This window comes from Corvus moneduloides, chromosome 5, assembly GCF_009650955.1.
Source record: "Corvus moneduloides isolate bCorMon1 chromosome 5, bCorMon1.pri, whole genome shotgun sequence".
NCBI lineage: Eukaryota > Metazoa > Chordata > Aves > Passeriformes > Corvidae > Corvus > Corvus moneduloides.
Genome location: NC_045480.1, coordinates 22,761,774 through 23,050,131, shown reverse-complemented (window position 1 = coordinate 23,050,131; position 288,358 = coordinate 22,761,774). Strand labels below are relative to the sequence as shown.

The 288,358-nt window shown below is 39.9% G+C and overlaps 4 protein-coding genes and 2 long non-coding RNA genes across 21 annotated transcripts; 2 read left to right on the top strand and 4 right to left on the bottom strand.

Moving 5' to 3' along the window:
* Positions 1–18,751: 18,751 nt before the first annotated feature.
* On the bottom strand, positions 18,752–47,754 carry LOC116444693. Its single transcript, XR_004240446.1, has 3 exons — positions 41,227–47,754; positions 24,025–24,113; positions 18,752–19,584 (listed from the first exon to the last, which is right to left on the bottom strand). It is a non-coding gene; the product is annotated as an uncharacterized LOC116444693 (long non-coding RNA).
* Positions 47,755–67,614: 19,860 nt separating this feature from the next.
* LOC116444710 lies at positions 67,615–91,296 on the bottom strand. Of its 4 annotated transcripts, none has more exons than XR_004240454.1 (4): positions 91,182–91,296; positions 90,463–90,535; positions 70,495–70,690; positions 67,615–70,403 (listed from the first exon to the last, which is right to left on the bottom strand). It is a non-coding gene; the product is annotated as an uncharacterized LOC116444710 (long non-coding RNA). The 4 variants fall into 4 exon arrangements; XR_004240452.1 differs by lacking the exon at positions 90,463–90,535 and adding an exon at positions 86,320–86,544; XR_004240453.1 differs by lacking the exon at positions 90,463–90,535.
* A 14,240-nt stretch (positions 91,297–105,536) lies between these two features.
* TBC1D1 (TBC1 domain family member 1) lies at positions 105,537–206,262 on the bottom strand. 11 transcript variants are annotated; one of them, XM_032108979.1, is made up of 22 exons: positions 206,185–206,262; positions 197,477–197,991; positions 157,627–158,160; positions 154,482–154,571; positions 153,403–153,507; positions 152,639–152,771; positions 151,138–151,229; positions 149,417–149,527; positions 146,306–146,434; positions 144,132–144,218; positions 142,764–143,053; positions 140,947–141,075; positions 138,495–138,614; positions 137,195–137,334; positions 126,520–126,705; positions 122,264–122,425; positions 120,263–120,421; positions 115,648–115,892; positions 115,047–115,206; positions 110,651–110,820; positions 107,791–107,961; positions 105,537–107,340 (listed from the first exon to the last, which is right to left on the bottom strand). In XM_032108979.1, the coding sequence occupies exons 2-22, from the start codon at positions 197,891–197,893 to the stop codon at positions 107,140–107,142; spliced, it is 3,831 nt and encodes a 1,276-aa protein (XP_031964870.1). In that variant the 5' UTR covers positions 197,894–197,991; positions 206,185–206,262; the 3' UTR covers positions 105,537–107,139. The 11 variants fall into 11 exon arrangements, with proteins under 11 accessions (XP_031964870.1, XP_031964869.1, XP_031964878.1 ...); XM_032108978.1 differs by lacking the exon at positions 206,185–206,262 and adding an exon at positions 205,676–205,743; XM_032108987.1 differs by lacking the exon at positions 206,185–206,262 and adding an exon at positions 205,488–205,585 and having other exon boundaries at positions 140,947–141,105.
* Positions 204,533–205,807, top strand: LOC116444115 (formin-2-like). The gene is made up of 2 exons (XM_032109205.1): positions 204,533–204,765; positions 205,003–205,807. Exons 1-2 carry the CDS (start codon positions 204,533–204,535, stop codon positions 205,805–205,807), a joined length of 1,038 nt encoding a protein of 345 aa, XP_031965096.1.
* Positions 206,263–212,321: 6,059 nt separating the features above from the next.
* On the bottom strand, positions 212,322–232,160 carry PGM2 (phosphoglucomutase 2). The gene is made up of 14 exons (XM_032109470.1): positions 232,009–232,160; positions 227,244–227,411; positions 226,289–226,395; positions 225,848–225,932; positions 224,468–224,551; positions 223,702–223,895; positions 222,377–222,566; positions 221,613–221,710; positions 218,372–218,552; positions 218,160–218,253; positions 216,934–217,063; positions 214,232–214,421; positions 213,489–213,622; positions 212,322–212,726 (listed from the first exon to the last, which is right to left on the bottom strand). Exons 1-14 carry the CDS (start codon positions 232,078–232,080, stop codon positions 212,624–212,626), a joined length of 1,830 nt encoding a protein of 609 aa, XP_031965361.1. The 5' UTR covers positions 232,081–232,160; the 3' UTR covers positions 212,322–212,623.
* Positions 232,161–256,182: 24,022 nt separating this feature from the next.
* On the top strand, positions 256,183–279,306 carry RELL1 (RELT like 1). 3 transcript variants are annotated; one of them, XR_004240195.1, is made up of 8 exons: positions 256,183–256,360; positions 266,448–266,687; positions 268,428–268,499; positions 269,774–269,831; positions 272,434–272,673; positions 273,332–273,519; positions 276,821–277,090; positions 277,656–279,306. XR_004240195.1 is itself a non-coding variant. In XM_032109128.1 (7 exons), exons 1-6 carry the CDS (start codon positions 256,273–256,275, stop codon positions 273,510–273,512), a joined length of 879 nt encoding a protein of 292 aa, XP_031965019.1. In that variant the 5' UTR covers positions 256,183–256,272; the 3' UTR covers positions 273,513–273,519; positions 276,821–279,306. The 3 variants fall into 3 exon arrangements, 2 of the variants coding, with proteins under 2 accessions (XP_031965019.1, XP_031965020.1); XM_032109128.1 differs by having other exon boundaries at positions 276,821–279,306; XM_032109129.1 differs by lacking the exons at positions 276,821–277,090; positions 277,656–279,306 and adding an exon at positions 274,008–274,792.
* Positions 279,307–288,358: the final 9,052 nt, after the last annotated feature.

Genomic DNA, 288,358 nt, shown 5'->3' with positions numbered 1-288,358 from the left:
AAAGTGGCCTCACCCATACTTGAGCAACTTATCCCATGCTACCCCTCAAACCATGCTAAGTCATTGGCTGACAGAGGGCTGGCTTACATTTCCCAAAATGTGCTAGGGAACTAATTATGACATAGTGTGAACAAATGTGTGCCCGTACTGGCATCCACATTAGTTTCCTCATGCAGACACTGCTGTTAGTCTCATGCTTAGCAGTGGTTTAACAATTACTGCTGTTCAGTGTTCAGTCTGGATATTCACAAGACATGAAGAATGCTACTCCATTAGCAAGGCTAGAAACTCCTGAGAAATGGCAAAATGTGCCTCATAATGTTCATATTTGACTGTGAGAAGATAAAGGAGGGACCTGGCTGTGGTCTGTGAACAGTGCAGATAGGTGGGAGACTCTGATGGCCAGAAGCTGAATTAAAACAAGCTTTGACATGAATAAACATCTCAGTTTCATCGTTCTACTCTTACAAGTAGGTGTATTCCTTGTAGATGTTCTGTAGTTTACGATAGGATTCATGCAAATCCTATGGACTATGCTATGTAGGAGGGCAGGATAGATGATCCCAACAGATTCATAATATTTGAATCTTTGAATTTTGAGATATGAATGAAAGTTTGGCATTTGAATTCTGTTGTTCTGCCAAACAGGGGGACTGATAGAACTTCAAGGCCTTGCCATTCATCACCACATTATATGACTATATACCAACTGGGATGATTCCCAGCACAGAATAGAAAGATTTAGTTAACACTTCTGCCTTTTGTATACTGCTTCTGATAATTTTACCATTCTCATCTCGCAATATGTTATAGAGATACTGTAGAATCTATCCATTATAGAAGATTTTTCTTCTTCAGAACATACTATTTTTTGCTAATTGTGCTTTTATTTCTCTATTAGTCCCTATCTTCTAGTTGTTAATAATTATTACCAGCTTCCTTTTTCTTTCATAGCAGTTAATGTAATACTGCCCTCATATTCCCTTCCTGCAGGAAAGAATGGTTGCCCTTGGCATTTTGAAACTGTGGCTTATTGAATGTCTACTACAGTTTCTCAAGAATTTCATAGAATCATTTACACATTTGTCCTTTTGAATCACAAGCTGAATAGATTACTGGTTTGGACTTCACAGTCTTTAAATGCAACTCACTATATATAATCCCTTGTGACAAAAATACAGTTTTGTCATCAAACTATCTTCAATCCAGTTCTGGTATAGATTTATTTTATATCAGAGGCAATTAATTTTCAAATTAGGAAACTACCTGTACTTTTGCATTTGTTTAGTGACAACAGAAGACATTCAGCCTGCTTCATTCAGCTAGAAGATGTGAGTGAGTTTTTCTACTCTGGCACTACACATAGCTCATTATGGATGTAGTCATCTAGCTAGTGGATTTGATAGTCTGCAAAATAGGCCACCTCTTCACTTATCATGAACTTCGCAAGTGACAGCATTAATTCATAGCCTTTCAAAATAATTTTCTCCCCTAGTTCCAGCAACTTGGAGAGTAGTTGTAGGAGGACACAGCTTTAACAGGTCTGCAGAGAGAGCAGTGTGGTTGCAAAGAGCCTGCAGTGGCTGGGCTAGGCTGAACACACAAACGGAATGGGCAGATCTTTGCCAAGCTTTGTAGCTGTGAGTGTTTCACAGGCACTGTGGTGTACCTTACATGACGTGCAAGGCCATCTCCCCTGTTCCCTGTGTCTATGCAGATCCTGGCAATTTCCTTTAACATACTCATCATGCCAGGTTCTGTAACACTGTCACGTTGCTTGTAGTTGTATAACTCCAGTCCCTCTCATCTGTTATCCAGCTCTTGGTGCTCATGATTTGGCAATTATGTTTTTCTTCTTTTTGTGTTCTTTGGGCTCATGACTAATTTTGTTCTCAACATCTTGATTTTGATGAGTGTTCTTTGAGTCTCCATTTTCACTCTCTCTTTTTTATCAGTTTTCCACCTTTCTAACTCATACAGTGAACTTGTCTCCTAAAATTAAGTTTTTCTGCAGGTGTAGAGGCCAGCTGAATACTCTGCCTCTTCCCTCTCTGTTCCGCAGTTTCAAGCTCATGTATTATTTACCTGTTTAAAAATTACGCATCTGTATATTGTCTGTTCTCCTGTGAGCATTATACATCAAGAAATTTTGAAAAGTAACCTTCTCTGGTTTATCCATCTTTTGTACAACCTCCTGAATTGACAGCAGGTCAGTCCTTTTAGGATGGGGCAATGAGAATTGCTGGTAATTACTGCTTGCAAGTGTAAATAATCATGCCCATGTGCTGAAGGGACCAAACTAATGTCAGCCAATTATAAACAATGAGAAGAAAATCATAGTTGCTGGGCTGGTGTGAATGCTGGCAGCCAGTAAACACAACACTTCACCTGGAAGAACTGAGCTGACTAACTGCTTTTGCTCACGTTACATGGCCTCTTTTGAATGCTTTCAGGTCTTCAAAGGAGGCACAATCCACAATTTGAGAAACATTACTGGAGTATGATGAACTTCATGGGAGACTTGTCATTAGTAGGAGAAAACATATCAAAGAGGTGGCTCAGTACTTGTTAAGGAAATGATATTTCTGAAATCCATCTGGATCATAAATCATCAAAGGACAGTTTGAAATAGACACACTTGTCTCTTCACACACAACTGACAATAATGTCCCATATATCCTGGTAGAGCATCCTTTGTCCTGGAAAGATATTAAAAGCCATTTGCACTGCATTAATGAAGTGCCAGTCTTATTCCTATTAAAGTCAGCTCTTCTGTTAGGTGGAAGTTTGCAGTGGTTTATAATTTTTAAAGCATTAGGATCCCACAGTGGAAGGTATGCTTTATAGGCTAAACTTCCTGCATGGAAAGCACATGAAACAGAGCAAAAGGCTTTCCTTAGCCTTGCTGGATAAAAGAAACTTGGGGCAAACCCTAGGCCAGTGTACACTGCTGTTGGCACTAACGATTTTTGAGGATGGCATAATTAAAAGAGGAATCCTAGAGTGGAACTGCACATGACTATTTTTCATCAAAGCTTTTCAGATGGGTCCCACACTGCTGAAATCAATGGGACATTCACAGGACAGGATGGAGCTTTAGTGGTTTGTTGGCTGCAATTCTCCATTGACATTTTTCTGGGGCTGCCTGAGGTCAGTGCTGTAACTAAGGATAAAGAGCAGCAAACTTCAGCTATCTATCTAAACTTAGCTACATTTTACTGCAAAACTTTTTCAGATTGAAAATTTAGAGATATTGTGCCCTGATTGTAAGTAAAGTTTTTGCTCAACAAATTAATTCCTTGAACTGTTGCTAGGTGTGGTTTCAAAACAGTTCTAATTCTACCAATATATCCTCTTAAATAACAATAAAACATGACTCTTCAAGCAATTAGAAATGTGTTTCAACAGTATCCCTTGTGCTGGCATAGCTTTGTTGGTTTGTTGTTTTGTATTAGTACTTTACATAGATACAAGAAAAATATTCTACTTAATAAGAATACTGTCTCCTATCATGAATGACATTTAATGCAAATCACATCAAAGCTCTCCATCACATACTGTCAATTCTTAGTGATTTAATAAAATGGCCATCATCGGCTCTGTGCAAATTTACAAGTCACATCCTGTATGCAGATGCTTAACAAGTTATTGCATTGAATTGGTGAGGCCAATTACAATTTAGAATTGCAAACCATCTGTAGATAATCAGAGTCCTACATGATACATTGTCATTAATTTGGCTGTGTAAATCTAGAAATTTTACGCTACTAAACCAGAGAAAAAACTGTAATATATGGCCCATATATTGGGTCCATAAAGGGACTTCATAAATGAATAATTTTATTATTTTAAACCAACAGAAACCAGGTAAATAAAATATCTTAGTGTATTTTATAGGAAAATTGTTAGGCAAATAATTCTGTATTTAGTACTACACGTAGGCTTTTAAAATATTAGCAAAATGCAAAGGTTATAGCTTCATTTTCAGTAGTTTATTTTTATTCAATTAACAACACGTATTTGCTACCAGAAAGTTTTGATTTGGTCTAATTAATTAATTAATTATTCTTAGGGATGTGTGTGGATGTAGGTCTAAGAACATTTTGGAGCAGATTATTCTACATGGTGATACCAACCACTGTGCTTTTTCTGGATCACAGCTTCATAATTTGAGGTCGTTAATGAACACAGCGTGAGACATAATCAAATCAAGGCCCTTCCTAAACCTGGAACACCAAAAATCAAGACAGTACTATTTAAAAATAAACTCAGATTTTGCTTGCAGCATGGTAGGCAGCTCCCGCATTTCCATGGAACAGGAAGGGATTAATATTCTCTCTCTGCATGTGGGAAGGCAAGTTGCCACCCTCTGCTCTACACCTGCCAATGCAATCCGGGGTGGAAGGAGAGGGCAATATTTTGATTGATGAAATAAAGAAGAGAGGAATCAGGGCTGGAACTGTGCTGCAGTGTGGAGGGAAAATGGCTGATGTCTAGGACAGAAATGACCTAAGGGGATAGCCCCAGGTTATGATTAGAGTTGTTAAAGCATGAAGAGTGGGCTGAGTCTGTTTATTTTTCTAGTAGCAACTGGAGGAATTTTAACATTCATTTATCTTTGGGGTTGTTGGTTTTATCTGAATAATTTAGCAGGTGTGCCCACCACTCCTGTAAATTGCTTTAAATGATTTCTTTTCTTACACAACCAATTTATTCCAAAACAATTTTTAAAAATCTGTCTCTTGTTACTTGTGATTTCCCAGAGGTGGTGGGGCATGTTCCTCTGTGTCCTGCTTTGGATTCTTTGTGTACATTTTGTGAATGGAAACTGAAATAAAGTCTGGTTTTACTACTCCTTGCACAGCTTAGCTGTGCAAAATTATGGCATTGCTTAGGACATCTCAGAGAAATTTTTCATCATTTTGGATGTCATGCTGATTTCTTGAACAATGAAAACAAGCATAATCTGTGGCAATCTCTACAGAGGAGCTCTTCCCCTGTTATCTAGTTTTTCCTGTCTTGAGAGAGTTTCATAATCAACACTTAATGTGAAGTGAGTGATGCCATCAGGTAAAGGTGCAGGATTACAAGATGGTGATGGTGTGTTTGCATGGACAGTGTGTGAGCTGCTCATCATGGTGGGGGCTGCAGAACGCATGGAGGTTGAGGAGAAGTGAATGTGTGCAAATGGGTGCAGCAAAACAGCCAGAGATCTGAACTGACATTGCCAGCCCAACGCCTCAAAAGCCATGTGAAAGTTTCTTGGTTCTGTACTTTTTTTCTGGGTTCCACAACATTTCCCTTTCTTCCCTAGAGCTGCAGCCCTGGCTTTTTATTCCTCCCCAGTGCTATAGGGGGAGGAAAGCACAACTCCTCCCATGACAACTGATCTCGAGGCAGCCCATCAGGAGGATAGATTTTGGGCACTATTTCAACTCGGCTGTTTTACTCCTGCTCTTCTGGTAGTGTGGTATTGATATGACTCAAAATTGCTTTGCACTAGTCCCATGCTCCCATGCATGGTTTCCCCAACAGTATTGGGCTGTGGCCATTAATTTTGTGTTGGTAATGAAAAGTGTGAGTAGAATCCTTTAAAGCAGAGTTCTCTTTTCTTTGTCATAAAAACGTTTAAAACAAGTTTATACCATGTCAACTGCTTGTAATGTGTTACATTCCTCTGAGTTTGGGTTCATATTTTACCACTGCTGTCTGGAGTTCCTTGTGATGTTACTACTCTGTGGGGACAGCAGCATCCTAGTGCCACAGAGAGATGTGCCTTGAACACAGACAGAGTGACAGCCTACAAGGCCCAAGTTAGGTAGATAAATAACTTCTGTATGGTCATGGCCTATGAAGTCCCCTTGATTTAATGCCTATTGTGGGTGCCCTGGTGGTGTGCCCCTTTTGTTGGACTCTTCAGCTTCATTTTTTGCTTTTTAGAGACAAATACCAAGTGCATACTGCATCTAGTAGGGCAACATGAAGCAACTAAAGAAGCATTCAAAAGCAAACTCATTCTGTAGTAAATCTGGTCATATTAGCTAACTTGCTGTGAGTAGATTTGACCTGCTTGTAGGGGTGCGTCAACTCAGACACTGTTTTTCTGCTTATTGAACTTCTTTTTCAGATTTTCATCCTGAGCGAGTTCATAGCCATGCCCTGGGGTGGTTGCACAAATGATGTTTTAGACATGTAAATCTGACTAATAACACACCCACCCATGGCTGGCAACTGAGCACAGCACGAAGCCTGACACCAGGGATGATCTAATCCCTGGAGGTATCATACTCTGGCCTGAAGGAAAGCAGGGAGGGAAGAGAAGCATGGCTTCTCCAGTGGGTGAGCCACATTCTGTGGCACTTAAGACTTGCTCATCCAGCAAAGCACTGTGAGAAGTGTGGGCCTTTCCATAGCCATGTCTGGTTTGTGAAACACCTCCTGTACCATGCCTGCCTGCAATGGTAAATAAAAGGTGGTGAGTTGACTCCTCAATCTGGCACTGCACTTTCTGGATTTCCAGAGACCTCTTCCTTTTGCATAAATTTGTTCGGGTTTATAAATGGGCCAGTTTAGAGGCTGAAATTTTATCTTTCCCCAAAACGACTTTTTTCTGATGATCAGGAATGACCATCTGAAGGGGGAACCAGTAATTTGCTCCAGCAGACACCAACTCCACTGTAGGAACTGTCCTCAGCCTCACCAATTACAGCTGTGGCAAGGTGGTGTCTGCGAAAGCAAAACTTTGCCAAGAGATGGCCAAGCACATTGTATGTACAAATCAGGAATATCTTCATGAAAGTCAGTAGAGTTAAAAATCTCAGGCCTCTGTTAAGTTGCATCAGCCCCTCTACCCCCTCATATCAGCATCCAAACTAATAGAGAAGAAATATAATTTCTGGTTCAGTTTCTGGTGTTGGTTTTCAGATATGACTAATACTAATGTAGAAAGATGAAAGAATTTGGAAGAATGGACACACAAGAATACCAGCCTTTTGGAAAAAATCCTTCATTGTTTCCATCATCGATATTTTGTGACATGAGGTGAGTGTACAAGAAGGCAATTCTGGATCCCTCATTGTTCAAGGCAGTTTCAGGTCCTTTTAAAAATCCTGCCAGGCTTTCGCCTTCACTAAGCATCATAACTGAAGTTGCACTGCAGTGGGCAAAATAATACCACTTTATTTGTTCATGGATTGAAGCTGTGGTAACACAAGTGTTACCTCGTAGGAAACTGCATAGCTCTGGGAACTTGGCCATAGGTACAATGCATTGAACTTCCCTAGCCATTTTCCACCTTTTATTGGTTTTCCCTTCATGCACATTTCTTCTTAGGTTTATCCTCTGAGTAGCAGGCAGTGATGCTGGGTGGGAAGATGGCTCTAGGGATTTGGGATGGGAGAGCTTGTATGCAGCCTTTCCCTCCCTCCAGGACTGCTTCTGGCATTCCCTTCAGTGCCAATCCCAACCTGCTGGCTGGGGTTTGGTGGGGAGAGGCTTCTGCTACACCCTGTTCCTGGCAGGTACACTCTTCTTTAGGGCAGTGTCTCTGGCTGTGCCTCTGGCTGTGCTAACAAACCCCTGTTTCCCTTCAGCAGGCAACACCAGCCTCTGGTTTGCCTGCTTCCTCTGCAGTAATGCAGAGAACAAAAGGGCTCCCTGGTTTATTTGACTCTTGTGTCCTTTATAGATGCTGTGACACTAAGCCAGACCTCATTTACATGTAATTCACTGCACTTGTCCCTTTAAACTATAAAGGCACACAAGTGTCTGTAAAATGGCTTAACAGGTACCTACAGCATGTCATTAGCATTGCATGGGCTCCTCATCTGCGCTAGTACAAACAAGCACAACCTTCTGGATACTGACAGCAGGCACAGGTTGTCTGAAGAAGAAAGCATCTGTATGTCAGAGGCGAAGTGGACAGGAGCAAGCCCTTGTTGTTGCCATGGGGCTAACACAGAGCCCCTGCAGATCTGAGTGCCCCTGAGAATGCCCCATTTTCCTTGCAGATATGCTCCTATACAGAGCCTCAGGGTTTTTACACTGGCCCAGGGGTTCCAGCCAGTGGGAAACCCTGCTCAGTGACTGCGTGATAGATCCTTGCCTGAGCTGACATAAATCTGGAAACCTGCACTGTTTCTACAGCGCATGCAAAGATTAGCTACCCAGAATGTGCACAGCCAGCCTGAAAGTCCTGTGGAATTCAGATAGTGTTGTTCTGCTTGTGTAAATATCTAGTACGATAAGTCTGAAGTGTCCTGGATTCTAGATTTTCCCTGTGCATTCATTTTATTCAACAGAATTGAGCATGCATGCTAAGCCAAACACGTTCCAGAGCTTCCAGATCTATTGAACATCCACAGATCTTTTGTGCAGAGAATGTGCAGTCAGTCTGAATGCTTCCTGAAATGTTGGGATTGTAACACATGGTCTACAGAACTGATTCACACATATTTCCATCTGGGAAATCCCAGAGGAAGTGTTATAGCAGTCTGAGGGTTAAATTAATGTAGTTTTTTATCCTTAAGGACATCTCAACTTGCCAGCAATCATGGTTTTATCCTCTGGAAAGAAATTCTTAAGTTATGCTTGGCTAACCTTAATTATTTGTCAATTTAATGTTTGCTTTCTCTTGTCTTCAGAGCTACTGATGTGAGCATGCTCTCATGACTTGTGAGTACCATCAAGGATCCAGAGGCAAATGCTCTTCTGGTTTTCTTCATCAGTCACTTCATATCTATCCCTACTTTTATTTTTCCCCCTTGAATTTCCTGGACTAATTTAAAGGCTGTCTGCTGTTATAGCAGTGGCCAGAGTTGGGTGGGATGCAGATAGACATAGAGTTTATTTGGCCTTGAAGGGGGAGTCACTTGTGAGGCCAAGCTTGGGTGGTGACCTCAAGTAGTGTGGTGCCATCACCATAACCAACATAGGGAAGATCACTGCTGCATCCCACATGCGGGCCTGAGGATACTGGACTGTTTCCAGTGTTAAATATAACATGGGTGAATTCAAGGGTGTGCGTCATGTCACACAACTCTGAGTGTGAATCAGATCATATTGCAGTGAGAGAAAAAGCCACTGTGGATGCCCTTGAGGAGCAGGTGCTGGGAGACCTGGGTGCAGATGCAGTTTCAGGCTGGGGTGTAGCATGTGAGGAAATTTTGCTGCCCAAGTGGGCAGTCCTGAGTTTTCCTAGGGCTAGGCAGAATGCCACGCCTCTGTGTCTGTGTGTGTGTACATGGGTGCATAGGTGTGTACATGGGCTACAATAGTTTGGTGGGGGCTGTGTGTGTGATGTGGGCAGGGGTCAGCCCTTCATAAGTATGGAAGCTGTGCAGCAAGAAACTCACAGGTGTGTCAAGGGAGATCCCCAAGGAATGTGGGACTTCTCCTTGCCAGGGGAGATGAAGGTTCTTGCAGGAAAGCCCCATGGGGCAGAACCTTATTGTCAGTGCTGGATGGGAGAGGAGGGGGTGGTCAGAGGGAGGTGGCACCCCCTCCCACCTGTCAGAGGGAAATGGGAGCTCTACCTTTGCTTGCACTGTGTGTTTAGATTTCAGGCTTTGCAGGCAGACACTGTTCCTTACTGTTTGTACAGTCCTTGGCCCAGTAAGTCCTGATCTTTGCCAGGGCACCCGGGCACCTCTGCAGTCCTGATGAGCAGTACCAAACTCTGCAATATTAACTCTACAGCAACCCCTGGCTACATGGTCAGACAGGCTCAGAGAAAAACAAGAAGATCAGGAAGGTAATTCTCTTCAAATGTGAAGGAAGGGATGTGGGTGCCGACTGCTAAGCTGCTGAGTGTCAGAATGGTGGCAGAAATTAGTTTTCTGGAGGCAGCTGAATGAGATTTGATCAGTGACTAAAACACAGTATAGAGATGTTTGTAGTACAAGGAGGGCATCTGCCAATTGGTTTCTCAGTGTCTGTGTAATAGGAAAAGTTTTTAAAACATTGGAGTTTATATCTGAAAGTGTGAGAAGGGGTGGAAATTTGGTTGAGGAGTGAAAACAGAAGTAAGGAGGTTTAGGAGCCCAGTGGACCTGAAACAGTCAGGGTAGCATCTCTTCCTCTGAACCATGGTTTTATAAAAATGTATTGGTTTTGTACCTCTGAGATAACACGTCAATTAGATTCATGACATGTTTGAAGGGAACTCGTGGCAGTGGGAACTCCAAGCCTTTACTTGCAATGGCCTTCAAGAAAAAGTAGTTACATTTTGCTCAGTTTAGGTATCAATATTTTACAGAATTAATGAGGTACCTCTCTATTGAGTGTATAGGTACTCTGCCCTTAAGATTAGCTCAGGGGAGAACTGATTGCTGCTCCTCTCAAAAGTTCAAATTCCCTTATGTTTCAGAGGGTCTTTGTTTCTCTTCCAGCTAAGCCAAAGTGGTGTGAATTCAGTGAATTACAGTAAGCAAGACACTCCCTAGTGCTATTTTCAGTCACTTTTGAGATTAGATCTAGTTGCCCTTTCCTTCAACATGAAAGTAATCCATTTTTATGTGTGCGTTGCATTCTCTAGGTTACTAACATGACAAAATCAGTATCAGGGCAGTCATCTCAGTGTTCTGCCTATTATGGCTAATGCACTCTATTCTCTCATTGAGGGAATTGAGAGGTTTGGATTCTTAAGATGCTGATGATAGAGGGCTCTTGACATAAAAGTGAAAAGCAGAGCAGAAAGCAGGGAGAATGAAGTGGTTAAGGTCAGGTGCTGGCATTATTTGGCATGTTTTCTAGAAGTAATTTTTTGACCAGGAAGAGTATTTGGGCACTGCCGATTGTTTTAATTCTGTTCTGTTCTTAGTATCCATCCATCCACCTTGCATTTTATTTTAAATCTAATGTGCACACCCTTTTAAATCTGTTGTTGAGTTCAAGGTGTGCTCATAAAAAACCCTAAAAATCCACTTAACACCCCATGAAGGACAACTGATAACTTCAATCCAGTGGAACCATCTGGAATGCCATTCCTCATCCTCTTAGAGGAAGATTTTGGGATACTTTGTTGTCTGAGTCTTTAGAAATTTAGGCAACAAGCAACAAGTCATTGGGTTGCTGACTTTTCTAGATACCAAAAGTTCCCTATCTGGGCCCTTTTCCTTTTGATCTAACGCTCTGGGCATGGGACCTTGTTAGTCTCTTGTTACTTGTGATTTCCCTAGGGGTGATGGAGTGTTTGTGTTGTGTGTTCGTTCGCCTTTGCATTCTTTGTGTATATTTTATAAATGGAAACTGATTTTTTTTTTTTTTAATAGGAGACAGGAGACAGAGAGTGCCTGGAATATCACCTTAGATATGAGTCTAGGGGGCTGCTCACTTGTCTCCTTTTTTGAAAACATTCTGATCACATTTCCCTACATAATCTGCTCCCCAACATTGATAACGTTCTGGGGTGCAACAGAGTGTCTTACAACATTGACTACTCCTGTTAGCTTGGCTGCATAACTGTAGGAGAACAAACAATCAAACAAAAAAATCTACACCTGAATTCAGAGTTCCTTGAATGGAGAAGCATCCTGGAATTCAAGATTCTCTTAAAAGCAGTGAAGACACCACCATTGCTTTGCAGTGGTCCTTCTTTACATCCCTCCTTTTAATCAGCTCTGGTTTTGCCTTATTCCATTTCATACACTCATTGGGCAATCTGATGGTTTGCTCTTGTCTGGTTATCTTTGAATGGAAGACACAGTTCAGCTTTCACCTGAAGAAACTGCGTCCTATTTCTGTCTTTTTTTTCTCTTCACATTCTTTAATACTGCTGGTGGTTGCCATTCCCTAATATTTTTTTTTCTTCCTTTTTTGCTTGTCACCTAGTATATTTAGATCCTTTTGATGCAGATAAGGATATGTACCAAAGTGCTTGGAGTTAGATACTTCAACTAAACCACCTAAAACAGACACATGAAGAAACGGTGTTTATCAGAACTAGAGCTGTTTTCAACTGAGAGCAGAAACTTCTGAAAATCAGCTCTTTGAATTTTATTAGATTGTTCCTACTTTCTGGAAAACACGGTTGGATCCCTTCCTTGTGGGCTTGTGACAAGGTAGAAGATGTGTGTGTGAGACACAAAAAGGCACATAAAAAAAGGCATTAAAAAAGTCCATTCTTTTATTTATTTTTCCCCCAAAACCATACAGTCAAAGAATATCGAAGTGTGGAAATTTCAATTAAGATTTGAAAAGCATATTTTACCATATAGGATGCAGTTCTTGGCTTATATGCGCACTTGTCTCAAATGAAGAGCCTTCTAGCACCTGGCAGTTGAATCATATGTCATTGGCGGGAGGCAGATGAGCACAGTTTTTCAGTAGTATAACTGGACACCTGGACAATCTTTCTTATCACTGGTCAGGAGTATGTTAGGTCTTGCTGTAAGAACCAATACCTGGGTGCAGAAATCATCACTGACTTCTGATGCTTCAGGGGATGAAGAGCAGTCTCGTCCTCTCTGGTTCAGTGCTACTCTTCGATGTTACCACCTCTGCGACAATGATGGTTTGGACCACCAGGTCCACACTATAGAATGGCGGCCCAACCTAAATGCCTCCAGCCTCTCACCTTCAGGGTTGGGGGTGTTGGGATGCCACCAGGGAGCACCACAGACCAGAGTGGGCTGCACGATTCCCCTGGAAGTGCAGGTAGGAGACATGGAGATGGCTGCACCAGGTCAGTGGTGCCCTGTGCCTTTCTGTCAGTGGGTGCGTGCTTGGCCTTGTGCTGGTGGCTAAAGTGAGATGAGAGGCACCCTTGGCCAGCCCCAGCAGCCCCTCAGTGCCTCACCTCTGTGCCTGTACGTCTGCTTGTGTGCAAACTTGTCAAATAAAGGTAGTGCTGGAGCATGGGGCTGCAGCAGGCACTGGGCTCTCCCCTGCAGAAATCACATCAAGGAGGTCAGCAGGGTCCTTTATTCCCACATGCTTGTTCCCCACAGCTGTAGGATCTGTGAGATGAGATAGGGTCAAGAGAGGTTAGGTCAGGAGAAGGCTAATATTACAGATGGGGCAGGAATAAGTTGTCACTTCTAATTAGGTCTGAAGTGATGGGACATGATGAGTGTGAGCCACCATGACAAAGTCGAGAAAGTAAGGAAAAAGAGTACAGTAAGACTAGGCAGTCTTGCAGTTTGGGTGACTATCCCTGTTCTTGCTTCAGTTAAAAGTCCTTTTCAAAGCTGTAGTTGCTGGTGACACACTTCTCTGGTAGAAGAGCAGAACCTCCTGAAGGGTTTTGGCGAAATATAGGACAGTAAGGGCCATGACCTACCCATAGAAGGGGTTCTTCCAGGAGTAAGAGACAAAATAGAAAGGCAAAGCCTGGGTCTCTTCAGCCTGTGACATATTCACAAGCCAAAGCTAGCTGTGCAAAGCACTCTGCAAAAGTCAAATCAGTACAGTGGTAACCTTCTTCTGTTTTGTGCAGAAAAAATTCAGTTCCTGTTTCGGATTAAAACAGATGGCCCAGGTTTGAACTGATACATTTGGAAAAAACCACCCTCACGGTTACTCATAAATTTGTTTCTTCTTTCGGGAGACAGAAAACTGGGTGTGAATTCCAGGGAAAGGGTTAAGTGTATCAGGAGATTGTTAGCCATTGGTCTGACTTGAAAACAAGGTGCCGGAGGGCATATCTTAACTTGACATGTTGCATTGTTAATTTACAGTTTGGGTGTGGAGGGACCTGCCTTCCCTTCTTTGTAATCTATGCAGGTGTGCACAGGACTTCAAAGCCAATTGCAGTGGAGTTGATGTCTGTGAGAAAGCCTCAGCCGAACAGAAATGTACTGGGAGATGGGAACCCCAGCTCCCTTGTAGGACTGCCTGTAAGTCAGTTTGTAGATGTGGATTTCTGATGGATATTGTTTTTGCAGAGCGCGTTTATGTCTTTTCTCTGTGTTGCCCTGCTGCAGATTTTAGGTTTTATGCTACAGTGAGATTTTAAAATTATTTTCTAAACTGTGTCTGAATTTGCATTAGCACACTAGTTACTTACTCTACCTTTTTTTCCCCTCTGCTTCCAGATAATTTGTAAAATTCTCTGGATTTCTACCATTGTTTAAATTAGCAGTATTTTGAGGCATCTCAGAAGAAAGAGTTTTAACTCAAAAACTAATCACAGACTTTTCACGCTGAGAGTTCACTATTGATTATTTATCACGTGAAACTGGGCAGTAAAAAGTTGTTCTACTGGTCTGGACCTGTCGACTAAAGCTCTTTAAACCAGGAATATCTCAAATGCACAGAAACAGCCTAGAGTGAGTGGTGAAGCACAAGTGCTCGTGCTCTTCCAGACTGTGAGCAGTCATTATTTGCAGGAAGTGGAGCTCTTGGTAGGTTTGACAGAGCAGGGGTGGCAGTTTTGACAGTACAGGCATTTGCATACATGTACCTAACCATTAACATTGCACAGCTGAGCTGGGCAGAGATCAGCCTATCCCATTTTTTCTCTCTCAAGCTGGGGGGAAGAAACTTCAGCTCTGCATTCAGAATTACTAAACTTTTTATTTTTTCATCCTTGACATTATTATAGAAAAGTTACAAAGAAATTAAGTGTGTCAGTAAAACTGGACTTCACAAATTTTGCTGATTCATTTAATGGTTCAGTCCTTCATTGTTGTTTATGATTGTGATCACAGTTATAAAAAGAGTAATAGCGATTGAGCCCTCATGGCTCTGCTTTGTTCAGTGATGTCTTTTATAGCTTTCTCTGTCCATTTTACGTTTTCACTTATCAATTTTTTTGGACCTCCTGGAATGAAATTCAGCATTGCTACATAGGAGAGGGTATTTCAGCTGCAGTTGTACAGCAGTTCTGAACCTGTCTTCTTGTCTGCTTTTTTTTTTTATTTTGGATGTTTGGTTTTGGTCCGATGCAGAATGAGACTTGCACCTTTCAAACGCTTTTGGAAAAATGCACAAGGACACCAGTCTCTGCTGGCTAGGTAGGCTGGTGACGCTCCATGCAGGTGAGGCACATCTGAAAATGGCCTGTGAAATGCTTACTGGCACCAGCTGTTGCTAATGCTTGACTGCAGTTGTAGCTGGGAGTTGGCAGAAAGTGCCAGCATTTTTAATTAAAATGTTTGTAGCTATAACAGTAAAATCCCGAGTTTGTAAAACAATTGTTTTATATAACTTTATATTCTTTTTCTGCAATTCCACTCATCTTCTAACCACCAAAGAGTAATTGAGTACAGAATGGTCTACGAATTTTTGTTTTGCTTGTTTTGCAGAGGTTGTGAAGCCTTGCAAATGCTATGCTAGTGTTTGGAGTCCTCTTTTGGGACAGTAAAGGCCCAGACTGAACTTCTGGCTTTACCACATTAAAATGTTTTTCCTTGTTTATGGAAGGAACTAAACCCCATGATATATGTATCCCAGGTGAATATTCAACGTACCAAGCTATTAAGTCTCCCCAGTATCAGCAGTTACATTTTGAATTAAAAATTAATTACTCCAGAAATAGAGAGGAGTTACTCTTCCACCAGCATGCAAGCATAAAATGTCCCTGAAGCCTCTGCTGTTAATATTCACCTCATTACTCATGAATGGTACTGATGAACAGATTCCTTGATCTACCCAGTACGCCTTATTTTTGTAAAAATGAGGTTCTTCCTTCCTTTGAATCTTTGGAGAGTTTACAGGCATCACATCCTGCTAAATTTATTTAAGAAAGTAATTTCTGTGAGAGCTTGGGTCACTGACCAGTTTCTTGTGTAATTTTATGGAAGTCTTGAAGGTCAGGAGCAGGGTATTAAGTGGAAATTCGCATGGAAAACAGAGCAGCTGAAATGACAACCTTAAGAAGATGCAGGTGATGTCACTGAACTGGTCTGGAACAAGAAAAGACTGCCTAAAAAGACAGGTAAAATAAAACTAAACTGTGGATTAGGCTCTATAGCCTGGTGTTTTGGGGGACTTCAAGTTATCACACACCCCTACATTAAATGACACAGGTATCCTAGGTGGAACAGATGGCAGCTGGTGGCCAAGGATGGGTGTGCACAGCCCACCTAGGAGGGTGCCCAGGCTCCACTTGTGCATGTTCTTATCTGTTACTTTCTGCTGCTGGTGTCAGATGAACACAACTTGTCTCATTTTACAGCTGTAGTCCAGTGCAAACAATTGTGTGACCTTTATAAAGGAAAATACTTGCAAGTCCCTGATTTTTTTTAACTTCAGAAAAATTAATCCAGAACAAAAATTAAAAAGATGAGAAGGGGAATTAAGACGAAGATCTAGAAGGAAATATAGAGAGAGAATGTGGAGATAGAAACAAAGAGAGAAAAGAACAAAAAGGAAATTAATTTTAGTAACTACAGCAGGTCTTATACTCCCCAAATGTTAGCCATTTATGCCAGAGCTGTAAAGCTTATAGCTTTTTTTTTGGTCCAGTAGTTGCTAGTTGGCTTCTAAATATGAGAACTAGGCAGAATATCAAGTTACAATTGAAAATAAGATTAAATTTAAGCTTGACAGTTACAACACTGAATAGCCCTGTGGCAAGCAGACATCATAATTTTTTTCTTGTGTTTGTTGTTCAGGTGAAGAAAAAAAAAGTGTCTTTTTCTCCTATCTTGCACTCAGAGATGGCCAGGAGAAAAGAGGTCCTGGCTGAAGCAGCAGAAAGCCTGCAAGGAAAGATAACAAGAAAACTTGCATAGTGAGGTGAACAAGAAGCCCTTTTTGTATGGGATCCTGGATTGAAGAGAGAGGCAGTTTGCTGCAATGTGATAGTGGCAGCAGAACTTTTCCAAGCCTGTGAAGACGGGTATTCATATGGGTACCAAGAGACATAGATTTGTTTGATTTAGAAAGGGAATTTCAGTAAGAAAGTTGAGTGGAGTTAAAAATGCAGATGGAGAGCATTGGCAGAGGTAGAATATATGTGACAGAGTACAGGGGCTGGAGTACAGAGGTGTGTGGCTTGGTCCTTGGGGACCTGCCCTTTAGCTCATCTCTGCTCTTTCCAAGGCATGCCCTGCAGTCTGCAGGGCTCCACAGGTCTCAGCAGCTCCCAGGACACTGAGAACATGTGGCCACAGCTGATCTGGGTAGCTCAGAAGATGAGCATCTTCCACTCGGTGCACTGTTTATTTCTTTGCTCACCAGCAGTTGCACATGAAAAGGAGTGAAAGTCCATCTCCCTGAGGAGAAGTCTCCATCTTTGAAATTCCCAGGTGTGAACTGTGCTTTGAGGTTACCTGCCCACTTGCTGCCCTCTCCCAGCAGCTCTTGGCTCTGTGTGTCTAGGCCACTGCTGAGGAACCCCTCAGCTAGCATCAACCCAGGCACATCTTGTATTTAAAAATAATTTACAGGTGTTCATGCCCATGAGACTTTCTGAAAAATTTTGCTGACAAAAATCAGCAGTGAATTATGCCAATACATGGAATAATATTAAAGGTTTAGACACAGTTTTCCCAACTTTGGAACCTTGGAAGTTGATATGCTTTTAAAACATTTAACAAGACATTGTTCCCTCTGCTGTGACTAGTCTGTCTATGGAATGTGTTTTCACAAGGTGCAGAGCTATGTTAGATGGGAAACTTATTTTAGTACTCAGTTTCCTTTGTGTGACCCCTTTGACCATTTGGGAATTGGCCACGTGTGAAGATAGGAAATGCAAGTTGAAGTGCTTTAGGGGAGCAGCCAAATTTGCGATTTCTTTTTCTCCAGGCTTCCCTTGTGTCTGTGGGTAACACGGGACCAAGCGGTTGGAAATTGCAGTGCTCAGCTTTGCTGTTCTGTTTATGGTTACAGAATGTGGGATATTTTTGGTTCTGAGTGAGAAAAAATTCTGGAGGAACAAAATCTTCCATCAGAGGCAACCAGGTTTTAGGGAAAAAAACCCCAAGCACCAAAACAAAACAAAACAACCCCCACCCCAATAATAGGATTATTATCTGAAGTTAATTTTCCATTGGAGAAAACAAAATAAACAAGGGTTTTTTTAGCAACTTTGTGTACCACAGGTCAAAATTATCAGAATGTTTAGACCTGCAATTTTCATCAAATAGTCCTGAATTAAGAGCCTAAAATCAGAATTAGGGACATTGGAGTTTTGTCCGATGGGGGTCTACAAACAAAAAAACCATAAATGGACAATTGCAGAGACTGTTCTGATTCTGAGCTAGGGAGACTTGTATCTCTCTTTATCTCTATTGGATTTGTTGGTCCTAGTGATCTTCAAGCATCCTGTGAAAATGGTGAGGTCAAACTGAAGCCCTTTCAGAGGGCACACAGCTGTCTTGACCACTGTCCTCTCACTGCAGCTCTGGTCCTCACAGTCTGATTGAGCTCAAGCTAATTCTAAGTCTTGTTTAATAACACACCCTGTTTTACTGTATTTGGTTCCCATAGGCCTGGTATCTCCACCACTGGCTTGGATGCTGCAAGTGTGCTGGTGTGCTGGCAGTTTTCACCCAGCTATAGCTGGTGGCATGCTTACAGAACTGGCAGAATTAATCCGGCACTTAGTTATTGGCTCTGCCTTCTAATTCCCTTCTGAGAACTGGTCCCTGACTTGGATTCAGGCCACAGCCCAGTACAAATGGGAATGAAAAATAATAGATATCTCTTAAGTAAATGCTTCCAGCAGGACAGACAGGCTTCTTAACTCCCCCTGCATCCCACACTTAATAACTTTAGTGGAATTTGGGACTTGCCATTTAGTCCCAGCTCACAGGAGTTTTTTTAAAAGGTTTTTGAATTTATTATTCTCTAGCTTTCCTTCTATACCTCCTCCAGTTATCTTAGCGTTCTCTGTTGCTAGTAACTACGAAGTCAGGGTTAATCAAATGTGACTTTTTTTTTACCATGTTGGAAAACTGTGTGAAAACTGTCTTTTCTCACAGCAGGGGACGAAATGGGCTTCTTGGCACCTCTGCAAGGTGTCCCCTTTGCTGAAGTGTCCGCAGGCATACACTCGCCTCCTGAGGATGCTGCAGCTTCCCCCAGCCAGGGCTGTGCAGCCAAGGAGAAGGTGGACTGATCATGGACTGGGTGTGTAGACCTTACACAAAGCCCAGGGAAAACACTGGACTATGGCAGTCTAAGTATCTGTCTACCAAGCACCTGTCAACCAGCCAGCCAAAACCCACTTTCAAAAGATGCTTTCCTTATGGAATTCTGCACCCTGAAGACAAGGACATACGTGATAACAGCAATAGAAAATTCCCACCACAACAGCAACTCATGAAACGTATTTAAATGAACTGAAAAATAAAAGCAATGCTGAATGGTTATTTAAAATGTAGCAAATAGAAAGGCATACATAGTTTTTATTATCCAAATGCTTCATGAAGTAAAGAAAAAAAAATTACATGGTACTGCTTCGTGCTTTTATTCCCCTGCTATTAGACTATTAGATCAGGACCTGATGATCTCTGCAAGACTTTGAGTAGTTCTAATTAATAATATATTAATAATATTTAATAATATAATAATATTATGGTGTCCAGGCAAAGATTTTGCATACCATGCAGTTGTCCAGTCTCCAGGAGGTTGGAAATCCAAGAACACACATATGCCATAGAGAAGTGCTGCATGTTTGCTTGTTCGGGGAATCTCCTGAACAAGAAACTGAGTGTTACGGGGTTGTTTGTTCGTTCGTTTGTTTGTTTAAATTCCACTGGATTTTTTTTTTTTTTTTATGGAAACAAAACTTTACTTGAAAATGCATTAAGAAAAAGCAAGAGGAGGAAAAAAATGCAGCTAGGGCACACGTCATGCATCATTACATGTCTGTCATGCATCATTACACTAGAAATACATCCCCCTGACAGCAGAGCCACGGCTCTTCTACCTGCAAGTGACAAATCGGCTGCTCTAGGGAAATAAGAGGCGGGGGGTGTGGGGGGGAAATGGAAACGGGCTCAAGATATTTTACTACCACGTCTGGTTCCAGTTCTGCTACAGTCACCACCAAGTGTATAATTAATTGAAGCTAGAGCTAGCAGCTTGTTTGGGCGGCGGCAGGGCTTTGGCAGTCTCCAGAGCAGCCTCCCAGAGTCCCAAAAAGCTATTCAAGGGGGAAAAAAATGGCTTTGCCCTTTTGCGCCTGGAATCCGGATGTCTGGTAGAGGGGGCAGGGGCGGAAGGGAGTTGGAGCTCTGCATTGTCCTTCTGCTCCCGTTGCTGACACACCCCGATATCCTTCTGCTGTGCAGATCCCTTTCAGCTGCCTGGTCTTAGCACCTTTGTCTATAGGAATAGCTGAACGCTTTTCCACGTGCACTACCTACCACTGCAACTGAAGAAATCTCATGCTAACAGCACTTTCTAAAATACATAGGTTTGTTACTAATCTTGATTTTAAAGGTCTTGCTGGTTTACACTACTTTCCTAACTTGTTTTACTTGGGCAATCTCACCTTTGCACATCCACACTGCCACAGCCTCCTGAGGTGCTGCAGGTGCTGGAGAGGTGCTCATCCACCACCCACTCGTGCTTTGTCCCTCCCTCCATCCCCGGGAGTCCTGCTCTGCACAGTTCTGACCAACTGCAGCATCTGCTTCCCTTCACAGCTCTTCCTGCTCTGCCAGGTCCCTCACTGGCATCACCCCAGCCCTACTGCAGTTCCTGATGGTCACCATGATGTTCACTACTATGTAAAATATTTCTTAGTGTTCAAGATCCTCTGACAGTGGTTGCAAGCTGGGGAGGATTTGAACAGCACTTTACTTTTGTGTACACTTCAAGGAGAGAACCCTCACACCTGTGGGTGCACTGTGCATGAGAAGACAGCCAAGACCAGGACTCTGCAGCTCCAGTGGCAGCATCTCAGTGCTGATCAACTTGATACAGAATTTTGTTCACAAGTCATGGGACCATTTAGCAACAGTGATGGAAATGAGCTGATGAAGGTTTAGTTTTAAGCCATACTTTGTTAAAGTTTTCTAATATTTGCAAAGAGTGGTTGCAAATATAATCCTTTGCTACTGTTTGTGAAAGGGCTTATGAATTCAACTAACCACGCTTTCAATCAGATATTTCCCTCACAGAGCAAGGACAGGGGGAAAGTTTGCTAAAGAAGTGTCATGGAAGTGAGAACACCATCACTTATTTCCAGTCAAAAGAAAAACAGTGCTGCCCATGGCCCCTCCAGGGCAGGCAGTGGTTCTGCAGCTGGCTGCTGCTGCTAGAGGTGGGGTACCCACTGCTGGCCAGTGCAGGCTTCTCACTGCTGTGCACTCCAGGCAGACCCATCAAATCCCCTGTGCTGAGCATGAGGTAACAATATGTTGATCCCAACTCATGCCCTCTCCCTGTTTGCTTGCACCTCACACATTTAGGTCACAGGGACACCACCATCATTCCACCCAGTCATCTGCTGGGTCCTGCTGGGGTCATCTGGATCTTGGGTCTGCCTAAGATGGAAGTAGTTATGCACAGAAAAGTTATGGGGACATGAACAAACATACTATAACACTTGCTCCTGAATGCATCCAATAATTTAAATGTCTCTCTTTGCTCTCTTGTTTTCTCCCTTGTTTGTAAGTTGTTGGTTCTCCTTTTGGTTGTCTCTCTGTTACAGCATTATTCTGAAAAATTTCAAATCTCTCTTCACATCCTCACCTTTTTTTTTCTTTTTTTGGCCATTCAAACAGCAGTGAGCAGTGTTGGCCTGTGGTTTTAAAGTCTCTGTGTGGTAACAGGAATCTGTGATCGGTAGTGCCATGAGGATATTTCCGTGTGGAGGAGTTTCAATGGCCAACTCTCTTCAATAGTCATTATTTATAGATGTCCTGTCATGAGACACACTCTTTTACCCCTAATTTTACATTTCCTTTCATATTTTTAATATGTTTTCAGGATACCCTTTTCAGCAAACCAAACAGATATGTACATAAATGAAAGGTGACCTTTATGCACAAGGAAAGAGTTCTCATGAATTGCAGGAAGTAATAGACTATATGGGAAAAGCACCTTCTGCTCTTTATTTTATTTTTTTTATGTACAGCATTTCCTTCAAAGTCCATGACTGTAAAACAGAGCCTTAAGTACCAGCCAGAAGTAGACTCCTGAGTATTTCATATTCAGCTTTACACAGCTCCCTGCCTTTGTCCTCCGACAAAAGGCTGCAGTCTATTAAATTAATCTGCTCAATTGGGAATGAAGGCCATATTAAATAGTCTTCATTGTGCACTTCTATAGATAGAAAATGCTTTGGGAGTTATCAGAATGTCGGCTGCAGCCATCTACCACTATTTGGTATAAGTAAATGCCTATTTAACCAGGCTTTGAAATGGAATATGATTGACAGGCTCTTTCCATACTCCCATTTCCATTATTTCACCTATTCACTCTGTTTTTCTAAAAAGGCATAAAATCCAGCTTCCAGCCTCCAAGATACACTTCCCAGGACTGCTCTTCTCTGTCACCATCTCCAATACGTTCTTAGTTTTGCTTGCTAACATGCTCCTACCTCCCAATAACCTGGCTCTTTCTTTACAACCGCTCTGCATTACAGGCATTATTTTACTTCCAGTTATGCCATTTTTCTTCATCCTGTTATTGTCACCTTGGTGTCCAGATAAACCATGCCAGCTCTACCTCCCAAACCTTTATACCAAACATATCCTCTCCTTTCAGATAACATGGCAGAAATACATCCCTGCTCTCCCAGGCTGGCAGGAAGGGGGTCTCATCTATTCCTCCCTACAAGTATTGAATACCTGGAATTGTGTGCTTAGTGCTTCTCCCTCCCTGATGCTGGCAAAATATTTTTTATCTCTTTTTCCCCACTTCTAAGAGCCCAACAATATTTGAGGAAACCCTTACCTTTCTCTTATCCCTATATGTACGTTGCCATGGCTAGAGCTTGTTGAAGTAGTACTTCTGTAAAACCTTAATTTCTGACCCAGTACTCCCATTTGTTATTTTTGATGTGAGTAGAGAGAGAGACGCATAAAAAGTGGGCTTCACAGTGCTGCTTCTTCATTGAAAGTATGTTTGTTTATCTAAGGGCTAGGATGTTTGATCCTTGATAAGTTGCTGTGCTTTCTACTGAGAATGAAATTTTTCAGGCAAGAATCACATTCACAAAAAAACCCCAGCCCAAAAACAGAATAATGAAAAATGAGGAATATGTTTCTAGTATGAAATTTGAAAGTGTGCTTTTACTATCCAGCTGACACATATGTAAGCAACAGCAAGGACAAAAGCAGTGAGGGATATTTTTGAAAATACTACAAGCAGCAACTCTGGCATCTTCCGAAGTCACTATGCCATGATAATGTGCTGAAACATTGCCAAAATTTTTCCTCCTTGACTCTTACCAAGTGGCATTTTGACCCATCTACACCTGTACCCAAGTCCGCGAGAGCCACACATACCCCTGGTCACTGATTTAAGTAATTTTGCTACATTCTTAGTATCTACTTTTCAGATGCACTAATGTAAGGCAACTGGAAGAAAGCAGGAGCTGTTCTTGATATATCAGATTTGCTAAAACATTTTCAAATTATCCTCTCGATGTATGCATATAATAACCACACTTTCCTGGACTCATTTTTCATGGCTGTATGCTCAAAACCTACCTACCACTTCTAAATGCAAACTGCTCAGTTGCATAAATCTCCAGTTACACAGAATACAGTAGGGAATCAAGCCCAGTGGGACAACAGAAAATCAAGATCAGATTTATTCTTTTCATCACAAAATGCTCACTTGCAAAAAACCAACCAACCAACCAACCAACCAAAACCAAAGCAAAAAAGAAAATAACAACAAAACACCCGAACCAAACCAACCAACCAACCAACCAAAGCCCCCCAAAATCCCACAGAAACTGAAACAAACCCAATCAAGCCAAGCCAAGGTCATATTAAACAATTTCTGAAAAAAGTCATGTGATATAAAACTGTTTTAAAAATCACTTCATTAATATGTGCTAATAATATTGATTTGGGGAAACACTGCTGGAAAAGATAGAAAAATGGAACTGTGTTGTGGGGATGATTTCTTCTACTTTTTGCTAGCACACCCCTTAACTCAAATGGTGTTTACCTTCTTCTAGTGTGGTGGTTTCTATTCAATTTATATGATGAAGGTGTACAAAACCCACAGTCATCCTGATTCAGTGAAAGGACTGGTTCCTAGAAGACAAGAAATGATGGCATCAGGCCCAGCAGATAGAACATTTTTGCATACTTTGTGCAAAAGCATGCACCTGCTGTATTTAAAATGGTACATTCTTAGTTGTAATTTCTCTGTTCAGAGTCTTTTCTCTCCAGATGAAGAGTGAAGTCTGCCTGTTCAGAGATTCTTTATGAGGGCAATGTAATAGCTTAGAATGGCTCTTTCCATCTTGATGTTTTGTGCACACATTAATATGCTTTTTTTCCTCTCCTGTTTAGCTTTAGCAAATTTGGATTTTATTTTTATTCAACTTCTGAATCATTATTAGGTATTTAATTATTTTTCTCTGTTTGCTTTTAACAAAGCAAGTAGATACCAAACAGCAACTGCTACAAAGGAAATTGGCATAAGATACAAAAATAACTGTAAAATTCCAGCTCCTAACCTTCCTCTGTGATCAGTCTTGCTACATTTAAAGTAAGATGACTACTGCCAGTATAATACTCTTAACGGCACACAATTATTAATGTGCATATTTGTTTATCTGAAATGTAGAAATTAGTCTTGCTTTCACTTACAGTCATTTAACACTAATGTTGCCAATGTTTCTCTGATTTCCATTGTTATCTGTGAAATCAGAATCATCCCCATAGGGATCCATTGATCCATCCTTTTGAGATATTGCTTGTTTCCATTGTGGTTGTGAAAGACAGCTTCAGTTTAAGAAAAAGTTGACATTATTACAAGTCACATAATTTCAGTCCCAAATTCAGTGTTATGAGAATCACTTTGACTTGTTCAATTCATTTCAGAATAGAATAATATGAGAGGAATCCTAATGCTCAGCAAACTGAAACCAAAAATAATCACCGAACTTCCCTGAACCAGAACAGCTGAGAGTTGCTCTCACAAAAGCCTTTTCCTGTGGAGCAAAGTAGAAGAAAGGAAAGAAAACACAAGGTTATCCAAAACTATTTTTTCAATCTTTCAATAATCATGTTCTCAGACTTTCCTGGTTCATTCTCTGTAGTTTTAACTCTCAGTGACTGAATGAATGAAAATGAAGAAAAAAGCTCTGTTTAAGTCGACAAAGCTGCTGTAGCAACCATGAATCAATTCACAAACCCTTGGAAAATTTGCAGAACACTTGTGTAATATAGAAGTGTTTAATAAAGTACTTTGTTAAAAACTAAATTGTCACTTTGATTTGTTTTTCAGTACCTTTGATTCACCATTATTTTACTTCAGAATTTCCTTTAATCTAAAGTATTCAAAATGTTTGAGGGAGTGAGACTCTAGCTGAAATATTTTCATTAGCCAAAAGCATTTTGTCATAACAAAGCCTACAGACTGATTTTCTGTAATTGATTGTGTTCTTAATTTGCCAGAACTTAAAATCGTTTTTTCAAACTTACATGATATTTTGGAAGTCACAAATGAGAGAAAATTATGTCTTTGCTTGATTCACTTCTACACAGCGATGTTTGTATTAAAAGTTGTATGAACTGATGGGCTCCTGATGAGCTTTGGAAATTTACTGCTCAAGCTGGTGCTTGGTCTTGCTTAAGTTCCTGAAGTTTGGGGAGGTGCCTCTTTGGATCCAGTTGCTGTAAGGGTACCAATGCTGGTGGAAGGGCAGGGATGCACTCTTGCACTGAGATCAGGTAGAGGCATCCCAGATGGCAGGGACCAGAACTGCAATTCTGGCAATACTCCTGTCTCTTGCCCAACCTGTGCTCCCCGTCCCCTGTAGCTCATTTCTGCAGGTGATACATGTGTCCCAAAAAAGGAGCCATTGTCCCTGCACACTGCTATGTATAGAAACTGAATTAAACATGATTTTATTCTTATTCTGTAACTACTGGCTACACTTTCCACATCTGTATCACTTGTCCAGGATGATTCTCATGTGCCTGCTCTCCCTGGCCTCCAGGTCCCCACTCGAGATATCAGCCAGCACTGCAATCATCAGGACACATACAGTGCAAAGCAGATTAATTTTGTATCTGCAGATACAGAATAAGACAAAATCAATAGAAAAGGTACAGTGGCTTACCATACCAGTAATGCCATTGGGTTATAGTACAACTGATCTTTCATATGCTAAATGATCCCGATCAGGCCACAGAAATATTTCAACACACATAGAGTTTATGGCCCTTGAGAAGAAGCTTATCCTTAGAAGAAGCAATTGTGGACCTGAATGCATTTTGCAGTGCAACTGTGATCTGCAGATGTAAGGGAGAACTGCAGGCACATGTAGGGCTCAATTTCAGGCTGCACATTGCAGGAAAAGCAGCTTTTTTTTTTTGGGTGGGGGGGGAAGGTGACTGCCCAGACACCCAGTGTTTGATTCTGCACCAGTGAAGAGGCACTTCCCAACTAAAGAGCAGAGCTCTTTAGAGTGTACTTTGAGTACAAAGAGTGTACTTTGTGGTTCAAGGCCTCAAAGAATTTCCTGTGCATTCATTGCAAAAGAATATAATCCAAAATTGGTGTAGCATACAGCTCTTGGCTTGTTCATATCTATGTTGAGTGTATCTCTTCCTCTTCTAAATAAAATCTCCACTGGCCAAACAATCTGACTGGGACTGAGGCTGGAAGGGTTTCCACTCATCTAGATGTCCTCTAACACTTGTAAAGTTACAGAAAGGTCAAAGTCTCCAAAAGGACAGGATCGTTCTTCATACTGCCTCCTTTCCCTGGAGAAGAATGGGATGCAACTATCACTTGGGCTTTCGGGCTACCTGTAATTGCAGTCACTCCTGTCTTGTTTCCTTCTCTTTGCCTGGGCTTTCTCCTTTTCTGTCACAACTGTAGTACAAAGCAGTGGATATGAGAAATATCCCCTTTTGAAAAGCAGAATCATTTAGCCCCCAGACTGTAATAAGCACTGTCATGCTGGTGTCCTGCACTCCTTCCTCCTGTCTAAACATCCTGCGAAAGGCTTGTAAGTTTGGGGAGCAAAGGGTGCATGAGGATGTAGCTGTCGAGAACTATTTATTTGATCAAGTGCAGGGGCATGTGCATGTGCATGCAATGATTAATTAGGAACGTATCTTAGCATGACAAAATGGTGTGCAAGTTCCTCGGACAGCTAAAATGACTCAGAGAAAACTGTTTTAATTTATTGTAGGTTTTACACTGATAAATTGTGGTTCCTTTGCACAGGGTCCTCCCTTTTTAATTATTCTCTGCTGAAAAGCGTGCCCGGAGTCTGGCTTGATAAAGACAGGAAACCCTTCAGTAGAGTAAAATGTCCAGTGTCGCTTGGTACCAGATGACAGGAAAGACAACAATGCTACTGAAGGTAATTAAATATGTCTTTTAACCAGCTGTTCATTTGTAGCCTGTGCACAAAAAATGTTTAGTACATTGACTTGAAACAAAAGAGAGTTGAAACAAATGTGTACCAAAAGCTAAAATATGGGACTGAGATCATAAAATATTCTGAGTTGAAAGGGATGCACGAGGATCATCAAGTCCAACTCTTAAGTGAATGGCTCATACTGGGATTGGGCCCATAACCTCGGTGTTATCAGCACCCTGCTCAAACCAACTGAGCTCATCTCAGGGTCAACTAAATACATAAACTTTTTTTTTTTTTTTAAAGTTGTATCCTTACACTTCTGGCAGACCATTAAATCCACAGAGGAAGAAATATAGCCTTAAACTTTGCTTAGGAAGCTGGAAACATATTGCTCTGTAGTACAAATATTTTTTTCATGAGAGCACAGTAAACTCCTCAGATGGCTGGATTCTGAGCTGTACAAATAAAGCTCACAATACAAAAACAACAAGAAGGTTCACAATTCTAGTCTGCCTTTTCTTTTTCTCCATGACTTTTGGGTGGTCTCAGAAATCATGTTCTTGAGTTTTTACATCCATAGCAGACGGAACAGGGTATTAAAACTTTAAGAAACAATTGTTTCTCTTAAAAATGCTTGCTGAATACTTGAGCAAGTAATCTAGGAAACGAATGACTGATTAAAAGGCAAAATATATTCAATTGCATTGATTAAAAAATTCCCAGTAATTTCATTGTCACAACTTCCAAAAATATTCTGAAATAACTCAGAGATGATTGGGGGTTCAATTTGTAAAGGAAAAAGTAAAGTAGGACATGAAAGGTCTATGAAAACATAATAAAATTAAATCTTTTAGTCCTTTGATGTAAGAACAATAAAGGAGTATAAAACTTGATGATATCCACAAAAATAAAACACTTCTGCTTTTTAATCCCAAACCAAAATTTGATTTCTTTTTACAGCTTAATGTGATTTTTTTTCAGATTTATGTAGTAAGACCCAAATACAGTCCTGATTTGACTGAAAATACGGAGAATGTTTTACTGAATTCAGTGAACAGCCTTAAGAAATATTTTTAAAATTGTTAAAATAACTCTTTTCAAAATTATATATTTTGGACCTTTTAAAATGAAGTCATTGAAGGTTGCATTAAGTCGCACTTATTTTTTGAACTATTAATGGAATTAAATAAAATATCATATTTTATGCCCATCCACCCTCCTACCCCCCCTTCCCAAGTGATTTTTTACTTTTTAACCCCTCCACATATTTTCCTCTCATGGTATTGCACATCAGCTACTGATTAATTGCATAGCACCAGACACATCTCAGATTCTCTGCTCCCTACTTAAGTAGACAAAATAGTTTTCTTCTGGAAGTGGAAAGATGTAGAAATGTAAGCTCCCATCCTGAAACCACCAGCGTCATCTCAGATTTCAGCATAAAGGAAAGTAGGATTTATCCTGTCCTATTGTTTTATTTTTGTAAGAGTGGTATAAGAAAGAGGCTTTCTTGCATATGACAGCTGGAAAGAGAGTTCCCAGGAGTTTCAGTGTGACCCAGAAACATGTCCCCACTGTATTTAGTAGTGTTGTGTGGGTGGTGGGACAAGAGAGGTGTCCCCAAGGGATGTGCTGAGCCTCCTGTGGCAACCCTTGGGCTCCTGCATGCACCCCAGCTAGCACACATCCCATGCACATCCTTCCTGTGGTGCACACACACCCCCATGTCCTCTGCTACTGGGTGGGGAAACAAGCAAGGTTGGATGGCATTTAAGACTCCGGCAACTCCAGAAACGAATCCATTTCATACTTACAGGGTTCAACCCAGAGACAGAGCAAGTGGCTAACATCTCCTCAAAGATTTAAAGGTAAGGTCACTTCAGCAAGCTGAAGATCTGGTCAGTAGCTACTTGATGAATATTAATGATAGAATAAATATGGTTAAACTCTTAGTCATTGCTTTATAGGCTGAGTTCTGTCTGAACTCAGAGAACTGCAGGCAAATCAGTCCTCTTTCTGTGAAGCAAAGGGAAGAGCTTTTCCTGCATCTCTGCTTTTGCATTACAGATCACAAGGCAGTGCCACACCTGAGTGGTGGCAGGTTATGTGCATCACAGGCAGAAGGAATATTCATGCTCAATGAAACTGAGGGTTCAGCTACACTTGGGTGGGTGGGGGCAGGGGAGAAAAGTAATTTTCATCCATTACTCAAAACACTTCCATAATCTGCATGGGAAAAAACATGGAATTTTATTCTCAGAGTATAAAGCTAGTCTCTACACACTGCCTTTTCCTCATGTCCTGCTTGTTCTGTACCTGCCTGGAGATGGGACAGGGGTGAGTTCCTGACTATTTTTTCTCCTTTTCTGATGCTGATGACTGGTGCACTGAGTGGTCCTGACTGGGCATAGCCAGTCCAAGGTTCAGAGCTCATTCTGTTTTCTTTTTGTATGTGCAGAGCAGTTGGATGAGAAGAGTTTAGACTGTGTTCAAAAGTGTGTTGATTAGCCTGTAAAACAAATTTAACTTATTTTCAGTAGACAGACTGATAGACAGACTCACATATGCATATTTTTGCTACAGGAAGTACCTGTGATAACACAAAGAGAAACAGCTTAAGTAAAACACCATCTAGAGCAATGTGCTTTCTCTAGCACTCACAATTTTTTATTGAGAAGAGGAATTTTTAAAAATGGTATTTCCGCAGTGTCTGGGAGATTGGCCCAAACTTACCCAATGCTAATACAACCTCTGACAAATGTTAAAGCCAGGCAGTTTCTGACATGATGTGGGCGCTCAAGCAGGGAAGAGAGCACAGACACTTGTCTCCAGCCTTTCTGGTTGAACACAAGGAGAGTCCTATGGCTGATGAAGCACAAAGACTGGAGACCTTGGAAGGAGCACCAGGAGGGTGGTTTGAAAGAGATGGATCACTGTGCCTCCAAAGGCAATTCAGCTTCGGCACTCTCTAGGAATTTATCACAACATCTCCCTGTGCCTACACAAGGTCTGTATGCAGCCTCTACAACCCAAAGAAAAGTCTGTATGTTATGATATACCATCAGTCTGCAGAAGTAGGCAGAGTTTCTCACACCTTTCGAGTCCTTCCTATCTATTGTTGGTTTTCCATTACCCTGCTTCTGGATGCCCCTGAAAAACCACAAGAACTTCCCTTCTTGTGGGGTTTCATCACTTTTGCCTCAAAATGAAACTAACCAAAATGAAAAACAGCCGGATCAAAAAGAAATCTATTAAGCAAATAAGCAAACAAATCCAAACCTTCAAAAATTAAGTTGATATTAATTTTGTATCTGGTTTTGGCCAAACTGTGTATTAATTTTTAGATCTTTTTTTTCCTGTCAGTTCATATGTTCTTTGCAAGAAGAATCACATTTGGTTGTAGTCTCCTACCAGTCTCTGATCTGTACTTCTGTTTTGCTGTCATTTGGCAACTGCTTTGCCACTATGTTCCTGCTTATGTCATGAGACCGTATTGCTGGTGATTTATGGCTTAAACTCCAAGCTTTTGGTCAGCGCCTAGTAAAAAAATGTCTTGCTTCTTTTTATTCAGGATCTGAAATACTTTCGTCACTTGGGTTGATGCTACACAAAGAGGGTTTTCTCTAAATCCTCTGAAAAGCTTTGTGTCTCTACTACCCCATTAACCACGGTTTACACTTAAGAGCAGGTAAAAGGACAATTCTAAAAATCTCACTTGAACTGAGGTGAGTACAATCAATCAACAATTAACATTGTTCACATCCAATAAGTCCAAATTCCTGCATACAGAATGTTTCTCTTGGCATATCATGCTTGTCAGCTCCATTTTCAACCTGAGCTGCCAGCCAGCGATAGCAACAGAACTATAGCAGGCGTTCTGCAGGCTTTTGTATCTGGGGTGGGTACTAATTTTACAAAGTAGGGACACAGGAATAACTCAGAGAAAACAAGAATTCCAGAGCTGGACTGCTGGGACAGGCCTCTGGATAATTACTTTTAATACAGATTTTTGAAAAATAAACGGTTCTGTGCTAAAGAGAAGATATTTAGGAGTGTGAAAGAGGAGGCAAATTACTAGGTGCATGTAAAGGACGGGGGACTGGAGGCTGGGGAGTGAAAGTGGGTTTTTCCGAAGGAAAGGCACAGCCTGACAAGTTTTTCCCACACGGCTCCCGCAGTGAGGCCAGCCTGATGTGAAAGAGCCGCATTTTGCCCGGCGCTGGGCCCCTCCTGGAGGGCGCGGTGCGGCCCGGCCGGAGCGCGGGTGGCTCCGCGGGTGGTGCCCCCGGGAGGGGCCGCGCTCCAGCCCTGCCGTGAGGCAGCCTCCGCTGTCTTCCCGGCCGCGCCGCTCCTGAGCTCTGCTGCTCTATGCTTCAGCCTCTTTGTTTCCCTTGTCCTGCTGCCAGCAGGGCAGACAGTGCAGGCAGTCAAGGAGCAGCTGCCTGCCGGAGCTCGGAGGCTCACGTCACACAGGCAAGGCTGCCGGGGCACAGCCAGCCAGCGAGGGGGTGAGGTTAGGTGAAACATTAGCCACGTTCTCTTGGCTTCCCGCCAGGGCCTTTCAAATATTTCTTTATGTGCTGCTGATGCTGTGCTTGTTTGGCATTTAAAAGGTATGCTCCGACAGGATTTCACAACGAGCTTCCATTTTACGGTTCAAAACAGATGCAAGCTTATGACCCATGGAAATATGTGTCTCCATGAACCCCTTCCTCTCCCCTCCTTCGGGGCTTGCAGCACAGCCACTCCAGGCAGATCAATCGTGAAGACTGTGTAAGCAGCTAAAAATAATGCAAGTCATAAAAGTCTGGAAGCTGTTGCTCATTTTGGGGTTTGAAGATTCAAATGTCAGTTAATACCAATGACTGTAGTATCTGGACAGTAGTAGATAAGGGTCAGATATTCTCCTACGGTGATTAACATGACTTGCGATCCCCTTCCTCAATGCCTGTTGCCAAAGTGTGTCTCCTCAGTTTCCCAGATTGCAGCGAACAGGCAGATACTCTTAACAGTTTGTCAGGAGCAGAATTGCAGCCTAGATTCAGAAAAACAGTGTTGGAAGGCAGAATAAACTGAGCCTGTATCATGCATCCTGACTGACGCCAGTCAAACCAGTTCTTAAAGACTCCACCAGTGCTGCAGGCAACATGTGCCAGTGTTTCCTTGTCCTTTCTAAAGCTTCTCTTTATCCAGATGGGAGCATGGGCTAGGTTCTTTATCTACCTCTCCAGCAACAGAAAGGTGGAGCGGCATGTTGCAACACTACTAGTGATTTGCAGAATGTCCTAAAGACAGTACTTCCTCCAGGTCAGGGTGGGGATGGTGAGAAGAACAGTTTGATAAAGCCTGGAGTGCAAATTCAAATGGCTGAAATACATCTTGTGCCCAGGATGAACAACAGGGAGGTCAGGGAAGTGAGCAAATGCAGGCATGAGCTTTCACAGCTTGTGTAGGGTTGTATCCTAATTTTGTGCTGGGATTTGTAATGTCATTGTCAAAGGAGACTAATGCACTGAAGATGACTCTAATGAAGTGCTATTCTTTAAAGAAACAGGAGATTTGAGTCTCAGGGATCAAATATTTTGTTTAATCTGGACTGGCTTTTTGACAAATTTTATTGACTGAACTGTTATGCTAGTGCTGTGTTAACACTGTGAAAATGGGCAGAGGATTTTTTTTTATTTGCAAGGAGTAGGTGATATTCTGACTACCTTTTAGGCAATTAGCACTAGTTTGGAGCTCATTTTGCTTTTGCATCTCCTGGAAGATATCATGCAAAGAGTAGCTTGAGAAGAAACACACACACACACACACACACACACACACACAGCTTACCAAGAGAGGTCACTGCAACATTCTTGATGGATGCATTCACAAAGTCATGAGACAATACACTCAAGGTTGGTCAGAGGGGATCACTGCCTGCCTTGTAGGATTTGGATCTCACACAGGACTCTAAACCCCAGAAGTGAAAAAAACTCTGCACTGTCCTAGTCATGGGAATGATTTTAATATCATGATGTATTTAAAAAAAGTCTATGTTTCTTTTTTTTTTTTCTTGTGTGTGTAAGAGAGAAAGGCAGACAGTGTGTGTTGCCAGTTCATTTAGATGGACAGAGAGTGATACCCTCGTCTGTAGGAACTCTCTCTGGCCTCCTGAGAGTAGGAAGTTTCCATCTGGCCGTCAGACTCTTAATTTCTAATTAATTTATTCTAGATCCTACCAGCCCACATCTGCACTCTTCTCTTGCTCAACAATTAGTTATGCAACCCAAGGAAAACATGGTATTAATTCCTGAATTTCCAAGCTCTGTTCCTGCACTGAAATTTTCTTGCCTATCTCTCTCTCCCACTCCTGCTGGTCCTGGATTCCCCATCTCAGGGTGGAGGAAGGCAGTGCTGGAGATGCTTCACTTGGCTGCCACTGCTCACAGACCTGGTGCTGAGGGATGGAGAGTGAAGGGGCAGCAGAGCGTGACATGACCCACTTTTCATTGACTGATACCCAGAATTAATCATCTCACTTGTCCTTCTGCATAACATGGATCAAAGGGTTTCTCTGCATTTGTTCCTTTTTGAGCTATTGATTTTCTCTGCATAAACCAACCAAGTTTAATTAAATTATGCGCAGTGACAAAGAATCTACCCTCTGCTCCATGTAAATTGTTCCAGCAGTTAATTTCTCTTCTCTGCTGAAACCACATGCCTTATTTCTAAGGCAGATTGTCTAGACAGATGTGTGTGAGAACCGACTCCAAAGTTTTGCTTCAAATACAGATACTCCTAAATTACACCTATATGAGCCTTTCCCTTTGCTCTACTGAAGAGCTTCAACTTTTGGAAACTCTTGCTGTAAGACACATTTTCTAGTCCTCAGTCATTCAGTGAACTCTCATCTGAAACCTCTTGACTTGTACATGTGAGGCCAGGACACTTTTAAACTGAGACCAGTCACAGACTTTGTCCATAGCATCCAGAATTCCCAGGTTCATACACACAAAGATTACTTTTGTTGAAGCGAACATTTCCTCCTTTTGGGTTATCTGCCCTGGCCTCCCTGCAGATTCACTGCTTCTAAGAGCTCCATTAACCTGTGAGTATGACCTAAAAGATTTGTCCTCTAATGAACGACTTTACTTTTGGCTATACTGAAGTTCATATCAAAAATTTGTTGCCTGTGTGCAATTTTCCAATCATGTCACATTGCTCCTACTCAGGGACCTGATTTCTTCTTTATTGACTGCTTCATCATTTCATGTGGTTGTGTCCTTGCTCACTGAACTATCCAAGCACTTCACATCAGATAAAATACTTAAGAGGAATAAAAACAAAGACCCCCCTGTCCCACCAGTGCTCCTGAAGCACAGTCTTAAACTTACTTTAATTTTGTCTACCTAGCAGAGATAACAGAGCTCTGTAGAAACCTCTAGCTTATCTCTCGTGATGAATGAGCAGGTGTCAAATTTGCTGGGCCTGACTAGCTACACCACTGGCTTGTAGGTTAATGTCAGCCCAGGTGGCATTGTCATCTGATTGTTCCTGGAAGAGATGGAGAGTATCACTAGAACTGTTCCTGTAGGGAGGCTTTCTAAATTACCACATGAAACCTCCTCGTGCTGCTGTAATGCAGACTAGAGAGCAACCTCCATCCCCATCTCCCCAGCTCTGGCTGCAGCACTGGTGCCTGATTATGGATAAGGGTGGAGACAGCTTTTTGCTTCAGGGGATGCTGTCTGCTTGTGTGGGTTGTGCCAGCAGCATTAAATCCCAAAGCTGATAAAAGTGAACTGCTGGTTAGTGTAGAAGATATTGGACTCCCCTACAAGGCACAGGACCCTGTATGTGTGTTCTGCATGAAATTCAATGCTGAGGTATATTCAGAGTGCATTGACTAGACTGAGCCCTTCATGAGACCTTTGTGCTAGGATTCCTAGTCTGGAGTTGCCACTCTACTGTGAGCATGAAATAGGTACTGAGAGGTCAGCATGTGTGAGATGGCGGTGAGTGTGGGATGCACAGAAGTCCAGGAATGCTGAGGTTTGATAGTGAGGTACCAAATGAGTTTGGGAAATACCAGGCTTGGTTGCAAGTGCCTCAAACAGTTTGAGTATTCCTCCTTCTTTTTTTCCCCCCCCAGATAGCTCTATCCTTTATTGGGTCTAGCCATAGTGATTTTGACTGCAGACCTCAAGTACTGTTTCCATCCACACTAGGGCTCTACTTGTTCAGTTTTTTCACCATCCATTCCTCTCCAGCCACTTTTCATCACTGCAACCTTTTACCACTCGGTCCTACTATTTCAGATCTTTGCTAAAGTTTAAGTGGTCATGAAGTTGTGATCTCATTTACTTCTGCAACCTTAACAGTTTCTCTGGACTTGTAGATGCACAGGAGAATAGATCCTCCACCCTATTTGCTAAGTGCTAACAGCATATTTGGCTCAGTACAGAATGCAGACAACAAAAAGACTGATGCATAATAGAGAGCTGTTTTCTCCCGGATGCTGCTGCCGGGGCTGCTTGCACAGAGCACTGTAGTCATGGCAGAGTTTCCTCCCACAGTGCTCCTACACTCCCAAAATTACTGAGAATTTTTTTTCCTTTAAATACCCTGCTAACTTCTAGGTGTCTTACTGACTTGCATGCAATCAGATTTAAACATCAACATTTTGTTAATATTTGACAATTATCACCAGGAGCTTCTCACACCTTTTCCTTAGAAGATACAAAGAAGCCCAACGCCCACCTGTTTCCTAAAGCCCTCTCATCAGTTTGAAGCAGATTCAGGTGATATGTTGGACCTTTATCAGTTACTATCACCTGCAATAACCCCTGGCATAGGACTGCCCTAAAATATGCTTTGCCTGGAAGCCTTCCAGATTTCTCCAATTGCAATCTCATCACCAGCCAGAGAGAGCTGGTATTGTGCAAAACAAGAAACGGGAAAACAAAAGCTGAGAGGATAAAAAATAGCTCGAATGACTTAATTTCTGTTTTAATTCCAAGGATACATGAGGTCCCTGACATTTCCCACATACAACTCCTTTCTCTGCAGCACAAAGAGGATATATTTTAAACAGTACTGTTAAATTAATTACATGTTGCTACTGGATAATGGTCTGCTGTGGAGAGATAATTGTTGAGACAAAGCTGAGGTATTTATTGAAGATAAACATTGAGACAAAGCCAAGATGTTTATTTTCTAAGCACCAGACCATAATGCAGACAAAACATATAATATCATTAGCATTATTCCTAACGTTGTTGGAAGCCTGAACATGCTCCATCACAAACTCTTGTTAACTCAGCAGTGGCAGAACTGGGACTCAAATGAGAAGTGCACTCAGGCTGATCCAAGTACCAATGCCAGAGGGCAGCTCTGTTGACCATACCAGGGGCAGTGCCCAAATGTTGCCCCCCTTGGCTGGTGTCTGCCCTTCCGTGACTCAGGGAGATCGTGGAAGTGCTGCCTGCAGACCTGATTGCTCACAGGTGAAGCATCAGGAAGAATACATTTCTTTTTCAGTGTTTCAGTGAGAAACTAAACCAATACATTTCCTGATTCCTCACGTTCATTTGAGGTAATGAAACCATGGGAGATATGACCAGCCTGTCATCAGATCAGTATTTTACAGTTTTCAAAACTAATCTTACAGATACTCTTGAATAATTCATGCACAGGTTTGCATCTGAACATTGGTGAAGTACAGGCCCATACAAGCACATGGGCAGCTTCAAGCAGAAGCAAGGCCTGATCCCATATGGTAATGGAGAACGGGTTCTGTGATACAGCTGGGTGGTGTGTGCAGCTGCCCTTGTGTGTTAGGGTGTGGTGGGGCTCCTCTGGGTACATGCTGGTGCAGGTTTGCTTTTGTGAATGTCCTATGGAGACTGAGAGCTATGGCTGTGTTGGCTTCTAGGAGGGGCTCCTAACAGGTGAGGGGTGCCCTTTTGTCCTAGCTGTATTCACAGTGTGCCTTGCAGAACTACTGAGCAGGGTCCCAGCCTTGCTGTTCACAGCAGTCACTGGTTTTGGCATGCCCTTGATAGTTTTAGAAAGTTGTAGAAATAGGCTGATTTCCACCATTCTGTCCTGGCTATGTGAAGATAATTAAACATCCAGCTCCTACTGATTCCATTGGTCATCAGGCACCTAAATACATCCATGGACCTGGGCATAATTGCCTAAACTCATTCAAAGAGGGCAGCAACATGGCTGAGTGATCTGAACATGCTGATTTCAGATTGGCTGTAAAGTGAATGTGTGCACCTACAGAAAATACCACATGCCACTCTATTATGTGGAGCAGAAAGACAATACAAACTGCTTACAAGTATTCTACTTCTCAAGATTGTAACCCAGATCCTTTTTTTAAAAGATAACTGAAAATTAGGCCCTAATCTATCTCATGTCTGTGACCTTATTTTGAAAGGTACTGAGCATCCAGGATTGTCTATCAGCATCAGCTGAAGGAATAAAAACTTCTGGAATCTCCATCCCTTTAGAGAAATTAAACCAAACAATCCATCCTTTCTGTATGCATACTGATATATTGGAAAAACCCCCAAACCCTAAAGAAAAAACCCCATGTAGTTCTTTATTTGGACTATGATGGATGATTCTGTTATGTCTCTGTCATGAGCACTTTCCTTGCTAAACCCAAATCATAGCATTGTCCTGAGAACTGCTGATTTGGTTCATGCTGCTCCTGTGGGATTAACTACTGTGTAGCCGTGTGTAGCTCACGACAGACTGGCTGTGCTCCACAGTGACCTGCTGCTTCTCCCTTTCTGACTGTTTTGTGGTTTCCTTCAGTAAACCAGGCGCTGAGGGAGATGGTGATCCCCAGGGCTTGCCCTAATGCACTCTCAGGATGCAGCAAGGTGTCCCTTCAGGACCGACATGAAGGGGTTTGCCAGACCTGCCCCATGAAGTATAGTCAATATTACTGGGAGCTATGAATTAATCCTAATTGTTTGCAAGGCTTTTTGCAATGTTTTCATGTAACAAGTGGCCATCACAGAATTACCCAGGGAACATGACGTGATTTCTGCTTTTACAACAAGTGCTATGAGATAAGTTGTCCTGGTTACAGATGAGCGTATTTCTAGATTTTATTTCACTTCTGGCAAACTCCCTCGGAAGTTATAATTTTGATTTTAGTTCTTCACTGAAGAAGCCATATCTGACAAGTAGATATTAATTATTATTATTTATTTTCGATTATGTTAGAAGTCCCCAAGAAGAATAACAAAAGTCACTACGTAGTCATATATGCAACAACTATCTTAGACTAGCTACAGTTGTCAAAGAAAATTGAGTGGAGAGATAATGATGTACGAGCCAAAAAAAAAGAGCGTTTGCAAATGTAAGGTTATTCTCATGATTTTGGCATTTCCATAAATATTAATGTATTGAAAGAACAAATTCACAAGAAATATGGCATAAAAATAAAAGTTGTATGGGAATTCCTGGTAGTTCTCTGAGTTTCAGACCTTGTGACTGCTTGTCCTGTGTTATCTCCCAAGTCATCTGGGCCTGCCATGCATTTGACAATACATGTTTTGTAAAGTCAAACAGGCTTCCTTAGAAAGAAGGAGATGACATTATTACTGCCCAAGTAGGATTCTCTGTATTTAATGCTGAGGTAGTAAAAGCTCTGTAAGGATCTTACTAAATACAGTTCACATGATGTTTTTCAGAAATGCATTTACAAATAAATACATAAATGCAAGTTATTTTGCTTTTGAGAAATCTGAGGGTTGTGTTTTGCTGTCAACTGCATCAATGAACTTCAGATTTGAAAAGGAAAATGGTAATTACTGGATTACTTGATGCTATAATATTCAATATTATGGTAATAAGGAATTAATTAAACATGCTATTGGACTGAGGAATCCCTGCCTTCTAGACTCAAATTCACAGAGCCTTTAATTGGGTATTTAGCAGAACGCATATGGATATGTATTAAGGCGCTTACTTGTCTGACAACATCTTGTCTAATCCTTTCAGCTTCCATAGCCCAAAAAGTATATGTGAGTCTTGCCCTCTACTCCTGAGCTGCACAGATGGAAAAAATAAGAGTAAAAATAGTTGTCATTTAGGTGTGACCAATGCACTATAATATAAATTGTTTTATTTGTCAGCGTTATAAAAACTGTCCTTCAAGTAGGACAAGTATGGTGATAACTTTTTCAGCCCTTCCTCAACCAACATTGATTTCTCTCATGGGTGGCTGAAGATGGTGAACAGCAGAAATAGCACACTAGCTGGAAGTCTCTAGGAGGCTTGTAGTAAAAGTACAAAAGCATTGTACTTTTCTCTTTCAAAATTTGTATATCTAAAGGATTTTTGCATATTCTTATTGGCCTCTTCAGGGTATTTGCTGTTCACACATACAGCCTGATCTTCCACTGAGCCTCAGCAGTGCACTTTGCAGTGGTGGTGCGTCTTCTGCAGCAGTCTCTCCTGGTGGGATACCACCATTTTTCTCTTTATTATTGTTAGAAAGACAAGGTCAAAAAGTCACAAAAGTGATTCTTTTCATTATTGCTAGAAAGACAAGGTCAAATACTGTTGGAACAGGATGTTCTGTGGTTTGTGGTGGTCTTCACCTTACTGGAAGTTCATTCTTCAGATTCAGAGCTCTAAAAAAAGTTCTGCTTCTGCCCCAAATAGCTTTTTCTTACGACAGTGATTTCTGTACCTCAGAGGACTGTGTCTGAGAGCGCGGAAGCTGACTGTAGTCTTCACTCTGCAACTCGCTGTGATCTTTTGTAGTGGCCATGAAGGGTCTCAAAGGTAAAGAGCCTCAACTATGCTTGAAATGCCGTGGATGACCAAGGCAGAGAGTAGGGGACAGGTCAGATTCATTCATAGCCACCTATATCAGGTGGAGTTTTCTTGTAGGGAGAGAGTCTGGCAAACATTCCCTGCAGAAGCTGCTCTGTGTGAATAATGTCAGTTGGGAGTTCTGAGCTGCTACCAGATTAAAGACTGATTTAGCCAATAGTGTGCTTCTACCATTAGATGCACAGTGGCTACAAGTCCTTCAAAAATGTTTTCCTCCATTTATCGGAAACTTCTCTTCCACTGCAAATCAACTTCCAACATCTGTTCTCTTACACAGAGGCTGCTGATGTCACAGTTGAGGTCAAGAGGCATTTTGATGTTGATTTTATTAAGTGTGTGTTCTAGGACCCTTTGCATATGCTATTGTGTTGCTTCTTCAAGACATGAATACAATGTTTGCTGGTTTTAGAAAAAGTGTATTAATTATGTGAAACACTGAGCCCTGCCCAAACATCAAAAGCACTTGTAGGCGCTCACCTTCCCACTGCAGGTTTGTTTGACAAAACCAGTGGTCTGTGCTCTACAATACATGACCATATTCTTTGTGCAAACTTCTGCTGGTTTGCATATATGTAGTAGATCTGAGAAAATTACAATTCCTGTACTTCTTCCACACATTCCTAATTCCAAAAGGCATGCTTCCATAACCTCAATTAATACTAGAGTTGGTTTCATTATTTGCATGTTGTGCTCTGGTGATCATGAAATGAGGAATATGTTTCAATTCAAGGAGAGGGAGTGGAAATAAAGACAAATCAGAAGTTGCAAGAGTTGAAGGAAAAGAAAGAACTTTTAAGTCCTTGTCTTCAAGCAGAAAGTAATTTATTAATATTTACTAGAAGGATTCATAACAGATTTAAATGAACTTTCACAATCTTAACAATATCAGCATTTACCAAGCAGAGGGACAGTCCCCATTTCTATCGAGTTTGAGCCTACTGACAGTAGTGGCTGTGTTTCTCACTTACCTGTTAGGAAAATTTGGGGCACGAAACTTTTTGCTCTGCATCTCCTAAGGGTTTGAAAAATCACAGAATTAAACAATCAACAAAAGTTACTCCAGACTGCCTCTGAGCTGTGGGAAGACCTCAAGACTCCCCTCCACCTCGTGTTTAAGCCCATTTTCCTGAATTGCTGCTAAAGCTCCAAAGGGAATAGGAGGCTGAAATGAAGGACTATCTCTTTTTAGAAAATGTAACATGTTGTAAATAGTGCTCTGCATTGGTGACACAATCTTTTAAGCACTATTGGGGGCAATGCTTTGGACCCATTTGTTTCTCTTGAAATGAAATTTTTGGTAGCATTAGCTGATGAATTATTCTAAGCAACATCAATTGCTGAAAATGACAACATTCCAGAAGGCTTATTTAAAATATAGTGTATTGTGTAATTCTTTTTATTTGTCTGTTGCACAATCTATTTGCTGATACTTGTTTCTCTCCCTCCCTCTCTCTCCCCTAGGCTATCAAACAAAGCTGCCCAACGTTATACTCATCCATCATCCTTGAGTTATTAAGAGAGTAGCTGCAGAACATTTACAAGTGCATAGGAGGGTGTGCTGGCTGCTTTTCAAGAACAAAGTCAGTACTACAAAAACTTTGCAAGATGGCAAATTTTCTCATCTTTCCTGTTCCTTGCTCTGCTAGGACCTGCTAAAAGGAATGGTTTCTTGAATTAAGGTTACTAATCTAGGTTGATGCCAAAGCTGTTACTCATTTATGTCTAGTACCAGCTTTTAATTTTATCTGAATAAAATACTTCTGTTTTGGTAACTGTTTCTTAAAAAGGTTTTGGGATATGTTGGAAAGAAGGAGGGAAGGGGTCAGGTTAAATGCAGACGTTGGTGAGCTAGCATTATAAGACTGGCTCTTTAGGCTTAGAAAAATTAATGCACAAAAGTGGAGGTTAAGGGATTGCCAGTGTCTCACATGAGAAGTGTAACCAAATGGAGGTCAAATAGATCATACTGCCTGATGACTTCTTAGTGATTATAAGAGAGAGGTTGGGACGGAGTGGAGTTACCATGTAATAATCTAAGATTCTGATCAGCAATTTAGGGTGTCCACAAAGGTGTCTATGCTGGTGCAGCACAATTTACTCCCACAGCTTGAAGAGCTGGGAAACACAGTGCAAAGGCTCCATGCAGGCCAGCACGAACCAGACACGATGTAGCCCTGAGTGCTGTGCCAGCTGAACATGATTATTCTGTCCTGCAGTCCCACTTGGCGTATCTGCACAGTACTTTGCTGTGCTAGGTGGACTTGCCAAATCAGCTCAGGGCTAGCCTGGGGATCTCTGCATCTTGTTTTCTGCAATTTAAATGTACCCTTGAAAATGAAGCTAATCTGTTTGACTTCTAGAGGGAAGAATGCTTCCTGACTAGCCAGCATTGGTCTAATTAAATGAGAGTATTGGAAGACCAAAACTTGTCAGTCTGTACAGTGACTTTGCAGATGACACCATCTCAGCAGGCACTGAAAAGCTGCTCTATTTGAGCATCCTATATTCTGCTCAGTGAAAAGCTCCAGGCTTTTCTTTGCTGGTTTTGATAGTTGCAAATCCAGAGATCAGCAAACAGTTAAGAAGTTGTTCCCAAGAGGGTGCAGTCAGTGGTCAGGAGCTGCCTCTGGGCACGGGACAATGTGGGGAGAGGTTCTGGAGTCCAGAGAAGCAGCCATTACAGTCAGCTTTAGCGGGAGGCAGACAGACATATAGAGAACTCTTTTGTAGTGGGGCCTTTTTCACTGCCTTGCCTTTTTCTGAGATTAGACTCTGCTTTAGCAAGGCTGTTTGCTGATGGACACCACTATGCTGGTGGAGGCAGAAGAACTGAAGTTTAGTCAGGACTCTGAGATAATTACATCCGACCACAGGGAAGTGGAGCCCGGGAGAGTCATGGGGCTCCCTGGCAGGAGACTGGGAAACTGGGAGCCTGGAACCAGGAGGGGAGGCATCTGCTGGGATCAGGAATGTAATTTACACAGTTATAATGACAAAATTTATAAATTTGCATTTTTAAATTCTTTTCTGTACCAGTTCAAAAATTGGCCACGAACTTTTGTTTATCATCCCCAATAAATTTGGCATGTCAGAGGGCATTTAGTATCAGGAAAAGTAGCATAGTTACACTACTAAAACATGAGTAATTTTCAAGAGCTCCACATTTTGAGTTGCCATTCAGTAACAACATTGCTTCGTGACTCCACCCTGCTTGCACAGCAGTTAGCTGGCTTTTACCACTCTACTTCATGTTGTGAAGGACTTCAGTAATCACAGGATAGAACAGTGTTAGTGAGCATTTACCAAAGTTGTTGTTCGTGAAAAAATATCACAAATTGAGCCACAGTGATGAAACACTAAGGATAAATTTCAGTGATAAATTCTTCTACACAGGAGGAAAGCTGTGTAGAAGAAAAAAGCTGAAAACTGATGGTTCCTCCCCCTATAGCTGCACCCCTCTACTCCCTTTTGTCATTTTGTTTCATATCTTCCCTCTGACTTTTCTTCCTAGTGTGTGTTGCTGTGATGTACAACACACCTGATACTACCCAGTCTTAGCAATCCCCTGCCTTACCTTCTGGCTCTCCTCCCCCTCTTCCTCTCGGTGACTTTTATTTTCATGCAGAGACCTCATCTCACAATTAACCTTCCCTCTGCCCCTCCTTCATCCTGGTGTGGCCTTCAATTCCAGCTCAACAGTTTCAGCAAAATCCCTCGTTATCAACCTGATACTCATCAAACACACTTCCCTTTCCCTTGTTTAAGTCTCCTCCAGTACAAGCCTTATCCTTTGTTTCACTGTTTGGTTCGTCCATTACTCTCAGGCCATAAATTCTCTCAAAGCTTTCTTAGCACTTGATCTATGTCTTCAGCTGTTGTCTTCGAGCTTCTGTGTTACACTGACACCCTGAGTGCTGGCTGTAAACCTGACCATAGTCTGAGGAGCAGTGTATCCACAAGAAGCACTGAAAGTTTTAGAGACAATTTAGAGCACTGATTTTAGAGACAATTTCCAGTCTTAGGCTGGCACATCTGATTCAAAGAAAAAGCAAGTACTGGTTGTCTACTTTCACATTTGTCTTCCACACATTATTTCGGTTTATCCCTAAGCAAAACATTCATGCCTTTTTCATTACAGTACTTAGAAAATAAACCTATTTTATTAGATTATTCTGCTCATTCTTTGATTCCTAGGCAAATGATCTGCCCAGGCAGTCCAAGAAAAATCTGCTCCATTTAACCCTCCTAGGTTAGCACCAATTCAGGGACCAGCTTCTTAGACTTCACTTTTCACTCTTCCCTTGTCAGGTTCTTTGTCAGTCAGCTTCATGTTACCACCACCCACACAGCAAACAGTGGCAAGCTCCCTGTTAAAATTTATAAAACTGTTCTCTTACAAATTACTCCTTGTGCTTGCCTCAAAATCAGTTCCATGTAGCAGTGCCTAGAAAGGCAGTGAGGCTTGTTCTTTTCAGGACAAGCCATGCCAGGCCAGAAGGGAACAGCACATTTTGGTTTGTCCTTTGAAATTCTTTGTGTATCAAAAGGATCTTATTCTGATGCTATTTTCTGCTATTTTCAGGGGTATTTTTGCTTTTCCACTCTCCCTATAGTTTTTCTCATCTTCCTCTTCCCTGTGAGGTCCAGAAATGTTATCATTGCATCTCATATGGGCTAAATTATGCCAAAAGTCAGGAGGTGGGGTGGATGCTAATTTGGGTCACACAACTTTCACTCAATTATCTAGGCCATTCAGTCTTGAGTAATTTCAGGTAATGAGTTCAAGATAAATCTCTAAGCCATTGAGAAGACAATATAACTAGCTGATGTTTTGTTTTCTCTGTGAACAGAGTTCCTAGGAGTGTTGATTTCCAAACTGATATTAGTGGGTTTGGCGTTTTTTTCATTGTCTCATAGATTAGAGCAGTCCATTTCCATGCCAAACCAAGAATGGTTGCAGGAATTTCGTACAGATTAACCAATGACATAAAATAAATGCATCAAGCCTCTCTAAGAAAGAGGGTAGACCATTCTTGAAAGCAAAATATCTCACTTGACATCCTGGCTTAAAAATCCTGTTGTATGATGCTAAAAACTTCAACCACCTTCTGCTGAAAGTTATTTAGGAGAAAACAAAGTTCTAATTCTCTTTCCCCCTCCCTTGTTTTTAAGGTGAATTTAGCTCTGTTAGAGGGAGCAAAACTGAGAACATAATACAAAAATGACCTGGTATATTTTCTGAGAGTGCAAAACCCATCTTGCTGTCTATTCTTGGAGGAGACAATCCATCCTTAGTTGGTTTGTACAGGCCACCATCGGAGCTGTAAGCTCACAATTACTTACTGTCACTATCAAAATAAGCACATTAAAATCACAAAACACTAGAACAAAAAACCATAAATCTTGATTTGCTGTCATCAGTGCCCTAAAGTGTCTGATGCTGGCAGAACAGGTCTTTTAAAACTGTAGGCCAGCTGCTCAGCTAGTGTAAATCAACATAAGATGTTGTGAAGAGGAAAAACATTGGTACTGCTTAAAGGTTGTTTTAAAGAGATCAGTGAGTAACTAAATGTTTAACATGTCCACTGGGATGTGTATAAAACAAGAGTCTAATTTGCAGAGAAGAAGATTTAAATTATATATGAAAAAAAATATTATCTAGTGGTTAAGCACTAGGCAGGCTGTGTTGCTAATCGCCTTCACGGGGGGTTTGTAAGAATTGATTAGACCAATATCTGTCACACATGGATTCTGGATTCTCCTCCACTGGAGAGGCTGAATTGCATGTGCTCTGGAGATGTCTTCAGTGCTTGCACAGCATGAAGAAATGGACCTCAGCACTGAAACAGTTTTGGATTAGCAAAACAACTTTGACTCCTTGCCTCCTGTTCAAGACAGGGGACAACACTCAGATTGGTTCAATCCCATGTGTTAATCCCTGTGTTATTCAGCCTGCACTTAATTTCTGAGCACAGCTAAGAGAAGGGACAGGCAGTGCATGTAAATCATTTCAGCAATCCACTAGCAAAAGTTAAATCAATGCAGTAAAATTTTAATACTCCTTTTCATGCTAAAGTGAGCTGTAACTGCTATTTATCTTTGTAGTTAACTACATTACCTAAGTATCCAATTATTACTGTATAGCTATAAACATACAGTTATAAAATTGTATATGATTGTTACTTATTAAATAGCTGTAACAGTTATATGGTTTTTATTCAGAAGGCACTTTACAGAGTCAAAGCAATGAAAAAATTTCTATTTGCTTCAATGGAAAATGTTTCAGAATTAAAAGGAGAATATTAGTGTGGTAGGTAGAGCAGAGCTATGGTAGCAATATATAACTAATTCATAGTGTACACTCTTCCAATGGAATTTGCTAAGCATGGTACAATAAAAACAATATATTCAATGTATTCTTCCATCTGAGTCTGCCATTTGACATTTGTTGTAAGAAGTTATGAGTGTTTTAGTAGTGCAAAAGGATTTATGAGTTCCACAAAAGATCTTAGTGGCGTCTCTGCTATGGGGTTCTGTCCTGGCTTGGCCACTCTCCTGCTTTGTGTGCAGTTTAAGGATTTATATGAGAAGATGGACAGGACAATTGTACTTTGAGAAGGGCATTGTAATTTCTCCAGATACCTGTGTTGTTCAGACCACTTGAGTGAAATTGTTTTGAGGCAGGAAAATGCTTTGCCACATAGCACAGTTAAGGCTGAGACCAAGCTTGCACAAGGGTTTTCTCAGATTATGCCCGTGGGATGGGTTGAGCACACATCCGGAGCCTCAGGGGAACTTCTCAAGGCTAAGCCCCAAGGCCTGGCACTGGAGGGATGGGGACACTACACTCACTGTTTGTTCACAAGGGAAAGAGAGGACCAGATCTCTTGTAAAGCCTAGAGGGAGGTCTCCCATTGATCTAACTAATGATCAAGGCCAGGTGTGAGTTCCAACACACAGGTTAAAGCAATGTGTCTGTGTATGACAGACATAGGAAGTCTGATGAGTGGAAAATAGTGCCAATCATAAACACACAGAAAACATAATGTAGCTTCCCAGGTTAGTATGAAAGCCCTTGAGACTTGGGTTGTTTTGAGGCTTTTAAAAGTATCCTATTGGTAGTTGACCCTGAGGCTTGTCTGCTAGATGGTTATCCCACCATCTGTGCAGCATAAATTGCCAGGCCTGTTAACATTCTGTACCTGCTGGTGTTTTTTATTCTACTGGACAGCAGAGCCAGCTGAGGATCAGCAGCGCTTACAGGTTTAGGAGGAATGTCACACAGGCACAGATCCACTGTTTGCAAGGCCAGCTCCACTGTGGCAGAGGGTTCTCTGTAGTTGTGTTGCAGAGCCTGATGACAAAATTAAGCAGCACACCTAAACTGAGTTTACCAGCATTAAATGAGGTGATCTTGTTGCCCCCTCCTTCCTCTTTCCCCACTATCCCAGTCTTTCCCACCCTCTTCTTTTTCACCCTGCTAATAATAAAGCCTTTATCTTAAGGAGCCATGCTGGACTCCAGCTGGCTACCTACAGAGCCCCCTTGGGTCCCTGTTGCTTTCCCAATACTGGGACTGCAGAGTGGGTACACTCATGTCTGGCATCACCGGCATTAAGCCCAAGGTGGTAAATCCAGCCAGATCGCTGAGCGCTGGAGAGAAAAACATAACTTGCTCTGTAGTGGGATAAGTAGGCTTGTTATCTCTCTGGCCATGTGCCAGTGTTTAGTGCTGTTGTCTCTGGGTAACCCTATCTGGATGTCCCTGTGTCCCCCCCTCCAGTACCTGTATGATAGGGTTCCTGCCATTGTCTGGAGTGTTCCAGTCCTTCTGTTTCATCTTGAAGTTTCTTTGAATTGTGCCACTTGCCATTAATGGATACTGTGCCATTTCAAAAGAGGAAAACTCAGTTTTTACTCTGTTCTTGTAATTTATAGTTGGAGTCTCATAGGGTAGAGTACAGAAGACTGTCATCCCCTGGCCTTCAACAGTAAAAGAGTACTATTCAAGGTAGATTTTGTACCATTAAGAGCTCACTACTGAGAAAGAACAGGAAAAGCACATGGGGATTAAGGATGTTTTTTTAAATGAGACCCCAAAATAGGAAACTGTGAAGTAGGAGTCTGGGTGTGATTTTCATTTAAATGAATTTATTCTCTGATTTTTTTTTTTTAAGTCAAAATGTTTCCAAAGCAATATCAGTTTTGTCAAGAAGAGTGGCAGACAAAGTAATTGAAGAAGTAGGCACACATCATGTTCTGTGACAAGGGAATTAGGTAATTTCCTAGACTTAGATTCTGACTCATTTCCTGCTTTGCTGTAATGCAAGTGTCAAGGATGGAAGGATTTATGAGTTCCACAAAAGAAATTTGGATGGGGATGCTGGAAGACCAATGCTACATGTGCCTTCCAAAGTGCAAAACCAAGAGGTTTAGTCTGCAAATAGATGTCTTAGCACATTTCTGACAGAAGAGTAGTTTGAAAGACATTATTTTAATCTCTGAAGAAACAAACTAAAAATCATTTTAATACTTAAATGTGGTCACAAAGAACTTAGGTGGCACATTTGGTCCATGCTACTTTTGTCATGGGATTGTAGTAATGCTCTATTGGAATAAGTGGAAAATAGTAAAAAAGAAATGATAGCACATGGTGAGTATGGCAGAAGACAAAGGCTGAGCTGTAGAGAAAGTCAGGGCTCAGAATCTGGTAGAGGCTGAGGTTTTTTTCTCAGTCTAGACCTGATGTTGTTTCTATTAGTTACAGGGATCTGTCAGTCCCTGGGGGTCCCTCTGAAGCAGTCTGTGGGTCTTGTGGGCTACTTTAGCAATTGGAGTGCCAGGACCACTTCTGGCCACACAACCAGAGTGTGTCGTGCTGTTCCCAGGCAGGTCAGTCTGCCGGGGAGCTGTACTGGAGAGAAAGTGGCCACTGAAAGAAGTGTATGGACAGCCCAGGCAGAGGGCACCATGGCAGGACAGAAAGAATAGTAGGTGAGAGGGTTTAGTAGGAGAGAGAAGAAATGGATTACAGAGCATTTGAGATGGTGGCATGATGCCCAAAATGTGGTTCAAGCAGAGCACTGGATGTGAGCGTCGAAGTCCAAAGAAGCTGTAGGTGTGTAAACTGACTGTGTCATAGGGCATGGTGGGCAGCCGCCTGTCTCCAAAGCGGAAATCCAAGAAGACTTTGTGCATCTGCTCCCAAAGGTTGGGGCTGCCTGTGCTCACAGGGAGGTCCTGACTTGGCCTGGACACCTCCAGCTCTGCTTCACTGCTTGGCCAGAAGCACCACAGCCCACATGGCTCTGTGTCCGGGTGCTGGGAAGGGCGGGATACAGGAAGCTGGCAGCTCTCAGCCCCACTCCCTCGGGACCCATCCCATTCCTTGTTCCCAGAGCACACCTAACACCCACGGATGGCGTTTGGCTGCCTGCAGAGCTCAGCAAGGGCCAAACTCTTTGAAAACAGGCCCCGTTTATGATAGAGGAGGTAATAGGGATGGCACAACCATGTGGGGCTTTTGAGTTCGTGCCACACGATGGTTAAGGGTGCCTGCCCAGGAGAACCTCAGTATTAGGTCTTGCTCAGTCTGGAGAAGCTCGAGTGTACATTTCCCAAGAGAGCAGCCTAATAAGCAGCCCAGCTGTGGGAGGGGAAGAAACTTGGAGCTTGTTGTAGAAGCTGGATCTTGGCAGAATAAGTTATACATGAGTCAAAGGGCCAGGAAGGGAGCAACCAGGGGCAATGTGACTGCAGCCCAGGGGCTACAGCAGAGCTGGGAAGGAAATAAAGCCTGGCATATCCCCATCTCCATGGCTGTTTCTCCACCTGAGCCCATGCAAAAGACAGTCCAGAACCAGATGTGAAGATCAGAGACATTAGTTCTTGGAAGGAGACATTAACCTTTCACCATAGGCCTAGGCTCCTTCATGTCCCTGAGCCCTCTTCAGAATCCTTATTTCTCAATGGCTACCCTGTATATGTTTAGACCCACTCAGGTCACTACGGATAGCCATTTCTTGGGCAAGTGCTTTAGGCAGCAGAATATCATGTAGTACTTGGTGCTGGCATCACCACTGTCATGAATTTTAAAAGAAACTGCTATCTTGCTTTTTCCTTTTTGAGGAGAAGGTTACAGGACTTTTCTTTGGGAGAGACTTCTTGGAGATGGTTCCAAATATACAAATATTTCGAACTGCATTTCTCCATGAGCATCCCAGACTCTGGACGGGGGTCCACAGAAACACAGGACAATGTAGGTTAGAAGAGACTGCTGGGTGTCATCCAGTCCAACCTCTTCCTCAAACGATTGTCAAGTACAGCAAGTTTCTCAGGGCCACGTGAAGCTGAGCTTTGAATATTAATAAGAATTGAGGCTCCACAACCTCATTGGGAAACCTCTTCCAGTGTTGGATTAGTCTCACTGTGAACATTTTTGTCCTCATATCTAGGCAGAATTTCCTTTGCTGCAACTTTTGTTGATCGCCATTGTCCTTCCACTGAGGAAAGTCTGGCACTGCCCTACCTTAGGTAGCCAATGGCAGGAATTAGGTGCCTCCTTGCCAGGGTTTTGCACTGACATAACTCTGTGCTCAGCATTGCCATTCCGAGGTGCCTCATCTTCCCTGCACACTGTGGTTTGCTAGCTAGTACAAGATCCTGCTGTTGGTCTGGGGGAACAATTCTCTAAGTCTGTGTTGGATTTGGCATTGCTGTGGCCTAATTATATCATACACCATTAAATTTTCTCTCATATGCCATTGAATTTTCATCTATGTTCTCTGTTCCCTTGCAGTTTTCCCAATTCCTGTTTAAATTTGCAACATTGCCTGAGTAAAGAATCATATGGAGTGTGGCCAGCTATTATTTTTTATTGAAAGAAGCAGATGCTGTGGAACAATTAAAATCATTCTCAACACTATAAATGTTTCCAAATATAAGCAGATACTCAGGAATGAATGTAAAGGAAAAGAGAATCTGTTTATTATGTTGTCATTTTATACAGCTAAACCATTTCTTTGGGCTTTGTTTGCACTGAGATATGGGTCCTTTGTAGGTAGCAGTTGTACACCAACTGTGTGTGTAGTTCCCTCTATAAAGATTACAGAAGGATCACACAGGCTGCAATGCGGAAAAGGAGTTTCTCCTATAAAGATACAAAAGATCTGCCGGACATTGTCTGCCTGTGATCCATGCAGAGATTCCTCATTGAATATGCTGTAAATGTGATCAGTTGGCTCCAGTGCCTCTGAATGGGTTACCTGGTCATTTCGTAAATGAATTGTGGTTTCAGGAGTGCCCCAGCTGGCTGGTGTAGGGCTGCAATTGGTCTAGAAAGGTCTTGACTGAGCCTGAGCTAACAAACCCCAGTAAACTCATGTCTGCTCTTTGTTGCCACAGAAGTGGTATTATACAAGAGCAGCTATTGAGGGCTGACTGCACCACTTGGGATTAGCCAATGTGAGAGTTCCTCAGCCCCTGCTTCTGGGCTGGAGAGATCTGCAGTGGGTTTGGCTGCCTTTGAACCTGTCAGCTTATGCATTTGCACACTGTTATGTCTGAGCTAAAAATCCATTTCCATTAAAATACTTTAGTCCTTTTCCATTAAACTTCCCATTTAAAGTAATTCATGATTATACATCTCTGTGACATGAATACTGTAAAGTTGACTGTATGCGCTTTTTCTTCTTGTCTCCTAAGCTTTATCCCTTAAAATAAGATGGAAACCAGAAGAAAATTTCAGGGAATATGCCTCTGTTAAATGAGGAACTAGGGCTTGGTGGAAGTAGCAGCAAATAATTAACTTAAAAATAGTGGAGCTGCTCATGAGAGGAAGAATTTGAGAGAGGGAACCTAACGTTATAGTGGACCTTGTCCTACCAGACACACACTGTGGAGATCCAGACAGAAGCTGGCATATCTCACATCTCTGCTGCCATGGAGTTTTCCAGCTGTCTCACGGCTCAGCAGAGTTTCACCTACTGCAGAGTACTCAACCAGATCCTCTTCTCTTCATAGCAAGGTTAAAAGCCAGTTTCTCTGCCAGATGAGTCTGCCAGTGCTCACTCCCAAATGATTTTTATCGCCAGTGTCTGATACTTTGAAGAACAAGATGTAATTGGTATGATATCAAAAACAAGTGAAAATCACAAAGGAGCAGAGATTATGAGGAATATAAAAATTACCAGACCAAAACTCCCATACCTTATATACACATGGCTGGGAGTTAGAAACTGGTGGTGAAAGCAAGACAATACAATCCTCATGGCAGTAACATGTAGTGCTTCTACACCGTTTCTTTCTAGTCTGTTTCTTTCTTCCTCTCTCTTACATGGGCTACTTTGCTAGTATTTGCTTTAACAGTTTTCTGCAGGATTTATCAGCAGTGGATTAAAAACCAGATTATAGGGCATGCAGCATTGACTCGCTTTTTGTGGTATCCAGTGGCTGCTCTATACTTCCAAGAAGACCAGGTCTAACTTACAATATATACAAGTGCTCAACAGCAGTCTTTTTTTCAGACTCTCTGTCTGAGATGATTCAGCACTAAGAGATGCAGTCTCTAATACTGCCTTTTTCTTCTTGAGCCAGAATTTTGTAACTCCTTAAAGAAACCCAGCCCTATATTAATAACACACAATTACAAGTGCTCTTACCTGCCGTCCCATACTGAATGTGTGTGTAATGTTAAATTAGCTTTTGTGGTGCTTAAAGGTGTTGCTTGGGCCTGTGTGGTTCCCTGGAGACACCAGCCCTGTGTTAGAGACAGTGCTACTCCAGCACAAGATCTGACAACAGAACCTACTGTCACCACTCCTTGTTTCTGACTACATAAACTTGTGCTGGTGAACCAGAAGCCTAAAGCCTACTGCCAAGTATTCTTAGCAAGACTGGCTATGCACATTCACTTGCTGACCTTGAGAACTTCCTAGGAAAACTATCTCAGGAAAACAAGAATGAAATACAGGATAGGCAAATACCTTTTTGGCAGTAAGAGCAAAGCTGTGCCTGCTTTGTTTTAGAGAATAAATTTTTAATGTGGTATTTGCAGAAGTTATTCTGCTATTCTTTCCTAAATTAAACTGTCACCTGTGAGGCTTCCTGTACCAATATACAGTTGTTTTCCAGGAAATAAGTGCTGAATATAATTCAAATATCAGTTTAAGAAAACAAAGGCTCTTAAAAATGAACTGGATATGCAAAGTAAAATGTCGTAAGGCCACATTCCTTTGAAGGGTAACATCTAGGCTGCTGATGATGCATCAGGTTAGGAAAATAAATCAGCCACATCTCCAAGGAATGTTCACTTCTTCTGCATTTGTATAATACTTTTGGGCCTACATGTAAAGACAGGATTTAATTCTTTTAAGTCCAGAAGACCAGTTGAGCAATCTTCTTTCACTTCATTTTTTAAGTCACAAAGCCAGAAGACCATGGCTTTGTTTTATACTTTGCTACAAGACAAGGAGAAATTTTATGGACATGATCTTTGAGAGAATCAATTTCAAGTAGTATGTGCTGAAAGTTGTGGTGAAACATCCCCAGGTGCTTTCTTTGTGTACTGACCCCTGCCATTTCAAAACCAGTATACCTTGAGCCAAAGGGCTGGGGTACCTGTTAAAGCAGTAATATCTTTTGTTTTACCTGGACTTTCTTAAAAACAGTAGGAAATTATAAATATATTATCAAGGGTAATTTTGCATCTCCCTGAGGACTCCTCCTTAAGCATTTTTTTCTAGATCTGAATGATGATCGACCAACTCTTAATGGCCCTGTAGCACCTTCTCTTCCTCTCTCCCCCACCCTCCAAATATTTAGATTGCTGTCAAGCTCTGTTTTGTTTTCACTGAGTGCATTACTTCTCAAATTTCCTTAATGTGACACATGGCATTTGCTAATGTACCTCACCTGCTCCTTTGAATTAGGCTAGGAAATCTGCCCTGCTCTTTTCTCAGCAGCTTTTGCCTCCACTGCAGTGGTGCTGTGGCTGCTCAGGATCAGTTGCTGAGCTGCCATAAATTAGAGGTAGGTGTACTGGGGGAAATTGAAATGGATCCTGGTTTCCTCCAAACTTGAGTTGTGAAGGAGCTTTATGTGCTGCTGAGCTACCCCTGAAGCAAAAGGAATAACTACCAAGAAAAGGCAAGAGAAGAAAGCTGGGGGTGGAAACCACCAATGTTGTCCCAAATTAAGCCATCATTACTAATGAGTCACATGTATTTAATGATGCTCATTTGAAAAAAAAAAAGTAAAATGCTGAGTGTTCAGAGGCAATAAGGAGGAAAAGTTTAAAGAAATTATGGAGGAGTTCCGGAAACAGTTGCATTACTGCTTATGTGAAAGCTGGAACCACAGCTCTAGTTAGAAATGGATGAAAGATGGTTTTTAAACTGTTTTGTAAGACCCAAAAGGAACCATTTAGGATATTTATTTTCTTTTTTCAACTTGTGAAAAATTTTGTACACTCAAAATATTAGTTCTTCTCTATTAATTTCTTCTTTTTCCACTAAGACAATAATTGCGGGCATGTTATGATTTTCTTCCCTCTCACAACAAGCAAATACATGCATTTTTCTCTCATTCTGTACTCCAGAACTTCAGTGATTTGAGAATGTAAGGGTTAAGTTTTTTGGTTTTGTTTTTGTTTCTCCTCCCTGCACCTGAATTTTGAAATAAAGTTTCCTGTCTACTTACTGAGATTTTTGGGAGTAAACTGAACTTTCGACAACATCTGAGGCAGCCATATGTTGCAATAACAAGGTATGGTGTGAAGTAACTGCAGTGTAGGAAGTAGTATTTGGAATATTGCATGCACTTACATTCCAAAAATGTCATATTAACGCATAGATTAACTCATTACATATTGGCAATCAGTGTAATTCCTTCCCATTGCCTCCAGAAAGCTTTGGATAGCTCAAAATATTCACTTAACTATGTAATTTAAATGTAACTGAAAACAAGGAAGGGAGGGGGGAAAAAACCTCCAAAATTTCAACATAAGGAGTGAAAACAGAAACAAATCCTAGTTACAACCAAATGACTGTTTTCATCCTCACCCTTCCTCATTGTTCTCACCTTGGCTGTCATAGACACAGCCTTGGCAATGATGCAAAATTTTGTTTCTGACTTTTGAAGCCATTCTAATGTTCTGCCTTACACAGTAACATTGTCAGATTCACATATCTGTACTTCCTGAGAAGTTTGTGGATTTAAATATGAGGGAGTCAATAGCCTGAGAAAGCCTGGGCTGTAAGTGAGTCAGGAACCTCTTTCTCAATATTTCCAGTCTAACCTGAAATGGATGGGACCAGAAATTGCAGAGGAAAGCCTATTCCTAAGGAATTTCTAGAGAGAATTTGCAAATAGAGTTTAACTCATAGAAGACTGAAAAAAGCCCTTTTCTTGTGCATGCTTTGTCTAGAAGCCTTTTAGATTCTGTTATTTTAGAATCTGTTATAATTTTAAATCTTGCTGCTGCCATTCCTTGTGACTTCCTTGTATTTCTCTACTTCAAAACAATCACACTCTTCTTGCATTTAATATTAGAGACGTTTCTGTCCTATTCTTGTTCTAGTCCCTTCTGGCAGCAAGCAGAGCTTTGTGCTGGTTTGAGGAGGAGGAGGAGGTACTGCTGCTCCTTCCCAAACAGCCCTGCCCTCACATGACCAGGAATGCCATGGGATTAGCCAACACTCCTCAACTGGTTTAATATCAGGTGAGCAGCTTTTCCTTAAACAGTCCTGGTCTTCCAGAAATCTTCACACTCAGCCTTTATCTCACCAAAATTTGCCGAAGAAAGAGTGGCCTCTGTATTGCCTGAACTCAAGCCCTGAGGAATTTAATACCCGCACCTGTGTGAGCCAGTTCTCATCTTGTGATGGGATAATGTTTGTATCTGGTACTGTTTATTCACAGCTATTGTGAAGATGAATTTTATAAACACCTAATTCTCACTTGTCTGTTGGGAAGAGCTTCTGTGATAAGAAAGAAGAGTAGTTGGAAAAAAAAAAGAATTAATTGCAATAATCTATGGAAAGAGAGCTCACAATTGGTCCTGCAGCAGTAGGAGATATTCCTGTTTTTCTCTAGAGATTAGCACCAACCTCAGCCAAAGTCCATTTTCCTTTGTCTTACAAATACCAGTTGACTATGACATTGTACCTGAGATGAAGCTTTTAAGAAAGGCACCTGTGGCATAATAGTTAGAACAGATCACTGGAAGCCTGTGGATGGTGACTGGACTTAAAGTTCAGTGGGGAGTCTGCGTAAGAAACAGCATCAACCTTCCTGGCAACCCATATTCATCGGTGGCTGGGCTGCTGTATTGCATCACCTGGGATTTAGTCTTTGTATCAGGGGCAAAATGCTGGGAATCATGGCAGGACTAGATGCTGTGGTTGTCTAGGAGGGTTTCTTTGCCTCAGTAATGGAAAAGGCATATTTTCTTGCAGGTGTCTGAATTCTCAGCAACAAAGGAAAGCTAAGAAGATGTAAATAGTTTTGGTGCCTCAAAGGCTGCAGAGCAATGAAAAGTAACCGCTTTGTCAAAGACAGGGAGTCACAGTGCTTCCATGAGAGTTTATCTAACATTGAAAGAACTGAGAAGATGTGAGGAATGGATTGGGACAAGAGAAGCAAGATTGCCCCAAAATACTATTCTCAATAAGGACATCTTCATTGCTCTGCATAGCTTTCTACATGCATTAGATTTGAATATTTTCTACTGAAATGTGTCGAATGCAAAATTGTTTTTATAGGAGAAAAATTTATCCTATTCTGTGGATTCTATTGGTCTGCATAAAGAAAAACCTGAGGCATGGTATAAAATTGTGGAAGTCAGTAATGACAAATCTGTTTTCCTGTTCAGTGTTTTCAAAAAGTATTTATAAGGACAGATGGCGGGCAGCAGCAGAACATGTTTAGTTTTATCAAGACATTAGGCTAACAAGCACAGACTGAAATGCATTTCTTTCCTTCTCAACTTAATAATTTTAATTAGAGGCAAAAGGTGTGGTAGTCTCATTGTCTGGAGGCGTATGTGCAATATTGTCTTGGTTGGGCAGGACTGGGTGGGAGAGAATATCACTGCCTCTAATGAAGGGTGGTGCATATCTGTGCAATCTCAGGGTTTTTTTATTGTCTGGTAATCTAAAAAATGCAAATTCCAAATGTACTCTTGCGCAACATACACAGTGATACACTGAGGCTACGCTTTCAGTTAGTCAGAGAACAAAAACATGACTACAAAATGTGTACAAGTAATACTGTACCACTGCAGAAGAAAGGATTTTTAGCAAATGCTGGGACATACATTTATTATCTTGAGGGGAAATTTTCAAAGCTACCTATGTAACTTAGCGGTCTCTGGAACTCATTCACTATTTAAATGCTTTTGAAAATCTTACTTATTAACAAGTCATTTTGAACTTCATATAATCTCTCTGTAAGGACATCAAAGTGTTCTGGAGGTAGTAATTAAGGATCATATGCGCTAACAATGTCTAATGATGTTCATTTACCGTACTTATCTCTGGCCATATTCTAGCTTTTTCGTAAAGTTGCTTGCACAGATGATGTGCATTTTGTCCTTTACCACCTCTCCAAGCCCCAGCCCAGGAACTGCTTCTCCTGCTTTTGGGTGCTGCCAGGTGAGGCATACCAGTATTGGTCTGGTCTCAAAAGGAAGCACTGAAATGAGATTCATGGCCTGAGCAGCCCTGGCATGACATTCCTGTGTATCCCCTCTCTCATGTATGGGTTATGGAAATATTCAAAATGCCTTCATCTCACAAACGTGCTTTTGTTAAGAGCTACGTGCCTCTAAGATTTTCTGTGAGAAGCTGTCTTCTTGCTTTGTCATCACAGTCCTCATTAAAATGTCTGTGTGATATATATTTAGTACAAAGAAAGGTCACAATATATATGCAGAGTACCTTCTAACTGTATTCTGGGCTGCATCAAAAGAAGTGTGACCAGAAGGTTGAGGAAGATGGTTCTGCCCCTCTACACTACTTTCATGAGAAGCCACCCAAAGTACTGTGTTCAGGCCTGGGGACTCCAGCAAAAGAAAAAATGGACCTCTGGAGGAGAGCCATGAAGACGATGAGAGGGATAGGCCAGTTCTTCTAAGAGGAAAGACTGAGAGTTGGGGTTGTTCAGCCTGGAGAAGAGAAGGCTCCAGGCAGACTTTATAGCAGCCTTTGGGTACTTAGAGGGGGCCTACATGAAGGCTGGAGAGGGGCTTTTTACAAGGGCATGCAGTGGTAGGACAAGGGGGAAGGCCTTTAAACTGAAAGAGAGTAGGTTTAGATTAGATAGTAGGAGGAAATTCTTCACTATGAGGGTGGTCAGCTACTTGAACAGGTTGGACAGAGAAGCTGTGGATGTTAAAGGCCAGGTTGATGGGGGGCTCTGAGCAGCCTGGTCTAGTGGAAGGTGTCCCTGCCCATGTCACGGGTGTTGGAACTAGATGATCTTTAAGGTCCCTTCCAGTGCAAACCACTCTATGATAAGATTCTAACTATAAATCTGCCTCTGATTTAGTGAAACTATTTGTTTCCCATGATAGTAAACCTTTAAACCAACAAAATAATTGATTTTATAAGATCTTATTGAATGTTTTCCCTTACTGGCTGAAGTTCACATCTCAAAAACTATTTTAATGACTGTTATCAGCCTTTTGGCTGTAAAAAGACAATACTTCTATCAGTCGTTATTTTACTGCCTTTTAGTTGCTACTGTTTAGAAGAAAGTTCAGTACTCTGTGCAAAGCTACCAGAATTATGTCCCTTTATGACTAGAAACTTGTGTCCCTTGTATGGGTAGGAGTATGAGTCTCTGAGATTTATGAGAAGTGGCAGGCTGCACTGCACTGCATTTCATCACTGCCCTGTGGGGACAAATTCTCAGTGGGGAAGCACAGCATGGAAGGCCCTTGCTGCCTTGACTCTGCATCTCAGGGCAGGAGCTTGAGCAGGAGGAGATTTCCTGCACACTGCTCAGGTGGGAGAACTGAGGTTTTGTGCCCATGCACAGCTCACAAGTTGCATCAGCTGCCTAGCAGGATTAATGTTCCAGTCCTTACAGTTTCCCAGGCAAATGATCTATGGCCCAATAAATCATAGTGGTTTGTTATATAATACATACTTTCAAACTTTAAGTACTAGTTGGGTTTTGGCAAGAAGGATTGATAAAATGCCTGATTACTAGATATATTGGAGTAGCGAAAACAAAATAATCCAATTTCCATCACTTCTTCCTTCCATCATAGGTCTTTCCAAAATTCAGACACATGACTGAACTTGGGGAAAGAGGCAGCTACATTTCTTGTAATGGCTGCTCTTTGGAAAGTGCCAGTTCTTTATAGTCTGCAGTAGACTAGAGGCAGAAAAGAAATCAAGGCCAGCCTCTGAAAAAGATACATATTCCTCATATAAAGCCATCTGCTTTTACCAAACCATAACAATACGGTGTAGCTTACCTGTGCTGATTACCTAAGTTGTTAGAGATCAATGATAACAGAAAACAAATTAAAGACAGATCAGAGAGTATAGCAACTAAATCTGAGAATTTCAGCCTTGGTTTACTTTGCTTGTTTTGGGAGGATGCTATTTTAAAAATGTCTGTGTATTAGCACATGTGGAAGCACACATGCTTTTCTCTTTTCAAAGTTTTTAGATAATAAGCTCAGTGCCATCAAGATCCTTAGTCAAAGAATGTTGCTTTGTGATCCTAGATCAGCAAACCCTTGCGGTTTACAGCAGATGAGCTTCTCATCCTCTGAGGAATTATTATGGGCTAGTGGATGCAACTTCAGCATAAAACTAGGTATGGAGGTAGGCCTGAACTCTTCCCCGATGTGCTGTCCCATGGGCTGTGTCTTTCCTAAGAGGTACAGTGCCAATCTCTGAAAAAAACGATTTTACTTGTGACTTATTTCTGCCTTTTTCTGGATCTGAACTCAAGGAGAGCAGAGCTGGGGAGTTTCCAATAAACTGTGCCACTGTTCTGGGAACCCCACAATTATTAACATATAAAAATGACAATTCTTTTGATCTATGTGCCTGTTGGATACATTTGATTGGAAGACCAGGTCAATACGGTAAAACAATTTAAATTTCAATAATACAATATGATTTCCTATTTTAAAATGCTTATATTACCTATAAGGCAATTTTTTTTGGAGGGAAAGCTGTTCTACAGACAGCATAGTCTGTGTTTCACTGTTCTTCTATTTGTAACTGCTTAAAGGTCATTCTAATACATAAAAGAGTAATTGTAGATGTTAGTGTAGATATCTGAGATCTAGGTAAGGAAGCCCATGTTCAAGTGCAGTACCTTGCACTTAATTGACAAGTGCTCTTGATGGAAAGACCCCTGGATTCATGATTCCTGACAAGGGCAAACTTTCTGCACAATATGTTTTCTACACATTTTGAAGACCTACTTCTGTAAACAGGTAACTTCACATTGCTGCTATAGGCAGACCAACACATGCATGGAGGTTTGTAGATCTCATCTGAAACAGCACAGATGGTGCTACTCCACTGCCTTGAGAGGAGCTACTTTGGTTTACATGTGGTGAGATGCTGGCTCTGAGCATCCAGTGTGGTTCATGTGATTAGTCTAAGATGAAAATGTAGATTGTGCTGGTTTACAAGAGTAGGAAGGATGTATCTCCTAGAGGGTGTGTCTGATCAGTTACATCTCATAGATGTTGTGTACTGTTTTTGAAAAGAGAGATAAATGCTTTGCTAGTAATAAACCTTTCTCGCCCCATCTAATCACCTGGAGTAAAAGCTGTTGAAAAAAAATTTGCTCATTCCTGTGTGTCAGAGTATCAACACCAAACCTTAACCTTTCCTGGGAATACAGAAGTCTTGTCATCACTTGTTCTTGTTGCTTCTCTCACTGATTGTGTCCCAATATCAGTAAATAAATATCTTCCCAACCATAAGCTGATTTATAGGTAAATGAGTCAGATTTTGCATGGCCTCTTTCCCTGCCCTTGTGCCCTTAATTCAAGCAATATACTACTCTGCAAATAGATCCACTGACTTCATACTATCATTATGGGTGTGTCAGGTCAGCATTGGATGCCAAGCTAATTCATATGCTGCTATACAAAAGGTAAATTTATTTTATCTAAGCTGTAATTAACACAAATCAGCTAGTTCTGTTTTAGGTGATAGGAAAATAGTGGATATTCGCTGTTTTGGGGAATGTAAATTCTGGACTTTTGCCTTTCTGCTGTTGCCTGGGGCCAAGTGGTGACATGGGTGATGGATCTGTTTCAGTGCTGTCAGAGTGGCCACCTAATACAGGCCGTGGAGTATGTCCTGCAAGCTGTTAGCTGTACCCTGGCTACTGCTTTGTGGGTTTCACAGGGCCTCTACTCCTTTCACTGCTGCTAAAGAAACACAAAGGCTTTGAAGTACCTGTTCTCTGGCCACCTGTCTGCCTTGGTGCTGGGGTCTCAGTGCTGCCTTTCTGGAGTCCAGGGCTCCAGCTGTGCAAGATATCCTTCTGGAGAGCTTCCCAGCTCAACTCTGAAAGCAACAGCGTGAAACTGAGCTTGTTGTCTCCTTTCCACCCCATTCATTCCTTCCAGACAGGCTGAAAGGAGGGAAAAGTCTGCAGAGGATGGTGCTGAGTAGATAGTTTTGGAGGTAAAAAATTCTTGTGTGCCTGCATGATGACAAGTATCAGAGTAATTGTCTGTGACTTGACAGTGAACTCTGCATAATGCAGGGAAGGAAGACTTCTGGCATGGGGAATGCTGCACACTCACCTGACATCATCTTGAAAGGGAGCAGGATAACAGTAGGACATCATTCCTTTAGGGAAAAGGAAAATGGTGAACCTTGCAAGAAGCCATCAGGGTAGAAACTTAACAAGAAATATCTGAACACAGTGATTGGAGATAGCAAAATGTTTAATTTCTCCTTTTATTACAGCTGACAGAGTTACAGAAGGAGTAGGGTTGATGCATGGGCGCAGTCAATGAGCTATGCCTCTGAAAAACTGGGCTAGTACATTCAGGCTCTGAGAAGCTCTGACTTGCTCATGCTCTCTTTCCCTCTCACACACATCCAGTACTGATTGTCAGAAATTCCTATTCACTGTTCAGTCTCTCTGGCTTCATCTTTTTTCTTGTACAATTGCTGTTTTTACTTCTAGTGAGCTGCAACTATTGGATCAGAACATAGGCTGTTGGATCTATGTGTAGCAGGGACGCTGAACAGGCATAAACCAGAACATTTACATTCCAGTAAGTACCACATACCTAATCCACCTATGTCCATGCAACATATACTGCATGTGCAACTTCTGCAGCACTGCAGAAATATTTGGCTCTCCTCATATTATGTTGCACAGGCAGCTTTCCTTCTGGCATGATCTCCTGTTTTGTGCCTTGGAAAAAGAGCGTGTGTAGGGCAGGGCAACTGACTGGGAGCCCAGAGAAGAGGACACTACAAATTTGACTAAACTAGCTCTGAAGGATGAACAGTGAAAGCTGGCAGTTAATTTTTGGCAACTTGCATAGCACACACTAAAAGTTGAGGTAATATACAAAGCACAGGGCAGACTTTCCCTAATGATTAATTTAATTCCATTAACTGATTTAATGGCTGCCAGAGGGAAGTCTATTTGCTAAAACAGCCTAGGTAAATATAATTGATTGCCCTTGTTGACTTCTGCAATTTTTTTTTTTAATATTGTCATTTCAGGTATGGATTTCCAGTACCAGAGGGAGTGTAGGAATGAAACAACCATTTGACTAAGTTTTACATCAGATGTACAGCAGGCAGAAAATCTAAGAGCCACATTTGTGACTTAAGAGACTAAGGAAACACTTGTTATATTAAGAAACCCTTCTGCGATGTAAAGTCGTATATTCCACTTATTTATCATCCTTATTATTGTGTGATATATGAATGGCATGGTGAAGTCATATAAGGAGTGTTTTCTGGATTTTTACACTAAGCTATATAATGTACATATACACATTTGGCATGCCCAAAACATCAATTATATTATGTTAAGTAAAGTCCATATTTTGAGAGAGAGAGAATTTAACTTGAGTAAAGCCTAATAGCCATTAAGTTAATTTCTGTAATTTAGAAAATACTTCTTTCATGAAACTCTGTCACTAATACCCAAAAGAGAAGTGTAAATTATGGTATGGCAAGCTGGTTGCAAAAGCAATTAGCAGTCTGTATTCCTCCCAAAAGAAGAAAAAAATACAGCACACTTACAGTAAAGTAACAGGAACAAATAATCAAGTTTTGGAACATGCCTTACAGGCTGAAAATTTTAACCTCTATTCAGTGAAAAGAAGATAGCCAGTGTTTATCATCAGTCTATGTTAATTTTCTGTCTGCATAACTATCCCTCCTTTTAATGGCTCTCAACTTGTGTTCCAACCAGGCAGCTTCCTTCAAAATGAAGGAAATAAAGGATATGGATGGTATGTTCTCCAAGGGTAAACTGGTATCTTGAACAGTCAGGAATGATTTTGAAGTGGCAGGAGTCTGTAGAGCATGTATAAAACACAATTCATGTGAGAGGCTTTTAGAAAAGTTACTAAACAACTGCTGAGATGAAAACAATAGTGAAACTGGGGGAGCTGTTATTCTTACTAGAAAAAGGCTACTGTTACATCTGTCTGTAGTCAAGGCAAGAAGGAAGACCTGGGAAGAAGAACTGTAGACAAGTAAGGCTCACCTCAGCCCTGGAAAGATCCGGAAGCATGAATCTTGGGGATCATTTCCAATTACATAAAGACGGAAAGCAAGACAGAAATCAAACCTGACTGTGGTCTGTGAGGAAATGACTGTGTATACTAATGGGAGGAGCAGGATTGATGGAGTATATATTGACTTTAGTGAAGATTTTGACATGTCAGAAGCATGAGAAAATTGAATCTGTCTGAGGTGGCAGATGGTATAACATGCATCTATGGCCACATACTGGAGATTCAGACTGGACATTACAAAAACTATTTCTCCTAGGAGGGCAGTGCAGCACTGGAAGAGATTGTCTGTCTCAGTCCTTGGAAGCTTACAGGACTTGACCAAAGTCACAGCTGACCTATCAACCTGCAGTGGTGGTAGTCCTGCTTCTAGAAAGAGGTGATGACCTTCACAGGCCTCTTTTAACCAATGTTTCTGTGGCTGTGTACTTGCCAGTGATCTTCAAGCAGCCCTTCAGCAAAGCCAGCAGTGAGCTACTCTGAGCATGACACCTTTTTTACTTCACGTAGCTTAGTGCAGACACACATCAGGACCCTCCTTCAGACTTAGGCCTTTGCTGTTGCAATTGTGGCATTCCTGGCTCAACTTCAACAGCTTTTTGTGTGGGTGTAAGGACTGCTGAAGTTCCCTGTATTGGACTGCAGTGGAAATCCACACGCCAGGTAAGCCGAGAAGAGAACTTAAGGCTCCCTCTTCCCTCTAACCATTTATTATCTGCATCATCAAAGAGGCAGTGGGGTTCCTCAAGCCATCTGCATCACTGAGTCACTGCCATCACCCTTGTGCAGGTTTGCAGGAAAGGGCAAGGCTGGGTGGGGCACTGATCCTGCCCAGCTCCTTGCAGTCCCGTCCCTGTGCCTGCCCCAGCACACAGCACACCACGTGTGCCACTGCCCAGCCCCCCGCAGCCAAGAGGGGACCGGGACACTGAGTGACACGCAGCACTCAGATGTGCTTCGTAGGTTGTTTGGGCAACATCATTCCCTTGCTGGGGGAAAGCTGTGAAGCAACAATGCAGCAAACAGGAAATGATTCACCAGTTTTCTGCACACATCTCACGCAATATTTGTGCTGCAACAAAGACACCATTTAATTTTGCCCTACAAAGTGCTTATAAAATTAGCCAACAAAGAAACACCATTTTTTTGGTTTTAACTTTGAAGAGCTACAAATGTCTATTTTAGACTGCCCAGATATTGCCTGTATTGAGTTGTTTACTGCAACACAAGTGTCCTATTCTTCACTGACCTTCCTTACAGAGACTGCCAAGCACAAATTAGGTCAACCTAAGCGGCAGTATGAACTGCAATTAGCCAAAAACTTCTCGTAATTAGTGCTGTTATTCAGGGTGGGGAGAGATTAGCTCACAGTGAATTGGGGTAGGGCACTTTGGTAGAGAGAGACTCTTTCTAAAGAAAGGTGGATCTAACGCTGGATTTCTGCCCAATATGTTTTGAAATTTTGATTGCAATGCTTTATGACCAGAGTGATGTCTGTAATTTGTGCCTCTAGGGTGCTCTGCATAGCACTACTAGACTGCAATAAAACAACAAATAACAAACGAATTATTCTTATGGACAACATCCTCTTGCAACTAGAATCAGCGATTCTAGGTCTTCAGGCACTCTGTCAGAGTCACATAAATGTTTGTAAGAGACCGTTTCCCTCCTGCCTGAAGCACCACAAGTGCATTGCTGCCTCTGCACAGCAGCTCCTGATGGACTTCCTGACCAGGGCCTGGCATCCTTCACACTGTGGCTCTATCCCTGGGCTCAGTTCAGGAGCCCACATCGCAGGGGATACAAAAGACAGATCAATATGGCTTCCAGGGACCAAGCCCCCATAGGGCTGGGGCTGTATTTGATGTTATGGCATCTTAAATCTCAGTCAGGCCTACAGGGGTGAGATTGAGTGAGTTTGATATCTCTGAAGACAGCCAATTCACGAGAAAGCTGTGCTAGCCCTCACCCAAGCAGGATTTGGATGATTTGGATTTCTACTTTTTGTCATTGAGCAACTTTCACATTCTCCCACCTCTCCTCTGCAGTCAGTATAAGACACTGACCAATTTTGCTTAAACAAAAGGAAAAATACTAGCCAAGGCTTTAATTCCTGGTACTTGCTCAGTTTTTACCCTTACAAGCCATCTCCCATCTGGAGTGAATAAAATGATTTTCATTTTTCCATGTACAAATTCTGGTGTGTACTCATGCAGGACAAGTTACTGATTAATAATTCTGATTAATATATAATACACTGATGAGAATCTCCTGGAGTAAAAGGCTAAATATAGTATTAGTGAGCACAGACTGTAATAAAAAACATGCAAGTGCCAATATGGAAAAAATATGCTTGGGAACAACCAAAAAAGCTCCAAAAATCAGTTACTTTTGCACTGGCTTTGCATGAACCAACTAATTTCTGAAAGCAGTCTAGCTACATTCAGGCAGTATTGCACTCAAGCTAATAAAGCTTTGCGAGAGGCATGATAATAGGATAGTGTATGCAAATTTAAATCCCACTGGGTGAATTCATTATAGTGCACAGCAGAACCCCACATCTGCACATAAGTCCTTCCCTAAGTTTTAAAAGATGGTCTAAGTGTGGAATAAACTTTGTGCTGATCAACCACAGAGAGGTTTTTGTGTACCGTTATCATCGTGAGAGTTGTATTTTAGCTGGAAAATTCACATCACTTTAAGGATAAAGCACCCATCTTCTACTGAAATCTCAACATCTGGACAGTGCAGCAAGCCTCAGGGCTCTTATCTCGGCTTGACTTAGTGAGAAAAAGTGTTATCATATATCCTAGGAGTTGGACTGCATTCATGATCATATTCTTTCAAAAGCTGAGAAGCTGCCTATTTTAATATAGATTGTGGAAGAACAAAGCAAATCTGGTTACAAAGTGGTAACATCAATGAAGGATTAAAAATGTTTGTCAAGTTCATTACCTAGATAATAACTTATTTAGACTTATTTCAGTTTTGTATAAGGCCTGCAGCCATGGCCACTAGAAGCTCCTCACAAAATGTAAAGTTGTGTGTAATTTTAAAACTACCATCGTTTGAATTTATCAGTGACTACTGTGCATCCAGTTAGCAAGAATGAATGTGGGCAACTTAGAATTAAATATATAAATTCATATTTAAATTAGCAGATTTAAAAGGCCTGATCTTCAGATGAAGAAACCTACTTCTGAAACAACTGATGTGGAATTGGTCCCTCAAAATCTCTCCCAGACCCCTCTTCAGGCAGGAAACAGTTGCCTCCTGGATTTTCAGCCTTCATTCATGGGTGAAAAAGGAGGATCAGAAAAGGAATGGGATCTTACTGTGTGGTCTGGCCTGAAGCATCTTTGTGCCCTGGTAATGAGTTCAGTTCTGTTAATGGAAATTGAAAGACTTTCAGTGACTTGAACAGTGATTATAACTCAAACATCAGGAAGAAATAATGAAACTATATTCTGAGAACTTATAAAGTATAGTTAAAGGACCTGTTAAGAGATACTCACCAAAAAAGCCAATGTTAATAACTAATTTTCAGTGATGTCACTATAACCTACTTTCTGATAGTCTGGAAATCTGTAAAAAAGGTTGATTAATTCTGCAAGATCTAGTGGTCATTGTGTATTTAGTTTAGTGAAGAATATTTTTACGGAAAATACTGCATAGTTGTGCAAAAATAGGCTGTTCTGTGAATATGTACATTAAAAATGCATCCTTATTTCAGATTTTAACATTTTTTCATTTTATTGTTAAGGCATAAATGCATCGAAATAGATGTTAATTGATACTTCTTCAGTTTTATTCCTGACTTTATTAGGTTATGTAGACATGGTACTTAGGAACATGGCTTAATTGTGAACTTGGCAGTGATGGGTTAACAGTTGGATTTGATGATCTTTAGGGTCTTTTCCAACCTAAATGATTCTATGATTCTACCTTTGCCTTTACAGAAATGCCTGCTAAAACAGACCTGTCATCTAACTCTGATCACTAGTGAATGTTTCACAGAGAAACAACCCATTTCTACTTTGATTATTGGCTGTGAAGCAGTTTTGTGCTCACAGTATATACCTTTTCCCCTTTATGTAAATCTACCTATCATTTATTTGCTTTGTCTCTGGTAATGCTGTTAAAGCAAAAGATATCATATGCTTAGAAACATAGAGCCTCCTTGCTTAAGTTGACAGCCTTCCTATATGAGTTTAAAATCAATCCTTCCTCAAACTGAGGATTAGCCAGCTACACAATAATGATCAGTTTTGTAATACGTGAAATATGCATCAAATCTAATAACTAAAGTCTGCCTAAACAAAAGAATGTGTTCAAAAAGATTAGTGGATTATTGAAGGCTCACACAGTCTGATGCCACTTTTCATGCTCCTTGGACAGCTTTTAGCATGTCTCAGCTGCTGCCAGTCAACACGTGCTCCTTAAGCATGGAAAATAATGCAGGAGTTTATAGGAGAGCTGTGCTGATGCTTTGGATGAGATGGCTATTTGCTGAGTGGAGTCATAAAAGGCTTTTCTTTTTCATCAGAAGGATTTTCTACAAAGCCTGGGAGAGATCCTGTGCTTCAGTTAATACATACCCGGTTAATGCGTATCATCCCCGTATAGCTGCTGACTGTAGCAGGCTTAACCAGCAGATGATGGTGCACTCTCACAGTTCCTTGTCAGTCACTGTACACGCTGCTCTTCATTCAGACTTGCCTTAGAAGCTGCTGCCAGAGGGACAAGATGCTGTCCAGGGCTGGCAGCTCACAGCAGCACAGATAGTACTGCTCAGGGTACATGCCCTCAGCCAGGAAAAGAGAAGGGCTTGCAGTGTTAGGCTAGCAAATACATGGACCAAATGATCTCTCATGACAATATTCATAAAATTTGGTATTTGTACTGGAGACCAGTAGAATTACAGTACTCCTGCCTTATGATGTGCGGATAGTTCTATTAGCACTGCATCTTCAACAGATTTGATATACTTGGAGAAGTGGATCAATAAGCTTCTAAGCAATGGCAACTGTCTACTTGGTGTGACACTATCACCCACAGCACACTCAGATGCTGAAATATTGATAGTTTTGACAAGAGGCTTTAAAGGTTTGAGTTAAAGTGGTACACTCTGCCCTGTATGATTCATCTGCCTAACCAATTTTGGGAATTCTATGTGGGAATGTTGTGACTATTCAAAAATTATTGTCATTAAACTTGAATTCTTCTTTGAAACAGGTTTCTGAGGACTAGTGGTACACACTTTGCAGGAGTCAATTTTCCACAGGGCAGATATCTAACTTGTAAGCATTTCAGTTCATAAGACAAACCCCTGTCATCTCATGTGTGGTATCACTAATGGACAAAATGTGCCTGAGACAGGTGTAATCCCATAGAGACAGATTTGGATGTGTTTTCCCTGTCACATTTTGCTGTCTTTCTGTATTCTATGTACTACTGTAGGTAGCTGACATGCAGGTCATTAACTTGTCTTGAAACTTCAGGGTCTCAGTGTGTTGCACAGAACCTGAAGAATGCTTGCAGAAGTCCTTTGCAGATAATCTAAATTTAAAGCCACGACTGTTGCAATTTCAGTTTCAGCTCCTGTCCTGCAAACCACTGTTGCATCAGGTTATTGTGGGGATATTTTGCTTTATTTCTGTGCATGACCACTTTGTCAAACATGAGATTTATATAAATATTGCCTAAAGTTTCTTTTAAGTATTGCTTTCCACATTATTGTTTATTAAGATCGGAAAAGAAATACAACCACTTCTGCCAATACAAGAATGGGCAGGCTGGAACACAGTCTATTCTGATGCTATCAAGTTCCTGCAAATCACTGAGTGATTACCAGCTCTCATGCTTTCTGTATGCTGCTTTGAAAAATTGACTTCTGAAAACCTGTTTTGCTTAGATTGCCACAATGTTTTTGAATCTTGATTTCAATGTCAATTTTTAAATTTTGTCTATCTGTCTCTCATAGATGACTGAGGCTGTGGGCAATTTCTTTCCCTGTGACTATTGCTGTGGGACACTGGAGTCTGTAACAGGTACTGTTACACAGTCTTTCAGTTGTGCAGTGAATGGAAGAATACATTTCTGATACACCTGTGCAGTTTACACCATTCAAAACAATGAGGCATTCACCATTGTTGTGCTTTTCATTTCCCTGCTCCAAAGTTCAGTAAGAGGAAAGACTGCCATTAATTTCTAACTCCAAACACTCTAATTATATTGGCCAGCTAATTACTGATTAGATAAGAAAGTAGTCTCTATTAGACACGTGAAGGTGATCACATCCCAGGCAAATGCTGCTCACTGTAAGTGTGTGCTCTGTTGTCACCATCTTTAGTTCTCCTCTTCTTTGTAAACCAGATACTTTGAGCACTGAGAAGGACAAGACATCATTAGCTATGATGAAATGTTGGCCTTTCCTATTTTGAAATGTCTGAGAAAAATGCGTGAGGATGGGCACTACCTTGATCCTGGGAACATGAAGATTCCTCTCTTCCAGTGAGCATCTTTAAGCACTGTTGAAGGGGCCACCACTTCCCCTGGACTGTAACTGTGGGCTCATGGACCCTGGTGAAGGAGCAGCCAAAGGTTTTGGTGAGCCACGTGTGCACCAGGCAGCACACACTCTTCTTGTGGTCCCAGAGGAAACTTTGCTGCAGCTGGAAGGACACATAAAGCAAAAGATAGTCGGTCACCTCCTCCTGGCATGGCATCTCATGAGTTCAATGCTCAGTTCCTGCAGATTTTCCATGGATGATGGAAAGCAGGCTTTCTGCTGCAGCAGACCTTGGCCAAGCTGGCTGCTCAGGGAGGTGACTGCTTCAGCACAATCCCTGCAGGTGCATTGAGGTGTATTTATGCCCAGGTAGCCAGGATCAGAAAAGAGGTGGGAACACCGACAAACGTTATCATTCCCAGATGAAAACTGGTCTGTAACGCCAAGTGGAAAACACTCAGTCCCTATCTGACAGCTATGAACTTTGCACTTTTTTCATACACCTTTTTTTGTGCGTATGTGTGAAATACCTACATTTTTTTCTGTTAAAAGTTTGATTTGTTAAAAATACAATTTTCCATCAGAAGTAATAAATGATGGATATGTCCTTAACAGTCTTCTTTAAAACTGCATAGACCCAAATAAAACATTCCTTGTGGTATTAGTAGGCTAATGCAATATGCTATAAAGGTCATATTTATGAAAGGATGTTGTATACTGCATAGTCTTGGTGTTGGAAATTAGCCCAAGCCAACTCTTGCTACACTAATCTTTCCTTATGCCTTGTGCTCCCTGACTTCTGCTGGATACTGACAGTCAATAAATAATCATATTCCCTTAAGTAGAAAAGTATCTGCTGTAAAAGTCATGTTCCTTGATTTCTGTTGATAACATAGGAATAGGTCCTTTAGCAGGCAAAACTCTGGCTCAAGTAAAGTTCTCATTTCCTGGGCACAAACTACATAATGAAGCCATTAATTGTAGACTGCCACTGAAGGGAGTCAAACCTAGTTCGCTCAGAAGCCACCTACAAAACATAAGGTGAGATTAAAACAATATATTGTGAAACAAGGTGAGACTAAAACAATATCTTCTGAAAAGTCTTTGACTTTTCAACTACGAACAGTACTAATTACAGGAGGGGCAGAGAAGTAAAATAATAGCAGTTACCCTAATTATCTGTAGTCTCTATTTTGTGTTGGATGGATGCTTTAGATGTGCTTACTATCTGTTTGATTTCATTAATGATACTTCATAAATGATATGCAAATAAAGAATGCAGATGGGAATGATTTCAGACTAAGTATGAGAATTTTATTGCTGACTATCAAAGACCTTCTAAAATGCTAATTTTTTAGACGTAGTCCTTTGATCACTACAGATAGCGAAAGTTAATCAAATAAAACTGACATTGTTCTTGTGCTTCTAAATGGGAAGTGAAAAGTAGTCTGCCAAATTTTAATTGTTCATTTAGGCTATACTACTATCACTTTGCAAATCTCAAAGCCTGGTATTAGAGAATATCCTTCTTAAGAATAATATATTTCTGGAGACATGCCTGAATATCACTGGCTTGAGAGCACAAGTATTCCTCACTTCTGAGAGCTAAATTAATACTTCTTCTGAGTGCTGCAGCAAGTTGCAGTGCTGAGTGTATTGTGGGTTTGCAAAAGGCAAGACTGGACAGAATATCTCTAGGTGAGCTAGTAGGTGGGTGATGTGGACTGCCACACTCCTCTGACAGGCTGATGGCGAGGCTGGGGCATGGTTCCCCCAGCTTTCACAGTGCTCTTTAGGTTGCAGAAGTGAGGCCACCACAAGATGCCACCCACCATCCCACTAAGCTTTGGCCACTATGGGCCTTGCAAATGCCTCCTTTTGACACTCAAATCATGTAGCCAGCCAAGTTATGGCTTACCTGGGAAAAAAAAAAGCAAAATAATTAGGAGGGAAAGGAAACACCCTTGTTGTCTTCTGCCTAACAATCCTCTGATGGGGGAACTATAACTTAGCACCAAAGTATTAAGAAGCCTTTTTGGTTAGGTACTAGGGGAAAATAATATACCCTGGAGGAAAAACATCACAAGAAAGAAGAACAGCACTTTTTTTCCCCTTTTCTTAGACTCAGGTCATGCATGTTTACATTGCTCAGGTGTTTATTGTACTGTAACTTAAACTCTACACTAAAACTGAAACAATTATGAGATACTGTTTGTAGAATACCTTCTAACATAGACTTTCAGGTATGAATCAAGATACTGAGGGGGAAAATGCTTGTTCATTCCATAAATATTAAGATTTTTTAAAACATCCTTCCGAATAAAGCTCTGATAAAACACTTCTATGAGCATTTTTATCTGGATTTCTCTTGTCTTTTTTAAACCTCAGTGATAAGCTTCTAACCTCCTTTAGATGGTTTAAGAAGGAATAAAAAACTTTGCAAATGCATAAACTTATGCAGTCCTGGCTCTACATCCATACATCAGCCCTTCCCCATGTAAAAAAGAGAAACTTCTCAAAAGTGACCTGGAGAGGGGCTTATTGCTGAGAAAGTGCCACCACCATCTTCTGGGGTCAGCATGAAGTTCCTTTAGGAAGGGGCCAAGAGCCACTTCAATGGCTCTGGAGAAGAGGTTCTCTCTGTAAGCAGGTTGGGTGAGGGTGAAGGGCAGACACATGGTGCTACACCCCTTAAGGTGCTGAGAATGGCTTCCCCACCCTCCTGGCACCCAAGCATGCATGTGCCTCACAAGTCAGGAATCTCTGCCCTCAGGTAAGTTCCTGCCTTAGGCAGGGGCAGGGAGCAGTGGAGAGGGAGCAATGCCTTGCAAAGGCACCCGTACCTGAGCCCGGGGCTGCCTGAGAGGGAGGCAGCAGCCAGTGTTGGGAGGAGGGACCACGAAATAGGAGAGGCAGGAAAATTCCAGAGGGTAAAAGTTATGTTGAGAAGATGCAGGGACACATGTGGAAAAGACTTGGGCATGGTTCTCCCAGAGGTTATTATTACTATTTATTAGTTCAAGAGCAAAGAGCAAAGGCTCTTCTGTGCCTCTTTTCTTATTTCAGTGTTAAAGAGCCACCATAAGCCAAATTAATCTTTAACAAAGAATAGTTCCTCCTGTTTTTTGTGGGAACTCTATCCTAATGATGGTGGTGGCTGGATCTCCCCTGAGCAGGTACACAGAGGGAGGCATAAGTCTTTCTTTATCAACCTTAGTGATCCAGCCAGCATAGTCTTTTGACATAGTGCCTGGCCTGCAATGTGCTAAGATGAAACACTCCACTTTCCTGGACCCCCTGTGTTTGCAGGAGTTCAGATCTTGCCAGATAAGCACAAGGGGAACTGGAATTTCATAGAATCACAGAATGGTTTGGATTGCAAGGGGCCTTAAAGATCATCAACCCTCCTGCTATGGGCAGGGAACCTTCCACTAGGGTTACTCAGAGCCCCATCCAGTCTAGTGTTCAACATCTCCAGGGATGGGGAGACCACAAACTCTCTGGGCAATATTTTACTTCAAAATGGAAGTGTAAAGCCTTTTCAGAGCCTTTAATTACAAAACAAAAGTTGCAAGCTTATCATCAGAAGTGGGCTCTAAACCATTTTTCACAAGGTAGACAGAACAGACTCCTCAGAGTCCCCCTGAGGTGCTGCTTCTCTGCACACACCATAGCAGGATTTCTCTGTCAGAGATTTTGTAGTCTTCAACCTGGAGAGGAGATTTTGATTTCTTCACATACACTGGCAAATTTTACAGTCAGAGTAGCTGCTTAAAGTAAGGTTGGAAAAATCCTTCTTTTGTGTGCAAAATATTATTCTGCCACATACACATATGCACAGACACATCTCCAGCCATGGGGTGGTTCATTAGTCCATTGAGCCAGGACAGCATGTGGACCATGGTTTATCACTGTTCTGACACCAGCATTTATTTCTTAACTGGCAGCAGTGTAAGTGAATGTAGTTTCTTGAAAGGGTGGTGGGGCTGATGGAGCAGAGGAGGATACCTTTACTGCATTTGGATATGTGCCATGGAAAGCACCCATGTACCATCAGGGAAGTACCAGTGCTGGCCCTGGGGCACACTAGAAAGAAAGTGCTCTAGGGAGAGCAGAATCCAGGTATGAGTCACTGCAAATGCGTGCAATAGTGATCTGGTAAGAATACGGCTGAACATGGGATTATGTGTTTTTCCCTTAAACATCTACGTTAATAAAGATGTAATCTGCATTCGAATGGGAAAACATGTAATAGATAATTAGATTATAATTTTCAAATAAACCTTATTTTGACAATGCACTGTACCTTTTACTTGCTGCACTGTATTTTATTTAGGTAGTGTTTAAGATCTCCCATAACAGACCAGGCATCTCTTCTGTGCAAACACAAACTCACAAGATTCCCTGCTTGGGGTCTGGGCCATTTTTTTCTCCTGCATATTTTCTAGTACAGCCTCCAGGAAGCTCAAGATTATTATGAAGATATAAAATCTTAATTGGAAGCAAATTTCTGTTTCCTCTTTTATTTTACTGAAAAAACCAGTGTTGTAGAAGTCCATTACTCCTTTAACCATAATCTATAAATGCTTTTAATTACATCACCTTTCATGGTATGACATTAATTACAATTACTTAAAATGCTGTACATGGCTCAGGTATCACAGAGAACAGTTTCTCCTGAAGTGTTATCAATAAAAGCATACATGATAGAGCCACAGATTTATGGCAAATAAATACTAATTTTACTTTTGCTAGACATTACAAACATATTGAGGTGGTTAAAAAAATTTAAAAGTATTTGTTGAAGGAAATTTCCAATACAAAGAAAAATTTTTTCTCCACATTACCATTTATGGATCGTGCCCCACACACGACTAGTGCTGGGCAGAAGGATGTAAATACACCTGAACTCTCTTGAATAGTGTGAATGTCTTTCCTTTCCTCGTGGATCAGGTTTAAACTGGGTATAATCAGGTTTTCTGTGAGAAAATAATTATAAGAACCATCTGTATATGGCCATTTGGAGGAAGTAAAATACTAAACGTGCTTTTCTTGCATATTAGTGACAGTAAGACCACTTTAAGTCTAATTAATGATAAAGAATGATATAATGGGAGTAATTTCTCCTAATCACAACCATCCTAAAATTAAAATAACAAATTATGAAAAATATCAAAATGATTCCTTCCAAGTAATGTCCAGTAAGAATATTTTTGAGATTTCCCTTTTGTGAACAGAAAACACTGGTTTTTGTGTTACAGTGCTTATAAAATGGGCAAAATTTTGATTTAATTGTTCATTTAGAAGTGGTCTTGGAAGCCATTTTCAAGCAGGTGTATTTCTGTGGATTATTCCCTCAGTGTGTTCATGACATACGGCATTCCTAAATGTCACAAATCATCCTGGGACACCACATATTGTGCAGTGCAGATTATTTATTTTGCTAAGTCCAGGTTTTTCCTTCTTAGCTTTAGAATTTGGAAACAATCCCAAAGGTAATAGGGAAGTTTGAGAACCTTCTCTTAAATATGCCTCTTGGCTGGCTCCCTTTCCTGTTTTCTTGGCCTCTCCAGGGACACATAATCAGTGCTACTCATGCAGTCCTTATGAAGTTGTCTACAGGCCTTCTCAACTTCTTACATTTCAGCCAAAAAAAAAAAAATTAGCAGACTGTTTTGAAAACTAGGCTTTTTCTTTTAATTCACAAAGTCTAGCTGCTTTGCAGTGCTGGATAATGAAGCTTCATGTGGCTGCTCCCAGCTCTCCCACACCTGCAATGTGAGGGGTTATAAATCAAATGCAGTAGTTTACCTTGCTTTGCTTCCAGCTGGGTCAACCTCCCCCCAAAACAAAATTCCAGAAAGCAAAGAGCCATAACAATTGGTTGCTGCACATAAATGCTTCTCTATCATTACATAAAGAACTTCATAATAATCATAAAAAGCTGGACTGGTTATTCAGGGATTTCACAACTGGAGATAAGGTATCTAGGTTTGTCTGCACTTGGATGTTCCTTTCAGCTATTTACCTTTTCTTATGATTTTGGTATCAAAAGGGTTGGGTTTTTTTCCAGATCCCTTCATTTACTAAACCAAACACAGGCCAAAAGGCATCGATGAAGTCCAGAACAAGATTTGGATTGATTTATTTGTTTATAGTCAAGAGGGAGAATGAATGCTGAATTTCAGCAACAGCTACGTGTTTACGTGAATTTGAATCTAGCAAAATGAATGGCTGTCTGCCAATTAAAAAATTCACCTCTCTTAAATCTTACAGGCTTAAAACTCATTTGTCAATAATCTTATTTTATTTATGAACATGTATTATAAAAGAAGAACCATCATTCTTTATGTTTCTGGCGATGTTTGGGTTTCAAAATCTCACCTCTTGCTTTTACAGCTGAAATAAGCACCCTTTGCCTGTTAGATGATGTCCTCTCACATTCTGCACTTCACACCTTCTCCCCACTAACATTGTGCAATACGTATCTTGAAAAGGATCAGCTTTGCTTTGAATGGAGCAGAAAGCCTCTTGAAAAAGTAGTATGTGGTCAGGTAGTGAATGTGTTGCTACATAATGTATACCAAAGAGCTGAATCAAAGACATTTAGCCCTTTTGCTAACTTATTAGGCACCTCCTAAGCAAGGCTTTGGGCTTTGATCTTCCAGCCTTAGTGGTCTTTTACTATTGTTTAATCTAATTATATCAAACTTCACTGGAGCCAACCAGAGTCCCCACACACTGATCATCAAAAAGTGAAAGCACTGTTTTAATTACACACATATTCCTATATATGGCCAGGTGTCACAGGTCTGGTTGTCACATCCTTCTACTATCCCAGACTCCTCAGTGCAGGAGTCTTGTCAGCACCATCACTGTGAATGCCATGATCACAGTTCTGGATATGTAGAAGTGTTACAGAATAACATAAAATTTAAAGGAGGGTGAGAGCCTTGGTCCAATACTGCCAGATGAGCATCCTTCTGATGGCACCCTGAGTTGAGATACACATGACAGTTCCTGAGGTAACTATGAACAGGGATTTTATATAGTCCCTGCAGAAGGATCCTGTATTCCTTCAGAGCTTGTTTTGTGCTGTCAAGCGACTCCATGAGGGAAGAAATAATCTCCCTAATGCTGTGTTGCCAAATAGTGTTCAGCTCTGAAAAGAGAAAGCCATGAGGAGAGGAAGTCTCAGGTGCTGGGGTCCAGGGATATGGAGAGGGTGACTGGGAAGAATATCCTACACAACCCAGGGAGATGCTGCAGGCCCAGACAAAGATTAGCTTTGATTTGGGAGGGGGTGTTGTTATCCAGTGAAAAGGGCATCAGACATTATCAGGAGGTCTGTATTGCACATCATATGCGTTGTTGCCAAGTGCTGCTGCTGTCCTGCTGTGTATTTCCTTGGATCATCCCTCACACTTCTGTTTCCCATCCCAAAGTCAGACAATCTGATCTGGCTCTTAAGGCTCTCCTGATGCACTGATTCCAGAGCAGTCCTGACCCCCACCTATGCTTCCACAGCAAACAAGGGTGATTCATGCCCTTTTGAATTCACCTGTGATAAATGCGGACATTTACAATGCCTTTTTTTTCTGTCTGTAATCAATTTCTTGCAGGAATAGAAGGGTTTATCAAATAAATAGACTGAGAGTAAAACAGAAAAAATAATTGATTTTCTGGATTTTTTGCTCGTGATGGAATTTACAGCCATCAGAGAAGTGAGCACAAAAACTTATAGATTTTTTTTTTTTAAGCTTTTAAGTAATTTTGCTGACACTATGTAGTATGGAAATCTTCACTGATTCAGGAATTCCTTTAAAGGTCTTAAGAAATTAATAAGTTGAGCTGAACTGATGAGTCTCTTACACTCATAATATTGTTCATGGACACAGAGGAAGCATACCTTATATAAGTAAATCCAAAACTTGTTAGTATAATGGGAAATGTATCAATCTAATTATAGAACTATTATTAGTCTAGATCTAATTGTTACTGAAATAAAATAATAATTCTTTTAGACAAAATCTCAATTATAGTAATATGGTCAGTCCCTTTTCTCAGGCAGCCAGCAATAGGACAAGAGGACACAGTCTAAAGCTGCGCCAGGGGAGGTTTAGGTTGGACATTAGGAATTTCTGCACAGAAAAGGTGATTGTGCATTGGAATGGGCTGCCCAGGGAGGTGGTGGAGTCACCATCCCTGGAGGTATTTAAGAAAAGACTGGATGTGGCACTCAGTGCCATGGTCTGGTTGACAGGGTGGTGTTTGGTCACAGGTTGGATTTGATGATCTCAAAGACCTTTTCCAACCTAATCAGTTCTGTGATTCTGTAATACAACTGAAATCATAACACACACAGTTTTTAGTAGATATCCTTTTTCTCGGGGTAATCGTCACCCTTGTACAGCACCTTTGAGTCCTGAAGTCAGCAGCTTTGGGCTACTGGAGAGGGTGACACAGTAAGTCATCAGCCTCTGAAGACCCTCTTTGGGAGGAAGATTGTATTGATGCAATTGGTTTCTTCCTCCTCCCTCTAGGATCCACCTGAGGTACTTTTGTTAGTTTGCTAACATACTTGCACACTTTTCTTTTTTTTTCTTCGGTCTACACTGTCACATTACATCAGAATTTTATATATATGATGCCTTCTACATGGGTGAGTTACTGTTTCTTTGTTCTGCTTTCCCTAAATCAGTTTAGTGCAGCTCTACACTTTATCATCCCACATCAGCCTTTTTCCCTGTGTCTCTGCTTCTCAGGGCCTCTGCTATTGTATCAGACCTGTGTTTTTTCTCAATCATTGTATTAGGGTTGTAAATATTTTATTCTACAGGAGACAGCTGCTTATTACTGCTACCAATATAAAACTGAGATTGTACCATGCAATGATAAACAAATAAATTATCTGTAGATACTGGGTTAGTTAGAAAAATTGCTGCTACAGCCAAACTGAGTAAAACAAAGCTGCATGCAGATGAAGGAGAGAGCAACCTGACAAGGCTCAGTCCCAAGGCTGTGCAAACTCACTGCAAAAGTGATGGCCTCTCTGTAGCAATGACGTGGCCACATTATGGAGTTACATGGTTGCCAAAGCCCTAAAGTCTTCTTCTCACCGGTAGTAACACTGTCCATCTCACTGCAGCAAGCAGTGCTTCTTATGCAGTTGTTTAGGTCAGAAGGCACCTCTGGACATCATCTGATCCAATGCCCAGCTCAAAGCAGGGCCAGCTTCAGTGGCCTTCAAAAGACAACAGTGGCTCTGCTCTTCAGGGCTATTCTTAACAGTGGCTTTTCTCACCGACTGAAATCCAAGGTGTGATACTGTTGTGGTTTAACCCCAGCTAGAAGCTAAGCACCACACAGTCACTCACATCCATCTCCCTTCCCTGGCCTGACGGGGGAAGAAATAGGAAGGGTGAAAGTGAGAAAACTTGTGGGCTGATGCAAAAACAGTCTAATAATTAAAATAAAAACAATTGTAGTAATAATTTATAATAACAACAACAATATTAATAAATGGGGGGGGGGGGCAGCAGGGCACAGTGGGAAGATAACAAAGAGAGAGAAAAATAAAGCCCAAGAAAGTCAAGAGTAAAAAAATTGAAACAATTCCTCATCTCCAATCAAATGATGCCCAGCCAGTTCTCAAAGGGCAGTCCCCCCACCTACTTTATTGTTGAGCACGATGCTGTACGGTATGGAATATCCCTTTGGTCAGCTGCGTCCTCTCCCAGCTTTTTGTGTACTCCCAGCCTACTCACTGGTGGGGTGGTATGAGACTAGAGAAGGCCTTGGCTCTGTATAAGCACTGCTCAGCAGGAACTAAAACATCCCTGTTATCAGCACTTCTCAGCACAAATCCAAAACACAGCCACATACCAGCTACTGTGAAGAAAATTAATTCTATCCCAGCCAAAACCAGCACAGGTGCCGTAAAGTAAAGAAGCCAGAGTCAATGGGCTTAATTTTCTATATGAGATAAAGTAAACCCCTCAAGCATCCCCAAACTAGCACTCTCAAAACCAGGTCCTACTGAATAGTCGTAACTTTAAAATATTCCGAATTTTTAGAAGTTGAAAGAATTTCAACTTTTTAAATCAACTTTCTTTATGCTATATTGTTGGTCTAACATTATTTTAGTTGAGCAAGGTGGAGAAGTAGGAGCCTGGGCAAGGTATTGCTGGCACACCTTGCCAATCAATTAAGAGGCCTTATCTCTGATGACACTGCACCTATTCCTGTGCAGAGCTGGAATTCCTTGTGACATGGGGTTTCCCAGAGGCTGGAGTGTGTCTGCTTGGGTGGAGTGTGGAGCCCAGCAGCCTCGGGGAGAGCAGGGTGGGGGAAGTGAAAAAGGAAGTGGCTACTGACCTTTTGCTCCCCGGGGCCCTTGGTGAGCTGGGAAGAAATCTGCCAGTGAAAGGTGCTGTATGTCCAGGATCACCAAAAGCAGCTGTATTTATATGCTTATCTTAGAAGTACATGTTTTAAAGGAATTTACTCAATGTGTCAATCTACTCAGATGGAAATAATCAGCAGAAGTAGTGGTGTTTTATTTAAACACTCGGTTATATTTCATGGGGATTTATATGCTTAAATAAGTTATAGAGGGGTTATTTGAGGGAACCAGCCAGTGGCTTGATGGCAGAGCTGAAAAAGAGCAGAGGGAGGCATCCTGCAACCCTGCATATTGAGCTGACACTAGGCCAGCGTGCCCTTCTCACTGTCCCAAGGAGAGTACTCTGTATTTCGAAAAGGAAAGCGAGTTCAATGTGGCAAAAGTAAGATAAAGTTCAAAGTCTGTGAGTTGTAGTGGAGCAAATACAGTCTAGAAATATGTAAAAGGAGGGTGTCAAGAGGATGGAGCCAGGCTTTTCTCAGTGGTGCCCAGCAAGAGGACAAGAGGCAATGGGCAGAAGCTGATGCACAGGAAGTTCTGCCTGAATATGAGGAAGAACTTCTTCACTGTGTGGGTGACTGAGCACTGGAACAGATTGCCCAGAGAGGCTGTGGGGTCTCCCTCACTGGAGATATTCAAGAACCATCTGGACACAATCCTGTGCCTTGTGCTCTGGGATGACCCTGCTTGAGCAGGACCAAATGACCCTCTGTGGTCCCTTCCAACTTGACCTATTTTGTGGTTCTGTGGTTCTGTGAAATTAATTTCAAGCAACAATAGCAGTTAATCATGCAAAAGATTTAGATGCCATGAGCTCTTCGTCTCTAATTTTTAAATAAAGTTCCCTGCTAAAAAACATAAAACCATTTGGAAAAGAAGTCATTCAGGCAAGGCTTTGACCCATATTGTTTACAATGTAAAATGAAAACTTTCCTGATAAACAGTCTATAAATTGACCTATACATTTCCCTCTAGTGGCAAAGTGACATAGTCACTATTTAATCTCAAATTAGTAATGAATCTGATGTTGTTTTGACTTGTGGCAGTTTTTCTTGTAATGTATCCCAATAATTGAAATTACCATGTTCTGGATTACTATTTGTAATATTCCAGGAAGTGAAATTACTCCATTTCTCATTCCTGTTTTTTTTAAATGTAAAACATCAACCTTGTTCACTTCTTGTCCCTTATTATGTTCTTAAATTTTCCTATTTCAGACTTCCTGTAAGAAAAACAGTAATGAATAAACATAAGCTATCAGCTCTATGAAAATCAGCCTAAATCAAGTAAGTGTGTAGACTAAGTCCTGATTGATTTATGGTAATGGAGAAATTTTTCATAACTCCAAATAAATCTGATCTTTCTTCTTAACACAATTCTATGTTGTTGTATCCTTAAGTGACCTGCTGGTAAATAATTGTATATATAACCAAGTTCTTAGTAAGTAAGATATTAGCCATAGACATGTTTCTCAGCTTTGGTCCTTAGCCAGTTTGTTCTCAATTGTCCAGTACCCCAAACTAGAGATGACTGACCAAAATGTTGATAGTAGACCAGATAACTGGTCCTAATGTTGCACCATGCAGTCATGTGCTGCCTTTAAAAATCTGGGATTTTTGTTGAAAATTATGTGGATATTCCCATATATATTTCCCCCCAAAGCCTTATCATTCCGCAAATACACTGATGCATCTTCTAAATACTTTTACTCACTTTTGACTGGACCACAATATGACTAAGTGGTTAGAGTTACTTGTGATTGTACCGCTGGACTGTGTGGATATGGGCTGAACAAGCATGGACTGAATTGAAGGGTAGCAAGAGTATGTAATGAGATTCAAGCTAGGAAAACCATGAGTTCATTTGACTGGGTTGGGCCCAAGATAGAGAGGGGTCAATTGATGGATGTTGATGGAGGGGAATTGTCGGAGTATAGAAAGGTGCAACTGGGCAGTGTTAGCTCAGTGGGAGGGAGCTGTGGGCCTCGTCCCTTCCAGGCTTGGGTCCAGATTTGTAAAGACTGTTTTGTTTCATCCCCACCATTTATTCTACATGTATTTCTGAAAGCCTTTCCTTTATCACTGGAAGTGGTGATATATATCACGCATTTGACTTGCAAAGTAATCACCCCCTTCTTTATGCCTGCCTTGCAGGGCTCTTCCAAGAACAAGCTCAGCCATATCTGCTGATGATCTATTTGAGGAAAACCTTTCCCAGTCCCACCCTTCTGGGTGCTGATAGGGCAGCAAATTAAAAATTCAAAGCCTCTGGCATAGGTGTGGCTGTTTCAGATACAGCAGAAACTGAAGATACCTCCTCCTATCTTTCTTTGATGTTAATCAGTTATCAAGACATTGGCCGGTTCCAGCACTCTGTCTAAACCAATGATGTCATTTCTACGAGTAGGCTTGAAGCCCTTGGCAAACCAGCCCTGTTTGTTTCCTCAGTCCTTATGAGCTCCGTTATTGCTATTCCTTATTGAAATTCAAGGCCTTTGGAAATTCAGTTGATGTTAGAGCCAAACTCAGAACTCTGAAGCTCTCCCTTTCTGCACACCTCTTGGGGCAGGGACCAGAGCATAACTCCTGTGCTACAGCTGGCTTGCCTAAACACCACAGGCAGCAGCTGAGTGACCAGGAACATTTTCTGGAGAGTCACCTTGTCCTTGGCTAAGACATAAAATCTCTGTAAGAGATTATTCAACAGAATGTGACTGTAGTTGAAATACCAAGAACAGACATGATTAGTGGGTCAAGAATCTCCGACTTTTCTCCCTTTTATTTTCTCAAAAAATGCTCATGCATTACACAGAAGTCCTAAAGCCACTTGAATCCACTCTTCATGTGAAAGAGCTTCTCACTTCATGCCTTGTCCAGTGCCACATAAGTTTTTTCAGGCATATGATTTTATAAATTAACATTTATCAATCAGTTCATCCTCTCTATTGCACAGTATTTTACCATGACTGAGACATGGAAATGAAGAAAATCCTGTCTAATTCATACTTGCTCAGAGACCCCACCTGCTCTTCAGTGACTCCCTCTATGCAGCTTTTTTTTTCATACGTGCTGTCAGTTTTATACCCAAGGTAGTGGGAGAGTGCTAGCATTCCTCTCTCAGGGCACAGTCACAGGAATTCCCAGGGTGCTTACTGCTCAGAAATGGCAGGCATGGCACAGGCTTACACACAAGACCAAGATGGAAATAAATGGAAAACTTAACATAGCTATAAATAGGCAGAGCTATTATTTAAGCTTCCACGTACAGGAATTAGCTGCTTTAAGGAAGATCTTTGGTATGAAAATTCTCTAGAGAGGATAACTGGAGAGGCCCCAAATAATCTTATTTGTGTTTGCCAAGTGACAAAAGCTAGTAGTTTGCTAGTAGTTTAAAGGGTATTGGTAAGGACACCAAAAAAATAACAAAACGTCCTTTGAAGTCTAGTAAATATAAGGAGATAAATAATTTCAGATTATCAAAGATACTATGGGCAACCCCGTCTCTATGGGGAGAGAACATTTTTCACAGTAGTCACTACTGAAACTAGCAGCAAGATCTAGTGATGTAAGACTGAAGCTAGAAAATTGCTATTGGAAATGAGGTACAAAATTTTAATTGTGAAATTGATTAAAAACTGGAGGACCTCATTGTGGGTTGGGACAGATTCTTCAGTGCCTGAAGTCTTTATATCAAGATTGAATGTCTCAGAAACCATTTTGTTATTTCCTCTTGAGATTACTGGACCTTATACAGGAATCACTGTGAGAAATTCTATGTTCTGTATTTTGTCAAAGGTGTCAACATGGTCCCTTTTGACCTTAACACCTGTGAAAAAAATCATAATAGAAATAAAAGCTGTAGCATTTTCCAGGATAGGACAAAGATTGAGAAAGCAACCCCCTCCAAAACAAACAATGTAATTACAATGGCAGAAGAAGGCAGGTGAATAAAGCAAACTGGATCCACCAAATGAAAACATGATGTTGCTGTAACACTACCTTCCTTCACTGATCTCATCCAGTCCAACATTCACATAAATCAGGCAGGGGTGTGCCTGAGAGGCATTAGTTCACTGAAGACATCTGACTCAGGTCAGAGACTGCATGATAAACTGGAGCATGGCTCCAGGCACTCGCCTTGGGATTGAGCAGCAACCTGCACTGATATATATGCCCTGCTGAAATGCATCCAGATGATTTGGTTCACCAGGTCAAAATGATACCAGCTTCTCATCCCACCCTGTGTCCCACCTGGCTCATCCATAAGCAAGGCTTACCATTCCTGCATGCTCCTGGTGGCATGGGGCTGAGGTAAGCCGGCAGAAGGCTGCTGGGCAGCTCTCTTACAGGCACATGCTCCATTTCACTCAAGGCAGCAAAGTACACACACACGTGGCATTTTCAGAAAATCTGCTCCCTAAGTCAACATGAAAGTCCCCGCTGACGTCAGCAGACACGGGCATAGGCCGCTGCTCAGGGCTTTTACACTCATTCACCCGTCCTTGTAGGTGGCAGAGCAGGACACCCTGGCACCTACATGTTCATCAGTGTGACACTGGTGTGAGATGGCAACACAGAGATCAGAGCCAGCCCTCAGCTTTAGCAGGTCTCAGCTCACCCCCAAAACAGAGGTGTGGAACAAACCAGTCAGGAACCTGCCCAGCTTGAGGGAAGGTGACCTCCTACAAGGTGCTTACAGCCTGACCACACTGCCCCGATGGGAGGAGACAATTCCTGGGAGATTCCTGAGGGAGAAATGCCTCAGGAGAAGCTCAGGACCTTACCACTTAGAAAAATTAGGTGAAGATCCATTTGTCTTACTTCATATGATAGAAGTTCATTTTTACCAATAATTGAAATCCATTTTCATATATTTTCTAAATAAAGATACACAGTGAGCAGAGCCTTTTTCCTGTGAGCATCCCCTTACATTTCCTCTGCAGCCAGTCAATCCACATCCTTTAAATAAAAACATTGACAGGGCAGTTGCAACCAGCAGTGCCTTTACATGTGTTTTCTCACAGTGCACAGATCAAAACCTCTTTGCTAGAGCTAGCTTGGGCTGTTTAGGATGGAAAGAGTTGTTGGGATAAGTATATACTACAGCTCTACCTTGCATCTCCAGGCAGGCCATGCTCTCCTGTCCCTCCTCCCCTCACCTTTCTCATGCCCTGGGGAAGCCTCTCTGCCAGCCTCCTCTGCTCCCTCACCTGACCCAAATCCCCACCCTCCTTCCTTGACACGATGCCATATCCTATACCCAGTGCACATGTCCTTCCTTCCCCTTACACAACGGTGAGGGAGGAGCTGTGGTCTGGCTGCAGACATCCCAGGCTGGAAATGTCTCTGCAAAGCAAGCTTAGCTTGAGATGAATGCTGTAGCAGTACCTTAGGTAAAATCTGCTCTTCAGATGCGATGGTCCCTTGTGGTCACCTCTGGAAAGGCAGCCCCGTGTTTCTGAGGAACACCCACCCGGGTATTTGTGTGAAGAAGATCTGGCTGCTCTTACCCACACTGAGAGATAGCTCAGGGAAGTGGTGGCTCTCCCAGCCAGGACTTCTCACGCAGCTTCAGACTGTGACAAGATGTGAAACCCGGTCCTGAGAGGGGCACTTAATGAGAAAAATCATACACTTAAAAACCTTTCAGACTTCACAAAAATAAGAGCAGTCACTTAAGTTACTGGCATAGATTAACTCTGCTGATGGTCCCTGGAAATGCCTGCATGACCATCTTGTCAATGGGAAATACTCAAAGCAATTTCACCTGAAATCACCCTAAGACTAAAGAGGAAAAATAAGGACAGTGGGAGGTGCATTGGCAGATGGATGGGATGTAAGGAAGTTATCATAACTGTCTAACACTGGAGCATGAGAAAGCACCTTTATACGCAATAGTACAAAGAAATTTCAACAGGTATGTGATGCATGCCAACCAGCATTGCAGCAGCTGGTACTGGCAGCCTGGCAAGGAGCGCTGTGAGACACTCAGTTTCTCTAATAATTAAGAGCTTGCTCCTGCCAGCTGCCAAGCATGCCCGTCTTCTGTCCCTTTCAGCTGAAGGTAAGGACAGTCATATCTGCATGACAAGAAGCTTCGGCAGGATGACAGGCTTTGAGGGCCAAAATTTCCTCAATAAGATTGCATTAAACATTTACATGTTAAAAAAAAAAATCTGGGACTAAAATTAAAAATCAACAGCTCTGTCTACCAATACATAAACCTCATTTTCTTACCTTTCTCCTGATCTGAGTTTTTAAAATATGCTGAACTGTGGGAAGCTGTTCCAGCCCTGCATAATGAAAATGCAGTTTGTGGAACTGATGAATTGCAGCTTAGCTGTTAAGTACAGGACATCCAGCCTTTACTGCTGCCACAAACCAAGTTCTTGGCAAAATTTGGCAAAACCAGAAAATGTTATACATGAGTAGAAGGACATATCTTGATTAAATACCTGAAGGAGAAAGCTTGTCTTTATATCATGCATGTTCTTGTCAAGAACAGTCTGGAGAATCTGAGACAACCAATGGATTCCTAATTTTGAAATTATGTCAAATTCAGAATACAAAAATAGTAATAGGATGGTAAGATCATGTTACGGTCATCTACTGTACAGAGCATCCCATGGTATTCAAATAAATACAAACATTTTATAATCCCTGAGAATACATTTGATCTGTGGAGAGCTGGATAGTTTAAGTTTCTGTTAATAGCCCAGAATGTTTTTTATGCTGCAATTGAGAAAGTTTTGAAGTAATTGAAAGCAGAGACTACTTTGAGATAAGTAGGTTTTTGAACACTCTTGCTACTTCTTCCATTCATTGACTGAGTAATATCATTTGGCTGGGATATGGTGAACATCAGTCAAAATCCTGGAAGACCTAGATTTCACAGGTGATATCTGAATCATTGACCAGACATGATGGCATGTGACTGCAGAGACTGACAACGGGAGGAAACTGAAACACACAAACTTACAAAGCAGGAAGCTGATAGAGCAGGGAAGATAAAAAGGATATTGAATAATGTAGCAAAACACACAGACTGCAGAAGTAGAGTCATTCAGGCTGAAAACTTTGTGAGTTTGGTCCTATGACATGAAAGGAGATAATAGTACTGGGACTGGAGGGGAACCAGTTGCTTTTACTGTTTCAAAGTGATGTGTAAATTAAGATTAATGGAGAAATAAACTTCAATTCTTAACAGAAATGTAAGGGAAATTTTATTGAACAGGTCAGAGACACTGGGAACCACAAAGGAACTGATGAGAATACTTCTAAACATTGCTATCCCTCCACATTGTAGACAGTAATGGATGGTTGGATGGATGACAAATGAGAGCACAGTATAGTACAAGGGAGACACATCAAAGCTACTATTAAAGAAAGTGGAAGTGGATTAGCTACTGTCTGAGGAAATCAGATATCAGAGCTAGCAGTCAAGCCATGGAGTGGAGTCTACAGGGAACAGAGAAAAAAGGAAGACCATAAAGGTTTGTGCTAAAGAAAATTAGTCTGGCTTGGAAAGACATCAAACAGCACTCTAAGAAAAAGATGAGTTATGGATCATCTCAGAGGCCCTAAGAGTCTCCTAGATAAGTAATATTAGGAGGAGACTTGTCCAGTATGCCTTTAGACAAGTCTCTGTGAATTGCATTGGAAAATGGAGCTCTGTTAAACAGGTGGCTTACATGTGTTCTCATGAGGGTGACACTTGACTGTGCACTGATGACACATTGCCTGCTTAATTGATATCTGGTTGAAATATATGGCAACTGTAATATAGGACATTAAAAAAATACAATTTTTATTTTTTTGCACTGTGCTACTACACTGCTGATGGCTGCTGATGTCCAAGGCAATTGTTATGACACAGACACATTTCAACTTTTTCTTACCCTGTCACAGCAGTGACCTCACTCAGCTTTCTTCCCTTCTCTCCTCTCAATGACTCTCCTGTTTCTTACTTTGTTCTACACCAGCCAAATTTTTTTCTCAGTCACTTGTCTCCCCTTTACTTTAGCCACTGATTTCCCTCACTGCCTTTATATATATTTTGTTGTGACCAAAAGGCAGGAACCACGAAGTGGACTTCAAGTTATATGGAGAGGAGGAACAGACACAAGTGGGGACCAGACACAAGGATCTGTATCTTCACACATGTTTTGTGGAAAATACAAGTCACTTCCCTTCATGGAAGGACCAAGCTTCCCTCCTAGGAATCTGCAGCAGAAATTGCTCTCAGAGGAGAAGAGAAAGAAATGTTTTGTATTCAGTATTGACACAAAGTTAGCTAGTAATTAGTGGGGGTAAGCTAACCAAAAGAAACTATATAGAGCACACACATAGCTTTCATGTCAACAGCCTTGCAGAGTGATTGAACCATGCCTAGTGCTTATGAGTCCAGGAGACTATCCATCTAACCAAAATACAATCGTTCATTAGGCAGGCTACTGGAACTAGACAGATGTGGAATTATTGACATTTAGAAACTCATTTTCAGAGACAGGCATCAGCCAGCAAATGAGAAATATCTAAGCCAAAGAGACTATTGTAATGTGCAAAATAAATAATGCACACACTGAATTATTTATTAATTAATTAATGGTGTCATAAACAAACTTTTACTGCTTAGCCCTTCAAAAAGTGTAAACTCATCTAAGTAAAATCCAACTCAAGCTAAAAGGAAGGGAAAATTATTCTGGATACTGAAAGGAGTGAAGTAAAAAATCTTAAAGAACATTTTTGCTAAACTTCCTACCTTTGGGTTCACAGAGACTGGAACTACCAAAATACCGATGAAAACAATATCTCTAGTGTAGTGATTTATCAAAATACTTCACAAAGTTCTTAACATACACTTAAGAACACAAGTTCCGCAATGTCATTTCCATCTACTTATCCTAATATCCACTCATCTTTAGTTGCCAGTGACTTCACTCATGGCTTATTAGCAGTTCCTGCTTCTAGAAGCTTTGCCAGTAAATTGGCAAAGAGTAGCAGTGGCACAAATATTTGCTCATGCAAACCTTTTTTCCTTTAAACACACTGTTACTAGAATGAGGTTCTATAAGGTGTACAGTTTTCTTACCTTAGAGCTGCTTACAGAGAGTTAAGCTCTCTATCTCCTTGTCTGCTAAAATCATAGTCCAACCCAGTCCCAATCCAGTCTCAAAGAGAAATATCCTTCAGCTCAATTTTTGGAATCATGACTTTTGGCTGAAAATGCTTTAGGGAGTTCTCACACTATTACAAACTCACACAGTGATGCAGGAAAAACATTAAAAGCCCTGAGGTGAAGTAGACCCAACCATTCTTTGACCCCACTGAAAGTAAGCTTGCCACATGAAGACTTAGCTGTTCTGTCAGTTTCCTTGGCTTATTCCTAACATATTTTCTGAGGAATAGCATGTGATGGAAAATAGTTTCTTCCTCCCACAAAACTACAAGACTTTGAAATCTTTCCTATCCTGAGTTGGCCCAAACCCAAGACTTTCTGAAGCAGTTTGCAGAAACCAAGAGATGCCTCACCAGCCAGAAGCCTGGTCTGAGGTGTTCAGCACTGATTGTCCTTCTCCCTGGGCTAGCAAGCCATTTGTTCCACCTGCCCCAAGGTGAAAGGAACCATTAATAAAGAAAAGAAACCATTATGTCTGCAAAATGAGCAATTTTCTATAACAAGCATAGGAGCTTTCACAGAAACCACCCAAAACACATTCCTAATCACTCCCCAACAGAGAAAACACTTGGGAAGGAAAACAGTGAGTGCTGTTCCCTTGGCCTGGAGCTGGCAGGGTGTGTATCCAGCCTTGGGCTTTTTTCTCATCCCAGAGGAGGGCTCTAATCTCAACCAAACGGGATGTTGTGACCAGATAGCCTGTTTTGTCTCTACAAACACTTCTCTTTCTCTCCCTTAAAATAAAAGTGAAGAAAAAGAAAGGGAGAAGAGAAGAGAAGAGAAGAGAGGAGAAGAGAAGAGAAGAGAAGAGAAGAGAAGAGAAGAGAAGAGAAGAGAAGAGAAGAGAAGAGAAGAGAAGAGAAGAGAAGAGAAAAAAGAAAAGAAAAGAAAGAAAAGAAAAGAAAAAGAAAAGAAAAGAAAAGAAAAGAAAAGAAAAGAAAAGAGAAAAGAAAAGAAAAGAAAAGAGAAAAGAAAAGAAAAGAAAAGAAAAGAAAAGAAAAGAAAAGAAAAGAAAAGAAAAGAAAAGAAAAGAAAAGAAAAAAAAGATTAAAAGGATTTGTTCGATACATACACGTCCTAGTGAAAGATTCTCAAGCCTGACCAGAGCAGGCAATATCTGATGAAAAGCATTTGGCTGCAGAATTCATGACCAACTCTGTTTGAAAACTGCTATTCAGAGGTAGCTTTAACCACTGCCACCGCTCTCTCTGGACTCCTCAGTGTTTGCTTTTCCATTGCCCCTGGTAAATTTGCACAAGGGTTCAAGGTCTGCAGCCGTGCGTGCACCCTTTGCCAGCCTTATTTCTGTGACGTGTGCAGGAAGCTCCAGGGTGACCTTTGCAGTCGATTTCGGTCCCCGCCGCCGCCCCTGCCCTCGGAGTGGCCTCCCTGCCGCAGCCCCGGCCGGAGGAGCGGAGCCGGGACGCGCCGCCGGGAGCGGGATGCGGGATGTTGCCAAGTGACTGCCAATCTCATGAAGCAATGCGGAGCTGCTGGGGCTGCCTGACCCTCCGGGACAGTTTCTGTCACTTGGCTCGCAGCACGCAGCTCTGGGCGGATATGATTTCTTGGCTTTGCCCCCAGCACAGCCTTCCTGCCAATTTCTATGCATTTGCATTCTGCCGGTGCTCCCAACAGAAAAGGCACTGCTCCCACCAACGCCAGCCACATCTGCTGGTGGGTCACAGTGGCCCAATTCACAGCACAAACCTTCCGAAACTTCAGCCTCCCCTACCGCACCTTCTGCATCTGCCTTGAGGCATCCCGTGTGGTGATCTCTCCCAGGATAAGCACCTGTTGCCTTTGCCCCTCTCCCAATGGCACATTGCCCAAGCCATCATGTCTATAGAAACTCCAGAAAAATAATTTTATAGTCTGTGTTATTTGCTGTTCAAAAGATAAGGGGAACAGCAAAGGAAAAAAAAATTCTACTTAATTTTCAGATCCTTGATAACAAAAACTTTGTTGAGTCTACAACTAAAATATTAGGGAAAGACCATCAACAAAAGAGGTTTCTTTGGATGAACAGGAAAATCTGCAGGAAAAAAAAAGGAGAAAATTAGAGTGGGGTAAAATCAGACAACTAGAGCAAGATGAAATCCACAGTGGGATCAAGTGGTTGACAGTGGTTAAATTAAGAAGACATAGCTGAAGAAACACAGTGTTTAGGCTTGATTTTAGTTAGTAGATAAAAGCAAGTATGCATGGAAAGTAATCCAAACTCATTGTGCACCAGCTGCTCTGAGCGAGTGCAGCAAGGACAGCCCAGGCACTGGTACAAGTTGTACACAGCCCTAGGGCACAGTCTGTCCACGAGTCACTTCTGGCTGCACTTCTTCACACCACAAAGACAAGCAATTACATGTGCTCTTGCTGTTGCTCATATCTTTTTTGGTTTTCTGTCTCTTCTTTCTTTTCCTTAAATTCTCAGTCTGTAACTTAAAAAAAGGATGACATCACTTAGTAGAATGTAATTAGCGTAAACAAGGGAAATTGAATTTACCAGGAAATCCTGGTTTTGCTCTAATGCTTCCTGCCTGTTCTGGATATTAGGCTCAAAAAGATCAGAGGGAGAGTACCTGTTCCATCATCAGTATGTTTCTCCTAAAAATCACTGGACATAAAATGTATGCATTTATTTTCCTATCCAGCACAGGTATTAACTCATATTCTTACTGACTGGCATCTAATGGCATCAAAAATTCAACTTATAAGCACATGACATACATGGTTTAGTCCCTTCCAGTTCTTCTGCAGGTGGTTTGCCCCAATGGCCTATACCAGTTTCAGTAGTACTGTCCTGCTTCCTTAGCCCACCCTTTTCCAGTCCTGCTCACATTTCAAAGCACACAGATGCTACAGGTGAGGCATTCAGCTCAGCTTCATCTCCTTTACCTACTGCAGGGGGTTCACCTTGCTGAAGAGGCTTAGAATAGGTGAAGCAGGGATGCACTGGGGATAGGAAGTGAGGGAGCAGTTTCTTGGCATCTTTTGTAGAAAAGTGTTGCATTGGGGTGCAGCTTGCAGCTGGCCAGCTGTGCTGCTTCAGTGACCCATGGAGACTTGGAATGTACCTACCTATCTCACACACCAACGATGGGACTGCAAGCAGGTTCCCCTGTGCTGGTTTATGTATGGGCAGCAATGCAGAGCAGGAACAGAGAGCTCCGCTCCAGCTGCAGAGTTGTCCAGAAACAGGTGTTTAGCCCGTAGAAAGCCAAGACATGAGGTTATGTTAGGCCATGTTTCCTTTTCCAATTCCATGAACAGCCCAAGAAATTTTGTTCATGTCACCCTCTCCCTGGACTCAGCATGGTTGCCTGTAGAGAGGCAGCACAGGATCTCATCACACTTGTTCTCAGGCAAGGTGATCTCAGCTCTATCACTTTGCCTTTTCCAGAGGTGTTTCCTGCTTCACCTCACCATGTGTTTTGCTCTGCACAGACTATGGCAAGATGCATCCTCTCACCCACTCAGTCTGTCATGCTGTGCTCCAAGGTGGTGTCCCTCCAGGAAGAACAGGCAGTGACATGGGAGAGTAATCCAGGAGACCAGCCTGTTTCAATCAGTCTCAGTCATGCCCCAGTGGCTCTCACATGCTGATGCTTTTCTCAAGGTGCCCTCTGTTCTTAAGAGTTATTCTCCTCTGGATCTGCCACCCCTGCTCACACCAAAGACAAAGCTAGGGAATTTTGGAGGGCACTGCTCAACAAAGCCGGGCTCCTGCCATGCTGTGTTCCAGCCCTGCCCTGCTCACACATCCCTGGCCAGTCACGGTGTGCTCGCACCAGGCAAGGGGTGTTTGCTGTCCAGGGATGCCCTGCCCAGCCTCTCACTGCTCGCTGGTGCTGCATATGTTTCTCTTGTTGCATGGGAAAAAGCATTAGTGTCCTTGGGTGTTTTTTTAATAGAAATACATTAATTTGGACAAAGGAAGTTAATCACCTTTCATTAAAAATAGGGATGACTGCTCTGCAGATCTAGCAGCAATATGTATCTGTGGTGATTTAATGTTAGGGCCCACTCTTGGAAGAACAGCTCAATATTCCAGCTTTGTAAAGGTTAAGGTACATGTCTGATCATGATCCATTTAGAGAATATAGTTCAGACATCTAATACATAACCAAAAGTGAAAGGTACTTCTTAAAGTCTTGGGTGGCAAGCACTGCTGCCTATCCCTGTATCCTAGCACTACCCACATTCCCCCCTGCCCAGCAAGAACTTTCAACGTTTTCTGCTACTACAGGTCAGCTTCTTTGTCCTGGCTCTGCCACCACACTCTGCACTTTGACTAGTTTTCAGGGCTATTTCATGGTTGGAGTGTCTGAGTAGGGCTAAGAACTCTCCAGCACCTGTCTCCCTTCTGCCTCTGCTTTTGCAGAGCATGGTGAGCCCAAACAGAATCATTTAATCTCGTTATGTTTCCACTACTGTGCTTATAAAGACAGAAAAAATGGGACATCCTCTTCAAAGCACTTGAAAAATCTGCAGATGGAAAGTTCTATAGAAGAGCAGAGAAATGGAATAACTAGCTCTTTCCTAACAGAGAGATGTAAAATTGCTGAATTCTAATTTGAAATGATAAGTTGGAAACATGAATTTTTTTCTAGGTAAGATTTTTTTAGATTGTCGAATTGCAACACCCAGTATTAAATTTCAAAACATTGAAAGATTATGAGCATAACAAAATGCAATATGACACAAACATCTTACTCATGTCAACCTAAACAAAAAATTTGCATTTTCGATCTTTTTCTCTGCATGTGTCTACAAACTGAGCAGTGACCCAGCAGCTGTGCCATGTGTCAGTGATGTGAAATGGGTTCTGCCCCTCACACCTGACTCAGAAGAAAATTGTGAGGTCAAGTATTGCCTCACCTCTGGGAGTCTGACATCCAAGACTTTCTGATGCCCCAGAATTAGATAGGACAGCAAATTCAAATTAGGAAAAAAGCCAGAAAAAAAAGGTTTTCCAGCTCTTTTGTGTGTTTTCTCTGGAAAAAGCACATTTAGGTTGCTCTGCTAATGCTCAGGCATGTGCATTGTGTAAGGTTGAGTGGGCCTCGTGGGTTACTGAGCTGTCACCAAGTATGAACAGAAATTTGTATTGTGTATAGAAGATGGGCTGCCCAGAGATTTTCTTAAGGGCTTGTTCTGCAAAGTATGTCAGAAGGGCTGCTCTCTCTCTGTGTCCACATGATTGCAACGTGAAGAAACTACTGCTCAGCACAGCTAGAGGCTCAAGAGGGTTGTAAAGGTCATAACAATATAATGTGAATCTTAAATTATCTTGTGAAGTTTCCTAGTAGCTGTTTGTGACAGAATATTGTGATAAAGTCAGCATATGTGCTGTGGTGTGGTGCAGACTGGGTAAGCAGGATGTACTCATCCTTCTTCTTGGTCTTTAGCCTTCAGTGGCAGTTTTGGCAGAGACCGCACCATTTAGCATCTTTAGAAATAACACCATGTCTGCCTTTTCAAACTAAGGTCTTTCTGACTTGTATGATTGCCACTCATTTGGGGACTGAAATAGACACAGCCACAAGAAGGTGTCTTTGGTGGGTAGGTCAGCAAAAGCAACCAGGGTAACCAGTGTGGAATGCATGGGATGCCTGGCCTTCCTTCAGTTCCAATTTTGCAGCTTCCTGCCTGCACAAATGAATATAATCTGAGCCCAGAAGGATATCAGATGTGTTAGTGTGAGCTCTGATTAAAACTATTACCTCTCATTATAAATGTTGCCTCTCTAGATAAGGCAGGGGCACAGAAACTGGCAATGGGACTGCCCTTAGAAGTGCCTGCAAAGACTTCCCTGAGTGTGAGATTCATCTCATGTCTCTTCAGAGTGGGATAAACCTGTTTCTCTGATTTAAAGCAAAACTGACAGTTATCCATTATTCCATCCAGCAAAGAATAAGGAATATGAACCCAAACTTGAAGCAGAGGCATTACATTTTTCTCTTCCAAACCAAATGGTGCCTTTCCATAACTGTATCAAGAGCCATAACAATCTCTGTAGCCAAGGCTGGATTAATTCGTTAGCATCAATTAATGGAATCACAATGCAGAACTACCAAAATCAGGCATTACTACTTTAAATTGAACCACTGTTGAATTTTCCTGGGTGGTACATTTCTTAATCTCTTGTTACAAGTGAAAGGTGAAAAGTCTTTTTTTAAACTTCGCTTTATTACTAAAAATAAAACTAGCATGGATGAACTTTGAAGTATATGTAATAAGTCTCATGTGATCAGAGGATCCAGTGTTGACAGGGACTCTCTTACTTTACGTAAGTTAAATGATGATGTTTTCAGGCAGTGCTAGTGGAGAGCATGTTATTGTTTGCAAACAGCATAAATCTGCTTTTGATTTGTAACATTGGTGGATCACCTCTAAGAAACAGACCAAGCTAATTTTAGGTTAGTATTTGTAATACATCAGTTCAGATCTGTCAGCACATTAGTAAAATTTAATGTTAAGGATTCCACTGAATTTCATGACAAATCCTAATACAGAATCTGGAAACCTTGGGTTTCTAAGGTGGAAGCTGTGTTTAGCTTTAACACTACATGCTATTTAAAGACTTATTAAAACATTTTCCAGAGCTGCACTGGCCTGAGATATTGCCTGGGAGCGAGCTTGCAGCTGTTTGCTTGCAGCACACACAGGAACTGTGTTTCTTCTTGTGGGGCAAGTTGGCGCCTTTTTGTTTCATAGTGGTTGTGTTTCGCTGAATGCAAATAAATAAATCATGTTTGTGTGACAAGGGCGGCCCTTCGGTCCCGAGTGCAGCCCACGTTCTCTGTGAGCAGTCAGGAACCTGTCTCCTGCTTTGTTGTTTACTGCAGTGGAGCAGCACTGCTGGAAGCTGCCTGGCAGTGCTGGCCTGCGCTCTCCTGTCACAGCAGCAGCACCTCCGTGCTGCAGGGAGCGGGGCTGTGCCGAGCTGCAGGGCCTGCCCACAGCCTCCACTGCAGGTACACCGCGGTGCCTTGGCTGGATGTGGCAGCCCGGCCAAACCCAGCCCCAGGGAGAAGGTGAAGAGCGGCACAGCTGCTGTTTCGCCCTACATACCGATGGAGCCAGGGAGGTTTTCTAGTAGCATTGCAGAAGGGGTTTTTTACTCTTCTGTCTCCATTGCCATAAAAGGAGAAGAGCACTTTTCTACTCCTCAGAAAAACTGTGGCTAAAAACAAATGAAGGATTTTGAGTCACTCAGTAACAACGATGGGTATCAGATAGCATAAAGCAAAGATCACTCCGCTTGTCTTGTGAATTCTCTGTCAATTGATTCATTGCTTTCAGACTTTTTCAAACTTGTTTCATGAACTAAGACTTCCATGATCCTAGAAATTACAGTACACACAAAGTTTTCATGAAAACCTTTTCAAACCAAAAATTATTTATAATAAACAGAGACTTTTTTCTTCTCCAAATCATCCAAAGATAATTTCTTGGACAAATCTCATGGCTTCCGCTTTCTTTTGGAGTTGTTGGTAAGGAAGCTCCTTTAAACACAAACTGTTTGAAACAACATTACCATCTAGTGGAGAATATGATCCAGCACTGATGTGAATTCCTTAATGCAGAAATATATACATTGTGTGACTGTTTCACAAATGCTGAATAAGGAGGTCAATTAGATATTAATTTTGAAAATCAATGCTTGAAGTTATGTGACTGGTTTAACAGAGGAATAAAAGAGTCTTTGAGTTATACTGCAGGTCAGTAATACTAAAAATACAGGAAATCAGTATAAGAATCTCTGGATTAGTTTTAGTTCCATAAGGTTTTCAGAAGGACACTTTGATATTCATTCTGACAAAGCAGCTAAATCTATATCTGGAAAAGAGATAACAAAATGCAATTACTCTCTCTCTGTAAATTATGTAAAATTAGAGCCTGAATTCAATCAATATAAATCAAACCCGAACTCTCATCTTTCAGGTTGGTGTAAACAGAAATCTTGAGGCAGACTCAGCCACAAGGCTTGTTCTGGAAACTTCATTAGGCCTCACCAGCTGTCTTTTCCTGCATAGATGATGTTTCAGAAGACACAAGCTTAGGAAGGTTTCTGACTGATCTTGATTCTTATAATGGTGTTGTGTCCTATGGAAACAAAATGCCTTAATGCAGTGGAAGTTACGTAATTGGGAATGAATAATCTATGCCATAGGTACAGAATAAATCTTGGGATGATGAAAAATGACTGAAAAGGCCTTAGGAGCCATGGCCATTGCCAGCAAATTTAACATGAGTACTCAGTGGGTGCTGGAACAAAAATGTTATCTACAAACATGGAAATGAAGGACTAACCATGGGCATGCAGAAGACCACCAATGGACCATCACATACAATTTCTGTGCCTGTCTTCCAATAATTATGAAAAATGGAAGGTGGTACAGAAACCTACAACATAAATTGTCAGGGACTGATAAAATGCTTCATATTGCCTGCATACTTGTACTTTAGTGAGGAGAAGTCTTGAAGTTGACCTGAAAACACTCAAAATATGTCAACATGGAATGGTGTAGGCTGACATGAGCGAGCTCTTTCTATACTCCAAGCTTGCTGGGCACAGGCTAACTCCCATCTGGGAATCATGTGACTGCCTGAGTTTGGGCCTGCACTGAGCTCAAACTAACACACTTGGCCAGGAAGCGGAGCAATAAGGTGTGGGTTCTGGGTAAAATGACCTACCTCTTTTGGAAGGCTTAGTATATCTCAGATCACAGCCAGCTTTTTGTAAATCTGGTTCTTGGGAATTGTGGAGACATGCCTTGAAAAATAGCCAAGAATCAGGAATGGAAGGGAGGAGCTGAATTTGGAACGATTAATCGGGAATGGTACATGGCCTAACTCACATCCTTCTTTCCTGACTGAAAAAACAAGATCTTAATATGCATAAAAGCTTCCAGAGTGCCCATGCCCTTAATTTCCTTAGTGAAGAGTGTTGGCAGTGCGAACAACTTCTGGGCAGAAACTATGCTTGGTAATGAAGGAAATCTGGGAGAAAAAAATCTTTTTTGGCTCTGAAGGGTCTTCAATGTTTTGTTCTTGTTTGGCGTCTTCTAGATCCAACTGTCATGGAAAGTGGAAGAGTCATCATCTCTTGACACTTGATGGCTCATATGCTGCTGGTTTTCCAGAAGAGATGCTTCACCAAAATGCACAGGATTGGAGTCAGTACAGAGAAGGTGACTCTCGTGGACCTCACAGCTCCCAGAAGAAAGTACCTTAGTCCCCAGTGATGTTTTTCCTCTTGACTGTTTGGCTCATCAGGACAGGGCATTCAAGTGACAGACAACAGAGCTTGCAGATGTTTGGCTTTTGTCTGTGTTGTGTGCATGTCCCACCTTTATGTTGCAAGATAGAGTAGCTGGTGGGAGGGGAATACAGAAGAGGGAAAGTATACCATAACCTTCTCTCTGAGAGAATTTTTAGTCACTGCAGTAACTAAAAATTCCTGAAATTTATAGCCCACAGCAGTGAGCTGTTGCATGTTTTTTGCTGGGATCTCTCTGGAGGTCATACAAAGGGTTTGGGTAAATCCGTGCTGTCAGCTCTTTACTTCTGACACTCTCATTTCCTCCTTCTCTCACATACAGTTCTGTTCCTTTAATGATAGAACTTCCTACTTCTTTTTTAAGCAAAAGCTGACAATGGAAGTTTTTATCTTTTGTTAAGGCATGAAGTTTTTTACAAGGGGAAACAAGAATTTACTGTACTTGCAACACAAACTCAGCACATAATAATTAGCACATATCCACTCAAATGTCCAAATATATATTCCTTAATTTGTCCACAATTTTAAGCAACTGTTGCCTTAATTTGTACCTATTTAGTCATATCTTTTAAACATTGGCCCCAGTTAAAATGGTATTGCTTTCTGGAATTGAGATGCTGGAACAGATTATGAGAGAATCTGAAATGTTGGCTTTCTTTTTTTCTTGTAGACAAATGCTAATAATTTTGGATGCCTTAAAATGTTCTAAGGATAGAAGATGTTGTTTATGCCTGCTTGATTTAGGCTAAAACTAACTTATTTTTCCTACCCTATATGGAACTTGGCAGCTACCAGAGTATGGGTAATGGCTTGCTCTGGCACCTTTCATGCCAGCCAGCATATCTAAACCAGCATGCAGTAACACTGAAGTCAGCAGTTATGTATGACTCCATCACTCTGTCCCGTGAGATCCTGCAGGAGCTTACTGAGCCACCTGGAGTTTCTGCAGCTACAATTTCTGTTCAAGCACAGTAAAACACCTACATATGTTCTGTCTCACCATCCTTTTTCTAGTTTTTCTGCAAAGTCAGTGCATTAAAGAAATCTTTCTACTCCGTTGATGTAGTTTAGCAATTTAATGCCAAACAATGAAGTTAAGGTCAGAAACACGACAGTCAAAAAATAAACCCCAAATTTGTCAGCAGTACCTTTCTTGTTAAACATAAGGTAAGGTGGCAGGTATCACCAAAAAACAGTTCCAGCAGGGGCCGTATGATAATAGACCAGCATCATGGACTGCCTTCGTGTAAGCTCCAGCAAAGTGACATATTCTAAGTGTCTGTGGCTGAACTTGCTACTTAAACTGTTATTTGATTGATGTTTCTAGGTACTATGGAAGCTTGTTCTCAGCATGATGAAGATGTCAGTGCATCCCAGAGATATGCCAGAAACTCTTGGAAGATATGGAAGATATTTTTGTGTTAACAAGTTTTCCTTTCTTTTCCATTCTAGCAGGAAGCAAACTTTTCTGACCAGATGACTGTGTTACGTAATCAGGTGTTACTTGACTTTCTCCACTGCTTGAAAAGAACAGCACATTTTCTTCATCAGAGAAACCCTGCTGACACTGAAGCCTGCCTTTATGAGCTCTATCAGGAACTTCTAAAAACCTGAAGGTTTTCTGAGGCTTACCCCAACTATTTCACTGTGCTCAGATTTGTATTGCCTCTCAGTTCAATGGATATTTGCACTCACACCTCCTTATGGTATGTCAGACATCCTACTGCAGGTCTTGAAAATGTTATGGCTGTATCCTGTCTGGCCCTACGTGCCATTCTTAACAGTCCATCTCTTTCCATTTTGAGTAAACATCTTGGTTTTTTCTTCTCTCAAAATGAGCATAACGTATATTAACAACAGGACAGGTTTACCGTACAGAATGTGCTTCAAAGGCTGTAGAATTATTCCATATTTACATACTAATTACACTGCTATTTTGCCATTTGTGAGATTTACTGCTCCTCTGTATCTGACTGTTACCTCAGTCTCTAACCACTGAAACCACCACTTAAGATCCCTTACCAAAAAATACCAGAGACAATTGGTGTATCAGGCCATTAAACACTAAACAACAACCGCATTTCAGGTTTTGTTTGTTTTGCTATCAGATTTTTTGTGATATGCCCTAAGAGAAAACTGCAAATAATGAGCTGTGAAGACATACATGTACCACTATTCCCCACCAAGAATCCATGGCTTAATGAGCTTAAAGTCCCAGCCAGCAGCTGACTCTTGAAGCTACTCAGCTCATTTTAACTAGTACATGGAACAAATGTTCGTTAAGTCATCCATTGCCTTGGCAATATCAAATCTTCAACGTTACAAGAAATGTCATATCTACAGAGCTAACTATATCCTATGCATCAAATTCTGGAAAGATGGAAAAAAGAGACTGTATATAGCAGTGTTCACTCATCCTGTAGAAGCTTATGAAAAAAAACCCTAAGAAAACTGAACTTGAAACTTCTTAATGCTGCTTAAACAGTCAACCCCTGCCCCTCCTTCTCCCTCCCCCGCTTCCAAAAGAAATAGGACAATAGGATGGACCAAACGGTAGGAAGACTTTTCTTCCTGAGGACCATCTTGATTAGAATGACTTGCAAATAACTACTGAGAAATGGAAGCTCGCTGCCTCACTAGTAACAGAGGAGCGGACCCATACAAAAGATAACGATCATATTCTGCTTTTAGCTAGAAAATGAAAAATGTATTTCTACCTCCTTTGCAGACAAATAGTGTGAAAAGTTAACAAAAGGAAAGGCACTACAGAAAAGTGCTAGAGACCAACAGAAAGAAATAGGCATCTGGTTGAACCTAGGATCAATGGCTGTTGTCACAACATTTTTGTCAGTTTTTCCTAATAAAAAAAGAAATGTAATGAAATTTTCCTAAAATCTTTGGTTCTGAAATGATGCATGAGAAAAGTCAGGGATGGGGAGCTAGTACAAGCTTCTCCAGAGCCCCTGTTTCAATCAATCCTGTTCTCTCTGCAAGAGGAGTTTCATCATCTTTCAGCATCTATAGCTCCAATGCTTTTCCAGCACCATGCAAATAAATACATGATGCAATTAGACAGAAGGAAAATGGCATTTATACAAAAGAATAACTGGAGTCTTGTACATAATGAAGTCCTTATTGATTTGCTTTGGGTTATGCTGAAAAGGTCTACTTTGAGACACGGAATTCTTGCAGCCTCAGGTTTGTCTAGATGAAAGGAACATTTCTGGAAGCTGAATGAGCAAATGACTACCTAGTGATCCACCTGAATTTAGGTCATGTAAAACTTAGTGGGTGTAAGCCACACATGTGCCTTCCGAAGGCAATGCCTGGATTGCACTCCCAATGATGGTCTGGCTGCCAGCGCTCTTCTCCCGCCCACGCACCTGTTCTAGTAAAGTTCTGTTGAAGAAAAATTACTTCACATCACGGGGCGTGACACCATATAAATGCTGTGCAATGATCTAAGGTGCCTCAAGCAGCCCTGGCATTCATCCAGCTGTAGTCAAAATGTATTCTTTTCATTTCAGGCACTTTTTCTGGTGTCATCAAATTGTGTTTGCAAATATGGTGCACTGTTTGATGTGGAAAAGAATGTGAACGTAGAATTTTGAAACACATGGAAGACTAGTAAGGACCGTGTTACACAGAGCAACCATTGTGCTGGAGGTGCCTAAGCAGGCTCTAAGAGAACAGGCTGGCTTGTTCAGGGAAGAGCAGTGGCATGCACAGAACACCTAAACAAGCCCTGACCAGCTCCTCCCCGGAACCAGCAGCAGTGTAGACATGAAACCTGATCTGTGTGTTGGGGAGCAGCCAGGGCAGGGCTGCTCTGAAGGGGACAGTGAGCCAGGAGCTGAGGGTGACAGGCAGGCAAAGGGGACAACTTACTGACAAGAGGCATGTCCCACAATACCCCAAAAACACAAGCAAGGCAGGTCAACAGTTCAGGTGACCAGACAAGGCTTAGCTCAAGCAGGAAAGCCAAGCCCATAGGTCAAGATCAACAAGGGTATGTAGCCAGATGCAGGTGTAGCTGCAACATAGCTCAGGTGAGGACCAAGCACAAGAGACTCAGTTTAAATGCATCTCCTAAAAGATGGTGGCAGGGTGGGAAGCACCTGGCTTCTTCCAGCTTTCTGTTGAAGGGTTGCAAGGCCAGCAGGCATTGAGGCCCAGAGCTGCTGGAGGCCTGAAGTACCTCTAAGCCAGATGTCTGCATTATCTTATTAAGCAGCCACAGCTTCAGGAGAGAGGGGAATGTATTGAGGGCACTGACAGTATCCCATCTGACTTGGCTAAGAAGTGGTATGCTCTGCTCTCTTGACATACCGGGCTGTTTAATTACAGGGGAATTGCAGCACCTATTGTAGTGGGCTTGAAGTAAAAAAAAATGGATTCATCTCCTTGCTCCACTGAATCGTGGAGTAAGATCCCAAAGGAGAAAAAGCACCGGCTATGTTGTCTTCTTTGCCATGCGTAGACTATTGTCCTTCATTCAGAGTCCTACTAGCTGCAGTTTTGTAACTTAGTCCTAAATAATGCAATTCTTATCAGATTATTATGTTTGAAAAAATCCCAAGAATAGTCATTGACTGCTATACTACAGTCCTTGCTGCTGAGGATTGCTGGCAGTGCTTCCATTCCAGCATGTGTCAAGCAAGAGCTGGCGGGTGCTGGGTACCTGCAGAGGAGGTACCTGGTAAGGACACAACATGTTTTGGTGGGACTGAGAGAGTTACTGTTGGGAGGGAGGAATAGCTTCCAGTAAAGGACAAGGTTCCAGTGGCTGTGTTTCCCATTTCACATTGTTTCTGCAGAGCATTGCCTGACATACCAAGTACACATTACAGACCTTTTGGAACAGTCTTTCAGAAAACCTGTAAGACAGTTTGGCACGACTTAGAACATCTGGATTGCACTGGATGTCAGCAACCAGTGAGAAACTGAAATATCTGGTGCAAATCATTGCACTTTTTTGTGACTCAATTCTCACTCTGAATAAGGGAATTTGTGCCTTTATGAAAGTGCTTTGATCTTCCCACGATAGGCACTGTATCATTTCTCAGATTCTGTATTAAATAATGATTTCTGGAAATAGACAACCGGGCAAAATATAGAAGTACATCAAACAGCCAGAAGCTCAAGGAGTCCCAGGTACCTACCACAAACTATCACTTGCACTAGTTGGAGGAATACCAGACCAGAACTGGGTGACCACAACACACCACAGCTGGTCCTCCACCCATGCAGCACTGTTCAGTGCAAAGGTTTCAGAGATCCTGCCTTTTTCTTGCTGCACATGCCAACATTAGTTTTTCCACATTTCAGGCTAACCTCTCTCTGGACTACTGCATCCATGTAATTCACTAGCATGCTTACACTGTATCCCTTACTGCCTTTGTCATGCACCTTTGGAAACCTAAGTTGCACATACCGATGAACTCCTTCCTTCCTCCTTCACTGTTTTTTCTTTTCTTCAAAGATTAAGCATCACTGCTGGGGATTTTTATCTGTAGAAGCGATATGGAGAAAATGTTGATTGTTTCAACTTCGATTTTACAGGAGTGGTTCATTTGCTATTTCTGCTGAGGGATTCAATGTATGGATTTGCAGGTGGCTTTTTAAAAAAATATTCTCTGAATCAGAAATTACTATTCATATGGAAGACAGTATATGATGACAATTTCTGGTACTCAGAAAACAGGAGATCTAATTTTACACATTCTTAAGGATGCTCAGCTACAGCATACTCTGGGCTCTATTACTTCTTTCTCATACTTCTGGAAGGAAAAGCCCCGAGCTTTTACGAACTTGGGAACTTGTTAAGTGGTATTACTTCCCTCCAGCTTCTAGTCCAAAGCCTTTTACTGAGAATTTGTGTAAGTCCATTACTAAGTGCACTCAGATGAGAACTAGAGTCACTGTTCTCAGAAAGCATGACTGGTAAATAGATAACAAGCATCTTTACGCTTTTCTAACTATATAGAGGCAACTGTTTTATTGTACCAGGGAGTTGGATGGAAATTAACAACCACTGTAGATGGTACTGTACTTTTAGGGGAAGTCTCACACAGTTCTGAAATGGCATCCCACCAACTGTGGTTTTGTTTTTCAATGTCAAAAAATGTAACAACATAGATGTAGGCATAGATTATTATTATTATTTTTATTGCTCCTGTTAAAAAGTCAGTGTTTGAACTATGACACTATGATGTAAAAATGCAACATTACTGAGTGCTCTAACAGTATGAGGTCCATTATGACAAGATTTTAAACATGAAGCATAAGCTCCACTATGGATTTCCAAATTAAAAACAACAAGCTTAAGAGGTAAATGGATTAATAATAACTGATGTATGTGGAATTTCAATACTAAATGAATACAAAGTGGACTTGCAAGAACGAAAGATATAAAAATCACATCCTGGATGACTCTCCACTATAACAAAACACCAGTGCCTACTAACTCTGTGCTTGGGAACTGAACAAAAATATGGCAATATTCCTAATTCTGAAGCAAACCCGAACAACAGCTTATCCATGAGTATTATTGCACCGTGTTGCTTTGACTGGCTTGCAAACTACTTTTGCATTAAGAAAAGTGAGACTTACTTTTTTATTTACGTAATCTTATTTGAAATATGCATTGCAAAAAGAATGGTGTCCTAATTAGAAATTCCATACCCTTTATGAAACAGTTTAAGCATATCTGGCACACCATGAAGCTCTTGAAATGACTCTACTTCTTCAGAAAAAGTCTTAACATTTCTCAGAGGATGGGTGGGCACAGAGTAGCAAATAAAGGGAAAAAAAATGATGGTAGACATTAGTTTCTCAGCAAGAAGATGTTTTATATCACACAGCAGATCAGAAATAAATAAGATGAAATTTGAGGAGTCTGAATATAAATCCTTGAATGATGCTGCAAGAGTCACAGGCTTCACCAAATTAATGTCAGTATATTTTGTTAAGAATAATGTAGTTACTATATACAGTATGTTTATCAGATAATGCCAACTAACAATACACTAGATTAATGGTTGTCAAACAAGAAATATACTAAACCAACATATTTAAAAAAAAGGAAGGCAATCCCCCAGTTATGCATAGCTCCATATGATAATGTCCAGCTCCCTGGAGTCCAATGGATTGACAGCTTCAAGCATCAGGAAGCAGTTTTCTGAAGCGTCAACAACATAATTAACAGAACCCAGCCAAGTTGTAGGGGAAATACACTGTCAAAAATCTCAAGTCCAATCACAAATCACCCTGTAAATGTTACCACTGCATAGCTGCAATGGGGCAGTCATCCATTCAAAGGTTTTACACTGACGTATTTCTTCAAAAGACCTTCTAAAGGATGTGCTACTTAACATGGTGGTGATCCAGACAAAAAAAAAAATATGACAAACCCAAAGCACTTAGGTTTAGAAGCACTTATTGAGGAATCCATACCATATTTACAGTGTATTGTGTATGACTGCACGCTCTAGTAAGTTTCTCCTGTTTACTATTTCTTATGTGGCATCTTACTCTTCATAGTATTTCTACACACTAAGAAGTCTTTTCCCCAAGGAACCAGCTCCTCTGATATGGAAAGCCACCATGCCCGTATCTTGCTTTGCTACAGTAAGGCATGTACAATGAACATAACAATGTCAAATCCCCATGGATCATGACAAAATGACTCAGTTCTTCCCTTTGTTTCTTGCTCAGCTTCTCTGCTCTGTTACAGCTGTACACGTCAGTCACCATCCATGTGTTCTTGTCTAGAAAGTAGCGGCTTCCCATCTGTATCACCCAGCTTTTTTTGCATCTCTTCCACAGCTTTCAGCAGAGTTGCTCGCTCCTGCTCGAGAGTGAGAATGGACTGCTTCAGTTTGCCTTCATTAGTCAATAAAAGCTCTACTGTAGCTTCAAGGTTTTGGATTTTTCCATTAGCCACCTATCAAAGTAAAAAGGAGGGGAGAAAGGATGGGAAGGGAAAAAAAGGTAAATTCATTAATGACTGAAACCATCTTTAAATTATTTTTTGAGATACATGAATACATATAAAATACTTTAGAAATTATGGAAAATTAAACTCAGAATATAATGCAAAGTAATGAAATTAGAAGGCTACCAAATCTGCAAATTTTATACCAAAGAACTGCAGGTTAATACAAGCTTCTGTATGGGTCAGTTGGGAGATATTTTTGCTCTAACCATTCCACTCTCAGAATTTCTTCTGCATATAAACTTTGAGGGCTAAACTAAATAAAACTTTTAAGTGGCTACATTTTAAATTCACTAGACCAAGCACCAATCCCTCCTGTGACGTGGTGTAGGACTCTTCTGAAAAGGTGTATAAATTAGAAAATTAGAATGTTAATCATATATGAAATATAAATTGTACCTGCAATTCTTCCAGGAGATCAAAGTTTTGTTTGCGCAAGCTACTGTTTGCCTTTTCTAATTTATCCAGTCTCTGATTGTCATTTAAAGATGAATCTATAAGCTCATCCTGAAGCACATGATATTCAACTTCATAAGCTTGCAACTGTTTGGCAATATCCATTTCAAACACCTGTTGTATATAAAAAAAATTATTAGGTGCTGTGCAGATCAAAAACATTGCTCTTTCAATGATTTAAAACCTATTGATCTAGATCTAGACTTAGATATTTAATCAATGCATACAAAAAAAGGACTTAGTTTTTGGCATTCACATTTCCTATTGTGGAAATGGCAAGATTGAGGCAGTAAAGTGCAATACATTGGCATTGGATCTACTTTGCTACTGATTTGCTGCCTGACTTCAGCAAAAACTACTTATACTAAAGGTTCCAAGGGTATGGACTTCATAGGGTATTCCCCTTTTCAAACTGAATACATCTCAGTTTAACACAAACCCTTCTAGACATACCCAGAATTAGCTGTCACTTCAGAAAAAGTGTGGTCCAAACCCACCTGCCACATGTACAAGTGTAAGGCTAAGTAAAATAAAAGCTTTAAATGAAAAACAGTAGACTTTGCTATCTTTATTTATGATTCTATAGTATTTTTACAGGCTGAAAGAAAATGAAATTATCTATACTTACACTAACACGCTTAACAAAAACGTTATGTAACATCAGACTAGATTTCTATTATAGTTAACCACAAATCACTGAAATGAACGTTCAGTCTTACACATGAACATTAAGAAAACCTTTTATTTTAAAAGCAGAGAAATAAATTGATGTGCAGAGTGACCCAAAGGAAAAAAACTATTTTCTTTTCTTTTTTCTAGGTTCTGGCAAGCATCTGCCTTCAAATTATTCATAACTATGACTCCAATCTCCTCTAAAAGCATTGAAGAAGGCAGTATATAAAAGGACAAGTGTGCCAATCACAGAACATAGAAGAAATAAAAGTTGATTTTTAAATGTATTTGAAAAATAGCCCAACAAGAAAGTTCCAGTGTTATTCTTAATTTTTAAACCTCTTGTACTTTATTAATTTTGAAAATGAGTAAAATGCCAAATCCCACCTTAAATACCTGTTAAAAGTAACAGGAATGATTGCCTATTTTATTTATCTGCTCTGTCTACAAAACTTTAACTGTTGGTTAAAGAAAACATCAGTTTATGAAATGTTTCTGTCACATGTCACATGTGCAATAAAAAATTATCTCATAAATAGCAGCAGAAACATATATACTGAGCATCTAAGCACAGAAGGCCAAAATACAATTTTAATTCGAGTTTGATTACACATAGGGAATTTAAATTTTCTGTGAATCTGAGCATCTCTGGAGAAGACACCCTGTTGAAATTTCAATAAGACAAGCAGTGCAATTCAGCAGGGCAGAATGTTAGTTCCTCTCATGACTTCTACCACTTCTAGGCTCTGTACTCCCAAGGAGGGAGGGAAATCCCTGCTGTCATAACCAGACTATCAAAACTGAAAGGAGGGAAACATGAGGCAAATAAAATTTTGACTAGAAACCTAGAGAACTGAAGGCATGTTAAGGCAACCAAAGGCCATGCTGCAGAAGGATGAGGAGCATGGGGACTAACCCAGGAGCTCTGTATGGACTGTGGGCTGGTCAAACAGCTGCTCTCTTCAAAGTCAGCCCTGATCAAAGTGGGGGAACTGCTCTTCCTTCAACTCACTTCTACCTACCCACTTTAAATTTAGAGCATTCAGAGCTGCCTAAACAGAGCATCCCTCCCTCCCTCCACTCAAAGCACATGGTTTTCTGCAGGTCACCTAAGCACTGCAAGTCTTTCAGCCTGGCAGGTAACATACAACCCACTTCACCCCCTGGAAATTCCTTGCTTTCCTTCCCCTTGCATAGACTTTCAGGTTCTCATCCCCTTCCTTTGACAGTAAGCACTAGGAGCAATTTTTCTGGCCCTAATGTGAGCGTGTGTCCCTGAAAGCTTTGCTGCCAGGGCTCAGAGGGAGCCCCTCGCCAGCCCTCTGCCGAGCATGTGCTGCTGCTTTCTTCATCAAGCCATGGGCTTGGATCTCCGGCAGCCCTTGGGGGGTTGTCAGCATCTGCAGTTCTGCACAGTACAGCCCCTATGCTCTGGACCACAAAGGGCCTTCAGAAAAACTGGCTAAAGCCCATCTTCTATTTGCCTGCTGCAGTTTAGATGTCAAGTGTAACAACATCTAGGGTTTTTAAACAGGCAAGCCTTAATTGAAATAATTTGTGATTTTTTCAAATTCCATAGGTATCATCTGGACTATTCTGCTAACTTAGCAACATTGCACCATTTTCCTTGTCTGCTGTTTAAAAAAATTGTATCAAGGGTTCCAGGTTTTGCTGTCTAGACTCACCACTCACTGCAAGAGTCTACACTGCCCCATGTACTCCTGACAGAATGTAAGGTGCTGTTACATACTGGGCCAGCACCATAAAAGCCAGTAGAGACAGAGTCAATGTAGGCAGGCTTCTAATTTCATTAAGTAAGGTTAACATCTGTGAGGCTCTTGTAAGTCAATTCTTGCTTCTGAAATGAGACTTGGAGGGCAAGATTCTTTGGTGAAAAAAAAATTAAAGTAATTTTCACTAAAGGCTTCATAAAGTGACAATAACCAATGGTTACAATACCATACAAAGCTACTATGTCAGCTTATAAGTCATCTGCTTCCAAAAGTTTTCAACATCTTCCAAACTACAAGAGAGTTCTCAGCTTGAAGTAGCTGTTCTGGTTTTTCTGTCGAGAACGTGTTAATAAGAGCATTCCTTTGCACACCTCTCATGTGTTCGGTTTATTTCATACCTGACTAATGGTCTTTTCCATCTGTACCAAACCCAAGTTGGGGAGAGTGCTTTTAATAAAATCAACAATAGTTTCTAGATTCTCATGCTGCAGAATCAAGGGCTTGTGGCTTCCCAAAAGGCTTAAAGCCACTTTAAATATAGCTTCTGATCCTTGAAGAAAGAGCATATCTGTGAAAACAAGGAACAAACAGATTATATCAGGCAAACACATCTTTTGACAAGAATATTAAAACAATAAATTGTCCAAGGACAACAGCTTCTCATAGGAGTGACCCAGAGGCTAGATACACTGCACCGGACATGTGCTTTTGGCTATGGCTTCAAAAGTTTTATAGGGTCAAGATTATTACTCTGAATAGCACACTTGACTAACACAATCGCTTACCAATTTGTTTAGTGAGTTTTCACAAAAAAAAAAAAGCAATCCAAGTTTAAGCTAAGTCTCCAATGAACTAGGTGGTCAAGTTTATAAGTGTTGCCACTTTTTGAGCATGTAATAGTTTAGTGGGCTGTTTTGATGTTCATAGGAATATAAATTTGAATAGAAATCTAACCCCAATGCCCTATAAAAATCATAATACTACAGGGAGAAAAACCTACACCTGAAGACACAACTGAAGATCTGAAATTCTGTTCTTCTCTCATCTGGTGGAGAAAGCCACAAAACCACAATACAACACTGAGCACATGAGGCTAAATGCACACTTTCCAGTAGCCTCAAGTTTCAGGTGCATGTGTTTATTTTCAGTATGTGTCTCAACCACTTCTGTTAATATGCTAATAACTATATTAATAAGTACCCTGAAATCTTAGTCATATGGCTTAAGTGTAAATATTGCAGGTGGCCCTGCAATGACAGCACGTGGCATGCCAAGCACACTGAAACTACAGTATATAGTGACCTTTCAATGTAATGCCCTTTCTTTCTTTTCCTTTACAAAGTGCTTATGTATTTATAGAGTAAAGAAATATAAGTCTGCAATAAAGGCGTCAGACAAGAAACCCAATCTGTATAAACAGCATTGCCCTGCATTTGACTTTTCTTCTACTAAAACTCAGAATCTGCTCCTGGTTTCACTGAGGGACTCACGGTGCTACAGACAGAAACATCTAACAAATGAAACAATACTGATGGAGGTGAAAAAGGAATAGAAGATACTGTGGGGTTTTATCATATTTCCTAAATATAAATTTACATTGAAAGGGCTTCTCTCTTGTTCTTTCCCTGCTTTGGATTGTGAATGCAGCCACAAAAACAATCAATCACATATAAAGTAGCACAGTGACATCAAAAAAAAAAAGTATGTCTTGATATTAAAAAAAAAAAAAGAAAAAAAAAAAGAAGAGTGAAGAAAAGAGATAGAAAAAACCAAACATGTTGTATGGGAAACAACTGCTAGCAAAACTGCAGGTAACTCTGATATAGTGAAGAACCTATGAAAACAGTTGTTAACAGCCTTTCTTAGTAAAACCAAACTCTTATTTCCAAATTTGTATCATAATGAAATTCCCCTCTTGAACACTCTAGCTTGCAATGTTGAAGCCATAACTCATTTCACTCTCTCCAAGAAAGAAAAGCACAAGTAAAAACTAACCATAAGCCTCACACTTTGTCACCGTTTGTCCCAAAAGAGGTGTAACATTTTTCAGCTCTGTGTTGAGCTGAATGTGAACTCCAATGGCAGAAATGATTAAAAAGTGGTAACAGAGCAGGCATCTGCCTCAATTCTCTATTGAAACTCAAAACTATGGGAAAATGATTCATAGGGAAAGCTCTATATTAGGACAGGAAATACTGAAGATCAGCTAGGAAACAAAGTGAAAAAAGCAGAGCTAAAAAGAAAGAGTTTTTATGATTCAGCACCTGCCCCTTAATGACATGCAGATTAACTCAAGGTGACCTAAAAGTTGTGAATGAATGTCTGTATGACTGAGCTACTGAAACATGGCTGAAACCCCTTTCATGTAAAACAGCAAGTACTTAACAAAGACCTGTTTGTTATCCACTCCCCATGCTTCATGTTAAGTGGGATCCCAGCCAACAACAATACAGTGAAGGTACCCAAATTAATGTCAGCATGACTGGCAGCCTATAGGATTAAAAAAAATTAAGCTTTATCTACAATCTTGAAACAAAATAAACACTATTCTATCAATTCTCCTCTATTAATAAGTAAGCAGGGGTACTAAAGAACACATCTTTCTTAACCCCGTACTTTCATCAGTTCCTGCTCAGGAGAAGTGTTGAAAGTTTGGACAGATAAATAAAAACTTAAAAGGAGTTTTGTTACTTGATTCATAAAACAGTCTAACCCACTTCTTTTACATATTGCCTGTCAGATGCCTGCAAAAAGCACACTCTATGGAAATCCAAAGGAATGGTCTGTAACAATTGTATCATTAAATAGGAGTGGGCTAGTTTCAAACACCAAGGGTTGAGAGATAATATTAGAAAATGGCAGTGCAATCTCAGACTGTTAGTAACCTATACATCACTTACTTCAGCATCAACGTTCTTTCCTCCCAAGGGTTCTTATAAGTGAGCAAGGAAAACCTATATATGTATATTCTGCAAAAGTGTGTGAAGACATAGGTCAAAAATTACTGGATCCTAACTTGCCATGCTGCTAATGACAGCTGACGGCAGAGTGATAGCTCAAATATTTTTTGTTCAAAGTTGTGTTTCAGAGTCTTTAGTATGGGTGAGGATGAGATTTTACTTTCTAGTGTAAATAAATGTCCAGTGTTCTCATCCTACATAGCTCCAGTAAATACTGTTTTAAGGAAATTACTAAATACTTTGAAACATTAAAAACTGCAAGTGTTGGTCACGTTGAACTTTCTCCCTAAAAAACATCAGAGGTTTTTAAGAGGCAACAGTTTCTTTCACACATGCTTTTCTCTTCTTGATGTAAAATCAGACGTGTGAAGACCACGTATCTGTACCTTCTATTCTAATGCAAAGCCTTTGTTTTCTAAAGCCTTACAATCCTCCAATGACATATAAAGTACTAATCTGTCTATTAAGGCAGAAATCCAAACATACTGAATACACAAGGCACTTTTATAACCTCACTGCAGTCAATTGTCCCATTCAAAGACACTTCTCACCATGTACAATACTATGAAAGATTAAGAATAACAAAAAGATGAACTGATTATAAACTCAGAATATGACACTTGTATACAGCACTTCATTTGATTCCTACAGATTATTACTGTCAGCTACATACTTGCTGATGTACATTAACCTTCCAGGAAAAAAGCATGCTGTTTTCCCTAGAGTTTGGATGTTAATCATGGGACATATAGTTCTACTCTACACACCATCCTTTTCACTGGGAATTTTTCTAGCATTACTTTTAGCATGCCCTTAAACAGAAACCAGCCAGGATTCTTGTTGGTTCTTCTTGAGCTCTATATTCCTATTTGTGGTAGACAGGACCATATTGTTTTTAAGTCAGGAAAGTGTCAATATTAATGTGCTAATAAATAATTTCTTCATTGCATCTCTTAAATGAGACTGACTAAAGAAAATGAAACTGGCTTCTCATTAGAAGAGAAGAACTGGGGAGAAAGCTCCAGTCCACCCCGCTCATTATGGACAATCCAGTATCACATAATGAAGTTGAAAAACAAACAACTGAAAAGGAAACAAAGCATCTTCTCAAACACCAAACAATCTATGAAATATACATCCAGAAGATAGCATCAAGGTAAATTCTTAACTGGAATTTAATTTAAAAAGAGAGCTTCTAGAGATTTTAAAGATAGGCAACAGAAGTGACTTTAGAAACGAAATCCTCATTGATTCCAAACATTTTTGGAACTAAAATTGTCAGGATAAGAAACACTAGTTTAAACATCTTATATTTCTGCAATTTGCATTTACACTGCAAAGGCCATCTCTGTGTGTGCTTTAAAACATACCCCTCAAGCTAATTTTCTGCTGACACTGCTAGAAATGATGATAATGACTGCTGGAAATTATGACAGTGGAGTAAATGGATATATTTCTCAGATGATGCCTTTGTTACATCTCTTTTCAGCTTGAAAGTAATTCATTGTTGGTGTTAGAGTGTCATTGTTATAACACAATGCCTGCCTTCATGGCATCAAATTTTACATCTTCTCTAAAAGTGGTTACAAGGTGGGGTAACAATAAGGATGAAAAGACATTAGGGACTGTTGTTTACTTTTCTCCTCTCTCTTCCAGTTTTACTGAAATACTGCACACTCCATAGGATGATCTCTGTTGTTTTTCTTCTGCTCACAGTAAGCAAAATACTTCTCCTGGGTGTCTGAAACAGACTGGATAGTAATGCTGTTCCTAATAACAAGATTCCAAATATAAGACTTCAGAAAGAACAGAGACAAGTTTTATGAAGAATTACCAAACACTCTGGATACAAATCCAAGGGGAAACTGGGAGGCAAACATGGTGAGAAACCAGGGAGCAGCATAGAGGCTGGGGCCAATCTCATGTTCCTCCAAGTGGTTATAGAGATCTCGATGGTAGTCATGAAGAAGTCGAGACAATTGGTACATCTGGATCTGCATGGAATAAGAGCAAGAGACTAAAGATCAACAAGTTTTGACATTCATAATAGCAAAGTCCATGCTTCATACTTATCAGAAACAGAGAAAGATATTTGTCAATTGATGTTTGGATAAAATTGTGTGAAAACAAGAAATACTCGGAAGCCACCTAAAAGACACAGGATGGGTCACCTGTGAGCCTACAACAGGCTCATTTGCAGGATCATTTGAACCTCATTTGAACACAACAGAAGTCTTCCTATTTATGGTTTCTGTAGTTTCCCCAGAAGTATTTTGATTTGAAAATAGTGCATTTAAGATGATGTATTCTTTTCCTAGATTATTCTTCCCTATTTTTGAGAACTCAATTTAAGTTTAGGTTTTGACAATGCTAGCTGTATTGCATTATTATTATTTAGCAGCAGCATCCTTTACTTAAAAAAAATGAAATCATACCTGTAAAATTGTCATGTCAGGACGATACTGTTTTCTCAGGCCCATGTCAAACATGAGAAACTTCAGCATTTTAAAAGCATCTTCTTCACTCATGTGAAGTAGTAGAACTCCTGCTACAAAACTAAGGCCCTGGCAATATCCTACTTCCTGGTCCAGAAGTGAATAGGCTTTCAAAATATTGTAGAGTGACAGCTGCCCAGCTCCCAGCTGTGCTGAGAAGTATGGATGTGTCGGAAATGTGCGCCCTGTGAAAACAGCTGACGTTAGTGACCTAAACTAAAAAGTAAACAACAAAACTCTCCAACCCTTGTCACACTGTCAAATTAAAGAGTCTTTCAAGAATGTGGATTCTTTTGAGAAGTAGATTTTGAGCACAACAGAGCCATTTCTAGTCCTCCAGTTCTAGAACAAGATGATGGCTTTCACCCCAGACTGGCTTATCTGTAAACTTTCATACAGCACTTGGTGTCCTAAAAACAAACCAAACCAACCAGGTAACTTACACAATCAGTTTGACCCACAACACTTACTCAGTGAGTATAAACTCAGTTTGCCTTTTTTTTTTTTCTGCAGCCTGTACCATACCAAGAATTGTGTAGCTATATATAAGCTACGATATATGCTATATACATATTATGTGAGAGCACAGCTAATGGAGGCAGCCAACAGACACAGCCCTTGGTGCAGCCATTTCTGGGCTTTGTTTCCTTGAGCTATGAGCATATGGAGACTTTGTCCAGGATCAGCAGGGGACTCCTGCAAATGTGAGGGTACTGCTGCTGGCTGGTAAGGCTGGTGCTGGTAAGGCTGATGCTAACCAACCTTTGTCAGTTGCCCTTGATGACAGGGTGCCTGGAGCCTTTGTTCCAGCTGATCCCTTATTAGGGAGGGTCACTAATGACCTGGGCAATGGGGCAGAGCACACCCTCAGCAAGTTTGAAGATGATAGAAAACTGGGAGTAGTTAGAGATACACTTGCTACCATTCAGAGGGACTTCAACAGGCTGGTGAAATGAGCTGCCAGGAACTTCATAAAGTTCAACAAAGTTAAGTGCAAAAATCCTGCACCTGGAGGGAACAAATGCATGCACCAGCATTTGCCACCCATCCAGAAAGCAGCTTTGCAGAAAAGGACCCGAGGGTCCTGGTGGTCAGCAGGTTGAACATGGGCCAGCAATTTGCCCTTGCAGAAAAGAAGGCTGATGGTATCCTGGGCTGCATTGGGAGTGCTGCCAGCATTTGGAGGCAGGTGATCCTTCCCCTCTACTCGGCACTGGTGAGGCCACATCTGGACTGCTGTGTCCAGTTCTCTGTTCCCACTACAAAAGTGATATGCCCATACTGGAGAGAGTCCAGCAAAGGGCCACTAGGATAATGGAGGGACTGGAGCATCCCTTCTATGAAGAGAGGTTGAGAGAACTGGGACTGTTCAGCCTGGAGAAGGAAAGGCTCAGGGGGATGCACAAATACCCAGTGGAAGGGAATGAAGAAGAAGGAACTAGGCTCTTCCCAGTAGTGCTCACTGACAACAAGAGGCAGTGGGCACAAATCGAAAAACAGTAAATTCCACCTTTTTTTTTTTTTTTTTTTTTTTTAATTATAGTGTGGATAGACATTGGCACAGGCTGCCCAAAGAGGTTGTGAAGTCTCCATCTATGGACATACTCAAAATCTGAGCAAACATGATCCTAGGCAGCCTGGGCAGATCTTGCTTTGAGCAAGGGGTATTTGGACTAGATGATCTCAAGAGCTCCTTTCCAATCTCAACCACTCTGATTCTGTGAACAAAGACATTAAAGACTTAACCTTTAACCTTTACAGATTTTTAAAAAAAATCTTCCAAAGGCAAATTTTTCACTTTTAGGAAAAAACCCTCCCCCTATCAAACTTCCTCTGAAATACCTCAACAGAGGTATTTTGAAATTTGAATACCTCTTTTGTTCTAGTATTAAGTGGAGCTTGTTTTCTGGTTGCCCACTTGTTAAATACCACCCCACCCTTTAGCTTCTGGAATGCTGCTGTGCTGCCAGATAATATCAGAACTCCTGTTTCAAGACAAAGCCTGGGGTAGAGTCCTTCCGCCATCTGGTAGCTGCTGTAGCCTGTCACATGGGACATGGCACTCAGTCCTGAATAGGTCTCCCTGGCCAGGGTGTCAGAGTTGAATGTTACAGAAGAAGTATTTCTAGCTTTCAAATGAGAAGAAGCTTGCATTCCTTTGCTTGAAGGACAAGCTTCTACAGCACAGTCTAAAGGCAGACCTGCACTGCCTCACTCAGCCAGCAAAGCTCATTTCACGTAAGTCATGAAAAAGAGTTACAAACTCAGCAAGAATAAAAATGCGAAGAAGTTCTAAAAAGCAGTAAATGGAGGAGGAGAAGAACTGCTAAACTCACAAGCTGATGTGTTTCTGGGTGCTCTGAGTTAACTAAGAATTTTAGCCTTTATTTTGGAGCAAAGGTCTCTGGCCCTGCTGAAAAGAGACTCTAAATGAACTGTGATACCTCTAGAGGCCCAGAATGTGAGAGTAAGTACCTACTACTTTATTTTTTTAGATGCAATAAAACAAAACATAATTTTATACCATGTTCAGCAAACACCCAGTGATGGATGGTTTCCTACACTGATAGCACTGTGACATGTAAACTGGGCCAGCAAAGCAGCTGCTATACCTTAGCCCTGCATCCACATGCACACTGCTGGCATCAATCTCAGGAAGCACTATTTACATCTGAGGATGCATCAATTCAACTAAGTGCAAGCAATGCTATTACAGCTTTGGCTCATACTGTATCAACAAGACCTATTTAGCCTAATTTGGGAAAGGTTTTTAGGTATTACAACCACATGTTGCAAGAACATAGTTTTTTTTCTTTCAAGGTATAAGTGCATGCTTTCAGAAGGATTCTTAAAGATTTTTAAGAAAATGCTTCTGATAGCCTGAAGGAATGCAAGGCAGAACATGCAAATTCCTTCTAGCTGCCTATCCAGTTATGCTGTCGGTTACCATGCAGCACAGCTCTATTTCAATGTGAATCACTAGGAAGTCTTCAGCTTCCTAATTCATCTTATGGTTATGACAGGACCCAATCCCTCCCTCAGCTAATGGGCTGGCAAATAGCACCCTGGCAAAAACAACACCTTGCTTGAAAACCACCACGAAGTTACCAATTTGCCAACACAGGCAGTCATTTGTTTCTACGAGAAGAGCACATGGCTAAGATGAGAAAGTATTTGTGTGCAGAACCAGGCAGAAAACATAAACAGCTTGCCAAGCCAGTAAGCCCCAGTCTGCTATGTGAGACAACCAAGCTCAGACTGATAGTGCTCCCTACTGTCCAGGAGTCATCCCAGCACCATCCCTCTGCTGAAGGTGTTCAATTAATTGACCCAGCACAAAACTGTTCGCCTCTTACTGAACCACTTCAGCGTCCCACCCTTCACTGCCAGGGCTACCAATACCAGCTGTGGTGGACCAATAGGTATTTGCTAGCAAATGATCTCTGGCTGCATGTAAATGTCTCTCTCAAACACAAAAGATTGTTGTCTGGCACTGCTCAGTCATGGGGAGTTCCTAGATCTGGTGTGAAAAGTGTGAAGGGAAACAATTTGCACACATCCACTGCCTATTCCCAGCTGGCATTAAGGCTCCTTGGCCTGTTACTTTCCCAGTGCCAAGCTGAAAGCAGGCAGGTCTGCCAAGTAGGGGAAAGTGAAGGTGACATCCACCACCATCCTTTCCCACCTCCGGTCATGCCACTTTCTGCAGGAACACACCTGTTCCTTCTCATTCCTATGTATTTTCTATGCACTGCTCTGGTATTTTGACTCACTTTACTAAGTGTTGCAGAAACAGAGAAAATACCCTCTTTGTCATCTAAAGCTTAAGTCACCATCTAAACTCAGCAAATCTTCTCACAGTTTAGTACCCACTGAAGACAGTCAGCACGTTGAGTCTTTAATAAAGTAATAAATGTGTGCTCCCAGACAGCCCTGGGTATAGGTAATCCTTCCTCATCAGGTAAGAAAGGGGATACATTCATTAGCAGTGAAAAATGCTTAAATACTGTTTGAGTAGTTATAAAGAGCAGAATTATGATGGGATAATTCTGTACTACTGCTTTACAGAAAAGATGTAAGAGAAAATAATGCAAAGGGTAATAATCATTCAGATCAGACCAAGTACAACTTTTTCCATAAATTTTTAGCATTCCTTCATATGACATTTGGTTACTTGCAGTGCATAATTTCCTTTGATGGAGTTTTTCATTGCAAATTCTTTTAATCAAATGTAGTGATAATGCACTTCTTAAATTGCCCCACACAGCTCCTCAGAACCAAACTGCCAGTGCTGTGCTCTGGAAGACATTGATTCTTTGCCTTTATTAGGAAAGAACATAATGAATACTGAGTTCAGTGTGGGATTATCCCACACACAAGAGCTGTGATCCTCTTGGAAAAGCATCAGCTCCTGGTTTCTCACACCAGATTAAAAGCAGTTCTTACCAACAACCTATTATTAAACAGTGAAAGGCTTTTTGTGTGTTACCTTCTTTAGGTATCTTACCGAGATCATAAACCCCTTGTTTTAATTTCAGACCACTACTGTACTTACCTAGGTCAATAAGAATTGCATGCTGTTGGGAAGTTAGTTGTTTTAGGAGTTCTTTATAAGGTGTGTCCTTTGGTTGTTGTTTACTTGGAAACTGATGTTTCAGATGGTATTGCTCTGCTAGAAACTTCCATATCTCCCCACGGTGGTGACGTGGTACTCCTGAGTAGAGAAAGCAATTAAACCAGTAATTTGTACTCCTACTGAGGGTTCTGCTATAGTTGAGCTAACAGGACTGAGGAACTGAAGATCCCTATCTGCTACACAGGCAGGCAGATCCCTATTGGTTACCTCCAGTGGACCACAGAAGTAGATAAACTACAAGGCTTTTACTTCCTCAACCAATAAAAGACATCAGCACCATAACAGGAGAGATTTACGGCAGAAAGAAACACCATGAGCTGCCTAAGATTAATGCTTACATCTAGTCTGAGAAGCACTAGAACAGGCATCAAGAATTGCAATACTTGTCTCTGAAAAGTTGTATGTTTATCTCCCATTTTTCCATGCAAAGTACACAATAAAGCACTGCAATAGAACTAATTGACAGTTTCACTGTCAACATAGCATGGACTTTGTTGTTATGAGTATGTTTTAGGAAGGTGGGATGCACACGTACCAAAAATATAAATAAGTACAAATGAGATGTGATATCGAGACTACAACACAAAGCAGATAATCAGCGGGCAAGTATTGTATTTCTAGTTTTGCTATCAGCTTGCTTAATGACTGGTACACATTAAAATGTTTTAAAACTTGAATTTATTTCTCTGTAAAGAGGGAGGATGCTACTTAACTATTTCACATAAGTAATGATAGCTTTCATTTTTAAACTGTATGTAAAGCTCTGAGAGTATAATTAATTCAGCACAAGGCTCTCACTCACTATTAAATCCTCTCCACAAGAAATCAATGCACTTTCACTTGGGAAAGTATTCTGTCTAATCCATAGTGCACTGGAACCAGATATTACAGTTTGAAGTAACTCACAGCTTGACGTTTTTAGGACTGTTTTTTTTCTTTTGGTATACATGTAACATATGGAGGACAATAACCACAGGAGAAATCAAGACTTGCTCAAGCATACAACTTACAAGGAAAGATAACAAAACATATTAGGATTTGATATTGTTAGAAATCTAGACTTATCCAGTCATTTTAAATGGGCACTTTGGTTTAACTTGCTGGTATAATTGCACATAGCCTGGTGCAATATTTAAAATATTGAACTTCTGACAGTGGTTAAATCTTGACACTTTCTTTACATGTTGGAAAGCTTTGTATAGAACTATAAAAAGCTCCTTGGAGTAGCCATCTTCACCATCGGCTCCATACAGCGCTCAGCCTAAGGCCTCTGGGTCCAATCATGGCAAATGTAATATTGAGTAATAGCCCCATTTCTTAGAATATTTAATAAACATCCTTAGGTTATATTACTTTTGGTGCAGTGGAGATAGGGATGGTTGCTCAGCCCTGCAGTTGCGAGGAAGACTGTAAGTGGTGTTTGCAGCGATAAAGTGTTCTTGAACTCGGAGAAAAGGCAGTTCTGCAGAGATACCCATGCCTACTGTTTGTGCACAGACACAGTACACAGGCTGGAACAGAGAATTTCCAGAAAACAATGCAGGGCTTCTTCAGTTATTCACACAGTCATTTATTTGCATTATCCAAGCTTTTTTTCTTTAATTGTAACTTTTAATTTATAAAATCAGATTGCAACAATTGTAACACACTGAGGTAGCGTACAACTCTCCTGTAAGGGCAGATGTTACTCAAAAATGTATGCTATAGCTCCAGTATACAACTGCAGCTACCACTGAAAGGGACTGGTACTTGCATTTGCATGACCATGATGGTACCAAAAGTTGTTACTTGTTTGGTCAGCAGCCTGAGAACAGCACTAGAGAGAATCTGGTTATAAGGAGTGAATAAGTGGCCACACTATTCCTTTTCTGATACTATTTACATGCATTTCGACAACTCAAAAAACCAAACCGTGTTTACCTTGCCCAACAGCAGAATGTATTTTTTCCACATCAAATTTAATCTTTGACCTTCCAGGTGTACTCAACATTTTTTCCCAAATCAAAGTTACATCTTTTAAGCATGGTGTGATTTCTTCGTAGTCAAGTTTCAGACGTCTGTTCTGCAAATTGTTTTCAGATGCTAAAAAGTGATATGAATGTAGCAGTTAATATTGTTTACTATTTGTAAAATGGATTAATTTAACTTACAACTTCATCATGCAATCCACCTGAAACATTATGTATTTAAACATTAGTGATTGTGGGGTTGGATTGGTTTGTTTGGTTTTTAAAGATATTACATGCAATATTAATTATGTTTGGCCAGGTAAATTAAATTCCCTACTGCTAGTCAACTCCTAAATATGAAGAAACATAAGAGATGATGACTAATGAAATAAACATAAGATTTTCATAACAGGAATTTTCATTTTCCCAGCTCTTCAGTGCAGAAGACCTTCAGCAAATAAAAACACAAACCCAATTTAGTCATCTATTTGTTATGCATACATTTCCATAATAGTAATGACAAAGTAAAAAAATTACTTTAAAGGTGATCATTCACAGATTTACAGATTACATAAAAAGGAAAGTTCAAGTATAGAAAATTCCAGAGCCCTGGACGCAAATAGGGCTATAAGCACTACATTTATGTGCGACTCTCCTGAAGTCCCCAATGAATAAATAGGAACAAAGGTCAATGCATAACTCAGTCTTAAATATGACAGTTTAGATCATCACAGCTCCTGGAGCAGAGATTCACTGTTGTACTGGTGGTTTTCCCACATTACAATTTATGAGAATATTGCACTGTATCTTCATGTGTTATCTATAAGGGATTAAAAAAAAATTTAAACAATAGCTGGGAAAGCATCAAAAAACCATGGCAGAAATGAAAACAATTCTGCAGCTGAGTGTAATTCCAAAGTTTAGAAGTGGAGTGAGAACTTCAAAGGGAGTCTTGGTAAAGCTTTTAAATTTTTTTTTTCTGTGGGGGCATTTTAGTACTATAATGTGCCTGGAAAACAGGATTTATTAATGGTAATCATGTAAACTAAATAATAAAGCATGTTTTGTGCCAGTAGATGGATTTGTGCAGGTAACAAGACTGAAAAAGTAGAAGAGGAGAAAAAGAGGTGTAGTTCAGATGAGACACAAATATGTCAGTCATTTATTCCTACAAGGATGAAATGATGAAAGAAAATGCTATAAGGAATCCAAGACTAAGCTAAAAAGAGAGCACTAAGGAGAGACATAAACAGTGGGAAATTTATGGAGAAATTAACAGAATAGGTTTCAATCTTTTAACTAGGCTGTAATGTGGCTGAGTACTCAATGCACCTAGTTCCAGGACAAGAGCAGCTCTCTACTTGCAAAAATGAGCAGAGCAAAAGTTCAAAATATGTAGAAGTCTGGAAAGGTTCTACAGTATTAAACAAAAATTAAAAAATAATTCTCCTACAAATAACACAATTTTTGAAATAGTGTATCATAAAGTGATCATGTTTATTAATTAATTTGCCATGATGTCAGTACTTCTTTGTTGTGATGATGCATTACTGTAATGGTAACAAGATACTCATATTTTGAGGACATTCTGCCATATATCATAAGCCTGCTGCTACTTTGGAGGATTTCACTTATGAATTCACAGAATCACTCCTATCCATTTCAGTCTTGAGACAATCTATGTTAAAATGTTGTTATATTATCTTTTGATAGTTTAACTCTCTATTATTTGTATTTTCAACTCCTTTATATAAATTTACTAAACAGTTAAAGACTGCCTGAAATTTACATTTCATAATGACACTATCAAGACTCTAAACTCAACTTGTTCTGAGAGCTGTATCTGCAGTTAAGGTTTTTTAGATTATTGAATTCTGGGAGTCACAAAGGGTTATCTTGTCCTGTACTCCTATTGACTACACAAGCTTCTAGATTTTAGAAACTGAGAAAGAAAAGAACTGTTTATATCTGGGAAGTACACCTCCTCATCCTGTAGTTGCTTTCATATGTGAATGACTTTATTCAATGAGGTTATTCATGTGAGTTATGAGATTACCTAAGTGTTTGCAAGATTCAGATCTCAGAGTATTTAATTTTTAATTCAGTGATTAACTACAGATCCATGAAATACAATTATAGCTGCCTATCCACACTGAAAGTGATTCAGTCCATCTAAACTATTTTTCAACCTCTCACATCTTTGTCAGGTCAAAACCAACATATTTATAAATCAGAATATTAAAAACCCGCAAAACACAGGTGGTATTGTATGAATATAACATAAAAAAAGGGCATTTAAATTTCAGCCTAATTGAAAACGAACTCAGAGAAATCTTTCAATGTTTCATCTTCCGCAAACAAATGTTTTCTGGTGCTTGGCAACTTCTCAGACTTTTCTGCTTTATATTCAGTCTTCGTATGCTACGTGCAAAAATGTGACGTGTGAGGACTGAGGTGAGAATATGCCTTTATCAACAAGCTTATTTAGATACTGACACTACCCAGTGTCAGTATCTACATAATTCTAAATAATTCCCAATGTCACACATAAGCGCAACTAGTAAAGATGCTGTGCTCGCTGCAGCACAGTCATCTGTTGTTTTCAAGTATTGTCTCACCATCTGAGCTCTTCATGCAGCAACTACCTAGGACAACTTCCTCACCCTTCAGGGCGTACAGCACAGCTGGGCCTTCAGTTCTGCCAACACCCACCTCATTCATTCACTAACTGGCTTTTTAGATATGCTCATCTTAATGTATCTGTGATAGTTTTGCAATTTTTTCTTTTGGGGAGACAAAATTGGAGCACCTAGGTAAACTTACTAAAATGTGTATGGATATTAATGACCTGCACTTGTCAAAATTTGACTGCAGGCTGTAGATTCAGATAATTTGAATACAAGAGAAATTTTAAAAATATCAGGAGTATAAATACACAATACAGAGAAAATTTATTTCTAAATGCCATTAAAACGTTACAGAAGCTCATTTATAACAGCACTGTTCTAAGCTTGAAGAGATTGTATAAATAATTTCTCTCAGTACCTCTTCTCCAGATGGTCTCAGCCTCTGGCCAAGGACTCTGTATATTTGGTATCCATAGCCATATTTTATTTTACTGGATTAGCTAGTACATTGCTGGGAACATGCTTGTCATCTGTGGGGTTCTTAGGAAACTCGGGTGTCAGGTGTTCTTCAGATAGGGTTGAAACAGAAGAGCTATACTGCCGGGTGCAAACAGCCTACAGGTGGGCCAAGTGCTTTTGCAGGCCATATCCAATATTCAAGAGGTGTTTTGTCTTTCCAGCCGCGTGTCTTAGCCTGAGTTTAAAGAAGGATTTCAAGTTTGGTGTACTGACCTTTTCACACAGCTGGGCCCTCTCTCTACACACTTCTTGGAAGTCAATCCTTCATCAAGTTTACACAAGAAAATGAAGAATTGCCATTTTCATGCCAGATACCTCCCCTTTTGAGGGTTCAGGTGCCTACTCCCTTCCTGAACACCTAAAATCACCCAGATAAACATTTCTGTCCTCATCATTCATATCTTCAAAGGAGCAGCTCTCAAAGGCAATCACTTGTGATTCTGCATAACAGCTGTTCTTTATATGTAAAAATTGCCACCAAAATGGATTTGTCACAGCTCAGTCATTCACAGAAAAATTGTGGTTAAGAATAATTGCAAATTACAATTTCTCGAGTTCCTTCTCATCACCCTTTGGACTGATCTAAGTCATTACTTCTCTACAGAAACCTTGCCTGCACAGTGTGGGTACTACTGCAGGCACCCATAGTTCCAAGTCCACAACCACCTCTTTCAGAACTTCCTTTGAGCCTCAAGACTGGCTAAACACAACGTTGTAATGACCAACACTTAGACAAGGACCTGCAGATGTGAATGTAGAAAAGAATTCAGTTCACGATACTGATCACGATGAATTCCTTGCAAGAGCTTCTTGGCACAAGCCTAATAAACCTCAGCCATGGTAAACCTCAGAGTGTCACTTTAGATCAAGTAAACAAATAATAAGGTGAAGTAATGAAAAAACTTTCATCCATTGTCACCTACACTAATGAGTGCTGAGGGAGATGTTGCTAATTTGATTTACCTGTACGTTCCTAAAACATTTCATTAAGGCTTGGTGCAGTCCACTGCCAAAGCCACAGAGAAAACCAAAAGGTGAACTTGTATTGCAGTAGGGTGTAGTACCCAAGAACTTCACCAACCTTGTAACTTCTGGTTTTCTTTCTCCATTCTGAGGAGCAGTATCTGCTGAATAATGGCTTTCTTCCACAGCTCACGAAGCTCATGGGGTGACCGTTTCCTTTCTTCTTTCACTGGCCCAAAGGGGCCATCTTCACACACTGGTTCCAATGGGGATCTGGGTGGAAGATCTCCCAGTTCACAGTAATCTTTAAAAAAGAGAGACTGTTGTTAACTACTTGGATATCATGAACAGGTGAATGAAGGGACACAATCTGAAAGACTGCACATATATACAAACACACACACATCTGCATATATACACTAACTCATATATCTATCTGTATCTAGATACACAGATAGATAGATAGATAAGAAGTAGCAATACCAAGCAAGGTTTCCTAAGTGACAGTTTCAAGCGGACTTACAAGCTGCTTCACAATAATAATCATACATGCTAAAGCCTAGAATAATTTTTTCTATAACCTGGTAAAAACATTGTACCACACACCAAGACCACATCTTGCTAATTACAACTTGACATGTAGAGAGTTGAAAGGAAAAGGCAAGTCTGAGAAATTACAAAAACATAACCTACAGCTGAAATGTGGCATGACTCAAATAGCAGATAAAATCAAATATAGCACCCACATAATTTGAAGAGTAATCTCTAAAGTGTGTTTAACAAAGAGAATACACGCCCTTAGCTGCACAAACAAACCACCACCTAAGGCCATACAATGGGATGATTACCATTTCTTAAAGTAAATAGGCGGAAAGAGAGAGAGGCACTTAAGACATGTTTGTTTTCACTTCTCATTTTTAACCATATCATAACCTTCTGAACTTTTTCTTTTGGCTTCAGCTGGCCTACCACAAAATATATCATTTTGTCAAGCATGCAAGGTAATTCTAAGACTGAATACATTACAAAAGAAAGTGAACATTAAATAAATCTCAGGCAAATTGAAAAATCATTTATTTTTAGGGAAGGGTGTATAACATCACTTTAAAACAAGCAATCAATGTAAGAAGCACAAGCTCTTATACTTTGTTTTCTTAGTACCTGCTGTAGTATCACTTAATTTTATTGTTTTATACAGCTTCTCTGGAGGCTCAGTAGTCTTTGACATAACCTGTATCTAGAAGAAAAGTTACTCAATTCACCAACTTTAAAAAATGGTCAAAACAACCAATCTCTTCCTACCAAATCCCACACAGAAGGCCATCACAACAGCACTTCTTCACCCAACTGGAATGGCTATGAAATGGCTCCCTGACCTATACATGCAAGACAACGCTCTAAAGTTAGTGCAATGAAATCCATTCGCAATCTCGCCAGCCAAGGACAAGTACATCTGTGTGTGCTATTTCAAACAGCTCCTGCAGAAGGAGCATTCCTGAAGCAATTATTCTGATGGCAGCTCAGGGGTCCCCTTCTTTATCATTGCCTAGCATGGTGGTAAAGATTTTTAATTAAACACACACAAATCATGTCATCTCGTCAAAACTAACAAAATAGGAAGGTTTTCACCCCTTCAAGTTCTGCTCAGACTGCCACTATACTTTGATTCACGCAGTTCGTATGCAGCTATTCTTTTCTTGTTTGTTCGAAGGCACTCGCACAACTGAGCTCAGATGACTAAGAATGGAAATGTTCACAGCTGTTCACTTCTGCTTTTCTAAGTCTTGCCACTGTCAATCTTCTCCTCTCAAAGAGTCAGAGAGAAGTAGAGTGGGTCCAAATACCACCCGCTTCCTTATACATTTATTTGCTTGCCACCACAGTTAAAGTCTAGGGCTAAAATATACATATAAAAATAAATGTAACATATTCAGCTAGCAGAACAATTTAAACCTTTACAACCTTGCACTCTGGATATAGGTGTGGATACCCATACTTCTGGTATCTACAGCATTTGAAAAAACAATGAACATCATGGGAATGAGAATTAAGCAATGGTCAAATATTTGACACTTTAATGGCAATCACCATTTGTTGTAAAGAAAGTACAAAAACCAACAGACGCACTCAGAAATACAGCTGGTTATGAAAAGTATCAATACAACGAAGAGACTGTACTGTATTCATTAAAAGAAACTGGGAAACATTAATTTTTTTTCTTTACAGGTAAACTGAAAGACTTCAATGGACTAAGATCTGCAATTATAAAAGAGATACAGGCAAATGACAGCAGGCAGAGAAGGCACACCCAGTCAATAATTCTCAAAGTGTACTGACCATGAAAGGAAAATTATTTTTATTTGATTGCTGGTTTTGATGCAATTGTTGGTTTGGATGCACATGCTATACTGTCAACAATGTTCTGTACATTTTTGTGTAGAATTTCTAAATATAGTAGCTTTTATCACAATTTTCCTTAGTGCATACTAAGAAATATTTAAAGGGAAATGCTGTTAAGGATAATGCTGGTAGAATTCACTTCATTTGATTGAATAAAATAATAAAGAAATAAAAAGAGAATATTCAAGGGAAGTTGTTAATTTCCTCTAAGGCTGCATACAATACTGACACCGTAAGAAAGAGGAATCAACAGAAATGGTCACCATACACCAATGCAAAAAAGTAAAAGTGATCCAGATAGGAAATCCCTTATCTACTGTACGCTGTCTGTGGTCTATTCACATCTTACATTCACGTTCCATTCTCACAGCATCCACTACAGAATGCAGGCACATCTTGGGGCAAACAAGTCTCTTCTCTACATCCTCCCAGTGGTTTATGTATCTCTTTTAGAGTCAGATGTGTATTCTGATTTTATGTATGTATATGTGCACTAGTGTGTTAGAAAATAATAGACTATGTCCAGATACAGTTTATGGCTACCTACTTGCAAAAAAAGCCCTAAAGCCAAAAAAACCCCAGGCTGGCAAAACACATGCAAGGAAATGGATTAAACACATTGCATTCCTAAAGCAAGAATGAACACATTCAACATCTAGAATCTTCCTGTCTTTAGTGTACACATCCTGCTTCCTCAGGACAAATTTTAGGGATTGGTCTTCAAGTACCAAATTCATAAGTTTATCAGAGACATTACTCACTTGTCGTCCTCCAGTGATCAAACTGTGGCAACACCTGAACTGCTGCAAAGCATTAACTACTGAAGACCATGGTCCTACTTCCATTTAGGCTGAAAATTTCCCATCTGTGGCTGATTAATCTGATAAAATCAGTATTCATTAAAAGAAATCATGCTTAAGGCTATAAAAGAAAACTGAAAGGTTACAAAATTATATAAGCTGAACAATTATGACTATCAACCCTACCTCTAATGCTTCTGTGAAGAGTCCTAGGATTGATTTTGCCTTCCAAATGGCAGCTCCTTTTCTATTTTTTCTTCTGCTTCTTATCATTTGTGGACATTTAACAGAAAGTCTAAAGTCCACTCTGATAAAGTGCAACACATTGACAAGCTGCCTTCCTTCCTGTCTGCACACTGGCATGAGGCAGGATTTGCAGAATGCAAAACGAACCTGTTTAACTGCTCAGGTGGCCTGTCGGAAGTCTGCAGAGTTGCGTCAGCTGTTTGGCTGGTAAGGGAGGGAGGAAGGTGGAATGTGAAGGCAATCCCTCAAAGCAAAATAAAAAACTCAGACATTTGGTAAGTCAGCACTAACCCCTGTCCATGAACATACAAGGTGATGAAGAGACATGCCACCCAGCTTCCAGATCCAGAACAGACAAGAGCAAAAATACTGTAACAAGGAACTGAGTATTCCATTGTTATGCACCAGGGATCTGGAGGATAGCAGAGAAAGAGCAATTCAACTGCATGTAACTGGGAGCTCCCATTCCACTGAACCAAACTGCCATGTGTTAAAGTACGAACAATGTGCAGCCTTCAGAACTTTTATGAGATTAATAAGTGCACTTAAACAGGATCTGAATGCTTCAGCACACACTGAAATACTGCTTCCCTGTTCACCTGCCAACTTAGTCAGCTTTTGTTGACTCCTATTCTACGTTTGACCTGACCCCAACTCCTTTCAGATATATTGCTTCCTTTCCAGCAGCTTCCATATAGAATTCTACCTCCATACATGCTACTCATAGAAGCCTACCGCACTTCTGTTCTCTAAGGTTCAGGATTTGGCAAGTTGACTCGATAAATATTAATATATTTGATCAATGGTAATTTTATGGTAGTTTTCCATTTGAGGTTCATTCTTGGACTACACTTCAGAACTATTCTTCTGCACAATGAAATTTTACAAGTCTGTGAGTCAAATCCAAGCATTCTCTGAGAAACTGCACTTCACTGGGAAAACCACCATCTTTCCTGGGCTTGTGAGAACTTTTGCAAAGTACTGAACTGTAGATGACACTGCTCATGAACCAGATGGAAATGTTGCTCAAATATTCTAGTGCATCCATATGTACCTCAAAAGCACTCCTCTTATGCTTCCACCACTTATAATACCCAACAAAGGACAAGGCCAGTAGGAACAATGGGCTGAGATGGAATTTGTACAGCTGATTTGTTCTTTTATACTCACTGTTGGCTTTACATGGCAGTGCTTCAACCTTAAGGTGCAGAGTATCCCTACACTCCAAAAGGATCAACAAATGAATTACACAAAACTCTTATGTGGAAAGATGACACAAAAAACAAAGTACAAAAGATTAGGAAGGAAGTATCATGATATATTACTACCAGGGACCACACTAAAGAAAGTTTGTACGTGGAAAGCTGGTGAATGACCGCAGTAGTAATTAAAACAGACAATATCTGACCGGAAGTGATACAAACAGGAATATTTCATTTGTAAATGACTAAGAAAAAATTAGTTTATCAAATATTTTCCTAATCAATCCACCTCAGTATTAAACAAGGTTTAAATGACGAACCAACCTAAAAGCACAAATTTAAAAAACATTCTTTCAGAAGCACTTAGTCTAACCAACCTCAACTATCAAAACCAAGACAAGAAGATTCATCTTTGACTAGAAACTCCAACACTTCAAGTAGAAAGGAAGGGCTGGTAGGGAGGAGGCTCAATAATAACGCATTAACACCATCCGCACTAAGGAATTGTTTACACATGGCTCTCTACATGCAGTGTTTACCAGTCGCATCCATGCTCTGGGGTTAAAAAGTCAGACAAGATATGGTAAGAATGTGGACAGAAAATCCATTAAGCCTTTTATTTACTGCATTATGTTATTTTTCTTTGTTGCAATTTAAACTTTACAAAATTCAGCTCGGTAAACAAACAAGAGAATTTCGCAGTCACTTAAGATTCAATTGCCAAAAGAAAAGACATCAACAACATCCTTAGTTCTCTTCAGATTTTCCATTCGGGTAGTGCAACACCTTCTTTCACACAGAAATAAAGACGAATGCAAACTTCTATAACCAAAGATATAATATTCCTATTATTTTACATAGCTGCCTGGAATATTTAACTTCAAAACCAGATGTGGTAAAATGACCAGAAGCCTTCTGTAATCAGAAAGCTTCAGATACAGAATCACAAGAAGGAACAAGTTCTAATCTGACATACAACTTAAAGCAATGGCTGAATAAGGAATTCTTGAAAAATTGTGTATTTCAACACTGTTGATTACAATCAGCTCTGAAAGATGCTTTGGACTTTGCTTTTCTTGTAAAGCCAAGAACTTCTTAGAAAGCACTTACTACCACCAAATTAACCTCATTTCCTAATATTATCAATCCCCGAGAAAGGAATGCCCTGATATTTCAATGGGCACAGAAGCCATCAAACATTAATCGTGTACTTACTGGTTACTTACTAGCCAAACTCCTGTGCCAGAAATCAAGACTGAGAGCACATATTTGCTCTGAAAGGGGCAGAACTGAGTAATCAATTATAACCAACTGGCTTTAATTAATAATAATTTTGTCGCTAACACAGTATTGGCAAACACATTACAAATAATTTACCTCATAACCATTCTAAGCACAGAATGCTAAAGCAACAGTTTATAGTATTTGCAACGCTACTACAAAATGATTTTTAAAAAAATTTGCTTAAATAATCAAGAGATATAGTCTACACCACAAAACATAAAGAGATGGGTAGGTGTTAACTACAGCTGATTTTAAGAAGAACAGCTCTTCAAATTCAAACTTTTCTTTAGCACTTAGGATTGAACAGTTTGCCTCAGACAGAGACCCAAATAATTTCAATTAATGAATCAAGTTCATTTTCCTGTACAGATATTTGTACTTTCTAAACCATTTTTTTTTCTGCAAGTCAAGCTATAAAATAAAATGTAGTTGATTTTTAAATTTGGATTTATTTTCTGAGTACTTCTAAGTGATACCAAGCATTTCACTCCTCTGAATTTCAATTTCTTTCACTGCTCAACAGGTTACTTCATCACAAATTGCCCACCTTAAAACAAATCACCCATTCTCCAACCTAAAACTGACACAGCTTTCACAAAAATCTTGTTGTCTACTTCCAACACACCTCCCTCACCAAGAAAGCTCCAACAAGCACCACTATTTTCCCATTACTTCCTTCAAAAACTATCCACATCCCCCTTAAATGCAGCAATTGACTTGACTGTGCTGGGAGTTTCTGACAATCTGCAAAACAGCTCTCCTACTATGACCAATTCTGAACAGTCAATATGTGAAAACTGTATGAAAATTGTCCACTGCACAGAGATTTATAGATGCTGAATACATGTACGTGAATATCTTGTTGCACTGCAGTGCAAGGTGAACTTTCATGATCAGTCTACACTGAGTCAAGGACGTTCTGCTTCTGAGCAGGTTAAGGGCACCCACCCTCACCTTCCAGACACTCGCCTCTGCCTGCTCTACTGCTCGTGTAATACTGTGAGTGGGACTAGAAAACTGATCCAACTGAAATTTAAGGCCTTTGAGTGTGTTCATACTTCAACTGGTTTAAAATTATCACTGAGTTGATGTTCTCTTCACCTTTTTACCAGTGAAGAGAGAACTAAAGAGTCCTAAACCATTTACACAGCAAAAAAAAAAGTGGCTCTTGAGTGATGCTACAGAAGTAGGAATATCTGCCTGCAAGTAGGGTGGGGAGTTAGAAAGGTAAAAATCAAATAGCTGAGGAAACACATTTATTACTTAGAATGTTTAAGACAGTGAGTAGGAGAGAGAACTTTAGAAAAAGAATAATGAAAACCATCTTTCAAAAAAATATTGTATTGTAACAGATCAAAGTGTGATCCATTTTGTTAGGAGATTCTGCTTCCCTTTTTCCATCTCTCCACTTTGCAGGATTCAACACTCATTACACTCCCACAAATAAACAGAAAAAATATCCGAGGATGAGACACTGTGTCTGAAGGTGCCAGTGAGAGAAACGCTGCCCCCTGGTGCTCCACACCACTTGCAGCATCACAACCATTCCAGGGGAAGCTGCTGACAGCAGGAGTTGGGGCTAATTGGATAATTTGAACCATAGCTTGCTACAGTGGAACTAGCATAATTCAACACTCCATCCTCCAGCTACCAGCTGTAAAGTATTAAAAGTCTCTACAGATCATTTCTGCATGGGTATGCAGAAAATCCTTTCTAGAACTACAAACTGGAGATCAGCCTCATTTTCAGGCTCACCAGGGATCACCTGGCTCTCCTGCCGGGCAGCAAACTGCGTAATAGATCTCTGATGTGCTTCATGGTAAAGTTATGTACAGAAGCAGGGGAAAACAGTGTGGGAAAGGGAAAGTGGCAGGACCAACAAGCAGGAGGAGGTGGCTGGAAAAGGGCGCGTATGTGGGACATTGCTTCCACAACAACCAAAAGTAGTGGTTTCTCTACAAGGCTTCGTGTTGTCTCAGCATGCTTGCCTTGCTGAGCATGGCTACATTAGTCCAATCATCAGGCAAGACAAGAATCTCAACTGGCAAGAAAAAACGGCTTTCCAGCATATCTATTTGCAGTATTTTTCTTCTACTGATTTAGGACTGAACACCCTCCTTCATGTATAATAAATCATTGCTTTTAAATAATAGTGTCTGCAAAACAAACTGCTCTCTGCCTGGTAATTCATGATGCAACTCCCAAGGCAGAGCCAGCACGCATTTTGCTCCACTCGAGTTACAGAAAATGAAGTTTAACTCAAGCTATTTATGAGCACTTCCTAAAGAATTAAAGGATTCAGAAGTGCAAGACAGTGGGACTTCAGTGCTGTTCAAGCCGCTCAAGCTTCATGCGGAAGCTCAGGATAAGAGACTTTTATGAAGTTCATTACCTCAAAAGAGTAAGATCAAAATTTCTGCAAAAGCTATGTACCAGTTTTCTGGAGTTTCTTTATTTTTTTAAAACTTTCAGTAAATATGCCTTCATATCCTGCTGTGTTAACCACACAGAGAAGCAATGAACATGATTGATCTTGAGATTCAGCTCACCACCTGCCTATACAAATGTAATCACAAATGTCAGAGCCTAGGTTTTTCTGTGAATATAAAGCTTACAGTTGTCTCTGGTTCTTGTGATAGCTTGTACATTCTTCTGTGCAATTTACTCATTACAACACAAGAGAAATTACAGCCACAGAGCAGTTCCATTTTGTTGACAATGCCTGCCCACATGTGGTCAAAACAATGCACAGTTCAGGCACCCTGGTGGATTTTACCTTTAATACAAAGTTTAGTAAAGCAGCCTAGGCTAAACTTAAAAAACTGTATCATCTCTAAGTCACAGAGATCTGGGTCTCTTGGCTGACTGACTTACTAGCTTTTAAACACACCCCCTCCCCAGCTTTTTCCTTACTCCTCTCCTGCAGAGTACCCTGGAGTAGGGCATTGGCCACAACACCTGAAGGGAGAAATTGGTCAATGGAGTCTGAGTCTATAAAGGGAATCCAATAAATCACAGAAGTTCCCTTATTTCCCTCCCTTCATGCTTACTTTTGCAGAACACGACAAACCATGTTATCTTTAAAACCTTCTTTGCCCTCTGTCCAATTTGGCTGAAATTAATCTTTTGGTGATACATCAGCTGTTTGTACAAATTAGAGGAAATCAGTCTAAAAAGAGTGAAAAAGACTTAAAAAAACACAGATCATGACAGAAAAACAAGATGATGAATGATAGGTATTTACTTTTATCACAATTAATTTGGAACTAGAGGGGTTACTTAATTAACTGTGGTGGTGAGTCCAGTGTAAGACCAGCTGTACAGTAGCTCTCTTTAAGGCTACAGAGACTGGATAACAAGTGAGTATCCTTCACTGCCAGAAATGTTCCATGAGATGCATAGAAGTCCAAACAGAAGAACCCAGTATTTGCTTTAAGTATTTAAAAAAACCGCGCTGACTCTGAGTTTTCTTCTGTTCATAAATTATGTACAGTGAAACAAATACAAAAAAAGAAAATTAATGAAGAAAAAGGCCAAATATTTTAAATTGCTGCTCCTATTAATAGCACATCCTGTTTTCCATTTTGGCCACTCTTGTTTCTCCGACTATTCTGCTTACCCAGCTGTAGGTTGTTAAGATTGTATCTTGCAGCTACTATGTCTCAGAGGAAATGCTTGGGTAGGCAATTTAGGTGGATTTCATTTAGGTGGATTTTAGTATGGGAAGGTTTTGTGGCTTTCAAAAACAAGTAAGACCATTTCCAGTCACAGAGAGATGCATCAAACCTGTAAAAACAGTAGTTTCATAGAACAGCCCTTCACATGCCTTTAAGTACAAGAGAGCATTTCACATGTATGTTTACACAACATGCTCCTGAGATCACTTCACTTTGAAGTACACTAAATTTGAGAGGCATCTGTGCCCATATGCAGCTTATCTCACTGTCAGTCAAATTGCATTGCAAGCAGTACATTAATGACAGAAACACTTCTGTTACGTGCCTACTCCAGTTAACCAAGGTCTCACTTCAAGATGAAAGAAAAGTATCTCAGTGACACTAGGATGGTTGCTTTTTACTACATTTACTATAAGGTACTGTTCCTTTCTGTTTCCTTACACTTTCTCTTATTTCTGATACAATGGCCTTAGAGGTAAGTCAGAAGTTATAGCTTACAAAGCTCATGCTGTGAAATTCAAACTTTAGTGAGCCAGAGGATTTTCTCAGGCATTCTTGGCCCCAGCATGTTCTGTACAATCTGGCTTACATAAAGTGAATGCACAAAATGATGCACCTGCATGCTTATGTGCAGTGATTTTCTTCTAGTCTGTGGTTCTTCAGCTCTACAGAATTTCACAAAATAATTATGGCAACAGTGGATAATTATGACTCAAGTGGCAAATGTCACACACTGGAGCAGCATACATGAGGACAAAGTATGCACTACAGAATTCAACTGAGATCATAAAAGAAATGTAATTCCTGCTGGTACACCTGGAGTTTTCTAGTCTGTAGTTCTGTACTCCAACAAGGAAAGATGAAATAGAAGCGTCACCTTTTCTTCAGTGCAATACGTGGTGATGCATTTTTTTTCCCCAGGACTCATTAAAATAGTACACATAAAGATAATTTCTTCTCTGGCTAGTTAACATGAGACAGCAGCAACAATGTTACATATGAAGCTGAAAAGTAAAAACTCAACAGCTAATGAGCTGGGTATTACCAAAAAGTAGGTGGTAAACTGCAATGACAACACAAACAGAACACCAGGCAAATACGTCCCCTAGGCAGACACAATGATTCACACTTCACACACAACATGCACGAGTAAGCTCATGGAAGCAAACAAACCCAGGCTTTACCATCGTATCGGCTGGGAGAATCACATGCTTTCTGAGGGGTGGCCACTCGCAGGAATATCTGCTGCCTCCATGAATGCCTTCGAGTCCGTACAGGGCTGTCCGCATCAAGGGCCTGCTGGCCATGCTTGGATTCGTAGTCGCTAAAAGGGCAGAACACAGAACAGTTTGCGAGTAGGTCACCTGGATCTGCCAGGAACAGTGACACAGCCTCCAGTGAACACATGAGCCCCTGTCTTGGGAGTGCAGTGTGCTGTGCACATGCTGGGGCAAGCTCTCAGTGTTAGGAAGGTGAAACCTGCTTTGTGGCAGAGGCTTATACATGGCTACAAACAGCACTGAGGTTCACAAACAGGGCCTGACAGCTCTGTACAGTCTACTCTTTCCAGTTTTAATTAATTTTCAGTTCTCTTTGCAGCAGTATATTAATCAGAACACATTAAAGATACATACACAATAATGTAGTTTTACTGTTACACTATTTACACGCCATCCACAAAATCTAGCAATTATTCATAGGAGACACAAAGACTTGCTGATGCCTTTTATCAGTACACATCAAGGAGCTTTGTAAACACCAACTAAACTTTCAACCTTCTGTGCACTGAGTATGCAATATATTCACTCCCAACACAGACTGGGAGAAAAACTTTTAACTTTTGTGTTAGCAAGTCTACCTCTGAAATACGCAAGGAACGGCATCCAAGAACCTTGGATATTACTCCTTTGATGTCATCCACACATGCCATACAGAGGTTTTTATTCAGAATACAAAATGAAATAGTGAAGAACAATACTGTTTTCGCATTAAAAATCCCACTAATAACTTTCATCTGTTAGAACTCTAAACTATTCATTGCTTTATTCTAGCCATTAGCTAAATGGTTACATGAGTGTTTGTAGAAGCTGAAAGGGATAAATGAAATCCAGATAGCTCTGGCAGCAACAGGGGGGAGCATTTTACAGGTCATCCTTTCCTTCCAATTTGAGGACACTGACATTGCTTAGGATGAATCATATATTCTCTTAACTGAAAACTCCCCTTTGTCAGGAATAATCACAGAAGTACATAGATGGAAGCTGCATGAACATTACAACATCAAAAATGCCTAAGATCTGCAATCTTAATGGGAGAGTAGTCTGGGATAGCTTCATCCTTTTGACAGCAATTACATGCAGAATACACACAAGTGAACCATTGCACAAATCAGGTTTTGCAAGTGCAAGAAGCATTTGAAGTACTTCAGACAAAGAAATCTTTGAAAACACAGTTTTACCTCCAGGCTTTAAGAGAGAACCCTACCTTGTTGTGCTCCTAAAGTCAGAGGTGTTATTTTCATCTACAGGAGCCAGAAATTTTAAGAAATTTGGCACAGAGGAGGAAGAATGAAGCTTTTTCCTTAAGGCAGTACGGTAGGAGATGCTGAGAGTGCAGTTGGGAAAAGTATAGTTTAGAACAAAGAAGTATAAATCCACAGAATAAAAATAATACACATTCCTAAGCTTCAAACAAAAGGCAGCTAAATCCTGAAGGTCTGAATATCAAGGAAATCAAAGTCAAAACTAAAACTGCTAACAAAGTCCTACTGTGAGATATGTATTTGTTTGGGCAAAGTAAAATGTTCCAATGTATATAAATGTACTTCCAGTAAAGTTATTATTCTTTGCTATATCCCAAGATTTTTAGTGCATATTTCAAATAAATTCCTTTAATCTAGTAAGAACCAATTCCAACTTTATCACATTTTCTTAAATAGCAGTTTCAATGACTGACTAAGTCTGGGGGAAAAGATCAGGAACAGCTGACACTGATAATCATTGTGCTGGCAAATGAAAAATAAGACTTTGGCAAAAACCATTTTGTAAAGCATTAACAGGGTTTTATTCAGACAAACTTGGAACTTTTAACTTAAAAGCTAAGCCTTCTGACTGATCACCCAGGATTGTGGCTCTATTTATGCAACAGACAGGAGCACTAATGAGATTTCATCAACATTCTTCTGGCCAACATAATTCTGCTTGTCTTTTAAAATAACAAGTCTGAAACATACTCAGAGGAAGGTTAATAGAAGGAAGTAAGAACAACTCAGATAATGAAAAGGTTTTGCACGGAATGAAAATATAGAAAACTACTTGGCTGACGATACTAGAATACCTTCTCTCAGATGAGTACACAAAACCTCATGAGTAGGAGAATTAACTCCTGAAAAAGTAAGTTTAAGAAACAATTGTTTCTGATAAACCATAATGATATATCTGGATGGCATTTAGCACAGTTTCCTGAAAATGCAAATGGAATGGGAGGGGGGGCAGAATACTCTGGGATGATCACTAGCATGGAGTGAAGCAGGTTCTTCAGTTGCTGGTATTGAGATAAAGAAGATAAGGCTGTAGCATGGTGTGCCCTGCAAACAGGGTTCACTTACAATCACATTGTAAATCAATTACAATTACATGGTAATTCCACTTACGGAATTGGGAAGCTTGACTGTATTGATTTAAACTCATTAACCCATTTGACATCCCTATCAATTTCCATTTTCAGTCTTGTTGCTTAGATGTTCAATATGGTATATCCTTAAGAGACAGGGAAAGGAAGGGAGAAGTTGCAACTGTGTGTACAGAATCATTACCAAATCTACTTGGAAAAATCTGCTTTGAGAATTTAACCTTCAGAATTCAAGTAAGTCTTATTAAATTGAAGAGTGAAGAGGATACTGCAGACTCACATTTCCTGCCCTGAGCTATATCATACTTCTGAGGTAAAGCTGAATTAAGAGATGCTAGATAGTACTCAGCAAATACAACTGAAGAAACTGGTGAAACAGCATCCTTAGTTGAGTATTTTCTTAGGTTTAGAAAAATCAGCACCTTGGGGAAACAGGAAATGTTCACATGAGAGAACAAAAATGAACAATAAACAGCAACAGCAATAAAAATGGCCAGTGACTGTTGACAGTGCTTCCGAGGACATTTGGTCTCATTAGCCTTTTGAGCTAAAATAAGCAGTTTTAGCACAAGGGGTTAAAAAAGGCTTTCACAGTTCATGATTTTTAGGGAGCTACTTAGTTTCAGGTTCTCAGGGAAACAAAGTGTTAATGTCCTTTTCTCAATGCTCTCTCCCTGTATTTTAATTCTAAGAAAGCAGGCATGGAAAAGTATAATCTGATACTGCTGCAAGCCACCAAGACAAATGATGGGTTGATGGGTTGGGGTCTTTGTTTATTTGTTCTTGGGCTTTTGTTTTATGAGGAGTGGGGATGGTGGTGGGGTTGTACGTGGTGGGTTTTTTTCCTATCGGATCTCCGTCCTCCTGCTACCTTCTTGCCCCATTTAGTTAACTGAGTCTTTAATGCCAGGCACAAAAGAATAGTAATATGCTTTTGTGTTACCATCAACAAAGGACAGAACCAAATGCTTCAGGAAGGACAGAGTGAGCTCACGTGTTCTTGGCAACTCATCCCTCACACAATTTAAGGAGTGCTGCTGTCTGCTGCATAACAACAAATTGCTTTGGAACAACTGGCTCTAAAGAAAGAGCCAGTGTCTGAAAGAATTTTATTGATTAAAACAATAAATTATGTAAGTACTAGCTCTACATTCAGTAGTGGAGCAATTAAAGAGCTCCCTCTCCCGTAAAAATCTACCACCTTTGGTCTATATTAAATTATTTTAATTATTTACACTATAGAGATTCATATTAATGACATAGGAGAACAAACCCTACCCCAAACTATTTGCAGGTGCCAGCTCACCTTTTTTGTGCAAAATGCCCACTTTGTTCTCCACTTGAATTATGCCTTAGATATTTAAAAAAGTTGGGTGAAGAAGCCGAGGGATTAAGACGAGCTAGAGTAGGAGAACGAGCGAGTTGACCAGAAGAACTTTTAGATTCGCCGACAGATTCGTTCAAACCATATAGTGGGGATTCCAACCAGAGCGATGGAGTCGAGGTAGCACAGAGAACAAAACAGTAAGAAAGGAAAGGAGGGAAAAAAAAATGAAATCCCTTCTCTTTTAAAGGGAGCTGGCATATGTAAACGAGACATTTCCTGTGTTTTTCACAGTTAATGCCGTAACTGTAAGAACGTGCACATTTTTTTAACCCAATCAGCAGAGTCCCAAATACACATTTACAGGCTTCAGCAAGATATTTCAGACTAAATTAAAACTTACCAAAAATGGCACTAACACCCCAATTTCTTTTTCCTTATATGTGTTTCCCCCTGATTTCTATGATAAAGTCAGGCATATGATCAAGAGTTCCAATGAATGACAAGTGAAATGCTACAGGATGAACTGAATTTAGTTCTACTTTGAAAACAATTTTTGAATTGAGGTAAACTACTCAAAAATACCCATAAAACAGGAATTGTCAAAAATCTATAATTCCCGTGATTTTGGGGAATTTAAGTATACTTGTCTCGTAAGTTTTCAATTTCCTCTGTTTCTGTACATTTGCTATGAAATGGAAGCAATAGGGATTTCTTTTGGGTTTGAGTTATGTCAGGGAACAGGCACATTCAGGCCTTACTAAAAATTACATAACTAAACCCAAACAGATACAACCAAGGAAATAAAAAATATACTTAATTTCTAGCTGCATACCTATAGTAAGATAACAACTGACTGAACAAGAAGCTACAAGCTCCAGGTCAGCTCTTGTGACGATAACAGACCATCAACAAGTCCTAAATTGCACTACAAAAACATTCTAACACTTTAGAATTAAAAAGGTTCTAAAAAGGGACAAAAAGGCAATCCAGGTTATGTTTCCTTTTGAATATTACAATTCTCTTTCTATTCACTGTCACCATCCATTTCAGGCATGTTCGTTTACTGCCCTGCCTCCTGCAGGAAAAAGTGACCTGGAACACATAGAGATTTCCTAATAATTTGTGAAAACGAGCAGTTTAGGCAGTAAAACAGAAGCCTATGGACAGAAGTGTTTCAACAGTAATTGGAAAAAGCCAGATAGAAGGATGGGAGAAAACTGCCATAAAGTTAAGAGGGGACTAGAGATGCAGAGGCCGGCCTTTGAAGCAGGACAGCTTGAAGAATATTCATATTAAGGCAAGTAGTAGTTTGTTTTTGTGAGTAAAATCTAGATAGGCTCATTGAAAAGCTAGACAGGAGCCCCACATCTACCAATAACTAGGCACTTTATGTCACTTTTGTGGGCTATTTCAAAGTTACATATGAATTCACCAACTAGTAAGGTTTTCAGATCACAGAAGCTATTGGATTTTTCTCTGTAAATAGAAAACAAGAAGTAGCATTTACTTATACTGCTCACAGATCAAAATAACAAAAATGATTGCTTGGACAAATACAACCGAATCAAGTAGTTTTGTGCCGTGTACTGTGGAACTACACATTTCACGTCTTCTCTCCCCTCTGAAGCACACAGAGCTAAAGGTGTTTTTAAAGAGAATACCTACAAACCTCCAAGGAGTGACACACTGCTGCGACACATCTCTTATCTGTTAAGAGGACATACCTGGTATGTAATTATCATCCCCAAATATGCCCTCAACAAACAAAATCATAGCCTGCTTTTAATAAGGCTTACTTTCTTTTGTGAGGAGTCTCTGTGCTCACTGAGTGATACCTCATAAGTTTCCTCTGAGAAACAGACGGTGATGTTTCGGCAGGTCCCAGAGATTCCTGGCTCTCTGTCGGTAAATGACTGAGTGTGTTTGCTCGCCTCCGAAAGCTCTGCTGAGGCAACGTAACAGACTGCTCAAGAGAGGAATCCTCTGAGTCACTGCAGAGATCACTCACTGATCCACTGGTCTTGACAGCGTTTTCTGCAGGAAGCGTAGGAAGTCTGTCTTTCTCCTTTTCACACAGTGGTGGTTCCTAGCAGTGCAAGAAATAAGGTTTTATCAATATGTGGGCTTAGAATCCATCTTTGAGATTGTAGTACCATGTCATTGTTCACATCCCACAGAGACCCGTTCAAACATGCACATTTTTATCAAGCTAGCTCAAAGAAAGATGTTTGATGCTCTATGTCTTTGTTACTCATCACTTAGGCCAACAAAGCAGAGCCTTTATTTTGCAGAGAAAATTGTGAGTAATTTTGAGAGTAATTGTATTTGATAGTATGTTGAAAACAACACAGAAGAAATAGGGTCAGAACAAAAGGGTGAGTTTGGCTAACAGTGAAAAGGGTGGCATTGCTGAATACTGTATCTTTAGCACCCCATCTAGCCACATCATATTACTCTTGTCTACCTTCAGATTCACACAAAGAACCTATAACTAGATGCCTGTTTCAATCCCAAGCCATGCATTTTTTTGTTCCTCACCTTGTGTGTTTCCTGAAGAATCAGTCATTCTTTCAAAAACATAAGCAGAAAGAGCAGACCCTTGTTTACATGAAGTCAGGAGTCTGCAGGTGAGCAGGCATTACAGCAGAATCAATAGCTGTATATCCAAGCCTGCAGAGTGTTATGCTGCCTCCAGGGAAGAAGACTGGCTTCCTCTATGCTGTCCATTTGTAGTGTTTTATACAGACTAAAAGCTTTCTAACCAGACAAACAGGAAAGTTACTGTACTTCTTGTTTTAGTTTTATGTTTCTTATGAATACAGCCATGGTATGAACTTTCAGGGCTAAAACCAGTCGGATTAGGATTGGCAGCAGGGTCATTATAGCATTTGTTTTGCGGCACACTGTTGTAAAATTCAGATGATGTTATATAATATTTTATTTCGCATATACTCGCATATTCATACAAAATGTATGTTATATACAGTACAAGGCATTTCTAATTCAATAGCACTTCTCCGGTTTACAACACAGGGAACAGAATGAAAAGCTTGAAAGTAACTTGAAACATTTCACATCTGACCATATTTCATACTTGATTAGTTGTTTCAGGGAATATTTTTTGAAGTGCCTAAATATGTACAATTATCCCAGGCTTTACTTACTTTATTTGTGCTGCTTAAGGTACTGGACACAGAGCTGTCCAAATCCACAGAACCAGAACTGTCCAGTGGACTTCTGGCTTTACTGCCCTGTAGAGATAAAGCACACCAGCAGTTAAGATGATGATATATGGGGCACACCAAAGAGATTTGGGTAGCACAGTTGGGATCTGTGATTTTCAGACAGCATCAAATTTAATTTCATGAAATGACTAAAAATACCCTTTTCCTCAAAGGGAAACAGGAGCTTCATTCACATAGTCTCTGACAACTTGAAGGATCCTGTAGAATTAAGGAATTCTCATGGGCAATGATGTGCTTTCCATGATAGGTACATAATTACATATTTCACATGTACTGTAACTACTGTTAAAGTACCTTCTGTATTAGGTACTTACAAAGATACAGAGAAATGAAAAGGATGTCTATTACAAAGGACTAACCCCGTATAAATTTAATACGCAGCAAACCATATTTTCTTGTATTATTATTTTAGTGCCTACAAATCAGAAAGCATAAATATTTCTGTATAATCTGTCAACAATATTTTTGTATCATTTGTTTGAGTAATGCTGCTGTGTAAACAAGAAAAATATCACAAAACCTAATGATGAATTCTTATGTGCTAACACAATTATGGAACTTGTATCTTCCTAACCTTAAATGGTATCATTTCTTAATGTTCTGAAGTTAAAGCTCATGTTCTCTTTGAAGTTTTATTCCAGGTAAAATATAAAATGTTGTCATTATTCACAACAGTGACTATCTCTCTTTGAAGTTCAGCCAAAACTTCTGGCTTCAGATCTGATCGAAATTAAGAATTTCCATCAAAACAGCAATGACAGTGAAAATGCAACCAATATACAGCTGGGCTTATGTGATGGCATCTTATACCAGTCAGGACAAACTGGAACAAATCAGTACAGTCCTACATTTAATGTAACAACACTGACATCGTGTTTCATATCCCGAGCACAGCCGCAGCAGGATTTTATAGGGGTGAATTCTAGAAATGCTGTCTGGGAAGTAACGAGGGGAGATATGAAACTAAAAATTATCTCTATATGTAAAATTGTAACAGGAAAACCATGTTTTTGCTATTATTTGTCTTAAGAAAATGGGTTAGATATGATGTCTGAAACAAGCTTTGAAAACCTAGTTTTGTCACTACAAGTTGCTTCTCCATGAACTGATAAATTGTCCTAGGCATTGCTTCAATGTAACTTTTTGCTGACTACAAATGACAATGTCCAATTTCTGTTCCTAAATATTTTTTCTTTGGCATTCTGTCACAACCCTTTTGTTTTAAGGGAGAAGGTCTGATTTTTTAATCCTTTGTCAAGCAGAAGTCTTTCCAAGCCTTCTACTACTTTCCTCAGACTTTTCTCATGAGGTGCAAAATGAAGTATATTTGAATGAGAAGACACTCCGTAGGTTTAAACTGTGATTAAACTTGACATCTGATTTAATTACGAACTGCTGCTGTTTACTTTAAACAGCTAATTTCAGCAATCTGTTCATGATAAACATTTTCACAGAATCACAGAATTAACTAGGTTGGAAAAGAACCACTATCCCATAGAAGCTCAAGTTTTTTCCACTAATCAGTATTTCCAGACACTGTCTACAGAGAATTTTACCAGATGTAATATTGCATAAATGCCTTCATGTTCTTAGTTCCCATTTTTTACATTCTTCACCTTCAAATAATCTACAGCATTTAAAAGTTCAAATATCTCACTATTCATCAGTTCTATGCCACTAATAAACACATCTCATTAGAAATGCTTAGTCAGTTCCTCCATACTTTCCTCCTACGTAAAGAGGAGTGAACAATTTTAATTACTGTTTTAGTTTTCTAAATCCAAAAGAGAAATCAAACAATTGTTGCTTTTCGTAAGTCCTCATGCTCAATTTCATATTAATTTTTTGAAATGCCTACACATACACACTTTTTTCATCTAGGAATCAGTTCACTTCATCCAGGACTTGGTATTCTCTCTACCAAAGCCCTGCTTTTTTTGTCATCTAAAATGTACACTCAAATGTTTTTGTCACTGTGACTTTAATAACCTTTGGGCTACAGCCTGGAATGATAACAATTAAGACTTTTCTATCACTCAAATAAACAAAGCAATGACATTATGTTCAAAGACAATAAACATGAAGATACTTACACGTGATAAAATACTCTCAAAAGATTCCGTAAGAGATCTTTTTGCTTTGTTCTTTAACATATCTAATCTGAATCTCGGAGCACTGCTGGACACTTCATTTACAGCATTCTCAGCCAGAGGTTGTGAAGCCTGCAAGTTTTTAAAAACAGAAATGCAAAATACTCAACAGCATGGAGAAATCTCAGTGAACAGTCTGAAGACTACTGTAACCTGAATCAGTACTTTTCCTGGTGTCCTCTGCTATTCATGCCTTTTTCTCTAGTGATACCAGTACTGAAGTTTAACAAACTATCCTAAAATAAGAACAGGAAATCTCTTAAAAGAAATGTGTTGAGTGAACTAGCATTCTTCAGAAGAATTGCCATTTTGATAGGGATTTATGGCTCTGTTGACAAATTTTCTTTAATGCCAATGTAGAATTGTACGAATTCTAAATGTTTAAGTGTAGCAGATTAGATTTCTGATGGATTTCCTTCTCTTCAACTAAGAAATTAATCAAAATCTCATCATTAACAGGAACTCCCAACTTTCTCCATTGTAGTAAAATGGGTCATTCTAAGGGCCAGGAAAATGTGTAACAATCTAACTCTTCTATATATTTCACCAGTAGAAACATTTCCACCGTAAAGCTAACAGTTAATTGAGAATTTTGCTTCTTAAATAAATATTTCAGTCCATTTTTAGTGCTGGTGAAGATTAATGTAGCAAACAGGAAAATTATATTATGATGCAAATATTACCATCCAAGCCCAACACCTGCAGTAGAAACCAGAGCCCAGTTTTCAGTGCTATTTTGGGGGTTTCATCTTGAAGCTGACAGGCACCGTAGCCCTCCCTACTTGTCCCTAAATTCAGAGATCTGAATGATTGATCTGTGCAATTATTAGCACATGGGCAGCTGAATGGCATATTATAACCACCACCAAATTGTCCTGTCTAGGTATAATTTTAAAGCATCCTATTTCCAGTATGCCAAAGTTACAGGCTCATGTATTTGCTTTTTGCTTTCTGTCATGGTTATGCCAGGACAAGGTTAATTTTTGCAGTAGCTGGGAGGGGGCATGGCCAGGACCTGAAGGGTATTTTATACCATCTGTCATTGCTGGAGGTAGGGGGAAAAGGTCCCTCTTCCAGGGAGAATGGGCCCCTTCCAGTCGGAAAAATGTTTCAGGAGGGAGCCTTCCAGTACTGTCTGTTATTGGGGGGGTGGATTCTGTGTGAATAATTTCTTTGCTTGTACCCTCTGTGACTAGTATTGTTGCTGTTACTGGTCATTTTCTTACCTCATTGCTATTTCCAGTAAATTGTTCTTATCTCAACATGTGATCTTTGCCTTTTGTGCCTCCAATTGCCCTCTCCATCCCACCGAAGCAGGTGTCTGGATTGGAGAGTCTTGGTGGGGACACTGCATGGGGAGTACTATTCCTAAACCCCGACACCCTCCCTCATTCTCCAAGTGTAAATCAGATACTGCTTGCTATTACATTCTTATGAAAAGACACTTATTTTGAAGTGTTTTTGTTAAACAAGATCCATGTACTAGTATCACATTTCATCTTTTTTTCTCCCCTGATTTAAATATATTTAAAAAAAAGGGTTTGAAAAGCATGGAAATGAATATGCGGAACAGAAGGGAACAGGGACATCAGGGTGCCACTGCTTAATGACTGCTGAGACAAATAACAGAGTATGTGTTCAAAGGTATCTGCTATTACACAGGTCTGGAGATAAATTATCAGAGTAAATATAAAATGTTATGCTGAGACAAATGATAGACTGAGGGGAAGTCAGCTCTCTTCTTAGAACACTGGCATCTTTGCAAGTGTCAGATTAACCAATTTGGTTTCAGGAACTGAGCAAACAGATTGCAGCAGGCCTTATAAATTTTCAAATCACTGAAGACATACTAAGATCTTATCTTGCTTTATATATCCCTATTTCCAAGCTATTTGTGACTGACAACTATTTGATTATCAGCTAGCATTACACCAAATAAAAATATTTCAGGTATAATTATAGACGACCTCAGGCAATGTTTCTTCTTCTTATGCCAGAACAGAAATGCTTTTTTCTTAAAAGCATATTTCTGGTGGGATGCCCAAGACAATAAATCAGAGAATGAAATATGCAATTTTCTTTCTGTTCACTCAGGGAAGTCAATAATTAGCTACTAAGCCATAAAAGGAGAAGAGATTAACAAAGAGAAAATACAGTAAATGAAGATTTGCTGCTACTTTCCTTATTTCTTCATGGGTCTAATTACCCTCCATATATTCATTTGCTAGTTTATATCACAAACAGCTGACAGCAGTCATCACAACGGAATTACCAACCAAGAGTAGAGGGACAGTAAAGACTTTTAAAAGGGTCTAAATAATTGAAACTGAAAGTTTCCAGAGAATGGATGGAATCCTTTTTTAAATACTAACCTCCTTGACTTGTCTCAAGGTAGCTACTCACAAACGAAGGCATCCAAAATCACTAATCCCTTTGGAAAAACCTTAACTGTGCTGTATAAATAGCCAGTTAAACAGCACTGATGGAATCTGATGGAGAATAAAAGGTAGCTCATCTCTTTGGACATGGATGAGAGTCTCTGCTGCTGTTTCTGTAGCAATCTTCCTCATCTTAAGGCCACTTCAAATGGTCGTTTGCATGTAAGAAGTAACTTTCAGTCTTGAGTAAACGGAACAGGCTTTATCAATGATCAAATCCAATGTGTTGTCATTACACTGACTCAACACTGACAGTGGGATGACGAATGCCACAGATCAGCTGAGAGCAATCACAAATTCATTATACATTCTCTCACATGTATTGAATTTTCATTGCAGTGAGAACAAATAAACAAATTAGTAGTCTGCCTTGTTTGCACCTCTGTCTCCTAGGCCTGAAATCAGACTGTACCAGGGACCTCAAAATCTGAGATATCTGTTTTGGTGCATGACAATAGTCTATGAATCATAAAAAACCACAGTATTTACTATTACTTACACACTGAAGTTTCAAATTGCCAGTGATGGAAATTTGCCTTTGGAAAGATAAAAAAATCAAAAGGAAAATTTTTTCCTGGCTTCTCCTTACATGAACTAAAACTGAATGATTACTTACCTGTTTTGCTTCTCCAACATGAACATGGTCCTTCTGTTTTTCTTCATACATGTTTCTCAAAACAGAGATAACCAGCTCATTCTCCTTTTGTTCATTTCTTGGTCTTAATTTCTGTCATTGAAAACACCACAAGCACAATAACTAGACATTTGTGTAACAGTTAGCAAATATTTACTCCTTTCATTTGTCACTGTAATAAATCATCAACGTAGGAACAAGTTTAGTTTGTTAATGCTACTACTCCAGTCCACCAGAGGACACCACTGTCCCAGGCAAAGCACCAATACAGACAGAGAAACACTCGACCTCACTTCATACATGACAGAATTTACAAGAAAGACGAAGGACAACAGTACAGCTGTCAAAGTGCCACAAGCAAATAAAAGCTTTAAAAATATTTTTGCCAATTTTCTTTTGATATAAAGAAAACTGAACCACTGTAGTTCTGAGTTTGTAGCACACACGGAGTACTGTCCTAGAGATAGGATTCACAACACTTCTAGAAATCCTTCATACTGGACATCTAGTTTTTAGGAAATGACATAGGTCTTTTATAAATTAGTGCAAAAGGTGAACATATGTGTCTGTGCTGCATTTTATTTAAATGTGAATTATTATGAGAGAAGATTTCAAAACAATTTATTGAAGAATTTAATCCCAGAAACCTAACTTTTGAAAAACATACACTGTTTTAAGCCTATTGATATAATGCAGAGGATACAGTATGAATTAGTTAATGTCAAGGTAGCACATTAGATTACTAAAAGTACCACAGGCAGATAGTTACCTAAAAATGCAAATCATGGTAACAATACATGGATCTGCAAGAATGCAACAGTCCAGGCTGTCCAACTGGGAAAGTTTGCTGAGAAAGATGGGCAGGAGATCTGTACTTTACCCTTGGTTTTAGCTAGTTAATCGTTTGCAGACCCTCACCAGAAGCAATTAACAGTTTCCTGTGACTACTAGAAGCTTTAGATTGTGTGCAGAACACTAAAAGGCACCAGTGCTGCTAGCTGCTGTATGCTAAGAAAGCACTTAGCTCATGGAATTGGTCCCACACAGTAACTTCCAAATTTGGTATTGTGTGATAAACTGCCACATGGAAACACACAAAGAGACTGAAATGACTCAAGAGAGGAAGGAAACATTACTTTTTAAAAAGTCTGAAATTTCTTAGTCTTCAACAATGTGTCAATCCCAGTGACATTTCCTACAATGCACATCATCTCTTTAAAATCCAGCTATGCTTTCCTCTGTTCTAAAATAGATTTAATCAAGAAGATAGAAAGTTTAACTTCTTTAGTTAGTTTGACAAGAATTAAAATCTAGGATAAATTTTAGGCAAGAAATTTTCTGATCTGGGAATGTTACAGTAATTTGTTTTAGTCAAAGTAACAGTCTGAATGCCCTCATAGCACAAGTTACTGCCTTCACCCACAAAAAATGTGTTCAGTTTTACTCAGTCAGAAGGCAACATCCTCATGGAAAGCAAGGAGTATCAGGGGAAGAAAAATGAATAAAAGTCATTTTCATCAAAAGATAAGTTTTTAACAGCTCTAGAAAAACAATGCTATTGAAATTAAAGCACAAGCTGGTTAACAGTCTATTAAACAAAAATAATGAATGATTCACAAAAAATGAAAATAACTTCTGTGCTTCGCAGAGATGTTAGCAAAAACCACCAATTGCTTTAAAATCTTGTAGGAAACAAAGCTTACCTGAACCTCTTCAAAAACAGAGGCCTGCTCCTGGTTATTTAGTGTGGTTAGATGCTTTTGTAGTTCTAGTTTAGTCTTAGAAGGGTGCAACCCTACCAAGAGGAACAAAAAAGAACAAATTACAGGGTCAATTTTTTCAGAATTAATCAATCACATATATATGCCCACAATTTAAGCCAAAGCTTGTCAATTATTTGAGCTGACCCATTCCATGATTTCATAACAGGGCATTAGAGAGTACTCTACATTAATTTAAAGCTACTACTAAACTCATGTCTTTAAAACATAGGGACATGAACTCTGCAATGAGGAGATTTACTGAGCACAGACCAGGATTATACTCTTAGCTGAAGATTCCATTATCACACAAGATAAAATAAACCCACAATCTACTGCATTTTAGCAGACTGCTTCATTGATGCTTTATGCAGTGCAGCTTGGATTTTGTTTACGGTATAAATATAATTCCCTTTCACTTTCTCCAGTTTCTATGCTGTGGTCCCTTCTGCAAATGAGTAAATTTATTGCATGTTAATGAAGTTCTTGCTTTGCCTCTTGGTGAAAACATTTTTAACAGTCTAAAGCAGACTACCCTTTCATTCAGGTTATTTTTTCTGTTCTCATCCTGGATTAAATTCCTTTCCTCTATTTTCTGCAGAAAACCAGCAAACCATCAACAGTATTGTGCACTTCAGTTTCTGATCATGAAATATCTCCCTCAAAAGCAGACGACACGATTAATCACATGGCATGATTGAAGGCATTAAGGATCATTTGCCTTTAAGAAACTTCCCAAAAATCACAGCTAGCTGAATACCAAAATAGAGTGAAAGTAGTTTTGAAAGTTCTCCAGTTTCATCAAATTAATACTAGACAGGTTTTATTCCAACAAGCCACTGTCATGTGATCTGACAAGCTGCTGTTGCCCTTTATTCACCCCAAACATCACTTAAATGAACAAAATCTAACTGCAAAATTTGCTGAATGTAAAGAGGTTTTTTATGTCTTGAACTTCTGTTCTGGGTGACAACTACAATTCTAATTTTTGCATTTTCATGAAGGAGCATAGATCAACACCACAAACTGGCATACTGTTTAGTTCCTGCTTAGTGATAGCATAATGCCAGTTTCTGAGTGGATTCAATAGGTCACAGCTATTGCAGCATCTATCCTTCAGAGGTTCCTCATCTACGATGTTCTGCACTCTATATGGCTAATAGAGCCAAACAAGCTGCAACCCACTAATGTTTATTCTTGCAAATAGTTTCCAAAAGTTCAACTAAAACACAACAAAGAAGCTTCACTCTCGTTAGGAAATTCTTATTACTTTACGGAAAACCTGACACTACAGTCCTCTAAATAAAAGTACTGGCTTTCAACTTTCCACCCCAAGTCCCAAGCTCTTTTTAAGCATTAATTTCCTTAGGACTTTACATACAAGACTGTCCTCCAATGAAACTGTTGGAAAAAATATTCAACCAGAAAGTTCTTTAAATCTCACCTTCTATCTTTTCACAGAGTTTATGCAAACTTTGCATAGGACACCCTTCACAGAGCTGGGGCTGTGCCTTGGAAGTTTGTTGCACAGCAGCCACAGTGAAAGCCTGTTTCAATGTCATCATGATTTCATCAACCTGAAAAGAATGGCATGCAAAAGAACAGAATTTCACTCTTCCACTGAGCTTCTGTTTTCCTTAACACAAACAAAACAGTCTTTTAGAATGATACTGCCCCTTGCCTGGCAATGTGCTTATGATTAAAAGGACAAGCTGGTCTCATGTCATTTCTGTGCACAAACACACAAGCAAGATAAAACTCATCATGAACTCATGTCTCTTCCAGGCCACCCAATTTTATTACTGTGGTCTAATAAAAGATCCTACCCTCTATCAAACCCTTTTTTGTCTATGATATAAAAGCTTACTGCAGTTGCGATGCACTGGTCTTACCTAGAGCACGGGACCGTAGTCCTGATTTTCAGAGCAGGTGCCCTATGAGAAAACACTCCCCCAAAAAGAGGCATAAGGTCTAACGTAGTTTGTGAAATGAAAGGAAGATGTATTTGATTTTAAAGAGGATTTTAACTTATAACCTCAAAACAAATGAAAAGGTCTTTTGCAGACTGCTATGTTAACTACATTTTTGAAATACTTGTATTTCCGAGTGGAATAGGATTTGAAGACATTCAGCAAAATACAGAGCATGGAGTAATAGAAGACTTTTAGTGCCTAATATTCTATTTGGCTATTCTTTTCTTTCACTTACCAGTGCTTCATCTGTACACTGAAACACATAGCAAACAAAGTGGAAGCCTCCATTTTCTGAAGACTCTCTGCAGATGAACCCAAAGTGATCCACATGTCTAATTCCCTAACAAAGAAAAAACAGCAATGAAGCAGTCATATCTACTTTCAGTGTTTTGTACCTGTATTTCTTTCAGGAAGAAAAGAACAAAACAGCATTACATATAGGTTTATCTCTGTTACAGCTACATTAAAGACATCTGGCCATTAAAATTCCGTCCTGTTATAGAACCTATTACCTCTGATCATGGAATATTATGAATCTTCTGAATTTCAATTAAGTCAGACATTGTTTGGTTTTTTGTTTTGTTTTTAATGGATGAAGTATAAAAGATCCATATAACAGACCCAGAGACTAATAAATTCTATTCAAAATGTATTTTACTCTGACATTTTCAGAATATGTGCCTGTATGTTTAGTGATGAAAGCTACTGTCAACAAAACCAAAGTAATTTATGCAAAACAAAACCCACAAAACAATCCAAAAAAAGTCAGAGGCAGAAGGACACAGAAGCAAACTCTGTGGCACAAGGAACATGGATTAATAGTGAATGAGGAGTCTCTGAAACATGCTTGGCCTTAGTGCATCACATATACCACCTCTACATGGCAGAAGACTGTACTGGTTTAAACGCATGCAACTTATATACTTGAAAATAACGTATTTTTAAAGTATTTTTCAGATTACTCTTACACACAATTCTTCTCCTTTCATTCTCACTTCTTGAAAAATATGGCTCAGAGATCCCAAGATTTGAGTAATGGTGAATCATGCTCACTGCAATCTCAAACAAGAGTGTATTCCTGACCAGTGTGCTCCTTCTAGCTAATATTATTCATCCACTGCATAGAGAAATGAGTCTTTATCTCAGAAATCACAATGCAAAGCACGAAAGAAGAATGATGGTTTTATAAAATTACTGATTAATTAGCAACTTTTCAATAGCAATCACTGAAACTGATGTTGAGAGCATGAGCATTCACAAGTAGAGAATATTTAAACAATAAAAGAAGAGAAAAAGAATACACTACAATCTTACCTGAGAACAAAAAGATATTTCTTTAAAGCTTTTCTCAATTGCGACTTTTTTTGTGTCAGGACTGATTAGGTAAACTTCAGACTGGCCAATCTAAAAAGAGCAAAATAAATTGCAAGGTCTAACAAGTAACATTACACTTCCTTTTGTCCCACTATAAAAATGTTTCCTGAATATAGACTTCAAATTTCTTTTCTACCTGTATATTTATACCAATTGGCATATTACTACCAGAAAGAATACTGAAGCAACACTGATTTGGCATTGAGAGCTCTGCACATTATGGCACTGAGGTTTAACGAGACAAGAGACTGAAAATAATGTTTAAATAGATGAGAGCAATGTTGTATCACAAATAACCTATTTTGAACTGAGAGAAATAAACTCACACTCCCTTTTCTTATTTTCTGCAGTCTTGGAATGTACCACACTCACAGAAGCTACTTAACGAGATTGTTCTAAAATTTAAATCCAAGTGTGTGCCTCTTCCCGTACTCCACCTAATCATTTTTTAGAGTTTTATTTATTTATTTAAGGCACATGTAACATTTAATTTAAAGCCTGTAACTCAAAAACGACACAAATGAATTTATTGGAGTATATTTTCTAATGTAATTTAATCTGTAGGCCATTTGTACAGTCAAAAGATGATGCTAAGTATTGATGGGCAAATGGCATTTTTAAGGTGAAACTCTTGTTTTCATTTTTTCAGCTTCTGGCAACATCTTTGTAAGATAGTAACAGAAAAATTTAAATTCCTCATATTTTCTAGCATATCAGAGACTGCTAAAAACAAGTATCATATCAGATTTTAGGAAGGCAGGTGGAATTTGTATCCACTCATGAGCATGACTGAGAGAAACCTGCTTCAATCACTACCAACTCCCAAAAGATGCATATAAAAACATGAGCAGCACCCATATAAGTGTACTTTCTTAAGAAAGGGGTAAGGGACAAATCTTGTGTGTGAACAGATCAAGTCAGATGTGCCACCTCTCTATGCCTAAAAATGGTCCTGTGCATTCACCTTCCACCTCTTCTTTCACTTCAACCAGTCACAATGGTTTTCCCCAGGTGCCTGCTGGTTTCCTTGTATTGTTCCTGGGGCTGTCTTTGCATGTGTTCATGGGGCTATACTCAGCTGCCTCCTGATTGCTGCTGCCTTCCCCTCCCTGCCGCAAGAGGCTCCTTTTTATAGCTCAGTCCCACATAATTCTTTCACACTTGGTCCCTGGGCAGTAGCAATCATTCAAAGTCAACTGAACAAGGGGAAAAAATCCAAACCAATGAACCTCTTCCCCCTCCACCCCAACATACAGCTAGAAGAAAAACCTAAAAATATCTCCTCCTCCCTGCCAGATCCTAAGAAACTGGCTAGGAAAGCAGTTTTTCAGGAAAATGCATGAAAATCAGGACTGTTTGAATCAGGTGAGGAGAGCTGGTAGATAACTAATCTGAATATTTTTCACACCTCATCAACCAATCTTTGCTTCAGTCCTAGGGGAAATCCAAGTAGCTAAGAACATACCAACCATTTTTTTTCCCCTCTGGATATTAAGTTACTTGTAAGCGTTTCATATGTAGCCAGACACAAACTGATGAGACAGAGCACGCTGCCTGCATTCCCTTACTCAGAACCTGCTGAACACCGGGGACAGGAAACCAACAAACTCAGCTCTGCCATGAGCTGCTGCTTGTGGACACCGAAGGCACAAACTAGAGTTACTTCACTTCCTTATATTCAGCTGAATTTAGGTTGGCTGAATAGGAAAAGAATACAGCTGTACATACTAAACTAAACAATATTTTTCCCAGGCAAAAAGCAACCCAAAACACAAAGCCAGATCAGCAAAGCCGCACAATTTGGAAATGTGCCTGCCAGGAGGTGACTGATGTTATATTCAGGCTGAAGCTGCAGGTGTCTTTGAGAACTGATACATCTATTTAATACAAATTAAAAATGCACTCACTGGAGTAAGAGGATCTGGACGTACCTAGCCCAACTATAATTTCTCCATTTCTAAAATATGTGCCATGAATTAATAATGGAGTCATGATTTATTTAAAATTAGGCATTATTATTACAAAGGGTACCTATATTTTCTATGTGAAATGCATGCTCAGGGGAAGAAGGTGGCTTTCTTTTTACTAGGGAAGAAACATCTCTACATCTTTTTCCACTCTCTGTCTGATGTCAGTCTGCCACAACCAAACAGAAGCTTTAATTCAGGTATAGCTAACTACAACATTTACTGCATGCAATTTTTTACAGACATAACACAGTGGCAATCCTTCTTAAGGATTCTCTTTCCCTGCTTCAAAAAGCCTGCTGTAATTGCACACACTGCACTCCATTACTGGCCTTAAGAATGCCCAACTCCAAGAGCAGCTGACATATCCAAGATGACCTTAGGAGAGTCAGCCTTTGCAGTATCAGCTCCAGGTTTGCATTATGCTCAGAAGATACAAGCTATGTAAAAGCTGTTACATAGCTTATCTATTGTGAGGATTGCAAGAGGAACAAATACCACATTCCTTACTTGCTTCTCAGTTCTTGGAAAGTAGTTTTGCTGCTCACCTATTAAGGCAAAGGCATTGCCAGCCACACCAAAGCAGGGCAGGAGTGGAGGCACGTGTGGAGTACCATAAGAAGCTATTACGCTACTACTCCATCATTACACAGACATGTTGGCAGCAGCAGCACCTTCATCAATTACACTGTTAATCATGGGGCAAAGTCTACTAGCTCTCTGTCATGGTTTGGTCCTTCTGCTCTAGTTACAGGTAATTCATTCACCTGGAAATTTTTGTCTGCTGTTACTAGTTAGTGTAAGTATACATACCATTCTGCAATTGCACAACTACCTACTGACTTGCAGTAACTTTCTAAAAGCTTTCTTTAGAAGCCCAGTGTTTCAGGTAGTACTGTTTTAAACTATTTAATATAAACTTATTTTGAATATGGAAACCAATTTGCACTAACAAGTAATGCTCTCCAGAGAAATAGGCGAGTTTCAGTTAAGCTTTGGTAATTGCAATTAAGTTATCAAAGAAGTAACTGCCATCTGTCAGAACATCTGCTTTGGTGTTTTCCACTCCAAACTCCAAGATGTGAAAACGCCACCAGAAGCTGCAAATCTTGCTTTACCGTAAACAACATAGTCCGGTTTTCTGCAATGTCAGTTGGCTGCACAACACTGTGTCCATAGATGAGTTGACTTTTTAGGTTCAGTGAAATTGCATCTTCTTCAAAAGACCTGACAAAGCTGTTACTCCTAAGGCTTCCCTCTTGGAAATCCTTCTTAAAAGCAAAGGAACGAAGTCCAGGCTGAGAAAAAGATTTCCTAATTGGCCTTTTTTCCTCCTCTTCACTGACTAAGGGCTGGAATACAGACCGAAATTTGCTGCTGAAAGAGAAGCCTCCAAAGTTATTGGAAGTTTCATGTTGCTGGGATGATGAGTTGAAATCTGAATTTTTTGTACAACTTGCACGATTAAATTTCTCAATGCATTCATCTATGAGTGCTGGAGGTGCATTTTTATGTGCTACTGTTACCCGTCCACAGAACAGCACCTCAAACTTTTTGGCAAAAAGGTCTTCAACATCTGAGAGATTACTCTGAAACTCTTCTTGACGGGCAATTTTTCCAGCTTGTCGAATAGAGCTTATAATCTCAGGCACCTATAGGTGGGGAAAAAAATACACATTAGCATCCGGTGCTTTATGACAAACAAATTGCAAAATTAAGAGGCTCCCTTGTTGTGATTTTCCTGGAATGGACACTTTGATTCAGTTTCAAAAATAAAAGACCAGTTGAAGTGATCTTGTATTTATTCAAGAGACACATTATAGCAGTTAAATACTAAGAGGAATTTCTGATTTATCTCCTTGCTAGGAGTTCACCATCACCAACACTTTGTCAAAAGAGCTTTGTCCCTTGATACGCTCATCATCTTCAGTAAAACATTTGCCCCTGAAGCAACCAGTATAACATGACAAATTCCATCTCAAAATGAAAGACAGAAGTACTTCAGAAAGCATATGAGAAGCCATGGACTAATTAACTGGTAAAGTTATTTTTTAATCTCTGTTATTTTTCACTTCCTTCTCTTACTCAAACACTCATGTCACGTAGGTTAACGAGTCTCTTTCAAATTTGCTTTCCCCTTCATAATAGCATATTACACTGTTATGGCAGTTTGGTGGGTTTTTAAAAAAAATGTAAATAGCTGTATTTTTTAATAACTATATTCATTATTTTAAATGTTCATTTTTATTCTAAACGAGTGTCCTAAGTGACACTCTTAAGTAATACTACCTCACATACAGTATGACTTGCAGGGCATCTCCATGAGACAGCAATCTGCTACAGGTCACAGATGTTGTAATTAGAACCCAAACTGCCATGTGACACAATTGTGGTGACAGTAAACGGTCTCAGTTGCTGATATGGTTAGAAGGTAGTGATATGCATATGCTGTCTGCTAAGCTGCTGCGAGGCCAAGGCCTAGTTACATCACACTGCTTTGCTTGAGCCAGGAGATTAAGGTTCTTCTGCAGTCTGTGCTGCTCCTGCTGTAACGAAATATGTGAGGCCACCATCTATATCTATGATTACAACTGCTAATTCTGCCAGCTGTTTTATTTACCCAGGTTACTTTGAGAAAAATCCATTCAAAGTTTGCTAATTCCCTGACAAAACAAATTTCCCCTGTCAAGCATCAACTGGAACTTTCTTTACTTACAAGTATTTGATTGCATATAGTACAGGATGAAGTCCAGGCGCAGCAGACTAAAACAGCAGCCCAGATGAACCATCTCCCTGATGAGAAAAGGCATCCCTAAACCTAGACAATATTTTGGAGACCTGGACTCTGGTTTTTCTCAGACATTTTTATGGTTATCTATTGCTTAATCATAATGCAGTAATGTCATAAACCAACTGACAAAACAACAAAGGACTTAGAGGGAAAAAAAATTGACCACTGAAAACTGAATTAATATTCTGGGTGCTCATAAAGACCTCAGTAGGATTCCTTTTATAGACAAGGAAACAAAGATAAAGATATGGATAGGTAGGTAGATAAGTAGATAGATAGATAGATAGATAGGCACACACATAACTAGTGGATTTAAAGCAGTAAGGTACATATTACAAAACAAACAAGGAGCTCGAGAAGCATTACTTCACCCTTCAGTGCAAGGCATGAGTCATCAGCTAATCATTCAGCAAAGACAATAGGGAAGAATGGTCAGGAATTCATAAGTCCATTCTCTGATATGTCACAAACCAGTTGGGAAGCCTTGGGCTCAGGCAGCTTTGTGCCTAACTTCTTAATCGTATACAAGAAGAACATTAAGGATCTAACAAATCTTTAGTACCTCAAACAATATGCATTTGCTCTACAGTGAGCTTAAGGTCTACCTCAGTTTTATTTACCCAATAATCCTTCAAAGGAACAATTGTTAGTGGCATAACATATCAGAATGACAGTAAAACATAAAACTTCATTCTACCCATGTTTGAAGCTGCAACTGCTTTAGCAATTTTTAATAAACATGTTTTACTCTTGTGAGAGTGTCTGCACTCACCAGCCACAGGCAATTTTACTACTGAGTTGCCCAGGATACATGCAGAGACCAGCAATCCCAACTCCGCTTTTGCTGAGGCTGCAGAGGCAACAGCAAAGGACTGAGACATTTTCTGAACTCTGCTTACTTTGGTAAAGCTAGGAACATCAGCTTTCACCCAGGCAAAGAGGGCCACTATCTCAACACAGTTAAGCTCCCCCAGCAACACACATGTCAATGCCTATAAGCACAGTTTCCAGTAGTGCAGGTGCTGCAAGGGTTGCATCTGAGCTAAAGCCCTGACAAGGCATTAGGGATCCAGCACATACATGCAGTTACTGAATTTAACTTCTTCAATGTTTTCTGTTATCAAACACCTTGGACATTGACAAAATAGCTATTCAACAGTGGCTATACTTTATATACAGGCAGTGGTTAGGGAAAGACACTACACCACACAGAAGGACTCTGCAGTAGTTAATAAACTTGTGTCTGAGGAGACCCAGCAGGCCTGTTGATGAAAAATCAAGAGGAGTATTTATTTATTTATTTTCACACATGCTAGGGTTTGAATCATGTCATTGATAAGTAACAGCTGGCTTCCGTGCTACACTTACTGAAAAACACTGACTCTTCTGTTCTCACTTACAGACCTAAAAAAATTTGCAGCCTGCTAATAAAATTTTATTACTTCTGATTAGGCAAATGATGCAGCACCAGAAGCAGCAAATCACCACCTCACGTTCCTGTGATGCTTACGTATGTTAAACATTTATCTATTTTCATTAGTAAAGACAAGATCCATGATGAATGAAAAAAAAACCCAAAATACTTATTTCCCTGGAACTGCTCTTTGCCTGATCAAGATGTGTGCTCTTTTTATCTACCTGTACCACTCCAGACTTTTTATGCAAGTATTGAAAATGAACAATCCACTTGCCCTCTGTATCCTCTGACACTGGCTCTCCAAGTAAACAGACCTGGATGCTGAGTATATAAAAATGAAGTAAACAGTAGTTATAAATAAATATATTATAATTATTTCAGGTTATTAGAATGAAGATGAAGCCAGAAGTTTATTAACCACAGCTGGAACATTTCCAGATTAAGCAGCATGCCACTGGGTGATCAGTAACCACATCTCTTGCAAACTTCCCAAAATTAATTAAGATGTAAACAGAATCAGGTTTTATAGCTCTTCAATTTGTATCAAAAAGCAGCAAGGATGAAGTTGCTCCTGAATTAAGTTAATGTTGCTTGGAGTCTTTTAAAGCTTGTGGGCTCTTTCTGAACATAAGAAAGAAATCTTTTTTTTATTACAAAGGTGGCCACAAGCTGGCATGGATTACCCAGAGAGGTTGCAGAGTCTCCATCCTTGTAGATATGAAACTCTGACTGGACATGGGCTGAGCAGCCTGCTCTAGGTGATCCTGCTTTGAGCAGCAGGCTGAACAAGACGACCTCCTGAGGTGCCACCCTATGTCACCTTCGTGATACAGGTACCAACTGCTTTTATACATACCTATTGGTAATTGTGCCTACTGATCTGAACTTGCTAAGACAGTGGGGGAAGACTGTTGCACACAGGTATGATTTCTTCCTGCCATGCAAATTCTCTTTTCTAGCATACTTCTATTCTTAAGTGTTTTCTGACTTGTTTCTTAATATAAACATGTAATTAGTGGATAAAGATTGTTTCTGTAATCAGAAAAACCACTACTGCTGACCTAAAAATATTTCCCTAAACCCACAAAACTAAGTATAGAACATCAGTGTAAGCAACAATGAAACTTTACCAAACACAGAGCATTACCTTCTTATTACTTGAAGCCAAACAAGCCTGCTGAACAGAAGACACAACTGAAATGTACTAGGGAAAAGGTTTGTGATTGGAGTGTCTGAATTAGATACAGAGAAAAGATCATGTATCTATAACCATTAAAAATAACACTGGACTTTTGGGTTTTTTTGAAGCATACCACATTATTTCTGCTATCATGAGAATGTTTACTTTGCAGGGACAAAGCAGGGAACTGAAATGCTGAGTATTCTTGTGGCCTGACTCATGGGTATTCAAGCAAAATACAAACCAACACCTAGGACTTCCTAGTGCATGTTACTCATTTACAAGACAAATAACTACAGCTTCTATGCCATGCACCAAATCATGACAAAAGGCAGTAATTTTTAAGCATGCATGGGTTTGCTGCATCTGAAGGGCAAAGAACAGCTCTTTCCCCTCACATAATTTGCAGCTGCATTTTTACCCCTTGAAACTAGCAGTCACCCTGTAAGTTTACATACAAGCATGTAAGAGGTCAAGGTCTTTATCCTGTCAATAGTATTAAGAAAGAGTTAGGAACTATTTTAATGAAAAGAGCCCAGTAACAGCTGAATGCAACAGCTGACTTTTGGTAAGTAAGACCAGACTAAAAAAATATTCCTCTTTTCTTTTATACATAGTAGATAAGAAAGCAAAATGTGCCACATAAAAAGGACTGCTAACACATCAGCTGGGAGGACTAGGTGAAAAAAGTGGAATAATTTATTATTCTAGATGTTATGTAGTGTTTATACCTGCAGTATAAATCTACCAGTTTACACCTACCCGTCTCTGCATTAAGGCTTCAGGTCAGTGAAAGGCTCAAGCACTGGCTTAACGATTTCAAGGACATAGGTAGTTTTGTTTAACCCAAGACAGACCTGTGCTAACAGGAATTGGTCTTATGCAACAGAGTCCAGAAATTTCTGGAGACTGAAAAACATTAGGGTCAGATTCTTAGGCTGAACCTCAGAAGGCCTCACACCACCCCAGCTAGAACAAAGCCTCAAAAATCTTTCACAAAGCTCTTGAAACAAGTAGATGTTTTGATTGAATTTTGCTAGCTTACTCAAGTGTGAGAGGACATTTGAATTATTTTAAAGTGCTTTTACTTGCTTTTTTTTTCTGATCAATAGAGCAAGCTCAATAAAATGTGTCAAGAAGTCTAATACTGTTTGCTGTTAGTATCTTTCCATCTTTATTTTAGTAGAGAGTACTGCTACAGAAAAGACAGGGTACCCAGCTTTTTAATCATGGGAGAAGCTATACAGTTGTATCAGGACACATAGCAATATTTTTGTCACCCAGAAGGTATTACAATCATGGAATATTTTGTAAGAGTAGTAGAATGAAGACATTAAAATAATTTTTTAAACATACACCACACTTATAAAGATAATACAGCACAGTATTTACTTGCATTTTTTAAAAAGACTGCATAAAAGTTTTTAGTTCAGTAGTTTGATATGTAATAAAAAGCAGTTGGTCTGTTTCCTGCATGCTGCTAGCAAAATAGCTGTGCAGAAATCAATGCAGATCAGCATTTCCTGTCCTTACCACTCCTTAACCCACAGTAGCGGTCAACTGACTTCTTGAACACTTTTTTCCACCCATAGGATTTAAAGTTTGGCATTTTTAAACCTAAAGCATTTTAATTAATATCTTTCACAGGTACTCTTTTTTCTTTTAAATTGCGGTACTGCACAATTTCTCCTTTCAAAATCACAGAATAATTTAATTTGGAAGTGACCTCTGACAGTGCAGTCTCCCACATAAAGCAAGGCAAAAACTTCAAACTTTGATGAGATGCTGGGGGTCACATCCAGCTAAGTTCCAAGTAGGAATACTAAGACAGAATTTCCTTACTTTCTGGCATTAGCAGAAATTCAAGGTAGACAAGAGTTATACACTTTTGCAGTTGATTTCTATTTCAGTGAAAGGCCTTTTGTATCAGGTCTTATATCAAGTGTCTTCACAGGGCTTTTTTTCTTCTGTTGTCTTGCTTAGAGACTAGTCTGCAGTCTCTTACACCTCCCTGACTTTTTCCAGTCATTAACTTCAATTCTTGTTTTAAAACCTTTTACCCATTGACCCTTAATAAACGGTTCTATGGAATACTTTAATTACCACCTTTCTTCATTTGCTATTTGTTGATTTTTATTCCTCCCACAAAGCCACTTTCAAAACCAGATTTAATTCAGAGAACAATAAAGTTACAGCTCTTTCAGTCCTGTCAGTTTTTCTGTGCATAGTGAATGCACCAGGGGTAGAACCAAAGGGACATTCTTACCAACAGCTCCCTAAGTACAGTCTGGCAGGTGCACAGAGAGACAATTCACTTTTACTCCATGACTTCACTCCTCAACGTGTATGATCCAAAATTTTCCTGCTGTATCCTCACTGCTCATGAAACACCTATAAACCGTGCAACTCTCAGCAGCTTCACCAGCCACACATGCTGGTCTAGCACTTCTCTCTATAGCACATAAGATGCACTGGGTGTCTCACTTAACCAGAGAACTCATGAATGTCTTTTGAAAAGGAGAACAAGTTGGAGCACAACCAGAGGGCTGGGAGAGGTAGCCAGGGTAGCAGCCAGCAGGACTAACCACACTGCAGGTGTGCTGCTTAGGAAGGGCTGTGAAACCTGCAAAAGCAAGACAGGGGTGCTGTTTCAGCCTTAATAAGGGAGAGTTCAACAGCTGAATATCACCATGGGCCCATGAAAGGAAGAACAATCATACACATGCCTACTTGTGGGCATGGTTTGCTCAGTAAGGTTCGAATTGGCATTACACAGAGAAAGCGGTAAGTGAGGGTGAGGAGACTAAGACTCAAATTTTGAAGGCATGCATGTAAGAAGCTAATGAATCTGCACTAAAATTCAAAGGCTATTGTGTGGGGGGCAGAAGAGAGTCATCAGTTTAAATCTAGTTCTGTTTGACCTGGATGAGTGGACGAATGCCACTAGCATCATCTGAGATGACTCTGACACAGCACCAAAAGTGGAGCTCCATGTAGCCAACACATACTCTTACAGTTTATACATTATCATAGAAAGCTGTAAAGGGGACTAGACTTCCCACACACATCAAGTGCTACCTCCAGAAGACTGTTGAAGTACTGCAGACTGATGTCATGAGTACTGTATGCCACTTTCACAGTATCACATTCCTTTTAATATTACAGACAAATCTCAGCTCAAGAACATTCCCCATGATTCCTCAGCCAGACAGAAAAGAGTACACTTGCAAAATCATGCGAGTTTGAGAGCACTTAATGTAATTTAAAGAGGCACAAAAAGGTTTTCTTTCCTTTCGGAAAAAAAAAACCCCAAACCAATATTTGCAGAATCTGTTCATAGAGTACTGTAATCAAGCTCAGAAATAGAATTTAATTGTACTCAGTGTTCTAGTGAATTTGGGCTGTTCTGTTTTGTGGTGGTGCTTCCTCCCCAAGAGAGATGCATCATGTTGCTGACACACTTTAAGGATTTTTCTTACACATGTGTTCAAGACATACCTTATTTGAAACCTGAAATACAACAAAAGCTGGCTACTCTCCATAAATAAACTGCCATGTCCTAGATTGCTTCTTACTTTTGGACCCTTCCCCATGAAAATGCATGACCCAAAAGCAAACTGCAGTTGGGAAAGTCTCCATGTGCTTTTAGACTATCTCCAAATACAACAGCACCTGACTGGCTCTGAAGGGAGCATTCCTACAAAATCTGCTTCTGGAAGAATAGAAGTATACTCTACCATATACCTGGTGGGCTTAGTACATGGTGTTCACTAATTCATATTTGCCCAGCCCTTTCTGTCCTTAAAATTAAAACCACTTCTTTTCATTCTGTACTGCTTTATCAGCTCTTCCATTCAGTACCATAAACTTGTAAGGAACAATGTCAAAAGATATTTCAAATAAGGCATTAACATCTTCACAGGGTTATCTTCTCCATACTTTGTTTCAAAGGTTTCTTTTCACACAACTTCACATAAGAAAACAGCATTTTAAGACATAAAAGTAGTTGCTGGTCATACCTACAGGGTTCCTGGCTCACATTTTACAAGGTGAGTACTGAACAACGAGGCAACACCTGTTGTAAGCAATAACTAGAAATATCTGTGCTCATTCATTATCAACAGAGATTAAATCCTTTTTTTTTGGGAGAGGTGCAAGACGGAATTGCAAGCAGCTTCCTTCACAGGGTTGAGACAGGCCTGGGACTTTACTGGAGGCTATGGGGTGGGAAACAGAAGGAAGCCTATTCTTAGATAGCTATAAATGGAAAAAGAGAGCAACGGCATTTTAAAGCTTTCAGGACAAGACTTCTTTTCTGTTTTGATTTTTTTTGAGGCGAGGGAGAGAATTTGTCTTTTATAACTGAAAGGCAATAACACGATTAAACAGGAAATGAGGTACTAATTTTTTTTTTGAAAAATTATTAATCAGATTAAATTTCATTTGTACAATAGGATACAGGCTCTTTCCCGGTCTCCTTTGCTCTTGGGCTTCTGGCAGTTATCAAAATGGTACAACTGGCAAAATAGGGGTTAACAAAACAGACAGAAGTGAATACAATTTCTTTGCAATTAAAAAAAAAGCCTGAAATTCTTCTGTCCTTTTTATCAATATCCAACTCCAAACAAGAAGGGAGGAAAACTCCATTGCTGATGTGTCTCCTTATTACAACTACAGTTATTTCTGATACAACCTTCTTGATAGCTGACCCAAATGCATGTCAAAATCCCCCTCCCTTCAAAATTTATTTTGAGAGTCTCATGGAGGAGGGCAGAGAGGGGAAGTCAGCCTATGGATGCTTTTGATTGAGTGATGTGCAAGTTTTATCTGCAGCAGAGTGAAACACCATCCCTCTTACTCTGACAACAGAGCTGACAGACTTCCTGAGGAAACAGACAGCCACACAGACCTTCCTCCTAGGGCTGGTGGGAGGCACAGGGACAGATGATATTTTTAATCAGAAGAATCTTACTGGAACATTAAACTTATAAAGGCCCCAAGGGAACCAGAGTGAAGAAGCTGATCAGCTTTTTCCACCATTCTGCCTGACTGGTAAAAAATCCTGGTGAACTAACTTGCTTGTGGATGAGCACACTTGCTGCTTTTCATATAGTAACAGATTTCATCTGCCTCAGGTCAACTCACAGGAGAACAGGATGGGAAAGTAATGACTAAACATCCCATGAAAACTACTCTGACTTTCACTTAAAAGAGCAGTTAGTTCACCAGTTTTCGTCTTTCTCTGCTGTAAAACAGAAGAAAAAATGCTGACTGAATTATAACAACCTACAATAAATAATTTTTATATGACTCCATGCTTCATAAACAAAACCACATCAGCTGCATGAACTTTGTCCATATATAAAAAATATGCTTTCGTCTAAAAAAAAAAATCAGCCTTCAATGACTGTACGTCAAGCAGAAATGTTGCTCTCACAGAATGACAAATTCTGTAGGTTATATTCCAACGGGACATACCCAAATCTGAAATTCCAGCACATATTACTGGTTCAGGTTCTGGGTACATAGCACCAGTTTTAAAGAGAGGCCCCTTGTACATGCATAATTGTCTAAAACTCCAAAGCACTTCTACAAATTTCCTTTTCCATTACTTGCATCTGAGGACATTGGAAGCTATAAAAAGTACCACAGAAACAAAACCAGCATGAAACATTTAGTGCCAACCATCCAAATTTCCATGACAACAGCTTCAGTGAGCTCACCTCATTGGTACTACAGCAGCAGACCAATAGTTCAGTAAATGTAGAGAGGCAACCGTTAAGATCGGGTAAAAGTAAGATATTTGGCTACAGAGCTCCTTGAAATAATCACATAAACCCCCCAAAATGTTTGATTGAAAAAGAAAGGAGCTGTTTAGTTAGCTCAGCTTTGCATTTTCAGAAGCAGGGAGTGCGCCTGTGCAACTATGCATAAGCAGCCTCTTTTCCCCAAACCTGCAATTTCACAGAATATCTGTACCTGAAAATCCTGTTTGGTAGCTGCATATCAAAGGTTTCCCCTGGAAAAAAAAAAACCATGCTTTGGTTTTAAAATGTGATCATCGACACTTGTGCTTACACACACAGTGTCCTGAGAATGGAAGACAACAAAGACTTTTATGCTCTCTTCACATTGCTTCAGTTAATAACAGACAGAAGCCACAGAAATTCCAGATAACCTCTTCAGCCCTGAAATTTTCACTCATTTAAACAGAACTAAACCTCATTTTGTGATAAATTTCACTGCATGTGACTTCCAGTCAGAAGTGTTTGGATAACGCACATGATGTGACTCTTGGGGTGTCTTGTGCAGGGCCGAGACTTGGACTTCATCCTTGTGGGTCCCTTCCAATACAGCTTATTCTGTGATTCTGTGAAAATGCTACTATTGAATTTCTATATTTATGCATTAATGCATCTCATGATTAAGTATTGTAACTTGGTTAAAAAGCAAGAATAACTGAAAACAATTCAGATACAATTCAGTACAGTTAACTCAGTGATAAAACCAATACACAGTAGCTAAAGTCATTCCCTTGCCTCACCTTCTGCTCTCTGAGTTCTGGCTGCTCTTCCCAGATCTATGGCCTCACCTCCCCATAGAAATTAGTAAGCATCTCTTGACATATTTTGTGTATCTTAACTGATACATAAAATACTACCAAAACAGAGGCTGAGAATTTTTTTCCTCTCAGTCATTGGCATCCATAAGTATTTCAGCTTGAACAGTTGATCTGTAAAGGCTTCCAATGGGAAAAAAAAAAAAAAAAGCCAAGATGTAATTCCTTTAATTGAATAATAATTGTATAATTCCATTGAGGATTTACTTGTTAAGTCATTAGTCAACCTCTGTACACCACACACAACCTCAGCTCCTTCAAATTCAAAATAAAATGGTTCAAAAGACTTCTTAAAGTACTTAAAGCCTTTATTAGATGGTACAGTAAAAAAGTTCCAACAACCCGTTAAAGCAGAGGTTTTCTCAGAAATGCTGCTGCTTCTACATTAAGGATGATGGGAAATTACAGACTGTAAAGAGGTTCTTTACCTGACTTTTCTCTAAGGATATTTATGGGATCCAGAGTGGAACTGCTGCTTTGGTGTTCTCAGAAACACCTCTAGTACACATAAAGACAGTTTCATTACAGTAGCCTTTCAAAAAAGTCTATGACATGAAACAGTATTTTAAATCATGAAATATAAGGCAAATAAAGTTAAACTGCAGTGCTGCAGATATATGTATATATGGCAAAAAATCCAAACAAACCCTTAGTTGTATTATGCATCTTTGATAGGACCTGGGGTTTTCCCTGATCCTGCAGAATTTACTAGCAGTTTTGCTAGTGGTTGGCTCAGAACGTGTTAACCACATGAAGACAGCAAGCACCAACTTCCAGAGTGCTTTTCAGCAAAGAAAAGCAAACAGCATTTGACTAGAGGCTAAAAGTTCTGTTTTGAATTGCAGAGGACAGAACTTGTACAAAAGAGCAAGCTCAGCTACCTTGTCGGGCTTGGCTTGTTAAATCTGAAGGTCAACATGAACCTGAAAGAAGATACTCATGAGAAATATTTCAGAAAGGCATAAATGATTCAAGAGAAAAACCTTGCTAAACTGCAATCTACATGGCCAGGAATTTCTCTGTGGAAAGCTCTACTCCTTACTAAGCACCCCTAATGTACCTGACAAATGCAGAGGACACTGCCCTACTACACCTGCGCAGCCACATAAAAGCCATGTGAGTGACTATATTCCAGCCCTCTCCCACCAAACGGGGAACATCTAAGCAGAGCAGGTGCAATTCGAGCCTGGCATGCAGAAAAAGAAATGGAAGGATGAAGAATAAAAGAAAACCTTTCCAAAGGGAACTTAACTGCTGAGTAACTGAGGGGTTTCGCCACCGGACTGACTTCATTTCAAATGCTGAGCACATATTCCTCAGTCATCACCCAGGCCCCTGCAGGGAAAGGCAGGGAGTGACTGGCATACAGAAAACAGTGCATTTTAACTGCTTGGTATTTTGTGATAATCTGCATTTATCTGAAAGCTGTCAATTGGTAGCAACATTTTACCCCAACATAAACTGACCTGGAGAATCACACTGAGAGGAAACATAGTGTTCTGTGACAAGGGCATTGTGCAAACTTGGGCACCAAAACACAGCTCTGGCAGAAATCTGCACTTTCTCTTTGCTACGTTGCTGGCATCCAGCCTGGGAGACAAGCGAGGGTCTGTCCTTTCAGCCCTACCCACAGCATCAATGGCTTCAAGGAGATTCTTCCACAAGGAAAACTATGGCTTTTGAGCCTTCCCTCCTCAGTGATTCCCAATTCTTGCCTGGCACTAGTTCTCTATTAACTACTTGATTCTTGATACAGTATGCAAGTATTCAAATTAATTTACCAAAAGGGTTATGAGGGGTAAATGCACTAGCACAAACAAGAGTTGCACTCCATAAAATACCACCACCACTTACTCACCTACCCAATCCTAAGTAAGATGGGCTTAAAAGTAAGACAGGTTTAACAAATGTGTAAGATTTTTTGCTTTAGACAGTGTTAAAATGCCTGGTTATGATGGCTCCTGAAGAGACCAAAACTTGATTTGTTTGACTAAAACGTAAGTCATTCACTGAGGGATTAAAGATGCCCAAAGGTGCTCAACTTTGCTGGAAGCTGTTGGGAATAAAAGAAAGAGGCATGTCAGTTAAACTGGAGCAAAACAACCTCATAAATGAGTGTGATATACCCTAGAACAGACCAGCAAAAAAGCCAAGATCATCCTTTCAGAACACTCTTAAAAAGGAAAAAAAAAGCAGGAGGGGATTTCTTGGCCATCCTGATTTTCAGTCTCTCATTCCTCTTCATTCCTTTGCAGAAGGCAAATTAATTTCATTTGTAGCTTCTGACCTAAACTAAGAAGTATATTATTATTCCCATGCATGCTCCTCCAGAGGTCTACTAGGCACTGTTTATAGAAAATAGTAGGAATGATGGCAAAACACCAGCAAGATCAATTCTAACACAGCATATAAAGCTAAATTAGGATTACAAGAAATATAAGTGAAATTTCCAATATTATTATGATTACTTCTTCAGTAATGTTTCATGGCACATGCCAAGTAGTCATGGCTCGTTGCACTGAATAGGATAGAAACTTTGATGGCTTGAGAGCTTCCCAAACTGAGGAAAGCTCATAGGCCATTCTGACTCAGAAATCCTTGAAGAAAACCCAAGCCAAACTAAAACTTACTTCTTGTTTTGTTATTGGGAATTTCAGAGCATCTACTGTAAATACACCCTAAAATCTGATTTTCACAGGAGAAGGAATCCAAACAATCAGCTGCTCAACTCAAGGTCCAAGATTAGCCAACCCAGCTCGGGACAGCTACACTGTAACCCCACCCTTTTTTGCCAGTGCTGGTGGCACGTAGTTGGAGGTTCCTCAGGCTTCAGCAACACACTCTTGCTCTCAGTTCCCCTTAGGAGGGAACTGGGAACAGGCCTTTCCCTAGCTGAGAATCTGAGGACACATTTGCTCAAAATTCTCTATTTATACAATTTCTTGCATTAAGAACTGTTTCTATTTCTTCAGCAATCAGTTCTCTAATTCTGGTTGCTGTCAAGCTGCTTCGGAATAGAAACTTGCATTATAAAATTAAGCAATTTGTAAGGAAGTAAGACTAATTTTTTTTTTTAACTAAAGCTGTATTAAATATAGGAACAGAAAGAAAATCACTTTTAACACTTATCACTGTATTAGTATCTCCTACTAATTAATTAATGATGTGCAAGTTTACCACTAAAAATCTGCATGTCTTTTTTTTTTTGAGACTGAAAGCTCTGACTTTTTTCAACCCCACAATGATTACTTTTTGTAGCAGTTACTTCAGTGACCTAAACTGAATATGAACAGTCTTTGTGTATCTACAAAAGCAACTGCATTTTCTACTCAGAACAGTGCAAACAGTTTACACTTTCAAGAGACTATGCTTTTAGGTGCTTAGTCAAAGGTTTCCCTTAAGTCAGTTATCTAACTTTGTACCAAACCATGCAGGAAAAACAGGTATAACTATTCTTTTTTATTTAAATAATTTTAGGAGACCAAAACAAGTCAGTACTTTAGAATTCATTATCCACAGAGACATCATTCAGGGGTTTAGCCAGCATCCATATGGCCAATGGGGGCAACATCAATCTACGTAAGACTCAAGTAGAGCTTTATCCTCCAGCCCAGAATGGGCCCTATGGCTGAGCCTGGCAGCACTGCAAAACTCAGCCCTGAAGAGCCTGTGTGTAGGTAAGAGACAAGCTGGATAAAGCTGCATGTAAAATGTGTAAAGAAGATATATTAAAAGGTAATGTTTATACAAACACCAGGAAAACCGATTTTATAGCACATGGGAGTAAATTCCTTCACATGTTGCTTCATCTGCAGGCCTGGCGACTTGCATGGTGAGTCTAAACACTTACGTTGCTCAAGTGGGGGGTCACTCATTTTTAAGTAATAGATGCAAGGGGACAGCTTTGCTTCGAGGAGAGCAGTTTCCTCCTCCCCGCCTTCCCTGCCCCCCCCCCATCCCACAGTCTTTCCCTGTTCTGGAATGGGCCACCATCTTATAAAAACTGGAAAGGCTTGCATTTGTGTTGAAATCCCACAGCAACAGCTCCTACATTTTTACTGATCAGATTTTGGCAGGCAGGAAAGCTTTCTCTATTCACAAGCCTCATTTGATATGTCTAAGTACACTGCTTTGCTTTCCCTCCCAAATTAGTGCTGACAATTAATGGGCATCAAAAGAATAAAACTAAGTAGTTGTGAGGAGCCAGCATTGAAATAATTAGTTTTGAAAGCCCAGAAAGCACTCCTAAAAGCAGTTAGAAGTGTGTTTGTGCAAGAGCTTGTTTCTCTAAAAACACAATGAGCTCCGTGTGCTACAAGTTCTGACCTCTTCCAAGACCAACTCCTCTCCGACCAGCTGCCTTGCCCAGCTGACAAGTGAACAACGAGGGAAGGAAATGGGGCATCCCTTGGGGGCATCCTTGAAGTACGTACTCAGCGGCACCGCTCATCTTTAAGAGCAGCCATCTGTATAGGAGACCGGCACATTTACAGGAGTCGGCACGGACATCAGCCGGTATCGTTCCCTCACATAACACGGCAAACCGGGCCTCATGTTATGCACGAGACAGAGCCTGAGACATGACAGCAGAGGCAACTACACGTGCTCCACCTAACAGGTCTTCACCCAGAGAAAAAAAGGCAAGTGGAAAGAGAGAAGGATACATTTCGATTTTTCAGGGTGTGTCTAAAATTCAGCAGTCTCCTTTCAAGACAGAATAGAGCAAATCCTTCTATCTGAGAATTTGAACAAAGGCAACAGTCACATATCAAGCAATTTCCTCTTACCATCTTCCCAGGGTTGGTATTCCACCTGTTAAATATTCAGGAACAGGGAAATAGAAGTAATTAAGCAACTGACCATTTACACCTGACAACAGAGAAGAGCGAACCAGGTTTTATGTGGTCTGCCTAGCAGCCTACGCTGTCTGTTAAATTTCAAGATAAAGTCTTTTTCCCCAGCTAATTCATTCAAGGAACCTACAATTCTTGCCTGTCATACAGCTGTTTCACACACTTGTCCTCTTCTACACGTTAAACTGTGCCTCGAGACAGAATATCATTTGCAGCTCATTTTAAATTCAGAATGACTGTTCCATTGGAATTTTTTTAAACAGCAGCTCAAAAATATATTCTAGAGATCTTTAACCATCTTTACTGCTTTGCATCCATATGTAATTTCAGTTACAGTGGAAAATCCTACTGAAGCCCTAGACACACAGACGAAGAAGCCACCATAACACATGCTTTACCACAGTGAAACATGTAAGTGTCCCACTAAAATCCAACTTATTGTTCTTCATAAATTAAGAGCATGACAAAAAACAGGGAAAAAACGAGTCCAAAACAAACAGTGGGAGCGCTGTTACACATTCCTCAGAGTACACAAGTAGCGTTAGACTCCAACAGGCACTAAGATCAGGCCTTCTGAGCAGTTTTAATTACAGCTCTCCCCTTTTGCAGATCCGCAGCAACGTTGAACAAGTCAGCCAGACCTCCAGCTTCGCTTTTAGCCCCTAAACCCAAGCCACGTCTGACAGCAGGTTACCTTTACTGGTCATTTGGAGTGCCCCTCCTTTTCCCTGGCTGAACAATACAGCAGGGCTCTGCTCCCTTCCCAGAGATGACTGACTTGCCTTGAAATTACACGCGAATATCTGCAAGCCCTACGGCTGGACTTTGCTGCCCGAGCGCGGAGGGCGGCGGGCGCCGCGCCGCCTACCTTGGCCACCCAGCTGAACAATGGTGACATCCTAGGGGCTCCGGCGCGGCGATCCCTGGCTCCGGTCGCTCCTCTCCGCCTCTCCCGCCCGGCGCTGCCGCCGCCTCATGCGCCGGGAGGGGACCGGCCCGCCCGGCCTCCCGAGCTGTGCCGGCCGGCGGCACCGCGAGCGCTCCGCACGGGGACACTGCCCGTGGCGGCGCCGGCTGCAGCCGCGGGCTGCGGGGCGGGGCGGGAAGGGAAGGGAAGGGCCGCGGCCGCGTCCCGCCCCCGCCGCGCTCCGCCTCCGGCGGGGCTCCCCGCGCCCGGGCTGCGGGCCCCGCTCCCGGCGGGCGGGAAGGCAGCGGGCTCGGGAAGGGAGGGGGCTCGCCCTCCGGCAGCGCGCCCGGCAACGCAGACAACCGCCGGCGGCCGCCAAGCGCTGCCCGGCCACGTAATTCAGCGCTGACGACGGGATTCGTAACTAAAACTTTCTGCGAACATCCCGGCATCGAAGTCATTCCTCACATTAAAGGATCGAGGGAAAATCATCTGTTTGAAACCACTGTGAAATGTTACATTTCCAGTCTGTCTTGCCATTCGTGTTAGCTAATGCCATTTGACATCACACGCTAGCAGCTCAACTTCCAGAAATCAGACTGTCGTAGAAGACCAGACAGTAGTGTACTTGTTTCCGGCAGGTCCTGGGATGTTACTTGCCACTCAACCAGGAATGCTGCTCACTCCTGTCGTTGCTCCGGCTGAGCCGGCTGTGAACATCCCCCTCCTCTTCTCAGTTGCCGTTGGGCTGCCCGAAACAACTAAGTTTCCTGAGTTTGGAGGAAGGTCACAGAACTAGGAAAAGAAAAAAGGCTTGGAGTTCACAGGAAATAATCCACTGGGTCCTAAACAAAAAGCCCTTTATTTTCTACCACCTCACAGAAACAACATGAAGAACTAGATTTGCACACTTGTAACAGGAAAACATAGGGGTCTGTTCTGCACTTCTCAATAAAATTCAACTGGTCAAAGTTAGATGATGAAGTGCCAAATTCAGCTCTTCGTTTTGCCCAAAGACACTCTGACCAAGACAGCCTACTCCACTGGGATAACGCCCTTCATATGCTTGCACTTGCACACTTACGGCCAATGGAATGATCTCTGGGTTAGAGCTGACACTGCTCCAGTTGTTTGAGTTATTAAATGAAAACAGGAGGGAAAGAGTGACATCCACACACATGGGCTGGGGAGAAGTAAAGCCAATCTCACAGGTCACCAAGGCAGAAAAGAGGTTGTTTTGGCCCTTGCCCTAGACTGCATGATACTGCAGCCCTGGGTTTGGTTCATGCAAAGCAAGCAAGGCAGCGAGCTGCCAGAGAGCTCTATCACCTCCTAATGCTGTGCTGGTGAGTGCCCTAGCACTGGTGTATGTCTGTAATGGGCCGCAGAGGGATGAGAGGGCAACACAAAAGCAGCTCTTCTCAGGCTGTACCTAAGCTGCAGTTTCTGAAATTAAAACCTTAACAAATACATTTCAGATCTTCATAAAAGGACAATAGAGTTCAATTTTCTAATAGTTCTATGGATAAAGACAAGTCACAAGGATGGCCAATGGCTCTCTCTGTCATTATGATAGTGGCCGTGGACATTTTGATTGTACAGATGTTCTTAGCCATAAGCCCAATAAGTGACTAAATTTGACTGACACCCATTCTGGTAGCAGTCTCTAAAGGCTTTACTGGTATGATAGAGAAATTTTCACTGCTGCTACTGTTTATGATGTACAGAGCACATACATGAAAAAATTACATCTGTTCTCAGGGCCTTAAAATCAGAACCTGACAAGTACTATCATCTGAAGTACAGAACCAGGTCTGCTTTTATTTCATAAAGCAACTGAGGGCAAGAGCAAGGCAGAATGCTCCTCATTATGTGCTGCTCATAGTTGTACAGTATAACCACTATATTTGATGGTAGCCTAAGAGTCTCAAGAGTCTCATTTCTCTAACGCTGAGTGTGAACAATATTACTTCTAAATAATTATTTCTTCCCCTTTCTCTGAGGAGCTGCCAGTTTGGGAGTTTTTCCAGCTCCCCCTTCCTGACTGGCATCTTTACACAATTTTAAACTAACAATACACACATCTCCCCCTGAGTCCACATTAAACACTGATGTCAGTCAGGATATCTGGCTTCTCGCCCTGTCTGCAACTGGCTCAAACAGCGATCTCCAGAGTGTAACTTCACACTACTTAACTTCCTACTGTTACATGTAGATGTTACAGTGACATTTGTATGATTTCAAATGCACTCTGAAAACTTCTACATGCTTCTATAGGATTGGGAAGAAGCGTGGTCTTGTGGTGAAGACTCTGAATTAGGAGAGTAACAATGAATGAATTCTAGCTTCTGCTGTTAACATGACTTTCAGGTATGCTACATAACTGCTCTCTCTGCTTTAGTTCATCTGTTAAACAAAGATGACAGATGCCAGCCTTGAAGGAAGGAGGAGTGGGCACACTTTGGCATTTGGGAAACAGCTGGAAGTGAGGCTTAAGTGTTCAGCTATAAAAACAGTTAGGAATGCATGAAATTCTTCAGTGTAAATGAAAAGGTCACTGTGTTGCTTACCTTCCAAAAAAGATGCATTTAGTAATGTAGTGGGAACAATAACTGCATTAATTTTTCAGGATGTTCAAATTTCTAAAAACAAAACCTCTGTATTTCAGTATTTTAAGTTTGGCTTGTGTAGATAACTGTATCTCCAAAAATACTACATACCCATTTTGGGAAAATGGAAAAATTCAGGGCCAGGGAGTAATATCTGTATTGCATAAACAGTAAGTAGCACTTGACACCATCTTATCCAAGTGTATGATCTCTTAAAATCAAAATAAACCTCTCAGTCCTATAAGCTGTTCCATGTTATCATGGAAAGTATTAGCAAAATATTTGTGGCTGTTTTTAATACAACAACAATTACAATACGTCAAAGCCACAACTTAAAGCTTACATCATCAGAAAGGTGATCTTTCTGTTTTACAGATTTATGTTTCCTACATAAATTTACACATACACAAATACCCTCATCATTTTTTCTCCAACAAAGTTTTCTCCATTAAAAGAAGCCATTTGGAGAATGAAAGAGAGATGAAAAGAGAAAGGAGACATAAGGAAATATTAGGAAGAAAGGAGGGTGCAGTTGACCTTTTAACTCAAAAGAGGAGTATTTCTGACTCATTGTCCTCTGATTTCAGCTTTCTCTAGGATTAATTAATGTAATAAATATTTTTGTGACTCTTCACAGTGTGTCATCACTGAATAATGTCTCACAAGAACTTGCATTAAGGGTATAGCCACAACTGTGGTACCTGAGAACTGGCCTCTCCTGTTGCTTTTGTGTTAACACTAGTGGTGGTTTTAAAGCAGACGCCATTCCCATCTAAAGCTTTTTCTTCTGAATTGTACTTAAACATGTTTTGGCAGTTATTCTTCTCATGAATTATCCTCTCTGTCCACATTCACTTACAAGTTTCACTTGTCTCCTTCCTCCCTGTACACAAGAAGGTCTTGATAAATTCAGGTGAAAAAAAATGCAAGAAAAAAATATGCCTGCCATTTAATTATCACTTTCCAATATTTGGTCTTTGTTTAAAAACACCCACAATTTTTATCCTTTATCACTTATTTCTCACCATTCTTCAGGATTTCCCCCAGTATTGTCTCATCCTTTCTCATTCCAGGTGTGATGGTTTCTACTTTATCAGAGAAAAAAGAGAGGAACAAAGTAACTACTGTGAGAGTATTGTTTGTGATGCAAATTCAAAATGTAATAATATTTTGGTTCTTAGATGCAGCTGTAATAAAACACACCAAAACAGAGATGTCTAAGTAAGCACCAGACTTTTATGGCACCTTCATATGATGCAAGATGCAAAAAATTATTCAACTGAATCCAGCAAAGGAAAAGAATAATGAATCCTCTGCATTTCCTCCTATCCAAAGACTCAACCAAGCCTAACTCAGTGGCTTCTGAATAGATACTGTGGTGAAGAAAAGAATAAGCTTTGTTACTTCTTTTGTCTAAATTATAAGCAAACATTTTTCTCAATACAAAATAAAATATTAATCATAAAACCAAATTACTTCACCAAACCAGATCTGTGCCAGCCCCCTGATGAAAGACAACAGCAAGACCTGACACCTAACCACAGACTGGCAGTGGCTGTTCCTTTAATTCGAAGTGCATAAGGAGCCATGCTAAAGATGAAATCCAGCTTTCACCAAAGCACCTGGGATGTCTTTCTTAGTGGTTTCTAGTCACTCGGTGGAAACAGAAATGACAATGATTTGTATAATCTTCTTAGTACTGTGAGTGAAATGTTCTGGCTATTTGCTAACCAGTAGCAAACACGAAAAATGCTGACATTGGGCCAGTGCCCAAAGATAACTTGCAATTCACTCCCTGTGTGGCAGACAGAAGAGTTCCTCACCAGAGTGTTGGGCACTGATTCAGCAGCAGAGTCCTTTCCAACCTCTCCTGTAGGTTTAGCTTACTTATAATTGTCTTTTCCACCACAAAATTTGTAATTGCTAAAATGCTTTGATGTAAGTGATATTAGGATTTCTCGTTCAGGAATGAAAAGTTGTGTTGGTGATGGGCTATCTGTCCTCTTCCCTACCACCACTATCCCTTTGCTATCCAACAGCGTCAGAGCATAAAAGGTTACCATGTGCTGAGGCTCATTTGGGATCCTGTACCTCAGCAGGAGGACTGAGGGAAAGCAAGATGTGAAGGGAAAGGTGATTCTACACCTGTAGGAGAGAAGAGTAAGAGCACATGGGCCACGTTGCTCACTCAGCAGACAGTGGAATTGAAGTCCTCCTTGGACAAGTAATATCCTAGAGGCAGGGTTAGATCAACTGGAGAGAGGTCATGAGAGTATTAGATGATAAAATACATTATAAGGTTGAAGTAGCTTTCCTGGTTGGCTACCATTATCTCCAGATTCTTCCCCATGGGTCTGTTTTGGACAAAAAAGTATTTAGGTGTTCTTCTTTTCATTTGAAAAGTTGTATCTAGAGAAAATGGTTCTGCTCTTCTTATGCCCTGTTAGAAGGCAGTTGTAGGTGATAGCAGATGCTGGGATGATCAGTCAGTTATCTTGAATGGAATGGATAATTTCTTACTTGCTCCAGAAAGTTCAGAGTGGAAGGGTTTTGGTGAAATCCTTAGTCAAACAAGGGACTGGAGAAAATACTACTCACAGCATGTGGAACTCATCATCCTGTAAAGATAACCAAGGCTATACAAAATCAGCGTAACAGTAACACAATCTAGCTTTAGGGTCCATTAGTGTCCACTCATAAACATTAGGGTCATCTGATGAAAAATGCTCGTCTGGACTGAAATCATAGTGCCACTTCAAACACTTCAAAAAACATTGATGAGCAAACTTCGGATTGGCAAGCTTTATGCTGGATTGAGTATTTTTTGTCTTCCCACAGACAGAAAATAAAGCTTAAAGCTGCCAAGAACTTTGCCATGGGGTCTGACTAATTCCACTCAAGCATAATCATATGTCTGCATTTGACCAAGATGAAATGCGCACTGCTGAGCGATCTAATTGTAATCAAATGATCAGATCTCTATAAATGAGTGAAAAAACACAGCCTGAATCTACAGATAAGTCCAAGTAAGACTTATGAAGATTTCTTGTGAAGAGATCACTTTGATCTGGATAGTTGGATGCAAAAAACCCACAAGGATGATGCGGCAAACGTGCAACAGGGAAAACTCAAAGCACGGCAGGGAATTGCCACAAAGAGACATCAGAGGTTCCATGCATTTATTCTGTCTAGTAATGAGGGTTTTGTAGAAGCTGTGAAACTAGCAGGAAAAGCAGAAAACAGGCAGAGCAAACTAGGAAACTGCAGAAGCAAATCACAGAGCTCAAAGTAAATGGGGATGCTCCCAGTGTGCAATGACAAATACACAGGTCAAGCCCTTGAGATCATCAGCTAAGTCTTGACTGTAGCTAAAACAGCTGGAAATCTCCTATTTTTCCTCCGTGTAGGGCAGTAACTTTTGGTCTTCTCAGTGTCACCAAACTGAGGGATAACTTAGCTGAGCTCTCCAGAATGCTGAGGTGGCTCTGGGGAGAGAGCAGCAAATGCCACAGGGATGACACACACCTGCATGCACACCCAGACACAACTGGATAAACTATAAAATACTAATTATGCAAGAGTGCTTATTTTAAAAATCATGCAGCACTGGGATGCAAAAGATGTGAAAATCAAATTGCCATTAATGTCCCCTGGCACTAGATACATGGCCCTGAAAGGACTTTGCACCCTTTTCCATCAGCTTCCTGCTGCTTCCTTGTGACAAGCACTCACAGGTCTCAGGAGAAAAAAAAAAAACCTCTTAAAGTTTTAAAAACATTTTCAAAATGCAATTAATTAAAAGTTATACTTAGAGTGTTTGTTGATCTTAAAGCTTATATGATTAACTCAAGTCAGATGGGAAAAAAACCCAATTCATTTGAAGGTAGGTCTCATTTCCTTTGCAAAGAAGCACTACCTCACAGTGGGAAAAAACCCCCAAACTACTAAGCACTTCTACTTCCAATAATAGATAAGTTATAGAGTAAAAAATGTCTAGAAAGTATTGAGGAAAACCATGAACAGAACATGACATGTCTCATTTGACTGGTTAAAACCCAAACATAATTTTAATTTTATCAATTCCCCATATGCTATGGGAGACATGTATATTATGAATGCCTATTTCCATTACATGGGACTTCATGTTAGTTTAGTTAGTCCACATTTACTGTAGCCTACTAGAACACTCTAGTGATGAGTAATATAAAATAAGCAATTGTATGCATTGTTTTACAGAGTTATAGCCTAGCTCTTTGTTCACATAATTAACTATAGATTCATAATTAACTATAGACAAAAAAATAGTCCCATTGCCCTAGGCATATTATTTTGTGAACTTCAGTTGCAACAGTAGGAGACGAGGGAAGTATATTGAGTTCCACAGTATGGAGAGCCATGAAAAATAGCCAGTCTTCTCAGTTCTCCACAATTAATAACTTAATGAAATCTATTTCTAACAGCATTGATTTCTCATCATTCAATTCAGCCACAATCCCCATAGACAGTGCACAGATTCTAATGGGCTTATACTGTAGTTCACATACTCTAAAACAACCCCCATTTCAGTGAACTGAAAAAACTCCAACAGTTAAAATAAAACTTTAAGTGTTAACTATTCTACCCCCAAACCAAAATATTCTTGGTTTTCCTGGGAACTGCTTAACAATAAGAGCTATCAGTTCAGGCTTATCTCTCAGTAGGTGTAGGGTCCAGAACTTACCTCCAGTCAATGGAACTATATTGCAGTTCACATATGATGAGAATCTGAGTGTAAAAGCTATTCATTTGAGAATTGCTCCCACCAAAATCACAGACCAAGTTGTTACTCTATCCTTATGGATCTCAAGCATAGATAAAAAGAGGAAAAAAATACCATATTGTCCTGTTCTTTTCCAGAATCAAGCTGAAGAAATTTTAATTTCTGTAATGTTGCCCTCATATCATAAGCCTCCCTGCTCCGGTGCTCTTGGACAAAACCCTGGTGGGAGAACTGCAGCAGCCAGATGAGAACTACAGCAGCCCCTTGCAGTTGATTAAGAAGTGCACTCAGCTGCCTGCCCAACCCTTGCTCTGCATCACTTCTCATCACCAGCCTTCCATTTGATTGCAAGCTGCAGCACAGTCCTTCCCTAGATATTTCCAGTGTAATCTGAAGTTGAGAATACCACTGGAACCTACAAGCATAATAATTTGCATGTACAGTAATTTTGTATGGAGCATATAAATCTACCTTTTTGTTAAATTATCTGTGATTTTTATTTTGTTATGTTGTACTGTTGATTATATTCCTTCTCAGCTGTGTTGCAAGTGGAAAACTTTATCAGCAATGTTCCCTTGCACACATTTTTAACTTACTGTTTCTAATCTCTCCCCTTCCTACCCTCTTCTGCAGGCTTATTAACCCATTGAGTGTATCTTTGCCAGTGATGTGGACTCCTTGCCTTTGTATTTTTGGCTAAGTCATACTGTCTTTCAATTACAGTGAAAGCCACAAAAAGGCAATAAACCATCTTTAAAACCAAGATTCAAACACTGTCTTTACCAATCTGAAAAACCACTTTCCCCATGATTCAGCTGGCTTTCCATTCAGAAATTTGCAGTTCCAGGTTTCATTACAAACAACATTGCACATTTAGTTATTTTAAGACAATTCTGTTTTAACTCCTAAAAAACACACTGGAAAACATTTGTGAAATACAACACACAATAGAGAGGCTTTTAAAATACAGCAACGGGATTTATCCTTATGGCTCTTTTGTTGTTTTGATAAAGCTGCATCGCTTCAAAGGGCTCAGGATATACTACTGTAAGTCACCACTGCACATTTCAGCCACATGTGCTGACTGCGCTTCCGCTCCTCTGCCACAACAATGGAAGACTTTGCGTGCTGAGTCAGCCATCCACAAACACGGATCCACACAGACCAAACGCAGTCCCTCACCACAGGTTGTGTTAACCATGTCTTACCACCAAGAAGGTGAGATAGCTGCATCATTTCATATAAGACTCATGGAGTTGATAAAATTTGGAAATGTGTACGTATTTTCAGAAATAAAGTCTAAAATATTATTTGACATGCAGTACACTACTGAAATACATAAATAATCACGGGTCAGTTCTGCCATTTCCTCCTTTCTGGGTATTCTTAGGACCAATAGGGAACTCTGGCATTCCAGGAGAAACCTGCACAAAGCTGGATGGATGGGCTGGACAGCTGAATTCTTCACTGAAGTGATCTGGCAAGTTCAGATACCACTGCAACTTGCAAGTCTGAGCTCACGTATTTGAATAGTTTGCAAGACTTAACTCACATACTTGAATGTGTCCACAGGTGCAAAGAATGAATAAGTGAACCTCAGAAGTCATCTGAGCAGGTCTTTTAGAAACATAGAATCAATTTAGGTTGGAAAAGACCTGTAAGATCATCAAGTCCAACCACTAACACAGCACTGCCATGTTCACCACTAAACCATGTCCCCAAGCATCACATGCACACATTTTTTGGATGGTGATTTTACCACTTCCCTGAGCAGCCTGGTCCAATACCTGACAACCCTATTACTGAGGAATTTTTTCCTAATATCCTATTTAAACCTTCCCGGGTGCAATTGAAGCCCTCTCCTCTCCTCCTGTCACTTGTTATGTGGGAAAAATGGCCAATCCCCGCCTCACTACAACCTCCTTTCAGGTAGTTGCAAAGAGCGATAAGGTCTCCCCTGAGCCTTCTCCAGGCCAAACACCCCCAGCTCTCTCAGCTGCTCCTCATAAGCCTTGTGCTCCACACCCTTCACCAGATCTGTTGCCCTTCTCCAGCCCAGCCCCTCAATGTCTTTCCTGTTCTGAGGGGCCCAGAACTGGACACAGGATTTGAGGTGTGGCCTCACCAGGGCCGGGTACAGGGGGACAGTCACTGCCCTGGTCCTGCTGGCCACACTATTGCTGACACAGGCCAGGTGCTGTTGGCCTTCTTGGCCACCTGGGCACAGCTGGCTCATGTTCAGCAGCTGTTCACCAGCACTCCCAGGTCCTTTTCTACTGGGCCGCATTCCAGCCACTCTGCCCCAGCCTATAGCACTGCCTGGTCTTGTTGTGACCCATGTGCAGGATCCAGTACTTTGCCATACAGTTGGCCCTGGCCCATCAGTCTGTCCTGTCCAGATCCCTCTGCAGAGCCTTCCTGCCCTCCAGCAGATCAACATTCCCACTCAATTTCATGTCACCTGTGAATTTAGCGAGGGTGCACTCAATCCCCTTCTCCAGATCATTGATAAAGATATTAAACAGGACATTTCATCCAGGGTATATTAAATTCTCAAGTGTCCCATTGCTTGCAATTATAATTTATGAATAGAATGTAGGCCAGCTTTAGTCAATTTTCCCAGGTTTTTCTCTTAGCATGCAAAAAGCTGTAATATACAGTCAAATAACGAGAACTTAGTAAGAATCAAGTATTATTTCTCTCATTGTAGATCCAGAATATCATCCCTATATAAAGGCTTTGATTTCACTCACAACTCCAGTTAAGACAAAAACCTGGAAGTCTAAGTCAACTGATGTTTCAAGCTGGCATCAAGACTTCCAGAACAGGCTGACATGCCTTGTGCAAACATATGCACTTAAAGTCAAGTCACTGAGGGTTATCTGGCTAAGGAAAATTTGTCATGTATCTAGGTTTTATATGGCTTGTTGGAAGTACATTGTTTCAACATGTGCAAAGGGATTTATCCTGAGACCTTGACAGTTTCTGTTCTGTAACTAACAAGAAATGTAATCGGAAATCTGTGGTTTGTTTGTTTCAGGTTCCTGGGAACTCTTCTGCCTTTTACAAACCTAGCATGCATATGGATGGTCTATTAAACACAAAAACTGAAACAGAAGGAAAAAAAAGACAACTCTGTTCAAAAAAAAAAAACCTTGAAGCATGCCTTCTGCAGTACACGAACTCCCTGCAGAAAGCCCACTGAAAACCTAGTAAAGAGGAAGCCTGCATACACACAATACATGTACTCTGAGACGTAAAAACTATTCATCTGAGAATTGCCCCCACTAAAATCACAGGCCAAGCTGGTACTATATCCTTATGCGTCTTACGGATGTATCTAGTCCAGTACATACTTAATAACGTACATGTAAAGAATATTGAGAAGTCCTGCAAGTTTCTAGAAGATAAACTTCTGTCCTTACACACATAAAGATGTATTATAGCAAGCTCCTAACATGACTGAGAGATAATGTTTTCATACCTATCAGTTATTCTGCTGAGGGGAGCTGAAACATCCCAGAACAGTGGCTGATGTCAAACACTAACCAGTGTTAAGTACATCTTGTTTTGTGAAATTAAACTCCAGAAACAGCAGTATTTCTGTTCTACAGATTTTACACACTGCTGTTTCTTGTTGCATAGTAAAACACAAACTCATTCAAATACTTTTAGAGGCATTGCAAAAATATTGAAAAAAAATCCAACAAAAAACCAAAACAAAAAACCCACCAAAAACCCACTAGGAGAACCCAAACAGAACTTCAGTAGGATAATTCAGGAAAAAAAGAAAAATGGAAATTCCAGTACTGAAACTTTTTTATTGAAAGTCCACCAGCATCTTTCAATGGCTTTCAACCCGTTTTACATTAAGCCTTCAGTATCTCCACGGTAAGGTGAGCAATTCTCCTGCTGGCGGAAAGCAGCAGCAGCAGAGGTGTAAACTGTCACAGCAATCGCAGTATCTTACATTTGCTCCAGACAGCCACTAAGTGGCACTTGAACACCTCATCTTGGACCCTGGTGAATCTGCGAGCGTGTGAAGGGACTGGGGGGACAAAAGGAGTTATGCACTCTGGGGACTAATCCCTTTTAAGAACAATGAAGTCCTCTTCCTGCAATTAGCAAAGCTTCCTAACGGCCTGGCCACGAACGCTGCTGTCAGGAATGCTGTACAGTGCAGAGAGCTCCGCAGAAGCAACTGCTTTCTCTCCTAAATCCCAGTCCTGATTCGGGAATGAGAGTGCCTTGTTCCAGTGTGTCAGTACCCACTATTGTATCACTTTGAAATATGCACTTAAATTAACACGGTAACAGCTTCTAGAAATGCCTCTGAATTCGGCTTCAGTGAGAGACCTCTGAAGGTACCAACGCTATTTGTACTTGGAGATGCACATTAGAACACAGTTTTCATAGTCCTCAGAGAATTAAAAGTGATGAATGGGGCTTTGCTCTTATTAAGACTTAAGTACATTATTGCTTCATAGACATATGGCATACTTCTATTTGCATTTTTAAACAAGGAAAGAAACCTAATTTTAGTAATAGTGGTGTTGAATCAACCATGTTAATCATCCTGAATATATTATTGTATTTGAATTATAATTTTTCTTGTTGGTTTTAAAAGTGCTTCTGTTTCATTAAAAATCTTTCTAAATGAATTAATTACAGGTATTGGAAACCATTTTTTTCCTACATGAATAACATAACTGTCATTGAAAAAATCTAAGGATAAAACCAAGCAGAATAATATATTAGGTATTATAGGTGCTAACCAAGCAAGTATCTACAAGCATGTTTAAAGTCATTATTGCAAGTATGTCTGTTGTCTTCAAAGGAACCAGCCTCAACTTAAAGTGCAGACAGATTTTCAGCATCAAAGACTCAGAAATAAGATTTATGTATAATTTGCTTTCTGACTCTCAAAAAACACCTCCATTTCAGTTAGCCATAGGTTTAGATGGAAATACACCAACAGATACTCACTGCAAGCTGTATTTTACACCTTTATGCTGAACATGGCCTCCAAAAAGCTCAAATTAGGAGTTATAAAATTCAGCTTTTATTCCCTCTTCCTGTGCAAGTTCTTTACATTGTAAGTAGAAGCACAGCATATAAGCAAAAAAGCAACTCAACAAACCACATCATGATTACTAAAAATACAATTTTGAAGCACATTCTGCCTGTGTGAAGCCAGTTTTGTGGGATTCTTTTAAAGGCTGAAACAAGAAGCTTGCAAATGTAAAGTGTTCCATCGGTTATGCAGGACTAAACCCAATGCAAGAGGAATCATCATCAGTGAAGCTGTTTGTATGACTAGCAATAGATCTCAATTACTGTCACTCTGGGAAAAGTGGGGGGAGGGTGGGAAAGAAAGGAGAAGTCCACATCAACCAGCAGTTTCATACAAAGGACAAACCAAGTATAAACTGGCATTATCCACTCAATCCTTGTATCAGATCCTCGATGATCAACCTTTAGGGCAGACACACATATCCATTTAAGCCTGTATTTGTCCAGTCACACAAATCATTCTTTAGGAGAATATTTCCCACAGCCCTTCCCATAACTTGACGTCCACAGAGAGGGTAAAAAAAACAGAAATACCAAACAACTGTGTCTAAGCAGGCAAGGGAAAGCACTGATTTTATGACAAGGATTTTCTACCATTATTCACTTTGACATATAACAGGATGGGAGATTGTGCTGCTAAAGTAAATACAGCAGTTATATATGCCTCCTCTGCTTTGGTTTTCTGCTCCACTACAGCCAAAGAGCCCCCATCTGATGACCTTGGGGGCACAGCATAAATGTCAGCCCAGGAAAGGCAAAACTCTAAATGAAAAGCCAACTGCATGGAAACATAAGGAGCTATTTCAGGAAGGTGATTACTCAGTACCATAATTTATGAATTGGCATCTTCATATTTTAATGGGGATGGCTTGCATTTGTCTTTTAGGGCCATTTTAAAATCTGGAAAGAAGAAAATACAGCTGCCTGAATGTGAACGTCCATGTTTAAGTAGCTCCAAGCGAGCTAAAGCCCAAGCTAAGTGAAACTTGGAAAGCACAGAAAACATAGAAGGTTTTGGCTTTACTAGTCTTGAAGAAAGATGACTGATGTCAATCAGACATGAGCCAGAACCACTCCTGAGTCTGTCTGTAGAGATAGTACTAACCTGCATGACAGATACCGGCCTTTGTTTGTTCATGTATGTGACAAAGACTATCTTCTCACATTTGCTAACTAAATTACACTGTCCTCAATATGCTATTGTACTGTGTGCCACAAAAACTAACACTGTTTTAGGTAAGACTGATTTTTTAATAAAACCTGTTCTTTTCAAAGCAGGCTCTCCCCCCCCCCCCCCCCCAATAGACACTTTCTGGCTTCAAATTGTGTACAACTACCGTTGTACCAAGCATCCACAAAATTAATTTTAAAACTTCACAACTGTGCATACTTTGTGTTACTTAAGAGTGTTAAGTAATTAAACAAAAAATTAAAACCATCTATTGAGTCTAGATTAGACTTTCTGACTTGAGTTTGGAGATCAATAAGGCAGCATTCAAACTTCAAAACTTCCTCTAGTCTTAAATCAACTTCAACAGGCCACAGCAGAGGATAACTGCATAAAATATATTGGAGTTCCTTCATCATTAAGTATTTCTTTGTATAGTAGTGAGCATGAAGCTTATACTCAATGTTGCTATAAATCAAACAGTATTTTCTGAACTCTGTACACACAAGTTGTATTTCCACACTCACTCTATTTCTCACTCAGAACTTTTCCATGGGCACAAGTCTTTCAGTTTGGTTTGGGTTTTTTTATTTGCCCACCCCTGTCTGCTGGCTGTGTGTGTGTTTGAAGCTGTAGGACTGATGAGGCTGCAAGGTGATGAGGACACCCGTTCACTTAGTTTGTCTCTTGCATCCAACACCTTTGCAGAAATCAGACTTTACCACAAGACAGCAAGGTGAGCTGGATAACTTTGTTGCTATATATTTTGTTATTGTAACAAGTTATGAAGCTGGGGAATTTAATATGATTAGTGCGCCGGTAACGTGGATAAACAGTCTCTCAATTGAAGACCCACACTGCACTTTGAGAACTGTGTGGATTCTCCAAATTCTCAAATTTTGACACTCATCTTTCACACTAAGTTATTTTCAAGCTTTTAAATCAAATTTGAAGAATACAGCAGCACCAAACTCCTCCAAGGTTTAAGCTGGTCACAGAGGGTTAATCTACTTTTTGGTGAGGGTATTTGGTGGGGTTCACACCCCAGGGCTTAGGTGGTCTGCATCATATTTTACATTAGCTTGGCATACAGACCAAATAAGGGGGGGGTGTGGGGAAGACAGGATGAAGAGGGTACTCAGAGCAGAAAGAAGTTATTCCAGCTAAAAAAAGTAAAATAAATAAAGCACAGGATGAGTATCAGAGACTTAGTGCCAGAGTGAGGTTGAAGACATAAAAATTAAGAAATTGTCATGTGACAATGTTTCACAACACATTCAACCCCTCAGGGGCAGGTTCACCAGTATTTTAAAGACAATTAGGTGCAAATCATGGAAATGTACTAAAAGCCTTCCAATCCCATCACTGTGACAGCAGCAGACACAAGAATGTAAGAGGATATTTACCAGCCCACAGGTTGTTTCCGTGAGGTTTATGCCTTTTTAGAGCAAGGCTACTTTGGACTCACTGGGCATGTATGTAGTGATTTCTTCTCACAGATTACTAGCAGAAAAGATTTTAAAGTTGGTGACACTTTCACAGAATATTCTGAGTTGGGAGGGAACCAGAAGGATCACCAAGTCCAACTTTTCAGTGAATGGCCCATATGGGGATTGAATCCACAACCTTGGTGTTATGAGCACCACGCTCCACACAAGGTGGCTCTGTGTACAGAGGCCAAGGAAGTCTGCAAGTCTCCCTGTGCACCTCCATCCTTATAGTCCTACTTTTAAGATCTATTGCATCCTACAGAGAAAGAACAACAGGTTTCCTGCTGTGCAGCCCAATCCCTTTGGAGTACTCCTGGTGTGGCACTCTATTTCCCTCACCTGCTTATGAAAGCACCAGGAAAAATTTGTCCCAAATTACTTTTTGTTCACTTTAGTTTCCAAATTTATGTCAACTTGAAATTTGACAAAAAACGTCTACGGTGATCTAGCAAGGTGCACCAACTTGGTTTTGCAGCAGAATGAAATTGGTTTCTTTTACCTTAGCCCCTAAAGCAGCTCAACACACAGCTGGACAAACATCGCCACCAGCACAAGGGGAAACACCAAGAAAGGACATCAAGGGATGGATCATAAGAGAAAACAATAACAGAACTGCCTCTTTTGACAGAGGACAGCTATAAAATCTCCTCAGTGTACCATCATAAATTACACTTGAACTAAAACCCCACAGCAGTTTAAGACTGAATGAATTGGGGATCTGAGGCCCGGCCTTCTCTCTGCTCTAGGTGGTGTTGCTCTGACTCTCACAAAGGTGCACATTAAACTGTTCCGTGATCATGTTAAGATGCTGATTTCATTGAAACTTTATCACTTTTCCTTTGAAATATTCAAATTGCTCTGAAACACCTCAGTGAGTGACACCACAGTATAAAGAGCAGGGGGAAAGGTAGGAATGTGCAAATCAGCAAACAAGGAAATAAAAGGCCACTGAAAGCTGACTCAAACTAGGTTAAGATGTTAAGAGTGAGCTTCTCTTTGGAGATACGTAAAGGCGCTCTTCTGTGTCAACAGGAGCTTTTTGAAGAAAACTCTACTATAGCTCTGGAGGATGCCTAGATATTCACAGTTCCAACTACCTGTGCCGGACACCATAGGCCACAAGTATCAGACCTTGTAAGACAAAAGGAATGGTTAGTAATCAGATGAGAAGCCATCACAAATCCACTAATTACGTGTTAGCCTCAGTTCTACTGTTTTGTATTTCTGCTACAATCCCCAACAGAAAAAGTGAAGGAACAATAAATAGCCTTGGCATGATCTCTGACCCTAAAATAAAGTGCATGTAACATCACAAGTAACACACAGCTGCTTTCAGTATTATTTACATTGAAAAATACATGAAAAATATAATCTGATACAGTTTACTATACAGTTAACTATTAAAGTAAGATAAGAAATCACAAGAATGTATAATTTTTATGTTGTCGCTGCTGCTGTAAGAGTGGGAATAGGCAACTCTTTTTACCAACCCTGCGATTAATTTAATCTTCCTTGGTCAGACATTATCTCTGTAAGTCAGAAAACAGCACTGGTATTACACAAACTACTTCCTCCATGTGGCAATCACACAAGGTTTAGAGAAGTCCCATAATATTTTTTATAAAATGAGAGTGAACACACAAGCACTTAGCTGATGCAGGATGCCACAAAGTTACTCTAGGGTTTGACAAGAGCCCCATAAAGGCTTGGACTAATACTACTAGGGACAGGGTCACTGGCCACTAAAGTTCCCTGACAGAAGAGCTCACATACATGAATTGTTTGAACAGATCCCAGGATAGAATGGGTGTCATCACACTCACACTCAAGAAGCCCATAAAGCTTGATTAATTGTGAGAGTATTGAAAGCACAGCTGGTTGTTTGCATTATACAGGATACTCTGTTAGGATTTACACAGCTAAACTTTGACCTACTTTATGTACTGGACTGTGTATGCACACAGCACAAATGTGTATTTGATTTTTCATTTGTTCTGTTGCATTTTTTTTTTCTTCTTTATTTTACATTCATTTCTTCAGTTAGTATTTGGGAGACAGGAGAGATGTCCTAAACCAAAAAGCAATGCTAGCAGTTTGCAATTACACAGATTCAATAAAAAAACCCCAAAGGTGCATAAGGAGGCAGAAAAAAAGCCAAATTAAGTTCTTACTTGCACTGACATTAGTCCAGTTACTTAATTTTGTTTCAGTGTTTTATGACTTTTGCAAAAGAAGAACCATGTTTTTCTCCCATTAGGCAGTAAAATACAGAAGAAAAAGGTCACTTCTATCTTTAAAATTATCTTCCCTGAATTCTTTTAAGAAAGGGAAATGGTGCTATTAAAAAATAGATACTTATGAGGCCATATCTTAGAGTCTAAAGTAAAAACAGGTTGTGTAAGAATCTACAGTCATGAAGCCAAGCTTCACAACAACTTCTTCGGAGTTCGCTGGGCCTCTGCCATTCCTTTTATAGATGAATAATGTGAAGTTCACTCACAAGATCAGCTCTGTGCAGCCTCACAGCGAGCTAAGTGTTGATTATCTGAAACCAGCTTCTTCAGCACATAATCAGATCATAAACAACATGTAACAGAGTGCTGCATTCCAGGTAAGACAGCGTGATCTACTTAAGTGCATAAGCTATTTTAACTCATGAAAGTAGGTGAAGGTTGTTTAAAAGCATAGTAACTATTAAAGCAATTGGTGGACAAAAAAACCTGAAGGCCTCTGGTGACAGAAGACACCACAGTTGTAACCAGAAAGCTCAAGAACAGGGCAAGTGCTACATTTCAAGAAGTGCCTCAGTGTAAGGAAATGGGTCTTATCTGAGTCTGCTACGGGCCAGATTTGGCACAGGTGAAGTCAATCAGCAGGCTCAGGTTTCGAGCAGGTGTCCCAGTCTGCTGCAACCATACAGACACTGCAACTCTCCTGGTTACACTCCTGCAGTTGCCTGGACCAAAAGCTGTTCCTGATTGATGACACTACAGAGAGAAGATTCAGAACCACCACACAGACTTGTGCATATCTTGTGCAGCTGTGGTCCTGTTTAAATCAAAGGCAATATTTTTCTATTAAGCAGAAAAGAACAGTTCTACCCAGAGTTTTGCCATTAACTGCTCTGGTAAACACAAGCATATATTACAGACTGTTATGACAGCTTGTGTCCAGAGTCTTGGGGACAAAAAAAACCCCCAAAACAACCCACACAAAAATGTAACCCTTTAAAAATGTGAGCCAAGCTTTTTACATTTCTTCATACTCTAGTTCTGCATTGGTAATGTCACAGAAATATTTTCCTTGCAAGACATCAGGCTCAAGTTTCTAGGCTCAAATTCGCTAAACCTCCAGTTCATATCACAGAATAAAAAAGGGGAAACTTTCAAGCATTCTGAGCATCTCCTTCCCTAAAAAAAAATTTTAAAATGACAGTGCTGTCTGCCAACCTCTACTGTGCATACAGGAATTTATTTTACCCTGTGATCAGGAAGAACAGGTGGATGATGCACTCTACAGACAGCTCAGAGTATCCTCACATTAGCAAACCCTGGTCCTGATGAGGGACTTCAACTACTCAGATACCTGCTGTAGGAAAAACACAGCAGAGCATAGTAAACCCAGCAAGCTTCCAGAGAGCCTCGATAAGAACTTGCCAATCCAAGACAGAGACATGATTAAGAAAGCCAAAGTCCACCTGGAACTGAACGTAGCAAGGGTTGTCAAAGGCAACAAAAAAGTCTTTATAGCTACCTAGGTGACAGAAGACAGACTTGGGAAAATGTGAGCCTGCTGCTGAATGGAGCACAGGACATGGAAAAGGCTGAGATACTAAATGTCCTTTTTGACTCAGACCTCTGTGAAACCATTACATTTAGAACTGTTATTTTTCATTTACAATAAATATAAAAGTATAATAAAGGACAGCACAACCTTAACTTGCCTTCAAGCTAAAGTAGCTCAGGGCATGAGTCAGATAAACTAGTGACCTGTGTTCCATTTGCCATCCCAAACATCAAGAAAGATTAAACATACCTAAGTAAAACAAATCATTCAATACACCAAAGAAGGATCAACATAATGACATCTGGAATTAGTTTTCCAAACCAAAATAAGAACAGAAATTATTCTTCCTCCGTAATGTTTTGGCTACTTTGCATCTGCTGGAGGGGGATACCCTGCTACAGTATGCCATTAGCCTCATGTTATTTATCTCTTTCATTTCTTGGAGTGAATGATGTGCTAAAGCAAGGCATGGTACAGAAGATAAGCTGTTTGGGGAAGAATGAGCTCTGGAAGGAAACAGCACACCTCACCTGCAGTTCCAGTTTAGAACTACCACATCTCAAATGTAGGACTAAAATGCCAATAATTTTTAAAGTATATAGTTTTCAACAACAACAGTGATGTCAATAGGATCACAATTCTGTAGTACATAAGCAAATGTCAGACCAGAGGCCACTGGGGAGATAGGGAGGCTGGAGCATGTGTGTTTTAATTTCCATCGTGCTCCTAACAGTATCCAAGCACTCTCACCAAGGTGTTCAGCAAGGCTGAAGTTCTTATGCTGACTATTCTGCAACAGATTTCGTGGAGACTTAATTTTTCCCCATCTTCCCCCACTATTACTTACCACAGTACATATTAGACCCATCTATGGCCTATAAGTAGCCTTCGCAAGCTCTCCGTGGGCAATATAATTGAATCCAGCTCCATTCTAGAGCACCTACAAAGAATATGCATTAATGATTCAGCCCTACCCTCAGGCAGAAATTACTCAATCATGAGGCCACATCAGAAACTCTGCAGATGAGGGTGTAGGGATAAGAAACTCCACTATCTGTAACAAGTGGAAACTTACTGAGGTTATAGATGAAGGAAGGAATGCTCCAGATCCCATGTCTGCTTGGAAAGAAGACTCTAATCCATAAGAGAAGCTCTCTCTAGGCAGTGTAAACCCATCCTTTAAGCACGAAGAAGAGTGTAATGATCTCCATATTCACATGCTAGTTTTCAAGTAATGTCATCTCACCCTTCCCTACTTACTGCTATCCAGCAGGGAAAGTGAGTCGCACATTGCCATGATGGTACAATGGAAATAATTAAAGAATATCCTACAGGAGAAAGACAAAGATCACAATGGGGCACGGCCTTTTCTTTCACTGCTAAAGTGCAGCATAGTAAAGAATTCCTTGCAAAGAATCCTGACATTACTTAGTATTAATTATCTAAGGATTTCTTCTCTAAAGTGGAGATGTTAGTAATGCAGCAACAATGAACCAAAGAGCCTCATACTCATGTGCAGGGAAAACATTGCATGCATTCCCACACCTCCATCAACTCTAGAGCTGAGGTATTACCCAGCAAAAAATCATCTCCCATTAACAAAACTCTCATATTAAACAGTAAAATAGTCCCTCACTAATCAGATGTATGTTCTTGCTCAATTTGTATATATAAAGGAGTACAACTACAGTTAATGGACTGCAGTCTATCTGCAATGCTGATGCTAAAAGCCTTACCATTCCTGATTTCTGTACTTTCTACCACCTCCAGTGGTATGCCTCTGTCTGCATGTCTTTCAAGTTTCTCGTCCACCTCTTAAAGGCCTTAATTGTTTAGTCTTCTACTCACCTGCCTCTGTCTTAACATCCTAATCTTCCTACTGTACTTCTTCCACAGACATACTTCTGCCTCCTTTTATTCTACTCATCTTAAGGTGAGGATGTGCCCAGAACTTAATTACAAAGCCACAAAGTACCTTCTACTTCAAATCCTCAGTCAGACCTGACTTAATCCAAGAACTCTTTGTCAAATACAACCCTACTACAGATTTATATATGTAGACAAAAAGAATTGTGGCTCTTGCAGTTTACAATATCATTGTAATTAGTAATTATCACTAAGAAGACTGGATGTCCAGGATTGCTGGGTAAAGATTGTTATGAATATGCAAATTCTGTGACTAAACATATCTGGACTGCTACGATTCTTTTACAGACCTGAAGCAAATAGGAAAAAAAAAGGCCTCACAAACAAGAGTGCCAGTACAGGAGTCTGCTGAGTGACACAGACTGCAAAAGTCCCATTTCTAAAATTTGTTTCTTCTGAAATTGAACATAAACTGCAGTAACAGTGCTAAATTCTTCATCCCAACTCACTGCCTTTTAACAAACAGCTCCTTAGTTTGTAACAAAGGTATATGTGCACTCTCTATCCTTTCAAGTTGGGCATCTGCAAAACAGGTAACAGTTCACTCCTGCTGATAAACACACAAACATCACTGAAAAAGGCATTATATGACAATATTCAGAGCAAAGTAACAACACCCTATAAAGCACAAGGAACTTACTTAATATGTGGAAATTGCACAAAATTTAAGTAAAAGAGTGTAGTGGTTTGGTAAACCACGACAAAGAGGCAGGGCCACGCTTCAGATGGGAAGAACACTGGTATTTCCATTACCCTTTTATTAAAACATAGGTCCAACAAATGCTGATTGGATGTCTACCTAGACTGCAAAGAAGTCAAGAGAAACAACTCATGCATTCATAGCAAGTTAAGAGACCAGGTGGAAGGTTGTTTTTGAAAGGATAGATATCTGTGTGAATCTAGAGCTAAGTAGTTAAAACGGGCATCCAAAAATCTGGGGTGTTGTCTCCAAAGACATACAAGCACAGCTGCAAATTTAACTAGAGACTTACTTTGTTCTTGATCATTTCAAACATGTCCATGAATTTGATCAAACACGAAGAAAAAGTATCTGAATCTTTTGCTGAAAAAGAAAATGCCTCAGAAAATGTACTGGGGGTGATCAGTGCTGTGTTCTCACCATAATCCTGGGAAATCGTAAGCACAACTGAACGCATAAGCAAACTGAAAAATGCATTCACCAGCTGCTATCCAATGCCAAGTTTTGAAACGTCTATTCCTTATTTCTGCTCTTACGTACATAAACTTGGTATTCTGCATTTAACTTGACAGGATTTCTCACTTGAATGCTTATGATTTACAACGTATTTTCCTTTTAATTTACTGGAACTGCCGTTTTATCTGGGGGGATTTAACTAAAGCTGTTTCCATATGTTTTGAGATGAAAGCTTGAGACCACAGATTTGGAACTGTACAATGTTTGGCTCTTGGGCAGGTTGGCATAACTCCCGTGTGTGGTGTATATTCACATAATACCTTCAGGGTTCTTCAGCAGGACATAGCCTGTGAGTCAAGTGAGCATGCTGCTTTCCAACATTATAACTAGAGTCAACACTCAAGAGGTGAAGGATACATCACCAGTTTGTCCCCAGTAGCTCACAATAACTTTGTGTTAAATCCTACTCATTTCACTCATTCATGAGAGTTAGTGTCTCACATTACTCTCAAACAGAAGAGATCGACAATTTTAATGCTTCCACTTTTTCAGCAAAGACACAAATGGTTAGGAAATGCAAACTAAGCCAAATCTCACCCACTGCCAGACATGCACACCCAGTTCCTGTCTCACACCATGCAGCAGCAAGCCTCCATGTCACAGAGGTGCAGAGATTGTGCTTTTCTCCCAGTCTCCAACCCTGCCTGCCAGGCTCTGTGAATTACAGAGCTAGGAAAAGGTTTCCACAGGGTCATATGATACATATGGAGGTTCCACACTACCCTCTCCTCTTTCTGAGAAAGGAGGTATCCCTGTTTCCCAGTCACATAGGTCTCAACTCAGGAAAACAGAAATTTGAGAGGTCTGAGTGCAGGATTAGATAAAGTTCACAGTGACTCGAGAGTGAAATCCTAGCCCTAATGACATCAACAGAAAAGCTCTCACTGACTTGAGGGCCAAGATTTCAGCCCATATCCCAAACTGAAGTGTTTTTTAAGCTGATGAAATTCAGGCCCTGATCCTGTAGGAGATGTATACACCTTTCATTTCACATATTGAGCAGTTCAAATTCAACTGAACAATTAACATCAAATAAAGTCAGTCAGTAAGTTTTAGTGAGATCTAATCTCTAATTGTAAGTACAACATTAAGGTCTTACAGTGTAGTGAAAGGATTCAAACAGCACAAAAGCAACTCCAGGGATGCTTGCTTTGGTTCTTTTCTTTTTACTTACTTTTGTCTGATCATCAGCTTTAAATACATAGCAGATACTTTGCTGATTTGCTGCTTCATCCTTTATCAGACAAGCAAAGTAGCTCGGATCATGGCTGTTGTGAATCAGTTTGTGGACCTGCTGTGGCTTGTATTCAAACACACTTGAACAAATTAGAGGGTCCCACTGCTGGGTTTTCCCTGTGTCTGGTTCACATCGCAAACTGGCTGGTGAAACACAAAGTCGGATTTGGCTGATGCTGGGTTCTTCTTTGGAAGACTTTGCACTGAGCAACCGGATCTCGGCCACAATCCAAGGCAGCATTGACATAGTGGTTAGGGAATGCACTGGGAGAGAACCCACGAGCTGGAGACTGAAACTTGCTGAGAAATCACTAGGTGTTTGATACTTTTTAACTTTGAATGTTATTGGCTCCATTTTACAGTCTTTTGGAAACCTGGACTAATTCACCAATATTTTGGTTCCATGGAATGACATTATCTGGATGGCTCCTTTGATTAGGGAACAGAAGAGTTCTGAAAGGAAAAGAAACAGTTATGTAGGTGCTGGAACTCTATTAAAAACCAACTCTCAATTACACAAATAATTAGCAACTTAACATCAGAAGAGATTTACCATGGCCTAACTAGCAAGTTCCACCTCTCTGCATTGGCCCTTACTGCTTCAGGTCCAACAGACATAACTGTAATAAATACATTGCTCAGAAGAGAGTCAGTCGTGATTTAAAAGTTGCTTTATGACCTTAGCTCAACTATCTAATGAGTAACTAAATTACAGCGCACATTCTTTCTAGCCTGCGTCTGTTTCATGGGCAGGTACCTGTAGATCACACTGGCCTATTTCAATCCTATTATCACAGGAAGAACCCAGCTGAGCTATTCTGACCTTCATGACAGTTGAGGTCACTGCTTGCTAAGACACCTTTACATATGGAAAAAAAAAAAGTCAACTTGACAGCTTTCTTGTCCATAGGTGGATGACTTTGAATTTAGCTACTAACATGGAGCTGTTTCCTTAGGTATAGCTTGCTAAGTGATTATTGGTTGTAACCAAACAGATTTTTTCAATAAATAACACCCTAGAAATCACTGTCATCTACAAATGCTAGCAGCAGTCAACTGAGAGATCTCTGAAAAACCTGTCAGATAGCAGTCATGAGCAACAGTCCTTACAACATTCTGGGAAGAACCAGATGACAATCACCATTCATGGTTGCATTTTAACGCTGGTCAGCCAGACGGGAATACTTAATGTTAGCCAGACTGACACTGTATCATTTTTCTTCCTTAAAATACCAAATGGAATATACCAAGTGACACACAACTCTGTTGTAATCCTGTTATACCCAGCATCTACTTCCACTACTGTTACTATGTATTGGTACTTTTAGTAATGAAATCCAATAATTGCATTTATTTACAAATTCCATTTCGCAAAATGCAGTCTATGAAAACACATAGATTGGCATTTGATATACTACCCTGTTTTAACTCCTCTTTAATTGACCTAGTTTCAGCTGTTACATTATATTGTGTGAGACTGACACGAGGCTGACAGGCCTGTAATTGCCTGTGTTTGAATACCAGGACACGAGTTTACCATCAGTCTTACGAGAGTTTCCCATGATAAGACCTATTAAAGCCAACATAAATAGTACCAAGATATCCTTACAGAACATTTTAATTACATTTGAACAAGTACTGAATAAGTGGCATCTGTTTACTGTGACAAGAGTACTTATCTTTGTTCATCTACAAATATGATCAAAACCAGCACTATTTTTCTCATGAGTTTCTATTAAACTTTGTCCTTCATTTGCTCTTGCAATAATATTTTCAGACTGAGTTTCTAGCAGTCTTTCACCTTGTTGAAAATGAAAGGAAATTTTAGGATTAAAAAAAATCCCAAAACTTTTTTTAAAATTTCAAGATGGAAATTAATTTTGAGCTGTTTAAAATGCAACCAATCTATAAATGTCCCAGGGGGAAAAAAAGTTTCTGCAGTAACTGGCAAACTGTAAAAACAAGAGAACTGCAGAAATCATCTTTGGGTATATTTACTTTTTTGAAGCTTTTTCATCTTTTGACAAATGAGCACTGTGGCAACATTATCAGTTCCAAGGATAGCAAATTTAGCAAGAGCGCAAATTTTCAAGATACTATTCAATGAATTAATAATAAACAGCATTCTAGATGTGTAGATCATTTTTTTAAAAGTCTTTCCATAAACCTCTGGGTGTTTATCTTCGCATGCGAGGTGTGGGAATAAGGGCCATGAAAATCCAGAATTTGTACATCTCATTTCAAGTATACTACAGCTGGGGTTTTTTTTTTTATTTCACAAACAAGCAAGAAAATAAGCATCTTTTAGATTAATATAAATGCATTACATCAGAAATGAAATAGCACCAATCTGTGGCAGGGGAGGTTCAGGTTGGAAATCAGGAAGAATTTCTTTACTGAAAGGGTGGTAAAGATTGGAACAGGCTGCCCAGGGATATGGTGGAGTCACTGTCCCTGGAAGTGTTCAAGAAACAACAGGATGTGGTACTTGGTGCTGTGATCTAGTTCACATGGTGGCATTCAGTCAAATGTTGGACATGATGACCTTGGAGGTCTTTTCCCACATCAGTGATTCTGTGATTCTAAATGAGATAGTAGCTTCATGAAGCATTTTTACACCTTATCAACACAGACTGCTAAGCACAATTACCATGATAGTTTTCCATCTGACAGGAATCAAAATGGTCTCTTCTTTGACAAACTATTATAAATTTTTTCTCCTTAACAGCAACAATGAAAAATAGTTTAGCAACTGCAGGGAAGATTGGATTCATTCATAACTACCATGGTGTGTAGTCTAAACTACATAAAAATCGAGGTTTTAGCTTTTAGTGCTCTTGTCACTTAGTGGCATAGATAATAATCTTGGGATAAGAAAGCCTAAGAAAACTTCATTCTTAGTTGAAAACAGGAGAACTGAGCTGCCACACAGATGATGATGTATCCAGCCACATACTATTTGTAGCAATTTCTTATTTGTGTTTTCTGAGAACCCTTCTCAAAAAAATATAATTAAAGGCATGTAAAAATACAACAAAGTCACCCTCGTTTCAATCAACTTTTCAAGAAAGAGAAGTTTCTTTTTCATTACTACCATCTACCACGGTCTTTTACCCCAGATCTACGAGGCAATGCAGCCTCAAATAGAAATGAATATCACAATATAATACATTATTTTGCATGCCAACTCTAAGGACTGAACAGTATATTAAAAAACCCAAGGTTGATACTTTGTCATACTTAAACAAATATTGTACTGCTGGAATGTATTTAATATAATTGCGAAGCTTCTTGGCATTCATCTGTTTTTTAAAAAAATAAACACCTTGCAAAGTCAACAGCATAAATAGTTTCTGCATTTGTTATTTCCAAAGAAAAACACTACTAAATCAAACCAAATAAGTAGAAGTCAAAATGCTAGTTTTTTCCCTTATGTTAGGAGGGGCTGAAAGTGCAGTTTCTCAGACCACAAATTTAGCAGCATCAGAAAGTCTCCTTATCCAACCTGTATCGTTCTGTATGTTACTGTTCTGCATGTTCCATCTCCCTTTCCCAGCCATTCTTTCTTTGTTTCCTCCTCCTGTCACTTACCATAAGCAAATCCCACCAGAAATTATGCCAATTTCATGCTGCTGGTATTAACGTCCCTCAAGTTTACACCAAGGACTAGGTTTTCCTTCAAGACTAGGTTTTACTTCAAGACCATGAAGTGTTTATGTACGTGCTTAATTTAAACCTAAAAATAGTTTTGTTCTTCTCAACAGGCCTATTCCCAGCCATAAAATTAAGCACACATTACGGACAAAGAGTAGCCATGGTCTCAGCCCATCCATGTCTGCCCTGACTCCACTGCTTGGAATTTTAGTGCCCTTACCCATCTCTGGTTGCCACCACTCAGTTCATCCCTTCTGAAAGTTGGCTCTTCAGGTGCCATAGGAGTTTACGATACATACTAATACAGTAGGATCAAACAAGTTTCCTCTTCCTCCCAAGTGTCTGACCAACTCTTGCTTTTTAAATGCTTATTTCACCTTTAATCCAAGAGAGAATAGGAAAGATATAAAAATAAAGCTGTCCACTAGTTTCCTTCCACCTCAACTTTGATGTTCCTTTGGCAGCTCTAAATGCCATTCAGCTTCATTACTCTGGGCTTTGCTTAGCACACTGGAGGTCTCCAGTTGTTCTCCCAGTGCTCACAGACATAACTGGGACAGCTCCTCTTTCTCCCCTCCACCAGCATCTTTTGAAGGATCTTGGTTGCCCTTGCACTCAAAACTGAGAACAGCTTGAGTGGCACTCCTCAGCTGAAGCTTTGCTGCTGAGAAAGATATAGTTTAGAGAATATGAACCTTAATGTTGCTACTGTTTAGCCTGCTTTGATTCAGCTGTATTTGCTCCATCAGCATAAAAACAGCCAGTCAAACTGTAATACATAAGATATTTACACAAACCGCATTAATACATCAAACCCTGCCTTCTATACTGGGGGACACCAGACTGACTCATTAATGTGGAACATACACATGGGAACACATGTGTGCCCTTTGTTCTCAACTTCTCTTTTGCTCTGATCAACCCAGCCACTTCTCACAAGTGGGGAGCAGGCTTAGAAAGCATGCAACACTACACGGATAGTCCTGTTCTAGCAAAATCTGATACTCTGCTTTTTAAAACCCTAACCTAATTTAAAAAATATATATATATTAGACTATTGCTCTCCAAAATCAAGTTGCATTCTCACCGTGTTGTGGCACAACACGGTGAGAGATACCTTCAGAGAGAAGTTAGGGTGATGGCAAGACAGCATGAAAGGCACAGCTACACAAATTATTACTTCTGCCATTCTGGACCCCAAGTTTTCCCCATGTGAAGGTACATGTCTAAGCAGCATTGCATCATGCAGGACAGCATTCCTCAAAATTCACCTTCTCTCAAGAGAGCAAAGACTATATCACAAGGAGAAAGTATTGGCTCCAGGTGCCAGTTGGTTAGATGGGGTCAGGTAAGCTTTGAAGTTAGGAAGGAGAATCATGTGGGGTTATTGTGTTAGTAACCTAGGAAGGTGAGGCACTGAAAATCAGGTTTGTGCAACTGGGGGAACACCAGGCAGATTTGGGATAAACTCAAACTAATACAGAAAAAAGGCAAAGAGAGGAGACAGAATGTTCTAAACCAAAAGAACACACACACACACACAAAAAAAAAAGCAGAACCTTTGACAGTGGTGAAATGTTATCATTCTTTTGTCCTTTCCTCTCAACCAGACTAAATTCAATACAGACATGCAGCCAAAAGTTTTAAACTATTGTTCAGAACATTGGTAACTACAGACCTAAGCAACCCTTCACTCTCCTCCAGCTCCTTCCCTGCTTTGGTAGCAGCTGGAGTGCTGGGACTCACAGCAGAACTGATGAGTTTAGAAGAAGTGTCAAGCTTTCACACAGCAGTGGATAAATGAGGAGTTTGACCTGGGAGCTGAACAGAAAGATGCCATCTTCCTCAATCTTTGCAGTTCTTCTGAGAGACAACTGTGCAGTTACTCCACATCAGGCTTGGGACATGGCAGCAGCTTTAGTTTATGTAAGTTTCTCTAAGTCAGTTTTTCTCCTCAAGAAGTTAAGCAAAAATTCCAACCATTCTGCAAGGTCTTATGAAAAACAGCTGGTCTTAAAGAGCACAAATTTGTTCAGCTCTTCTCTGCATGGCATTAGCACTGAACTCTGTTGACAAATGGAGCCAGAGGCACTGGTACTGACTGCACTTCACCACTGATTTTTTTAGCAGAAATATCATACTACTTAAGGATTATGAGGAGCCCTGGCCTGCAGCCAGAACTCTGGTACACTAACCAGAACTAAATACCACTTGTCTCCCTCTCTTTCTGATCCCTAACTGAAATTTACATTGTCTTTGCTCAAGCTGACAGATTTCTCTATCCAGCTGGCAGGATATATAGACAAACACGAATATATATAAAGTATGTCATGACACGGTCACTGCTAAGAACAGTTTTCAAATAGTTTTTATTTAATTCAAACTGGCACTTGGAACCATGACACACCCTTCTTGTTGCAAGGATGGTCTTTTTATCTCATAGCTACTTACTATCTGCTGTTTCCTTCTGAAGTTATGGTCTGCTGTGGGCAACAGCATGTGCAAGTCCAGAAACCATTCTGCCTCAGAAATCAGTTTTCATTTCCATTATTTTTTCATTAAATGTTGACTTTTAAAAGACTTAATGCTTAAATACTGTTAGCACCTCCAGACTGGGTGCTGAATAACATTCAGCCATACACTCTGGTACTGGTTCCAGTAATAAACACACCTAAAATATTTACCAGTACAACCAGCATTTTTATCACTCCTCAAATAAGTTTAAAAAATAGACTGTTAATTTAAAAATTGCAACAAAATGGTAGTATGATCTTGATTACAAACATACACATTTATAATCAACTATCTAGTGAAGAAAATAGCTGACTGCTCCTGCCCTTAACACCTGTTGCTATTTCCTTAATCAAGTCCATGGAAATTAATATGCTGATGATTGAAGTCTTCTGACTCAGCCTCATACAGACCTGAACAAAATACTGAACTGTTCTACGACTTTAATGCACTAAAAGAAAACCCCAACCTTTGTAAAAGAAAGCTTGCTAGGTAAATTACATTAGGAATACTATTCCTTTTTATTCAATTGCATATCTACAGCCAAAATGCCTGCATTCAACTTTGCAGTTAACCAAATTACAGTGAAAAAAGTGTCAAGTCATCCACATATCACTGAATATGTTTCACATTCCTTCCATCCTGTCGTTTTTCTCACCTGCACGCATTTCTACTTTTGTGTATTACCTATGATTTTCAGCATTCCTATATAACAACCCGTGACAAATTTCTATTTCAGCACTTAAAAGTGTTAAAAGTATAGACATACGCATCAGCTCAGAGTTATTCGCTATTCAGAAAATGTATAATTTATTAATTTTGACCCACGATGTTCCACTCAATCTCTGGGCTTAACGCAGGCACAAATCCCACCATCTGCACTACTAAAGGTTCCTACAGCAGATCTGCCATGTTAGCCTCTCTCCCAAATAAAACACAGCACACAAAGGCCTCAATCTTTTCAAACTGCGCTATAAATAACCACATTCGTTTCATATCTCTCGTGAACGCAGTGTCAAGAGATTGTTCCCCTGTTGACTTAGTTCGTGAATTTAAAGGGCCGTAAGAACGCCGCGCCGCTGTGGGGCGATTGAAAGTTACATTCGGCTGTGCTGCGGGAGGTTCTTCCCCAGGGAAGAGCCGCTTTGGTGCTCTGAGACGGAGCGGGGTCTGGGAGGAGTTATACCCACCGATTTTGCATTGATGGGCGAGGAAAGAGCAGACAAGAGAGAAGAACTAAAGGCACCTCAGGTCACTGACAGATTAAATTCAAGCAGATCTTTTGGTTATTGTGACGAGGAGCCAGCTCTCCCCGACCCCGCCAGCCGAGAACAGCGGCACCGGCGCCCCCGTCCCCGCTGCGCTCCCGCCCGCCCGCCCCGTCCCGCAGCAACGCTGCTCCCACAGCCAGAGCTGCGGCTTCGCCGGGAGCCCCACTAGGACCGACGGCGCGACCCTGCCGCGGGCGCCGGGAGGGCGCAGCCCGCCCTTCCCCGCCGCGGGCACGGAGCGGGGCCCGGCCGGACCGCCCGGCGCCGGAGGCTGTCGCCGCTCGGAGCGCGGGTGCAGGCACGAGCCGCCCCGCGGCGGGTGCCGCACTCCTCGCCACAGCTCTTCACTTCCTCCGCGCCGAGAGCTGCTCTTCCTCCTTCCCCCCACCCTCCCAAAACGCTGCTCGGCCCCGCCAGCGCCGCTCCCCCGGGCCGGCCCGCAGCGGGGGCACGGCGTTCCCCACGGCCGCCCCCTGCCAGGCCTGCGTCTGGGGCTGCCCGGGCGCCGCTTACCGCCGCAGGATGTGCTTCCCGCAGGGAAGTGCCCTCGGCGGGCAGCGGCCGCGGGCTGTCAGGCGCGTTCGGGCACCGCCCGCGCGGGGAGGCGGGCGGGGCCGGTAACGGGCGCCGGGCCGGGCGAGGGGCTCCCGCTGCCTCCCGCCGCTGCCCGCCCCGCCCCGCCCCGCCCCGCCCCGCCCTACCTGCCGGCCGGCCGGGACGAGGAGGGACCCGCGCCGCACACCCGGCCGGGACGAGGAGGGACCCGCGCCGCACACCCGGCCGGGCCGCTCGCCGCCTCTCTGCCCGCGCCGCGCCAGCGCAGGCGAAAATAGCAACAGGCGGCGGGTCTCGGCCCGGGGGCCGGACGGCACGGGCGCTCGGCAGAGACGGCGGGCAGCCGGCGACAGGGGGGCGCCCATGTCGCGACAGCGGGCAGCTGAAGCCCCCTCCCCATGCCCGTTAAGTTCCTCTCGAAGAGCATTTCGGTGACCCTGCCCCGTGTGTCTGGCACAGCCTTTGATCTCCCGCGGAAAACATGTCGTTGTCGCCTTGCGGTAGTGAGCCCGGGCGGACGGCTGGGTCAGCTGAAGTGGCGAGCGAAGTTTGCTCACAAAACTGGAACTAGCCCAGCTCGTGAGCTCTGAAGCGGCCAAGTCCCACTCGGGTGTGGGCCCAGCCCTGGCTGCAGGGCAGCCTTTTACGAGCTCACCTGAGTCACCTTGACGGCTTCCTCAAAGAAACCACTCTTGCATATGTATAAGATCATCGTAAGAGTTGGTATTAATTGGTCTTCCAGTTGCCAGAAAGCATAAGGCATGAATGGATCCGGAGACTTAATTATACTCCTCTGCAAGTGGAGATTAAGGCACCCTACATCCCCGTTGTGCAAACCACTTTTGCACTCAATTAATTTCAAGCCTTCTTAGCAGTAAGACCACTGATTTACTTACTTTTAAGCCTGTGCACATTTGTAGACTAAAGGAAATCTGCTCGTTGCTGTGAGGGAAAACAGTCAAGCTGTTAAATGCAAGCACAATGTTGGCCCATATTATGAAAAACAAGTCAAATTTCGGTATCCAAGCACATCCCCTACTTCCAAAGTGTAGATACACATGAAGATACAAACTGCACTATGTGTTCATGGCCTTCGGCATCTAGGTGTACTTCCACAGGATCGCTGGTAAGTGAATTGAGCTTGCAAGTAGCAGTTCACTCAGAGAGTATGTCGCCAGTCTGTGCTCAGGTCATGATTTGCTGCTTCTACTTCGGACATGGGAATAGGTACGAGTGCTTCTTGTTTTTCAGTGACATCTCTACGGTCCTTGGAAAGAGGAATGCCATCTTCTTGCAAACAGTGCCTGTCTTAGTTTTTAAACCATCACACCTAAGGACATAGCTCTTACTCCAGTTATCACCCAGTATCAGTACCTGAGTTAAGTTTACGTCCTTTTGCTCATTTTAAGCCTGATTGAGCATTGCATGCCTCTGGTAACCATGCTCCAGCAGAAGGTGAACTGCAATTCCCACCCAGACAGCTCTGGCACTTCAGCCGAGGCTCATGCATTCCCAAATTACCAACTGATCATCTCAGCAAGACTTTTTTTTACTGCTCCACTGTTGCCTTTCAGAAAAATGCAATGAAACAGATAAGGATCCTCCTACAAGACTATTTCTTGCTCCTTGGAAAATCCTTGAACAACAACAGAAGTCAGTACTAGAGCATCACATTTAGAAATACTTTCTTCTCCTCTTTGATACTGGGAAAGAAGTCAGCCTCAGAATGTTCAGCCTGCCTGCAATGAAAGTTACCTAATAATCAGCTTTCAGGCTACGTTAGACAGCATTCCTTCTTTGCTTCCTGATGAAACTGTTACTTAAGTAGGGGCAAAAAAAAGAGAACCACAATGAGGGTTTTATGTTTCAGTCCCTAAAAATTAAACGCTTTTATGTGTTCAAAGACTGGGATCCCAGTATTCATGTAAAAGCCATGAGCACCAGACTTCCTAATAATTTTCTATTTTCTGAAAGAGTAGGTCTCTGTTTTTTTTTCCTTCACAGGTTAGATTTTCTTTACAGTAGCCTATTAACTAAAACATATACCATCACATTAACTTCCTAAGACTGAGGAGGAAAATGAAGCTGCGCTTTCCATATCCTGTGAACATGATGTAAAAATAACACCAGTTTAACCATTTTCTCTTTGCCCAGTCGCGTTCTAAAAAAAATGCAAAGAAAACCCCACCACTGCCTTTTGTACAGAACCAGAGTATACAGGCTTGTATGAGGCCCTCTGTGAGAACATGTGGGTTCTTTTGTAGGTTAAGGAGCAGAAGTATCTACTCACGTGGTCCCAGTTGGGGTAAGATTGTCGATCAATATAAATTTAGGCTGAATGTGCCAGGCAATGAGTGAGGGCAGAACTTGCTGCTGTACCCTTTGAAGTACCGTGAGGCAAACAGGAAGTTTCTACCCAAGATGCTTTCAGAGTCCAAGTTGCTCCATAGTTGGGCAGCAGCTGAGCAATAATGTTCTTGGATTGTGAATTTGAATGCAGGCACCTATATTGTGTTTCAGTTGCATTGTAAGCCTCTGTGCTTTTCCCTCTGTATTACACATAATGATGATTTTCTATTGTTATTATAGAAAACAGTTCTTTTTTTTTGTGACTTCTTTCATGTAAATTTGTTTAGTACATTATTAAGGGATGTTACAGTTTTGCAGTGCTTTGACTTAGTGAGCTCTGGATGAAGCACTACATTCTTATCCAATGACATTGTATCTCCAGATGCTATTTATATATTGTCTCAATTCATAAACAACATTTGCATAACTGTTATTATAGCACATTTGCCTGCTGCATATGCTGTAGGAATACATGCCCGTGACATTAATTACTGATTATCTTTGTAGACAAGAGGCTTTCTATTATAACTGATGAGTAGTCAGGAAAGAGTTGAGCTACTGTTACAGATCCTGCCTGCTGCTGTCTCTGTATTTTTGAGCATTTCAGATGGCATGATTAATCCCCTCTCTCCTTCGTTCTATAAATACATTTGAAAACAACTTACCAGTGATTGTATTTTAAGATTTTCCTTTTGTTTGGAAGCTGCTGTTTCTATGCCATCATCTATACTACAGTTTATTTAGGTGGGTGTTAGGATATAATTGGAGAGTTTAATAGGCTCATCCCATTATGCACAATGTTCTGATGGTGCATGACCTCATTTCAGGTACCTGGCAATTGCTATACAAAAGAGTGATGTTGGCTTCTACTTGGAAGTTGATCAGAAGTACTAACCTTGATGAACATGTATCTTACATAGTGCAAAAATGTACTGGGAAGGAAAGCAATTCAGTTTAATTACCTTTGATTAGTTTTGTACTTAGAGACAGAAAACAGTTTTATTGGTGATTATTTTTATTTACAATTAATTAGATTTACATATGGCATCCAGATGCCTTCAGCCTCAGAATCCTAAAAATCCCCAAACTCATGCTGGTGGTTAACAAATGTTAGTTTAATATAATTTTAATGTTGCTATTCACAGTGACTGTTAACCAAGGATGTAAGATTTGCTTGTTGGTGGTACATGAAAATAAAACCCATGACCACTGGAATTTTTTTAAGGATTCACAAGGAGAAAAACTTTATTTACAGAAACTGTGTAGGTGAATCAGTTACATATTTAAGCACAATACATATTTAAGTACAATATGAAAATTGCTTATATATTAAATCTTCTTTTAGAGTGAACTCCAATTATCCTTGTATGATTTGTTGTATATAGCAAAATTACAAAATAAATCCTTCTGCAACTCAAGTACAATACTTGAGTATCGTAACAATACTTTTACATAATATGCTGGAGACTAAGTTCATAGCCTATAAGGAAGATGAAATGTATTTACTTCCTTCCAGCCAAACTGTTTCAATCCATTCCTGAATTTTAATTTATTCAGTAAATTTTATGAAACTGGGACTTGTAAAAAAACTAATAACCTTCAAGTGGAGTCCATCGGTCTACTCTTAAAGCATTACTGTTTTGGGGTTTTATTTTGGCAGAGTTTTGAGTACTATGCTAATTCTTCTCAGTCTTTCCCTCTAGCTCCATAGGCCTGACCCACTATAGGATCAATGTTTACAACTGTCACTGGAATTGTGTTTTCATCTGTTATAAAAAACAGGCTCATTTTACATGTTTTTGGAAACATAGGGATGTGTCTTTCTCTAGAAATAGCCAGGGATTACCTTACACCGGAGTTCAGTCCGAGCTGCAAGCATTCATTCACATTCTGCCATTCCAGTCACGGCAATTCCCATTTCTGGATAAAATACTAGTGGCCCTGCTCCCAGTTCAAGGCTGCTTTTTCACTAATTACATTTGTTTGTTTTTTTTAATATCTAACATGGGACTAATAATGTCTAAGTAGGCTTCATTATCTTACACAACACTTTGGTGGAAGAACTAGACCAGCTCTGAAGAAACTGTAGCTTAACACCCATTCTAACTTGCAATACTAACTTCTCTCTTTGCTATACTCTTGCTGCCTTCGTTTCAATTCTTTTTTTCGGTTCTAGATCCTCTTTCTCTGATGCAAGACAAGGTTAGTAAGGACTCTAGCAATAACAAGTTTTACCTTGTAATTCTGAGTTTGTTGCACTTGCTCAAGCAGCTTGATAAACTGCTGTGGGTTTGGCTATTTTTTTTTGTCACCTCTCCCCCTGCCCTGAAGTTGTGAACTTCTATCTGGAATAGAGAAGGAAATGGAGCACATAAATTCCTTGACCTTAGGAAGACAGAACGATAAAGATTGGGTCTGTACTGTTTCTGAGGATGCTCTAAAGCCATCCTAAGGATATCTCAGTATACATGAGTGCATTGCAGGTCTCACTTCCAGACTTCTAACATTAGCAAAATCCAATTCCAGGTTTGGCATGTAAAGGTACATGTAAAATATGCCTCTCTAGCCTGTGGAGATGTTAAGATAAATACATAAAAAAATTCAGGACCTGTAATCCTCTGTCTTCAGGCCTTCCCCATGAATTCAGTAAAGTATCCTCTATCATATTCTGTACCAAAAGAAATGCAAACCCTCCCAATAAAAATGAAAGTAAAAGGAATGATGGACTGGTTTTGGTCTGAAGGTCCATTTTAAACATCACTGAGTTCAACTTCCCTACATGAAGCAGGAACACCTTCCACTAGATCAGATTGCTCAAAGCCACATCCAACCTGGCCTTGAACACTTTCAGGCATCCAACAGCTTTGCTGGGCAACTTGTTCCATGTCTCACCACCCTCAGTATAAAAAAATATTTCCTTGTATCCAATCTAAATCTATCCTCTTTCACTTTAAAACTGTTACCCCTTGTCCTGTCACTACAGTCCCTGGTAAAAAGTATGTTTCTTATAAGCCTCCTTTATATATTAAAAGATCTCATAGCCTCTTCTACAGGCTGAGCAACCCCAGCGCTCTCAGGCTTTTTTCCCAGCACAGGTATTCCAACCCTCTGGCTGTTTTCATGGCCTTGCTCTGGACCTACTCTAACTGGATCACGTAGTTCTTATGCTGGGATGCAGTACTCCAAGGGGGGATTTCACAAGAGCGGAGTGCAGGGAGAGAATCACCTCTCCTGTTGAAGCCCAAGGCTGCAGACAAAGCTTCTCCAGCCCTGGGTATAGCTCATCAATGCCCAAAGTGAAGGAACTGCCCCAGCCTGCCTCCTGAAGAACCATTCCCCTGTCTATGCCCTCAAGCAAGGGCCAGTATGCCTTCAAGCCAGTAAGAAGCAGATCCTGCGAGGCGAGGCGGGGTAGTGCTTTTTATCATGTTCCCCCTTGCTCAACTGGCTCAGGCATGAAAACTCCCCTCAGAAAAGTGGACATTCACATGTAGGCTTGAAGGTATTCATCCCTTCTGATGGGGCATAATTCACTCAACTAGGCTGACTTGACAAGCAGCTGTCATGCAATTAAAAAGCGTCAAAAAGCACCAGCCAGAAGCACCCCCAGAATCATTTCTCTCACCACAGGACTGCACATGATCTGCAATGGTACATCAGATTGTGTAAAACTGCCTCTCCTTCCATTCCCCCCCCGGGCTGCCTCCCTGTACCCAGCTGCACAACTGCTGCAACCTTCAAGTTGTACCAAAAATAACAACAATAGAGGACTTGAATTCTGGAAGGAATTCATATATAGTAAAGCTTAGAAGTTTCACATTTATAAAAAGTATGTAGCTATGGTTGTGAATATTACTGGTACACTGATACCCAAAACAAGCACTGAAAATGCAGAAAACCCCTATATTAAAGTCAACTGGTAACCTCCAAATAACCCTCTCAGGCTCTGCAAGCACAGAAAAGAACATGCAATAAAATGGAAACTTCTACTCTAAATTAAACATGCAGAGTTATGCACCAAGTCATGGCAGCAAACAGTGTGACAGGCTCCAAAACCAGGCTATGCATTGAACTAATAAAGTTTACTTCAGTGAGGCAACAAAAAGGTGCCGTATGTAGAAATACTATCTTAATGTGTTTGTGGTATTAAAAGGCAGTTTAGTACACTTTGTATCTCTAGCCTGGAATATGATATATAATCCCACAGCAAATTGATATTCAATGAATTTGCTGTGAGTTTCTTGTTTATGTGGGCCAAAATCCCTAAGAAAGTTCACTACTTCTGAATAATCTGCCCCAAGTTCGTCAAAGTCTCATCACAGGCTTTAAGTACTGCCTGTTAACCGAAGAACTTGCTTTGCAAATCTAAACCTAGACAAAGTTGCATAGTGTTACCAGATTACATACACACACAAAAGAAAGAAATCACCACAAAACAGGCTGTTTCAGATATCAGAATATTACTTATATTTAATTAAAACAAGTTTTGATTGAAATACATTTACAGTCAACTTTTAGTTCATAAAGCTTTTAGTTCAACTGACTGTTGTTTTTTTGGTCCATTAAGGGTAAAGGTACTTTCCTTCCAAAATAAGATACTAGATCCAAGAGTACCCAAAATAACTCTTAAAAGTGGATATCCTTATAGTCAGAGTTCTCAGATGTTTGGTCCTAAAAATCCTTAACTTCTTAGATAACGCATTTCTAGTGCTGCAAAAGCCAATCAAGGTCATAATTTTGCTACTTTACTCAGTCTTCCGTTGAAGTTTGTTTTTTTCTGGTTGAAAGAAGTGTTTTTCAAGAGCATTGACCAATTCATCTAGTTCCTTCTTCAGCTGTTCAACATCACTGGGAAATGAAATTCACACAAACACAGGAAACAGTGAAACAATGGAAAAGCTAAAAAGAACATTTTCAGTGCGAGGAATTTTTAAATCTACTGCATTGCTTTAGACAAGCATTTTCTATTAGTGCTAAAAGTGTATATATTTGATTTCTTATGGTAATGCACTGATGTTCACTTTCAACTGACATGCATGAAGACTATGAAGAAACATAATGCCACAATAAAATCTAAAGCAGAATGGCTTGAGTTCAGAAGATCTTCTATTACTAAATGTGATTAGAAGTGTAATTTTTATATTGTAACAGTATTCTTAGATGACTTTTCATCTGTGAAAAAGCGTTAATATCATTGCATAATTTAATAATTACTTATCTTTAAGACTGTATGATTTCCAAGGCTAATAGTCAAGGATATAATTACTAAACATAAAAGGGTTTGAAATATATTAGAACACTTTATATTTGATTAAATAATTTTAAAGCAACTATGTATGTAAAAAGGGGGTGAAAATATTTACATTTATTTAAGGCAGAATGCTTTTCCTAATATTGTTTTCACTGAATGCAAAAGTGAGTTCAAAGGAATTTCAGTGACAACAAGAACGTGTCAACAAATTTTGCAGAGTTGAAGCTTTATACAAACACATTTACTAAAATGACTTTAGTAATATTATTTGATCACAGAGAGCCCTTATCTCACTTAAACAATACCAAAAAGCCACACAGCCTCTATTACACCAAATGTACTGTTGTAAGTGACAATACCTGTTTCCAGGGGGTGCGCAAAGTTCAGAATAGTATTTGATCTTTGGTTCTGTCCCACTGGTTCTCATGGTGGCCACTCCTCCATTAGCAAAAGTGAATGTTATCATTTGGCTGCTTTTACTAGTAGGAAGTATCTAGGAATATTAAGAATATTTTTTTTTAAAGCTTGGAAAGAGACCATATATAAACCCATGACTTGATGTCAGATAACATGACAAAAGCATCAGCTAAAATTAAAGTTTAGTTCTGTTTTCTTCAACATTGTGGTCTTGAGACAAGGACAGCCTTTCCTTCAGCCTGGAATCTGGTAGAACTGCGTCACCGCTGGGTAGCTCATGTCAAATCTAGTCAGCTCATACTCTTTAATAGAAGTTGTGCTGTCATGGCATTTCCCAGGAGGAAAGGAAATAGAGCTTGTGGAAAAATATAGAATCCAAAGCCACACCTTAGTAGACAGTTTAACTTGCACTCACAAGAAAATAATGCATATTGCTGTAGCAAGGCAGCAAGATCATCGTATCACCCTTTACAAACTGGAGAGAAAAATACACCACGAAATCTAACAAGAAACCCAACACCCCCCTGCCAGCTTCACTTCCTCTTACAAAGACAAAGCAATCGTCACCAGTCTAACTTATTATATGACTCAGTATGTAAATATGTTTAGTGTTTCTCCACAGAATGTTTTATGTATGTGTATATACATCACATATGATTTACATGTAATTTAAAAAGATACTTACAGCCTTTTGATCTGGCTGGCTGCTGTCATACCCAGTAGTTAGATCCCTTATTCCAGAAACTTTAAATCTACCGCAGGATTTTGGGTATGTGTTTTTTCCATCAAAATTTCTAAGGTTGTCAAAAAGCTGTTGAATAACTTCAGGATCATGGCAGATGAAATATGAAGCTTTGGTAATATGGAAGCCATATCTGTGAAGACACAACATTACTGAATCCAAGAAGCAATGTTCTAAGGGTTGTACACCAGACACATTATACAACCCTTCCATAAAACAACATTTCGTACTTATGCTCACCCAACTGAAGCATCAGTTCATGCCCTTACAATTTTTAGAAGGTCTAAACAGCTTAATTATCCTATTTTACATACTTTAAAGAAACTTCTGTGCAGATGTCTTTTATTTGTCATGATTAAAACTGAGAAAGTTTACAGCAAAATCAGAAGAAAAAAAGAAAAAGAGCCTTGAAGAGCTCTAAACACCATAGGAAAGGAAGAGATTACATCTAATAGCTTCCTTGAGTGGATTCCAGATGACCTTTACAAAGTAAAACAAATTCTAGACTGCTTTTTTTCAATCACACTTTAATGAAGTGTTTCTACTCTCCCATTAAAGTGCTTCTACTAAACCAAACTGTTCTGAATGTTGTCTCTCTACCTCACCTGTTTGCTGCCAGGTAATGTGATGCATCAAATACAAACGACCTGGTAACACCGACTTTTCAAAATAGCATGTTGTTCAAAAACATACAAGCCTCGACTGGTTGTTGAAGTGAGCTCTTGCTACAGATCAAGACTTGATAGATATCCTTGACAGCAGTGACAATCTGAGGGGCAGAACTGCCATTAGTACTAGGATGTTCATGCTAGAAATCTGAAAGGCTTCTTAAATAGGGTCATGTTTATACCTAAATGGACATCTTGAAGGTTAATAGTAGTTAAATTTAGTCTTAAGAATTCAGTAAGAGAATTAACAAAACCTATCCTGTAACTGAAAGAAGCGATAAGCCTACCAGGACTGTGTCCTTTTCCTGATCTGCATTTACTTCGTTGAGACAGATTCCCCTTCTACATTCCCAAAACACAAAATAGAGTTTCTTCTGCTTCAACTGTAACTCACAAAGCAAATCTGACAAAAAAGTACAGTAGTGAGTAGAAAACTACAATTCTATACTAGCCAGAAACAAAAATCAAATACATACAAAACAACCCCCCAAAACAAGAACCCTCCTTCCAGTTCATTATCAAACATCAGTTTAACAGAGCAGATTTGTATCTTTCTCTAGATCTGTAGCTTTGCCACAAAAAGTGACTATGTGCAGTGACATCTTGCAGACTGCTTTTATGCTAAAGTAGCTCTGAGTCCTCTTCAGTGGCTATGTACACAGCAGCACTGTGGCACAGCTCAATTCCACTCAGTTAAATACTCCGAAGTCAACCTGAAGCAGGTGTTTACTGAATTAGAATTTAAAACTAATAATAAAAAACTCTCAACCCAGAGGTCAAATATTCAATTCTTGAATATGCACTTGCAGCTAGTAGCATTTAAGGGAATTCTCACATCAGATGCTGTATTTGCTGCTCTAGGTATGAATTCCTCTTTCATGCTTTTGTATTACACAATTTATCTATGCAGTGTAAGTAAGCAAGTCTTTGCCACTTGATTCCTTCCTAAAGAGATGATGAAACAAGCATGGCTAGTGCTGGACATAAATGAGAACTCAGAACTGGCAAAACAAGCAGCACAAAGGCTGGAGTTTTCCACGAGTCTCTCTGCAGGTTCCATACTCCCCTGTTAGTGTCTATGACACATGAAGAGCTGGAGAGTACCAAACAGCCTGTGCTGCTCTCTCTGTTGAAAAAACAACCCAAAACCTCCACAAAAACCACTCCCTGTCCCATGAAATCCAATAGTCATCTTTGCTATTGATTTCTTTGAACCCATCAAAAAAGAACAAAAGAAAAAGTAGTGCCTCATATTAAAAGCTCTCAGAGGGATACCCAGCTGTATATAGCCAAGAGTAATGGCCAGTCACAGCACTTCTGCATAATCAGCTCAAATCTCATTAATCAGGAGCAGAAAGAGCAAAGGACAACCAAAACTCAACAACAATCATCCATCAAAAAAAAAAAAGACAAAATAATATAATAAAAAGCCTAACTTTACAGCCAACTAGAATTAATTTAATCACAAGTAGCCCTGCAAGGACAGAAGCAAGCTGGCTTCTATGTATAGCATAAGTAAGCCAGAGCCACTTGGATCCATTCTGCCATCAACATCTTTATGTGTCTGGCTCATTGAAGCAGCAAGAAGCACTACGACCTCTATAGCTCAGCAATACAGCTGGCCAAAAACCTGCCCAATCTTCTGTAAAAGGATCTCAGTGCAGAACTTCCCAAAAGGGAAAAACCATTCAGACAAGCAAACAAAAACACCACAAAGATGCCATTAACTAATAAAGAATTAGTAAGGCAGTTATTATATTTAAAATACCTTAAAACAACACAAAAAGTCATAAATATATTCATGTCTACAAGGCAGGAACACTTTCTGGAAGATTACTATTAGCACAGAATTGTCTTAATGGTACAATAACCCACAGTTTATTTCTTTATAAACTATAGGTTGCTACTGAGTCCCTATTAATCCCCATATGTGAAACTGAGAAAATCCAAAAAATAAAAAATTAAAATTGAACTCACTCATCATAGACAGCTTTCAGCTGCTGAGACAAAGACAAATTCCTGGTTGCCAAAAAGCTGGCCATCTCTGCAGTTATAACAGCAGCACTGACACCATCTTTGTCCAGAACAGCAGGACAGCACATATACCCTAAACAAAGAACATTAGATATAATTTGACACATTTTTAACAGGAAATAGGATGGGGAGGGAAGGTTAGCCAACATATTTTAAAGGAGAAATGCACATTACCATAGTACAGGCATCTTAGAGTCAAACCAAAAGTAGAAAAATTTTATCTTCTAATCAGTGTCAACTTTATTAAGCAAGGTATTTAATGGAATTTGAAGACAGAGATTTGCATTATATCAGTGCCACATGCTCCCAGGTCCTTATGGAGCTTTCGTGAAAGAGAAATGTCACACTGCAGGAACAATTCAAGTATAGCATTGTCTCAGATGCGATTACCTTACACAGTAGTGTAAGGTAACACTGATAATTAACTGTGAAATTAGTCACATTACCTGGTTTTCAGGTACTGAGATACTTAAGAAATAGCATTATAGCTTTACAATTTCCTCCTCATGAATTCCTAACTTTTATTTGTGGCTTTCAACCATGGCTTTCCAGTTTACAAATGTAATTTGGGGTAGTTTTTACTTTATTTTATTCACATTTACACTTAGCTTAAATCTGTCAGGTAAAAAAACTCAACTTCAAGTCTGAAAAATGCATTTGCTTTTTTTTATAAACCAGTTTATGCAGAATTTGCAGTCCAAATCTACACGGCCATGCTACTGTAGATATAAATCCCTAGCTCACAAACTTTGTGCTAAGCAGAGATACAAACGTTTTAACCAGTAGTATCAACTAGCCAAAGAGAAAATTATCTGCCACTCACTGGAAATACACCCATTGTATTGAGGACACCCTTATGTTGCCATTTTTACTTTTTTTTTTTTTTTTTTTACATTTTACTTCATTACTGAGACACTAACAGAGCCCTGGCAAAGGTTGCCCAGAGAGGCAGTAGAATCTCCTTCTCTGAAGATATTAAAGAACCATCCGGGGCCAATCCTGTGTGCCCCAGGGTGCCCTGCTTGAGCAGGAAGGTTAGACCAAATGACCTCCAGCAGCCCCTTCCAACCTTACCCATTCTGTGGATTCTCTGCAATTCTGTCATTTTTTGCAGTAGTTCTACTTTCACTATTTTGCAAGATATGAAAACACAACATTCTGTTTTTTACCTATAGCCTCTTCAAATGCAAAAAGAACAGCTTTTCCCTGGTCCATGAGCTGTTTGGCACGGTTGCCCATCCACTTGAAACCTGTCAGTGTTTCCTACAGCAGTGAGGAGAAATCAAAGGCATTAAAAAGAAAAGCAGTGTTTTACAAACATATGACACTTAGTAGGAAAGCTAATAAAAGAACATGGAATAATGTGTAGCATATTGCTTACCTCAAAGTGAAAACCTTCCTTTAGTGCAATTGCTCTCAGGATTTTGGAAGAAACAGTACTGGATAGCATGTAGACATCTTTAATGGCATGAGTATCCCTACTGTTATTTTTCCAGCAAGTGAAGATCCACCAGCCTAAAAGAGCTCCTAGTTCATTTCCAGAAAACACTTTCCATTCACCACTAGAGGCAAAGAAATATTAGAAAGTACATGAACTCAAAGGATAATACAGGGGGAAAAAAATCTATTGGTTCTTCTATAAATGAATATTAAAAAATAAACCCCTGCCTTGGAATTCCAAGTAACAGTAACAAGATATCACATATTCATTATGAACAAAAAAATTCCTCCTCCAAAGCATTCTGAAACTGCCATCTCTCTTCTCCACCATACACATAAGCTTTTGCATTTATCCAAAGATGAAAGTGATATTTCCAACATATTTTAAGTAAAACAAAAATGTTCAGCAGACAAATTATAAACTTAGTGATTAAGACAAGCACAGAGACAAAAACACAATTCTCAAGTGATCAGTATTTTTAGTTGACCTAGTGATAAATACTTTAATCACAAATACATCAATTGGTCATTGGGAAGATTGGGGAAAAAGCCTCCAATGGGTAAAAAAGATTAATAATGATGTGTTGCTAGAACAGGAAAAAAAAATGAAGAAAAAAAGACAAATGTCAAAATTGTCAAAAAAATTCCCAGTCACAAAAGGGGACAAAGACACTACCAAACTGACAAAACCAAGACCTACAGAAACAGTACCTGTTGTGAAAGAGAAGCAGACTCAGTCTCCTGCATTTATTGATGCCAACAGGCACAAAGCAATGCACAGCGGCAACTTAGTGTAAGAGCGCTGAGAGAGTGTGCTCTAGCAGGGGGTTCTGTCAAAGAAGAAGTACAGATACTGTAGAAGCCCATATTAATATTTGATTAGTGTATGAAAAGCTACAGCAGAACTCTGAGAGGACACAGGACTGGAAGTTAGGAGACAACTAAGACTGGCTAAACAACGAGCATAGAGGTAGCAGAATGAGAGCACCACACTCTAACTGGTAATGGATACAATGAACTAACATCCGTCTTCAAGTTTCTGGTAGCTCTAACTTTTCAGACAAAAAACATGAATGATTTTGCATTCTTGTTTTAACCCATCATGAGTAGCATAATCTGAAGCTTTTTATACCTTGTCCTCAATGCTGAATTGCCAAATGAGGCTGGCACAGAACAAAACCATTGAAATATGAACCTTCCAACTAACACTGGCCAAGATACAGCAGAGGGCCCACAAAAGACCATTCTTCTTTTAAAGACAGAGTAACCTCCTTAGTTCATGCTGTGAGGCTAATGAGTTTAAAAGCACCCCAAAACCCCAAAGAAAACACTGCCACTTTTAAGCCTACTATTAGACCAAAAGAGGTTCTCTGTTGAGCAAAAAGGGTATTTGCACTCTCCTTTTACTGGACTTTTGGAATTTGTCTAGCTGATACAGATTCAACTATTTAATTCATCCACAACCACTGAGGACATCTAGTAGATGTCCGTATCATCCCTTGGGTTCCAAAGACTATTGACATAATTTTACATCCCTCTTCTGGCTCTCATGCACAGGGAATTCATATCTGCTGCCCCAGCAGATTTTTTTTTCTGCTCCTCCCTGAGCTGAAAACGTTGAAGCTTAGTTTTATTAAGGATTTATAGTTTCTAACTGCTCAGATTAGTTTCTGCTTTATCAAGAAGAAACACTACTATTTGTAGATATGATACCAACTGCTTGAGCTTCAGCTTTCTTTTATTCATCAGATAAAACCATAATACAGAAATGTAAACAATTGTAGAAGTACAGGGTATCAGAGGGCATGAAATAAGGGGACAGCCATATTGAGTCAGAACTATAGGTAACATTTCACAAATATGAACAATTTATGCTGACTGAGCAAGTTCGCCTTTTGAGATCCCCTTCTTTGACAGGATATGCAAAGATAAATAATGCATATATAGCTGGTTCTTGAAAGGGAGAGTAGAAATGACTACACCAAGAAGTACCAAACAGTGAAAAACCTCAAGATGAAATGCAAATATGTAACATTATGTAAAGAAGTGAAAACCTGAGCAAGAGAAGCACTGTCTTGGGGTGACTTTATGATGTGTATCCTGTATCGTTGTTCTATGCCCAGAAATTAATTTTGTGCCTTTCTATGCCTTTAAACTGAGCCTGAGAGGGGGAAGAGAAAAATAACTGAGCAGAACTTTCAAAGCAGTGTTTCAAGGACACACAGAGATAGAGACAGCTCTGCATTCAGCTGCGGCACAAGCGGGAGGAAGCACCCGGCTTGTTTTTTTCCAGCCAGCTTTCGGCCAGTTTTTTTCAGCTCCTTTTCCTCTGGAGAGTTGAACTTTGTTTTCCTGGGACTCTGATTTTTCCCTCCTTCTCTGCCGGATGGTTTCAACGTCAGAATACATTGGGAGGACTTTCCACTGAGGCTTTGGCCCTGGAGGTGGGCCCACCACCATGTCCCAGCTCCAAGGAGGGGGAAAGAGACTACGGAAGGACTCTGAAATTTTCCCGGGTTTCTCTCAGCAGAGTGAGAGGTTTTATTATTATTTAGCATTATTATCCTTTTCCTGTGTGCTTGTTAAATAAATAGTTTTATCTCTTTCACTTTCTCTAGAGGGAAAATTATTTTTTTCCCGAACCTGGTGGGGGAGGGCTGGTTTTAACCTGCCTTCTCTCAGAGGACATATTTCCAAATTTGCCCAAACCGGCACAAGAAGCACAAATCATCTAATGATTAGTTTAAAAGAATTTGAGAAAGGAGACACTCATACTAAAGAACAGAGATTATCAGGGAACTATACAGATTCTCCTGAACTCAAGTTATTGTTTAATAAACCTAGTATGAAAGAATGTTTGTCAGTATTATGTGGAAAAATTCTAACAGAAAACCTACCTTTGAAAAGGTATAGCACAGTAACAATGATTCACATGCTTCTGTGCATGCCTGAAGCACAGCAAGTACAGGCTTCTGTACAGTGTCTAATATTGATCATTATTTCATATCCTGCCCCTACTGTGGTCTGCTTCATACAACCCTCTCACACTTCTGTGTGTTTTCAATCCAAAAAATTGCTCCTGTGACTATTCTTCCTCTGCAACACAGGTAGCAAGAATTCTCCAAATGAGCCTAGCCTTGGAGTAAAAAATGTCAACGGCTTGCATTACTTTATTACCATACCTCTCTTGTTTCTCTGCCACTGCCAGTCGATCAGCATCAGGATCATTTGCTAAAATGATTCTTGCCCCATCTTTTTCAGCCAAAGCAAAAGACAATGTCTGGAAAAGTGGCAAGCAGGACCAGATGAGTATTAATATTCCCAAATAATATTTTCACTTTATAGGTTTTAAGTAATTTTCCCAGTTTATTTTATCTCAAACACCCAAAATCATTATATGTCCCTCAAAAAACCCATAAACTTCTAGCCTGGCAGCAGTAGAACATAGTCAGGACATTTAACTTTACCTACATCATTCCACTTCGGTAGCCCAACTTAAAAGCTACCTAGATTTAACAGGATCTTTCAGTAACAAAGTGTAACAGAAATAGTTGCAGAAACTCCAGCCACCTGTTGGGACCTCTCCTGCCCCCTCCTGGTGTTGTGTCAGCACAAAATAATAGAAGCCTTCCAAAACCAACTGAGGAGATTTTTATTATTATTTTATTTTTTTAAGTTCACTATCACTTTGTTCTATGTGCAGATCCTGCCCATTCTGTTACAGCACAGAACAAGTTAATTGAAAGTTATAGCTAATTACTACCTGACTGGTTCGAAGAGGGTTATGTCAATGAAAGGATACCAGCTAACTCTTCACTAAATGTAAAGGCTATGGAACAGATTCAAAATAGACCTTCCACCAGTATCTACAGCTGTGACTTCTGGCAAAAAGGAAAACACTGAAAGACATCACAACTATAAAAAAAACCAAAAACAAACTATTTACCAGAACACCTTTGCCTTCTTCAGGATTTGGATATTTCACTGTGGGAAAGTCTGGATCAGGATCTTTCTGCTCCGGAACAGCAAAAGGAGGGCTAAGGTCAAATGCCTTGAATGCCAACTGCACAAATTTATGTCCTACGCCATGCACAGAAGTATGAACAAATTTCAGGTTTGTTTCCTTGTTTATGTTCCTGAAATAAAACAGGTTAACAGTAAACTTGGACATGGAAGACTGTTCTGCACAAAACTGACTGTTTGGAAACAGATTCAATTCAGTATTCTGTAGCACTGTTAAAATTACAAATTAAAAGAGGTCATATTTTAAAAGTAATGGCTTGAAAATTGGCTTAGTCTAATTTTTCAACAATATGAGTCACTCTTGGCATCCAATATCCTGGTACGTGCAAATCACCAGAGTAAGAAAAGACAGTGCACTCTACACATCCCAAAGAAGGCGAGTGAAAAACAAATACAACTGACTAAAGAGACGCTTCCTCCCCAACTCTAGCATTTAAACCACCCAAAAAGACTGTGAACACAGTGAGTCAACAGCAGCCTGCCCAATTTGAGCACACTCATTTTAAGAAGCACAGCACTGAAAGTGTTGGACATACCTAAAATCATGCAAACTCCTAAGGAGACATTTAATTCCAATTCTGACAAAGCAGTGTAATTTTCCCAGCCTTCTAGTAACTCTGACTGTTTTTAGCAAGAGTAAGAACCTGGTTACTGGTGGTTAAAATTTTGGCATAAAATAAGCAGATCTAAAAGGTTGATACTCATCTAATACATAAATCAATTCTAACTATTAATCACCAAGAGGAACATCCACTTCATTTTGCTAAGTAAAGGTTTTACCGAGGAAGTGACAGGAATAGGCTGTTGTAAGGCACCCAAGGCTACCAGGAGCACAAGCAGGGCTGGAATGACAGAGCAAGACCTCCTTTGTCCAGAACTGGCTTAACAACCTGGTTCACTGTCTCTCAGAATCTTGTTTTAAGGCTGGTGGGCTGTCCATGTCAGCTCACCTCCAGCAGCATGAGATAGCCCCAGTCTTGCTGTGGCACTTGGCTGATGCATGCCATGAAAATACAGGGAGATGATACCATCAGAAATTTGCTCACTTTGCTGGGTTAGACTTCTGCCAGGACAGCTTTATGAACTGGCTTACTACACTACCACACAGCTGCCAGTGCTACCACAAAAGATGTCAAAAAGGCACAGGCAGAACTGGGTCACGGCAGGATCATTTCCATCAATTTAAACTGCCCTGCTAACATACTCGATGGAATATCCTGTTTTCTTAAAGGAATTAACACCAGTCACCTGTAAAAGCACTGTTTCTGTATGTCTTTGAAATACTCCTTATTGACCATTGCATATGGATCATGAAGTAGTGGGCTGCTGTCAATCAGTTTTTCATCCCAAGCCTGAGGCCATGGTTCTTGGTTCTCCTCAATAGCCTGAGAAATTCCTTTGTCATGAGGGGAAATGATCTGAGCACCATTTTCCCAGTAAACCTAAATAAGAAATAGGGTAAGTGAGTATTTGATCATTAATCTTGTAAGATAGTTTTGTTATGTTTTTTGTTGGTTAAGGTGCAGTACATTCAGTAGAGTATTACAGTAAATTAGGCTTAGGTATACCCAAAGTATTCTGTTCATATTCTCAGTGTTTCTTCTCACATCCCATTTTTATTCTATTAAAAAAAAGCAGTTTAATTTTATCGAAATATATCAAGATCCATAATGAAACACAAAACAAGGCCCAGTCATTTATTGAGAAAACTTCCACTTTTGTATTTTGGAAACAGTCTGCATGCGACTGAATGACTGGTGCACAGGGAATTCAGCTGTGATTTCTTCAGCAGCTAGCAGATTACAAAGGCATTACTTCCTGCTTTCTAGAGCAAAGATTTTAATTACATTATTAGTTTGACATGATACTAGCTTTAAATATATAGAAGAGATAAGCAAGATAGAGAGACTAGTAATTAATTTAGTCTATAGCATGATAGGAACTATATACAATTGCATTAGTTTCTCTACATGGAAAAAAAAAAAGAGACAGAAGATAGATCATATTGGAATACCTTGTAACCATTGTCTTGTTTTGGATTATGGGAAGCAGTAACCATAATTCCAGCACAAAGCTTCAGATGAGTTACTGTGTATGGCTGTAAAAAGAGAAAGTTACCTGAAGCAGAATGCACAACATATTACATATTATTTCTTCTCATGTATATATAATACTTCCATAGTGCTGAATGAAAATAAAGTCAGGATGTGATTCCTACAAAGGCTTCCTAAAGGAGAAGCTAAACAGTACTTGGTCCACTACACTCCACGTGGCACAACTTTAGCTCTTGTTTTTTCTCGTGCATTTTTCCATTTATACGTTACTAATGTTGTTCCAGATGCTTTGTGAATCTCTACGGTAGTGTGTTTCTAGAAGGAAGGCAGATGCATGTCTTGCTTACTGTAGAATGACTTCAGGTACCTGAGGCCTTAGAGGGTGCCAAGTCTGTTGGGGTAATGACAGAAGTCTGCATGGAGCAGAGAACTACAACTCAAGCAGTCTCATCCATACTGTCTTTTGGGAGCAGCCTGGGGAGCAACTACTCCATTGGGGCTCAGAAGAATATTGTTTTGGAGAAAGCTTTTAAAAATTAGCTCAAGACAGATGGAGTGAATTAAAAATAAAGCATTATTCATGAACACAGGTCCAATTTTTGTTTACTCCTGGCTCTTTATTTAATAGTGAAATGCAATCAGCTGCAGTTCTTGCAACACCACTTTAAGCTGCACTATGAAGAATTTGACCCTAAATCTACAAAAAATTATATCAGTATAAGAATGCTATGTAGAAAGTTTTTATACCACTATGTTTTGTTTGCAATGATCACTGGAGAAACTGGTACAGGGGGAAATTACTGCTTTTAGTACAAGGGCCAAGTGCAGGTCTTTTCTGTATTGCTCTGGAGACACCTGGTGTTCTGATGGGGGCATCAGAACACAATCCAACATCCCTTCTGGCAAAACATCACTGCACTCCAACAACTTGCTATTTTGGATTCCATACCTGCCCTTGCCCCTCCTCCCCTCAAAAAAAAAAAAAAAAAAGAAAAAAGGTTAAAGTCCAGCCAAATCACAGAACCAAACGTGAGTGTATGTTTCAGACTTCACAGCAATCTAGACATGATGAGATGCTTCCTGCAAGATGCCTGCCTGAAAACAGGAATAAATAGAACTGCATCCCACTGTCCTGACATTCCACATTCTCCCTTCTTTTGCTATGGATGTTGTAAACCAAACATAGCTAGATAAGTACAAGACTAACTGCAGGAAGAGCTTAAAAAGTAGGAACTGGTTTGCATAGTTATTCTTAATTTAAGTAATACAAGGTATCGGACAGAATTTGTGTATATATAAAGCAGATATAGTACATAAAAAAATACAATAGAAAAACCTACCACAAAAGGAGTTGGTACTATATCAGAGAATAGATAAACTGGAACTCCCTGACTGATGAAGGTATTGGCAGCCAGTCTTGCAAACCTAAATAGGAAGAAAAGATACCCAGGGAATATATTAATTTTCTTACCAATTAGTTTCCTAGAATTCACAGCTTCTCCTCCTACCCTAATGCAATTACAAAATTCCAACAACCAACACCTACACTTGTCAATATATCTCAATTATTATACAGACACAATTTAAATGTGTTCCCTCACTATTCCCAATAGATAAAGCACAACTCTAAGAACTGCTTTGGCATTACCAAAATGTAAAAGTACTGTAAATCCCACACATTATTCACTTTACAGAAAGAAAACACAGTTGAAGTAGATATAAAGCCATAATGTATTACACAAGGCATCTACAAAATACTAAATACAAAACCTAAGAAGTACCTTTTGCTACTACCTCCACTGGAAAGATGAGCACGAGCATCAAATCCAATCACAACTCCTCTCTTTTTCAGGTCACTGAAATTCTTCTCAAGGTATCTGCAAAATCCCTGAAAACAACAACAAATCCACCTCATTAACCTGATCCTGATGTTTAATTTATCATAGCATTAAGATAATTGCTAAGATGCTGATGTCTTAGGAAGCTGAGCACATATAGCATCTCACTGAACTGCTCTGGGATTCAGCTTGTCCAGGACCAATAGACACCACGAAATACCAGAAACCTTCAAATCAATACTGCAAACCTGGACAGCACCTAAGTATTTTTTAAAATATCAGAACCAACTCCAAAAAGGAACTGGTAACACAGTTAGTCTGAACTGCAGGTTTTGAGAAATGATTCAGCTGCCTTAGGTCTCACATGAGGAAGAGAACAGCTGGCCAGTGTTTCAGGTTTTTAATCGAATCTCACCCTTAATAATGACATCTCTTCAGCACATGATACATCAACACTCCAGGTTGCAGTAATTCAAGGTTCTGTTTTTTTTCCCCAAGTAGATCTACTTTAGGATCTATGTATGTATACATACCCTCACTGCCTTTATATAAATCCATGTTCAACACACACAAAGCTTAGTCAAATGTTGGCTACCTTTGGGGTTTTTTTGTAGTTGTTACAACAGCACTGTTACACTTGAGCTTAACTGCAGCTGTGTGTAAATTAAATTGCAAATCAAATATGGAAAGTAACTTCTTTTAATGGTTTAATAGCTCCTTTCTGCTTGTTTTCAGCGATCAGCACTCAGCTAATAATTGTAATTTAAATTACTTCTGAAAACTGGAAGAATAGGAGACAACTTATATTTCCACTGACTACTCATTTGCTTGCCATAAATGAGGCTCTTCCATTCATATACACAACCAGTTAAGTGAGATAAAGTGCTGAACACAATACCTGAGTTGTCTGGATAATAGTCAAGTCATTCATGTGGGAAATCCCTGCTCCCATGGCAGCTCTGAGCCCTGCTGTGCCAAACTCCATCCGTGAGCCAAAGTATTTCTGCAGTTCTCCGGCATTTCCTTCCGCAAGCAGTTGTTTCACGATTGCGTAAGTTTTTGGATTCTGTTGATACAAAATTCAGTTATTCTAAATGAGGGTTCGTTTTACAGAACTGATTTTTTGTCCCAGCCCCTGGGTTTCAGGGTCAAAACATGGCACACAACTTCAAGAACACCAGAACTCCTGCTGTCTTCTTAATTTTAAATCAATACAATCTCAAGTATTACTTATTTTAGATTTATCCCCTGAAGTGAACATGCTACTTTGACAACCGTGTGTGTATATATATATATATATATATATATATATATATCTAACACAATTTGGGACATTAAAAGATTTCCAAGATGTCTATTTTAATGTTTTCTATTTTTAAAAACAAAACAAACAAAAAGCAGCACATTCACAGTTCAGAGAATTTTTCCTCATCACAACACAATAATTACACTAAACATTTAAGAAAGTAAGTTAAGCTGATAATTAAGAAATATTTGTTATTTCTATAAAACTATATGTAGAGTTTAAAACAAATTAAATCATAACCTTGTCCCAAGACTGGCTAGCACCAGAGGCAGCAGCAAAACTAAGCAGACTGGGTAGAAGAATTTCCAACATATTTACAGGTAATGCTTGTAAAAATAAGTGCAACCCCAGCATGAAAGCCTAGAAACTACAGCCAAATTCTTAAATAAAATGACTGGAGAGTGGCAACAAAAGGGCCATGTCAGACTGCTTGAGAACAGCAAGGAGTTTCTAACTTTCCACTGTTTTACTTGGTATATTGCTTCCACAGACTCTCTATTGTTACTCACTCTTTATTTCCAGTCTTAAGGAATTAGCAAAGTCCTGGATGCCTCAGCTTCTCAATGTTAATAACATGAGACTTGTGAAGTTCAGTATTTGATTTCTTGAGAACTGATAGCCAAGAGGACAGATGGCAGGTGGCAGACCCCTGACAACAGGATTATCTGGAGAGGCCGCATGTTACTCACTGCTTGAGTACACACACACACACTTTACTCTGGAGTACAAAGACTATTATTTCCAAAGGGACACAAACTTTGATTTCTAGGCAATCAAATGACCTCATAAAAGTCAAAGACTTTACTATTTCCTGGATGACCTAGGTATGCTTACAGCAAGGGAAAGCATATCAGGCAAAAAGGAATAAAAAAAATTAAATGTAAACCCAGGTATCTTCTGCAGCTTCAGAAAATGCTGCAGAACACATAGAATAGTAGGCGTGTGAGCAAGTTTCCACACAAAGGTATAAGCATTCTGCACATCAAACTGAGACCAGAGTCGGGATGCCCTAACCACTGACCTGTGCACCCACTGCCGCAGGACAAACAACATCGTTTAAATAAATACTTAAAAAGCTAAGAGCCTCTGGTGCTAATGAGCAAACTGCAGAATGCAGAATAAACTAAAGAATTTTTAAAAAATGAAAACCGACTTCTTGAGTGCAATAAACAATTAGGTACCCCAGAACTACTGATTTCCAGTGCACAAATTACCAATTTACCAGTCCAAGAATATGGTAATTGACATTTCCTTGTAGGTGGCTTGACACAATTATCTATTATTATTGAGTAATTATACTCTACAAGAATAAATATAATTCTATGTTGTTATAGAATATATAGGGCAGCATAACTATTCTGAGTTTAGGCTGTTTACAAGTTGATGTCAGGTTTTTGCTTTAACATCAGGCCTCTGACTCATAGGTAAAGCCTGAATGACACTATTTGCATCCAGTTTTGTACAGTGCCTAGTCACCTTTTCATTCCCCTGCAGGAGCTTTGTGCACGAGTCATCTCTTAATACTGAAATGGGCATGTTTTCAGGTAGATACTACACACATTTCTACAGGTGTTTGACAGACTAGAAGCTGTAATGCCAATGCTGAAGGACACCAGAAGCATCCTGCAGCTCTCACAGCCAAGGAGTTTTTTGTTTGTTGTTGTTACGGGAATTTCCCAGGTTTGGGATCTACTGTGAAACTAGAGGATCCTCCAGTTTTTTAAGTCTGGTTAAATGTACATGTCCAGGTGGCTGCCCAAGTCTTAAGAGCTTCAGTTCATATAGTTTGCTAAAGAAAACTTGATTGCGTTAATTTAGTTGTTTGGGCTGTTCCCCACTGCCTGCCTCCACCCCACACCAAGCAATGGTAAAAACCAGGCCAAGTCTGTTCAATAAGGCAGAAGGATTTTTCCAGAACTACTTTTATAATTTTTTATGGCTATATTCTCCTAAGAATCTGCCTATTTATTTTTTTTTTTCAGTGGAGAATGTTACGATGCCATTGTATGCAGCTAAGTAAAAAAATAATCTTGGTTTTGGCTTTTTTTCCTGCTTAAACAAACTCTTCACAGCATCTCTACCAAAGAGGGATCACATTGTATCTGAAGGATGAAGTGCTGGTTATTTCCTTTCTCATTGAATCTCTCAGGTTATGCTTTTTCTACTCTCAAATTAAACCAGATGTGAGTACCATTTTCTGTGAATACAGTGACAGGTGATTTAATACCAAGTTAATATCCACTAGAGCAATTAGCTTGAACATCACCTGGTAACGCTCGAGTTATTTACTTTAATCTACACTACAGGAAGGCCCAAAGAGGTATCAACAGTAGCGGAGTCTCCACAAGGTTTTAGAGTAGAGGAAAAACTTCTGACTAAACAGATTTTATTTTTACTAAAACCAGAAACTACCTTCCCTTCACAATTCTATGACTGATAATAGGAAGAAAGAAAAATATGCTATTACTGTAATGAACAGAGTGATGCAAACAGCCTGGTAACAACCACAGTAATTGTCATGTAGGTAGGAACTTCCAGTTAGGTCAGCAGGACCACCATCAGCCATAAGGGCTTGCTCTTGCAAACGATTATTTTGTAAGAAACATGGGGCTTATCATCATTAAATATTAACCTATCTCTGCATGACAAAAAGGAACCTTTTTTTTTTATATCAGAGTAAATGGACAAGGGTTATATCTGACTCCTCTGTTGCTCAATACAAGCATGTAACAGCTCCCTGAGAAATTAAAATACCTCATCGTTTTTGAGCAATCAGCAATGGGTATTGCACACCGGTCAATTATGACTGAGTCAAAGATGCAAGTGTTCACAGAGGGCTAAACTTTCAAAAGTAAAGATGCTATAAGGGATTCTGCATTAGATTTTCAGAGGGTTTAACAAAATAATCAGAATAACCAGTTGAAAAGTAAATTATTACACAGAAGACAGGAATATAACTAATTCTGGTCAGGGAAGTTATGCAAATAAGAGGCTCTTTAAAACCAAACTGTTTTCTCAAAACCAATTAAACTGGGGAAAAAAATGCAAAAGCTCATTGTCATTTGATGTGATGCATTAGCATTTCTGAAAAGAGAACTACTTTGGCACTGCTCTATCATTAATAAAACCAGAGCTTGGGTAACTGGTCAGTGAAACAGCTGAATGACCTTTAATGAAGAATCCCAACAAGTTTGAGGTGCTTCTAATGATGTCCTTCAGAACCTGGAAAGAATACTAAAAAAATAATTATTGTAAGTTTCCACTGATATTTTTGAAATAAGCAGAAGAGGCCTTACCAAACAGGTATGTGTGCTGCACTAAACTTAGAGAGCACTGTAGAGTGCTGAGCCCAGGGGAGTCCCATTAGTGACTGAAGGTGGCAATGGCCAGTGTGTTCCAACAAGCCCAAATGAAAAAATTATGTGAATAGGGACATAAAAAATGCAAACCAAATACGCCAACAGAGGCCTGCATCTCAGTGGGATTTGCAGCAGCAAGCGACTACATGAGCATTTCCAGCACACCACTATGGCAAGATATTTCTTTAGATATGTGGAAAACAGAAACACACGGAAGATTTTACTTCTGCATATAGTGCTATCGAGACCAAAACTGAAGACAAAGTCTCAACAGGAAAGGAAATAATACATGCTAAATACTCCTAAGCAATAGCAGAAAAAGGGAGAAAAAATACAAACCCAGAAAATACTGAAGATTCAGGAGCTATTTTATAAACAGTGAAGATCACAAAGCACTGGGTTGCACCGGAAAAAGCCAGGACTGACAGCTTCTGGATTTCCTAGTGTTTTTGAAGTGAGCCCACGTCTTTTGGAATCAACATTTCAGTAAACAAAAATGTGAAGGTACCAGGAGGTTTTTAACACTGAGAGACAGGTAACACAGCAATGTACGCTGGTCTTTAATAACTTAAGTCTATCAACTGCCCTGCGACTGAAGCGGTTCGGAACAATACACGCCCTTTTGAAAAAGCCAGTACAGCTAAAAGGCAGACGGAGAGACCAGCCGAGGGGGTTTCTAAATGAAAGCGGCGGCTGCTGCGGCAGGTGACGGAGCCGCGGCACCCGGCGGGGGCGGCAGCAGAGGGCGGCCCCGCAGCCCCACCTACGCCGGCCGCTCGGCGGGGCGGGAGGGGATCGATGGAGGGGTGGAAGGAGAGCACCCCTTTGTCAGAGAGCTCTGAAAGCAGAGCCAAAGGAGCAAACAGGTGCTTGTACCGCACCCCAAACCGGCACAACGCAATAGCCGGGCGTCACCCCGTGCCTCCTGACCCTTCTCCAGCCTGCGCCCCCACCACCCCCCACCGAGCCCCTGCCTGGCCGGAGCCGCCGCCCCTCACCTTATCCCAGAGCAGCCACTGTTCGGCCGCGCGGCGGAGCGCAGCATCTCCCGCGGAGCCCCGCGCTGCCATCGCGCTGCCACCCCAGCCTCCGCCGCTCTGCTCCTTCCCTCTTCCGGAGCGCGGCCGCTCCGCTCCGCCCGCCGGACCTCCCCACCTCCGCCCCGCCCGCCTGCCCTGGCCGGGGTCAGGGTCGGGACTGGGGCCACGGCCGGGTAGGGCGGCCCCGCCCGCCCGCGGGGCCGCGGTCGGGGCCCTCGCTTAGAGTGTTGTCATTCAGCGCCAGAGGTGTGGCGGGGGCTGCTTAGCCGCCAGTGGCCCTGCCCGAGGCGAAGGCGAGTGCACAGCCCCCGGCGGGGCTGCGGCTGCCGGCCCGGGGCAGCCCCGGGGAGAGACCCGGGCGGCCCCTGGCCCCGGCCCCCGCACTGCGCCGGGCGGAGGAGGAGCATTCCCAAATAACAGCGGGAAAATGCGGTGAACTGCACAGCCGCCTTCTCCGCAGCATGGCTGGCGGAAGAAAGTAGCGCTGTTGTTAGACGTGTCACTTCCCACGGGCACTGGACAAAGGCGACTGAGATTCCTTTTTTTAAACTCAAGATAAATGAAGGATGAGCTCGGGAGCACTTTGATTTGGGATAAAAATTATAACTAGATGATACTTAAGGTCCTTTCTAACCCAAAAAGTTCTATGATTTTCTGATAAATTTTCATAGAAATAATGACTTGTACAGATATTTGAAAACTTTTCAAAGTTTATTAGTACATTACTAGAATGCATGTGAACAAGAGAAATGCTACACATCACTTGCAAGAATGTTAATACACATCCTGATACTCACTACTGATCAGTAAAATAATTGTTAGGATACCCTTTTGAAAAAACTCTAAGATGAAAGATCAGTGGAACCAAAGAATAAGAAAATCAGACAAAAATTATGTTGTGTGGCTGCTTTTGGAATCATCGGTTTTCCTATCATTTTGATAATGGTCATTTAACCCAGCTCCTCTGGCCTCTGCACCTCTATGGCTGAACACAAATCTGACCTCAAATGCAAAATTAAAAAAAAAAAAAAAAGGTAACTGAATTTCACTCAGGAAAATTGACTGTGTTCCTTCAGCCAGAACTAAAGAACAGGTTAATATATCTTTGATTGAACAATTATTATAGCTTATAATAGTGTCTTTGAGAGAAGCCTGAGCAGCCAAGATGCTGCTCTGTCTAAATAGTTCCTATAACTTAGCTTGTGTTTTGACTGGAATCCCCTGAAGATGCCATGATAAGACACTTCAACCAGGTTGGTTTCTTACAACTTTTTGGGCAAACATCTAGTCCAGAGAACACTGAACCCTCTTTCTTTCCTAACAAGATTTCTGGCATCAACTTCCCAAAATATTAATGGAAACAGCAGTCTGATTGCTCTGGAGCTTCAGGGGTAAGGCATTCTGTACATTTTATCAGCCTCTGTCTGCAGCTAAGCTAGACCAAGTAAGGCACATCTGCAGGGAGATCTATAAGGAGTGACTGGGATTTCCCTATTTAGCTCTGCAGTACAGGCTAAGGTAGGGGAAGATCCCTGAGACTGGTACAGATGCAGAGCATGTATTGCAGGTGTTCTGAGGCTGCTGAGAAATGCGAGGTCACTGTGAAAGTGCCATACAGGAGGAGCAGAGTAATTTGCCAGTGGTGCCAAGTCTGTAATCTGAACTCTTGTAAGGGATATACCTATCCAGGCACTTTCCAACAGTGCTTCAATGGGAGCAATTGGAGCATCCCATTTTTCCCCAAGTTTAGAGGATGAGGTAAATGAGGAAGGGGCTGGCCTAGTTGAAATGTAACTGAACTTCAACATACTGCTCAAAAGGAGGAGAGAAGTAACCACAGGAAAAAAAACCAAGATTTGCTTGTGTGAAGAATGTGAAGAATGATACAGGCCCTAAAAGGCTGACTTTGTAAAGGGCCATAATAAAGAATTGCCACTGACTCAGCTGAAGGAGGTGACAGATTCATAGAACACATCGTCCTTCTACCAAATGCCTGAGGCTGACTATAAATCAAGCATGTTTTTTTCAGGATAGACAAAAATGGTTATCAGGATACATTACAGTGTAAGCTCAGCTGTCTCACACCTTGCAAACTTCTTGCCTAGCACCTTCAGGGACTGATCTGAACAGAGTGGCCAGAACCATGACACTTACAAAGTGCCCCAGTCCTGAAAAATTCAGGATCTAAAGACACTACAAAAGGCTAAAAATCAAAGAATACCCAATTGCTGCCGTACCACAAAACCTAAAAATAATCATAAATGTGACCTAACCCTAACCCTAAAGCTAATCATAGCCCTAACCCTAACCCTAGAAACAAAACCTAACCTTAAACCTAGCCCGCAACCCTAACTATACCCTAACTGTAATACTTATGCTTAACTCTAACAAAACCCCTAAACCTAAACCAAAACCCTAACCCTAACCCTTAACCATAAATAAAACCCTAACCCTAACCCTTAACTGTAAATAAAACCCTAACACTAACCCTTAACTGTAACTAAAACCCTAACCAGAAACCAAAGCCCTAATGCTAACCCTAACCCTAACCCAAAACCTAACCCTAAAGATAACATAACCCCTAACCATAAACCTAACCCTAATCCTAGACAAAACCCTAACCCTAATGCTAAAAAACCCTAACCCTAAACCTAAACCCAAACCTAACCCTAACCCTAACCCAGCTGTAACCCGAACCCTAACAAAATCCTAACCCTAACCCAACCCTAAGCCTAAACCCAAACTTGACCCTAACCCCTAACCCACTAATACTTACACCCTAACCCTAACCCAACCCTTACCCAACCCTAACCCTAACTCTTCCTGCTGTCTGCACTTGCTGCTGTAATCAACACAGTTTTTCATGAGCACAATACACTGTAAATGATTTTAAATTCCCACATAATTTAAAATTGAATCCTTCCTAGTGAGTCTTTCCAAAAAGCGAATTTCCAAGAAAGAATTCTAAACCCAGCAGTATTTCACAAGAAGCCCTGGATACTGAGTTGGAGAAAAGTTGGTTGACTACATGTCAAAAATCAGATAAAACTGAGACACAAAGGATGAAGGGTTTTTCCTATTTTTTTTCCTCCAGCTGTTACCAAACCCAACTGAAATTGACAAAATAAAACTTAAAAAACCCAATGAATAAACCAAGGAATTTGCTGACTTTATACTCTTTTTTTGGGAGCTTTAAATACTGTGCCTAAATTTAATTGAATCTTGTTCAAAACAGGTGGAATCATTACTAAATTCAAATTAATGCTAGCATTTCAGAGTGGTGTACTTTGTGGGGTACCTAAAGCACCTCTCTCGACCTACAGTTACTGAAGTGAAAAGTTTCAGATGAATATTGAATGGTAGAACTTGGGCTCAGTGTGGCTGCAACTGCACAGGCTTTTCACACCAAGTATGAACTAAATGGCATTTGTCTGTTAGCTGTGTTTGGCTTTAGCCATAACACCACAGCACCAAATTGCTTTATTTAACTTGCAGATGGGAAGAGCAATGAATGCATCAATGGTGCTCATCAATATCTTCAGTCAAGTTTTGAATTTTATGTTGTCTGCAATTATATGTTGTACAGAGGGATTTTACCAAAGTATATAAATACCTGAAGGGAGGATGCAAATAGGATGGAGCCAGGCTCTTTTTAGGGTGCTCACTGACAGGACAAGAGACACACACTGAAACAGAGGAGGTTCCAGGTGAACATTAGGAAATACTTTTTCACTGTGATGGTGACTGAGCACTGACACAGGTTGCTTAAGGAGGGTTTGGAGTCTTCATCCTTGTAAATATGTAAAAGCCATCTGGACATGGTTTTGGGCAAGTGGGTCTTGAGCAGCGAAGTTTGATCAAATGACCTCCAGAGGTCTTCTCCAACCTTAGCCACTGTGAATCTGAGATGTTGATACATTCTGTAATACAGGAGATGATGTGTATTCTGACAAGGAACCTAAATTTTTCATTGCTGACTTCTGCATTATTGTGATAATGCTGCAAAGAAAATTTGTGAAATGCTAACAGAAAGTGAGTATCACAACTGTGGGGTACGCCCAGCCCATGCCCTGGAGGGATGTCTGCTGAGGTAAGAAGACTGCTCAACCGGCCAGCAGGACTCCCTGGAAAGACAACCACTTCTGTGGTCACGGCGAGAAAAGACAGACCCACAATCCTTTAGGAGACCCTATGCAGATCCCTTGTAACCCATTGGCCTTTACCCCCTGGCACCCACCCCCCTGTATCCCTATAAAAGCCAGCCCTCTGCCCTTGCGAGATGGAGATGCTCGGCTGTAGCTTCCCTTTGCTGGAGTATGGATAATAAAGCTGCCTTCGTGCGGAACCAGCTACTCGAGCCTCTCGTCTCTCTCCCTGGTCTGGCTTGGCCTGGAGGCTGCCCTGCAGAGCTGAGCTGGAATCACAAGCTGACAATCACTAAAGAGCTGACAGCTTCTGCATGGGCCCTCCTGCCAGCAGCTGAGGGAAGACACCGGGCCTTGGCAAGGCGATTCCTTTTGGGACAATCTCTCCGGACTGGTCACAGCTTCCTCGGTCAGAGCTACTGACCCCTCACCAGCTGTAATACACAACCAGTGATATTTTCGTGTTGTATGTACAGATACTACATTTAAACTCTTCTACCCGGCTCCCCCATTTTCAGTATGCTTTTAGTGCACGATCATTCTCCATTTGCAGCTAACTGGGACATAACAATTGCTATTTGTGGTACCTACAGAAATAAAAGGACTAAGGATTATAGGATATTACTGATAACAAGTTAAAGTTAGTTTTAGATTTTCAGAGCTTAAACTGCATACTTGTCTTAGCTCTACTACTTTAAGCAGTCTGAAAATTTAAAGGTATTTTATTAGTTTTCACTTTCATCACTAATTTGAAATACTATTAGGGAGCAGGACAGAAAAAAGCTTTGATTCTATAGCACAGATTGCCTGGGAAACAGTGGTGCACATAGCACATTTCAAAAAGCACATACAGGCTCAGAAGAGGATGTTGTCTTAAATAAAGCACTGTTCTTGTAATCTGATGAGAGGGGAGGGGAAGCGGGGGAAGAAAAGGAAGGATGTGGTGGATATTGTATTCCTGGCTTGAATTTTAGTATTTGTTCTCCACTTCTGTTGTCCACCAGCTAACCCAAGGATGTGTTGGATTATTTTACATTTCCTCTTGGAAATTATTTCTCCATTGTTTATTGTAAGCTTCTTGTTCACAACTGAAAATCTTTTATAATTTCCACTGTTTGGCATAGATGCCTGATCTCTGGTAGGCAGGCAGATCTTGGATCCTGTGGCAGCAGAACTAGTAAAACATGCTTTTTCTGTCTAATTCTAGAATGCATCCAGTTTCTAGGTTCAAGGATGAATTAACTTCTGTTTGTTCAACAGATAGGACAAAGTCAGAGCTAATGCCAGTTCTTTTCAAGTATATTTTGGACCGCTGCCCTTCTCTTAGATGTTGCTTCACATTTAAAGACCAGAAAAGCAAGCTGAAGTGAAAAATAAAATTAGTCTGACTAATAAATACATGATCTTGAACTCGTCCCTTGTGCAAATGATTCAAATTATGCTCTGACAAAAAAGAAACATTTGATGTTATGGTTTCATGGAATTCAAGAGTAAAATGCATAGTTTATTTTGGCCCAATTCCTTTATGAAAGAAGTAAGCGGGGTACATTATTTTTATATATGTAATTCAGTTTTGTTATAATTAAACTTCTTTCTCTCCCTAGGTAATTTTCTGGATACCTAGGCAGACTTACCAGGTCTACAACTTGATTTGAGTAACACCGTGCTGCCTGTTACAGAAATGAGATCGAGAGGGATTGTGACAGCTCTCTCACCCTAAGTTAAGGAAAGCTTTCCTTAACCAGGATTAGTTATACAGAGTAGAAGTAAAAAATTCTAAACTGGTTGCAGCATAAATACACTGGATATATATTTGCCTTAACAACAATAAGTTATGAAGACTATAGACAAGTTTCCCAAAAATGTTAAGCTTCTAAATCCAACTTTAGACTTCCAAGTAAGCTGTTTCTCAAAAGTGCGGAACCTGCAGCACTTCCCATTGAATGCTCAGGCTTGTAAATGCATGGCTGAGAGGCATGATACCAATATCAAAGGGGAAAAGCGGTTGCTTTAAAAAAACTGGCACAGTATGCTTTTATAATATACAGCTACACTCCATAGTTTACACCACTGAAGTTGAAACAGGGGTTTTACTGACAGATTTATCTGATGTCCTATTGATGGAGGAAAGAGTATCTAAAACATGGAAAGTCAGTAGTGGCACATTTCTGTTAGCGGCTCTAAGAAGGTAACACTAAATGCCCTACCTTATTTTTCCTGAATAAATTAAAAAAATCTGCAATTAAGGAACCGACTTAAAAGATGTAGCATCTTGTTAATGAAGATTATTTACTTTTGGTAGAGGAGATAAAGCATATCTTACTGAAACCATACAAGAACTAAATGAAAGGTTATACTGAGAAATTTGTACAGCAGGTTTTAAAATGACCTCAAACAACTTGGACATTGCACTACAGTACGCTTTTTAAACAGCTTCATTTTTAAACTTCACAAAGCTTTAATTAAAATGAAGCAGAAGAATTAAAAAACCCCAAGTTCTTCCAAAGCTGAGTTCGGGTTTCATGCAATGATTTAATGGGCACGGGCTGCCCTCTCGCGGTCACAGCAGGAATAACCACCGAGGTCATCTGCTCTAAGCTGAGCCGGAGCTGCGTCCACGGGTACCGCCTTACAAAAAATTCCCCACGTTTCTGCCAGATAACAATTGTTTGATAATGTAGTGTTAGTCTTCCCGTAATTTGGGGCAGGAGTTTCCTCTCCTTGTCTTTTGATTTAGACAATCGAAAACGAATGTCAGTGAATAAAAAATATCTGCACTCCTGTGCTGCTACAATATTCCTGTTTCCAGAGCGTTCCAGTATCAAGAAATGAAAAGAAATACTGAGAACATAACAGGAGTGCCATGCATTGAGAAAACTACCATCTTTCTCATATACAGTTTTGCATAAAACTTTAAGTTGCATTCAATTACATTTTACTTTCTGAAGTCCTATTGTTAATATATAGAAAACTTAAGTAAATCACCATAGTAATACATATTGGTAAGGACTGTGAAACTTCACTACGGGCCTAAGGGGTTTCTTTTTCTTTCTACATTCCCTGGCCAAATTGTTGAAAGGCATTAATGTTGCCACCTCTGAGAACAATTTGCTTCTGTAACCATTCCTGTGTTAATAAATTTTTTCTGGTGTCATGTGCTTGCTTGGTAAATGCAAATATTACTCTAGGTATTTGGCTTGATGCCTTCACTGCTTTAGAAATTGTTTCAAGATTTGCTTTCTGATTAGCATAATTATGTTCATTTTTATTCTTGGTTTACTTGCCAAAAACTCAAAGTTACTTCCTGCTTGTTCATACTTTGTAGGTGATAGGTTAGTCATAGGATGCTTGTTTTTCATGGCAAGATGGCAAAGATACATGATTAAAATAAGTAGTAGTATAATGCCTTGCAATTTTACCCCATCTTCTAGAATAAAAATGCGCTGAAAAGGTTTGAACATGTTTGATTTAAGTACAGTTTCTTTCTTACAATAATAACAGCTTCATAACACCACCAAGAGTAATTATCTCTTTGCAAACAAGCAATTAATAATGTTTTCCCCCTCTAGCACAATTACCTGATAACCGTAACAGACATTTGACTTTGTCCAGGGATGTACGAGCATCATATAATTACAGCTATATTAGGAATTGATAGTTCCTGGTGTAATGCTTTGGATCATATGGTAACCCAACCTTAAAAGAGATGAGTTTAAAGAAAAAAAAAGTGTACAAAAGCTTTACTCTTGAGGAAGGAAAACACTCAATATACAGAAAGGTTCTTGCAGATGGAGATGGATATCAGGAAAAGAAGAAGCCTGAGTATAATTCTTGACAAGCCTGAAGTTCAAAACATCTTAGGAAAATTTGACATGGATAATGTGGTACAAGACCAGCACTGCAGAAACCCTTCTGTACAAGCTCTGCAAATGGAGCAATATTATCCATTCTGAAGGACTATCTGTCCATTCCTAATTGTGTTTAAAACAGATTTTTCTTTAGAATATCTGTCTGGGTCTGAAGCAGTATTAACTTTCCACTAGAAGATGCATCATCATCAGAAAAAAGAGAAAAGTGTTTTTCAAGTGAGAAGGCTCTTAGTTAGGAAGAGACAGAATCACCATAGTAAGAAACATAAACCAAGCAGTTTTATATAGTTGATAGTTGTGGGCACAAATTTAATGCTTTCATTAATCTCAGATGACCCAAGCCATCTCTCCTTGAGAAGGCATTTATTGCCACTTTGGTAGTCAGCCAAGAGGCCAGGATGGCTTGGTGGCACTACAGCCTGTTCACTCAGTAACATGGAAGAGTCCAAATCTGGTGACTTGTAGACAGACTTAAAACTGCCACTCAAACCCTCTTTGGTGGATGACCTCTAGGTGTTGTGCACCAATGACAAGAGAGAGAGCAAAGTTTCTGTAAGAGCCAGCTAATGAAAGGACTATATTGAATGATAAAGCTGTAACATACATTCTGAATCTTGGTATTTCAGTACTCTAGCATTACTTTATTAGTATATACTGCCTGTGTATTGTAATACAATGTCATCGTAGAGGAAACTGTACAATTTCCTGTGTAGATGTAAATATTTGCTGGAACAAAGTCTTCCTGACAAAAACACCATTAAAGAATTCTCAAACAATTCAGTGTCAATAAGACAAGATTATACTTTTCTATAAAGAGTTGCTTTAAAGCAATAATCTATCTTATAAATTTAGAGATTAATAAGTATGAAGTTAACTGGAAGAATAAATCCCATATATAGCTAATACATATTGACTCATTGCCACTGTGGGCAAGCATGCTGTGCAGGCACAGACAATCATTTACATCTTTGTGTAAGATATTTCTGCACATCTTTTTCATACCACAGACACAGTAATGTGTGAGCTCAGTCATGTGCCAGATAAACTGTCAGCAAAACTTACTGAATGCACTAACTTAGTAGTTGAAATGATTAAACAGAGCATTCAGCTCAAGCTTTATAATCAAAGCACGTAAATACACACACAGACACAAGTCACTCAGTTTCCCATGCTACAAATTTTGAATCACGCAGTAGCTGAAGTTTTCACAGCATATTTCCAAATGTGTGGGACATAAATTTTGGGGGCACATATGCTTTTATTCACCTCCCTCCCCCTTATATCATATGAGGAATTTTTACTACTGTTAGTAGCATTTTATACAGCAAATAACAGCAGAGTTATATGGCACTAAAAGTCTTATGCATAGCAATCTAACAGTAAAAAGACTGTGTGTTTTGCTATCTTCTAAAATTAGGTTTGCGATCTTTTAAACAAGAAGCCTAAGGAACAGAAATTCAGCGAGTGCTGTGGAATATGTAAACATCACTTCTAGGCATGTGTGCAAGGGTGCAGATTGTTTGAGGCTGTTCAGAGAGTCAGTTGCCTTATTCCATAGTCTTTTTGGTCTGGATGAACACCTATGGGCCTCAACTGTCAATCACCTCATAGACAGAAAGGTATTTAAGGGCAAACCTTGCTTATTCATACAGCAGCAAAGTCTCCTCCCCTCAAAATTAAGTAACATAATTAGACATTGGATAGCAGCAGCTGTTCTAACTACAGCATGACCAATGCATCACTTTTCTTCCCTCCCTAAAGATCTGCATTTTTTGATTTATTTTTCTGCCTGTTATCTCTCAAAGTCAATATATTTAAAAATAGTACTTCAAAAGGGATCCTGATTCTGAGGTAAAGCTCTCCCTCATATTGCTCCCTTTCATCCAGGAGCCTAAATATTAGCAGATGTACATATTTCTCTTCATTATGTCTGAGAATGCTTCTTGCTGAGACTTTCCTCTGTGCTACTCTGCCAGAAGCAGAAGTTTACACCTAAGCATTCTTTAGGGTACAGTTTTAGCAAGAACATGTTGTAATTACTAGTAATATCACTTCCTCACTTCTTTCCATTTTTTATGTTATTTTATTTTATTTTAAACAGCAAACTGCACTCTGCCTCTCCCCTTTCCCAAGAAAGACATTTTGGTACAGTGGTAATATGAAGATGCTACCTTCTTACCAACAATAAAGATAACACACCATTAGGCTATCCACAAGACTGAAGAGATAAAGTATAATCACACTGGTCTGTACAAAGGTGTAGTGATTTTTCTTAAGGTACTTGTTGGGGTTTTAGTTCTAGTTTTTTTCCTGTTAAAGGAATTTTCTCCCATATGCATGTTGCTAGGGGACAAATGGCTGTACTTAAGAAAGACAAAAGAGGAGGGTGGGGCGGGCCTGGCTACTCCTTTGTTTTCACCTGGGTGTGGGGGCAGTTTGCTCTCAGCGTTCTCGGGGAGAGGAGCCTGGTTCTTTTCGGCCGTTTTTCTTTCTGCGGAGAAAGATCCCAGGACCCCCGGCCCACCTTCCCTGCCCTGCTGGAGGCCGGGCTGTGGCGGCCCTGCTCCCGCCGCTGATTGGAGCCTTCGCTGCGTTGTAGCCGTGCTCGCCCTGCCTGCCTGGACCTCCGGGGAGTTCCCCGCTTGGATACATCGCGTCTGCCACCCGGGAGTTGGGCTCATCCCTGCCGCTCCAGCCTGCCGTTCCAGCCTGCCGTTCCCGAAGCTCCAGCCGGACACCGGGGCCAGCCGTCTGGGGTTTGTGAAGCCTTTGTTCCATCCCTTCCCGGGATCCCAGGGCACCAGAGCCGCGGGTTTCCCGAGCTCGCTCCGGAGCGCCCCCTGCAGCCGCGGGGGAACCATCGCACCTGCCCTGCTCACCGGGAGCCGCCAGCGCCCCTGCCGGCTGCGAGCGGAACTGCACCCGAGGGGAAAGGGCCCGACAGCCGAGAAGGCTGGGACTGGGTTTGTGATTGTTTGCTGTTACTGCCAGAGTTGTTGTTTGTTTAACTGGTTATATACATATATATATATATATATATATATATATATATATATATAGTAAAGAACTGTTATTCCTATTTCCCACATCTTTGCCTAAAGGCCCTTGATTTCAACATTATAATAACTCGGAGGGAAAGGGGTTACATCTGCCACTTCAAGGGAGGCTTCTGCCTTCCTTAGCAGACACCTGTCTTTCAAACCAAGACAGTACTGTAGTACAGGACAAACAGAAAGCATAAAACAGCATAGTAAGTTTGCAGCACAGCTAAAATTTTTTTATAATATAGATAGACAGAATATAAAGAGTCATCAAAATGTGCAAGTTTCATCCAGTACTCCAGGTCCAGAGTTTTGACTTCCAGGACTTCTGAGCAATTTTAAATTTTAGTATAATATTACAAGTTATCATATTTTTCATTCTCTATGCTTTTATGTACTGAAGACGAGAATCAGGTAACATTTTTTGATCATGTTTTTCCGGAATAAATGTAGAGATTTTTCTTGATTGGTCAAGATTTACATTGAAGACAAAGTTCAGTCTTAGATTAGCTGAGAGCCATCACACTTCTGAAGATACCTGAAATATCTTCATTTTGTTTCCTATTAATGACAGTAAAATTGCAATTGGAGCTCTAGACAAGCTAATTTAATGTGGCAGCTCTTGGCTTAGAAGCTTATTCTGATGTGAAGGTGATACAAACATGGAAGATAGCAAAGCACACGTATCTGAAGTCCTGTGAGAATTCCAGTTAAAACTAACTTTGCAAGGTAATGAATAAAAGAGAGGCCTCCAAACAAAAATGCCTTCTTTCCTCCTTGAGTCAGAAGTGACCTGAAATTAAACCTTGCCTTGTGTTGTCTGTGCTTCCAGGAAATTAAAGTTTACTAGCTAGATTCTAGTGAAGTAACTTATTTATCTGACAGAGGGTCCCCAGGGAAACAGTAAGCCATGTTTTGCATTTCACATTTACTGTAAGACTTTGGAGCTATTTAGGATCCTCCTGTGTTGCTGTGATGGCTTAGAGGCTCTCAATAGATCAGCCAGCACTGAAGCACCAAATACAATGTCAACATGACTGTTAAACACATGGAGAACTGTTAACTGTCAAAGAAAAGAGAATATATTGACCATAAAACAAACTAGCAAACAGAGAAACCCTTCTGCATCATTATTTGGAATATTTCCAGGTATAGACATTTGACCAGACAGACTGGTATAAACCTACAAAAGTCAGAAAAAAGAAAAAGAGGTAGGGAAAAAGTGAGGACTGAATGACACAAAATCCCAGATGTCAGTAGGGCAGTTCTCCAGAGAATGATTCACTATACATGGGCTTTCTGTTAATCATTCACTGGAAATATTACAGCCCTGGGAAGACAGAAACAACCAGCAACATAAGCTTTACTTATCTGTAAAACAGGGGAGGGATAACTCAACAATGCACAAAGAAGCAGAAGTAATCCCTCTTCCCACCATATCCACCATCCTAAATTAACCCGAAAATACTACTATCTCTTACTTGAAAAGACTTGTAAGCAGCTATCTGTGTGACAGGCAAGGATCATATGCCAATGTTTCCTCAGATGATTCAACCACAAGTTCTCGGTGTGACTATATTGGAGCTGGTAACCTTTGCAGCTGTTAAAATAGATCTGTGTTCCTATTTTAAGATGCAGAGCTCCTTGCCCTGCAATGCTCAGCTGAACTGATCTAGATACCAAGCCTTATTTATGTGCTGCCTAACTCCAGAAGTAGCTGTGGACTTTGTGACTAGAAAGTAGATCAGTCAGATGTCCTCTGAAAGAGTCAAAGCTTTGGCCTTTCAAAAGTCACAAACCTAAACCACTTAGGGATTCAATGAAGAGACAAGCATGCAGTCAGCATCTCTCCACCTTTGCTGAAGCGGAATATTTTGCTTCAAAAAAACCCCGATTTCACTCAATCACTCCCAAGTTTTGTTGTCACCTATTCTCATGGATCCTCTCAAACACACTGTAATGTTGTTTCCACACCAGCTTTAGCAATGATGACACTGACAGTGTGCCAATTAATCAGCTCTTGCTCCCCTCCCTACTGTTCTCATCACACCTCTGGTTTTTTTTCCAGCCCTTTCACTGGTCCCACATGAATCAGTAAAATTTATCGGTATAATTTGTCTCCTAAGAGCAAACTGTTATTCAAACTATGGCTTAGTCTTCTGCTAGACTTCAGCTGCTTTTCAATTATAAATTGCATGAAAGGCAGAGTAAAAAGCTGCACTGTGTTTAACCACAAATGTGAATCTGTGGCAAATGCCAGTCCACTAACATCTCTTCATCTGATACAGCAGTTACTCTGAGCTGTCCAAGGGGCTGTTCCTCCTCCTGCTCCTTCTGACAACTGTTCTGGCAGAAAGGCAGAAGGAACAGCTGAGAGGGAAGCAGCATGAAGTACCCACACTAAGTGTACAGACTGTTAGTATGTGATGGCTTTTTTCTCACAGTGGAACTTACAGCACTATTTGAGTTGGATTTCTGTTTTGAAAAAGGGTATTTCATATTTTAAAGGGGAGGAAGATACTCTTGTCAGAGTTCCTTGCAGTAGAAGATTAAGTGAAGGATCTGACCTTATACAGCAGAACTGTTTCTATCTGGCTTGCACTGTTTAGTTAGAGTGGTGTAGGGACAAACACCATTGGAAAAAAAAGCCTTTGCATTCTTTTCAGTCAAAACATTTTGAACTCAAGGAATGTGAAAATATTCAGCAAGACCTTACCTTTATCAGAGGATCTCAATAGCTGAGACAAGGTTACATTTTATAAACATCAGGTCGAATTCCTGATTATGGCTACTATTTGTACTATGCTAACACTAGAAGCAAATATTTGGAGATACAAGGCCTTTTGTTGACTTAACACTCTTGAGGGATGCTATGGAATAATTTAGGTGTTTACTTTAGGAGGCTGAATAAAGGTCAAATGAATCCTTAGGAAAAAATCTCTTGTACAGTATACTGCCTATATATTTCCTATGAAGTAACTGACTAATCTTTTTACCTAACATAATTCGAGGTGAAAATATCTCTCTATAATATATTACACATTATACATATGATAGAGATATATATCATACAGGTAATACAGAGAGATGTATTATCTCAATCTAGGTTCTAATATAACTTTAGGCAATGACTCTCCTGAGGAAGTCTGGGTTACACACTGCTCCTGGAAAAATGATTATTAAGGTTATGATTATTGCAGGTTAGTGGTTGGTGTACATAGTGATTCATACAAAAAATATCCTTTATAAGTCTGTCCTCATCTTGATGTATTATTATTTGCACTATTCTGAGATAATGCTTTGCAAACCTAGGCTGGTTATAACACAGTTCTCCTTGCACATTTTCATTCCTGCCCCCATTTCCATTAGAAAATACTCGGTCAGGAAGAAACTGATTTGTTTATATCCTATATATATATATATTGGGGTTTTTCCTTAAAATGTAAAGCAAAAACACTTTATAGGATACATTTAACTTAGCATAAAGTTAAATATTTCATTGAAACTATTAGTAAGGCAAAATGAATGATAAACTGTGGAGGAGTTTTTTATCTTCTTTCCCAGTAGACCATCATTTGCTATGTTCTCCCAGAATACTAAAACTCCGTATTCTGGCAATGTGTTAAATCATCAAACTATGTAATGTTTTGAGACTTAGACACTGTGTGAAGTATTAAAGATTTTCAAATAATCATTGTGGTAGCAGCAAAAGAAGATGATTACTCTATATCCTTGTGATTAGGACAAAAGGTACTGCTGACTATAGTTTCTGCTGCTCTAAAGATTTGTCTGGTTGTACAAAGCAGAACAGCATCCACAGTTGAGAAACAGCAGAAAACCTCAGCTTTCACAACCCTTTGACTAAGACTTTGTTTAACAAAGCAGGACCTATGGATTTATGTCCTTTTAGTTCCAGAAGGAAATCAAACAACTTGTGAACATCTGAAAAGAAGGCTTACACTGGGCTTTTTGATTAAAACGTCTCCTCCCTCTGCAAACATGGGAGCCTGTTCTCACCTCCTGCAGAATGTTTTTTCTTTTACTATACTGCAGCAAGGTTGAGTGCATTTAATAAACAGTTTGAAAATATCTGAAATAATATATTTTAATTAAATTTATTATTCACTCTTGCCCTCCCCTCCCACCACCCTAGGAAAGAAAACGTAACTTGCTAAGACTTGATATGCATGGGCACATCCTAACCAAAAAAATCTATTCATCTGCAAGATGACTTTAATATTAATTAAATTATCACACATACCTATTAAAATCCTGTAAAAGATATTTGTCTCAAATCCTACAGCAAGAGTAGGTGATACAGCAGGGTAACCAGGACAATTAACCAGACCATATGCTCCACACAAAACATGGAAGATCAGCAGCTCCTTTATCTCCTATTGTTTGAGAACACAACCTGCTTGTTTCTTTTTAAAAAAAGCACACTGCTGTCTGGTAACAAAATTATTGTTTAAGTGCAGTTTGTATTAAAGTTAATTATTGTAGTTTTTGGAAGTATGACACTAAAGATAGGTGAGCTCTAAACTAGTATTAATTTAACCAGGGCAGGACCAGATTTGTGATGCTCAGTGAGAGGCACCAGGATTTTTTCTTATTGCTGAAGATCCTCTTCAAAAAACAGCGCTGGAGTCCATTTTGTTTGTGGAGCCTTATACTTCTCCCCAAGTGACTCTGACCATTCCTGCTGGCCTTTGGCACTACTTGTTTCCTGATTATAGTTTTTTCTATCCTCAGTGAAAACTCTAATCAATTTAAAGTAAACAAAATAGATGATTAATCTATAGATAATACATTCCTTGGAGAACTGGGACTTCTCAGAATTATGTATTTTACCTTTTTAAAGCTGTCACAAACACTGTTAATGTTAATGAGCTGTTAAAGCAAAAAATATTCTGGTTTAATCATGGTTCAGATCTCAGCTTTGTCCTTAAATGAAAAAGAAAAACTGTCCAAATCTTGTAAGTCCTCACCGTCAGGGAATATTATTTCCTGACCAGCTTTAAGAAGCTTCTCCTACCATTGACTTTTCCCTAGACTCTTGTCCACCTGCCTCTCCTGCCTCCATCTATTCTTTGATTCCCTCTCAGGCTTCGAAACTGAATCAACTCCTGAATCAACTGTGCTTCAGATCCACATTCTCAGGTAGTTTATCCAACAAAGTCTGGTCAGTATAATGAAAACACTGTGCATGAGAAATCAGCTATGATTTCACTCAATTCTTGTCAATAAACTATTTTGTGTCTTCCAGAGAAAAAGAACTACAAGATGTTACCTTGGTCTGAAGATTACTGTTCATTGGGCTCAGAGAAGGCAAGATAAGAAGCAGCAGAAATTTCCAATATTCACATTATTTTACGAAATCCCCAAATAGAACTTAGCATGTCACATTTAATAAGCATCCATTCAGCCATGTCTACTTTATACCTTACTGAATTCAAGCTTTTATATTTTTCTACATTTATTTGTGTACAACTGCTTTAAAGTATTCTCTGTCTCTAAAGAACCGGTGACCTACCACAGATTATACATATAAATAGAAACACTGTTGTGAAAACAGTAAACTGGAATTCAAATCAAATCTTTTCCCTCTCCTACAGCATTTCAGTCTGTTTGTGGCTTCTTATATAAAGAGTTTCATATCAAAAGCAGTGGAAATAAACAGGTCTAACAAGATTTGAGGTTTATCTCAACAGATCTGTTCATCACTGAGTTTTAAACCGAACTTGCATGCAAACTTGGTGAGTCATATTTGCATAAAGCAGAGTGTTCTTCTGAAATCTTGGAGGAAATAAAGGCTGTCCTTACTAAGGCTTTAAACTGTAATTTACTGATCATGTACTTGGCTCTGGGCTTTTACCTACATTATATATTCATGCTTAAGGAGATTAAATGTTGTAGCTAATAGTTTGGTCAACCACCATGAGAAGTTTAATCATATCAGGCTAACAGATCACTTTCCTGACCTTCATCCTCTGTAAATGTATGAGGAACTGTTACTGCAGTAGTGTGGCTTTTATTTTACTGTGATAGTTTCAGCCTCAGTATTATTTTCAAGGAATGTGCTATTCCACCTGCACAGCCAGCATGCTCAAATTAAAGCAAGACTTGTTATGAGTAAGTGAGCCTCCAGCATAATAACCGAAGCACTTAAATCCTCTGCTTGAGGTCTCTTGGAGGTCTACATCCTTTTTTTTGCCTAGTTCATAATTCCTAGAAGTAGATTCTAAATTTTCTGGAGAATACTACTTATGAGTGATGAAGAACAAGAAAGCAGCTTCTGAACTGAAGACTGAGAAAGTGTCTAGGCAGCGTAGAGCTAAGTGTAAATGCTGCTGACAGACTAGGACCATAAATCTTGAGATGGGAATGCCAAACAGATGTATTTATTCCATATCTCCTTGCTAGTTTACTGTCATTGCATTCTCCTAGACTGGTTTTTGTTATGAATACAATCTTCAGCAGGTTATTTAATAAAGGTGGATGTGGCATAATCTGCACAAGTTACTGCTATTTGGCTACCTTTTTTTTACTCTTATGTCAGACCAGTATGGAAAAATAACCAAAATGCAATTGGTTTAACATTAGCTTTTTATACATTAAAAAAACACCAATGAGACAAACAGTTCCAAGAAATCATAAGAGAGCAAAAGCAGTACAAAGCTAATTTTTGAAGAGTCCATGGTAAGCATATTTGCCATGACTAATCACTTCTTATAGTGATTTAACTGCTATCTCTCATATAGTGCTAGAGACAGCTGGAGACAGAGGACTTCTTTATAAGGTTTGATCTATAAAAAAGCAAGAAAAGACTGCCAAGCAGTCCATTTTTAGCAAAGAGCAAATGTCTTTGTTGTATTTGGATAGAGTCACTCCAGAATTATTACATGGAAACTTGATTAATATTTATATTTTACTAAATAATTTGTTACTCTCCTTTTGAAATAAATTTACTACTGTCTTCTTGCAGGATAGACAGTTTGTTATTGATGACCAAAGTTCAGAAGCTAAGGAGATTTACTTCAAATTGTATCAGAAGTTTTGAGCATTTTAACTTGAAATTCAACTTTCAATTAGAAATTCTGTTTTCCTTAACAGGAACCGGGATAGAGAAGAGGAGGAAAACACGGATCTTCAAACTTGCTAGATAAAACAAATCAACAGGATTTGGTTAATTAGAATAGCCAAGATTTTTAATTTGCACTGATCTTTTTACTAGCTCTGGGGAGTGGAAAACATCTGCAATGCAACACACACTGCCCGTCTGACCTGGGCAGAAGATGCAGAGTGACTCCACTCACAAGTACTTTCTGACCTGCTTTACACAGCCATGCAAAGTCACTGAAGAACCAAGAAATGGTTCTAGGCTTCCACATGTCTCCAGGCATCCCTTCTGCTTCCCTGTTTGCAGAAATGCAAAAGCAATCTTCCCCAGTTACTTTCTTACTTCCATTTATCAATATTGCCAAAATTATTAGAGTTGAATCAAAATATTAATAGAATACTTCCAGATTTCCTTTAGTATGTACATCTATAGCTTCAGGCATACGGAGTTGTGAATGTGCTCTTTGTAATAAGGCCACTAATGAAGCCAATCCCTTCATGCTTTGTCGCTGCACACAATACTACTGAGCTTTCTTCAGTTTTCCAACCCCAGTACTATCATTGAATTCCTCAGTGAGTACTTGTCCAGCTATGACAAATTCAAACTCCATCAGATTAATTAATAATAATGTATGAATGGGAAATAGGAACCAGTGGATTTTGACTTCATCATTGTAGACTTTTGTTTCACTTTTAATTTACTTAAGCATCACAATATAAAATATTAATATAGTACGTACATGCTGATTTTTACTTGCTAACTATTGTGTGATAAATTCTTTAACAAATGTGCCAACATAAAACCCAGGAAAAAGCTGTCATCTGTAGGGATTTGATCAACTTTGTGCTACTTCAGTTTCTGCCTCTACCTCCAAGCAAGCCCCTGTGTATATTGTTTATTCATAATATGGTTCTCCGCACTCTACACACTCCACACACTCCACAAAACCACTAGTCTTCTTTCACAACTCCTTTCAGCCTAGGATGCACTTTGTTGTTTTCTTGTGATCCCCTTGTCAAACTCAGAAGATGCTCAAGATCCTCTCTTTCCTCTACGTTCCAAAGAACTGATCTAATAACTTGCAACTCCTTATATTCCACTAAAACCCAAAGCTGTTGATTAATTTAGGAAGCACCTGAGCTTCCTAAGAGCCATAGCATAAACTTTAAAGTCTCCCAAGGCACTGAAGACATACTTGGTTTGAAGCTTAGGACCAAGTTAATAGCTTATCATGCCTAAACCTGGTTAGCATCCAGAATACCAATATTCTCCTTTAGTCCCTTGAGGAAAGCTCTATCTACCAGGCATTCCTGGGGAACACCTATTGAATAGCAACAGGAACTGGCATCTCAGGAGATGTAATGGCAACCACAACAGTTTGAAGAATTAAAACTAATTGCACCACTTCCCTCTTTATACCCTGCCACAACTGCTATAACTGCATCCTGTAGGGGTGTGCTAGGCTCCAATTCTGGTTTCCAACAGTTTTTTTCAATCCACATGCAAATGATTGTAAAGTATTGGCTCTGTCCTTGGGACAGCATCAATAACCTTACTCTCTTCTTCTCTGGCAAGTAGAACCAAGTCCAGTTATTTTATTCTCTCCGGACCAGAGAAACAGATTTTATCCTCATCAGTGGAACTCATTACAAACAAAGGGAAGACAGTCCTTCCCAAACCAAAAATCTAGTGGTTAAACTATTTCCCTGAAAGGTGGCAGCCACCTGACCCCTGACCTTACACATGTACAAATAAAACTGAAACTGAATTCCTGCTTACGAAGTCCTGGAAGAAAAATGATTCTTGCATTAGAAGGACAGTGTTATGAAAGATACAGGGAGATTGAGAGAGTAAGCAGGAGAGAGAGATTTCTTCCAGAAATATACTACCCATATAGCTTATTTTCTCTACTGATGCTTTCTCAACCTGAAGGCTGAAGTATTGTAATACTGGGCAATTTTTTGAGTATAGAGTTTGGAATTTTAACAAAGAACTGAATCTTTACAGCTCTGTTACATTTAGGGTGGTTTTTTTTTTTTTTTGTTTTTTTTTTGTTTTTTTTTTTGTTTTTGTTTTTGTTTGTGTCTAAGAATCATACAATCACAGAATCTTGGGCTGGAAGGGACCTTAAAGATCTTACAGTTCCAACCCCCCTGCCATGGGCAGAGAACACACACCTTCCACTAGACCAGGTTGCCCTGGTCTAGGCAATACCTTTCAGCAATGCTTTAACTTTTGTATTGAGAAACAGCTGCTTGCTGGGCAAAGTGGAAAGAACTAATTAGGAAGCATTTATATAGTTTGCTGGGAATGTTCTTAACCATTTTTCTATCACTAATGGTTTGATGAATATATCTCCTTTGAGTCAGAGGTACTGTTTCCAAATGTTGTGGTTTAATTCCACTAGGCAGCTAAGTACCACACAGCCAAAAACGGAACACCAAGGCAGGTTATACTATCTAGGTCTATGAATTTTATTTTATTTTTTAATATATAATTTTCCACAAACAAATATACAAGGTTTTCTTGTTTTCAGACTGTAGACACACATACTAGGAAGGTGTCAGTCCTACAGAGATTGATAATTGCTTTTTATGAAGGAGAAATTGAGCTTATGAATATATAAAACAAAAGTCTGTAAGAAAAGCAATAATTAAACTTGAGTTTTATAACTACCCAGTATCTTCTCATCAAATTATTTTGCTTCTTCCTTATCATCCCAGCTCCTGAAATTTTTTTTTTTAATATTTCTACATTACTATTTTGCTCATTCTGATCTGTAAAGTAAACCACTGTCAGGTGAGTTACCACTCCCAAAGAGTGCTTCTTTGATGTATATAAGTGTTTTAAATACTGTTGGCATTTGGATGAAGCTTTAAAATGTTTTGGAAGTATTTTTGCCTTGAATATATATATAATACATACAAAGAATTCTTGTAGAAAGGATGCTTAGAAAACAATCTTAACTGTGATTCTACTAATAAAACTGAGCAATTAAGTTATGTGGGAATACGTATAATTTGAGTTTCAAAGGGAATTTCAAATATTCACATTTTACTAGCACTAGCATGGATTAGTTTTACACTGAGGTATTTGTGCATACTTGAAATAGATCTGTTTTAATATGTAACTATGTATATATAATTAATTGTGAAATTAGCATCCTGCTAATTCAGTATAAAGTATCTCATTAAGTCACATAAAAGGGCTTGATGATGTGAGATTTCCAGTGTCACTTTCTTTGTTTTGATGTTTAAGACCATGTTAGTTAAGATGCGTGTGTCTTCTACTTACCTCTGCCAATATTTATTCTTTCTGTAACTCTTAGAAATGAGGACAGTTAGTTGTCTGGTCTGTTCAGGCATTATTACCAACAAAAATGAAATCCAGAAAAAGTCTTCCAACAAAGAAAGTCAACACTGGAATTTAGCTTGGAGATGAAGTTTCAAGAATTAGTAGAGCCAAATACTAATTAAAGAAAATTTATTGACTAGTTTGCTATAGAAAACCTGTTTACATGTTTCCTAACTGATTGTGTTTTCTAGTAATAGTAACAAACCGAAGATACATTCTAGAAAGCATGAGGAAATAACTGACATAGATTGGGCCACCAATTAAACCTTATTGCAACTTAGTTGAACTGACCGTTAAAGAAATTTTCTAACGTTTTGAGTGAGATTTATTATTTTTCATAAAAGCTGACAGGTGGTTTCACAGATCTTCTAGTAGCAAAGCTAATTTGATAGTTTCCCTGTGCTCAGGGGTGTTGGTTTCAGTGGATGAAGAAGGGCAGGAAGCTACTGCCGCAGAAATAGTGCCAATTCCCTGCTCGTAAACTCAGATTAGTTCTCTAATCTTAAAAGGAAAAAAAAATAAAAAGTACAGTCTTTCTTTCTGAAGTCAGAGGGAGATCGAGTTAAAGCCTACCTTTGGAGAGCTCATTTCATGGAGGCAGATATGGTTCAGTAATCCTGCTGCATTTTGCCATTTCCTTTGAGTTGGGATCTGCAGTGCAGCACTTCACTCAAAAGAAAATTAGGATCGTCTCTCTCTCCGAGTCTGTCACCTTTGTGACACTGAGAGCAGTTGACACAGAACCATACCCTCAAAAAGAGTAAATAAAAATTTAAGAGAGCAGATGCAACTCAAGTGAGCAGCAGTACTTTCTGTAGAAAACCCAAGAGGAAGAAAGAATTGTTTTTGTAAGTGCAAAGAACCCTGTGTCCTGCTGCTTGACTTCCTATTCTGTTGAAAAGGACAGTTCTGCTAGTTCCTCATTTGTTTGGTTAATAAACAGATAAGTCTCCCACCAAGCAGTAAGAAGACATCTGAGTTTTCATGTTCTTGGTTATCTACTTGACTGAGAAGAGGTATTTCCAGCTATAAACATCTCAGATACTGAATCACCCTAATCTTTTAATACTTGTGTCCTTGAAATAAAAATAGTATAAAAAATAGTGGCTGTAGTTAGTACCATGAATAGAGCTGACAGTCAAGCACAGAGGAAAAAGGTTAAAACTTTCATTATTTTCAGAACACTTTATTTTTGTCAAGTGCAGAAATGGTACTGATGTACTATATTTGAGAACATAATTTTCTGCATACTTTTTTTACTAGAAAAGGAAACTGGGGCATAATGAGGGGAGGAGATACCAACTGGGGTGATTGTCCCAAACAGGAAGCTGGCAGTCTGGTATTCTGACTCTACCTGTGGATAGGTCTAGTTAGGGGCTGAAAATGGTATTTCTGCACACGATGTTGGTACCAGATGAAAAAATGCATTCAAAAAAGTATCTGTCTTTATAATTATTGCAATACTGTATATTAAATGAATGGTGTTTACCTTAGGTATTCAAAATCAGTAAAAGCAAGTAAATAAATTATTTAGATTAGAATAATTTAGAGTATTGTATTTGGAAGTACTGGGAAGCTATAGTTGCCTCTGCCTTGGTACAAGAGTAAGTCTTTAGTTTTATGCTGTGTCAATAGAAAAGTCCAACTGTGGTTGGTGAAATACAAAGTAGGCCAAGGTCTAAGCATGGAAGTTAGTTTACTGGAGTATAAAACTAAGCCGGAGTTTAGCAGTGAAGATTTAAGGAAGAAAGCATGAATTTGAGGCCTAGTGGACAGGAAGAGGTAACAGAGTGAGTGCAAGCAATGCCCCCACATGCTAAGGGACAGTGAATACAGGGCCACATTTAGTTTCCAAACACTTGTGTGTCCTGGTGTTAATGCTGCAATGGTAGCAACAATTTCCACAGGGCCCTTATATGGCTCCTTGAGGCAGGTGCACTGCCCTGCCCTTACAATAAGCAGCTTCGATTCAGCTCTGATAACGGGCTCCATGCTGGTGCAGAGCAATTGTTCTGCCATACACCCTCAGCCCTTGAGCCATGCTACGCCCTGGCAGCGAAGAAGCCACCAGCACGGTGAGCACGGCCCCTGGAGCAGCAGTGGCAGAGGAGCCTTCGCTGGCCACAGCTGAAACCCACTGGTGTCAAGGGAGACACACCCAAACCTGTCTGGGTGAGAGGCTCCCCCGTGGGCAACTCCATGAGGGTGGCACTGCACCCCAGGTGCTCGGGGGCCATTGTGACACGCGATCAATGCCAAGCAAACGCGTCAGGAAGTCACCTCAGCCCGCCCCGGGCCCTTCAGGACACGCTGCCCCGCGCCCATCTCACCCTCTCGCTGCACCCCAGCGTTGCGGTTGCCGGGCTGTGGGGGCAGGGGGGTGGCCGGGCTCAGGAAACCACATCTGGGAGTTGTAATATTAAACTAATGCCTGGGGCGCCCTCGGGGTAATCCCCACAGGAATGTGTAAGAAACGCCTTCGCATCTCGTTAAAGCTGGACACGGGCACCCCTAGCTCAGCGGTTCCCCACGGCACCTCCGGCAGGGCGGGCGCCGCGGAGCAGCACCGCCTCAGGCCGGCGGCCCCGCGCAGGCGCCGTGCGGGCAGGGCGCGCCCCGCTGCCGCTGGGCCGGGCAGGGCGGCGGCGGCCGCTCCGCTGCCAAGGCGGAGCAGTGCGGGAACGGCGTCGGGAATGGCTCCGGCAGCGACCGGTGGGATCCCGCCGACTGCGCCATCGCTGGGCCTGACGGGTGACTGGCTGGGCAGCAGCTCCGCTCTCGGTGGGTTGCTGCGGCCTCGGTCCTTCGCCGCGGTGGGACGCTTCAATCCGCGACCCCCTCGTTCCCCGCCGGCGGCCCTTGCGGCTCTCCGCGGGCTGCGACCTCGCTGGGCAGTGCGGCCTCACTTAGCCGCTCGGATGTCTCGGCTGACCCCGCTGCTTCGGCTGGGGGCCGACGCTGGCTCCTCGGGGTCCCTGGCATTCGAGTCCCTGCGGGGCCCGCAGAGATCGGCACGGCAGGGGCGCGTCCGCCTCCGCCCTAGCCCCGGGCAGCCCGGGGGAGCGAGCGGGAAAGAGGTCAAAGAGGCTCCGCGGCGGCAGCGGCTGAAGTTTCTCCCGCCTGTCAGCGGAGCGCGGCGGGGGCGCTCGGGGCGGGCGCTGCCGGGTCCCGCTCGGGCGGGCTGGAGAACCGGCGCGGGCTGCGAGTGCTCCCAGCGATCAAACGGCGCTTACTGACACGACACCCCGGCCTGTTGATGTAGTCGGCTTTGGCCCGGAGGTGCCGGGGGGGAAAAAAGAACGGTGATTAGCGATACGAGTTCGAGTCTGGCAGCTCCTCCGTAGTTGATTCGCTTTAACTGGAATCGGATGGCTTTTAAGATAGAAGTGCATTAAAAAGTTGTTTCTATTTTACCCTCACTTTTGAGGTTAAACTTGGCTTAGCGTTTAGGTTTTGGAAGTGAAAAGTTGACTGTAACCCTTGAGAACTCTGAAGAGCCCTCGCACACATACAATCACCAGAGGAAGTTTGTTTAAAATGGCATTTTCTTTGTTTATGTCTAACCCCAACTGTTACGGTACTAATAATCTTAAAGTGAAACCGAATTTCTTGCCTGTGTAGTCTGAAGCGCTTTCTTTTGTGCATTGTCTGTGATGCTGAAACACTTGTATTAAAAATTGATGTGCATTTCCACTTTCAGCTTGATCAGCTGTATTACTTTTGGATGGTATGACATCGGTAAGAGTGTACCAGCTTGTTTGAGAGTAAACGTTCAACTTAGTGGAAAGATGGTCATAGTTACTAGCAAACAATAAATCCAGAAGTATTTCTTGTCTTTCTGTGGTTCCTTTTGTGTATTTGTGTATTACTTGGTACAGGCAAGCTTGATCAGAAGGGTTCGAGGTAACTACTACCTGCTATTTATTTTCTGAAAGCAAGAAGAATGGAAGGCTTGTTGTTCAGTGCATGCTTTAGGAGAGTGGAAAGAAATAAGTACCATTAAGCATCTTGAATTTCATATTTGTGTTGACTGGTAGCTAGTGGTAGCTGCTATCTAAGGACGTGAGGTTTTCTGTGCAAAGGTAGGAGGAGGAGGAGAGAAATTGTGGATTTTTCTTCTCTTCTTGGTCATCACCATATATATATATTTTTTTTAACAGTTAAAAAAATAATTTGCTCTTTGGTTGTTACTTAAGCATATTACTGCATGTTTATACATGTTGTGATTACTGTACAGTTTACCTACTACTGATATCTTGAAGAGGCTGTAAACACATGTTTTAGTAAATGAAAGGACGTGTATAAATAGGCTTATACAGACTTCTTACAAATGTTTATACTCAGGATTGCTTTATTGGGCTTGAAGGCAGTTACGTGGGTGGAGAACTCTTGGTATGCTATGTGCATTTGTAGGATTTAATAATTATAGCAGCAATTTAGTAGTGTATCTAGGTGAATAGGATTGTACTTAGGCTAAAGGTTGGCAAGTCTGGCAAGAGATGCAACAGCTATGAAAGAATTTTCTTCTCAGCGTTTTACAAATGCTTTCTGCCAATGTATCTTCTGTATCTCAAGATCACAGTATACCTCTTCACACTAGAGATATATTGTTTTGGGCTAAAATTGATTTTTGACTCCTGTAAACCAGTGAGGATTGTTGTTAGCTTGCATAAGTCCATTGATATAATGTGCCTGGTGGCATTCATTTAATGCTGCTCACTAGATGCCAATTGCGCTTGCAAATTCAGTGATATGCAATAGTTCTAAATAGCTGATGTCTCCAGGAAGGATTTCATTTCATTGATTTTTAATGGCCATACTGGTGAAATGTGCTTTATTAAATGTACTGTGGCTGTTTGCAGAGTGTGTTTTATTTGAAAACTGAAATTTGAGGAACAGTTTTGCAACAGAAATGCAAATGTAAAGCACCAGTTCTGTTTACTTTTGCTATAGGAGCTCTATGCTGCTCAAGTAGTGACCAAAGCCATTACACCATAAGCACTGCAATTTAGTAGTGGTAAACAGTGAACCATATAAGCTTTTTGTCTCTGTATATGCTAATGCAGCATTATCAACCACGTGTTGTGTTGCGCAAAGAAGAGACTAAATCTGTCGCTTCCCTTTATATTTAAATTTTTCCCTTTTTCAACAGGACAAAACTGCTCTATATACTGTTAATTTATTTTTTTTCATTGCATTCTAGATAATGTCAGATACCTTCATGGTGTGTGGCGACTGATGATTTATTAGGTTTGGTGTTCCCTAACAAGCTCTCTCTGGCTGTATGGGAATTGCAATGCTTATTGCAATTATTTCAGCACTCAAAATTATGGAGTCTTTTATGCATTTTACAGTAATACTTCTAGCTGTATTTTTTTGGTGTGAGTAGGACCTACCTTACATAGCAGGTACCTCCTTTCTGAATCCCCACCCTACCCTCAGGCTTTCAGAGAAGCCAGCCTAAAACTTTCTACAGACAATTTATTGAATTTGTTGATAGGGTGTGTAATTCAGAAAAAATTGGCATTAGTAAAGAACTTGTCAGTGCGGAGACTTGCCTCTCAGAGTAGAAAGCTCTCTTTCCAGACCTACTGCAAAATTTGCCTACAGTCAAAATTTTTGTAGTGACTTTGGTAAGCCAGAGACTTTGCCTCTAATGTAAGGACTCCTAGCAGGCTCCAGCCTGAGTTACTATGAAAAGCTCAGTGTTGGGTACCATGGATGCTGTTTGGTATTATGTTCAGGTGGGTCATGCCTGAGACTTGATGCCTGTGTCTTATTATTGGTGTTCACAATGTAGGTGTACTTAGAAGGAGCTTTAAAGAAACATGGCTGGTCCTTCTGCTCACTTTCTTGAGACACTGCTTTTGACAGATCTAACAAAGGTTTTGAGATCTGTTCTTAATCAGCCCTGCTTAACCTCTAAGGCAGTTGGCAGTGTGTTACTGGTTGTCAGTATGTTCTTTCATCATGTGGCTTCCTTTTTGTCATCTCACTTCCTGCTTATTTCACTTCTGGTTGTAGGTTCTGATTACTACAAGGAAGCTAGAAATTAAGTGGAATTTACAAACGTGTTGAATGTTCTTCTTCGATGACAGGTGTTTTTCTTTGTTACTCACTTTAGGCATATTCCCTGAAGTACAATTTCCTCGAACAATAGACAAAGCAAGTGGTAGGCAATAGGTTTTCTTCACTTAAGGGTTTTTTTCCTCTAGAAAATAAACTTCTTTTAACCTCTTCTTTACTGACTTCTCTAGTTTGTCTGCTCTCTTCTGTAGCTACCACCTCACTAGTAAGGCAGAGAAGCCTGAACGTTTCCTAATTATTTTTTTGTATATGTGTTTTGGGCAGTGATATGTTTTGTCTTTGTGATTGAAATTGCTAGTAATTTCATCGGCTTAGTTTTGCGAAAGCAATTTGGCTGTAGTGTCCACAATAGATAAATACTATTTAAATCAGGTAACTCATAAAAAGTATAGTTAATTTGAAGTTGCATCAAACTGTTCTTGTTAAATTTACTCTCGGTAAAATAATTAAAGATGTGTATTAAATGGGTACATGATTACCATCAGAGTAAATGATTTACCTAAGTGATTTCACTGCTGAGCACTTGAATTAAGAATCTAAAAAAATTAAATTTGACTTGATAATAGAAACCTTTAGTGCAGCTCTAGTAGAATGCTTTATCTCTTGAGTAAGTTGAAGGTACCCAATGAAAGTATACAACTGATTTAGAACTTAGTGTCATTAGTGTTTAATGTAGTTCAAAATACACTTCTTCTAGAGCCAGGAGAGGATGAAGCACTAGGTATCATCATCAAGTATCTTTTCCTTGCAGGGGGAGCTGGTGTCACAGTCTGCCTGACCATTTCTCATTGTGGCATTGCCACAAAAAGCTTAAGCAATGCTTTGATTATGCCCTTTTAGCAGCAGTGCGTAGGTCTGTGTGATGAATTGAACCGGAGGTGATCCATATATGAAAGAAAGGAAAAGACAAAAAAAGCGCCAGAAAACCCCCCAAAAGAACCAAAACCCACTCATGCAAACAATTTTCCAATTATTTTGAACCTTAAGTGATTGCCCTGTTTCAGCACATGGGTGGACTGGCCCGTTAATGGTGAGGAGGGGGAGAAGTGATGTTGCTACTGAGGCATGTTTTCCAGCTGTGCTTAGCTGAGATGTTTGAACAGACTGTGTGCCATAGCGTAGTATTTCATTTGTCTTGTACTTAACTAGTTTGTGTGTAATCGTATTTAATTTGTTTAAATATTAATTAGCATTAAGGTCAACAATAGTTTGTTTCCATATACTGTGAGATTGATATCTATGTTTCATTTTCATGCCTGAAAGCAGGGAATATGATCCTGTAACTCCTTAAACTTTATGGACAAGAAGTTAGTGAATACATATGTATTTATTTTTAGCAGGTAGATTGCTAGAATAATCAAATTTGTAACAGGTAAACAAAACTTTTTAAAAGGGGTGCCATAAATGATAAATGGCATGGGCATAATGGGCAAAATCCAGAGTAACCAAATAGGACTTTTTACTGGTACAGCAGAGAGAAGATTACATTGTTGTTCATAGGCCACTTCCTGTAAATTAATAATACAAAAACAAGTGGAATGTGCTTGACATTATCAGATGCATGTAGATTATACTTGGGTGTAGTATAGGAGATTTAGAAAAACTGCATTATTTTAATGCTGAGTTGTATATTGCTAGTATAAGAACTAAACTGTTTTGATCTTGGTTATTAAAAGGATTTGTTTTTCAAGAATCTGAGTTGTACTTTAAGCAAGACAGGACTAAGATTAAATATTTCTAGAAATTTCTCATGTGCTTTATGAAAAGTTTGTCTAGGCCATGTAAAAATTGCAATTTAATGAAGGACGAAATAGTTCTTCATTTATCTGCTGACTTTTTACTCTCATATTCTGTTTCCTGAAGGTGCTGTAAATTGTCTTGAGCAATTGCTGAGGTGGAAGAATACTACCATTGTATCTGAGTAACAGTGATTAGAACCAAAATACTTGTCTGAGGTTGCCTATCTTTATATTTTACTTCTTAGGTAAGGATTAAGTAAGGGCAGGCAATACTCAATTACAGTACTTGGTATATATTCATTTTTAAGCAAATGAGTACATGGGATCTGAATTAGTAGCATGAGTGTAATTTATTAGTTACAGCTAAAGCATCAATAAATGTGCTGAATATCACTCCTCAATATTTTCATTTAGATTACATCTTCAAGCAATTTTCGTATGTAGACTGGTATAGAATGACTGATGTATAAAAATGCCAGGACAGCAAAGCACTGAAACAAGTCAGTTCTTTTATGAATTGACTCAAGTCAAGGAAGATTGCTATGGCCTGATTAAAACCATTGAGAAGCAGCATCATACATCATGAGAATGAGATAGACTCTCAACAGTCTGATATAAGCATAATGTGCCTCTAGGGAAAGGGAATAGGGAATGTGCAATCAATGATGTAGCTGTGACATATAAAATATATTGCCCATTCAGGTACTCAGGGTTTGGCTTTGCATTATGTCATAATTGCTGAGGGTTTTGAGGGCAGACTGTGTAGGGTGTTTGATTATAAAAGCTGAGTGCTTTGCTCTACTTATAAGGTTAGACAGCACCAAGTATTTGATTCAGCTAGTTAATTTTTTCTAGGATATTTTTGCTTTGCTTGAGCTGGAATTTTGCATCTCTGAACAAAAAATGAATGGCATCAAGCAGTTTCTGGACTTTGTGTAAATGAACTGTTTTTATAGAAATGTTATTGATTTAATGTTTTACTAGTAATAAGCAAAATACTGTGCTATTGTTCGTTTCTTGTTGAATTTTAATAGGAGGTTGAATTTGTAGGTATCTAATTACAACCAAAGAAAAGTCACATAGGCCTATGTCAATAAACTGGTATGTTGAAATATCCACGTTAATTTAATGAATTTTTAAATTAAAAAATTACTTCTAAATATATTTTCCTTCCTAGTTCAAAACCTCCGTAAACCTTAACCCTAATAGTAGACTAATCTATGCTACAGAGTATTCAGTTGATAAATTATGATTTTTTCAACATACTTCTGTCAGTAGAAAAAATGCCAGTACAGGCACAATTCTCCTTTCAACTTGCATGGGCTGCATGTATTCTTTGAGCATTTGTCTAGATTATCATCACGTAGACTGCAGATGAGATTTTAGCTACTGAGGTTTTCTCATTGGTGTTTCATGTGTCAGTCTACAAGCAGAAGTCACAAATCATAAAAGATTATGTAGGAAGAAAAAGAAACAGGAAGCAAAGAAAGTCAAACCATGGTTCTTTACATGCAGACTTTTACAGGTGTTACATACTAGGTAGGCTGGAAATCTCAACTCCAGTGGTTCCTGACAGTTTGCTCTCTTGGGGGGTGGTGATGGTGTTAAATTGTATCTATGTTTTCAGTGGCTGTGTCAAGCTGATGGGGTTTCAGGTTGATGATGTAAAAATAATTGTGTTGGACGTTATCCTTTTTTTAATAGAATCACAGAATGCTAGTGGTTGGAGGGTACCTTAAAGATGATTCAGTCCCAACCCTCCTTGTACCACCTCCCACTAGACCAGGTTGCTCAAGGCCTTATGCAACTTGGCCTTGAACACTGCCAGAGTTGGAGCATCCACAACCTCCCTGAGTAACCTGTTCTAGTGCCTCACTGCTCTCACAGTTAAGAATTTTTTGCACGTAATTAATTATTTTGCCCTTATTGTTTGAACATACTCTGAGACTATGGCTCTGTGTTTTTACGATTACTCTGGGAAACTTTGTTCTAGGTGCACTTGGCTATCCTTGCTCACTGTTATTTCCCCACTTCAGCATACTCAGTGGATTGTCTTAACAGAGGAGTTTGCCAAACCTCAGGCTGTACTGATTCAGTAAAATGACTGCTTAAAAACTGAAGACTTTTTGTGGCATTTTTTCTTAAAACCTGGTGTCTTGGGGTGACCTTATGATGTGTATCCCATATCGCTGATATCTCAGTAATGCAGTTTAAAACTGTTTTCAGGGCTACAGTCTATCGGGAGCAGTGTGAGTGGGGTAGCAGAGAACTGAATGGGAAGGGACCTCCTAAAGCCACTTTGTGTCTGGAGAATTGCAGTGAACCACAACTTGGAAAGCCTGAGGCATGGACCTCTAGCCATGTGATAAGGCCCCCTTGCTCTCTAGGTTTGGTGGGAATTGCCTTGCCATGGTTATGGAGAAAATAAGATACTTGTTTGGGCAATGCATGCCACTTGTGCCACAAAGAGAGGCAGAAAACCTAAAAAGTTGAGTTGGATAAATTTTGTGGCTGTTCCACAAAATAGCTTGACTAGAAAGTGGCTGTTGCTAGTAGGGAGGTGTTTCCTGTTCATTCTTAACATGGATGCAGTGCAACAAAATCCAAAGCATCTGCCTGTTTTTGTCTTGTGTTTGAACATGAAAGGTGCTTATTTATTAATACCCTTAAGAGCTTGTGATGTATACTGTTTCAGTTGGATTTCTTAGATTCTGAGATGTTGTAGTCATCCAAGTAATACTTCTCTGGTGTGGTGGCTTTTCTCCTGCCTCGAAAGTAAATGAAACTACTTTGTTGATTAGCGGGGGACTTTGTTGCTGTTGCTACCTGATGAGTTAGAAAAAAAAAAATTATATTTTGGTATATTAAAGCATGAATTATAGATTTGTAGAATGCAGATAAACTGCATGTAAGATCAATTTTCTCAGTTATATGATTGTATCCCTTACTCTGTCCTGTCTTTTGTTTTCTTGCAGTATAAAACAATTGCAACCTTAAAGTTAAATTGTACATGTTGTTCAATTGTCCAACTCAGGCATACTTTGGAGCTTCTAAAGGTTACGTGTTGGTAAATTCTGCATGCAGTCGTGTAGAATTGCTGGCCTCTTAAAAGTGAATAGCTTTCTCTTTTGGGTTTGAGAACAAACTAGACCATCTGGTTTTGTCCAAAGCAAATATCCTGAGATTTTGCTTTAACGTTTAGTTTTGAGATCTGTTCAGTAATTTGTTTGCATTTCTTTCCATTTTTCTGCATTTCTGCTATTTCTTAAAAAAATATTTTAGTGAAATACTTAATACATCTTTTTTTTCCTTGGTGCTAATTGGGGTTTATCAGTTGTTATTTCGAATAATTTCCATTGTTTCCACTTTGAGCAAGTCTTGTGTATTGCATACTACTCAACTGACAATTCAAGACTGTTCTGAAAAATTCAGAAATATTTTAAAATAAAAGGTTTACTGTTTCTAGAGGAATAAGGAAAACTAGGGTAAATACCAAACTGAAGTTTTAACTTTTCTTCCCTGTCTGTCACCTTACTGGTGTTTCTTGAATGCAACTTAGTCATGCAGCTGGTGCAGGAGATTTTTATGGAATAACGCTCTTTCTGCAAGTTTGTGCAGGCTTCCATTTTTTTATTTTTGAAAGGGAAGGATTATTATTCTAGGCATTTGTGTTGTGAAAGTGTCCCTGTCATGGAAATGTTTTTCTCCTGACTCTTCAGTTCTTCAGTGAGTTTGATGAATGGCTTAATTGTGAGTTTCCTTGTCCATTTAAATACAAGTAAATGGAAGATATCTTGAAATATGTGGATAAAAACCCAACACTTTCTGGCTGTCGTTATTACCTACTCAAAAAAATTGTTTTTGGCTGGAGTGGAGGAGAATAATAGAAGGTAGAAATGCAGGAGCATTCTTGCATATTTGGGATAGTAATGTTTAAGTCTTTATTATGTGGGGTGGGGAGTGTGTATAACCTCTAAGGGTTTGCAAAAGTTTTGAGTATGCAACATGTAATTTTGGATTTTTCTGAGCTGTTGAACTTTTTATACTTTTATATTTGATATGGTTGAGAATGTACTGAGTTTTTAGTTTCTTTGTGTATATTGGACATTAAAGTGTGTTAATATTGGAAGAGGTTGCCCAGAAATGTGGAATGTCCGTCATCTAGATGGAGCTTATCTGTGAAACCTGATCTAATCAGTGCTGCTGTTAGCAGCATTTGGACTGATGAACTTCAGATGTCCCTTCTAATGTAAATATTCTATATTTTGATAGGTCAAAATCCCAGTTTATAACATGGGATTTGCATCTGTGAATTTCAGAACTTAGTTGAAACAAAAGTGCTTAATTGTGGATATAGAGTTAGTGTGTGACAGTGCTTCAACTTAAATTCTTTGCAAGAAAAAATAATTCTTTCATGTCCTCTTTCAAGTTTAAATACAAAATGATTTCCAAATCTGAGACAAACAAAGAGTGAGCCCACCTTATTCTGATGAGCAGGGGTAGATGCTCTTTCTTTTGAGAATTCCCACTGTCAAAAGAAAAATAAAAATCAAGGGTATTTCATTCACACCTGATACTTTTCCTGTGCAAGGGTCAATATTAAATCCTGTATTTATTCTCATATTAGGGAAGGATCCATATTTTATTGGTAATTTTGCATGAACTTAGGACTGGAGGAGTGGTATGGCATTTTGCTCACAGATGTGAACAAGGAGCAATGGTGATGTTACTCTTCTGTGAAATATGTGAGCCCTCTATTTGAGATTACAAGCCTGTCAGGCTAGAACATTGTTGGTTCTTCACTGTTATATTGGAGAAATATCACGCAGGCTTTTTGGATGTTAGATGTTTGTAATCGTTTGGTGAAGAGGGAATATCTGCTGTTTCTGGTGTTAAGTTCCCAGCCAGTAGAGTATTGTTGTCGTCATCACAGAAGGTACCTTGCATTGACACTGTGGGGATTTGGTCATGCTTGTAATTTTCTGAATTCTTTCAAGTGATTTACAGTGTATAGTGATAAATGTGTTTATTGATTTACATAGATGGAGAGGTTCCCGGGGTTTTGTCAAGCCATGGCTTACAGACAACTACTTTGACAACTAAAACGGATGGCAGTGATGGCAAGGCTGAACACCTAGAGTATATTGCCTTTGCTTTGGTTCCTGTTTTCTTCATCATGGGTCTCTTGGGGATCCTTATCTGCCATGTCCTTAAGAAAAAAGGATATCGTTGTACAACAGAGGCTGAAGAAGTAGAAGAAGAAAAACTTGATGAAAAAATAGGTAATCAAGTCTAATAAACAAATACCTATTTCTGTACGTTGCAACTACTGTGGAATAATTTATTGTGACACTTCTGTCATTTCTGTGTCTATATTTGACATCAAAGCAGTATTAAAAATAATATTTTTGTTATTATATGTCACTTGGGGTTTGATCGTTGCCAGTCAAAACTAGGAGTGTTCCGCTTTCCCATGCAAGTCTGCTAACATCAAGTAAGAGCTTACAGAGGGATCAAAGTATCAGTATATTTGCTTGCAGCTCCACAGCTGGAGTCACCAGATCATTTTTCTGCATTCTACATGCTGTTAACAACAAAGTATTCGTGTACATAGTGCTAGCTGAGAAGTGGCAAAAAGCTGCCATTTAAAGCCTAAAATCTTAGTTTTATGTTTTGCAATCCTAATTTGTTCCTGTTGTGCTGTCATTCTTATCTCACCTCTCTTTATAAAACCAAGCCTTTGGACTGAATATCTTCATTCTGTTTTAAGTAATGCTTGCTGCTTATAATTTTTTCTTAAAGTTACCGTTGTTTCTATCCTAATGTTTGTTCATTTGTGCCCTAGTTTTTATTGTTCTGTATTCCCATCTATTCTTACTTGGGGAAAAAAAGGGTGGTATCATGTGGGAAAGGCTACAGTAACCTGGTATAGCATTTGTAAAATGTAAGTAAAAACAAAAGTCAAGTCACTTGTAAATACTCTGGGCCTTTTCCTTTCTCCCAGTTAATTTCTTTCAGTAGGTTCATAATGAGTGCAAATGACAGTGGCTCTGTGGTAAGGGTAGACCTATGTGGTGCAATAATGATGTGTCAGTGTGTTCTTAAGCATTAATTGCCTGGGGCATCTGTGCAGTGAGTGGAATTGTCTGGTCTATTAGTTCCCGAGTGGGACAGTGAGGTGTGTGGTAATGAAATGGGGACATCCCCTGTGCCTCAGTGTCAGGATCCAGCTGTGTCTAAGTTACATTGCAAAGTTGTGGGTATTAAGATGAAGCGTGGGGACAGAGATGGGGAAACCTCTAATTTACTACCTAAGAGAAGAATTTAGAGTCTAGCGTATCAAACTTGCCTCAAGCCCATTTTTTAAATAAAGTATTACAACAATTATTAGGGAAGGGCACAGTTTTGCCTCTTCATTGTTTTAGTTCCCCCATTAATCTTCTTCAGCCTTTGCAGGTTATTTTAGGGAAGCTTTTAATATTGTTAATGGGTGCATTCTGTTCCAAAGTTTTCAGATTTTTTTTTTAAATCAATCAATTGTTTTGTCCTTGTAGATGTGGTGAAAAACTTAAATTGGATCCCCCCTCATACTAAAAGCCAATAATACCTGTTTTAGAATAGTGACTTGAGACAGTTTAACGATTTGTTTTGGGTTTTTTCTCCCTATTATTGGGATTAGAAATGCTGCCCTCTTGTTTGTCTATTCCTTACTAGCTAGAGAAGGAATTTTGAAGTATGTTTGTGAAAATGCTGATCTTATTTAATTCTTAGGTGAATTTGTCAGGGCTGCTGTACAGAGGATAAACCTGTGTTCATATTTTTACTGCATAAGGACGATAAAGTCTTATCTAAGCTTTCCCTCCATAATGGCAACAGATCTTGCCATTTTTTAAAAATGTAGTTTCTTTTGTTGTGTGTTCAGTTTTGGTTGTGACTTTTTTTATCATTATTTTGTTTTAAAATAGTTCAGTTCTTGATTCATAAGGCCAGGATGCTGACAACATATTTATTTCTTTGCACAGAAATGAATGAATCTATGCATGAGAATAGTGACACTGTGGGACAAATTGTTAACTACATCATGAAAAATGAAGGTATAGTATTGTGACATTGAAGTTATCAGCCCTTGTGATAGTTTTCTATAACAAGTATGTTTTTTCAGATAGTCTGATATATGGTATGTTCATGTGCTTTCATTTAATAACCAATTTGTTCATTCTTAGCTCTTTGAGATTGTCTCCACAAGGCAATTGCTTCAAGGACAATAGGGAAGTTTCTTGCTTACTTGAAAATTGTTTTGTATGGTAAATTCAGGTAATGCATTTACAGATATTTTCACTCTTTAGGTATTTGGGTTTTTTTTGGTTCAGCCTTTTGCTTTGTGTGTGAAGTAGAAGCTCAATGTTGCTTTCTTAGTAGTAGTGTTTAAAGCCTGTGGAAACTTTTATGTTTGACTAGATTAAACTTCTTGTCCTGAAATGATTCTTGCAGCTCTTGTCTGATGAGAGGCTTGTGCATAACTGAGGCAATTGGGTCCATAGCACTAATGTTGAATTCTGTACGTGGTATCCTCTTGTGTCTGCAAAGTAAAGGATAAAGAGGATGTGACTGAGAAAATAAAATCATAGTTAAGCACCCCATGGAATGCTTGATTAGTTCAGAATGTATTTGCCCAATAGAAGAAAAGTTTAGGAGACTGGATGTTTTTATAGGATAAGAGCATTCAGCCTTTTATTTTTACATTTGTATAAATCAGAGTTTTAACCATTGAACTGGATTTGAGTTACCTCTGAATGAAGACTAGTCCTCTGGAAAAGTGGTGGTTTTGGGTTTGCATGTGGGGTTTTTTGGGTTTTGTTGTTTGGGCCTTTTTTCTGTTGTTTGGTTTTTTTTTTTTAGACTATTAGTGCTTTGAGCTTGTGTGTTTTTCCTTGAGATTGGGATTAAGTAACCCATATGTTTTGATAAGAAGTGAGAAATTAAAAGCTCTTGGCTGATAATGAATTTGCATTTTGTAGGGCTCACTTAAACTGATGTTTTTAATCTGAAGTTGTGTTAAACGTCTGAGGTGGTTCAGAGATCTTGTTCAAGAGTTTTGTTTAGATGGCTGTGTTTCGTGGCGTGTACTGGGGTGGAGCGTTGAGTGCAATATGAACTGCAATTTTAGGAGCTCATGTTAAGACTATCAATAGAATTACATTAACGGGGTTTTTTTCTGCGGTTTTCTCTTACACTTTTTTGGAGATATACATAATGCAGTCATCTTTCTTTTAGATGAAATTTCTTTGAGGAACTTTAATTTTGGTTTTGTTTTTTTTCTAAATCTAGAACCGTTCACTTTTAAGAGTTCTGTTTATTCTCATTGCAGCAAATGCTGATGTGTTAAAGGCCATGGTAGCAGATAGCAGTGTCTTTGAACCTGAAAGGTAATTACTCCTCATTTTAATGCATGTTTCCTGAGGCAACTAAAAAGATACCCTTTCAAAGGATTTTGTTTCCTGAGCACTTCTAAGACTACATCGCTTGCTTGAGTTACCAGCTAAGAGGATAATACTTTGATTTTCTGTTGTTTGAGTCCCTGAATTTTAACATATACCCTAGCTTAGTGACTGGCTCTTCTGGTTATGTGTTTTAGCTGCATGATACAGTTTTACTGCATTTTGGGCTAAAGATTTACAGATGCTGCAAATACTGGTTTACTTGAGGGTGAAGTTATGTCCAAAGTTACTCTGACTTCAAAGAACAGAACAGCACTCATTTCGTCTGTATAGAATCTAACTTATAAGAGACATCTCTTTCTGTGTCTCCTTTTGGTTTACTTTTTTCTTTATAATTGTGGAAATAAACATTGATTGACCTATCTCTTAGGTTTTTTCACCGCACACCTGTTTTAGATAATTATGTAGAGAAAGCAGCTCTGCCTTAGATGCACTGTATGTGTAAAAGAACTTATAGATGCGTCATATGTGAAAAGGTGCTTGTATCTGTACATGAGTACTTTTAGCTATATCTGTACTACTCTCAGTGCTCTTCATATATAACCCTGTGTTCATATTCAATGCAGAGGAGATGAAAGTTCAAGTAGTATTGTGTTACCTATAAAAGAAGTAGGACTGTATCGTTACAGCAAAACAGAGTTGAGTATGCAAAGTTAAATGTGTGTTCTAATGGTGAGAGGCTTGGTTATTGAGAAAAACCCTGAATTTCCAGTGGGATTTCTTCTCAACTATAGGTATTTTTCTGTGGTGCTGTAGAAATATTTGTTTGAATTTTTTGCATAGGCATGTGTCATGTTGTCTTGGGAGTTTTAGATCATCGTTTCAGTGATAAAATATGAAAAGTAAGGAGGAAGGAAAAATGATTGCTCTTCCAGAATTTGATAGATACTCCTGAAGCTTTTGTAATTGAGTAGAAATCCACTGTAGTTTTTTTTAAGTTCAGTGCACTATGAAACTTTCTATTTATAGCAATCGTAATGGCTGAGTAAAATCTACACTTCTCTCATCTGAAGCCATTAGTTCTGTCTTTGCTTCAGATGCTGAACAACTTTTACTTCCCTAATAGTGTTTTCTTGTTTATTTGAAGACCATTAAATATCTCCTGTCAATATTTTTATTTTGACAATAAGCATCCAAGTAACTCCAGTCTTCTCTGGCATGTTTTACTTCTTTTATTTGTTCTTTCTGTTCCCCTTTGGAATCTCTTCCAAAGAGTCTGTTAGTATTTTTCTTGAAATGACATTTCTAAACCTGCACAGTGGGATCAGATATGGCATGATTAATGCTGAGTAATGTAAATTTAGGTTCACAAGTTATATTTCTGTTATTTCCACTGTTAAGTTGTCCTTTTTGAGCAAGAACATTGTTAATGATTCATGTTCAGCTCATGATCCTCTTTTTCTGAAGAATGATCATCTGTCTCGTTGCTTTTTAATCTAGGTTTGTGTAAAGGTTTTCTGCTAAAACACTGAAAATTTGTGTTGCCCTTACTAGAATACATCCATTTTTTTTAGTAAGATTTGTGTATGTGTGAATGTCTTTCACATGCGTGTTCTGCTCTCATCATTCTAATTTCTTATCTTGACCTCTGCAAGTTACTATGGATGACCCAAAGTCTATGGGTACTTTAGTTGTTCTTCTATTCTGTTACCCAGTGAACTATTTAAAACACTGAGTATCATCAGGACCAAAAAGACCCCATTTAGTGTGTCTTTCCAGTTTCATAGCAACTACAGATATATCACTTTCCGTATGTGTTTTTCATTTTTTTTTGTTACAAGGTATGCTGCCTTACTCTACAGTTATTTCACCTTTCATGGTCTCTGGCCTGCTTTAGGGGAATTTGTTACAAGACAGTGTCAAAATGGATGCTAAAGTCCAAAAAAAGTACATCTGGTTTCTATCTCTGCTGTCTGTTTGTCTGTTTTAGAAGAAAATCAGATTGGTTTGATTAGTTGTTCTCAAATGCCTTTTGGAGGTTGTAGTGCTTTTTCTTTCTTTCTAGGTACTTACAGTTTTATTTTTTTCCCCCCTGAAACAGAATGATCTGTTGTTTCCTCTTGTCATTGTGGTAGACATTTTAGTTTTGCCTCCTTTCAATGTTGTGGGACTGTGCTCTTCTTGTGTGAGTTTCTTGAGATCTTGTAATAATTCTGAAATACTTTCTGTAGTTCTCCAAGGTAGTTCTTTTGTGACTATAATCAGCTTATTAAATGTTGTCATCAGTATAAATTCATATAACTTGTTCTCTTCTACTCTAACCTGATTTTTTTCCCTCCTGATTTCCTTGTCTTTTGTGTTAGTTACCTTAACCACATGATTGCAGCTGAATTAATTCGTGAAAGTGATTCTGATAATAAAATACACTATTGAAGGGAGCCTTAAGCTGGACATCCTCACAAATAAATGTTCCCTGTAAAAACTAGATATTCACTAGACATAACGGAAGGTTGGATTTCATACTTTTTCCTTTTTGAGAAACAGTATTCTGTAGTAAGTGTTAAATTTTCTTTATTTCTTTTTCCTACAGCCCATTATCTCCTACCTCTCCTGAGAGTCCAATGAGTCCGGGGACTCCTTTGTCACCGGGTGTTGTTCCGTTCAGACACAGCTGCAAAGGCCATCACTTCCATACTGTTGGAGGAGTGGTAGAAAAGGATGTTTGTACTCGCTGTAGTCACAAACGATGGCACCTTATAAAACCAGCTCAAAAATCTAAAGAGAACAGAAGAAGTCGTATTGGAGAAGTTACAGTCCTTTCTGTGGGAAGGTAAGGCTTAGGTCCTTTTGTTGTGTACTTCTCTTAGGAGTGCTACAGTGGCTGGTGTTGGATCAGATATTCACTGATTCTGCTCTGTTTATAACATTGGTGATTTTTTTTTTATAGCCTTGTTACTATTAGACTGAAGTTATTTCTGGAAGAAGTAAATCTGATTTTCTTTTCTTGTTTTTTTTTAAGAACTGTGTAAAAAGATGGACATTTATGATGGGTATAAATCTAAGGCTCTTGCTTGATTGATACAGGCTAAAAAGAAACAAGAACTGCATACTAATAAATTTATCTGAATTTGGTGTTTCTCAAGTAAGTGTGAGGCTATAGAAACCACTTCATTCTCTTTGTTATTTTTAATTCCTCCCTTATGTTGTAGTTGTCTTTGAAAATTGCTGTTGCAAGAAGTGGTATGCAATCTGTGGATTCTGGCTTCAAAACACAGTTGCCTGAGAAAGTGTGATTCAGGAGTAGTGAGTACTGGAAATACCTGCAGGTAATAGGAAAGAAGATGCTCTGAAGTGAAGCAGGGTCCATGTCTGTTTTGACATCCTGTTCTTGGGACCTGAAAGTTTGTTCCTGGCCATGCTATTGGCCCTGAGAATGTTCTAACTGATCTCTGGGGAAACACAAGTGAACTTTCTTTTGCGCACCTCAGATTTCGAGTCACCAAAGTGGATCACAAGTCAAACTCCAAAGAACGGAAAAGCTTGATGTCTGTTACTGGCGTGGAGAGTGTCAATGGTGAGATGCCTGCCACACCTGCGAAACAGGAAGTGAGCGAAGCACCTGCCTCACCTGTGAAACAGGAAATGCAAGAGAGGAGAAGCTCGGAGTAAAATGCAGGTATCAAACATTTTAATATTTGGAACTCATACTGAAAGTATTATGTTGTGAAATACATAAAAGTAATCAGTGAAATTGAAAATATCAGTTCTGTGTGGAAACCTGTCTTTCAATTTCAAAATTTTCTACACAAGTCTGCAAAAATTACATTTTATCACTCAGTGAATGATAAATTAATAAAAGCTTTTTTATCCATCAAAGTCTTATCTAAACTTTGTAATTAGAGTAAGTGTTGAAATAAAAACTTCTTTGTGGGTATGGCATCACTAGTTCAACAGATAAAATGTCTGCATGTTAATTTTTTTGCAATAAACAATGGCTCAGATTTAGTGGCAGCATGTTTATCGCCCAAAACAAACAAGTGCTACTGACAGTTGTATCACTGGAATAACTACAGTTATTCAATAACTACAGCTGCTTCCTTATGCTTGCTGCTTTGTACTGCATGCTTGTATAAGATGGTTGCTTACTAGATACTTCTCTGATAGATCTGTGGAGCTTTGACTAATGGCAATGGAGAGACATGAAACTCTGGTCTCACAGGGATCTAACTAAGCCAGGCGGTTGGGGTTTTCTTGTGAGTCGTTGAACTTCAGTGAATTGCTTGAGTTACTCTATTATGCATGTGAAAAACACGTCTGGCATGGTTTTGAAGTGCAACCCTAACTGTGGCTTTTTTTTAACAGTTTAGATAGTTGGGGGGGAAAAAACCCTGGAAGTTAATACGGTTTGCCTCTGTTTGATGACATGCTGATGGATGATATGAAGGGGAAAGGTGATTTTACACAAATGCGATTCAAAATTCAGACTTGACCCTTGAGGAACAAAGGTTCTGTGGTGACAAGGTACTGGAGGAAGTGAACAAAGTGCATGGTGCCAAACTCTCTGTATGCTGAGAGAGAGGGTAAAATTATGTTGTGTCAAACTACTGGTAACTTCAAACAGAAGAGGGAAATGCATAAGAGGAAATTGGGTCTGTTTAGAAAAGCAACAAGATTCTAATGCCCTTGAGTGTCTTGAGGTTAAAGTAGAGAGCTGATATGCAGTGGGGTACTTCCTCCCAACCCTTACTGGCAGCACAGGTTTGACTGTTGAACTAAGCTGAGTGTATTTGTCTGGCCTTTATGTCTCACTGTGTATCACTATATTATACCAGGGTTTTTTTTAACCATTGCTATAGAGGAAGAGAGACTTGGAGATTTGGTATGCTTCCAAATATTAAAAAAGTTATGGAGGGTAATGAAGTAAATTGATTTTTTTTTTTTCCAGTGAATAGGAAGACAAATGATAGGCTAAATTGCAAGAAGGTGGAGTTCAGGTTTCAAAAATTAAGAAATTGGAATAAGCATCTTTATTGCTGGACATATATAAGAGCAGACTGGACAAATGCTTGTCTATGCTGATGTGCTGCTGTTTCCCTTTTTGTTCTGTATCACATTTTGGTAAATCACAGCTGCCTAGTGGCTGCTGTTTCATTGTTGCAGTGTAATCTGTGAAGGATCTACAGATGTCAGTGAAAGGCAGACTGCACTCTTATTTTCTGATTCAGAATAATGTCCTTGTGCTCAGGGTTTTTTTATGTTGGTGTGGTTTCTATTTCTTCCCTTTTTAAAAATCAATATTTGCTAAATGCAATAGGAGATAACATCTTCCTTCACTGGATTGGCATTTCCATGCCCAGCTAATTGTTTTGTTAGTTCTGTGACTATTTTTATTTCTTCCCTGTATCTTTAGTGGGAACATCATCAGATTGTTCATAATATGATTTTTTTTATTCTACTTAAAGGCAAGCTAGTTATCTTCTCTTTAAGCATGAGAAATAGAAAGAATAGGGCATTTATGAAAATAAGTTTTTGTGCACTTTGATTAAAAAAACTGCATTATTTTGAAATCACTCAAAATGTTTTGTAGTCCAGTTTTTTTATCTAATTTGTTCTTTCCTCTCCTAAATAGGAAAGATGTTCCCTGTAATTATCTAAAAGTTTCATAAATTTGAACCATTACTACTTTAATTTAAAAATAAGTTGTTCTCTACAGAGATATTATAGTAAAGCTGTAAAAAAAATTGTCCATCTATGGCAGCTTTTTATTGTAGAACTTCCCTTAGGATTAAAGTTTTTCCCCTTCTGAAGACAAATGTTCTAATAGCAGAGAAATGTCTCAGCAGAATATTTTAATGGTCTCTGCAGTCCAACAGAGCTATTTAGTAAATCCAGGAAACTAGCCAGATCTCTTTGATGTGCACTAGAAAAAATAAACAGATCTTGTTTGAAAGCATATGATTCTGTTCCCTAGCATGGTTCTAGAGCAGTTTTTGTCTACTGGCATGAGAAGCTGTTCACGTGTAAACAGGTAGTAGTTAGAGCTTTACTTCAACTACTTATTTCAGACTTCTAATAAATTATTGTAGCCCAGTTTACTGAAACTGAGTAGATAAACAGCATTTAAGACTTCTGTGCCTCTAGTCTATACATTTGATTAAAGGTTATCGTTTGGGGGGCTTTGACTCAGATCTTCAGATGCAGAGGAAGAAGGCAGACATAAATGTGTGTTTAACTGCTTCCAGAAAAGGTTTTTCTGTCATTCAGAGGCAGTAGATTTGTGCCTTGTGGCTGACTTTAACCATTGTTACTGAGACTTGCTGTGTGAGGTGGAATTCCTGAGGTGGACAGTCCCTGAACAGAGTAGCATTGCTGATTGCCTGTATTCACTGCTACTCTCAAGTCCAGGGTTTTTTTTTCCCCTAAACTGACATGTTTTGAAGTGACCTGTACAGTGTTTCAGCTTATCTAGTGTCTTGCTGGCTACATCATTTGAAGTTGTGGCATGTTTTCTCTATGTCTTCAAGGTCCATGTTCTCAGCAGACTCCATTTCATCAGTTAATTTTATTTCAAATACGCTTACTGGCACATAAAAAGAGTAGTAGATACACAGCTGGTAACTGAAGTCAAAACTTTGAGTTGAGCTCTTGCACATCCATTTTAAGCTACTGGATAAACAAAAACTGGTACCGGTACACTGAAGCTATGTAACATTTTCCATTTCTAGTGCTTTGCACTGTGGTGTGATTTGTCAGTTTGTCCGTGTGTTTGTCCATGCATTTCAAGAGCACTAGATCAATTTTTAGTTCCTCTTTAGGATTTCACATGCTAAACTTGGAATGCATGGCAGCTACTTCATGCAGTTGTGGCTTTTTTTTTTCCATGTCAGAGCACCTGCTAACTTTTTAATTGGTGTGTCCATACTAAAACTAATTTTGCTATTTAGGTTTATTTTTAGAATTGTTTTCTTCTCTTACAGGTGGAACTTTTATAAGAAGATTGTCTGCAAGCACTTTGGAGAAAATCGAAAACTTGCAAGAGATGCACACTATTTAAGGAAATGTATTTATGGCAGTGTAGGATTTTACAAGTTCTGTGATGTCATTCCTGCAAGGTTAAATACTTCATGGTTTTTGACCAGTAAAATAGTAAGATTTAGGCACTTAAATACTGTTGAACTGTGTGGACATCATAACGAATGGCTTCGTCTTGGAAAGAAAACAAACATACAAGTTTTTGGACAGGAAAGGTAAAAGCTTTGTCAAGTCTTAAACTTTTTTTGTACTTAGACAAGCATTTTTAATGAGCTCCATGTCAAGAGTAATACAGTTACGTCGTGGATAAACTGCATTCACCCCAGTGGTCCATCTGGATTTTTCTCTGTTCTGCCCACTCCAGAATTGACAAGTGTTTGCTGAAGATAAAAGCCAGCCTTTGAAAGATGAAAATATTCTTTTAATCTGTTTGTACTTGTTTGTAGTCAAGTAAAACATACAAGGAAATAATTATGTCAGCCAAATCTCCATATGTGCCTTTAGTATATAAGACCTCGAACTCTATGCAGGGTACTTCACAGTAGAGACTGGTTCAATTAAATGCAGATTAAATTAAATTAAATTGTTGTTCCCCAGACCCATACCTCTGCCTTACTACTTAACATAGGCTGAAGAGCATCTTTTCCTATGCAGTTGGATGAGCTCTTGGTGAGGTTACTTTCCTCAAGGCCTTTTGTTCTCCTGTTTTCTTGTAACTGCTCACTCGTATTTGAAGAGTGCCTAATAGTTTTGCTTTTCTTTTTTTGTTCTTACCCACAGGTTCCTTATTAAGCTAAGGCAACATATTTCAACCCTTAGATAAGGATATGGAATATTTGGCATTAAAAATTTTATGGAATATATACTAAAGTGCTTCAGAGTGGCTTTATTGGACTGAGGGTAGCTGTATTCATTGGCACCGAAATCTTAACCCACTGTTACTCCCTTCATATTTTAAGTGTGACTTAAGGCTAAAATTACCATGATATTTGATGTTAGTTCTTTGTATCTACTTACGATCTCTGCTTTGTCCTGTTACTTGTTTTGGGGAGGGAAATCTCTGTAATACTTCAGCAAACTTTTCTGTGTAATAGAAACTGAAAAAGATCAATTGTTCTGAGTGCCTCAGAATATAAGCTCTAATGTAATGCATTTTAGTAGAGATTGCACTATATTCTGAGAACTGTAACTTAGTCTGCTTTATGAACTCAATGAAAATAAGTGTATGTTTTTGAAATGGATTTATTTTAAATCGATACCTTCAGTCTTTTTAATGCAAGTGCTCTAAACTGTGTTTCTCCTTCATATCTAAGAATTGTGTTTCTTCATTGATTTGTGCAGTGTTTAACAATCAGTGTGTACAAAATTACTCTTCTTGCTTGTGTATTAGTTACTCCCATGTCTTGCCAGGAAACATCAAGCTTTTTCACTTTTGCTGAAAGTATGAGCTGCTGATGGTCTTCCTTCTATATGTATCCCCAAGATACTGACTGGACCTATCAATATGTACTTTTCAGCGATGTTACATTTGCCAAAAAAACCCACCACTATGCAACCAAACTTTGAAAATAATAAATGTTTTATTGTTCTTTTTGAAATGGATATTTTTAGAGATAATTGTCTGTCCTTGAGAACCCAAAATAACTGTTTGGCCAGGACTCTAACTTCAGTGTTTAGCATCCCTGTTCCCATAAATTTAAACTCAGTTTGTGAAATCTCTTCAGTATTTAAGTACAATATAAACACTAACCTCATCTTATAGGCATACATTAAGCTTCGCGTGATTATTTGTGTGAAGAATACCTCTAGAAGATTTAATTAGTATTGGTTGTAGTAATTAGCTTTCAGTTTCCAAGAGATTGATAGCTGCGAGTATAAAATGTTACTGAAAAAAGGGAGCATTGGAGAAAACAGTGGTTTTCAAATAATTTTCAGAAAGGAGATACACAGTTACAGACTGTCCCCAAAGCTTTTTCTAAAAAAAGAGCAGTTTCTCTTGATACTGTATTTTGCTACGTGATGGGTTAGTACTGCAAATAAATGTCAAAAGGATGTCAGAAAGTTTAAACAGTAATATGTATTTTTTTACTTATTTTAATAAGTAGTTTCTGTTTTGATTCCATTGAAAATGCGTAGAATAAAAGGGATGTTGGATATGTAAAAAGTTGTTTACGTGTATAAAGTAATTATGTAAGGTATTATAAGACCTGATATGTGCAAGAATTGAATTTATGCATTGCTACCTAAGAGAGGATTTAGAAACTGTGCCTGTTTTATTGCCTTTAACACTACACTGCTATTTTGTAGGGATATGGATATTGCCATATTAGTCTGCTTTTCCTAAATTTGCATATCAAATGTATTTTTAACAAAATAGTTTATATACAACTTTTATACTACCAAGCAGTAAATAAAAAATATTGATTCTTAAGCTTGCTTGTGACTTCCTTCAGCCTTCACCCATTGAGGGAAATTTAATTTTTGCACAATCTAAATGTAAAATGCACTTTTTCCCTCTTAAGTTTTTGTTTATGGAGGTATTGAGAAGGTTAGGTTATAGTGTGATGTACTTCAGAGCAGTTTTATTTTCTTCAGAAAGGACAATTGCAAATACGACTTCAGCTTCAGATTTAAATGGGAAAGACAGAAATCTGTGCTTTACCCAAGCTGGTATGTTAGAATAAAAGTATCAAGGCTTTTAACTTTTTAGTATAATTGACATGGAGCTTTTAAAAAATACTCAATATTATTCTTAATTTTTTTCACAAGGTAAGGAACAAAAATTCACAAATAACAGGAAGCTCTTTGCAGTTGTTTCCTCTAAGCCTGTGTCCGTCTGTGATACCACAGTGCTTAATTTGTTGCATTATGTTCTCACAGATGACTGTGATCTGTAAAGGGCATTAAAAGTGGGTTTTGCTGTATGAATAGTGTGAAGGAGCCTTGAAGCAAGTTGTGGCTAGCTGAGATGGGATTATCAGTGTACCATCCTGTTTGCAGGTTTGGGGTTTTTTATTATTTCAGTGTTCCTAGCAGCATCATGTAGGATCTGTTTTGAGCTCTGTATTTGAATTTCAGAGGTTGATATACAGCTGTGGTTTATATTCAGAATGTAAAAAAAAAAAAAAAAAATAAAAATAGTCCTTTCAGGCCTTAATTTTCAAACAGAATTGAGACAATGCTGCTGCTGAAGCTTCTGGAAATTCAACACACTATGTGAGTCTCATTTTCAAGGTTTTTTTTTTTTGTTCCTTTTTTCTTCTACATAAGAATTCTGTGTAGTACACTTTTTTTTGATATGTACATATATTGATATACAAGAGGATTGCTGTATTAAAGTTTGAGAAATTCTATTATAACTGGACCGACACAGACAAGTCCTCAAAAGAAACACAATTTTTTTCAAATGGATTTTGGTTTTTTTACATGGATAATTCTTCTGTTACTTTTCCCCAATGCAGGCACTTCATTTTTTAGTAAAGCATTATGCCAAAATTCAGGATCTTACCTCCTGCTGCTGTAACAAAACAGTCTAGGGAGCTACTTCTATGTTTAATAAAATCTGATTTTACTAGTAAAGAACACAGAGCCCATGTGCAATGTATTTTTGAAACACGGTAAGGATTAAAGCATTTCTTTACTTCTGAATCTCTTTATAAAACAATCTAAGTTGAAGAGCATGGCAATAGTGTACCTGGTTTCTCATTGCCATTTTCTTCTGAACTATATCCCTGTTTTTCACATGTACAGGAACTTTGACAAAATTGGTACCGTATATGGTTCCTGTACTCCCAAATGTGTTGTGTTTCACTTCGTGAAAGGGTTATTTCAGCCAGCTGGTCTCGTTCTGGGGGAATGCTAAAGCACAGGTGTACTTAAGTGTGCAGATAGATGTTGCAGCTATGCAACGTCTGTAGAAATGATCCCAGACTCCAGTATTCCAGCAGTGTGTGCGTACAGCCTGGAGTGGGGAGCTCTTTTGAGGCTGCTGGAGTTGCGGGGCTATGTAGCAGAGCTGAAGTGAAACACAGAAGAGGGAAATGGGCACTAAAAGCATGATAAGAAATGACAGGAGAAAAGGGTTCCAGATAAGTTTGTTTTCTGGTTGTTTTCTTTTGAGGTTTTTTCCCCCCTACAAATGAATTGAGCTTGTACTTAACTGCATACTAATACAAAATTATGTGGGTTAAGAAGATCGTTTTTATGAGATTAGCCCTGTATGGAAGAGAGGAGGACATATGATCTGTTCTGGCTTGGTAGTGCTGAAAGTGCCTGCTGGGCTGGCATGTGAGACTGTCTCTCCTAAGGAAGTAAGTTTCCTGGATGTTTAGTGGTTGTTCAGGGACTCCCACCTGTGCCCTGTAGTTTGAAGTGTGAATCAATTTGTATCTATTAATTTACGGTTTCTGTGCACTTTAGGCTGGTGTTTTTCTTTTCCCTGCTAAGTGAGTAATGCTACTGCTACTGGATAAAGAAGAGTGGTTAAGCCTTGGCTATCTAATATTAATGAACAGCATGTAAGACTTGGACAGATAAAGATGGATTTAGATTTAATTTTTTTCTCAGTGTTTTGTGAAATCCTGCATTTTGGAATTTTGTTTGAGGGAGGTTGGGCTCAAAGTACTGACATCTGAAATTTCCACTTCTTGTTGATTTTTTTTTTTTTTTTTTTTTAAATTCTAAATTTTTTAGGTTTTTTTCCCAGTGGTTGGGGGCCTGCAGTAAGGTGCTGCTGATGTTTGCTCAAGCCATAATTTGATGGTATCTCTTGTTCTGGATGCTCCCTTTCCCTTCTCTGCGGGGGCTAGCTGATTCTGGAGCTACCTTTGTGCAGAGCTGGAGGGCACCCTGTCAGCCTTGGAGCTGCCTTCCTGGTGGGTTGAGGTCATCTGCTGAGGCAAAACTAATAAAAGGATATGTAAGGCTGGAGCAGGATAAGGAAAAGGAAGCTGAACAGTTTGGGAAAGTAGGAGTCTGTTCCTCTAACTTTCAAGGAAAAGGTAGGAGAGGTGCCGTGCCTGTAGTGCTGGAAGCAAGAAGGTGGCAGAAGCCTTCAGACAGTGGCAAGGTCTGAAAGCTCTGTGCTGTTACCCAGCTCTGTGCTCCAAATTATCTGTTGCTCCCAAATTATCTGGAGGAAAAGAGTGGGTTGGTGGTATATTTTGCTACTAAGTTTAGATATGTGAAGCCAAGTCCCCTGTAGCATGGCCTTAGTGCAGAGCCAGTTATGAGGGTAGTGCTTGGCCATCTGTTTCTGTATGTCAGGCCTTGTGTGGGTCGATGTTGGTCTTTGGCTGAGTAGGCCTGTAGTAAGTGAAACACCTCTTAAATTATCTCTGGGCAGCCTCTAGTGTGCTGTAGAGATGCAGTGGCATCGAGTGTAGCTGCAGCTATGATATGGAGGAGGATATATTAGCAAATGCGTTTTTCTGCCAGTGTAACCCCTCAGTTTTATATGTGTAAACCCTCTTGATGCCCCCTTCCCTCATTAGCTGTCCTTTCCTTGCCTATTTTCAGCCGGTCATCCCAGTCCCGTCTCTTCTGGGCTGCAGAGTTGTTAGAAGTGCAGCAGAGGCAGGTAGGAGGCACTTGAGCTGCTATGGCACGATTATGGTGGTGGTCTTGAAATGGTCCTGGGGAACAGAGAGCATTGGATGCAGTACACTTTTCATAGCTGTAGCATGGAGCAGAACAGCAACAGCAAAACCAATAACAAACCTACCTGGTACCTGATGCAGAGGAGCAGGTTTGGAGAGGCATGGATGGGGAGGGCAGGTTCAGAGAAGAGGCAGCAATGGGAATGTGAAAGACTTGGGAAGATGGACTGAATAGTAGTGATAGGGCAGAAGCAGTTTGAGCTCTTTGAGCAATTTGTGCTCTTATCTCTGAAATGTTCTGAAAAATTGACTGTTGCTCTGTGGGTAGATATCCAGCTAAATACTCAGGTAATAATATGGTTTGATTTTCATATTGAATAAGGCAGTATTTTGAAATTATCATATTAAAATAGTATTTAACTATTGGTCTTCAATATTGATTTACAGTAAGAATAATTATCCAATAAAAGCAGAAATCTTAGGAGAGCCTTAAAATAGAATACCCTTAATATTTCCCAAATCTTATTTTCAAAGGACTCTACAGATATATATGCGTAAAGAGACAGGAATGCAATGTTTTCTGTCAGGTGTAAGCAGATTTTGTGTGGAGTAACTGAATTATGTACTTGCTGGCAGCAGAGGGAGCTATGAAGCTTTTATTGATAATTCAAAAAGGTCGGAGTGGGTCAGTGAAAAAAAAATTTAAACCAAAAAATTTGAAGAAGTCCCAGTTTAATGGGAGATCTGAGGTGCCTCATGGGGCTGGGGCAGGACCCAGCGACTCAGCCCCTCTCCTGCCTGGAAGTGGCCTGGAAGTAACTGGTGCGGTTATTAAAAGGAACAATGTAAACTTCTCTCTGAGCCAAATTTTTAATCAGAGCAATGAGGAAGAACAGGATCTGTGTGTTGTATGTCAAAACAATAGCAGCGTGCATCGCCTGGTAATTAACACTCATGCATGAATCTGGAAAAGTAATTCCCAGTCAGGGTGGAGTATGCATATTCCTTTGTAAGGCTTTTGATAAATTGTCTTGATTTTGGTTAATGCTGGATCTCTAGTATGGTTGTTTTTTTGCAGATGCTAATTGGATGAGGGTTTTTTGCAAGTCTATGTAAACAGCAGGTTAATGAGTAAAAGGTAACCAAAATCAGACTGGCATTGTTCTGGCAAAGTATGATGTATACTTGTTAGATTAACGCCTGTGTCATTTCTACCTACCAAACTGAAACTGTGGCATTAAAAATCTGTAATATTTCGTCTGTTCTGGAGACTGATTCCAGAGAAACTTGTACCACTTCTGGCCACAGCAAAATCTCTTTCTGTAGTGCATCTTGTATTGATATCCTGGTTCAACCCCAGTCAGCAGCCAGGCCCCAGGCAGCTGCTTGCTCACTCCTGCACTAATGGGATGGGGGAGAGAATTGCAAGGATAAACACTGGAAAACTCGTGGGCTCAGGTGAAGACAGTTTAATAGGGAAAGCAGAAGCCATGCATACAAGCAAAGCGAAACAAGGAATTCATTCACTGCTTCCCATGGGCAGGCAGGTGTTCAGCCATCCTCGGGAGGGCAGGGCCCCATCACATGTAACAGTGACTTGGGAAGACAAATGCCATCACCCCAAACGTCTCACAGTGGCCACGATGTTCTATGGTGTGGAATATCCCTTTGGTCAGTTCAGGCCACCTGTCTCAGCTCTGCTCCCTCCCAGTTTATTTTGTGTACCTCCCCACTGGCGGAGCATGAGACAAGAAAAAGAAGTCCTTGACTTAGGATAAACATGACTTCCCCAAAAACCCGAAACATCAGTGTGTTGTCAACGCCATTCTTGCTCTGAATTCAAAACACAGCACTAACAGCTACCGAGAAGAAATCAACTCTATCCCACATGAAAGCAGGACAATTGAAATTAAGGACATTTGTGTGGATTTTTTTTTTCCTGAAGATTTTATGAAAAAGCTAATCTGAGAAATGCCCCTAAATTATTTAATATTTTATTTCTGGAAGAGGATCTCAAGTAAGAACTAAAGAGATGTGAGATGGAAACAACCTAGGTTATTAATTCTTGGCCAGATCCCTATGGTTTGTCCTCAAATAAGTAAACAGAATTTTAATCTCATTCATACATTCATTTTTCTCTGTAGTTGTCTTGCCTTTGTGACTTACCTTCCTTTAATTTTGCATAAGTCCAGGTAAATTACTTGATACTGGCTCCAAGTATTAAGAGCAGGGAGGGGATAGAATGTGTGATCACAGGTTTTTGAAAATCTGGCCATGCTTGGGGTTAAGGTGAATAACTGAGGGTGTTGCCTTTTGCCTTTCTGCTTCTGCACCCTCATAATGATCAAGCTAGTCTCTAGCTCAGAATAAACAGAAGGGAGCTTAATGAGCAAATAAATGAGTTAGACTGCTGGTTTTATTGTGGGGTTGGTTGAGTATTTAAGTTGTCTTCAACCTGACGTAATATTGGGAGGCTGTATTTCCTGAAAGACTTCTGGGGTTTTTTGTTTTGTTAAAGAATGAAAGGTGTCTCAGTGGTTAGTATATAGTAACTGAACCATGAATTAAAGCAAAAACCTGTTAAATCCTGTTTATAATAATTTCTGTCAAGATTCAGAGCAGCGAATGATGTAACCTCGATAGCTTTGTTAACAGTCATTATGAGGTGACTGCTTAGGATGTGTACTACAACAACTGGATTAGAAACAAAATCAAGAGAGGCAATGTTTTTCCTGCTTCTTTGAGAGAATCCTGTTTTCCAAACTAAGTTGTACAAGGGAATATTTCTTTTCTCTCACTAAAAGAGAAAGAAGTAGGGAGTGGGGGAGTAGCTACATGTAATAAATTCTGTTGTGAAATTGGACTAAATCATGTAAAAAAAGTTAAAATGGCATTTAGCAATAAAACACTTAAAAAGTTACTGCTGCTTATGTTAAAGCATTAAATTGCTATAATATTTTCAATTTTTATTACAGAGTCCAAGATACACATTTAGATTCTTCAAAACTTTAACAGTTCATAGTTTGAAACTGAAAAAGTCCCAAAGCAGGTAGGACAGAATTTGCAGAAGTGGTCGGCAGTAGTACCATTTTAGGGACAGGCAGTATTTCCTGTTTTCTTTTTACTCGACTAGTTCAGTTCAAGGATTGTCTGATCTGGAGTTTAGGATTGTGAAGGTTCAAAATGAAGGAAAACTTAAAAACAAACCTCCCTGAGATGTCAAGTAAAATTGTTAATGGAGAAGGGAGTCCTAAGACTCATGTCTCTCGTAGTGTATGTGAATGCATGAAATTTGAAAAGCATGGCCAGGGAACAAGGTGAGGAGTTTCTGTTTTGTTTTCATGATGGTAAGGAAAAAAAAGTCTCTGCCAAGGGCATTTCATGTTGGAAAGACCAATGAAAAAATTTTAATCTGCTTCTAACAATTACTCTTAAACATTTTGTGATATCTGTGTTCTAAAATGTAGGACCCAATGTCTGAAAGCAAGTTTTATCAACAGAATTGTTTAAAAATAAATTAGTTTTTAATGTAGAATGACTTTCATAAATTAACTTCCTTGTGTATTCAGCATGTTGAAGAAGTTTTAATACATTTAATTTTGAAGTGATGCTCTTGTGCTATTTAGTGGATTCCAATTTCCATCTACATGCAAGGAGAGATACCAAAATTCCAGAGAGATAATCTATTAAGATTCATTGTTTCAATGTAATTAAAATGTATAATATAGGCATTTGAATAAATACATGAAATACCATATACACAGACCTTAATAAATGTTGAGGTACTATATTCTCATTTAGCAAAAATGAGATACATTGATAAGAATTAATCTTCTGGAAAACTAAATCACATTTAGGAAATTGAAACTATAAATACAGCATAAGGTCAAGATTAACTTTTAAAATTTTATTTCCAAGTCAGTGTTTCTTGTTTCACCCTTCAAATGATGATAAAAATGGTATTTTACTTAAACAATCAAATCTGAAATATCTTTTAGAAAATAAGACTTTCTATTTTTGAATTTCAGTTTTTAATGGGAAGTCTCCATAGTAACACTTGCCCAGACAATTACCTTCGTTCTTTAAAAGGGAAGGAAAAACCTCCATCTTTGTGGAATTTATTTATTTCCAGGTTCCTGCTTGCTTAGAACTTTGCTGAGCTGAAGAATTCTGCAGTGTCAGATTTTGGGTTCTACTCTTGCTGCGTTTTCTCTAGGAAATAATTAACTTCCTTGAGGGTGGACTGGGCTGTTTTCCACTCCTGTTGTCAAATGTGGAATCTCGGCAGTGATCTGAATTTTTTTAAGAATCCAGGGTTTACCTACTGCTAAATGAGAAGGTGCTAAACTTAGTCTTCCTCAGTGTCTCTTTGATTATCTATGAAAGATTGCAAATTCCCTTTAAATTGTGTTATTGACTTTGAAGACTATCAAGTAAAACATGAGTTTCCAAGATTCAAAAGCTTTCATAGAAATGCCAACTCTTATCATAGTTTCCCATCCTATTGCCTGTTCTTTATTGCTACGTATGTCTTCATACTCACCTATAAAGGATTACATCAAGTACAGGAACATTAATAATAATAGATATTGGCCAACCAGCTCCCCTAGTAATTCTTTTTGTATCAAAGGAAAACAGAAAGATTTAAATGATACTTCATAAGTGACCCCTCTGAATATAGGAAACATAGTTGCTTGGTAGCTGAAGTTACAGTGTCTGTGTGTCTTAAAAAAATGTGTCATTTTTGAGAGAAGTCTTAAAATACAGTTTACTCGTGCTTCTAGTAACATTTTTTTCTCTGTGATTTTCTGTTTTCTCAAGTTACTGAATTTTACTCTCAGAATTGTCTGAGCAAAATGGATTCTTCAAGCTGGCAGTGTTTGTGTTTATTTGAATCAACATCTGAAGGACTGAGTAAGATTTCGTTCTCACATGATTATTTAAAATCTGATTTTTACGGTGGAAATTGAGTGTGGCACTTAAAAATTATTTCTCAAATAAGTGATTCTTTCACATTTATTGTGAAAATTGTGTCCTGTAGTCTGAAAAATGGCTAAGAATTCCTGACACTCAGCAGTGTCATGGTAGAGTTGAAGGTGTAGAAACACATGTGTAAATATAAAATGCATACAAATGTTTTGGGTGGTTTTTTTTTTTTTTTTTTTTTTAATTTGAAAACTACACTGGGCTTTTTTACATAGCAGGTAAGAGAAGTCTGAATGTTGGTGTTACCTCATAGGTTTATTTTATGGAAGCTTTCCATTTGATGTAGGTTTGAAATATGCCGATGCTCAACTTTTTTTTTCTTTTTTTTTTTTTTTTTTTTTGGTGTGTGTGAGAGAACACTGACCAGTTATTTCCATTGCAGAGAATAGACTTGCTTTATGCTGGGTTTTCCCTCTTGTATTTATGACAATGAGAACTTGGGCTGCAAGGCATGTACTCTCTGTGGCTCAGCTGCTCCCTTGCAGAGGGTTTCAGCCTGGTGGCCCATGGTTGCAGGCAGTTGCCCATAGAAGAGTTGCCTGGTTTGGGTTGTCCAGGTTGGGTCTGACCAGGGGCTCTCCTCTAATATGTTTAAATGCTTGGGGAGCAAGGTGATAAACTTGCTGTGATTTGCACTTGAAGTTTGAGCTGGAGCTCAGATTAGAAAAATCTGAGTGGATATTGAAAAAATCATTTAAGTTTTCTGGGGCGTTTGTTGCATTTCTTTCTTTAACATCTTTTTTACTTGAATTGTTTTTCATGGTTCATGTCATGGTGCAGCAAGGGGCTGCTGGCTCCCTGGGGCTGGGATGTGGGGAGTAGTGGGGACTCCCTGGGGGTAGCAGGGCTGGATCCCACATCCAGAGTCTGTCCTGCTGCCCCAGTCAGGGCATGGGGCAG

Coding starts and splice junctions, on each gene's coding strand:
- TBC1D1 (XM_032108987.1), bottom strand. CDS start 197,893: ATGGAGCCAATAACATTCAAAGTTAAAAAGTATCAAACACCTAGTGAT. Junction 154,572..157,626: donor ACCGGACTATGTTGTTTACG/GTAAAGCAAGAT, acceptor TGCTCTTTTTAG/ATTGGCCAGTCTGAAGTTTA. Junction 141,106..142,763: donor GAGACTCCTCACAAAAGAAA/GTAAGCCTTATT, acceptor CCCACTATATGG/TTTGAACGAATCTGTCGGCG.
- LOC116444115 (XM_032109205.1), top strand. CDS start 204,533: ATGTTCCACTCAATCTCTGGGCTTAACGCAGGCACAAATCCCACCATC. Junction 204,766..205,002: donor GTTCGTGAATTTAAAGGGCC/GTAAGAACGCCG, acceptor TATTGTGACGAG/GAGCCAGCTCTCCCCGACCC.
- RELL1 (XM_032109128.1), top strand. CDS start 256,273: ATGGCTCCGGCAGCGACCGGTGGGATCCCGCCGACTGCGCCATCGCTG. Junction 268,500..269,773: donor CTACATCATGAAAAATGAAG/GTATAGTATTGT, acceptor TTCTCATTGCAG/CAAATGCTGATGTGTTAAAG. Junction 272,674..273,331: donor ACAGTCCTTTCTGTGGGAAG/GTAAGGCTTAGG, acceptor TGCGCACCTCAG/ATTTCGAGTCACCAAAGTGG.
- PGM2 (XM_032109470.1), bottom strand. CDS start 232,080: ATGGCAGCGCGGGGCTCCGCGGGAGATGCTGCGCTCCGCCGCGCGGCC. Junction 227,412..232,008: donor AGTGGCTGCTCTGGGATAAG/GTGAGGGGCGGC, acceptor TTGTATCAACAG/AATCCAAAAACTTACGCAAT. Junction 217,064..218,159: donor TGCATTTGAAGAGGCTATAG/GTAAAAAACAGA, acceptor TTCTTTGTTTAG/GGTATATGTGCTGTCCTGCT.